At 41.4% G+C, this 285,603-nt stretch overlaps 12 protein-coding genes across 18 annotated transcripts; all 12 read left to right on the top strand.

Moving 5' to 3' along the window:
• The first annotated feature begins 13,691 nt into the window (after positions 1 to 13,691).
• Positions 13,692 to 25,854, top strand: si:cabz01007807.1 (uncharacterized). 2 transcript variants are annotated; one of them, XM_023153879.3, is made up of 30 exons: positions 13,692 to 13,842; positions 14,011 to 14,082; positions 14,723 to 14,788; positions 15,329 to 15,370; positions 15,817 to 15,873; positions 15,979 to 17,124; positions 17,273 to 17,392; positions 17,491 to 17,580; positions 17,719 to 17,781; positions 18,314 to 18,373; positions 18,487 to 18,522; positions 18,621 to 18,677; positions 18,772 to 18,822; positions 18,903 to 18,971; positions 19,318 to 19,383; positions 19,468 to 19,572; positions 19,704 to 19,763; positions 19,866 to 19,931; positions 20,045 to 20,098; positions 20,202 to 20,255; positions 21,446 to 21,508; positions 21,709 to 21,819; positions 21,910 to 22,008; positions 22,107 to 22,166; positions 22,251 to 22,319; positions 23,075 to 23,143; positions 23,259 to 23,298; positions 23,400 to 23,454; positions 24,077 to 24,422; positions 24,595 to 25,854. In XM_023153879.3, the coding sequence occupies exons 1-30, from the start codon at positions 13,825 to 13,827 to the stop codon at positions 24,997 to 24,999; spliced, it is 3,669 nt and encodes a 1,222-aa protein (XP_023009647.3). In that variant the 5' UTR covers positions 13,692 to 13,824; the 3' UTR covers positions 25,000 to 25,854. The 2 variants fall into 2 exon arrangements, with proteins under 2 accessions (XP_023009647.3, XP_014266150.3); XM_014410664.3 differs by having other exon boundaries at positions 19,465 to 19,572.
• Positions 25,855 to 32,560: 6,706 nt separating this feature from the next.
• On the top strand, positions 32,561 to 47,948 carry apold1b (apolipoprotein L domain containing 1b). 4 transcript variants are annotated; one of them, XM_004563498.4, is made up of 21 exons: positions 32,561 to 32,719; positions 33,224 to 33,269; positions 33,387 to 33,446; positions 34,925 to 34,981; positions 35,068 to 35,133; positions 36,793 to 36,852; positions 36,933 to 36,989; positions 37,302 to 37,361; positions 38,020 to 38,082; positions 38,192 to 38,242; positions 38,328 to 38,405; positions 38,721 to 38,780; positions 38,882 to 38,932; positions 39,086 to 39,160; positions 39,943 to 40,020; positions 40,313 to 40,354; positions 42,115 to 42,192; positions 42,293 to 42,332; positions 42,407 to 42,452; positions 44,634 to 45,048; positions 47,172 to 47,948. In XM_004563498.4, exons 2-21 carry the CDS (start codon positions 33,225 to 33,227, stop codon positions 47,649 to 47,651), a joined length of 1,962 nt encoding a protein of 653 aa, XP_004563555.2. In that variant the 5' UTR covers positions 32,561 to 32,719; position 33,224; the 3' UTR covers positions 47,652 to 47,948. The 4 variants fall into 4 exon arrangements, with proteins under 4 accessions (XP_004563555.2, XP_004563554.2, XP_004563557.2 ...); XM_004563497.4 differs by having other exon boundaries at positions 32,561 to 33,269; XM_004563500.4 differs by lacking the exon at positions 34,925 to 34,981 and having other exon boundaries at positions 32,561 to 33,269.
• Positions 47,949 to 67,943: 19,995 nt separating this feature from the next.
• LOC101476357 (uncharacterized) lies at positions 67,944 to 71,743 on the top strand. The gene is made up of 7 exons (XM_076881661.1): positions 67,944 to 68,103; positions 69,088 to 69,641; positions 69,840 to 70,028; positions 70,160 to 70,255; positions 70,455 to 70,608; positions 70,758 to 70,940; positions 71,072 to 71,743. The coding sequence occupies exons 2-7, from the start codon at positions 69,090 to 69,092 to the stop codon at positions 71,113 to 71,115; spliced, it is 1,218 nt and encodes a 405-aa protein (XP_076737776.1). The 5' UTR covers positions 67,944 to 68,103; positions 69,088 to 69,089; the 3' UTR covers positions 71,116 to 71,743.
• A 4,313-nt stretch (positions 71,744 to 76,056) lies between these two features.
• LOC143416706 (uncharacterized) lies at positions 76,057 to 78,896 on the top strand. The gene is made up of 6 exons (XM_076882190.1): positions 76,057 to 76,078; positions 76,166 to 76,457; positions 76,563 to 76,699; positions 76,949 to 77,243; positions 78,359 to 78,510; positions 78,598 to 78,896. Exons 1-6 carry the CDS (start codon positions 76,057 to 76,059, stop codon positions 78,894 to 78,896), a joined length of 1,197 nt encoding a protein of 398 aa, XP_076738305.1.
• A 1,401-nt stretch (positions 78,897 to 80,297) lies between these two features.
• LOC143416458 (type-2 ice-structuring protein-like) lies at positions 80,298 to 82,539 on the top strand. The gene is made up of 3 exons (XM_076881660.1): positions 80,298 to 80,660; positions 81,809 to 81,987; positions 82,067 to 82,539. Exons 1-3 carry the CDS (start codon positions 80,533 to 80,535, stop codon positions 82,126 to 82,128), a joined length of 369 nt encoding a protein of 122 aa, XP_076737775.1. The 5' UTR covers positions 80,298 to 80,532; the 3' UTR covers positions 82,129 to 82,539.
• Positions 82,540 to 126,998: 44,459 nt separating this feature from the next.
• On the top strand, positions 126,999 to 141,622 carry LOC143416705 (uncharacterized). Its single transcript, XM_076882189.1, has 5 exons — positions 126,999 to 127,029; positions 133,104 to 133,395; positions 133,493 to 133,629; positions 140,860 to 141,154; positions 141,357 to 141,622. The coding sequence occupies exons 1-5, from the start codon at positions 126,999 to 127,001 to the stop codon at positions 141,532 to 141,534; spliced, it is 933 nt and encodes a 310-aa protein (XP_076738304.1). The 3' UTR covers positions 141,535 to 141,622.
• A 10,899-nt stretch (positions 141,623 to 152,521) lies between these two features.
• Positions 152,522 to 159,144, top strand: LOC106674502 (uncharacterized). The gene is made up of 7 exons (XM_076882188.1): positions 152,522 to 152,544; positions 153,413 to 153,549; positions 155,082 to 155,376; positions 155,723 to 155,874; positions 155,962 to 156,259; positions 158,472 to 158,617; positions 158,897 to 159,144. Exons 1-7 carry the CDS (start codon positions 152,522 to 152,524, stop codon positions 159,142 to 159,144), a joined length of 1,299 nt encoding a protein of 432 aa, XP_076738303.1.
• Positions 159,145 to 164,413: 5,269 nt separating this feature from the next.
• On the top strand, positions 164,414 to 167,390 carry LOC143416704 (uncharacterized). Its single transcript, XM_076882187.1, has 6 exons — positions 164,414 to 164,444; positions 164,931 to 165,222; positions 165,325 to 165,461; positions 166,359 to 166,653; positions 166,854 to 167,005; positions 167,089 to 167,390. The coding sequence occupies exons 1-6, from the start codon at positions 164,414 to 164,416 to the stop codon at positions 167,388 to 167,390; spliced, it is 1,209 nt and encodes a 402-aa protein (XP_076738302.1).
• A 161-nt stretch (positions 167,391 to 167,551) lies between these two features.
• Positions 167,552 to 170,289, top strand: LOC143416457 (C-type lectin Cal-like). Its single transcript, XM_076881659.1, has 4 exons — positions 167,552 to 167,683; positions 167,960 to 168,215; positions 169,648 to 169,826; positions 169,905 to 170,289. Exons 1-4 carry the CDS (start codon positions 167,596 to 167,598, stop codon positions 169,991 to 169,993), a joined length of 612 nt encoding a protein of 203 aa, XP_076737774.1. The 5' UTR covers positions 167,552 to 167,595; the 3' UTR covers positions 169,994 to 170,289.
• A 4,220-nt stretch (positions 170,290 to 174,509) lies between these two features.
• Positions 174,510 to 181,028, top strand: LOC101476923 (uncharacterized). The gene is made up of 9 exons (XM_076881658.1): positions 174,510 to 175,649; positions 175,754 to 175,890; positions 176,084 to 176,378; positions 178,568 to 178,719; positions 178,807 to 179,104; positions 179,223 to 179,368; positions 179,580 to 179,835; positions 180,471 to 180,649; positions 180,729 to 181,028. Exons 1-9 carry the CDS (start codon positions 175,336 to 175,338, stop codon positions 180,818 to 180,820), a joined length of 1,869 nt encoding a protein of 622 aa, XP_076737773.1. The 5' UTR covers positions 174,510 to 175,335; the 3' UTR covers positions 180,821 to 181,028.
• A 10,025-nt stretch (positions 181,029 to 191,053) lies between these two features.
• arhgef40 (Rho guanine nucleotide exchange factor (GEF) 40) lies at positions 191,054 to 237,461 on the top strand. Of its 2 annotated transcripts, none has more exons than XM_023153878.3 (27): positions 191,054 to 191,313; positions 203,110 to 203,199; positions 205,453 to 205,560; positions 208,416 to 208,701; positions 209,000 to 210,140; positions 210,349 to 210,587; positions 210,680 to 210,853; positions 212,195 to 212,309; positions 212,939 to 213,032; positions 213,149 to 213,235; positions 214,273 to 214,389; positions 215,995 to 216,093; positions 216,222 to 216,373; positions 217,713 to 217,851; positions 218,007 to 218,126; positions 220,304 to 220,495; positions 220,623 to 221,144; positions 221,270 to 221,646; positions 222,033 to 222,282; positions 222,504 to 222,593; positions 224,841 to 225,047; positions 228,058 to 228,237; positions 228,724 to 228,904; positions 230,827 to 230,937; positions 233,756 to 233,865; positions 236,112 to 236,155; positions 236,333 to 237,461. In XM_023153878.3, exons 1-26 carry the CDS (start codon positions 191,311 to 191,313, stop codon positions 236,136 to 236,138), a joined length of 5,211 nt encoding a protein of 1,736 aa, XP_023009646.3. In that variant the 5' UTR covers positions 191,054 to 191,310; the 3' UTR covers positions 236,139 to 236,155; positions 236,333 to 237,461. The 2 variants fall into 2 exon arrangements, with proteins under 2 accessions (XP_023009646.3, XP_004563633.3); XM_004563576.4 differs by lacking the exon at positions 191,054 to 191,313 and adding an exon at positions 202,771 to 202,985.
• An 11,174-nt stretch (positions 237,462 to 248,635) lies between these two features.
• Positions 248,636 to 271,170, top strand: znf219 (zinc finger protein 219). 2 transcript variants are annotated; one of them, XM_004563503.3, is made up of 5 exons: positions 248,636 to 248,863; positions 258,859 to 258,943; positions 259,175 to 261,497; positions 261,659 to 261,805; positions 264,764 to 271,170. In XM_004563503.3, the coding sequence occupies exons 2-5, from the start codon at positions 258,938 to 258,940 to the stop codon at positions 265,933 to 265,935; spliced, it is 3,648 nt and encodes a 1,215-aa protein (XP_004563560.3). In that variant the 5' UTR covers positions 248,636 to 248,863; positions 258,859 to 258,937; the 3' UTR covers positions 265,936 to 271,170. The 2 variants fall into 2 exon arrangements, with proteins under 2 accessions (XP_004563560.3, XP_076737772.1); XM_076881657.1 differs by lacking the exon at positions 248,636 to 248,863 and adding an exon at positions 249,559 to 249,699.
• Positions 271,171 to 285,603: the final 14,433 nt, after the last annotated feature.

Below are 285,603 nucleotides of genomic sequence, written 5' to 3'. Positions count from 1 at the left end.
ACGAACGAACTCCCCATCTGCCCGTGGATCATCAGTCCACTGTGCCGTTAAACCAAGGACTGACATCGCACACACTGCTTGTCTTTACCTCTTTAGGAAGTTTTGGCACCATTATCTCCCTGATGTGTGGGCGGCTGGGAATTTCATATCGCAGCTCGAGTATGCTGAGAAGAATCCTATGTTTTCCACAACTGGCATTGGCTGGTCATCCAGAGCAATAAAATGAGTCAGAGCCTCTGTTATTTTAACATCCCGTGGATTTTCTCTTGACATTTTTCATCCCTTTTTCAAAACCTGAGTTAAAGTTGGCTGTTCCGGTCCACACTGCTGACATTTTGTTTAGCCTAGCTACAGCAGCCTCCAGTTTCTCTTTTTTTTTATCTGGAGCTGCCAGACTGACTCGTCTAACCCTGTGCCTGTTTAGCACGGGATGTCCCCCTAGTGGCCAATCTAAAAAACTACAACAAAAATGACAAGCCACCCTCTCATTAATGAAATAAGTTAGTATCATGGTATCGGTTAACTTTTACGAGTATGAGTACACACACATTTTACAGTATCGGCCCCGATACCCGATACCAGTATTGGTATCGGTGCATCCCTATGGAACGTCAATAGTTGTTCACCTGGAACTGGTGGGTTCACATGGTAAGCAGAGTAGTGCCATCAAAGGACCAACTTGCTAGCATATAGTAGTAGTCTATAGTACATTTTAATTAAGCTAGCTGTCTTTTCACTTTTCTTATTGTTACTGCCTACTAACAATTGGAAAGATAATTGAATATTAGGTTTTGTTCCACACAATTTTCTCTACAAACACATTGAAATTTTCACATAAATGGATAAATAGGCTGGTACATGCTAAAATTTATTTTGAGCTCAAAGCTTTAGCATAATAGAATATTAGCATTTAAACATGTACATTTTAATAGATCTCATTTCTGAGGTTTATTTTCCCTTTATGAAAAGTTTTGAAGTAGATTGTACATTCTTTTACTTTTGAGTCCAAAAACTACACATTAGAATTTTTAACCAGTATCAGCTCTTTTACTTACCTGCAAATAAAAATCTATGATACTGCTTTACTGAGTCCAGTGCAGGTAAGCTTCACTACTACATTTCACCAGACAGTGGCAGCAATGAAGTGTCTCGTGCTTCTGGATGTAGCGCTGCAATTAAAATGTGATTAACAGATAAAACTACTAAGCTCTAAACAGCCACAGATAAAAGAAGAAATATAAAATCTTTGCTGTTGAACAATTTCATAGTGTTGTTTCTAAACGGATGTGAATACAGTGGAATTTTAAGTATATCAGATAAGTAGTCATTGACTATCATGTGGGCTGATATTTGTTTTGTTACACTAAATCAAAGTATCTCTAAGTAATAAATAAAAAGAGTGCATGTCTTTACAGTGCCTCAAAAATGTGTCCAAAAATTACTTCTGCAATCCTGCAATTTACATTTCCATTGTTTCCTACATTTAGAAGCGTTTTACACCTGTTCTTACAAAAAAGCATAAAGATGTTGAAAGTACCCAAACACCTGCATAGATGAGAGGGGAAGGTAAAGAATTTCACATTTTGTAGCTGATAATTCTAACTAATACTAGCTTTTTTCTCATCTGTCAATAACACTAATTTCTAAACTAATACACTCTGAAATCTTTAAATGATAAATGGCCTGTATTTGTATAGCGCTTTACTTAGTCCCTAAGGGCCCCAAAGCGCTTTACACATTCAGTCATTCACACACCGGTGATGGCAAGCTACATTGTAGCCACAGCCATCCTGGGGGCGCACTGACAGAGGCGAGGCTGCCGGACACTGGCACCACCGGGCCCTCTGACCACCAGTAGGCAAACATGGGGTTAGTATCTTGCCCAAGGATATTTGGCATGTAGACTGGAGGAGCCTGGGATCGAACCACCAACCTTCCGGTGAGTAGGTGACCCGCTCTACCACCTGAGCCATAGCCACCCCCAAATAGATATAAAATATATATATTTTTTAAAATGATCATAACATTGCTTGATTATAATGTCCAGTGTCTGCAAGCTTCAGTATGACTCAAATCAAATCAAATCAAATCACTTTTATTGTCACATCACATGTGCAGGTACATTGGTACAGCACATGTGAGTGAAATTCTTGTGTGCGAGCTTCACAAGCAACAGAGTTGTGCAAAATACAATAATGTAAACAAGCAAAATACAAGAATGGCTACATCTGAAACTAATAAATATATGTACAATATATAATAGTATATGCATTTCTGGATGTGTATACTAAATATTTTTCTGCGTGTGTGTGTGTGTGTGTGTGTGTGTGTGTACACATATTTTACAAATTAAATAGAGTAAACAATAAGTAGAATATTTAAAATAAATAAAATAAAATATACAGAGTGAGACATGTGCATGACGTTACACCAGAAAGTAGCAGCAATGAAATGATTATCAATGTCATGATTATCCCTGTTCATCCTTTATGCTTTTGCCTCTAATGCTGAAATGATCTCCTGAACAGGGAGATCATTACTCTGGCTCTAAACAGGAGGACACAAAAGAAAAAGTGTAAGTATACACTACCAGGACATGAGAATTGTGATGCAAAATTTTATAGTAATATTTCTAGAAAGTTGTGAATACAGTGTACTGTTAGATAATTTGAAGTATAGTAAATAGTCACTGAGCACCACACTCTGCGTGGTTATATAAGTGTTTTGTTGAACAAATTCAGATTGTAATAGTAAGTAAGTAATAGAGAAAAAGTGCTTTATTTTATAGTGCTTCAAACTTGTGCATAAATTACTACTTGTAAGATAAAAACACATTTAAAAGTGTTATACATTCAAAAAACAAAAGACACATACATTTGAATGCCTTGGTGCCTTGGATGAAGCTAAATGCATGAAAATAAGAAATGCAACTCCACAAACTGTCTCACTTACTGCTGAACTTTATTTACATATTTCTATGGTTATAATTGAATTCATCAGGTAGGATCTCAACACTTAAAGGAACTAAATGTGTTAATGTCACTATGATCTCTTTAAACTTGGTCAAAACATATGTCTCAGCAGTCATCAAATGCTGGTAACTGGATGCCAAATAACTCAATTTAACAACAGCATAAAGTATTAAGTAACATAACCTTATGGTCCATAAAGCAAAAAACCCCAAATCTTAGAACGTTATAAACCATATGACATCTTTTCTTTAGTAATAAAAAAAAGGTTAAATTAAGATAAACATTTCATCCATCCATCCAGTTTCTTTCTATTTCCTTGAGATCAAGTCATGGGAGTAAGCCGCCTAAGCAAAGAAGCAAAGACCTCCCTGTTTCCAGCCACCTTTTTCAGCTTCCTTGAGATATAAGGGGAGTGTTTGGGTAGCAGTCAAGGACAAAGGTCCTAGAGGACTAATAACTAGCTAAGTTAAATGTTTCAATTATACAAATTTACAGTCATTATATTTTAAACATATCCATCCTCCATACTGATTCAGATACCAATACATCAGTAATTTTATACAACACGTTACAGGCTCAGTCTCAAATAGTGCAAACAAAGCAATGCATGCCATATATTACATATGATATTCATAGTCATAAAAACTGCTAAATAGAATTCATGACATTAGTGTTTTAATCAGTACTTTAAAAATATAAATAAATGCAAGTAAAAGAAAATCTTAGGTAACTTTTTGCTCGTGTAAACTGAAAACAAATAATGGAAGGGACACCTGCTTTTACTAGTTAAGAGCTTTAAATTTGTATTTTTCTTAGTCTTGAAAGGATGTGGCTTTCAGTTTCTTTAAAATAGCTCTTGTTTGCTCATATTCATATTGTTTTGCTCATGCGTTGGAATACCTGTCTTCTAATCAGAACTTTTCTTTGTTTTTAGTGTCCTTCCTATTTTTGAGAAAAAGCCTCCCAGCGAGAAAATTGTGTCTAAAGTATAGATACAATTCAGGCCCAAAGATTCAAGACACCTAAGTTCATTTAGAATATCAAAGGAGGGGTCACTGATGAGTTGTTGCCGCGCCAGAGGGTTTCTAGAGTGGGTTACACGGAGTGTTTCCAGTGAAAGGTTAAATGAGGGCAGGAGATACCCCAGTGGAACCATAAAGTAGATTAGACTCTCTTCCACTTTTACATTCCCACCCATGTCTCTGCTCCTCTCCACCTTCTTTATGGCCTCTGTAATGTTTTCTTTAAAAAAACTTAACACACTGTATCTGGCTACGAAGTGTTTGCGAATTCTGCTGGGTGAATCACTGCTGTAGTTCTCAGTGTGCTGTTTGGAGACTCTATAAGTGACCTGAATTTGGTCACAGTAAAGCTGAACAGACTTGAGTGCATTTTTCAAATCATCCAAAGCTTGACTGATGCAGTCTCGACTCTGAGCCCTGTTTTGCTGCTTCAGAGTTGTAAAAGCTCGGTTGTAATATGCAATAGCCCCCCAGCAGGGGTCTTGCTCTGTGGCTTTAGTGTACATGTCGATGCTCTCTGCAAAGTTCCCCTTTTCGCGTAAGTCATTACCAAAGCCAATGTAGTGGTAAAGATTAGAAGAGGGTGATTCTCTTTGCCTGAGTTTTAGCCTGGCTGCGTCCAGGTCTCGCTTTAGTCTGCCTTTCAGTTCCTCAGTAGAGTCTTTGGCATTGAAGCTTGTGAGTAGCCACATACCCCAAAACTCATTCAGAGCAGACAAATCTGAAGCTGCTGGCTTGTTGTTGCTGCTTTTGTACAAATCATCAAGTTCATCCAGATACTGATTGAAGAGCTCCTCCTTCTTCTTTATGTTTGGGATGTCAGACTCCAAGTAGCTTGATAGTTTGTGAGCCACTGAGCTCTCTCGGCCATCTTTAGCCAAGTTTATTTCTGGCTCTGACTTTAGAGTCAAAATTTGTTCCAGTATTGAAGACATGTCTTCAAATCGTTTATTATTGGGGCTTTTTTGATACATCTTAATCTGTTTCACAAAAAGATGTTGGTTAAGTTTAGTTAAATTCAGTAAATCATCCATTAAAGAGAGAAGGTTCCATGGTAAAAGCAGCATTTGAACTGGATCTGACAGATGACTAGAAGAGATGATGAGCTGAGCAGATCCTGGAGCTCCTTGTCTGGCACTGCGACCAAAAGCCTGCGCCTCTACACGAGCGTTCTCAGGGAGGAAGGTCTGCACAACAAACAAACCTCCAGCTCTCTTTACTTCTTTAGTAATCTGAAGGTCAGTCCCACGACCTGCGAGGTTTGTTGCAATTATAACTTCTCCTGCTTTAAGCTCCTTGGAAAAGATTGAACTATTGTCCATGTTGTTGTTTATATAAAGACTTTTCTCTTTGACTTTATCACCTAGAGCTTGGTGGATAATGTTTGCGCGATTGATGGTCTCACAGATGACCAGCGCAGCTCTTGGATCCCTGTATGATGTGCGCGTTGTTTGTGCAATGACAGCATGACAGATTTTTTCAACCCATTCTTCTTCACTGCTCACGACCACGCCTTCAACCTCAAACAGCTTCCTGCGTTTGAATGAAGGGATCTGACAGGTTTTGATACCATCATAGATTTTCTGCAGAGTCTTAGTTTCCACTTGTTTGCCAAGAGTCCCAGACATCCCATAGATCTGATTGCCATACTTCTGAAGCAAGCCAACATTGGACATGTAGTTTGTTATGGCTGTCATGTCACTCAGCTTTGACTCGTGCTTCATTTCAAGAAACTGTTGTAGTCCATCACTCCATTTCATGCAGTTTTCAACAACACCTGTGCAGCTGTAGTCTACAGGCACTATCCCATGTTTCTCTATGACATATTCATGATCCTTTGTCATGGTTTGTGCATAGAATGCATTTTTAATCCAAACATTTAATTTCGATTTGACCAGATCTGAAAAGAATCCTGGGACATAGCAGATGATTTCAGCTAGGCTCAGTTCACATGGAGTAAAGCGCAGTACACTTCTTACTTCTTCTTCTGCAGCTCTCAGTGCAGTGCTTTCATCAGAGTACATGTACTGACAGAGGCCGCCACTGGATAAAAGCAGTGACACTCTTTGTGCTTCCCCATCTTCACCTTCTGCCTCTTTGTTAAGTTCCTCTATTGTGCCACTGCTGTTTATGCAGTACAGAGCAAAGTGGCAGGATGGGAATCTCTGTTCTACTCTGTTAAAGAACTCAGCCAGCTCCTTAACAGTAACACTACTGTTGACACTTAGTAGAGTTAAGGAGCCTTGACTCTTTCTTAAGTTCTCGACTGAGCCGTTCGTCAGTATGCCTGTGTCTTCAGCTATCTGAAAAGTAATAAAACCATCATCTTCACCCTTTATGCTTTCAAGCGCAACCTGACAACACAGGTGTTTTGGCCCTACAACTGTTTTTGTATCAATCTTACCGTACTGGTTAACAGTGTTCCATATGAAAGCCAGGAGTGGGTTGAGATGCTGCAAAGCAGGCATGTCGCTGCTTAAATAGACCATATGATGCCCCTTGTCCAACATCAGTGAATCCACTTCATCCACTATTGCACACTGAAATGTTCTCTGCCCAAGTATGTCCTCCCTGTGAAAGTGGTGTCTAAGCCAGTCACCAGCAAACTGTTCAGCAGTGCCATAAACAACTTTACACTCATAGCACTTTTTTAATTCTTCATTTAATTTGTTTGTGTTGCAGTCTACCTTGATCTTCAGAAGTTCATAAAATCTTTGCCATTCCCCAAAATCTCTTTCTGCAAGAACTGATGAACTTGACATGATGTCTACTTTTTCACCTCTCAGAGCTCTGAAAGCAGCAAACATGGCCACTATACAGGACTTGCCCTCCCCAGTCCCAACCTGAATTAACCGCCCTGTTTTTGAAAGAGCCATGAGACACCAGCTCACCATCTGTGTCAGTCGTGGCTTATATTTAAACGTTTTTTCCACTGCCCAACAGAGCTTCTGCAAGGTGTTTTTCAATTCCCCCCTCTCAGAATCATCATTGCGATCCTTATTATCAAATGTTGATACAATGTCTTTGACGTCTTCTAGAAGTCCATCAACCTGGTTCAAATTTTCTTGGCGGATTTCATCAAGTATTTCATCCAGGGTCTTCTCTTTGTCTTCAGCCAAAAACTTCTTTAAGGTTTCATCTGTTATACTTTCATCTTGGACAAGATCCAGAAGTCTCTTTTTACCATTATGTCCGTCTTTCTTTTCAAGTTCCTTTGACTTTTCACCATTGTATTTCCAACGTGGAGAAATATAATGAATCTCTATGCAATGCAACATTTTTATCATCCATGACACTAGATTTGTTAATTTGTCATTGGTTGATTTTTCATATCGTTTCAGAAGAGCTTTGAACAAGTCACTGACTTCCTTTGGGCCCCACTTAATGTTTGTAACCAGACTGTCCAGCTTCTTGAGGAGAAGCTCCTCATCATTATCCATTTTCAGAAAAGAAGTAGAAAAATCTGGTCAGAAAAGAACTTAAAAGGTTGAGGTTATCTCTCTGAAATGAAAAGAGCTGCAGTCATTCTCAACATTGCATATTGTGAAGAGACAATCAAAAACTAAAACCTGCAACAAATTTAGCAGTTTTAGGTTTTTTGTATTTTACGTATGATACTCGCCTGTTAATGAGATGAGAACACAGTCGACTTGTGCTTGTCAACTCCTCAGATCAACTGCAGCCTCTTGTGTGTCATACCAGGTCTTTATTTAGTTTGTTTTACTTTCTCTTTCACCTGCCTACAAGGGAATTTCCTGCAATTCCCACCTTTATGATGCATTTAGTGTAATTTATTTACCTTCAAACTGTGTCCTTCAAATACAAAGAAGCAGATCTTGAGGAACCAAAGAATGTATTTTATTTGCTACTTAAAAACTCATCTACAAAAAAGTCTATATGTAAAGTCTATATTTTTGCCACAGCAAAACTTTTATCTGCATTTGAAAACAATACTTTCAAATCACATCTCTCTCTCTCTCTCTCTCTCTCTCTCTCTCTCTCTCATATGGTGGTTTTAAAAAGGGAATAAAGCTTTCATAATCATTTTATTTATTTGCTTTATTTATCTGCTTCATCCTTTCTAGATTTGGTGCCCTTCAGGTCAGGGCATTGTAACTTTAACTAGACACCGCAGGCGTTGCCTGTTTGGAAAGAGTCATGCCACATCTTTGGCAAACTTGTTTGTCTGCAGTAAGTAAGGTTGGGCGATTGGATGAATATATAAACTATCGATTTATTTATTAAGAGCGATTTATTTGTCCATGAGTAAGCTAATAATGCTGGTTGAAGCTAAGAGAAGCAGTCAACATAAAAAGTAATAGCGCTGTTTTGACAGCACCCTCTTCCTCATCAGAGTGCGCAAAATGCAGCGATTGATTTAAAATTGATTACGATTACCGTACAATTGAGTTATAATCCAAAAAGTAGCTTTAATAATACTGAAAGAAACAAGAGAAGAAGGTAAAATATTCCCTCCAAACCAAACTTATAAATTCTAAACGAGCAAATCAGTCGTGCATGATTACATTGCTCCGCCCATCAAAAAGTCACCTGAGTGACTATATCACCTATCGTAATTTAATTGGCTGACGATTGTCGGTTGGAAAACTGTTACATATCACCCAACCTTCGTCTGCAGAATGAATTTCATCATATGTGTTACACATGTGTGTAAAATACATGTTATTTTAACATGTGTAGGTTTTTTCCATCCCTTTGACAATCATGGATTTTCTTGATAGCAAACTATCAAGTCTAAAATGCTCTGATTAACTGATGCAAGCATTTTTAATTTAATATGATTAAACATTGAATCAGATCTAAATCCCTATAACCAGTGCTTTAAGTGGCCCAAAAGAGGTGCCGGTACTCTATTCTTTTTCCGCCTCCCCTGAGGTAACAACAACTATATTGAATGGGTTTTATATACAACAGTCAACAGACAACCTTATACAAAATAATAAATCATTTTATTAGTTTGTGGATTTGCTTGAGCTAGAAAGAGCTACTGAACATAAATAAAATGTGCAAAAAGGTATTGAAATTTTTTTTTAACAAAATGTACATAAAATAAATTATAAACTAATTTGTATTTTGCTCTCTCTCTTGAGTCACTGCTGGTATCAGCAGCAGCACTTGTAAAGTGTACCTGCAGAGCTTGGTAGTTCTCCCATACTGCTTTCACTGTTCTCTCACTTGAAGCAACCCAACGCACTGATAAAACACGGCCTATCACAAGGAGACGTTGTCCAACATTGTGAGCACTCTCGGTTAACTCCCTTTGGTTTTTTGGTGATGCATGGTAGAGGGAGTAAAGCTGATCTAAGAATATTTTAAAGTGGTTGATTCCTCCTACCTCCTTCAAAACATCACAAACTCCCGGTTCCAGTCTGTGATTGGAACAATGCCAGACAAACAGGTAAGGGAATTTGGAACAAAGCTGCGCAGCAACTCCTGCTTTCCTCCCAAGCATCACTGAGGCTCCATCACAAGCAAATGCCAACAAATGTTCCTGTAGGTAGTGAGGGTCAAAGCCATTATTATGAAGACATCCTAACAGTGCTTCAGTGATGTCCTTTGCTGTGGTCCCCTGCAGCTCAATCAGTTCAAAAAATATTGTGTCTGGATTTTCAGTGGAAATAGCTGACCGCAGGCACACGACAAGCACAGACTTTCCACTTATTGTAGTGGACTCATCAATGAGCACACACAATTTTCTTTCATTCATCACTATGTCATTGACTACCTTCTTTTTCATTTCAGCTGCAATGTGATCCAGTATATTTGCACATGAGTTATTAGAGTGCAAAACTCTGCCCATCTTGACACCATTTAAGACTTGCAACTGGACATCTATTGGCATGTCTGTAAAGGGACGCCCATGCTTGCCAATCTTATAAGCTGCTCTAAACACATTGCAAGTTGAAGCGTAGTCAGCCTTTCTCATATCTTCAATGTGTTTTTGCATTGTATTTTGTGTTGCCTTCTCTTTTATTTCAACTGCTTTCTTGTGATAAATTGAGTCTCTGTGCTCTTTTATTTTCTTTTGTAGTGAGTTTTGTTGTGCAGCCTTGTCCCTTCCAAAAGACGAGATTAAGCACCCACTCCACTCCTGCGACACTCTCTGCCCTTGCTGCATGTCCACGCGAGCACAAACTTGACTACACACACTACAACCCAACTTTTGATTTCTGCTGATCAGCCACTTGTAATTTGTGGAGAAATACCGGACTTGTGCTTGGGACCAACATTCTGGCCACTCATGCTCGCTAACGCGGCTGTTGTCATCGGTAGAAATGGTGTCATTCTCGTCCTCGTCGTCGCAAAAAGTGCCGTCGTCCGCGGCTGCGGCACTAGTGCAGCTTTCATTAGCTTGCGTCTGACCTGCAGCGATATCATTCTGGCTCGGTGGGGTGTCAGCCAGCGAGTCCTCTGATTCTGACCTTGTTCTTTTACTACTCAGAGTCTGAAGCCAGGAGAGCATATTAAGTGTTCATTGTTTTTGTATTTTAACCGAGCAGCTGTTTGCGCGTTTTACACACCCTCTCCGGACCACGTTGAGTTGTTGACATGACAACGGAAAAAGCGACGCATGCGCTTTTCACTTGTAAAACACATTGGTGTATGGGTAATGTAGTCTCTGCTCTCGGTGGGACGAATTAGGAAGCGTGCTTGTGAAGGGCGCTCTGAAAAGCGGCAGCGCAGCCAAACGATTATAACAGATGTGCAAATGAGAGTACCGGTACGCTAAAAGCACGTTCTGGGCGCATGGAGAGGTGGCGGTACTCTCAAGAGCTATATTTAGAAGTGGCGGTACTGAGTACCGGCGCGTACCGGCCCACTTAAAGCACTGCCTATAACTATTACAATCAATCAATTATAACTATGAACATGCTCCTATAGCATAACAGAAACATGGGTTCCCTTAGGGGTCAAACACTCATGGGCAATGATCTTTTTCTGCACATACTATTTTGGGCTTTTCCCTGTACGTGTATCTGACATGCCTCTCGCTTGTGAAATATTTAATCTTCAGAACCTCTTTAACTGTCCCGAAAGTGGACTGTGAAGAATGTTCACAGCAAAAATGCATAATTAACATCGTCAGAGTTGAACCCTTGAGATGCATTTTTAATATGTCCATGACATTTTAGATATGGTTGGACATATAAGAGTTCTATAATAATAAATAAGAGTTAGATATTCAGCCTCAGACTTTTCTACTTAATACTTCTGGAACTTATTGCTCTGTAGGGCAGGACATGGTGACTATAAACAGCCTGCCTGTTTGGCTAAAGTCATGTCACTTCTTGGAAGGCTTGATTGTTTGTAGAACGAATGGCACGATACGAATCATTGGTTTTATGGTTTTTCTTTCATTTCTTTGACACTGTAACAGTTTCTCTGTAGCAAGTATTAAGCCTAAATCAATTTGTCTGTCGTAGACTGGCAGAGCACAGTAGAAATTATTATTAGCAGACTAAACAGAGGGGAAAAGGCAGTAACCACAGAGTGAGCATTTGACATTTGAGCAATTTCAATAGTGGCATTCATGACACATGAATAGAGTTCATACCTGGCCTCAGGTATGCTTTTATCTCCTCAATGTGTTGAGCTGGTGCTAATTGGCCACACCTAGTCAGGTGTGGATGAAAGCATACCTGAGGCAGGCTTTTCAGGGAGCTCACTAGTCTTTGCCTTGGTGGCACCAGCCAGTTCAGACAGCAGGCTATGGCATAGCAGGCTGGCTGAAATGACTGGTGCAGAGGAGTGTAACAGCTGGTGAAAATATGCTTTTCTAGCATGCTTAAACATATCATTTTTAGATGTAAATAACAACAGTATGACTACCTTTTGAACAGTATTTACTTTAGATGGTCTATCAAAGTTGGAGAAATCAGTTCTCAGACTTTCAGTTTAACACTTCTTGGACTTACTGCTCTGCAGGGCAGGACATGATAGCCATAAAATACAGGTAATTCCAGCTTGGATAAAGTCATGCCATGTTTTGCCAAGTTTCTTTGTTTGTCTGTGGAAAGAATTGCATGATGTGTTTCAATGGTTTTCCTTTCATTCTTTAAAAGTATTTAATTTATTGGTATTGGGCCAAAAATAGTTGATCCTATGGTTAACTGATACAAGCATTTCTTTGTAGCTTTTGATTAAACATTATAAGCCACGTGTTAATTATTATGAATAATTGTGTTGTTTAGCTAGATTTTTGAAAGAAATCCATTTATAAAGTCTCTGTATTATTTTAGGAAGTTTACTCATGTATAGAGAAACTTCTGGTGGCATTTTACTGTTTGTTTACAATGAACTGAATAAATGATACAGGCATACAAACAAAAAAGGACAGTAGCACGAGCCAACCAGAACCATCACTGCTCATGTTGTGTCTTTTAATGAATGTGCTGGACAACACTACACAGCATTGTCTTTGGGATGGAGGAAGAGTAACACCTGTGTGAGAAAGAGCACACAAAACTTAAAAGATCCTATAAAGATTATGTATTAGAAAATAAAGAGTTACATTTGAATATGCTGTGTGTTGACATGCATGTGTGTCGGTGAAGCTGTTAGTTTCCAGTCCGTATTTAGAGTGGGCGTGGGAGAAGATTGAAAAGCTGATGAGCTTTTGAGCTGTCTGCGAGCTTGGTCTAATGAGTCATTTCAGTTGAACTTCCTGTTTGAAGGTTTTGCAGAGGCAAGCAGGTGTCAGCACATTTTACAGTCGCACATACACTTTGTTATGCTGTATTTTACAGTTTTCCCATACAAATAAGACCATTTCTCACAATCAGATTATACAGATCTTCTATAGAGCTTCTGGCATTGTTAAACTAAGAATCCAGTGTCTTCAGTCAGCAAAGGAGGCAAATCTTAATAATCTCCCTGAGTGGCCACATACTGCTATTCTTTGACATGACCAAAGCCCTGGAGTAACAAGGGGCTCTGGACATGAGGATGGCTTTTGTTCATATGGGTTCACTACTTATATAACAGTTCAACTGAAGAAGAAGATATGATGTATTTCCTGTTATGCATTTCCAAATCTGAACAATAAATTGTTATTCAGTCAGTCTGCGTCTGCTTTCATGCCATTTGTTACACATTAGAGAGCTTTGTTGTTTTCAAAGTAGGTGTCATAAATAACAATACACCGTCACGTCCGCCTGGTTAAGCTGGGAGAGGATAACCGGTCGGTTCGCACTTCAGCTAAAAAAACATCAAGCAGAAAAGCAGCTACGACAAGCTGGCCGAACAGGTAAGAGACCGGAAATTTACCTTCAAAGTAATTGTGAAAAAACGGCTCTTAATTTAAACAAATTCAGAAGCATAATTTTTAGCTGTGGTTGCTCAACCTTGACATGAAAGAGCGATCAAAGGACAATAACAACGGGAAATTAAACAGGTGCTATCAAGTTGTTATTATCGTTATTATTATTATTATTATTATTATTATTATTATTATTATTGCATTCTTGACTTTTTAAATGGCCGTGACAAAATTAAAGCATTAAAATATAATGTGTAGAGGTCTAAGGCACTCTTAAGCCGTGAATTTTGGTGTTATTTGGGCTTCAAGTGGACGGAACAAGAATCGCATGTGCAGAAAATCCTCTTATTTTGAAAATCCTCAGACCGGCCGACCTGTCACAGGTGAGTGAGACTCAGAGCTAATTATAAACGCCACTCCAGTAGGTCCAGAGGAGCTGCTGCGTTTAAATGTAACAGAAAGTTGATTGTGTAAAGGATAACTCACACAGGTGGGGAAACACATACCGGTTCACCTTCAACATCAAAAAAATTAACCAGTTTTGCTCATCATGAGGGAAGATGCGGCTGTGAGTATTAAAGAATTTCAAGTAAATAGCGAGTAATCAGTGTGAGACTGTTGCAAGCTAATTAGAATGTGCAGGCTGACGCTTTGCGGAGGTTTAACACTTTCCATTGTCAGAAACTGCAGCTTCATTGTTGGTAATCAGTTACTTTGATTTGTTTGAATATTGTAGGAAAATATCGAGGGAGGGGACGAACACGGAGAGGCGACAACATCAGAAGCTGCATCTGGAGAGAGACGACGTGTGAGTACTTAAAAGTGCACTACTCAATGAACCACTCAAAAGATATTACAGTTTTCACATTATGTCCTCAGACTGGTAAGCACTCTCTCTTCATGGTTTCATGTGTCATCGCCAGTTTCCCTGTACTGCTGCTGGCATGTTGTGCTGTTTTTGTTCAGGCAAACGAACTAGATTGACATACCCAGAATATCAAGATGCCTCCTGTCATGCGTGCCTTTTGCACAGCAAAGCTAATTTTGTGCGATCACTGCTGTTGGACTCTTCTCAATCACAAACATACATTGATTCATTTAATTTCTAAACACGAGATTCTACAGGAGGAGTAGGCTTACCGGATTTCATTTTAAAGTAGATGTTGCGTAACTTCTTTATGTCATGCAACAGTCTAGTCTAAATGTAAAGCTGCTTTTAAGCCTCTACATACTGTATGTACTGTGAATTAAAAGTAAAAGAAGAACCTTCTGCAGGAATACATCCTTAAGTCTCAGAAAGTTACATGTAGCTATTTTGTTTAGATAATCATTATCATTTTAACTGCAATCTGAAAATATTCCATTGATACCAAACTATCACTGGTATTGTACTTGCTGGCTCACAACAAAGAAAAGTGGACCATAATCCATGCATGTTATCTTTACAGAGTATTGCGGAACTGCAGAATATGCTGAAAAGAGTTCCCCAGAGTCCTTTCCATAATCGGTACAAGGTGAGCAGACACACAAATGCACGCTCTTGCTTTCTATCTACAATCCATACTTTCTTTGGAGGAAGAAGCGAGGGGGGTGTCAGAATTTCAGGTTGTCTAAAAATTTTGACGTAACAACTAAAGTTCGGTGTGTGTTTTTTTTTTTTTTTTTTTTTTTTTTTTTTTTTTTTTTTTTTTTGTTATATTCTCCAAAGTTTAAATGAGAAAGTTACAATTTGTGACAACCTGAAATTCTGACTAATGAATGGAAAAAAAACCCCCCAAAAAACACAGAGGGTAGAAAGCAGTTTTTCACTTACACAGAACTGCAGGTTGTGTAAAATTTGCCTCTGTCATACTTGTGAGTTATGGTTTAAACGGCACCAAAATACGAGTTAGTGTTTAATGGACAGGTGTGGAAGTGCATGTCACATGCCTGGAAAAGTGTATTTACTGATTAGCATTTCAGGCAACAAACACATGATACGTCCTGATAATGTCATTATGTAAACACTTCACTCCAGAAATCTCTTTTTAGTGTCAGTGACTTTTTGCCCACAGGGTGGTGAGTGGTCAGATGTGACTGACAACGTTGAACCACAGGTGAGTTTGTGAGATTGTGTTAATTCAAACTCATCTTTGTGTTTTTAGAAGACCTCCTCTTCTGTCTGTGTCACAGGTTAAAGCTGCACCCTTTGTCTAATCACGCTGTTGTCAAGAGATCTTGTCTGACTGGACTTTTCTATTAATAAAGTGCCTTGTCAGCATGTTGTAGCGTTTAATCTTAGACTGTCATTAAAAGAAGCATTTCTTAGCGATGCTTTCCAAATGACTTTGCGAGAGGAACGATTCTGGTGTGTGGCCATTGAAATATTAAGAAAAGATCAATTGTGGGCGATACTGAAGCAACTAAAGTTAAACTTGGCATAAATACTACCCTGCCACCATGAAACAATCTGTGTAATTGTTTGAGGAACATTTCCTGTTAAGCCCTGAGATGTTTTTGCATGACATGACTAAAATCACTTCCTTTTCTCTCCTTTTAAAAGACGAATGGAGTCAATGGGAGTTCTTCCAGGATGAACCCTTTCTATGCATATTACTTGGTATGTACATTACACTGATTTCATGCTTTTAAACCCAGATGACAACATCACGTTTTTGTTTTAGTTTTTTGTTTTTTAAAGAATAATCTTGTGCCCCACTATCAGGAAAACAAAGGTGACATAACAGAGGACAAAAGAAAGAAAACTTCGGAGAGCGTCGACTGTGATTCCCTTTTTGTGTCTCCACCTGACTTTCAGAGCGATCTTCCCTCTGAAAATAGGACTGAGGAAAATGGAGGCATGTTTCCTGAACCCAAGAACAACCTGTTCAAAAGCCAAAATGACAACAATGACCAAGACCTCTTCCACAGATCAGCACCAAGTCATAATGCAACTGTTAATGGTTTTCATGATGTGACCCTGAACTCTCCAAACTTATTTAAAGCAACTCCGGCTCAGGGGCAGAACCTCTCTAAGAGTTTTCCAACCAGAAGCTCTGACCTCTTTAAAGGCGAAGAGGACTATCTTTTCCAGGCTGATAAAAAGGAAGATTTGTTCGAAACTGCATGGGCTAAGAAGGCGGACCCTTTTGATAAAGCTGCCAGTACATTTGTAGACCCATTCACATCTCCTTTAAATAAGGAGGATGATTTGTTCCAGACTCCAAAATCTACTGTGGCAAATCCATTTTATACTGCCACTGAGAAGGCGGATGATCTGTTTCAGTCACCACAGCCATTTTACACAGCCCCAACCAAAGAAACTGATTTATTTCAGGCAGATTCAACAAAGAAAGACAAACAAGATACTAAAGAGAAGGAACTTGTTGGCTTGTCTTTTAAAGAAGACTTGAGTGCGTTTTCCACTTCATCGACGAATTCAGTTGATCCATTCGCAAGCCCGATCACAAAGGATTTATTCCAAGATGTCTCCAGTTTGGGTGACCCATTTGGTTCCACTCCCTTTACAAAATATGACCCTTTCCAGGATGTTTCTAGTGGGACCCCAGACATTTTTCAGCGACTTCCATCACAGAGAAGGGCCTCCAAAAATATTGCCTCAGATTCCTCATACTCTTCTCTTAACAGTCCTTCAGAATTGAAATTGGATGTGCCAGACGCATCATCTTCACATGTATTTAAAAAATCAAAAGCTCCGCCACCAGTTCCACCAAAGCCTTTCCAAAAGCCACAAGAGATTACCTTGACAACTCCTCGGGGAACCAAGCATGACATTCTTCAGCCGACCCCCATCATTCAGGCCGGGGATCTGTCTGACTCGCCCAGCCAATCTCCAAGTAGAATGAGCAACGTATGTAACAACCATCATTCATTATCTGTACATTCAAGTGTGCTGTGATGAAGTTCCCTTTGTGCAGTAGGTTGTATATCAGCAGCAAAGTTTAACTCTGATTTGTACGACATGCGCCTGATAGCTTCTTTTATAATCAATTTCGCAGATGCAGTCTTTTAAACGTCCGCCGAAGCCGCTTCCTCGAACTCGACATCGAAGGCCAGAACGGCCACCACAGCCAGAAAAGCCACTAAAACCAGAAATGGCACCACAGCTGGAATCCCCTGTAGGCTAAAAACTAAGTTTCCTCTTGTTGAGCTGACAAATATGCTGGATTTGCTTTGCTTTTAACTGCCTTCTTTGTCTCCTCGCTGCTGTGTTTAGAGTGAACCTGAACCAAGCGTACCGAAGGTCTCTCCCAAACCATCCTTCAAAAATCTAAAACCGATTACTCGCCGTAAACAAAAAACTCCGGTACGCCATGGGGTTCAAATTTCAAATTTATGTGGCTAATTGGTTTGCACAGAAGAGATTAAAACAGTAGTTTGTTTTTATGATGCTCTGAATAGGATATATTATTTTTATAAATATTTATTTATTATAATTGTGCAGGAAATGAAACCAGTGGAGCCTGAGAACTATGTTGTCTTTGAAGACATCCTGTTTATTGGGCAGGTAAGTTTCATTAATCAAATATGAGACTTTGATCACAAATTTTCCAGAGATAGCGATAAAGATGAGGACTTTCTACAGAAAGACCGAGGCGACACCGTTTATGAGATCCTATGGAAATGTTGGATGGAATGAACATTAAGACACTTTTACTACTGGATAATGTCAGTTGGCTTAATATGCATTCCATATAAAGCTACAAGACCAGTGAAGCCAAATTTTACCTTTATGACTACCAATCAATCCCATTCAAGGCAGTTTGTCTATTGGAAAATGTTATTATCGAATGATGAACTGATGCTGTATATTGACCTGATGGTAAAGAGAGACCATCTGAAATGGAAGCCAAACCTCACTGGGTGCAGGAATGTACTCTGTTTAGGGTGGATATGCATACTAAAACTAAATGGCACCACCACTGCGTCACATAAGCTCTTATGCTGTTGTTGCACAAACACATATTGTAACATGAATTATTACAAGAGGGTGGGCAGCTGGCAATATAAAGATCTGTTTTATTAACATCTTAAAACAGGAAAGGTGTGTGGAAGACTGGCCTGATGACAGTCCTCAGCTAGACCCAAACTTCAAACCTGTAAGAACACATTTCTTAAAATTGACCTTGGAGAACATCATGAACTCATGTCTAATCAAAATTATGCTAAAAACATTCAAGCTACTAAACCTGTGATATTTTTTTTCCCCTAGTCAGGAACACTGAGACTGCGAAGGGAGTCGCTGAAGGTCAGCCACCGTTCGTTATTTGACTAGCTTTTATTTATTTATTTATTTTTTTAATCGTTATTTTAAACCAAAAAGTATTTTCAAAATATTTTCTTTAGGCAATGGCCGATTCTGATGGAGGAAGTAGTGAAGATGGGAGTCACAGCAAGAGCAAGGTATCATCGATCTCATTTTATTCATTGTTACACATTCCCGGCTGTTTTACATCCTATGTCTTGCATGTAGCTTCACCTCCAGTATTTCTTATAGAAAAAGAACAAGGCATTCAGAATGTCCCACTTGTCCAGGAGAGGGTCAAAGGTACGCTACGAAAAACCGTTTCTCTGCTTCTTTCTGTGTGACTGTTTGTCATTTTAATGCCAAGGATTCTCACTTTTTAGAGCAAATCTCCCGATGTCATAAATAATGGGAAGAGCAACACGCTGCCCCTCACGAGTAAAGCGTCCAAGGTAACACTAGATTGTCCAAATTCTCTGTGGTTGTGCAATATTAAAGGATAAAACTGGGGAAAAAATGGGAAAACATTATTCTTGGAAGAACAAATAAAATGATCAATGCTTTGAGAAATGGTTCAAGTGGGAAACATTCCTGTGTCTCGGGTGATCTGTGCCTTTCAAATGCTAGGCGAATCTGTAAACCACTACACTCCCAATAGTTTAACTATAAAACTTTAAGGAAATTCTAAAGTAATAAATATTAATAAAACCTGGGCATGACATTTCGCTTCACCATAAAGTTGGTCATAATTAGATTCCTAGCGAGCACACTAATATAAGTGTCGTTCTTTTTTTTTAGGAACAGTTTTCAGAGCTGCAAATGTCTGCAGGAGAGTTTGAAGATAACAAGGAGATGGACTACAAAGTATAGATTATGCTCCTCCCTCTTCTAACATTTCAGTAGAATTCATAACTTTGTTCATTAACAATATGTTTTTATTACCAGAAGAAAAGTGTGAAGCCAAAGGTTGGTCACCTGTTTAGGAGACCATCTGCCAATTCCCCTGTGCTGGAGGAAAAGGACTTGAATGGACATTCACTTTATGCATCAAAGGTAGGTTGTGTGAATGAGTAGTTGGTATGGATACATTAATTTCCCCCAATCTTTGTGTAAATGCTTTGAGTTGCTGCCATGTGATTGGGGCCTGATATTTGCATTAACAATGGATAATGTGCATTTTACAGGGGGCAGCTTTGGAGCAAAGTAGTGGTGAAGAGGAGGAAGAAGGGGAAACTCATGGAGAGGTTGATGCTCTGAAATTTGTTTGCTTTTGTTATGCTTATGATAAATAACAGAGTCTGCAGACTGCCGTGCATTTTAAGAAATATGGTCTTTTCTCTCTCCAGAAAACCAAAAAGTTATTGAAAGTAAAGTTTGTGCCACGCAGAGGATTCGTCATTGCTCCAGTTAAGGTATTACACACACAGAGCACTATTTAAATTTCAGCTTTTACTGCTTTGTAAGTAAAAATCATGTAATTTGCAAAAAAACAGTTTAAAAATGTTTTAAACCATTTTCTCTTCAGACAAATGATGATTCAAAGGGAGCTCATGGTTATACACCTCATAAAGGCTCAAAGGTAGGAGTGTGTAAACTAGGACTTTGCATGTGAAGTTGCTCAAATGTGGTATTTGTGGTATGAAGGCATATCACATTCTTGAAACTGTTGTTTTTCCATGTAGGAGAAATCACATGACGGAGCTTTTGGTGCACATGGCTACACACCTGATAAGAAGGTAACAGTCAGATTTGGCTTGCATAAACCTGTCTTCTATAACTCGGTGTCCTGTTTATAACCAGTTTGCTCACCCTTTAAAAAGGGCGAAGCAACAGAGTTAGCATGGTTTTGTTTTTAAGCACTTTTTATAGTCGAATGAAAATAAGTAAATGGGTACATCAAAAAGATGTATTCTTGACTAACCTAATTGTCATTATTTATAATATGTTTAGTTTTTGTAATGAATTACTATTATTGATTACATTCCATATTAATTGCTATTTAGAAACCTTGTAGTTTGAAATGGCATTTGATGTAATGAAGCCTTGTAATCACTCTGCCCACCAATATTGTCATATTGTGACATTAACATCAGAACTGATAAATGAAATTATCACATGGATGGGAAATTCAAACTGCAAGCTTACCAGGAGTTGTACCAATGAAAGGGAAATATTTTCTTATATCTTACGATAATACATAGATTCTGTTTGCCTGCAATTAAGAGTTGCGCAATAAAATTTGACACATATTTTGGCTCCTTGAAAATTATCTATAATGTGACAATTATCTTATCACATTATGTCTTCATGTTGCCAAGCAACCACCTACCTACCAACGGGCTTAACCCGTATTCTTTATAGCATTGTATGATATTATTTCACAATGCTAAGATGTTGTTTATAGCCACAAAATTAGGACGATGCCTCCTATGACACGTGTTGTTGCCTAGCAACCACCTGACAATGGACTAAAATCACAGACCAAATAATACTGCGCCATGAGCATGTACTAGTGTTATTGAATGCATGAGTTAAATGTGACTCAATGAACCCACCTTAAATCTTAATAGGACAAGTTTGCTTTGTTTTGATTGGCCGTCGTTCATTTCATACTTTACAGATGATTGTGTCCTCGAAAGTTTAAAAAGATTATTGGATTATGCAAACTCAAGTTATTGGTTTCCTCTGAAGGGGAAAAATACGGCTTCTGTATCGCCTTTAGTAGCTTTTTGTATGCTTTGTGAATGATTTGTCCTCAGCAGGATTTAGTTACAGCTTTAAGGGTGAATTCATAACAGATTGAATATTCAGGAATTTTATTATAATATTTTTGCTCTGAGTAATACTATCTGGATTCAGGATGGGGAGTAATGAGTTTTTGATTTCTGATTTTCATAAAGTTTCTTCTTTTCTTAATCTGATAAAGACCAGCTGGTGTGCAGAGGAGCTAGAAAATGAAGAGCTAAATGAAATGGAGGACTGCAAACCGGTATTTTAGATTTTTTTAATTTTTTTTTTTAATTTAAAATTTCTCAAATTTGTGTTTTGTAACATTACCATTAAAATCTTTGAAACAAGGTATTTATTTTTTTTGCTGAGTGACTTGTAAATTGATTCTGATCTATTTGTGCTGTTAAATACATCGTTGTGCCGTCACCATGACAAATAAAATAGTTTTTTCCCTGCTAGAAAAAAGCAAAACCTAAACCTCCCCTTCCTGTGCCACGAAAAGCTAAGACAGCCAATGGACAGAGTGAACTAATCGGATTCAGCTACCACACACCCCGGCATGCATCAAGTGTATGTTTATCTTACAATCATTAGCATAACACACTATTGCTAACACTTATTGAGCTTTGGGTTTCATTTATTTACTTCCTGCTTCTGCAGAATGTGTTTGCTGAGGACTACACGACAGACAGAGATTTCACGAGTCCCGGAGAGATGTATGATGAAGATAAACAGGATGAAGTGGACTTCTACAAACCGGTACTCATTTCACTTTGATTTACTTCTACTGCTTTCTTTTGCCATCATGTAATATATGACTGAAAAATACTTGTTTTTTTTTTCTCCCCTGCCAACAGAAAAAGGCCTCAAAACTTCAAAAGTCGCCCAAAAAAGTCCCCAAAAAACTGAAACATAAGGTTTGCTAAACTTTGCAGGAGTTTTTCTTATTGCTGTCTGGTCTTCAGGTACAAGACCGCATCATTACTCTGTCTGTTTCATAGAACAAAGCCACACATGCAGAGAGTGAAGATCCACCAGGAGCTGGTGACTACCTATCAGAGGCTGCTAGGGTGAGTTCACAACTTTTAACATGAAAAAAACCTAAATGTTACAAAAGTACTTTGACTTATACAGCAATGAATAGTCTGTCCATAATCCTTATCTAATCACACCAGTATTGATGTCCTAATAAGAAGCATTTACTTCCTCTCAGGTTATTCTGGAATGTGATACACATTCTTGACTTGGCTTTGAGTTTGATAACAACTTCAGGCTCAGTTAAAACATTTTCCATCGAATCATCTTCATGGAGAATTTTACCTTTAAATAATCTTTAAATTAAGAATGCTGTCATGATAAACTTGGAACACATATCAGTGCTGGGTACAGCATTGTTACCAGTTTTACTATTTTACACTAATAACTCTGTTCTAAACCTGATTTAGTAAATGAAGAGTGTGTTGCTGTGACAGAACCAAAGCCTAAAACAGGATCAAACAAACTGTTCTGAGTGATTTCCTTTCCTTAAGAACATTTTGTCGTTATTTATACATGGCAAACTTTCGTTTCTCAGTCGTCGGCTGCTTTTTGACAATGAAATGTTTTGTTCCCCACTGCTGCCTTCGTTCTGTTTCTCTCTGAACCACATTCCTTTGACATGCGGCCAGACTGGTTTAGTTGCATAGTCTGACACACCAACTACAACTTGATATGTGCAAGGGCTCAGCTTGTTTTGATAAGTCATGTATGAATGTGTGCTGCAGAGACTTGTTGACTCAATCACTGGTTTGTTTTTGGTCACGTCCACCCCTCCTTTCCAATTTAGGCAGAGTGGCGGGCTGCTCAGATGGATGAGCAGGCTTTGGCAGCTAATGAGAATGAAGATGAGGATGGGGTCAGTCTTTGGGGTTTTTTTCTGTTCTTTTTTTTTTTAAACACTGCAGATACTCTATTTTAAACAGGCTTGTTTACTGATCTTTCAAGTAAACTGTCACACTTCATTTTCACAGGACACTGATAGTTTGATGGAGTGGTGGAACACAGTGGAGCGTGAGTCACAATCAGACTTGTTCACATTGAAATAAAGGAAGCTAACACCTTGACATATCTTCAAAGCTTAAATAACACCTCTTGCTTGTTTTGCATTACAGAATGGGACGAGGTGGCATCAGACGATGAGGAGATAGTCATGAAAGATGAATCAAAGTACGTGCAGTAATTTGCAGCTTGATACCAGAAGTTAATGTTGTGGTAATCTGTCATTCAGTAAATAAGTACGAACCCCTCCTTTTTAAAAAAAATTTTTTTCCAGGCAAATGGGAAATGGGTGCAGTGCTTATTTTTTTTTTTTTTTGTTTTTTTTAAATGTTCAAAAACGTGTGGAAATACAGTAGATAAGGTGAACTAGTTTGTAATGTGATTGAAAGTTAATTATCAGGTATTGGCCACCTTTATTCTTTATAATAGACTGAACTCTCTTAATGAAGCTTTCTTATAAAAGTGCTTCTTTGCCCCGTTGGCTGCCTTCTGCTCTGTTCCCTGACATTTTGATCCCATTGATGTCATTTTGATTTTAAGGTCACATTACATGCCATGTGTTGTGAATCATTTTGGTGGTGCAAAATTATGCCTGGAAAAAATAGCATTGCCTGTCAAATCTATGATATTGGTTCACTTACATTCTGGCTAAACTGGAAGCCAGGAAAATTGGCCTCTTCAGGCCAGGTCAGCAGACAAGCTGATGGGATCCCAGATGTTATTTTATCAAGAACCCGATTTTTAACTCGCTGCTTCCAATTCTCTGCTTTGGCTCTCGATTACTTCCCAGGTCGTTCACCATATTGGCAGACAAGGTTCATCGAGGCCTGCGTGTATTCAACAAGGTCTTCACAGAGCGAGCCGAGGTCCTTTGGCAGGACATCATCAAGCTCCACGCCATTGCTGACGACATCAACGAGTTCCACCAGAAAGCCAAGATTGCTGGGATCACTGGTGGCACCACCACAGCTGTGGGCGGTGTGACAGCTATTGCTGGTTTAGCTCTGGCACCCTTCACTTTTGGCGCCTCTCTGGTAATTACAGCTATAGGTGTGGGTGTGGCGACAGCTGGAGGAATAACTTCGGCCTCTGCAGCCATCTCGGACAATGTTAACAACATGCAGGACCAGAAGAAGGTAAGCTGTAGTTTTATAAAGCGCAGTGCTGTAGATTACTTGGAAACTTCTCAGAGCAGTGTTTTTACTTTTCATTTGAGGATTTAATGCAACTTTTTTGTAAAAGTTAAAACTGAATATCACGTCTCATCTCATGCTTGAACCTGCCTTTTTCTTTTCTGACTCTCTTTAGGTTGAGATAGTGCTGCAAGAGTATGAGACTCACCTGCTGGACATCAACAAAATCCTCCACTTTGTCAATGAGGGCTTGTACAAACTGCGAGGCCATCCGTTTCTCAGGTCTGGAACCCAGCATTACTCAGAGGACTGGGAGATCCGCAGGGCCGTCCAAATAATAAGCTTGGTCGACTCCCCCGTGATGCGAGCGACGGAAATGACTGACGGAGCGGTGGCCGCAGTGCAAGGACTCTTTGAAGGCATGGATAAGTTCTTCACCAAGGACTCCAGGGAGCTGAAGAAAAGCTGCAAGAAGGAGATGGTAGCTAGACTAAAAGAAGTTGCAGCCGTGCTCAATGACACAATAGTGGAACTTAACACCTTCAGAGAGGAGCTTCAGGAGGCCACTGGAAGTATTTGAGCAACTCCAGCACATTGCTACTCATTTATAAAAGATTATCAACACCCTCTCCTGTCTCACTGATCGAACTGTTGATTCATTTTGCACCTGCCTTTAAATATGAAGTTTCAGATTGGTTTATTCTATTCGAGGTACTTTGAGTAAATTACAACTGTGCTGCAAGGAGTGCAACACATGTGACGCTTGTAATGGTCACTTTGGCTGCAGACAGTACAATGCAGTTTCATGATTGACATTCCTGTCACACGTATTAAAATGTTTGCAGTGGAAGTATTAGTAGTATTGTGTTTGGTAAATTTTACTCTCGCAACTATTTTTTTTCTTTTTTAATTATCTGTAAGAAAAACTTTAGAAGAGCTGAACTCATTTTAGATGTTTAAAGAGAAAATGTGACAGTGCTTCATATTCACAATCAAATGTTTGGGTAATTGTAATTTATTGAATATGTTAATTTATTTTTAATATATCATTGTACTGTTCTCCTACAAACAAGCCTAAAGTTTATGAAGAGAAATAACCCATTTGCATGCGCATTATGTTGTTTTTTTTTTTTTTTTTTTTTTTTTTTTTTTTTTTTTTTTAAATTATATTACATGGCATGGATTTGAGATGTTCTGTGCTGCTAGATATATTACAGATTACTATAGATTTTACTTTGTTACTTTAACATTTTCCTTTTCTGATGAGAACCCTTCTTTTATTTTTGGTAATCTGAATGAGTCTCTATATTAACTGCTATATTGAACCTAACTATGAATCAAGGAAGGCTTTAGTTTGTGAATCTTCCTGCATTAGTTTTAACCTGAGTAAGATGTGTTTGTCAAGACAGTGAAATAAAGAAATATGCTCCTGTAACACTGAAGCTTTGTCCTGTTTGGCAGATTCCTGCACTTCTGGTTGCATAAACTGAAAAGGGGTGATTGTATTGTACTGTAGACTACGCACAAATAAACTGTTATTTGTGTACTAGTTCAACAGCTAAATAATCATAAAATGTAATTATATGTAATGTAACTAGGTCTTTAAAGTAAATATTTACTTCTATAATTTGACTTGGCAAACCTAACATAAATAGACATGAAATTAGCATTAGAGCTCAGTAAGTGTATATATTATGGTAGAATTAAAGACTGGGCCCACAGTTTGACGCTAGTTTCTTCATTTTGTGTTTTGGCTGTCAAAAGCAAGTTGTTGTAAATCTATGGAAAATGTGCTTTAATTGCGTTAAAAATGAAGTCGTGAATAGAAATACCAAAACAAATTAAAAATCAAAGAAATGAACAGGCTGTTATGTTAGTAAATAGGTTTGTAGGGTAGAGATGTGTATTAGTGAGAAGCTAGAATAAAAGGTTTGTTTGTAACATTGTAACTGTGAGTATTTACTGTCATAATTAAAATGCTAGAATCAATAGTTTGGGTTACAGAACTGTGATTCCAAAAAAAAAAAAAAAAAGACAGTGGAGGCACTCATTTTTCACCTCATATAATCTATCCAATATCCTAAGACTCTCCTTCACAGGACAGCTAGTTTATTCCATCTTGTCTAGGTGACTGCTAATGCACACACTGAGTCATGTCTTTGTCCAAAAAATGAAAAATCAAAAAAGCATTAAAAGATTCTGCTGTTAAGAAATATCATTTAAAAGAAAGGTGAGAAGAGCACACCTTACAGGTTAAGAATGTTTTAGCCATTAGCAGCTAACAATAAGGCAACTTTAAGCTGTGAAAATCATGATTCTTAATATTTCTTAATTTCTTTAAAAAAACAACAACCACAGAGAGTAAAATATCAGAAAGTCCCTATCCAACTGATGTGAAACAAAGGTGAGTTCATATCCTGGAAACTAAAAGCAATCATTTGTATTGACAATTTCAGCTGAAAGCTTCGCAACACTGACATCAAGTGGCATTAGACACACTAAACCAGTGTGCCATTGGGTAGGTAAGGTATTTTAGAATAGAATAGAATAGAATTCAACTTTATTGTCATTGCACATGTCACAAGTACAAGGCAACAAGGAATCCAAACAGTCAGAGGCTGATGAAAGAGCATTTTAAAGTACCACAGTGACACTGCTTAATAATTGAAAAATAAAAATAAATCTCTAATGCACTTTGGGTCAAATTTCTTGTTTAAATGTTCTATAAAAAGGAGACGTCCACACAAAAAGGTTCAAACAGTTTTCATAGTGCATGTTTGAGCTGTGTTTGATAGAAACAAATTACTTTCAATTCAATTCCATGCTATTCTGTTCAATTCATATAGCTCCAAATCACAACACTGTCGCCTAAACCTTCTTTATATTGTAAGAAAACACAGAAAAAATCAGGACAGACCCCCTGTGAGCAAGCACGTTTGGTGACAGTGGGAAGGAGAAAAATTTTTTTTAACAGGAAGAAACCTGCAGCAAAACAAGGCTCAAGTAGGAGCAGCCATCTGCCGCGACCGGTTATTAGACAATCGCACTACCATTGATTCTGTACCAACATCAGTGTTGGCAGTGATACTGTAGATATCGGATACTTCCCCCACATCTATTTGAAGATGGTGGGAAGGATAGTAGAAAGGAGAATTAGAGGCACATAAAGAAAAACAAATTATTGAGCATTTTGAGAAAAAAAAGTCAAAATGTGGACATTACAGTTGTATCTACTGCCACAGTTGCTATGACCTCTGAGTTAGTAAAATTGTACTTCAGAATCAGTTTAAGTGACAACAAAAGACATTATTTTCCTTTTGTCCCATAAACATAAACTTGGAAAAATGCATTTGTACAAAATGAAACGTTATCAATGATTAGACATTAGAAGAGGATGTACCATTGTCACAAAATATGCGTCGCTGGCCTAGCAGTTTATCTTGAAACAAGAAATGTAATCTACTCAGTTTGATTTTTTTCTCTCAAAGTAAAATTCTGAAGATAAAATTCAAAACAGGATTTTTTCTACAATTAAAATTAGGACTTTAATCTCAAAATTTTGAATTTATTCTCAAAACTATCAATATTCTTCTTAATGTGGTGCTAATACTTGTTTAACAGAGAATGTTAAAAAAAGTCTTAGAAAACTAAGACTACCTTTGTAAAAAACAAACAAACAAACAAAAACTTTAATCTAATCCTTTTTAATCCTGTGGCAATTGAAATGAAGAAAACTGCACAGTCTTAAGTTTGATGCTCCAGGCAAAACGTTAAAAAAGTTAACCATGAGTAGGCTACAGTATGTTGAGAAATAAGGGCTGAAGATTGTTGTGTAATCCTGTGGGATTAATTATGTGTTAATTAAAAAATAGGTATGACAAATGAAGAAAGGCCCACAAAGGGTGTTTATATCCAGGCCAAACAGTTTAGTGTTGCCTCTGTGGATGTTTAATGCTCAGTCAGCTCCACATTTCTGAGCACACATTCAAAACAAGCCCCAGGGAATGGGTAAACGCAAAGCCACGCCCCTTATAGGTAACACGGTGCCGCAGGAAAAAACTGGTAGAATTAATGAAAGCATGGCGTGTCACGTTCTGCCTTCTCACAGCTGTCAGGGTGTCGAGCAGTGACGCCAAGTAGCTGTTGTTGGCCAATGTGCAGCAACACTGTGCTGAAATCAGAGCACGGTGTGACTGCCATGTCGCCCCTCCCTTAATTCTGAAGAGGAAGCCCACTACTCTGCGGTGTACACGTCTGAAAACTCGTTTGTGTTGTTAGGTTAAACACAGGCCCATTTACTGGGGTCAAGCTAGTGTCCAGTTTGACAAGTACAGACGAGCGAGTCCCCACTTTGTTGTGTGTTTTGTGTGTATACTGAGTATTATGGTAAGTGACGTCGAGACCTAATTTCAAAATAAAAGCCACATTCGATTGATTAACCTTCAACATTAACAAATACATCTGCCCATAATAACAATAATCAATCCACTCTCTAACGTTAGATCCACAGGACACACCCTGGTACTCTAGTAGTACCTCGTCAATATCAAAGCTGTCTTCTTTGGGATTTCAAAGTCCTCTGAATTGAACTTTTTGAGGTATTCTTTTAATAACTTTAGTTAAAAAGAAAACTCCAGTTTCTGCATACTAATTGCAGTCTATATTAACAGTACCCTTACACTGGTACCATGTTAATATCAAATCAATCTGATTTTACATTTCAAGTAAAAGCCATTTGAATTTGCCTGTATATGAGCTACTCTTTGAGTAACTTCAGGATGCTGTTAAAAGTAAAATTCCTGTTTCCACAGACTAATTGCAGTCCATATCATCAGTAGATGATTCTCATGCTGGTATAACGTCGATCTCAAGTCAGCCTGATTTTAAAAGTAAAAGCTCTTTGAAATAACCTGTATCTGAGATACGTTTGATAATTAATAGAGGACGCTATCAAAAGGAAAATTCCTGTTTCCATTGACTAATTGCAGTCCATATCATCAATACATGCCCTTACAGTGTATCATGTCAACATCAAGTTCATCTGATTTTGGATTTCAGAGTAAAAGCCCTCAGAATTGACCTATTCTTTTAGTAACTTCAGAATGCTGTTAAAAGGAAAATTTCTGTTTCCATGGACAACAGTTCATGTCAACATATATCACATATAATCCAACAGTGGAGTCTGTAAAGGTTTTTATAACCAAAGATGGTCCACTGTGGAGCAGTTTGCCAGACAACTGCTTAGGAACAATAATAAGAATAAGAAAAAAATGTATTGATCCTAGAGGGTAATTCATAATTAATCTGATATTTGTATGAGAATTGAAAAGCCTGATGCTGTGAGTGCAAATAAGGTCTTTAGTGTCCATCTTTCCACTACCATTTCCATCGTGGTTCCAGTTACAGAGCCAGTTTTTCCCACTAGCTTTCGACGTCTCTTACCATAATACTCAGTATACACACAAAACACACAAACAAGTATGCTTCCCCAGCAGAGTGCAGCAAAGAACAGCAGACTTTCCACCACAGACTGGTAGAATACTTTCCGTGTGTTACTGCAGAGAGAGCTTAGCATTCTGAAATAAAGAGGCAGTGTTGCACCTTTTTGTAAAGTTTGTCTGTATTCAGGGACCAGTCTAGTTTGTTATCTAAGTGTAAAATTATATATTTATATATTGTCACCACCTCTATGACCACCCCAACAAACTTTGACAGGCTGGAGGGGGGCATGAATCGTCAGAAATCTATTTATTTCCTTTGTCTTAGAGGTGTTCACTATGAGGTAATTTTTGTGACTCCAATTTGTGAAGGCTTTTACAAGACCCCTGTATTCAGATTCAGACACCCACTGCAATAGCAGTGTCATCTGAGTATTTCTGGATTTGGCTAGAAAAAGAATGTGAAAAAGAATGAGGCCAGGACGGTCCCCTGTTGAGTCCCCGTGCTGCTCAATAATGTCCCAGTAACGAATTTCCTGGATCTGACAAAGAGTGGCCTTTCTGTCAAGTCGTCTATCATCCAGGAAACAAAAGAGGAATCTACTCCAATCTCTGTGAGCTTGGTTGGATGGTACTGAAAGCAAATCAACACAAATCAATTAGCCAAACTACAAGCGTAATGCCAGGTTGACCTGTAACAGTTGTTTTCTAAATTCAAAAATAATACAATTACCAAAGACCTTAGAAACAATGTGTCTAACCAGATACTTTCTGAAGATGACCTTACCTAGGCCACGGTATTACTGTCAGGAACGTGGTTATTTTTGGTCAGTATATGTATATGGACTCCCCATGATGTACTGATAACTTGTTCTCCTCTACTCTCTCTTTCATTTACATGTACAGGTCACTATTAACTTTCATTACAGTATAAATGAGTATATAGTATAAATCTGAGGAAGTGTACGAAGTGTATCAATGTTTTCACATTTCGGCACAGACAACACAATAATTCTAAAACAACATATTATAGCGCTGAAGATCAACATCCTGTTTTTATATATTTTTACTATGTTGGTCTTCCAGTTCATCCAGTTGTAATTGAGGACACCCGGGCAGTACTACTGTTTCAAAATGTCAACATCCTGTCCCAGGATAGAAATTTGTCTTGTAGCGATAACTCTCTTTAAGAAATCAAAGAAGAAATCCAAGAGGCTAATTGGAGCTCTTTACTGTGACTGTTTCAACAAAATCCATTCTGAAAACCATTGTGTTTGCATCAGTAAAATCAGAATCTGATAAAGAGACAAGAAGAGAGAGCAAGAGACACCGGAACAGGATCGATGACATGGACAACAGAAAATATCTGAGCCCTACTCGCCCTCTCCCCTCACATGCCACGTGAGGAGTAACCAGATCAGTAAGGTGAAACCACACCCATTGTGACAATTTCCTGAAGGTGTACTGAAGGTCTGAGACGTAGAAGGTGAAAGGGGTGGAGAGATCACTGTCTCCAGTGGAGCTCCTGTACTACACACCATCAAATCAAACTGAGCTCTGCCCAGTCTCACATACTGTGGCCTGTCTGACAGCTGGCCAGCAGTCCATGAGATGGTGGATGTGCTTGCTGGCATTTCGTGTACTGTCTCCCTCAGTAGAAGTAGAATGATTGTGTTACATTCACTTTAGAAATCAAACAAGGTGATGTTGACTTCCGAAGTTCTCACTGTGTGGCCATTGTTATCAGGCTAGGAGGACACTCTTAAACTGTGACGGTGTTGATTCATCAGGAACTGGGCAAAATATGTACAACATAAAATGTGTGTAACATCAGTATCTTCTCCTGCTTCAGAAACATTTTGTAAATGTTGCTCAAGATCATAGACAGCTGGGAGAGTGCTCAGAACCCTGGGGCTAATACCAACCATAACCTGTCCTTCCTTACCCTAGTGTAGTTTCTCCAACAGTCTGCAACATAACCAGGACCGAAGTCATAGTCAAGCAAAGGATGTTTGTCAGGTTTATAGCAACAAAGTTTACTCGGGGATAAGAACAGGAGGAGCAGTAAAGAATCATAGGCATTAGAGATGTTTGGAGGCCAGAGTGTGCAGTGCAAGAGGCAGTAGAGACCTGTAAACAGAACCCCATGAAAAAATTGTTCACCTCATTTGCTCTCTACAGTCTGCTGACTGGTTGCCTGTCATCAAAACAAGAATATTCCTTTTAACAGTGTCCTTAACGTTCAAAAACTAGTTCATACATAGGTAAATTCAAATGGCTCCTACTAGCATCATGAAGTTCTTGAAAGTGTACCTCATATACAAGGAATTTCAAAGGACCTTTACTTTGAAATGCAAAATCAGATTGATTTGATATTGACATGGTACCTGTGTGAGGGTGTGTACTGTTGATATAGGCTGCATTTAGTATGTGGAAACTGGAATTTTCCTTTTAACGGGATTCTAAAGTCATTGAAAGATAGCTCAAAAAGGTAAAAATCTGGGCTTTTACTTTGAAATCCAGAAGAAGAGTGCCTTGATACTGACAGGGTACGACTAGAGTACTAATCTATCGTTAGAGTGTGGAAAGGAGACTAATTAACTATTGTTATAATGGACAGATAAGTTAGTTAATGTTGAACCTAAATTCACTTGAAGGGGCTTTTATTTTGAAATCAGGTCTCGACGTCTCTTACCATAATACTCAGTATACACACAAAACACACAAAAAAGTGGGGACTCGCTCGTCTGTACTTCTCGAACTGGACGCTGGCTTGACAACAGTACCTCACTTTTCCCACTTAGTGTCGTGTGTTTGTGTGTGTGAGTGTTGGCTGCCTTGTTTTCCAGACTCGACACCGAGGTAGGATCCGTGCTCTTTTCGCCGTGCTGTTTGTGGCTCTGCTGCTGTCAAACATTCCTCCGGACAAAACGGCCACAGTGCACAGAGCTTTGAACGTGGCTTTGCTTTGTGCATCTCACGCGGGGCTGTGTTTAAACCCTGACACTTTCGGGCTGTGCCGCCTTTCTTGTTTATGTCGTCTAAAGTGACTCAATAAGCAGAAAGTTTTTTCCGCCAAGTTGCGCAGAGTTGCGCAAGTTGACGCAATAATAACAGTCGAGAGCACGACTGCAACTGTTATTATTAATGTCGCTTTAACTAACATTTTTAGTATTGGTGTTTGGCTTATAACGCAGGCATAGCGCTATAATTTGTTAAGTATGTTGTTGTTTAGCTTTGCCGTGAAAACAGTGAAAGTGCTTTAACGCACTAAAACAGCTCCTTAACAGAATACAATAGAGCAGAATTGCCCTTTATTGTCATTGTATATGTACAACGAAATTATGAAAACTTAATGTGTTTCAGAATGAATATATTCAAACGAGACAAAGGCTCAGCGGCTGCTACTCAGGTAGTCCCACCTATATCCAGGAGAGAAGTACAGGAAGTGTGATAACGTCCTGATTTTTTTTTTTTTTTAATACTACATATCTCCCTGCCATTCAAACAAGCTTTTCTTTATCATCAGGAGCTCGGCAGTGCCGTCAGACACAGCCAGAACAAGCAGGATGATGGGGATGGCTCACAGGTGAATGTTCACACTGGGACATTAAAACACAGTTTTTCATATAGGAAGACACCACTGAGGACGCTATTGAACTTAAACCAAAGACAAAGCTGAGAGTTTGTCTTTAGTTGGCACGATTCAATTTGAATTTTGCATTTATTTCCCTTTTTGTAATAAACGTGTTGCTTTGCATAGACACGAGAGGGTGGGGGTGATGGGGGCATGCAGAAAGTTAATCACTTCACATTGACCTATCAGGTAAAAATGCACCATGAAGATGCTGGTGCCTTTCCTGACATAGTTGTGCAAGCAAATCTTCTTTTGAGACAGAAAAAAAAGGTATACCTGAATGTGATCACAGGGAAAATTATTATGTTTGATAATAGTGAAAAACTCTTCTGTGGAAAAGCTGAGTACACACTAGGCAACTATTATGCAAATTGTACAGTATGCAAAGTGACTTCTGCATCAGTTGCTACAAACATCTGTCACTCTTCCAAAATAATTTCAATTTAAATCAGTGTTTTTATTTAAATATTTATTTTTCAATTTGAGTTAATTGTCTTATGAATTTAGTTTCAGCTACTTCCTACAGTGTGTTTGTTCATTTCAGTCTGATCCCGATGGTTTGCCTGTTTGTTTGTAGCAGTCCAGCGTTGAGCTCATTTAATTTAGGTGAAAATCAGGTCAAGGTCACAACAAATTTGTAAATCAGTTGAAACTTAAGACTTAACTGACTCCGTTAGTACACAATGTGAGCTGGAAAAAAATTCAAGAAACCATATTGAGTAATATATCATATGAAAGGGCATAGAGAGAGCTGTACAAACACTTTTTAATTTTTTTATACAACACCACAAGACATCACAATGATCCCATAACAGGCTGAAGTCACAATATTGTAATAAAAACACCATAAAACAAACTTTTACTACAGCCCTGGCCCTTTCCACTCTGAGTGTATCATAGTTTTTTTTGAAAATGTTACAACTATGACTTTTAATTGTTCCTCTTAAGATTCTGTGTTAGTTTCATGTTTTAAAATTTCAGTGTTCTTTGTCAGGGACTGATTTAAGAAACTCAGAATGGCTATTGCAGAACAAACACTTGATTCACAAGCTTTTACAGTTGTGTGCGGAAGCTTACATACACTCCTCGTGGGCATGAATGTCACGGGAAGTTTGGGCTTATAATGAGTTCTTTGAACTGTTCTTTTTCCAGGGCGGAATGATTGCACATGACTTAAAAAACAAAAGCAAAACAAACAATAATTGAGTGGAACAGGTTTGAATTTATTTTGGAGTTTAATTAATCCACACAGGGTCAAATGCAAACGTATATTTCAATCTTTTATTAAGTGATGATGACCCCTCTAGGATGTTTTTTTTAATTTGACAAGGCCAAGGCCCATCCATTTCTTGTTGGTGAATAAGATCGACTTTAACTGGATGCAGAAAGAATTTTTTTTATAATAAATGTGTTGTTATCATAAACATCAGAGGACGGGGGTGATGGGTGTCATGCAGATGGTCAATCCCTTCAAATCCACTGCTCAGGTAAAAATGCATGGACAGTCTGACACACAAGAGCTTCTTTGTTCGGTACCTCATTGAAAATGACAGGACGTTAACTCTCTATGCAGGCCTCCTTCACGGTTAATACAACTCCCTCCTCAGATTCACTGGAACAACCCGCAGACACAGCTCAGGTGAGGTGCAAAGTACTGCTAATATGTGATATTCTTCTGTGTAAAAAGTACGCCATGGACGATAATTTTGCCAGTTGTACAGTTATGCAAAGTCACTTTTGAACAACAACTACCACTCCTCCAAAGTTATCCATCCATCCATCCTCTTTTGCTTATCAAGGTTGCAGTGGGGCTGGAGCATGTCCCCACTACTATAGGGCACGAGTACTCCCTGGGCAGGTCTCCAGTCTGTCACAGGGCTGACACAGAGAGTCAGACAACCACTCACAATTAACCTATCCCCACTAACTGCATGTCTTTAAACTGTGTGGAGCAGCCAGAGTACCTGGAGAGAACCCACGCAAACTCCACACAGAAAGGCCCGGTTTAGATGGTGGCGTCAAAATTTAGAACCTTGTTGCTGTGAGGCACCAGTGCTGATCACTGCACCACCCTGCTGCCTATCTTCCCAAAATATTTCACTTGAAACCTGCTTTCTATGCTAAGAATTTATTTTCTTATCAGTGTAGTTCCAAATACATAGATAGCGACAGTAAACAAGACATTGTGATACCACAACAGTGTAAAATTAGCAAGTGCTGTATGGTTTTATCTTAAAACTGGATGCAGAAAGACGCAGCTTATTTGAGCAATCCAAAACTCTTGAATAAAGCCTTGTATTGGATGAAATCTACTGCGTTTTACTGCGCTGTATTCATCTGTTGATTTAAAAATTATAGACATTTTATATCAAAGAGTCTATGGTACAACTTGTAGATGGAGAGATGGAAGGGATGCATGGCTGCTCTAAAAGTATGAACAACCCCCCCCAAGAATGACCAGTTTCAATGAAAAGAGGAAAGCTCTAGTTCCAGCACCCTAAAAGGTTGATTCTGTTCATCTGGACGTAGCGTTTTCAGTAGGAGAAATGTTTCATCACTCATCCAAGTGACTTCTTCAGTCTCAGCTGACTGCAGGCTTCTGCAACCTTATAAACAGTACATTGCACAAAAACTAGTTCCAGTAATTTATTTATAAAGTTATTCCCATGTTTAAACAAATAAAGAAGACTTATAAAACAAAAAAGACATGACCTCTAAATCGTACAGCTGGTGCTTGTAAATGGTGGATGCAGATGGAGTAAAGCCAGATTTACCAAACACAGAGTTAAAAAAAACAAAAACAGTTAGTCATCACTGCTCCCCCATGTGATCCTCAGCTGCCAACATAGAGGGAAACAAAGAACCCAAAATGGAGCAAACAGCACCACCATCAGTCAAGGAAGGAAGGAAGGAAGGAAGGGAAAACTAAATATAATTTCCAACTGAAGGTCACAAAAATAGCTTCTTTTTATTCCTAGAAACTCACAGCTGCTTTAAGAAGCTAAGAGAAAGCGAAGAAAAAAACTAAACACAAAAAACTACAAAATTTAAAAGTTCTGTCCTGATTATGAGAATATTCTTAATGTGGTGTCGCTAATTTCATTTAAGTAACGGGGTCTCAGCAGGGATTTCCTACAAGAAATGTGTGTTTTGAAGACTTAACCTCAGTACTGCTGTTTCTTGTTTTCTCTCAGCGAGGTCGAGTCAAGGTGATTAGTTGCCTTCAGTTAGCATATTAAATGTGCATTCCTCTAGTCATGGTTTGGTGCACAGTGACTCAGTGTTTGCTCACTTTCAGAACCCTGGTATGCTGAAAGGGGTCATGCAGAAGGTCAACCCATTCAAGCCTACCTCACAGGTAATAGGATTGTTTCAATGTTACCAAGAAAATAGTGGCAGTAATAATAGGTCGTCCACTCAGCTGGGTTTCTCACACAGGTCTCCAAAGCACCATATTCAGAGTTGCCGGAGCGGGGAAAGGAAAACTCTACTCAGGTAGGAAAAAGTTGAGAATCTGCATGAATTTGATGTCAGAAATCTGATGGTAGAAAAAAAATCACTTGATCATAGGTTCCTTCAAGTCACTAGTGACGACCTGTACATCCGCACGCATTTCTTGAAACTGGATTTCCTAACATTTGAGATGACATTGCAGAAAAGCCCCTACAGATTTTCACAAGACAAAAAAGGTCAAAATGGGGACAAAATACCATATGACCTTTAACATCTGATCATCATGTTACACAAAAATTCACACAGATGTGGAAGGAAAAACCCCAAAGTCTGATAGTTATGCTGTTGTTTCAGAACTCTGGAATGTTGAAAGGAATGATGCAGAAAGTCAACCCCTTCAAGTCTTCTGCACAGGTACGCAACTCTACCTTTGATGTCTGTTCTCAGCATGCGGCCTCGGAGGTCAAATCATCTTTATATGAACTATGTTTAAAGACACCGCAGTTTCAAAATTGTAAAGCTTTGTATCTTTGTCAGACGCCAATATCTAGTCTATGGATGACTGAATGAAATTTTCTAATTCTGCCTGTTGAATTCTTATTTTAATACAAAGTTTGGGAGTTGTGCCAATTGGCGTGTTCAGACTGATTACAAAGTTAGATACAAAGTCAATGCAAAGACACAGCAGGTGACGCAAGTAGAAGCAAATACTATGATGGGTCCTAAAGCCACTGGCAATGGGAAAACAAGGTCAAGCCTGTTGTCACTATTTGCATTCATCTGGAGCTCCTGTGGCGACACGCAAAGCAAAAAACATTAACCTGAAAATGTTTTCATAATAACTTTGTAAGGAAGTGGTTGTCTTGTTCATTGGCTCAGACATTTGTGGGCTGGCAACATTTCACTTCCTGTTTGGTCCGACTCCAATCTATCAGTTAAAGTACAAACTGAATCTGTAACATCTACATTTTAGTTGCTCACTTTGAGACCTTTTTCTGCAAAAAAACAAAAACAAATAAAGAAAAAAACAGATTTTGAACCTGAAACTTCCTCTCATCTCCTTTGACTTTAGAGTGATCCTCCAGATGATTCTGCAAATCATCAAGAGACTGGGAAAGAACTTCAAGACAAACAAGTACTGCTCCAAGTTCTGCATAATCTACTACCCTCTGTGTTAATTTGTGGCTTGTTCTTGCAGTGCTGGGCCTCCTTATTTATTGACTTATTTTTAAATAATAATTTAGAATCCAGGAATGATTCAGAAAGTCAACCCATTCAGATCCTCACAGCCAAAGGTTTCATTTTTAATAACAATTACTGATAATTTAATTGTTGAACGCAAACAGAAAACTGTCCTCTTCTTGCATTTTATATTTTCAGGATGTCGAGCCTCAACACAATGACCTCACATGCAGCGCTGGAAGCCTGACAGGCAAAATCAACTTGCCAGAGAAGCAGGTCGATCTCTGTCTGTTTCATACCATTACATACACGTTTATTTTTCCTACCCACATTTAGTTTAAGAAAGTCAGCTGTGTAATTTGGAGTAGAGTACGCTCTCAGTGTTGTTCTTTCCACGACCACAAGATGTTGCCAAAGCAAAAACAATAGAATCTCCACAGACCAAATACTTCCTGACCATTTTGTTTCCTTTCAATTTTAATTTTGAATCCACTTCATGAATAGTGCTTACATTGATTGTTTACAGCTTTTAATAGACACATAGATTTAAAGGAGTAATGTCTGTTGCTCTTTTCTACTTTGTGTTTTTAGAACCCTGGAAGGTTCAAAGAGATGATGCAGAAAGTAAATCCCTTTAAGTCGTACACACAGGTATGATGTCGACGATCAATTCAGTTTTAGAGTTTCCCACTGACCTAGCTGGAGTTTCTACTTAATGTGAGTATGTTTGCCACTGTTTGTTTGCAATTTAGATTCAGGATCAATGTCAGAGAGATTTGACGGTTACCTCTGTCAAGACACTGGTAAGGCCTAAGATGGAAATAAAAAGATGCACATGTCTGGTATTTCTTATGGTTAAGGACTTTTAACATAACACATTTGACAGATTTTATTATAACAGAAGTGTACTTGGCTCTGTCTGTGATTTCCTGCGTTTTCCTCTCAACAATTATCAGGAAAACCAAGCAGATATTCACAGTGACAACTCCACCAGCTCTGAAAGCCTGGATGACAGCACAATAGAGAGACATGTAAGGCAATAACCACATCTCCTTGTCTTTAAAATGAACCCAGCCCTCCAAGCTCAAAGTTATTTCTTATTCACCTGCTACACACAGAAATGTATGACTTCATTTAGTACATCACCTTTTGTTAACCTAATTGCATTTCTTGTAATGGTTGTTTTATCTTACCATCTTCTCGCACTTGGTGATTTCCAGAACCTATTGTTCAGTGAAAAATACTAGCATGTTGTCAGTCTGCAAAAATGCAAAGCATGTGACCAGGTTGAAGCAGTGCTTACTTAACGATCAGCATTTTCGTCATGATGTTTGTCGATGTCTTAACTGCAGCCATAACAAGGAAAATGGCACTCATATTTCCCGGACTGGTGAAGTTTGATAAGAACAGTGTACGGGAATGTGTCTAGAGCAGGGATGGGCAATCTCAGTCCACGAGGGCCCTGCAGGTTTTAGATCTCACCTTGGGTCAACACACCTGAATCACATGATTAGTTCGTTACCAGGCCTCTGGAGAACTACAGGACATGTTGAGGAGCTAATTTAGCCATTTAAATCAGCTGTGTTGGTTCAAGGACACATCTAAAACCTGCAGGGACACCGGCCCTCGTGGACTGAGATTGCCCACCCCTGATTTAGAGACTATGCTAATAAAGCCAAATGCACTGGAGAAAAAGTGAAGAAAACCAGACAAACAAGAAACTTTGTACCTTCTGAAAATCTTTGTCAGGTGCATAAGTGTAACATTTACACAGTATTAAGCCCTAAGCACTCAGTTCACTCCCTTTCCAAAGTCTGTTTGGTATATAGATGCTGACACCAGCTGTGATGTAAAAACCCAGCCAACACAGGCCCAAAGGAGAAGAACCAGGGTATGTTATGCAGAGTATTGGGTCCTTATGAATTCAGAATAAACTAATTTAATATTCACCATTGTTTTACATGTTGCCTGGTTCTTTTCATGTTGATACTGATGGTTTGATGTCACTGTTTTCATGTGGGTGGCTGAAAAAAATCAAGAAAAACATATTTGTAATGACTTTTTTTCCTCTTTCCTGAAGACTTTTAAACTATTTTCCAGATTTCACAGGAATACTGAAATACCACCGGCGGTTTCTTCTCAAACATATCGAGTTCTTATTTGCTTTGTTTTTGACCCCACAGGACTCTGCAAATGCATTTTCTGACACTCAAGCCACGCCCCAGGTTAGTAATGAAGTAAATGTATATAGCACCTTTCTAACTTACATGCTATCTTTACATTAAGCAATAAAGATAAATGTAATCAAATGCCTAAGGAGCTTGAAAGAAAAACATCTGGACTTCTTAGGTGTCTTGAAGATGTTTCACCTCTCATCCGAGAAGCTTCTTCAGTTCTAAGAGGTCAAATGGCCCAGGATGTGAGTGGGCGTTAAGGCAGGGATTTAAAATCTGGGACTTGTCACCACTTGCTCTTAGAACTCGTGAAGCTTCTCCAATGAGAGGTGAAATGTCTTCAAGAAAATTATAGAAGTCCAGACGCTTTTCTTCCCAAGCTCCCTAGACTACGGTGACCTGGATGGCTGAGAACCTTGACACACAATTTAATCAAATGTTTATCGGTGGTTTTTTTTTTTCAAGATACAATTGGGAGGTGAGCATGCTAATATGTTTGCACAGTGCTATTATGTCATTGTGTAAATAAAACTACACACAGACATTTCAGAATTCGGTCTTTATTTACTCATGTAATCTCTAATGCAGTACTTAGGTAGAATATACTGTGATCAAACTGTCAGAATTCCTCTTAAGAATAATTGTTTCATAAACTGGCTAATATAAATGCGACTAATACTGAAATCAGTGAGTTAAACGTGCTTACATCTATTGGAACAGTGCCTCATATGACAGCCACGTATACATAAGAAGATACAGCCTGCTCTACATTTGACCCATTGAGTAACGACAAACAAAGGAAAGAGAAAAAGGGTGGTTTAAACTGCTATGTTTAAATACTAAACATATAAAGATGTTGAGGTAGGAATATTATACTAGGGTGACGTGGCATTTCACAACTTACCAGAAACAGTTGGTGATTTAAAAGAGAGATGTTAATTGCTTTTCCATGTTTGGTTAGCTTGTGACTTTGAAGTTGTCATTCCAGTTTTTGGTCCCCATGCTTGATATATTTTACTTTAAACACCTGGTAAACAACGCTGCAGTAACCTTTCAATTTGGGACTATTTCTTTTCACCAAAACTAGATCATCTATCATCTCATGAAGTTAAATGAACTAAAAATGCATTATTAGTCTAATGCATGGGTTCTTTGGCTCACTTGATCTTGTCCTCTCTTTATCGAGTCCTCTTGAGTACAACATGATTTCATTTTTTGCAGTTCACGGGTTTCTGCCTTTCATATAACAAAACATTAAGAATTAATCTATTGCTGTCAACGTCATTAAATTTATATAAACACAAACAACATCAAAAACTCTTTTTTTCTTGTTCGCTAACAGAAATTTCTAAGAAGTAATTATAGTGTTTATATAGTTTATAGATTTACATTTTTGCTGTTCCTGATATGATTACGTGACAGTTTAAATGAAAAAATAGAAAGGTGAAACTAGGTGGTTAGTCAGGTCTGTCGAGGTTGGCATAAAATTTTGGAGAGTAATAAAATTGAAGCATGTAAATACAGTTATAGTAAAGCTAAGGCGGCAGTGTACAGATGTTTTAAAGAGAAAAAAAAACTTACACAGTAACATTTTTTTGTTTGTTAATGCCTAGTTGTAGGCAGTTTTGTGAAGCTGTTATTTACAGCTTACATTAATATTTCACAACAGGAAGCGTCACTGTGTTAAACCTCAGATGATTTATAAGCTTTGCTGAAATCGCAACACAAGCGCAGGTTCAATCTTTTTAGACGAGATTTTAGGCTCCTTTAGAAATTCTGTCTAGTGTTCCATGTGTCACCTCTTGTTCCAGGAGGTAGTTGAAGTTCAGACATTGCAATTGGCTGAAGTACCAGTGCGCAGGGAAGGAACAGACCTGGATCCTCTAGACGTATGTTTATCTTATTTTTTCTGGTGTATGTTCTGTGTATTTTAAATTTCTTTCTCCATACAGTCACAAAGCAGTAAGTTAAAAGACTGTTTATTTCCAGGATGATGAAGGCCTTTTGTCATGGTGGAGAACAGTCGAAGGTATCACTGATTTACTGTTAACCTTATTAATTGTTGTTGAAACTTGCACCTCATAATGTCTTTCTGTGCCTTAGGTTGGGATGAGTGGAATGAGGCAAACCAGAATGATGAAACTGAAGAGTAAGTAGAACAATTATTGAAATCAGTTTATTACACTCACTGACCACTTCACTTCTTAAATTGCACATTAGTGCAAATAGTTGGCCAATCATATGGCGGCAACTGAGGCATTTAGACATGTTCAAGCCAAGCAAATGTGATTTCACTGAAATTGATACTGATTTTAAACATAGCCTGGTTGTTGGTCCGAGTGTTTCAGAAATTGCTGATCTGCTGGGATCTTCCCACACAACCATCTACAGTTTACAGAGAATGATCCAAGAAAGAGAAAATCTCCAGTCAGCAGCATTTCTTTGGGCAAGAATCCCTTTTTGATGACCGGGTAGAATGGTCAGACTACAGTAACTCAATTAATTCTTTGAACCTTGAAACAGATCGGCTACGGTTCATATGGATGCTCCAAAATTGGACAGTAGAAGACTGGAAAATTGTTACTTGGTATGGATGAGTTTTGAAATGAAAGTATGGATCCATCCATTCTTGTGTCAGTGGTTCAGGCTGGTTGTGGTGGTGCGGGGGATATTTTCTTGGCACACTTTGGCTCCTTAATGCCAACGTAACATCATGAAATGCCACAGCCTACCAGAGTCCATCCCTTTTTGAACACAGTGGTGCTATTTTCTGACGGTTGCTTCCAGCAGGATAACGCACCATGTCACAAAGCTAAATCATCTCAAACTGGTTTATTGATCATGACAATGAGTTCACTCTACTTAGATGCCCTCCGCAGTCAGCAGATCTCAGTCCAATAGAGCACCATTTTGAGATTCTTATCAAGCAGCCAACAAATCTGCAGCAACTGTGTGATGCTGTCATGTCAATATGGACCATAATCCCTGATGGATGTTTCTAGCACCTTGTTGCATCCATGTTATGGAGAATTAAAATAGTAGCTGGTGAGTGTATAGCACAATTAACACAACTAACTTTAACCAAAGTGTTTCCCACCAATAACTGACTCACACATAGCCACAGAAACAACTTCTCTATTAAAGAGTATTGCGTTATTTAGGATTTAGCAGATTCACAAACACAGGACTACAAAACCTTCAGGGAAGTCTAAAGCAGAAACAAACAACAGGCAGAACTATTCACCAACACAAACTCTGAAGAACCTGCCTGAAAGTTACAAACCGTAAAAAAACAAGGGTTTACTTCCCTAGACTAACAAAACAGGCAAAATAGTTATAAAATGAACAAACGCCAGCTCATACCTGAAAAAGCTGCAACTTACAAAAAATTACTGCTGTAGCTGGTTGGATGAAAGGGAAATCTAATTATTCTCTGCAGATTGTTGACATCTTCACTCCTTACAGAGGGTGTGGTCCTCAGCCTGCAGCCAGTCACCTGTAAGCTGTAGCATTGCTAAACCAACTGTAGGTTCCTGACTCAGGATGTGTAATCCTGGTTTCTGGAATACTGGAACAACAACATTGATGTCTCCCTATCTCCATTCTCAGCATTCTCCTGCCCACACATCTTGTCTTTTCTTGGTAGCCAGAACAAGACGGTCTCTTGTTTTGCATGTCTATCAGGTTTTTGTGAGACACCCTTAGCTTTAAGCCCATAATGGAGAGACCTGAGGCACTGATGGGTGGATCGGATTACTGTACTAACACACGGGATATATGGCCGTCCACCACCCTTCTTGTGAACACACGAATAACTGGTCGTTGTGCTTTCCTTTCTTTCTCTTAAAGACAGTTTCCGTTCCTTTATCCCATCATCCCACCAGCCATAAAGAGTCGTCCAGGAAGTAGTTAGGAAGTGCTGAAACACACCCTCTCCATGTTAACCAGCTGCTTTGCTGCTGGAATCTCACAGCCATCTTCTTACACAAACTGAGAGATCTCAAATATCACATTTCTTTGATGCTCTTTGAGCCACATCTGAGATGCTGATCCCATTTAAAATCACACATTTGTGTTGAGAAAATAAGTCTTAAGCTCTGTTACAGTACACTGCCTAAAACCTCAGACTATTTTGCCATGACAGTAAAGTATTTACCATTCCGTCATTTCTTGCTGCAAGGTAGACGTGTTCTTTATTGTTCACAGAATATGTTTTCCCATAGGAAGCTTTGCAATGTTGAGCTACAGTTTTAATATAAAAACATGTTTCTTGGTTGAAGTTCACTCATTGCTTTCTCTGTGAAACCCTTCCCCTGTGCCTTTTTCTCAGAGTGGTGGAACAAGCAGCTGATCGCGTCTTCATGGCCGCTCGACTTTTTGTTCGTTTTTTTAACCAACGTGGCGCCTCACTGCAGCAGCGCATCCTTGAGCTCCTTGCTTTGGCTGATGCAGCAGACAATTTTCACAAAAAAACGGTCACGGCCAGTGTCGGCGGTGGATTGGCCAGTGTCGCCGGGTCTATCACCACCATCACCGGCCTCATCCTGGCTCCCTTCACAGCTGGAACATCGCTGATTGTCACAGCTGTAGGCATTGGCATAGCTACAGCTGGTGGCGTGACATCTGCTTCGGCCAATATCACTGACACTGTCCATTCAAAGACGGACCGCAAGAAGGTGGAGAAGATGATTCAAGATTACCAGGGGGAGATCAAGGACATCAAAGAGTGCCTGGAGTTTTTACAGGTAAGAACGCACCAAGAAGGGAACACACACGATGGCTGGCTTACAAGTAGGGCTGGGTATCGTCACGTATTTCTACAACTGATTCAATTCCTCTAAACCTTTTAAATTGAAAATATTTAATTCTAAATTATTTGCCTATTTCTTTGCTATTAAAAACTCAGTGTAAACTATCTCAGTATAAAAACAAAGCCGACACTTGTGAGACTTCATCAGAGGTGCAAACATCACAGCAGACGCCTTTGTGTCAAAGTGACTGAAATAAAAATATTCAGCGGTAGATGAAAAACTAAAGAAAACCGTGAATCAACCTATGAACATTACGTGATACTGCTGATACTGTATAAACAAGACGAAACAGCAGGCAGCCAAACGATTTTTGATGGGAAACTGGTTTTACAGCATACTGAAAAAGAGAGCTGTGCAGGAAGTGCAATTTTATCATGGTGGAAGCAAGAACACGAAAGTAAGAGGAAATTCATGACAATGTTTTTCAAAGGCGAAACGTAAGTTTGCTCTTTTGTTGTTGGATCAGTGATTTTAGGTTGGAGAGTAATAAAACCTGCAGTTTTAGAATCTCTGAGATGTTGACTTTCAGCACCCGACAGCGTATGAATTGGGAAATCTATTCTTTAAACCCACCCTACTTGCAAACTCTGCTCACATTGCTGAAAAGCGTTGGGTGATATGTTTACAATTAAACAGCTGTCGGTTCCTGATGAATTCACTGACTGGGTGTCAGGGTTTCTGGGTCGTTGACCCAGTATTTTCAGTTCATGTTCACTGTTTATCCCCTGTACGTTCCACTTCCTGTTTTGTGTTCTAGTTCTTATTCCATGCATCGTTAGTTCAATTGTGTTCAGCTGCTCACTCACCTGTCACCTATCAGTCATTGTTCAGCCAGTGTATTTAAGTCCTCAGTTCTCGCCTGGTCGGCGTCGCGTCATTGATGTTGTCACTGCTGTCTATGCCCCATGTTTGCCTTCCAAGTTCAGATCAGTCAGCCGTTCATTCAGTTATTCAGTCAGTCAGCCATCTCCTGTGTTCGTCATTCGTCCCTCACAATAAACACCCTGCATCTTCACCGTGAGTCCTGCGTTTGAGTCCTTTTCTCCACATCCACTCAGCAACCCCTGACACTGGGTTTGTTAGTCCTTTATGTAAAACCTGTAAGATGTTGGTGAAGAGCTGGCAACATAATTTATTTCTTAGCTCAAGAATTTGTCATGGGGCATAGGAGTGCATTGAATACTTTCAGTATGCCACGTTTGAAAGGCTTCCATTTACTCAACATATAAAGAAAAATCTGTTAATCTGAATGTTTGGCTCGAGGTCGTTGAAGCATCATTTAGCACTGTGGTTAAACCACATCAACTACAGTGTTTACAGAAGCATTGACAGATCAGCTGCCTTGTTCCTGTTGATGCATAGTTTGAATTGAACTTTCATGATAACCATTTACCGGAGTGAATTCTCGAGAAAGAAACAAGAAACACATAAACAATCATTCTGTCAATGAGATGCTGTCATGCAGCATTATTTTCATTTTTCCATCGTACCTGACTGTCAGTTGACTGTCAGGTATGACTGTTGTTTTTTTAACCAACTGACTGCAATAATAATGCAAGGAAATATAGTAAATATACATAAAGAGCCAAGTAAGCTTTAACTTTAGATGAGTCTAAGTTTTATGGTGGCCCTTAAAGGTAAAATACACTCCAACTTGAGAAAACAGCAAATGGAAAAATGCAGCAAAAGCATACAAAACAATACTGATGTTAAAAAAAAACCCCACAGTAGAAGTTAAATAAAACACAATGAAACTGAAAAAAAATGCTGACAAAACAATGAGGAAGTGTTTTTAGCGAGACAAGAATGTGACAGAAGAGTTGTGGAAGGCCTTTAGAAAAAACATACCTACAGTACTATATTAATCATGTGACTTAACCTTGCATCTTTTTCTCTCTCAGAAATCAGAAAATCGTTTTTTTTAAAAGTGTATCTCAGTGCAATCAGTTTCAAGGACAAAAAAAGTCACTCAGCTAATCTACATTTAGAAATAAATTCTAGTGTTGGTATGGCCACAGCTGCTAATGTAAAATTTTCATCTCACATATACCTGACAGGAAGGGATGGAGACACTCCAGCAGTGGGACTTTGAGAAGTATGCAGAGAGCATCGCAAAAAACCACTTAAACCAGGACGTCAAGCATGTAATCAAAGAGGGTGGTCGAGCTGGCAAAGCTCTGGTGGTCAACACAGACAGTCTGATCAATACTGTTCAAGTCCTGAATGTTGCTGGTGGTGCTGCCAAAGCTGCCCAGGTGATGAGTGTCACTACCGGAGTAATGTCAGGCCTCTTCCTGGCTCTTGATGTGTTTTTCCTGGCAAAGGACTCCATGGAACTGAAAAAGGGGGCAAAAACAGAGTTCGCTGTCAAGATCCGAGAAGTTTGCAAGGACCTACAGAATGGCCTGCTGGAGCTGAACAGAATCAAGGAACAGCTTCAGAAAACTATGGATGGGATAGAAGTGGAGGTAGAGGAGGTGGAGGATGAAGAGCAGTTGAAATCTGATCTGAAGAAACTCACTGACCTTGAAGACTGAAGGGCAGTGTTTAGAAAACAAAACAAGGTCCTCATTGTCTTGTGTTGATACCAAAAATAAAGTTTAAGCAGAAATTGCTGATAAATAGTTCTCAGTAGTTTCTTATATTAATATATTGTCATTGTTTGTTTTAAAGTCAATTTTAATTAAATGTATTACATTTATTGCTGGTTTGCTGCATTGGTGAGTTGATCTGACTTACGCTCCGCAATACTTTTATCAGTGGACAAGGTGAGGTGACCTTTTACTCAAACGGGTGGGGTCAAAGGCCAGAAATAAAAGAATGTTAAAGGTCGAGTCTGCCTATCTCATTCCTAAAGTTATAATCATGAATTCCTAGTCTATCTCAGTTTTTCATCTGTCCAGGAGTTAGGGTGCTCCTAGCCATCAATCTTATGCTGACATGTGGCACATGCATGCTGAAGAAACACAGTTTAAATGACAGCCTTTGAGTCCGTACAGTGAGGGTTTCATATTACTTGGTTTTACTTTGGGGATCTTTGCAGGGTACTGTTCCACCTTCAGATGGGTTTTGAGTGATCAGCTTTTATCTTACATGATGAAATGATGATAATAACTTTATTTGTGTAGCACTTTTTAAAGTGCTTCACAGTTTAAATAAAATCCACACATAAGTCGATAAGTACACATGTGAAAACAGAAACACATAAACAGACACATAAGGAACCACATGGTCAGACATTCATTCTAACACACACATATACACCCAAGTATTTTCACTATGGCCAAAAATGATGGATATATGAAAGATTAAGGGAAACGTAACCTATGAAAATGAGTTTTCAGTAGTTGTCTAAAGCAAATAACAGAATCAGCTGACCTGGAAATACATGATCATTTCTGGCTTTAAACATCAGAGTAAGGGACAGTCAGGGGAACCTGGCTGGATGACTGGAGAGGTCAGCTGTAGTAATAAGGTTTTAGAAGCTCAGCTACATAAGCAAAGGACTGGAATAGGTGCAGGAATAGGTGTCATATGTGACCACCGGCTAGTTATTTTTTTTAGCAGCCTTGCTACTGCAATCTGCACAAATCTGGAGTGAGCTATAGAGGTCTCTGAGATTTCTGAGGTGAAATTAAAAAAAAAGTTGTTAGCCCGCCAGTTAGTGGAGGTGGACAGTTTGAGTTTCATATTACTCGCATAATCCACCCCCGTGCCCCTTTCCTTACCTAAAAATATAGCACCAACATAACCCTTTGATTAGTCTTCCAGCCACTGACATTTTGTGACATCTATACCAAATACAGCCTGTTTGGTTATTTTAATTAGCCTTATTTGATTGCAGACAGGCAACAAAATGGAAAATCCAAGACTGGTAAAGTAGCAAAGCAGAAATATTGACCATGCAATGACCAACAGGCAGTAATTGTAACAGCTTCCATTGTACCGTACTGTGCAAAATTCTTGAGCATGTGTGTGTCGAAGTAGAGGCTAATGGTATTTAATTTGAGCTGATGTAATGAGGTGTAGAAGCGTAAGCCGCATCCCACAGAAAAGTAAAAATAACCTTGCTGTCAGAGTGTGTGCTCTTTTCGGAAAGTCCGACTAATCCTGGGGATAAAGCTGCTGACGTAGACTGGTCAATCTTACGCACACAGAGCATGACAGAAGAGCATAAAGAAGCCTGATAATTATAACGTTATCGGTAAAACTTACAGACAACATCACGGATAACTTAAGAATTAGAAAAGAGTTGCAGCTGCTTCTCAAACAGAGATTTTCATGTAATTTTCAGTTGCCATGACTAATGTTGTACGGTGTGTATTTTAAGGGCGTATGCTGCTTTCCGAGTATTATGTGCACTGTGTAAATTTGCACTCTCGTACTTTGTATGAGAGCTTATCATAACCAGAAAAGTTGACCATCAAAACCCTAATGGAACAGTGGTGACAGTCGTGTGCAGGTGCTGCAGGATGGCTGCACCGTCACTGCCAGAAAACTGTAATGTTGCCTGGAAATGTAAAGACACACTGCTTTGCACTGACACAATACTGTGGAATGTGAGTGTTTAGAGAGCGTGAAACATGGACGCCAAACACGAAGTACAACATTTGAACAGCTATCATTCTGAAAGTAATGCGTATGTTGACATTTGCTGATTTAAAGTAGAACCTTATCGTCACTTAACACACTCTCAAACATCATTCAACAAAGAACCTGCATGAAACGCAGCTCTCTTAACCTTCAATTGCCCGTAGATTTAGATGTGCACTTGTGATTTTTCATTTATCACAAGAAAAATATTTGGTGCATTGGCGTAGTAAAGATAAGGAGACCTGGGCTGGACGATAACATTTTTTACATTACCTGGGGGGCTCTTCAACTGGTGGGGGAGATTGTCACATCTTGCAGGAGCTTTCCTCTCTTCAGGAACTCTCTACAGGAGGGGGAGATACAGGAGAGGTGGAGGAAGATCTCAGCCTGGGCGTCTATTGTCTTATGTAGTCTGGAAGATGAGTGGATGGTGGGGTGGGTGCAGTTTTCTCTGTGGTGGGGTTGGGTGGACTGTCCCGGGCTCTGTGGGGCCGGGAGGCGCTGATGCACTGGGCCCTGGTCTGGATGGGCCTGGGTCCCCTTTCCCTGGCGGGTCACGGAGTATGGGGGTGCCTACTGGGGTCAGCGGGGGAGCTGGCCCCAGGGAGGGGTCACTTGCCCCTCCCTTCCTTCCCTCCCCATCTCCAGCTGCCTCCCTCTTCCCGCTCCACCACAACCACCCACACATGCAGGGCCTTGGAGTAGGGGTATGTCCCCAGGGTGCAGAGTAGGCTACCCCCCCTTCTGTCCCCTTCTGGCTGCCTCTGCCTCAATTTTATCCCACAACTTAGACATTCACATTACTCACACTCTCATTACACATACATATAGGATCTTGGGGGTGGGCACGATACACGGAATCCAAATTACCATCAGGGTGTACACCTCACCCCTAGCATCGTTGCCCACCTCTCAATTTTAAATACACGTAGACATTGAGGGCTAGCAGGAGGGACTATGCGCTTACCTGCTGCTCTCTGGCAGGTAGCTCCATGCCCTCCTGGGTTTTAAATGCACCTTAGAACACACATGCATCAACACTACAATGAGCGGGTGGAGAGAGGTTCGGAGTCTTCTCTCACCCCCATTCTCTGCGGCCTGCTGGAGCGGGGGGCTAGGAGGAGGAGTTGGCCGTCCGACTGCGGTCTGGAGTGTGGGGCCTCCCTGCTGCTGCGGAGTCGGGGCGGTCTGCCTCTCCCCACCGCAGGGAAAAGGGTAACACCACCTGGGTCTGGGTGCAGTTCCCCCCTCCAGGGGCGGGGGCACCTAGACCCGGTTCGTAGAGTACGCTTGGGGAGTGTGATCGTGTGTACAGCGTCTCTTTATGTCTGTCTCCACGTTGGTTGAGTGTGGAGTAAGTGCATATGAGAGCATGAGGGGGGGAATGGATGTTTGTATCTGTGTGTGCCTGTATGTCTGTGTCTATATGTCAGGTTGGGTATCAGACGCCACCTCTCTGGGGACATCTCAGGCCCTCCAAGGTTTGGAGGCCTATCTCCCCCCACCACCACTTCCCCTGCCAGTGGCGGACTCCCTCAGACATCGGTGCGTTGGTGGTTCTTTGTGTCTGGGGGTGGGCGTCAAGGTACACACCGGCTCACTCCTTGGCGGCCGCTTATCGGGGCCTGGAGCCTGGGGCTCGCTCGGGCCACTTCGGAGGTGGGGTGCCCCCGGCCTCTCGGCCTGGGGCTCGGTCACTCAGGCACAGCTGGCTGCCAGCGGAGCTCACGGGCGCGTCACTGCAACTCCCCCTGGCTGCTGAGTGAGCCCTCATCTGGGACTCTCCTCAGCTCTTTCTGGGACAGTGGCGCGGCTGCCCCTCTGTTGGTCTTCCTTGGTCTGTTGTGTTCTGGGGGCCTCTGGATGTCTGGAGTTTTGATCTCCTCCATACCTGCTTCATGCCCTGGAGGACGGGGCTGTGGCCCCCCCACACCCTCTAGCAGATCATTACATCCTACCTCAAAACACACTGTGTTCTGTCTATCTTGCGTGCTGCACAATAATGTTTAACATTTAGTATTTACTGTCATATTCCCATTTATCATTGTGATGTTGTTTATTCTATTACTCTTGTTCTCTTCTGCTTGTTTTCTTTTTTCTTTCTCGACAGGTGATCCAGGTGATCGATATATGCATTTTTTTCTCTGCATATTCTGTTGGTTTTTGTTTTTTGCCCTTCTCCCCCGTCCCTCTTCTCAGCTGTTTCTCTTTCCCTCTTTCTTTCTCCCCTTCTTTCCCCCAGTCAAGTCTGTCCCATATTCAGCAAGTGAAAATAAAATAAACAATAAAAGGTGAATCAAATGGACCATTACGGCAAGGCTGGGATGGTCAATTTGGTAAAGTAAATCCGTTGGGCATCTTTCTTTGCCTTTAGACAACAATTCTGATGGCAAAAGAGCCAAACGGGACAGGCAAAAAAACAAACAAAAAAACAAAACAAACATTTTTTACATTACATCTTTTGTTACATTGTAAAGTTCTGCAACGACCAGTAGTTAGCATCTAGAGTAGGAAGGTTTGCTCTTGCACCTGCCTCAAAGCAGACACTTAGGAATGGTCCTTTTCCTACTCTTTAAGTCACACACTCACGTTAATGCTTTAAAACCGGGCTTCTTGTCCAAATTGATGTTTAAAATTGAAGGAGAATTTCTTGTTAACTCCTTCTTTTGCACGAAAAATAATTACAAATTATAGCAAACCACATGACAACAATTCCTGCAATACACAGTGGTGTGAAAAAGTGTGTCCCTCTCTTCCCAATTTCCTGTTTTTTCTCTGTTTGTCACACTTATGTACATGGCCCTGTGTGAAACAGTGATTTTCTCTTAAAGCCATCTTTGCAGAGTTGCTGTAATTCAGCCTTGTGGGAGAGTTTTCGAGCACGCACCGCCTTTTTAAGATCATGCCACAGCATGTCAATCGGATTCAGTGGCCCAATCACATTAGTTTTAGATTTGTTTTTTGAACACTGTCACGGGTTTCCAGGGCAAGCCGTGTGTGAATGATTTAGGACCCAGGAAGCACAGAGGTAAAAAAACAAACAAACAAAACAAAACAGGAGTATCTGAAGGTCCCAAAACAAAACACAAGTCTAAAATAAAAAAAACAAAACACTAGAGCCCAAGAAAAACCAGTTCAAAGAGCCGACCAGGAGATCAGCACAGATGTCCAAAACAGACAGCTCAGGGAGCCGGCCCGGAGGCCGACAGCACAGGAGTCTGAACAGTTCAGGGGGCCGGCCGTGCGGAGGGCAGCGACGCAGGCAAAGGAGACAACGGAGCTGGTCCGGAGGCCAATCGTGCAGAAGGCAACGGCGGCGACTCAGGCGAAGGGGGTCTGGAGGCCGGCCGCGCAGAAGGCAATGGCAACGACTCAGGCAAAGGGGGTCTGGAGGCCGGCCGCGCGGAAGGCAGCGGCGGCGATGACAGCACTGGTCCGGGGGGCGACCGCGCGGAAGGCAAAGGTGGCGACTCAGGTGAAGGGGGTCTGGAGGCCGCCCACGACGATGATGACGCCCGACCAGTAGCCTGGAAAGTGTGGACGAGGAAGTGGCAAGTTAACCGCAGAACCAGACGAGGCTGGACCAGGCGACGCTGAAGGCGAAGACATGGAGGTTGGACCAGGCGACGCTGGAGCTGAAGACACAGAGGCTGGACCAGGCGAGGCGGAGGCTGGACCAGGCGACGCTGAAGGCGAAGACACGGAGGTTGGACCAGGTGAGGCAGAAGCTGATGATGTGGCTGAACCAGGCGAGGCAGAAGCTGATGATGAGGCTGGACCAGACGAGGCTGAAGACTCTGAGGCTGGATCAGACGAGGCTGAAGATTCTGAGGCTGGACCAGACGAGAATGGCGCTGCAGGCGATGGCGTGGAAGCCGGAGATGGTGGTGCTGCAGGCGACTGTGTGGAAGCCGGAGGTGGTGGCGCTACAGGGAATGGCGTGGGAGCCGCAGGTGGTGGCGCTGCAGGCTGGACGGATCCCTTGGACCCTCCAGCGGAGACATGAGACGAAGGCCGGACGGGCCCCTTGGACCCTCCAGCAGGCACGGAGTCCTCTGGCAGACACGAAGGCAATGGGTGCTGTGCTGAGCACTGGCTCTGCCCAGACAGCGCTGACACGGTATAGTTCTCTAGGGGCTGCTTAACCTTTGGGGATACAAAATTAGCTGGGGACTGAAACCTAGCTTGTGGGGAGACCCTGGAGTGCATAACTGTGCCCAAAGCAGCTAAAACGCGAGAAACATCCTGGGTGGAAATTAGATTTTCTCCCTGCATAGAAGAAACGAGTGAGACTGGGGACAGAACAAGTGATGGCGCTAGCGGGGACACTGGAGCCTGAGCTACGGGTAGCGGGGCTAGGGGGACTGGAAGCTGAACTATGGGAGACACTGGAGATACTGGAGACCGTGCTAGTGGAGACGGAGCTACAGGTAGCGAGGCTGGAGACTGAACTACAGGAGACACTAGAGGCACAGGGGACTGAACTGAAGGTAGCTGCTGGGCAGCTAACTGAGCTGAAGGTGGCTGCGCAGGTGAATAGCTGTTCACATTAGTATCTCCCACACCAAACACAGCCCCGGAATAAACAGTGCCATAGTCCAAAACAGAAAAAGAGTCCTCACTCACCACAGCCGGCGATTCAGAAGTCCCAATGTCCGGCTGTGGGGTGATGTGCCGGCGGCACGATCGTTGTTTCTTCCCCGTGGACGGCTCCGACGGGCCGGGCAAAACCACATCCAGTGGGTCGAGCAGCGAGGCAGTAGTGGCTGGGAGAAGGTGTGGTGTGTGCTGGAGAAAGGCCTGCATGGTCGGGGGAAGCGATTTCCATTACCATGGAAGGCTGGAAAAGAGCCGTTGTAGCTGGCTTTCAACGGCGCGGCGAAGCTCTTCCGGAGGGCCTTCCAACCACAGCCCGAGGAGAATCTCCACATTATAGGTAATGTCGTCCCGGAGCTCCTCAGACGGGTTTAATGCCGCTGGGTCCATGCTGACTCGTTCGTACTGTCACGGGTTGCGGGGCAAGCCGTGTGTGAATGATTTAGGACCCAGGAAGCGGCAGCTCTGCAAGTGAGTTTAATAAACAAAAGTACATACAAACAGAAATGGCGAGGGTGAACATGAAACTAAGAAAACCTAAACTGGGCAAAACTAACAAAACTAACCAGAAACCAAGATGCAGGGAGGCACGGGGAAATACACGGGATGACGACAGAGAGAAGCAGACGAACCAGCAACGAGGACGAGGGAACACACACCATAAATACACACACCAGTAATCAGGGGATGGGAAACAGGAGGGGAACACACCTGGGTGACATAATAGCTGACGAGGCAGGGGAACCTTAAATAGAACACACTGACATCAGACAGAGACCTTCAAAATAAAACAGGAAACCCACCGACTGAACACAACACACACCAACTAAACACAGACTGGGGGACACAGACATAGGAACATGAAACGTGAAGCAGGAGAGTACAAAAACCCAAGATAACCAAACCACAGAATAATAATAAACTTAACATAAACACGGAGTCACAGACTTCAGACCATGACAAACACCTTCATTTAGAAACTGCATTTTGTTTGATTTCTATCTTCTTTGTCTGATATTTACATTTGTTTGATGCTCTGAAACGTGTGACAAACATATAAACAACAAAATTAGGAAATCAGGAAGTGGGCAAACATTTTTTCGCAGCACTGTATGTCATAAATACAGGAAACAGTACAGCTATGGTAAACACAAACGTGACCTTTAAAAGTATTCTTGTTTAAAGTACAATGCAGACCATTCTGGCCTTTTAGTTGACAAAAAAAGCTTTGTTGCTTCTATCTTTTTTATTAGTTATAGCGTATTCATAACATACCTTCATACCGTGTACATTGTAACGTACCCATAATAAACCCATATTCTGTACCCTCATACCTATAACAGACACATTTCTGTTATATATCTATATAGCTATATTATTGCTAATATATATTTTGTAATATATCTATATTACGGCTAAAGCACTTCTGGATGGATGCAAACTGCATTTCGTTGCCTTGTACTTGTGACATGTGCAATGACAATAAAGTTGAATTCTATTCTATTTTATTTTTTCATCAGTTAAGCACACGCTTCAAGGTAGTCAATAGCACCACACACTCCTAACAATAACCCTGAGCAAATGCAGTCTACAAGCATGAATTCTCAGAAATTCTTCTGGTGCCTCAATGCAGCTACTGGTCAAACTTGTTTGACGCTATAGCTGCCACCTGTTATTCAATCCATAGTTTCACTTGTATATTTACTTTTAGTTTCATGGACACATGAAATGAGATGATGAGATGAGATAGCCTTTATTTGTCAGTTGCAGGTCTTGCAGATATCAACACACCATAGCACAATAAACACAGACAGTAACATGGGAAAGAGTTCCAGTGTGTACATCTGATCTGGGACCGCTGCAATCTTTCGACTGCGCCTCCAACTGATCCGATGTCCACATCATGGGGGAGGTAAGTGTTGGAGGTGGCGTTGGATAGGGAGGGTGATGCGTCAGTGAGTGCTTATCAGTATCAGTATATGTATGTGTGTGTGTGTCCATAGTTCAGCTGAGACAGTGTCCTTCACCCTGCCAAGCTAAGTAAACAGTCTTCCAGCCAACCCAGGTGGCCTTGTAGGGAATGGGAAGGAACAGACTCAACACAGTCGTTATCAGGGAGTTTTTGTTCAGCTCCGGCCTTGAGCCCACAGCTGGCGCCGAAGGGGTAGCCGGATTATGATGGTGATTTTTCTTTTGCGACAACTCATGAGAATTTCAAAGCTGTTTTTAACACTCCGACACTGGTCTCTCAATCTCCCGTTGGAGAACCGCGAGCTTCCCGATGATGGTATCAAACTTGCTGGTGTTTTCATTCTTTTGCTCAAACAGCCAATTTTGAGAACTCACAACTGCAGTGAGCTGTTCTGCGATGCAATCCAACTTTCGCTCAAGGGGTTATTTTGAGCAGGCCTCTCCTTGATGTATCCCAATATACGTTCAGAGGTGTTATTCTGAGTATTTACGGCAGCTGTAAGCGTCTCCAAGGTCTTAACCATTCTGCTTTCGAGCCCGTTCTGAGAAGTCGCGCCTCGTCCCATCGTTTCAATCCCAGCGGGCAGCCTTGGGGGGGTTTGAACAGCCGGTTCCGCTCTCTTAATTCTCCGATAAGCCAGGGCCAAGCCAGCTCCGATCAGCAAGAACCCTGTTATCATGGTTCCGAATAGATAGATATCTTCAGCGTCCTCGATGGACAGTCCCGCCAGGCATACGACCCTCCATTTCTGCCACCTGTCCATTGTGTATCCGGCAGGGAAAGTCCCTCCAGGGCTCCATAATTCTCTTTAGGTTTTAGAAACAGACTGTGAGAGAGTGTTCCAGGGAAAGTAATACAAAAAAAACACGAGACTAGACAAGGACATAAGCAGGGAAGATAAGGGAGAGGAGAAAAAGTGCGTCTGCCTCCTCCGAGAGCCAAAGAGAAATGTAATGATAAGTCAAACTACTTTATGTTTTTGTACTAATTACTTATTACACAACATGAAGCATAACTTTAAACATGGCTGAAGATGCAGTCACTGGTGTTAAAGCCTAAATTCACAGACTTTAGAATACAAAACAGTTTTTCTTAAATATTCTCTGCCTTGACTTTGTGTCAGTTTTGACAGGGCCAATACTTCTGACCTACAAATCGAAGTACAAAAACTGGCACGTACACACACACACTTACACACACACAGTTATTTCATTTTTATTTTATATTAACATATCTTAGGAATAACTAACTAACATTAACCCTGCATTTTATGAATCGTTCACTATAGCTTTGGGGAAATTATCAATAAATAACTTCTGGTATCTTTAATGATGTACTGCGTAAAAAGTCATAGGCTATCTCTCATATCTTTACATTTAGCTTCCAAAGCACCAGACTTGACCCTGAGAAGTAATTCTCCAGACTTTCTGAAGGTCTGAAAAACTTTTTCTTTGGACATTGAATGATTTTTTTGTAAAACTTATTTTCAGTCCATTTCTAGTACTTGACCATTTTCAGAAAAATGTTGAAATCTCTGAAAACAGAGATTTTTAAAAACTCCTACCAAAAACTCTGTTTTTGCTTTTACGTATGGACGAGGAAAACTGAGATTTAGTCACGCAACGTCAAAGGTGTGCGCTTTTTTTGATGTGATGCTGTGCGCCGCGTTGTTGTTTACATGAGATGAAGTTCTACAATGGCGGATATAGACAAAATATTGTTGCAGTTAATCTGACTATCTGCAGTTTTTACATGCTTACATATGCACACTAAGTTACTTTCCCTCCATTTAGAAAGACAAAGTCGTCAGAGTGAACTTCTGCATTCAACTATTCAAGATGCTCTCACAACCTAAATCCGTTGTCGTTTTGAATAAACTTAATTAAAAAAAAAAAGAAATGTATGCATGCTGTATGCTTTTTGTTCATTCTTAAGTTGTGAGTCTACACCAGGTAAAATACTGTTCTTGGTTATTAACATTTGAAATGATGAAGACACTTGAAAATGTAACACAAAATTAACTAAATTTCCAGAAAAACACAAAAACTTTTCAGAAGTACTCAAGGTTTGCATAAAACCCTGTTTACTCTTTCCTGCCCAGGCTTCTAGACTTCCAATTGGCCAACATTTCAACATGGCTTGGATTTGGCATGTTCTTGGCAATGTTTGACTGCATTTTTGGAGTTTAAATGTGGACGGAAATATTTTTCAACAATGTACGTGTGGATGGGACTTTTTAAAAAATGAAAACGAAAAATCTCAGTTTTCAAAAATACCCATGTACGTGTGGATGTAGTCTTAATCAAGTAGAAAAAAGAGGAAAAACAAAAGAAAACTCTGGAAACTGCATTAAAAAAATATTAACATGTTTCAGGGATTAAATGTGTAATTACACTTTACACTGACAGAATAGGGAGTATCACTAGTCCAGCCAACAAATGGCTCACAATGTAAAATGAGTTTGACATCCCTGTTGTAGAGGTTTCTTCTAATCTGGCATGGCATATTTAGCCTTACTTTGTAACAGTTAATTTACTGTAACAGTTAATATATTTATGTAACATGCAGTGTCCACCTCCTGCATAAATATTATGTTGTAACCGTAACCCAGGAATGGTGAACTTTTTTTTTTGTTCAAACAGGAAAAATGACCATGTTTAAAGCTTTTACGGTAAAAGAAGCACTGGAAACACAGATATGGGGAAGTTTAGATATTCTATCTTAGTTTCCCGTTGTCAATGCTGATTATCATGCATGATAATGCTTGATAATCTCAGCAAGAAGTTCAACAAAACCATCAGTGACAAATGGAAGAATCACAACTGTTACCAAGAAATGTAGAAAGAAACCTAAAGGTGCCATTACAGAAACTCTGAAGCCAGACTGCACATTAAAGACAATTTATTTTAAAGTATGCATACAGAGCCATCGAAAAAACCCTGTGAATGGAGGAAATAAATAGAACAACACTATTCATTAATTTCATAATACAGAAGGGCTTTTGGAGCAGATGTTTTATTTTTGCTCGAGTGTGAACTGTTTTGTTTAGTCTTAATGACAAAGTCCTTCTCTCTCGCTCTCTGTTCGGAAAACTCGAATAATCGTGAAATTTATGTGTTATTTATGCTTCACTTTCTTTCTTTTTTAATGCTCCAATTTGAATGACGACAGCTCCGAAACCTTTCGTACGTCTTATGTTCCATAAACAAACACTGTCATTGTCAGCATGGATGTGGTGACGTGTTTTTTTTGTCTTCTCGCCAACTAACAGAATAGAGTAGAATAGCCCTGTATTGTCATTATACATTTACAACAAATGTAATGCTGAATAACATGTGACAAAAACTAATCCAAAGTCAGGCTGTCTGAAGAAGAAATTCAGTCTACTTGTTTTTACTCTTCTGCGGGGTAGTCAGTGAAAACTAAAATAGTTCAAGAACAAGGTGTGTACTGTCTGGCAGGTTAGAAATGAAACTGGGGCAATTCATAAGCGGCTAAAGGTCTGTTTCACAGCTAACAACCCTTAAAACAAAGTAGTTTTACCAAGGATGAAGAAAGAATAAATCTGCAGGATTGACATTGAAAATAATTTGTCAGTAGATAGATAACCTTGTTCAGTACTTTAATTTAATGTGCTTACATTTATTCTATTTTTTTTTTAAGATTTCTTTAGATTTCTAGATTTTCTCCTACCTACTACTTTATTCTCCCATCTGTAAACAAATTTCAGAAATGTGTTGTGAATGTTTTGTTGAACTAAAGGAAAACATACAACATTTTTGTGGTTTTGTTTTGCGTCAACAGCAGGTTTGCCCAGTTTTGCAAAACACCAGCTTTGTTAGTTAGAATGTCCTCTGGTCTAACAAAAACAGGTAGATTACATTGGATAAAGGAAGATACATACAGGGTATGCCTGCGTGTTAAATGCAACCTACAAAGCATCTTGCACAGTTGCAATGAGTGTGGTGAAGTGCTTTTCAAGATTTCCTTCAGTTTCCTTTGTGGCAGGTCAGGCACTAGATTCTATAAAGCTGTTTTATGATACTATATGGTGCCATCAAGTGCCTTGAGGCAACTGTTGTTGTAATTTGACTTTACAAGAGTAAGAATGAAAAATTAATTAAAGTATTATTGCAGTTGAACAAGCAGAAGAAGCGATAAACTGTTACAAACAAACCCTGTTTTCCCAGTCAGGCCACAATCCAGAGCCATGGCCACACAATAAAGTTGTTCAGTAAAGTTTTGATTGAGCAACATGCTCTTTGTAACTCTGAATAGTCTGCTGACAAGTTCAGAAATGCCGTATGTGTTAGACACATACTTAGACCAACCAAAACCAGATCATGAATGACTCTTTTTATTTTTCTGTTTCTGTGAAAGCAGAAAAATGAATTTACAACTGAAATGTCAATAATAAAGAAAGAAGCAAAAAAACATTAATCATTTACTGATCACCTCAACCGAAAAGCTCACTCTGAACGTCCACATGTTTCATATTAACTCTATGTTTATAGTATCGCCAAAGGTATTCCATTCAGTTCTACTGTCACATGTGTGTACAATCAAGCACTTAGGCCGGCAGACTGCCTGCACAAACATTTGTGAAAAAATGCATCGCTATCAGGAGTGCGACCACACTGCAATCAGTGAATTGCAGCGTGGGGGGATTCCCGCTGTGCAACAAAAACAATGCAAAATGTCGAAAGCAATGGTGTATAGCACTTCGCCACTGGACTTTACAGGTAAACCTTGTGGAAAGCCTTCTCAGAAGAGCTGAAGCTGTTACAGCAGTAAGAGCTGGGCTGACATCATATAAAATAATTACGACTAGGATGTCACTCAAGTTCACATGCATGTATATTGATTATTGCACTGTAGAGGCTGGTGAGAAACTAATTCATTTCAGCCTGGGTATTTCTTGAAATACCACATAAAATGACAATAAACTTCTTTTTGAACTCTTGACCTTGTGAAGGTAGATGAGTAAATACTTTGGATACTGTAGTATATTTTTATACAGACAGATCAAATGTTAAAAACAAACAAAACAAAAACCCAGTTACACAGGTTATGAAAGCAAACAGGTTACCCTGGGAAACATTCAATCTGTCACGCTGAAGGCTCAGAAGATGTTAATGTCAGCTAAGCTGTAATTTACACCTTGAAAATAGTAAGGTTGGAACATAAAACAAAAACCCTTAGACGGCTGCACATGTACAAAATGCCTCTACATGTGGCAAATTAGGGTGATCATTCACAAACAAAGAAACACAAAAACAAAAAAGCCTTGGTTAATAGCTACTTAGTTTGGGACTTTTTTAATTTTTACTGTTTTGAAAAACTGAAATTTTACTTTCAGATGTTAGTTAACGTCAGAATTGTAGAATTCAAATAATATGAGATTATGTTAGTATGCTAATATATGTCAGATATCAGGCAATGCTGCTGCTGCAAGTGGGGCTGTTAAAGCATAGCCAAACTAATTAAGTAAGAACAAACATAGCTCACTCAGAATTATCCATATTTCTCTCTCTACCAACATGCAACACCAATGTTTGCTTCAATTTGTCAAAACGTAGAAAAAGTTCTTTGAAATTCAAGACACACCTCTGCAGACTTGCTTGTTTTATCTCTTTATGCTATTTTAACTTAGTGTATACCTACTTCTGCATTGTAAAACCCTTTGTGAATTTTGTTCTTGTAAAGCGATATATAAATAAACATTACTTACTTACAAAAGACAAGAGTAGATATTTGTGAGATCTTTGCACACAGACCCAGAAATGTAAGTGAAGCATTACAGTTTGTCTGAGTGTAAGAAAAGTATATGAGCTGTGTCGGGAAACACATTACTGACATTTGTACATTTTTGTTTTGCCTGCCTCTGATCTCTGATGACTACCACATTGGATTTGATATAGAGCAATTAAGATAGGATTGAAATGAAGATGTTAGTATAAACATAATTTTAAATATAGACCCCATAGTTATCCCCAGATGTTGTGTTTTCTCCTTTGCGATGCTCTGTCAGACCTTTACTGTAGCTGGTCTTCAGTTTGTTTCTGGGTCACTTTGTTTTCAGTTTATCTCTGTTGAGTTGAGACCAGGTGACTTACTTGGCCATTGAGAAATATTTTAATTTCCTTTCCTTGGGAAACTGTTAAGTTGCTTCTGCAATATTCTTTGAGATATTATCCTTATGTTCATTAAAGGTTTGTCAGATTAGTTATGCAGCATTTGATTTAATCAAGCAGAGAGTACAGCCACATAAACCTCACATTTCAATCTGCTGCTTCTATCAGCAGTCACATCATGAATAAACACTAGTGACCTGGTTCCACTGGTAGCCATAATGCCGCCTCCACCATGTCTGACAGATAACGTGATGTGCTTTAGCTTGTTAGCTCTTCTCACCTTCGTTATATTTATGGTAAAATTACTCTGGTACAAGTTAACCTTTGTTTATCTGCTTGATGAAATCTGTTTTTATCTTCTCTTAAACAGCGTGAGCTAATGCTGCATGCCGTGTGGCCAATGTCCACAGTCAGGCTGTTTGAACATCAAGGAAATTCCATCTACGTATTTGTACTCTTCAAGGGAGTGGCCATGGAAAAGGAAAATACTTCTAAAACAAGGTGTGTGTTGTTTTTACTGTTTGGTTGGAAAATGCAGTAATTGATAGACCAAAGGTCTATGTCACAGGTAACAACCCTCAAAACAAAGTAGTTCTATCAAAAATGATTTTTGACTGGCCAAGTTAAAGACCTGACCTTTGTCTAAATAAACTAAAAGGACCTGAGGCAGGTAATAGGGCTGGGCCATATCATACCGTTCACGGTAATACCGGTGTAATGTTGGGCAACGATAAGAAAATGAAATATCGCAATAGAATATGGATAAAACGCGGATGCATAGAATAACTTTGTTTTCATACGCACATGGCGGTGACGGAGAATGAGAAGGGTGGAAGTGGATCGCTGAATGAAACGGATGAACCAGAATTGGTTTGTAAAAATGCTGCAACTTCAGTGGTGTGGAACTGGTTTAGCTTTCGTCCGTCAGATACACAACAAAGCACTATTTTTGGTAGCGCATGCTAGCAGGCCGTCGTTATTACCGTGCTTTTTGGAAAATACAGCACACTTAAAATCAATTCTTTGATTTTTCTGAAAATCGACAGTGCCCCTTATAATCCCGTGTGCCTTATGTATGAACTCTGGTTGTGCTTACTGACCTCGAAACGATTTTATGTGGTACATGGTGCTCAAAAATCTGTCAAATGTTTTAGTACGACTTTGCTAAGCTACGAACCCGCATTGCTTGATGGATTGTCGGAGCATTACGGCTATCGTAGGCTGGAGCCTCGCGGAGTGATACGTACTGTGCTTCAACATAATAGTACCGTATTGTGTGTGTATAACCTCTTTTTAAGTTTTGTGGATATTATACATGGTTATGCTGAGGATATGTCAGCCAATTTCCTCTGGAAATGCCTTTTGGTTAAACTGTCAGCAAGGAATTTGCACTGTTACATTTTTATATAACTTTAATGCACATAAAAAAACAGCTGCTTGCTTAAGTGAAATACATTGATGTTTTTTTGTTTGCACTAATAAAATTGTGGAGTTGTAAAGTATTTTGTCTAGTGTCAATTATATCATCAGTTATATCGTTATTGCAAATTTTCAAATGTATATCGTGATAAATATTTTTAGTCATATCGCCCTGCAGGTGATATGACTAAGCACTTCTAGCAGGTAATTCAGGAAACACACCATCAGTGCATAGATTATTAAGTTCTGAAAAGTAGAAATTAGAAAATAACCACGATTGAAATGAGTCAGAAAGCAAGGTTATCAGAGATCACAAAATAAACATGGGTTTTATTTTATTAAGTTCAAACTACCAACAACTAGAACTCAAAACAATCTCCAACCTGAAGACGCATTCCTTCCTCGGAAAACTAAAAGGGAAGAATCTAGCTGCTACCACCACATCGGTGCACACCATTTGCAAAACACATTATGTGGACACCCTCCCGACACAAAAATCCTGCAGAGGAAGAGAACAGAGTTAACCACATACAGGAAGCACCACTGCTGTAGCATAAGTTTGTTTATTTAATCAGCTTTTTTTTTTCCTCCGCCTAATTATGGCCCCCTTCACTTGCATCCCATTGGACCTCATATTAAGTTATCCAGTTAAAAACTATAAAATAAAGGTTAAAACCTGGAATTGACTCCAGGTCTGTGTTTTTTTTCTTTATGGAATAACAAAGGAACAGACCTCTCCTGGCCAGGAAAATGCTTGTCAGTCAAATGCCCAAATACCTTTGGAAAATGTGTAGAAAAACAGCTGTAACTACTCAGTTATCACATTACTTTTTTACACCCCTTGATTTAAACCTCAAAGTCTGTACTTCAGTCTGATTGATCCGCTGATGTCATGTACAGGGTAACCAGGGTAATCTTTACTCCATTGCAATTCTTATGATGCACTGCACACCACAAGGGTATAACATCTGTGATGTGATGGAGCTGGGATTGCAAGTTTGATTCCCACCTGGTATCCAGTAAGGATCCTGGCTAGACTCCCCATGGTAAAAACAAGCCCTGGAAAAGCCCTGTCCACAGTTCAGGACACAAGCATTTCACTACATGTTCACTAAATGTTGTACTGTGTATGTGACAAATAAAATTTGTATTAAATGACATTTGTACTGTATTAATGTGACGTTGACAGTATTCAATTGTTTACAAAATTTACATTTCTGTTCCTTCACTCGGAACATTCTGTTGGATTCACTACAGATACAGTGGGGCAAAAAAGTATTTAGTCAGCCACCGATTGTGCAAGTTCCCCACTTAAAATGATGACAGAGGTCAGTAATTTGCACCAGAGGTACACTTCAACTGTGAGAGACAGAATGTGAAGAAAAAATCCATGAATTCACATGGTAGGATTTGTAAAGAATTTATCCGTAAATCAGGGTGGCAAATAAGTATTTGGTCACCTCAAACATGGAAAATCTCTGGCTCTCACAGACCTGTAATGTCTTCTGTAAGAAGCTTTTCTGTCCCCCACTCGTTACCTGTATGAATGGCACCTGTTTGAACTCATCATCTGTATAAAAGACACCTGTCCACAGCCTCAAACAGTCAGACTCCAAACTCCGCCATGGCCAAGACCAAAGAGCTCTCGAAGGACACCAGGAACAGGATTGTAGACCTGCACCAGACTGGGAAGAGTGAATCTACAATAGGCAAGCAGCTTGGTGTGAAAAAATCAACTGTGGGAGCAATCATCAGAAAATGGAAGACATACAAGACCACTGATAATCTCCCACGATCTGGGGCTCCACGCAAGATCTCATCCCGTGGGGTCAAAATGATCATGAGAACGGTGGGCAAAGATCCCAGAACCACACGGGGGGACCTGGTGAATGACCTGCAGAGAGCTGGGACCAAAGTAACAAAGGTCACCATCAGTAACACACTACAACGGCAGGGAATCAAATCCCGCAGTGCCAGACGTGTTCCGCTGCTGAAGCCAGTGCATGTCCAGGCCCGTCTGAAGTTTGCCAGAGAGCACATGGATGATACAGCAGAGGATTGGGAGAATGTCATGTGGTCAGATGAAACCAAAGTAGAACTTTTTGGTATAAACTCAACTCGTCGTGTTTGGAGGAAGAAGAATACTGAGTTGCATCCCAAGAACACCATACCTACTGTGAAGCATGGGGGTGGAAACATCATGCTATGGGGCTGTTTTTCTGCCAAGGGGACAGGACGACTGATCCGTGTTAAGGACAGAATGAATGGGGCCATGTATCGTGAGATTTTGAGCCAAAACCTCCTTCCATCAGTGAGAACTTTGAAGATGAAACGAGGCTGGGTCTTCCAACATGACAATGACCCAAAACACACCGCCCGGGCAACAAAGGAATGGCTCCGTAAGAAGCATTTGAAAGTCCTGGAGTGGCCTAGCCAGTCTCCAGACCTCAACCCCATAGAAAATCTGTGGCGGGAGTTGAAAGTCCGTGTTGCTCGGCGACAGCCCCAAAACATCACTGCTCTCGAGAAGATCTGCATGGAGGAATGGGCCAAAATACCAGCTACTGTGTGTGCAAACCTGCTAAAGACCTATAGTAAACGTTTGACCTCTGTTATTGCCAACAAAGGTTATGTTACAAAGTATTGAGTTGTATTTTTGTTATTGACCAAATACTTATTTGCCACCCTGATTTACGAATAAATTCTTTACAAATCCTACCATGTGGATTCATGGATTTTTTTCTTCACATTCTGTCTCTCACAGTTGAAGTGTACCTCTGGTGCAAATTACTGACCTCTGTCATCATTTTGGGGGGGGGAACTTGCACAATCGGTGGCTAACTAAATACTTTTTTGTCCCACTGTAAATCTGCACCCACCTGACCCCAAAAAACCCAGGGAAGCATATGACCAGTTTCATGTGCAGTAACTCAACCAGCACGACCAGTTTTGCATATTAAAGGCATGACGAAGAAATAACTTCACGCCACTGACCCTGATTAATGCCAACCATATATCCTGACTAACGTGTAAAAGGTCCACCCTCATTCTTTCTCGGAAATTCTGAAGTGGAAGTTAAGTAGCAACAATGAAGATTTGATCTGCAATTGCAAAAACCTTGAAGCACCGAATAAAACTTAAGTGAACACAGATATCAGAACTTTAGTGTCTGTGTACTTAAACACAATAAGGGAAAAGGAAACAGTGTATTTCGAAGAGCTGTGTTCATAATAAAGTTAAAAAAAATTGAACAAGTCAGATTATTTATTAGTTAATAGTAAGAAAGTGCACGACAGAAGTGTTGCTGGATTTTAGTAGACATCCAAAAATTATTTTACAGTCAATACACTACACAATAAACAGAATAACATAAAGATCATATCCACAGGAAGCAACTACCCTGCTGAAAGAAAAATGAAAGGAACACTTTGAAAGCACACAGATCATATAGGCGATGGTGTCCTGATGGATCTCCTCCCAGATCTGGACCTTGATCTTAAGTCAAATCTTTTAAGTGGCCTTCTTCTCAGGAGGACACTTAAAACCCACTTTAGACAATGGAACATATTACGTTTACACAAATGGCCAAGAGGAACAAACCGAGCTTTGTGCCTTGTGCCTTTGAGGCAGATCAATTTTCTTTCACTTTAAAAGTTTCAGAATTGGTTTAAACAGTCAGTAACAATATTTTGATATTTGAAAAAAAAAAGCCCAACCAGTTCAGTCCAAGTATGTATAAACCAGAATGCCTCTGTGACCTGCTCAATCATTCTTTCTTTCTTGTACATTTTCAGAGTTAATAAAAATATTTGGTAATTAGTCTCATTGCTGTTCGATGGTAATATACACATTAAAGATTGAAGTAGATCCCCTGTTTTTACCGCAATATCCATGTAGGTTGCATGCATTGTTAGGGAAGTGGTGCATTTAGAAACAAAACTCTCTAAAACGAAGAGGTGGAAAGACAAAATTCAGGTTTCTTTCAACGCAACACACCCTTATTCCTCGCCCCACCCTGATCACTAGAGTGATGGCAGAGTTTCACATGTAATGCTCTTGTAATGCTTGCAATTTTCTCCCCTCCCCTCTGCTTATTTAACAGTGACAGAAAGTGAACAGGTGTCACTTGTTCATCTGGAAGCCACTGGCTACATCAGAAGCGGTCCACCTCCAAGCCTTACCTGAGACTGAAACTACGTAGGCAAAATCTGAGGAACGATATATCTTTAATTCAATTTCTTTCACTATTTGCACTGGAAATAAGAAAACTTACAGGTAGGTAAAAACAATACATATGCAACATCATATCAGTTTTTAAATTAGTTTTTTTTTGTTCAATATCTGTTTAAGTTTGACATTCACTATCTAATAGTGTTTTGTGAAGAGTAGTAATTTATAATTGTAACAATAAATAAATTAAGATTGCAATTAGTTTTCAATAGTATTTATATATATATATATATATATATATATAACCTAAATAACTTTTTTGGAGTCTGGAGTACCTTTATTGTAAACTGAAAGACTGTTAGGCTTACTTTCCAATTACAATATATTAATCATTTAAAAACATAAACACATTTATTACTTTCATTACTTTATTACTTTTTATTAATCTTAATGTTTCACTGCATTTATGGCACTCTTATGCCAGTTGCCAGTTTGATTTGATTGTTTTTCTTATTTATTTGAGCAACTTTTCGTGTGATATTTGGTGGTGGGATTTATTAGCGTTTTATTTTGTGGTTTAATGTTTCACTTTTTTATTATTTAACTCCATACTTATATCATCTGTAAAAACAAATTATGTGTTATCTTGCTGCACTTAATTCTAGAGCCTGTACTGTAAGTGCTACTGATTATTTTGTAAAAGTCCTCACCGTTGTTATATAAGCCAGTATTCCCTATGTTATGTTTGAATGGTATACACAGATGATGAGGTTGCTTTTTAATTCCAAACCGAACAACTCACCTTCTGCTTGTTGAGCTTTGATGTGTACACTGATGCTTGCACTGGCCTCAGTGCTAAGGATATTGTAAAATGTGAGTCAGAGTGCACTCTGGTGGACAAATGATATGATGAAAAAACCACAGAGTGAGAGAGAGAGAGAGAGAGAGAGAGAGAGAGAGAGAGAGAGAGAGAGAGAGAGTAGCTGTAGTGACAGTAAATGTTATTAAATACAGTGCTGTAATAAACTTCACTTCACTTACAGTTAATAGTTAGAGTTTACTCAATCTCTGTTATTCCCTCTGCTTTAGGCATGGACAGCAGACTAGTCCTCACTCTCCTGTTTGTGATGCTGACTGGGTATTTCATGGGCACTTATGCTCAAAACATTACGGCAGCACCCAACAACACAATAAGTGTGACTCCAGCAACCAGCATAAATGCTACCAGCACAAACACCACCTCCAACGCCAGCACCCCAATACCATCCAGCAACAACACCACTTCCAACGCCAGCACCCCAATACCATCCAGCAACAACACCACTTCCAACGCCAGCACCCCAATACCATCCAGCAACAACACCACTTCCAACACCAGCTCCACAACACCATCCAGCAACAACACCACTTCCAACACCAGCTCCACAACACCATCCAGCAACAACACCACTTCCAACACCAGCTCCACAACACCATCCAGCAACAACACCACTTCCAACACCAGCTCCACAACACCATCCAGCAACAACACCACTTCCAACACCAGCTCCACAACACCATCCAGCAACAACACCACTTCCAACACGACTGCAGCTCCAACACCTGCCCCACTAGTGCCTGACAGCAATGTGACAATTCTTAATGTGAGTAATGTAGAAAAAATTAAAAATATATTAAAAAAATATATTTTAAAAATAAATTACATTATTTGTTAATTACTATAGCAGAAGACTGACAAAAACAAGTTGCAGTTGCATTGATCAGTACCTATTAATGTATCTACCCCTGACAATGTATACAACTAAACCACTCTCTAACATGGATCTTATTTATCCTTGCAGACCTCTTTTACTAGAGATAATTGTAGCAAGACACAGCTGTGCGTTTCTCAGCCCTCTGGCTGCGACCCCTCCAGTGGGACATGTTTCTTCCTTGGTAGCCAAGCGCTGGGAGGTCAGAATTTTAAGTTTTCACTTTCAGGACAATCAGACGGCTACGCTGCTCTCACCCTGTCACGGAACACCACACAGGTATGTCAAAATTATTTCCTTTTAGCACAGATGAAAATACAGTAAAGTTTAACAATGAGACAGTCTAGTATTTTGTTAGTCGTCATCTTTATAGAGAGGTAACATTTACAATTTCTGGTTCTTCACCACAGGGAGTCAATGACACAACCTACATCTGTGCAAATGACAACAATGTACTCAAATACATAAGTGCTCTTCTCAACAATGGCAAGCTGAATCCCACAACGGTGAGTTCTACTAGCAGACTTTTGAAAAAACACTTTAGTAATACTTTTTTTAGGGTTGGAGTGTGTGACAAATGCTCATTCTGCCTATCACTACTTATGCCCTTGTGTTGCCTTCACTTACATTGAAGTTTAATAATGAAGAAATTATTATCCTAATAAAAACTAAGCTCTTCTCTTTGTGATCTGTTTTCTTCCGCAGCTTAAAGTCAACAATGTGAAGGGCAGAATCAATGGAAGGAACATCCAGTGTCAATTTGATGCCACAGTACCAGACTCTACTAACGCCCAAACTAAAGCAGCCACAGACAGTACAAGTTTCTCAATGTCAGTCTCCACTGGAACTTATAATGCCAGTAAGCTAACACATCAACATCACATCAATTGCACCTTTAACAGACCTCTTTTAATGATGGTTACACAGACCATCACTGACAATATATCAATATGTTGTTATGTACTTTAAACACATCAGTGATCTTTTTTTCTCTGCTTGTTCTTTCAGCTTCAGGGGATCTGGGTAGCCCTGCTTTCCAAATAACAACTAATGTGGTAAACCTGAGTAATGCTAATGCCACCGTCACCAATTTGGTTAGTTCCAACTCCACCAACACCACCACCACCACCACCAAACCCCCCACCACCTCTGCTGCTAATGCAATTACAATCCAGCAATCAATGATGCAAGGTAAAAGTACCAGATAAGTTTTCTTCTTTCTTTTGGTTTAATACTTACCTGAGAAAAGAATATGTGCTTCAAACATGAAACACGTAGAGTACTTAATACTTGTTCTTCTGTTCTTCCTTCCTCGCCTCTAGCTTTGCTGATCACTGTGGGCATCCTGACTCTGAGGTGGCTATAAGGAAACTGAAACCTGCCCTACATAACAGATTAAAACTTTCCTATCCAACCATGCTACTATTTTTAAACTCACAGGTTTACTATCAACAGTATGTCCCAGACTGCTATGATTAATTTTGTGGGAAAAGGTCACATTACAAATCAGGACTGGTGGAGGGCAATCACTTTCGAGAAGCTTTTTTTATACTGCTTTTACATGCAGTTACACCCTTTAAAGCCCACATTTTTATTGCTAAGCAAAAACATTCGGTAAGTTTATGGTTACTTTGATTATTAAACTGCTAAACCGTGTAAACAGAAACTGCTGGTAAACCATTGTTTGCCTTTGTCTACCCTTAGAACACCAAAAGCAAAATTCATTTGCTGATGATGACAATGATGCCAGCAAATGGCAGAGGTGCATTTATAAACAATTATGTTCTGATAGTATATTTCTATTATATGTTGTTTATATGAATGCTGTTTGTTCAGCAGTACCTTTACAATGACGCCTTCAGTGGCTGACGTTCACATGTATTGCTTGCTTTTTAGCAGGTGTACACAAATAATGCTATATGTGGTACTACTGAAGATGCTCGTGTAATGATTTTGTATTACATGTTTATAATTAAATATTTATCAAAAAAATATTTTGTGTGTTTTCTGATGGATGTTGCTAGATTTGAATTGGAACTTTTAACGTTTAGTCAATTTTGGGTGTTCTCAAATGAAAATACTTAAAACTACAATATTTTCACTACATGCACTTTTCATGCGGTGCAGTTGTGTCTTGCCGTATATTAAAGAGTCAGCCAGATAAGTCACTGCCCAGAGCTTGTGACCATAAGGATACGAATGCTGATCAATATGAAGTGACACCTTCACTATCAAGATCAGATTTCTCTCTACCCAAACAGAGCAGCACAGCAGCCACATCAGTGTCAGGAGCCTGAGATCCTCAACATATCCTAGAAACTTGCTCCCAACCTGGAGCAGGTGAAAACCATGACATTGAACTTGAGGATGTTAATTCTTATCCCAACGCTCACCCGGGAAAACCCCCAGTGCGAGTTAGAGATCACGGTCTGATGAAGCCAGGAGAAAAACATCATCTGGAAAGTGCAGAAACGAGATCCTGAGACCACCACCTTGAATGCCACTAAAAATTCTGTCCATAAATATAATGAACAAAATCTGTGACAAAGGGCAGCTTTGTAGTCCAACAGCAAACAAGTGCATACAAACATGTATGACATGTCAACTGATCCAACATCTCCATATTTTGATTACTTTCAGCTTGGGAAGATCCTCATCCAGATGATTATTACAGCAGTGGAGTCATTCTTCTTCAACGTGACCTAAAGAGCGTTCATTTCCACCTTGAATCCTATGTGATTTTTTTTAAATTTAAGACCCATGTCAAACATTTACTAAATAAATAATTCCATTTATTAAAACTGGGTGGAACTGGATGCTTTTGACTGGTGTTCACTGAAACCATAAAACATTTGTAAAGCACTAATGAAAGTACACACAGAAAAAATTATGTGACATCACCAGGAGCAAATTTACTGGAAAATGAAAAGAATAGCAAAAAAACACAAAACCAAACCCTGTGCGAGACCTGTTGGGTCTGTTCAGGTGTTACACATGTCAGTGTGGAATTTTAAATTGTTGTGGGCAATATTGCTCAAGCACATTTCTTATTACTGAGTATATTTAATCAGAATCAGAATACTTTATTGATCCCTGTGGGAAATTATTTTTTGTTACAGTGCTCCATTATAAACTAACATTAAGACAAGACAGACAATACAATAACTAAGAATAGTACAATATATACATATATATACATACATACATAAGTCACTCATAAATAAATAGCTGGAAAAGAAACATGTGTAGTTGTAGCAGTAACCAGTGTGTTAAATGGATGCGTTGTACAGGGAGATGGCCACAGGCAGGAAAGATTTCCTGTGTCGTTCAGTGGTGCTTTTCGGTAATCTCAGTCTCTCACTGAACGTGCTCCTGTGACTGACCAGCATGTCATGGAGTGGGTGGGAGGTGTTATCCAACATTGTCTTTATCTTGGACAGCATCCGCCTCTCCGACACCACCTTGAGGGAGTCCAGCTCCATCCCCACAACATTACTGGCCTTACGGATCAGTTTATTGAGTCTGTTGGCATCTGCGACCCTCAGCCTGCTCCCCCAGCATGCAACAGCATAGAGGATCGCACTGGCCACAACAGACTCATAGAAAATCCTCAGCATTTTCTGGCATATGTTGAAGGACCTCAGTCACCTCAAAAAATAGAGACGACTCTGGCCCTTCCTGTAAAGTGCTGTGGTGTTTTTAGCCCAGTCCAGTTTATTGTCAATGTGTACTCCAAGGTACAGTGGGGCAAAAAAGTATTTAGTCAGCCACCGATTGTGCAAGTTCCCCCACTTAAAATGATGACAGAGGTCAGTAATTTGCACCAGAGGTACACTTCAACTGTGAGAGACAGAATGTGAAAAAAAAATCCATGAATTCACATGGTAGGATTTGTAAAGAATTTATTCGTAAATCAGGGTGGAAAATAAGTATTTGGTCACCTCAAACATGGAAAATCTCTGGCTCTCACAGACCTGTAACGTCTTCTGTAAGACGCTTTTCTGTCCCCCACTCGTTACCTGTATGAATGGCACCTGTTTGAACTCATCATCTGTATAAAAGACACCTGTCCACAGCCTCAAACAGTCAGACTCCAAACTCCGCCATGGCCAAGACCAAAGAGCTTTCGAAGGACACCAGGAAAAGTATTGTAGACCTGCACCAGACTGGGAAGAGTGAATCTACAATAGGCAAGCAGCTTGGTGTGAAAAAATCAACTGTGGGAGCAATCATCAGAAAATGGAAGACATACAAGACCACTGATAATCTCCCTCGATCTGGGGCTCCACGCAAGATCTCATCCCGTGGGGTCAAAATGATCATGAGAACGGTGAGCAAAGATCCCAGAACCACACGGGGGGACCTGGTGAATGACCTGCAGAGAGCTGGGACCAAAGTAACAAAGGTCACCATCAGTAACACACTACAACGGCAGGGAATCAAATCCCGCAGTGCCAGACGTGTTCCGCTGCTGAAGCCAGTGCATGTCCAGGCCCGTCTGAAGTTTGCCAGAGAGCACATGGATGATACAGCAGAGGATTGGGAGAATGTCATGTGAGAATGTCATGTGGTCAGATGAAACCAAAGTAGAACTTTTTGGTATAAACTCAACTCGTCGTGTTTGGAGGAAGAAGAATACTGAGTTGCATCCCAAGAACACCATACCTACTGTGAAGCATGGGGGTGGAAACATCATGCTATGGGGCTGTTTTTCTGCCAAGGGGACAGGACGACTGATCCGTGTTAAGGACAGAATGAATGGGGCCATGTATCGTGAGATTTTGAGCCAAAACCTCCTTCCATCAGTGAGAACTTTGAAGATGAAACGAGGCTGGGTCTTCCAACATGACAATGATCCAAAACACACCGCCCGGGCAACAAAGGAGTGGCTCCGTAAGAAGCATTTGAAAGTCCTGGAGTGGCCTAGCCAGTCTCCAGACCTCAACCCCATAGAAAATCTGTGGCGGGAGTTGAAAGTCCGTGTTGCTCGGCGACAGCCCCAAAACATCACTGCTCTCGAGAAGATCTGCATGGAGGAATGGGCCAAAATACCAGCTACTGTGTGTGCAAACCTGGTAAAGACCTATAGTAAACGTTTGACCTCTGTTATTGCCAACAAAGGTTATGTTACAAAGTATTGAGTTGTATTTTTGTTATTGACCAAATACTTATTTGCCACCCTGATTTACGAATAAATTCTTTACAAATCCTACCATGTGGATTCATGGATTTTTTTTTCACATTCTGTCTCTCACAGTTGAAGTGTACCTCTGGTGCAAATTACTGACCTCTGTCATCATTTTAGGTGGGGGAACTTGCACAATCGGTGGCTGACTAAATACTTTTTTGCCCCACTGTATTTAGAGTCCATAATGAACTGTTTGACCAAGAGTTTTGGACACAAAGAAAAACTTGGTGTGTGGAACATAAATGTGTAATGAGAAAAGGGGAACGAAACACAGAAAACTCTATAACAACGATGTGGACAAAACATAAGAAAACTTATGAAAACTTCAGAAGCAAGATTTGTTTAGAAGAAGCAAATGTAATATGTGGGTGTGTTGTCCTTCATGCAAACAACACTGAATAAAAATTTACATGTTTGTTTGCACCAGAATAAATGAGGTAGAAAGGTTTGTGATTTGTTATGCTCTGAAGAAAACCACAGTGGCAGTAAAGTGACAATAGCTGTGATTATTTTCCAAAGCCATGAGTGGGAGAAATTATATTTGCATCTCCATTGGTAAGTCAATTTACAGTATCTTCAGTTACACTTGATTTAATTCATTTTAAACCTTGGAAAAACCCCTCATAATCATTATCATATACAAAAATGATGATAATACTTTGAGTAGTAGCATAGTGCTCTTTTACTTAAATCTTGGTCTACGCAAAGTCTTGAGGCAACATTTTGGACAGAGGTGATATAAAAATATATACAAGTCTTAAAAACAACAGTGAGATACTTGAGAACTTGTTGTCAGATCTGGAATAATAGCTATTCAAGCGAGGATTAATCGGAATTATCAATCAGTGTAGCTTCAGGTGTCTTTCAGACACATTTAGACACAACATGTTTCTGGTTTTGATGATTCCTTGTTTTTATATCCACTCCGTTAATTTAATTAAGTTTTATTGCTTGTTACATCACCAGTCACTCAGCAGAGATGTTGTTGAGTATGCTGTTCCCTTTAAAATTCCCATTTTTACACAATTTCAAACACTACAGTTAAAAATGAATATGATATAAATTATACTTTACATTTTTTAAGTCAAACTCTTTACATTAACAGTGATTTCCTTCATGATGATATCTAGAGCGCTGACAGGTAAACTTTTTCCTCACTTCCCTCAAAACAATCTTTAAAAAAATAGAGAATAATTCATAATACTAACTAATTTTTTTTTATATTAAGGTTATCTTTTCCATAACCTGGCACTGAACCAAAAGGCTATCCAGTCCTCGGTTGGTGACAGCGTGGGTATTGCTGGCAAAGCAGTTGATGGGAGAAGAGAATCAAGATATCAGTTAGGGTCCTGTACACTCACCAAGTCAGAATCTGATCCCTGGTGGAGGGTAGACCTGGTAAATGTGTATACAATTGGTGCTGTAATAATAACCAATAGAGCAGAACTGGAAAATGGACTGGATGGTGCTGAAATCTGGATTGGAAAGTCCGCAGCGATCAATGACATTGAAAGCATGAGGTGAAACAGCTTGAAGCAGACAGATAAAATACATGAGCAATCATTATTTCAGTAGCATATTGTCCCTTCTTATTTTTTTCTTCTTTTTGGCTTTCTCATACACAGATGTGCCGTCATCTCTCATATTCCCAGTGGACAGACATACTACTTTCCATGTAGCTCCATGGAGGGACGCTACGTCACTGTGTTTCTACCAGGAAGTGAAAATGTCCTTAGCATCTGCGAGGTTGAAGTTTACTATGGTAATCACATTTCAGCCTGATGCCGATACACAAGTCTGAGGCCTTGCTTGTTCAAGTTGTTGTTAATTTTCCAAATGGCCCACCTCCCAACACAAATTAATCATTCTTGTTGTTTTGTATAGTTAAAGGTCTTTGAGCCAGAATGACAGCCAAGTGTGGTCTTCAAAATTACTGCACTCTGCACCTTCTGCAACAAATATAATTAACTATTCACAATGATCTAATGTCTCTCTGTGGTTTTCCTTCAAGGATATCCATTACCCAATGTGGCACTCAAAGGAGAAGCTACCCAGTCATCTACACTCTCCTTTGCCACTGCGTCCAAAGCCATCGATGGCAGACGGAACTCGTTCTATAGCAATGGGTTCTGTAGCCACACGGCTGAAGACGAGACCAACCCCTGGTGGAGGGTGGACCTGCAGCGAAGCTTTACAATCACTGCTGTAAAAGTCACCAACAGAGGAGACTGCTGTGCTGAAAGACTGGATGGAGCTGAGATCAGAATAGGAAACTCACTGGAGAACAATGGAAACAATAATCCCAGGTAATTACAAGTGTTTCAATGTAAAGTGAGTTTTTAAGTATAACTGGAACAGTGATAAGTCAAAAGTTTACAAGATTCATTTTGTCCACCACATGGTGAACTAACATATAATAAGTGGATTTCCCAACCTTTTAACTGCAGTGCAACAAATTTAGGATTTTTAAGATCGATATAAACATCACAATACAGTGAGCTGCAATGTCTTTAAATTGCTGTCTTTCTCTCCAATTGTTGGTATTTTGTCTTATGTCTTCCCTTTCTTCTTTCCTCACCCCCAAACTGGTCTGGCCCATCCCCGGGTCTGATTCTGCTGAAGTTTGCACCCCACTAAAAAAACATTTCCCCCCTCTTACCATTGCAAAGTGCTTGCTCACAGCGGGTTATTTGATTGTTAGAGTGATCACCCAAATACTATAGGGTGCTTTCCTTACAGTATATATAAATAAACCTGAATGAAATTAAACGTGTATATTTGCAGATTTAAAAATCTGACATTTTATATTTTATATTTGATACTTTAATTTCCTTTTAAAAAACAACACACATTCCCTAACATGTCTTATGTGTAGTTATTTGCTTGTTTGTGCTCTGTTGTTGTGTTTGCACTGTTCCAAATGTGCTGAAACCTTGCGTTACAATAGACTAGAATAGATGGAATACAGTAGCCCTTCATTGTCATTGTACATGTACAGCAGAATAAAATATAAATAGTAGACAGCAGAAATAAATAGCAACAGGAGAAATATATACAGTCAAGAGGGATATATACAAAACTAGAGACCTATATACAAAAATAGGAGACACATTAGAGAACAGTTGCAAATTGTTTGGATTAATTAATCACTAATTATGCAATGTGTAACATTCACAATAAGGTTAAAGGGTATTTCTTCACACTTGTTCGTTACTCTTTAAATTTTCATGTATTGGTTCTTATAAATGCCATAGAGATGTAAATAGCTTACATCGGTCAAACTAGCAAAGGAACCAATAAAAGCTTCTGTGATTTTTTGGGAAAACCTATGAAAACTTTCAAAAGGCTGTGTTCTCAGTTACATTCTCTTCTTGAGAAAGTAATTATGTCAACTTAATATTTCCCCATCCATTGGTGTCAGGTGTGCTTCCATCTCACATATCAAAGTGGGTAAAACCTACACATACCGGTGTGATGGAGGCAGCATGGAGGGTCGCTTTGTGAACGTGTTTCTTCCTGGACAAAAGAAGACTCTCACCCTGTGTGAAGTGGAGGTGTATGCTGCCCCAGCAGGTAGAGCTTTAAGTGACTGGATCTGATCTATGGAAACACATCTGCTTGATACTGATTCATACTTGTTTGTTCCTTTCAACAATTTAGTGGAGCCGCTTCAAAATGTGGCCTTAAACAAACAAACAGTGCAGTCATCAACAGGGAATGCAGTTGGGATTCCCTTCAAAGGTGTCGATGGGTGCAGAACTGAAATCTGGGGTTATTCATGTTGTACCCACACTGGGCCACAGCAGAATCCCTGGTGGAGAGTAGACTTATTGGCTGTCTATAAAGTCACTGCTGTCACCATCATCAACAGACAAGACTGTTGTTCTGAAAGACTTCTTGGGGCACAGATCCTGATTGGAGACTCACTGGAGCAGAATGGCAACACAAATTCCAGGTGAGACACGAGACTGATAGTAGAAAGGATTCAAAGGATCCAAACACACATGTAGAAGATGATGTTAACCAGAGCTTGGAGATAATAAATAAACAAGGCTCAAGGTTCAAGGTTCTTTATTTGCCACATGCATAGTTATACAAGTATTACACACAGTGAAATGTAGCCTGACATGTGCAAAAATTGTGTGTGTGTGTGTGTGTGTGTGGGGGGGGGAGGAAGAACGTACAGAATTCATACATACATACATACATATGTGAATTCTGTACATTAATATGAATAGACATCTGACTATTTTACAGGATAGACAATATAAACATATTTAAAATTAAAGGAATTTGAAATGTACATTGTGCCTTGGTTTAGTGTCTGGAAGAGTCCTGACTCAGTCAATTATAGATGATGTGAGAGGGCGGGTGTGTGTGTTTAGGGCCCGGATGATGCAGAACCTTCTACCAGATTGCAGAAGTTGGAACAGTTTGTTGCCAGGCTGGGACGGGTCCTTCAGTATCTGCGCTGCTCTAGTCCGGCATCTCCTGGTGTAGGTGTCCTGAAGCGGGGGGAGAGCAATCCTGCAGCAGCTTTCTGCTGTACGGATCACTCTCTGGAGAGCTTTTTGGTCCTTCACACAGCTGTTCCCAAACCACGATGTCATGTTCTGTGTGAGGATGCTCTCCACAGCACCTGTATAGAAAATCCTGAGGATCTTTGGAGAGACCCTGAACTTCCTCAGTTGTCGTAGGTGATACAGGCGCTGCCTAGCCTTTTTGGTCTGGACCTGAATGTGGGCAGCCCATGTCAGGTCTGAGGAGATGTGGACACCAAGATACTTGAAGGACTGAACCAACAACTACAGGATATAAACTGAAAACACTCCCAATGTGCGACTTCTGTTATTTCCACCTGAAATATACATGTCATGCATATGACTGTAAAATAGCAAACCCCAAAAAGCACTAACTATTCAAAATACAAAACCAAAGAAAGTGGCTGCAAATGTAACTGCTGGCTCAGCAGCACCCAAAATCCTAGTGAAAAGGGTCTAGAGGGAAAAAATGATGATGATGATTTCACCTTGATGTTTGTGTAACACCATCAGGTGTGGCGTTCTGGAATCATTAGCGGGTACACCAACATACACATTCCAGTGTAATGAAATGAAAGGTCGCTACATCAGTGTGATCATACCAGGATCTCCGAAAACTCTGACGCTGTGTGAAGTGGAGGTGTTTGCTTCTCTGCCTGGTAAGGCCATAAGATTTCTTTCTAGCAGATCTGTTGTGGTCATGTGTGGATATATGACTGTTGGAAAATTACTTCCAAACGTAGAAACAGCTTTAACCTTTTAGTGTTTAGTGTTTTTTCATTTTCCACTACACAGTGGACAAATTGAACTTCTTTCTGGTTTTCAGTCTTCCCTTTTTAATTGGGTGCATAATGCAACGATACAGTTTAACCAGTTAAATTTTTTTTAAAAAGAGTCAAACATAGAACAAAACTATTTCTCTCCAGCACCAGAAGCCGTCATTCCTTCACCGACACCTCCACCTCCTTCCAGCCCTCCTCCCACTGTGAGCCTGCAGCTTGGTGGCAGGAACGTGACGGTGGTGGGAGAGAGGCTCTGCTGGTCTGATGCTCTGATGCACTGTAGACGTTATTACTGGGACCTGCTCAGCCTTCACAGCCAACAGGAGCAAAGCGAGTTGGAGCAGCTGCTGGGCCTCGTTCCTTTCTCCCTCACAGACCACGTCTGGCTGGGACTGCGCAGGTACTGATGAAATGAGATAATTAGTATTTTTAACAACCAAATTAATTAGCAAGAAATAATATAAATTAGCTGATTCTGTTTTGCTGACAACTGTCTTAATGTCAAGTAATAAGTAATCCACAGCTTATGTAGGATTGTCAGCTCAGAGCAAAATGACCACAAAAGAGCCACCACTAAAAAAACAAACAGTCATTAACAGAAATTATTGAACATCACCAAAAGAAAAAAACAGAATTACTCAAAATGAACAGACAATCAACAAAATAAGAAGCAACCAGGAGAACATGAAATTCAGAAGATGAAGAAATGGTAGGCAAAACCATACTTCAATCAGGCATAACATTAGGAACACTGACAGGTGTTCTTCATCATGGCACCTGTTAGTGGGTAGGATACCTTTTAAATATATTTTTTTTAATATTTTGTCTTGTGTCCTAGCATCTCAGTGTTAAATACCACAACAAACCTTCAGTGAAGTAATCCAACAGCCACCAAAACTTTAACATTAAACAAGAACCAGAACCGAGATACTACTACAAGAACCACATCTCAACATAAAACGACAGTGATATCAAAACAGGAATTGAAAACACAAACAACTGCAAGCTCACTCACAGAAACACAGAATGCTTCGATCCAATCTGCTCTATTACTCAGATCTAAGCTTGCTGTGAAATATTTCAAGGATTCAAGGAGCTTTATTGTCAAAAACATGTTAACATGATTTGGAATGAAATTATGTACACACGGTCCTGGAGTGAAAAGAAACAAAATAATGAAGAAACAGATTTTTTTTGTAAGTAAAGCTCTAAATTTAAATAGTGTTCGGTGCTCCAATTAAATGTTTGTGTGTGTATTTTACGTTTTCTGTGAAATGCGCTTCACCTATTTTGTGTAACACTAGGAATATGCTAATGTATTTTCAAATGATGGATTTGTTTCAGAGTCAGGGCCATAATTCATGTTTAAGCTCGTGCAGAATAGCTAGAGGCCAGATGCTCAAACCTGTTCTCTTTTCATACGCCGTGACAATTTGAATTTTGCAAATTCAGACATTTTCAAAAGATGAGGTCATGACGTCTCAGGCTGTGCGTCCTTGTATTTGTTTGGATTGAAAAAAACATTTCAACGAATTTCTGATTCATCAGATCCCTCAGAGCAGACGAGTGGTTCTGGATGTCTGGATATTCCATGAATTTCTTAAATTGGCCACAGGATTTTGTTCCTGACAGCTACTCCAGCACCTGTGGAGGCGTGGCCAGCACGGACCACTTCCTCTGGCAGGACCAGCCCTGTGGAGAGAACCTCAACTTCATCTGCCAATCAGGTTTTACTTACACCACGTTAAAGCTTGTGCGCTATTATCGTACATTGCCTTAATTTAACTGTAACTCATGTTCTTTCAGGTGCTGACGATGCTGTGCAGAGAGTTCATTTCTACAGCACGAAGGATCCTATAAGTCCTTAGTAAAGGAGAACAATGTACTGTCTGATGGAATGGATACAAATACATATATCTGAAACCTTTTTTCACTCCTTTAGTTCTGTAAATTATACTACAGAAAAACTATAAGACGTTTCTGCACACAATACCATGTTTGCCTTTTTTTTTTTACTTTATGATGCACTGCATGTAGCTACTATAGCACTGATTTCTATTTAAAATGCTGCTGGCTATTTCATAACTCATGCTCATAGCAAATGTACCTATGGAAAATGTGTGAGCTTATTACCCTGTAATGTACTCCTCCACATTTGCAGGGGTTGTGAATTCAGCCACATAAGTAACTCTACACTTTTGTGAAAGCCGTAGTGATGAAATACAGATGACACCTGAGAAATGTAAAACTACAAATGTCATCAAAGTAATAAAAATTCATTAAAGCAACAGATACAGTTGTATGTTATGAAATTGTCTGATAGAAATGTTTCCAAAATATGCAGATAGTCTCTGTTCAACCACCCTTACTGTTTTGTTTAATCCTAATTATACTTGCTAAAGTTCATTCTGTTCATCTGGACGTAGTGTTTCCAGTAGGAAACATTTCATCACTCATCCAAGTGACTTCTTCAGTCTCAGTTCTTCTGTGTTGTGTGGATGGCACATGACAGGAGAGCTAACTCGACAGGCCAGGACTCCACACCTACAGGCCAGTGGACACTCTTTCAATGATGAGGATGTATCCCGGACAGGGAGGAGGCTGGTTTGAGAAGGGATGCAAGGAGGCCATTTACGTAAAAAGGGAAAGACCATCTCTGAATCGAGGAGGGGGCTTAAGGGTGCATCTTTCACCATCATGCAATGCTGTGATTGCAGCCATTCTCCAACTCTCTCTGAATGGTACTCATGACCATTGAGCAATGGTCAATGATCAGCCATCAGTGCTTGCTGATGATTAGTCAGGAGAATTTTGATGATCAAGGAACTGACCTCCCAGCCAATTGTTCCTTCAGTGGGCTGGTTTCAGTCATTATGAAAATGTACTGTTTATAAGATTGGGGAAACCTGCAGTCAGCTGAGACTGAAGAAGTCACTTGGATGAGTGACGAAATGTTTCTCCCACTGAAAACACTACGTCCAGATGAACAGAATTAATAACCCGGGTGATTGCACATGCATCAAGACATATACTTGTTAACACAACAAAATATTTGTGTGACTTCCTTTAAGGGGGAAATTGTCCGATTCACAAGCTAAAAACAATCTGGGGATAAAGTTAATTTAAAAAGGAATAGAAAAAACAAACAAAAAACATGTTTTCAAATTGTTTGTGTATTAGTGTGAACACACATTTGTAAGTTCTCAACATTACAAGTACAATGATATATATACATCAAAATCTTAGTTTTCAATTGTGGATACAGCATACACCATGCCATTAATATATTACACTGAACAAAAATATAAACGCACCACATTTGTTTTTCCTGCCATTTTTCATGAGCTGAACTTTTTTCTACAGACACAAAGGACCCATTACTATCAAATATTGTTCACACATCTGTCTAAATCTGAGTTAGTGAGAACTTCTCCTTTGCCAAGATAATCCATCCCACCTCGCAGGTGTGGTATGTCAAGGTGCTGATTAGACAGCATGAATATTGCACAGATGTGCCTTAGGCTATGTTCACACTGCAGGTCTTAATGCTCAATTTTGATTTTTTGATCAAATACGATTTTTTTGTCTGCTTGTTCACACTATAAATAAAATGTGACAGCAAACGCGCTCTACTGTGAACCCGCAAAAGAAGACATCACACACAACGCGCTCTGTTTAGACCCAGACCAAACAGTATTGTTTGACTGTTTCAGACTTTATGTTTCCCAATTTTGCTTTAAGTTATAAAGTTATTTTGTTATTTGCATATGGCCTAATAATGATCCTTATTGCTGTTTTAGAGAGGAGCGGTGCTTCAAAGGATAGTTCCAGATTTCTGTCAGAATCTGCAGATTATACAGTACAAATAAAATGTTCACGTTTCTCCAACGTTGTCTTCCCAACAGTTTCACTGACATCTACACTGGATGGCCAGGAAGTGTTCACAATGTCTTATCGGGCGCTTCTCCGGAGCTGATAATTGGCGTCTGTCTTGTGTCAGTGACATAAAAGATGGATTTCATGTGACATGACCATTCAAACAGCAGTCGCTTTCTAAAACATCAGATATGTATCGGATTCAGTACCACATACGAAAGTGACCCAGATCAGATTTGAAAATATCGGATTTGTGTTGTTCAAACTGTCATACCATGATCGGATATGGGTCGCATAGGGTCAAAAATGATGATGTGCTTTCACCTGCAGTGTGAACGTAGGCCACTCTGAAATATGCAGTTTGATCACACAGCACAATGCTACAGATGTCGCAAAACCAGTCAGTATCTGGTGTGGCCACCATTTGCCTCACACAGTGCAACACATCTAATGGAGATGTGTTGTACTGTGTGAGGCAAATGGTGTGCAATGGGCATAGAGTTGATCAGGTTGTTGCTTGTGGGCTGTGGAATATTGGTCCACTCCTCTTCAATACTTGTGCAAAGTTGCTGAATATTGGCAGGAACTGTACACGCTGTCATATACGCCGAGCCGAGCATCCCAAACATGCTCAATGGGTGACATGTCTGGTGAGTATGCTGGCAATGCAACAACTGGGATGTTTTCAGCTTCCAAGGAATTGTGTACAGATCCTTGCAATATGGGGCCGTGCATTATCATGCTGTAACATGAGGTTATGGTCATGGATAAATGACACAGCAATGGTCCTCAGGATCTCAACACGGTATCTCTGTGCATTCAAAATGGCAACAACAAAATGCACTCATGTTCATTGTCCATAACCCCACTGCCACCATGGGCCACTCAATCCACAATGTTGACGTCAGCAAACCGCTTACCTACACGATGCCACAAAAGCTGTCTGCCATCTGCCCTGAACAGTAAAAACATCTATCAACAGAGCACCTCTCCAACATGCCAGACACCATTGAATGTGAGCATTTGCCCACTCAAGTTGGTTACAGTGACGAACTGTAGTCAGGTCCAGACCCCGATGAGAATGACGAGCATGCAGATGAGCTTCCCTGAGACAGTTTCTGACAGTTTTTGCAGAAATTTTTTGGTTGTGCAAACCGTTTGTTGCTGCAGCTGTCTGGGTGGCTGGTCTCCACCTGGTCGACCTTCCTGGAGGTGAACATGCTGATGTGGAGGTCCTGGGCTGGTGTGGTTACATGTGGTCTGCGATTGTGAGGCCGGTTGGATGTACTGCCAAATTCTCTGAAACTCCTTTGAAGACGGCTTGTGGCAGAGAAATGAACATTAATTTCATGGGCAATAGTTCTGGTAGACATTCGTGCAGTCAGAATGCCAATAATAATAATAATAATGGAATGCATTTATATAGAGCTTTTCTAGGCACCCAAAGCGCTTTAAAATTCCACTATTCATTCACTCTCACATTCACACACAATTGCACACTCCCTCAAAAGCTGCGACATCTGTAGCATTGTGCTGTGTGATCAAACTGCATATTTCAGAGTGGCCTTTTATTGTGGGCTGTCTAAGGCACACCTGTGCAATATTCATGCTGTCTAATCAGCACCTTGATGTGCCACACCTGTGAGGTGGGACGGATTATCTCAGCAAACGAGAAGTTCTCACTAACACAGATTTAGACAGATTTGTGAACAGTATTTGATAGTAAATGGTCCTTTGTCGCTTGTGATACTACTTAATGTTCACATCACTAATGTCTATGTCATTTCTGAGAAAACAGTAAAAACCCTTTCACAGATTTCAGATTCACAGATTTTGCAGAAACCACAGATATACAGTGCAATTTTTTATAACTCTTTTAGTGGCAATATATAACTTTGTGTTATGTGTTTTGAATGCTAACTTATTATTAACAACAATGTTTCTTTTTTTTTTTTTTTTTTTTTTTTTGGCCTGTCCCGTTTGGCTCTTTTGCCCTCAGAATTGTTGTCTAAAGGCAAAGAAAGATGCCCAACGGATTTACTTTACCAAACTGACCATCCCAGCCTTGCCATAATGGTCCATTTGATTCACCTTTTATTGTTTATTTTATTTTCACTTACTGAATACGGGACAGACTTGACTGGGGGAAAGAAGGGGAGAAAGAAAGAGGGAAAGAGAAACAGCTGAGAAGAGGGACGGGGGAGAAGGGCAAAAGACAAAAACCAACAGAACGGGCAGAGAAAAAAAAATGCATATATCAATCACCTGGATCACCTGCTGAGAAAGAAAAAAGAAAGCAAGCAGAAGAGAACAAGAGTAATAGAATAAACAACATCACAATGATATATGGGAATATGACAGTAAATACTAAATGTTAAACATTATTGTGCAGCACATAAGATCAACAGAACACAGTGTGCTTTGAGGTAGGAGCCAAAAAGGGTGTAGTTTGTGGGTGTGATCACCCGTGTGTACACCTGTGAGCATGGACGCGCTTGTTTTTTAAAAGGTTCCTTCATGTAATAATCTGCTAGAGGGTGTGGGGGGGCCACAGCCCCGTCCTCCAGGGCGTGAAGCAGGTGTGGAGGAGATCAAAACTCCAGACATCCAGAGGCCCCCAGAACACAAGAGACCAAGGAAGACCAACAGAGGGGCAGCTGCGCCACTGTCCCGGAAAGAGCTGAGGAGAGTCCCAGATGAGGGCTCACTCAGCAGCCGCGGAGCAGAAGCCAGGGGGAGTTGCAGTGACGCGCCCGTGAGCTCCGCCGGCAGCCAGCTGCGCCTGAGTGACCGAGCCCCAGGCCGAGAGGCCGGGGGCACCCCACCTCCGAAGTGGCCCGAGCGAGCCCCAGGCTCCAGGCCCCGATAAGCGGCCGCCAAGGAGTGAGCCGGTGTGTACCTGGACGCCCATCCCCGGACACAAAGAACCACCAACGCACCGATGTCTGAGGGGGTCCGCCACTGGCAGGGGAAGTGGTGGTAGGGGGAGATAGGCCTCCAAACCTTGGAGGGCCTGAGATGTCCCCAGAGAGGTGGCGCCTGATACCCAACCTGACATATAGACACAGACATACAGGCACACACAGATACAAACATCCAGCCTCCTCTGCACCCTGGTGACATACCCCTACTGCAAGGCCCTGCATGTGTGGATGGTTGTGGTGGAGCGGGAAGAGGGAGGCAGCTGGAGATGGGGAGGGAAGGAAGGGAGGGGCAAGTGACCCCTCCCTGGGGCCAGCTCCCCCGCTGACCCCAGTAGGCACCCCCATACTCCACGACCCGCCAGGGAAAGGGGGCCCAGGCCCATCCAGACCGGGCCCAGTGCAGCAGCGCCGCCCGGCCCCACAGAGCCCGGGACAGTCCACCCAACCCCACCACAGAGAAAACTGCACCCACCCCACCATCCACTCATCTTCCAGACTACATGAGACAATAAACCCCCAGGCTGAGATCTTCCTCCACCTCTCCTGTATCTCCCCCTCCTGCAGAGGGAGCTCCTGAGGAGAGGAAAGCTCCTGCAAGATGTGACAATCTCCCCCACCAGTTGAAGAGCCCCCCAGGTGGCTCGATGCACCGGCGGCACCCTGCTCCAGGGCTGGGCCCCCATGCACCCACCCGCCCACAACCCCGGCAACACACCAACCAGGACCCAAGCCCCCGAGGCCCGGTCCGGGTCCCAGCCCAGAGACGGAGCGCCCCCAGAACCTCACGCCCATCCCGGACCCACCCAGGGGCAGCCAGGCTACCAGGTCAGTAACCCACGTCCGTCAGCACAGACCCTCCCCTAGCCCCGCTGCACGCAGCCGCGAGGAAACAGTCACCTGAGAGCCAACAGAGCCCCTAACCGGACATGACCGCTACCCTGGGTTGAGCCCCCCAAGGAAGATGCCTCCGGGGAACCCCCCGACGCCCTAAGCCTGTCCCTACCCCCACACCAATCACAACAGTGAAGGCGGGACCAAACTATGACCCCCCCACCCCCACTAGGTGATGGAGCTGATCAAAGGAGCCCAGAGCAATTGATCTGATGTAGTGGCAGAGGCTGTATCAAGACTAATGTAATCTAATAGATAATTTCTATATTGGTTAGAATTAAGATTATTTTTATTTTTCCAGTTCATGAGGACTGTTTTCTTGGCTATGCATAGGGCAGTGAAAACCATATGGGCGATATTCTTTTCTGAAGTGACATTATCTAAGCTGCCCAACAAACACACTAAGGGGGAAGTTGGAATGTTACATTTCAGACACTTCGATAAGTCTTCACATATCTCGCGCCAAAACTTCTGAACTGGTGGACAGAACCAAAGAGCGTGGATATAATTGTCCAGTGAATTGGTTTGGCAGTGTGAGCAGTTGTTGGTAGACGAAAAGCCCATCTTGAACATCCGATGACCTGTATAGTGCACTCTATGTAATATTTTGTATTGAATTAATTGAAGACTGGGATTTCTAATTAGATGAAAGGTTTTTAAGCAAATCTGAGACCAGAAGTTTAGGTCTAAGTTAACTGATAAATCCGCTTCCCATTTTGCAATAGGAAGTGATATTGATTCATCTGTTTTAGAAAGCATTCTGTATATTTTGGATAGTAATTTGGGGGGTTTAAGAGTAAGAAATTGAACCACACTTGGTGGTGTTTGTAGTTCAACTTGACCCGGTTTAAATTTCTTTTTTACTATGGATTTAATTTGTTGATATTCTAAAAATCTTTTCTTGTTGATCCCATATTGTGTAACTAGTCCGTCAAATGAAATAAATTCTGTTCCTTCTAGTATATGTTCTAAATATTTGATTCCTTTATCACTCCAATCTGAAAAGTTTATCATATTATTGTTTTGTAATATGTCAGGGTTGTTCCAGATAGGTGTACGTTTGCATGGGATTAATGAAGACGCCGTCAATTTTAGAAACTCCCACCATGCTGTCAGAGAAGAGCTGATGTTGATGCTTTTAAAGCATTCATGTCGTTGGATGTTTGAGCTGATAAATGGTAGGTCTGAGATCTCTAGATTATTGCAGAGTGCTTGTTCTACATCTAGCCAAGGTTCATCTAAGAGGGTGTGTTTTAGCCATCCTGAGATAAACTGAAGCCTGTTGGCTAAGAAGTAGTGCTGAAAGTTAGGCAGTTCTAGTCCTCCTTTATCCTTGGTCTTTTGTAGTGTTTTTAAGCTTATACGTGGGGGTTTATTTTTCCAAAGGAATTTGGACATACATGAATCTAGAGATCTGAACCAATCTTGTGGCGGTTTAGTTGGGATCATTGAGAATAAATAATTTATTTTTGGTAAGACCATCATTTTTATAGCGGCAACCCTTCCCATGAGTGATATGGGTAGACATTTCCATCTAGCCAGATCATCTTCTACCTTCTTTAAAAGTGGGATATGGTTTAATTTAGTTAGATCTGCAAGCTTGGGAGAAACATTAATACCTAAATATTTTATATTTCCCGATTGCAGTGGTGTAGAAGAGGAATTATGGAAGGAGCAATTAATCGGTAGGACTGTAGATTTTGACCAGTTAATTGAGTAATCTGATATTCTTGCAAAAGAGTTTATCAATTCAATCACCCCAGAGATATTGGTTTGTGAATTTTGGAGAAAGAGTAACACATCATCTGCATAAAGGCTGATTTTATGTTCCACGTTCTTGCATTTTATGCCCTTAATTACTGAATTCTGTCTAATTGCTGCTGCTAGTGGTTCAATAAAAATTGCAAATAGTGAAGGGGAGAGTGGGCATCCCTGCCTGGTGCCCCTCAAGAGACAGAAGCTGGAGGATGTCTGGTCATTTGTTCTAACACAAGCTGTTGGGGAATTATATAATATTTTTAACCAGTTTATGAAAGAGGATCCAAAACCAAATTTGTGTAAAGTTGCAAATAGAAATTTCCAGTTAACTCTGTCAAATGCTTTTTCTGCGTCTAAAGAGAATATTGTAGTTTCTAGGTTTTTACTGTATGAGTAGTCTATCAAATTAAGTAATCTACGTGTATTTGTTGATGAGTGCCTACCTTTTATGAAACCAGTTTGGTCAGGATGAATTAAGAGGGGGGTTATTTTCTCCAGTCTCTTTGAGAGAGCTTTGCAGATTATTTTAAGGTCTACATTTATAAGGGATATTGGACGATAGCTTGAGGGATATACAGGGTCTTTGCCTGGTTTTAGCAGGAGATTAATGTTTGCAGAATTCATATTTGATGGAAGTCTGCCCTTTTCTTTAATTTCCAACAACGTTCTGTAGAAAACTGGTGCTAGAATCGACCAGAATTCTTTGTAGAATTCTGCAGGAAAGCCATCTGGACCTGGAGCCTTATTATTGTGCATACTTATCAGGGCTTCCTGGAGTTCACTTGGTGTCAGTGGTGAATCCAGTGCCATTGCTTGAGTGTCCAATAATTTTGGAAGAGTTATGTTGTCCAAAAACTGATCAATTTCTTTTTTAGATGGGTTTATTTGTGGTGAATACAACGTTTTATAGAAATCCCTGAAAATGTTGTTTATTTGTATCGGTTCATATAATGTGTTCCCAGATGAATCTTGAACAGCACATATAGTTGTTTTTTCTTTATTTATTTTTAGCTGGTTTGCTAGAAATTGACCGGATTTATTACCATGTTCATAATTTTGTAGGCGTAGTCTTTGTACTAAGAATTTTGTTTTTTTATCAATTATCTCATTTAATTCTAGTTTTGTTTTGCGTATTTTGTTCAATGTTTCCTGATCTTGGTGGGACGCGTAGGCTTCTTCTAGTGATTTGATGTTTTTTTCTAATTCCTGAATATTTTTGTTTTCTTTTTTCTTTTTATGTGATGAGAAAGAAATTATTTTACCTCTCATCACAGCTTTCCCTGTTTCCCATAGAACAGAAGCTGATGTTTCGGGAGTGTCATTATAGTCCAAATATGAAGTCCACTCTTTTTTAAAATATTTAATAAAGTCTTCATCTTTAAGTAGTGACATATTAAATCTCCAGTTTTTTCTTGGCGTAGTATTATTCTTGTGCATTAGTGTTAAAGATACAGGACCATGATCGCTGACAGCTATAGGGTGAATCTCAGTGTCTGAAATGTCGTTCAGCAGTGAGCTGCTGACCAAAAAATAATCCAGACGAGAGTAAGAGTGATGGACATGTGAGAAAAAAGTATATTCCTTACTGATGGGGTGAAGGGAGCGCCATGCATCGCAAAGACCAAAGTCGCTCATATACTGTTTGATTATATTTGTGGACTGCCAATTACGCTGAGTTCCCGCTGTATTGAGCCTATCCATGTCTTCATTTAGTCCAAGGTTGAGGTCACCTCCAAGAACAAGTGTGCCATCTAAGTGTTCAGAGAGTGCACTGAAAAAACCGTGAAAGAATGAGGGATCATCAACATTTGGACCATATACACTTGCAATACATAGCTTTTTATCACGTATAGATAGTTTAATGATTAAGAATCTGCCCTCTGGATCTATAACTGTATCGAGTACTGTGAAATGTGAAATTTTTCAAACTAATTAATCGAAAATAGCACGTTAAACCCCCACCCCTAGTTATTTTGTATATATCGCTTGGTGTTAGGGTATTCTCTGTCTGGGATAACTTTGGATTCCAGTTCCCATTTAAGTCATGGAAAAGGCAGCACTAGCTAGCTATGGTAGAATGACCTGCTAGCAAGACTACTAGTTGCCATAACTACCTATTTTTCAACATGACTTTTTATAGCTGTGAGCTAGAGCTGGGCGATAGAACGATAACGATATGTATCGCGATATAACTTTTACTCGATAGAGAAATTAAGCTATCGCGATAGACCTCTTAAAAAAAAAAAAAAGACCAGCCAATCCAAATTAAGTAGCGCAGAGCCGAACCAATCACAGCCGCAGCGTCACGTCGCGTGACTTGTAACGTACAGCACAAGTGCCAAGCCGCACGTGTGTTTGTTTGGGAAGCAGCCAGCGGGTAATGGAGGAAATGAGTGTGCCGACTAGAAAAATCAACCGAGCGTGACCGAAGAGAAAACAGATAATGGTTCCAACACCGGAGAGATTGTCGAACGGAAGAGCCATAGAAGTTCCGTAGTGTGAAGGTATTTCGGCTATTTCAAGTCTGACAAAAAACAGAGTAGCGTGCACTGTAAATTGTGCCGAAAGCAAGTCTGGAAATACAATGAACTGGTGCATGCGTCACACTGTGCGCCACGTTATTGTTTCGGTGAAATGAATTTCTACAATACTGTTAATTCTACTCTCTGCAGTGTTTAAATGCTTACATATACACACAGTTACTGTCCCTCCACACATATGACTCGGTTCTGCTTCTATGCCCCAGCTTTGTTTACTTTTTCCCACCGAGGCTTCTAGACTTCTGATTGGCCAATATTTCTGCACGGTTAGGAATCTAGCGCCACCTGCTGCTTTGGCATGTTCATAGCAGCGTTTTCCTTCATTTCTGCCTTTATGTGTGGACGGGATTATTTTTTAAAACGAAAACGGAAAATCTCCGTTTTCAAAAATACCCGTGTACGTGTGGACGTAGCCTCAGTCTCTGACTGGAAGCGCTAATTCGTCATTCGGCTTTTGTCAGACTAAAGTAACTGTTAAAACTGTTTGAAAAGCTAAGCTATACAACAAGGAGAGATTGAGAATTTCCTTTTAGTTCTCAGTTTATTTGATATTGACAAAAGTTAGTCAGTTTTGTCTGTTCTTCTGTAACACAAACTAAGATTTATTTTTAGAATTAATATTTTGTTTCTAAGTGGAATTGACAATTTAGTAGTCTGTTTCGTTTGTTCTATTTTGAAACTTAAACGCTTTAGCGGCTGCCTTTTGTGTAGTTTGCAATATTTGCCTTTATTTATCTGAAAAAGTCTCATGTTCCTTAAGTACATCTACCCTGTTGAACTTATTATGGGAAATAAATATTTAAATAAAAACAAGCTGCTGATTATTTCACATTTTACTTGTGAGCAACGGCACATTTAAATCTTACAAATATAGTTATTTGGCTTATATCGTGATAGATATCGTTATCGCCTGAAATGAAAAAAACATATCGTGATATGAAGAAATCTCATATCGCCCAGCTCTACTGTGAGCACAAAAGCAATAACGTTGGTTTAAAAAAAAAAAAAGGTAATTTATAGCCCTTGTTACTCTAGCCTCATGCACAGACTAAGGTACTAGCAAAATTTATATTAACTGATATGTTTGATTTTTTTTTCAGAAGTAACCATAGTTGATGTATTATGTTATCTTCTAGATTATTAAATAAATGCAAACTGCTGTTTGTAGTTGTTGTTTTTCAGTGCTTAAATGTTGGTGATGCCACAGAGACCAAAGTAAAACAGTGTATCAAAAGCCCACTTCTGTCAAACGTGTCAGTGTCGTGTGATAGTTTTTCCTCCGTAGGTGTCCATGTCAAGCTCTGAGGAAAATGAAGTTGGAACTTTAATATACCAATGGATGGTCTCAGAGTTCAGTGGTAATCCTTTGCCTCACCCCACTCAGTCTGTAGAAACACATATGGATTGACAGTGCTTTAGGTGTCATCCATTGTTTTGCCTTCAATTAGGTGGATTGAATCTCCTCCATCAATTAGCCGACGTCTTGAGTTCCACTGTTCTTTTCACTCAGCGAGAGCGGTTCATCTCTTTTCACCTGAATCCCAGTGACACCTCGCCCTCTTTTTGTTGTCATGGGCTGCTGTAGCAGCTAAGGTGTCATGCCAGCTAAAAAGAAAAGTGTCTTCATCCAAACAGTATCACGCTTCTCTCCCAAGGGATCAATAGCACCTTCTTTGTATGCCAACTGGCTCAATAATTCATGATGCCAATTTAAAAATGCAATGAAGTAGCTGTCACTTAGCACACTCTCTCTGCTCTGGCCCTTGGAGATGATCCCGCACGAAAGGCCATGCTTCCTGTCAGTGACTCAGTTTTTCTGTGTAACTTGAGCATAGGCTTCGCACCTCTACTGCAAGCTTCTTCTTGCTGGTTCACGCCTGGCTCTGTGGTGCGTAGTTACCACTCGGTTATTCGATCCCTGTCCTTGCTGGTTTCCTTTTTACGGCTCCATGATTAGCCCTATAGTGTGTCAGACTCTCCGTTTGACACCTCAGGTTGGGTATCTGCCTGTACTAGGTTTTTCTTTGTGAGGACACATTTCTTCCATTGTCTTAGCTGCTTTTCCACCATCCCTGGACTCGCACCAGTTTGCATACAGGGAGAACCGGTCAACCGAGGATGCGATCGCCACAGTGCTGCACACATTACTGAAGCACTTGGAACACAGGAACACCTATGCACGGCTCCTCTTTGTAGACTACAGCTCGGCTTTTAATACCATCCGGCCATACAAACTCCGTCCCAAACTCCACCAACTGGGACTTAACTCCTCTCTGTGCAACTGGATTGTGGACTTCCTCACTAACCGTAGACAGAGTGTCAGAGTGGGTAAGAACACCTCTTCCACCCTTGTGGTCAACACCGGTGCCCCTCAGGGGTGTGTTCTGAGCCCTCTGCTATACACTCTCTTCACCCATGACTGTATTTCCTCCTGCGCGTCCAATCTCATTGTTAAGTTTGCAGATGACACTACAGTGCTCGGACTTATATCCAACAATGATGAGACAAACTAGGACAGAGGTGCAACAACTAGAGTCATGGTGCCACGACAATAACTTGGTCTTAAACACCAAAAAGACCAAGGAGATCATTGTAGATTTCCGGAAGAGGGGTCATAACAACCATCTGCCTCTCTTCATTGGCAGTGAGGCGGTGGAGAGGGTGAGCAGTTTTAAATTCTTGGGGGTAACTGTGACCGAGGACCTGTCCTGGGGCAACCATATCACCTCAGTTGTACGGAAGGCCCAACAGCGCCTCTACTACCTGAGGAGACTGCGGAGCGCACACATTCCCAGATCTCTGATGTTGAACTTCTACAACTGTGCCATCAGCAGCGTTCTGACGTATGGATTTCTAGTGTGGTTCCCCAGCTGCACCAAGGCCGATCAGCAAGCACTCCAGCGGGTGGTGAAAGAAGCTGGCAGAATTATTGGAACAAGTCTGCCAGAGATCAGTAATATCTTCCCCACTTGCTGTCTGAGGAGGGTGCACAGTATCCTGCGGGACCAACATCACCCTGCGCGCCACCTTTTCCATCTGCTGCCCTCAGGGAGAAGGTACAGGTCTATACAGGCCAGAACATCCAGACTGGCCAACAGCCTGTATCCACAGGCTGTGAGGCTCCTGAACTCTCTGCCCCCCTCTCACGGACAATAACCATATCCAACTTCTTAATAGCAATGAACTGGTCTGCACTGGTGCATCATATCTTTATTCTCTTCCCCCTCCTGCCCCCCCCCCCCCTCTTTCTTAAATAGATAACTATCATATCTGATATCATATCTCACAGTACAATAATATTGAATGGGTTGCATTGTTGTATTTTGTCATGTTTCTCAGGTCTTTGTCTGAATTTCTACGAACATTATTGCTAAGGATTGTCTTATTGCATTGGAGTCACACTGGGTTAAATATGTACACTTGGGTTTTAAGGGGTATTTATTATTTTCTTCTTTTTTTTTGGGTTGTATGGAAGCCCCAAACGCAATTTCATTGTTCTTGACAATGACAATAAATAAATAAATACTAAATACTAAATACTAAATACTTACAATGCTCAGCAGGTAGAGAAAGGCCCAAAATTTCCCAGTGGAATTTAATTGTAATAAAATGATTGCATAGTTTTATGCAATACAATGCATACAATTAAAAAGATGCTATTTTGTGATGTACACACATTTTAAAACTGACTTTATGACTACAGCTGTTTTCATTATTTAATAATTGGATAATTGGGGATAGGCAATAATCTAATTAATTTCAAAATTTAAGTGAAAAGGAGATATAATCTTTGCAGATGTTTTTTTTTTCATTGTCCTAGTCAATTATTCGCTTTATTATAATACTTGATACAAAAGCGAGCATACATGGGAGTGCTTTTCCTTTTGATGATTTACAGATTAGGACAACATGTAGCAAATACAGCATTCATGCTTTGTTGCAAACGGGTGTGGTGCACAAGTTTGCTTCTCTTGATTTCAGTAATTGGTTAATTTTCCGTCAAACATACAACCATTTAAAATAAAATTTCATGGTGTAATGTTTCGCTTCATCAATCAAATGGCACACAAAAGTCACAAAGAGTTGCTGACATCTGGATTGAGTCCAGAGGACATGGGTCACTGTAACAAGAACTAATGAATTTTTAACTTGATTCTGAAGCGATAGGGAGAAAAACCCTTACGAAGAACATAGATGCACACAGATATTTTGCCCTAGATATTTATTATTATTATTATTCACTAATAATGATTTAAAAAGTGAAAATACTTTTTTTGGCACTTTATATAGTTAGGTGGAAACCAACATTTCCCTTTTAGTGCTTGGCAGTAGTGGAGTCGAAAAAATCTTTCAACAGGAAGAAACCACAAAGAGTGGGTTTCTACCTAGACTGGTGTAGAGGAGAGAAAAAACGTTTTTATATTTTGAAGTGTGGTTTTAAGTTAGGATAAAAACTTTAAACTGTAGAAATCACCTAACAGGTAAAATGATGCTATTTGTAAATGTATTCTTATTTGTGTTTATTTTATTTGCTGTTAACATCACATATTGGGGTGGCTGTAGCTCAGAGGAATGAGCAGGTCATCCTGAGCAGGTTTGATCCCAGGCTGCTCCAGTCTGTAAGCCCATGTATTCTTGGACAAGATACTGAACCCTAAGTTGCTCTCTGATCCAATTATTCATGTATGAATACTAGATAGTATTTAGGTGTAGAAAAAATGCTCGTATGGGTGGGTGAGGCATGTTGTATAAAGCGGTGTGGTGTGAGTCTACATAAGAGCCAGCCCATCTACCATTTTAAAACCAATCGTGCATTTTTCATCACTGAAGAGAAAGTTTTGTTTTCATTGGCTCACTATTTTTGAAAGTAGTGACATTCATTTGTGACAAAGGGCATGCCAATATGCCAGGAAAGACTCTCTTGAATCAAAGTCCATTATCGGCTTCTGACACAGTCTACTGCGTTTTTTTTTGTGCTGCCTCCTGGTAATTTCCCACACATCTCACTCAGGGAATGTGGTGGCTGGTTGAGCAATCTGCAGCATCTGAAGACCTGTGATGAACACTCTCGGGGATATTTGCTACATACGTCACATTTGTTCACTGCCCTATAAATAGTTGCTTAGTTTACATGTTGGGCTTTTAGCGGTCACTGTTACCCAGAACTGTCTCACTGAGACAGTAAAGCTCTTATCGTAGAAGGAATGTACAAAATGTGGGTAAACGGGAAACAAGGAACGGCGAAGATAAATAATAATTAGCGAGTTTTCTTCAGTTTTCTGCTTTTCATTATTTGGTTTTTGATCAAATATTTGTTCAGTTTATTTGTTATTCACTATGCAGCAGCACTTTTGTGGAACAGCGAGAAAGAACCCAGTTTACTGAGAAAACCACCTTCTCCATAACCTCAAACCATCTCTTGGAGAAGAGTATTCCTATCATGAAACAATAAAAGATGTCACATTTAATTCTATGGTTCACTGAACTATTCTCTGCTTCTGAGAACCTGAGGATGAGCCAGATGAGCTTTTAGTTTTGGTAGAAGCTGATTTTTCTGCCAAGTACATACTAAAGCACTCTTTAATGATTTCCAGGCTTGTTCAAATTGGTAAAACATGTCAGCATCACTTGTAACATATGTTGAAATGCAGTAGATTGCTAAATCACATTCTAAGCAGTCAAGCTCATCAAAGCAACACATTCTCAGCTGAGCTCAGAACACTGTTTATTCACAGCATTTGCGTGCTTAGTGTTTTGGACTCCTTCCTCCATCTTAACCTTGTGAACTCTTTCTCGCCTTAAAATTTCCTCTGGTGTTTTCTCATGTTAAAATGGCCCACTTACAGGATATTTTGTCTGCATTTCCCAGGAATTTTTCAAATTAATATCACATGTCTGATGAGTAAAATATTGAAATTTTATTAGTTTTCCTTAGCATGGAAGTTGGAATGAATATCCATATTTAATGTCTGACTTGAAGTTATGAACTAGCAATGACCTAACGTCTGAGCCTCTGGTTAATTCATCTAGTGTTCACTAAAGCCTCGTCAGAAATGGTCTCATTGGAACGGTAGCCTTCAATAAGCTATTTTTATGGAGTTCAGCAGTGAGTGCCTACACTCACTGTTGTCCAAACACAACACCAGTGCAGTAAAAGTGTACCAGGGTAGAACAAAAAACAATTGAACACTCAGTCATGGATTGGCCTCTCCAGAGGCATTACTGAACAGAACAGAAGGCAGCCAACATCCAAAGAAGAGCAATGAATGTCCCTCAAGAAGCCCGGAGAACTATTACCGAAAACTTTGATGTTAAACTCAAATTTCATGTTTGATATACTATAGTTATGATTCTATACTTTCCTCTACTCTCATTACTTACAGGCAATGAGCGATAGGCCATTCATCCAGAAGCTGTTTCGACCAGTTTCACCTGTAGGCAATGCATACACCCTTGGTGACCTGCTAAAGGAAATGTACCCAGCTGCTATAACAAATGATGGTAAGTGGTACACACAGGCAAGTTCGAAGTGAGGGAGTGGGTGAAATGTTGTGTCTTCACTTTTTTTTTTTTTTTTTTTTTTTGTAGTCAGCAGCGGAGTCACATTTGCATCTCCTTAATAACAGATAATGGCAATGCCATCAGGAATAATACAAGCATAACATCACTAACATAAACATACAAGACTGTAATGCTGACATCGCCACCAGTTAACACAAGAAGTAACAGAATGTGTTATCTTTGGTTTTCTTATCAAATGTGGGTCATGCCATATTCCAGAAGTGAGAGGAGAAAAGAATGGATCCCTTCTTCTTCTTCTTCTTCTTTTTTTATGCTGCTGCATGAGACATGTCTGAGATTCATTCTCAGAGATAATAAGGTAATATAACCATGAGATGGTCTCGGTGAAGAAAAACGGTGGTAGTTGCCAGAAAATGTGAATAGATATGGGGATGGGTAGATAAAGAGTTGTGAGTCATTAAGGCTATATTCACACTGCAGGTCTTAATGCTCAATTCCAATTTTTTGATCAAATCTGATTTTTTTGTGTGTGTGGTTCTTCACACTACAAAATAAAATGTGACAGCAAACACGCTCTAGTGTGAACGGTTCACGGCCCTCAAAGCAGCCTGCATGCGCAAAAGAAGACACACAATGCGCTCTGCTTACGGAAGTAAAAGTGGCGGCTACAGAGCTAGTAGGTGTTGTTGCAGCTGTCTAACAATTTTTGCACAGTCGAAACCGACAGAATTTTGACAAATTAATTAGAGAAAGAAGAACACTGAGAAAAAAGAGAGCCCGTGTTTTAACAATGGGCTTGTTTGGAGCATGGGCTGCTACCAGAGGTATATATGGACACAGAGTCGTTTAGCTTGAATAGAATTGTCTCCCCATATGCCTCGCTCCGTCTCCGGTTTCCGCTGCCATGCTTTCTCGTTTGTCTTCTCCGGCACTGATAATTGCCGTCTGTCTTGTGTCAGTGACGTAAAAGACGGATTTATTGCGACATGACCATTCAAACAGCAGTCGCTTTCTAAAACGTCAGATATGTATCGGATTCAGTGACCCCGCTCGGATTTCAAAGTATCGGATTTGGGCTGTTCAAACTGTCATACCATGATCGGATACGGGTCGAATAGGGTCAAAAAGTCGGATTTGATGCGCTTTCACATGCAGTGTGAACGTAGCCTAAGAGGCAAAGTCATGTGACATAAAGTCTTGAGGTGAGCTGTAATCTTAATAAGACCCTTATGTGTACGCAACAGGCAAGGGCGGAGACCCTGGCAGACCGATCTCCAGCTACCAAAGCTGGCGACTGGGACATAGAACATCACCTCTCTGGTGAGGTAGGAGCCTGGCTAGTGTGTGAGGTTGAGAGGTAATGGCTAGATATAGTCCAGCTCACCTCAACACATGGCTTGAGTTCTGGAACCAGTCTACTGCAGAGGGCCTGGACTCTGCCCCAGCCTGAAGTTGCCCTTGGTGAGAGGCGGTAGGCTGGAATGGGTATCTTGGTATCCCTCCGGCTTGCTACCTGTACACTGGAGTTTTCAGGTCAGAGAACGGGTCCTGACATCTGCATGTTTGTATCAAACGGTAGTTCAGAGTAGTAGAGAGTCCTTGGGTGGGGTGTTTGCCCCCTCAAGAATATTTGAGAGGGCAAAGTGTGGGAGTTTGCCCAACTAGTCTACATGTGTTTTGTGGACTTGGAGAAGTAATTTAACCCTTGGAGTGTTCATGTGAATAGAAACTTTTGTGCTAGTGCAAGCAGCTATTAAATCTGACACTCTGAGATTTGGACTAATAATTTCTATCTATTTATTTATGTATTTATTTGCCATTAAGGTCAACTTCTTTAAGGTCAAGGTCAAAGTCAAGGTCAAATTTATTTATGTAGCACATTTCCAGTCATGCAAGTGCTTAACAATATAAAAATGCCATTAAAAAGAGACAATGTAAAACAATAATAACAATATAAAACAATAAAAGAATTAAAACAATAACTAAGATTATTAAAATAAGACCAAAATGCTTGGGTCATAGTGTGTTAAAAGCCAGGGCATAGAAATGTGTCTTTAGTAGTGATTTAAATTGATCAAGTGTTTGTGCAGAACTAATATAAATTTAGGGGGAGACTATTCCAAAGTCTGGGACCTGCCACAGAGAAGGATCTATCGTCACGAGATTTGAGACTAGTCTGTGGAATGGATAGCATTAATTTTGAGCTAGAGCTCATGGTTTTTCCTTGAGCATAAACAGAAAGGAGCTCAGACAGGTAAGAAGGGGCTCGGGCATTAAGCGACTTAAAAACAAAAAGTAAAGGTTTAAATTGGATCCTGTAGGAGACAGGAAGCCAGTGTAGAGAAGCTAAAACTGGGGTTATGTGCTTTCTCCGTTTGGCACCAGTTAGCAGGCAAGCAGCTGCATTTTGGACCATCTGAAGACGATGAATTTTGGCCTGGTCGAGACCAAAATACAATGAATTGCAGTAGTCCAACCTGCAAGTAAGGAAGAGGTGAATAACATGTTCAAAGATGTTAGCCAGGAGGTATGGCTTTACCTTGGCTAGCTGTCTTAACTGAAAGAAGCAGGACTGGACTACTGCACTCACCTGCTTATTCAATTTAAAAGAACCATCAAGGTAGATGAAAATGACAACTTCAGTTTTATTTTCAGTTAACGACATCCACTGTTTGATGTCATCAAGGCAGCGTAATAAGAGCTGGGGACGGTCTGACCCTGCTTTTAAAGGCAGATAAATCTGCAAATCATCAGCGAAACAGTGGAATGAAATGTTGTACCGCGAAAAGATGGAACCCAATGGCAACAAATACAGTGCGAAAAGGGCAGGACGCAAGGTAGGTACACCGTATTTAAGAGGGGCTATTTTGGAGCTATGGGGGCCCATATTAAGACTCTCCTCACAAGTAGGACCGAAACCACTACAGGGCAGATCCCTTTAGGGCAGCATGAAATTCTAGCTGTGATAACAGGATGTCATGGTCGACTGTGTCAAAAGCTGCTGACAGGTCCAACAATAAAAGGGAAGCAGGGCTGCTAGAGTTAAAAGAATATCATTAAAAATCCTTAAAAGTGCTGTCTCAGTGCTATATAATGATTAAAAACCAGATTGACATTTTTCAGAAATCATCGTAAAATCAAGGTGGGCCTGCAACTGTAAGTAGACCACTTTCTCCAAAACTTTAGACAGAAAAGGAAGTTTTGAGATTGGCCTGTAATTAGACAGAACAGCTGGGTCCAGGTTATGTTTTTTAAGAAGAGGCTGAACTATAGCTTGTTTAAAGGATGATAGACACAGCCTGTAGCAAGGGACGTATTAATTAATCTCAGGATCAAAGGCCCAACAGTATTAAAAGTGTTTTTAAGCAAACTTGGGGGGAGATAATCAGCGGGGCAGTGTGATGATCTTAGGTTACAAACTACCACAGTCAAGTCATTCAGGGAGACAGGATCAAACTGCTTTAAGACAGCTGAGCACATAGGAGAAAGACTAGGACCTGAGGCAGCAGTCGACGAAACAAGGGCCCTAGTGGATAGAACCTTGTTGTTAAAAAATGCTAAAAAATCATCACAAATACTTGGTGAAGAAATGACTCCGGCATAATCACGTGGACTAAGAAAACGATTAAGGACATTAAAAAGTACCTGAGGCCTGTGACTGTTTACTGACACTATGTCACGGCGAGTGAGATGAGCCGTGTGGGAAATAAAGGAGGATCCAAATGCAGGCACTCGTAAAGGTGTGAGGGTGGTTTATTAAACACAAAATAAAAATGGACAAATGGCGAACGGAACAAAGACTAAACTATACTGGGAACAAACTGACTACAGAACACAAACCTGAACATGAATGAGCGCGAGCAGAAACAGATGGCGGTTGACAGCAGGGTGGATACACACCTGCAAATACAAAGACAGACTTAATACACACAGAGAAACACAGGGAGATTACACACAGGTGGGAGGACACAGCTGAGAGTAATTAACGAGACAAGACAAGAGGTAAAACTGAACACACTCACATGAGACGCAGACCTTCACAATAAAACAGGAAACAAGAAAACACTACACAAAGACGCAGACTCGACACTGAGAGACAGACAAAATATAACACATGGAACCTGAACTAAACTAACGTGAGACACAACCGAAGAACAAATCCTTAAACATGAATAAACAGAAACATAGAATTCAAATAATTAACCAACAAATCACAAAGGTAACAAAACGATCATTCAAGAATAAACCAAAACATAATAAACACAGAATGCTGGGTTGAACCGACCCAGAACCGTGACACACTAAGTTTGAGACAAACTGTGTCTTTCTACATCTTTTTACAGCTTCTTGGTAAGCAGAAAGACGAGACCTTAAAATCTGTAGAGAAACGTGCAATCTGTCCTTTTTCCATCTCCTTTCGGTGCACACAGTCCTAAATGGAGCAATCAAGTCCAAAATATCAGTGCAGGTAGAATGAAGAATGTCCGAAACGTCCTTGACACTTTTACAGTTGGAGTTCATTGTTCCAGAGTCCATAAAGGCAGCAGAAAAAGCGGGCGCTGTTAGAGCATTAAGCGCTAGTTTTTTGGGCGCTGGGGCGCACAGCTTATCTACCGAGCAGGGCAGTGTTAGAGTGAACAACACAGGAAAATGATCGGAGATGCGCAAACTCAGATATGCAGCCACAACAACCTGGTGCTGAATGCCCAGAAGACAGTGGAGATTATTGTGGACTTCAGGAAGCACACAGCCCCACTCCCCCCCATCATCCTGACTGACACCCCCATCACCTCTGTGGACTCATTCCGCTTCCTGGGTACCACCATCACCCAGGACCTGAAGTGGGAGCCCACCATCACCTCCGTCATCAAGAAAGCCCAGCAGAGGATGTACTTCCTGAGGCAGCTGAAGAAATTCAACCTGCCAACACGGACGATGATGCAGTTCTACACTGCAATCATCGAGTCCATCCTCACCTCCTCCATCACCGTGTGGTACGCTGGAGCCACTATCAGGGACAAACAGAGACTGCAGCGTGTTGTGCGCTCTGCTGAGAAGGTGATTGGCTGCAGACTCCCATCTTTGCAGGACCTGTACACCTCCAGGACATTGCAGCGTGCAGCTCGGATCTCAGCTGACCCTTCTCACCCTGGACACAGTCTGTTTGACCTGCTCCCCTCAGGCAGGAGGCTCCGGTCCATTCGCACCAGAACCTCTCGCCATAAGAACAGTTTCTTCCCCTCTGCTGTTGGACACATGAACAATAACCATATGACTGTACCCGACACTAACACATGACCCTACGCTGTGTCACTGCATCATTCTATGTTTGGCACTGAACACCACCTGCACTCATGTATATATCTTTCAACGTAGCACTCTTAATTCTTATTCTCATGTATATATCTCATGTATATCTCATGCACATATCTTTCCACGTAGCACTTTTAATTCTTATCCCTACTTTTATTTTTTTCCATGTCTATTTAAGTGCTATTTATGACACTATGTTTGCACTGAAGCACCGCAGCAATTTCCTAATGTTGTAAACCTGCTCAACATTTGGCAATAAACCCCATTCTGATTCTGATTCTGATTCTGATATTTCCGTGATGCACACATCCAGCCCGTGGGAAAGCACCAAGTCTAGTGTGTGACCTTTTTCATGCATGGAACTGGTAACCCACTGGGTCAAGTTAAAAGAGTCAATAATATTTAAAAAGTCCTTGACCAGAAGTTTAGAGTCACAGCAGACATGGATGTTAAAATCACCAAGGATTAAAAAAGTGTCAAATTTAAGAACAATTCCAGCCATAAAATCTGAAAACTACTTGATAAAATCCTTATTAAACTTGGGAGGGCGGTATATGAGGGCACACAACAATGGCGCAGCAGAGCTCAGGTGTAACTCAAACAGCTGGAGTTCAAAACTAGAAAATGAATCGGGCTGTAGTTTTTGGTGGCAATGAAATCATGGGTTGAACATGGTGGCTAAGCCTCCCCCCTACCAGAGGAGCGAGGGAGGCTGAAGAATGAGCAATCAGGAGGAACCAGTTCCGAAAAAGCTACAGACTCACCGGGTTGAAGCCATGTTTCTGTCAGAAACAGAAAGTCCAGCTGTTGTGACTTTAGGAAGTAATTTAATACAAAACGTCTTGTTTGCTAAAGATCGTACATTTAGTAAAGCCATTTGAAGGGTGTAGATCCTAACATCTGATGCTCCGGCTCAGTTAAGCGTGCAAAGATTTCTGTGGTCCACACCGCATCCACGGGTCCAGGCAGGATCCATCTAAAGATAAACTCTGCTAGTCCAGTAGTTCCACGGGAATCACGGAGAAGAGCTCTGACTTTGATGAGTGTACCAGCTCGCTTTCATCGTTTCCTCGGGCGCTTCTTCCAGGAAGTGTTGTAGGAGTGTCGGCACAGATAGGTTGGAATACGGGGCTCAAAAAGTGGTGGAGGAGGCCCATAATCATCTCCCATCGCCATTTGTTTAAGAGCCAGATCATACGATGCTTTGATTTCTAAAAGTGGGGTGATCATGGTTCAAGAGTTGGCAGTTCATCTTGTAATTGGAAGGTTGCCGGTTCGAGCCCCGGCACCGACAGTCTCGGTCGTTGTGTCCTTGGGCAAGACACTTCACCCGTTGCCTACTGGTGGTGGTCAGAGGGCCCGGTGGCGCCAGTGTCCGGCAGCCTCGCCTCTGTCAGTAGCTTGCCATCACCAGTGTGTGAATATGTGCGTGTGAATGGGTGGATGACTGAATGTAGTGTAAAGCGCTTTGGGGTGCATAGGGACTAAGTAAAGCGCTATACAAATACAGGCCATTTACCATTTACCATTTAAAAGTAGCTGGCGATTGTACACATGCAGACCAAGGGCATTTTGGCATAATATAGAAAAGGATAAAGCTAGCAGAAGCCAAAGCCAAGCTACAAGAGTTGATGGCTGCAATGTCGACAGACGTGTCGCCGTGCATACTGCTGGCGCCATCTTGTCACATCATTGATCATCCTTTATAACACGGCACTGAAACAAAAAGCTGTCCAATCTTCAATCAACGGCAATGTGGGTCTTGCTGGCAAGGCATTTGATTGGAAACAGAGATGTAAGCTATCAAAGTGAGTCCTGCACGCTTACCAATGTAGAATCCAACCCTTGGTGGAGAGTAGACCTGGTAAATGTTTATAAAATTGGTGCTGTAATAATAACTAATAGAATGGAACTGGAAAACAGGTTGGATGGTGCTGAAATCTGGATTGGAAATTCATCAGAGATCAGTGACCATGAAAGCATGAGGTAAAAAAGCTTGATCCATATCCAGATAATAAATCTAAAATCATTATCATAATAATTTAGTTTCTCTGTTTCTTCTCTCTTTTTCCAATTCCTTCCAACACAGCTACGCGGTCATCTCTCACATTCCAAATCGACAGACATTCTACTTTCCATGTAGTTCTATGGAGGGATGCTAAATCACTGTATTTCTACCAGGAAGTGAAAAAGTCCTAAGTCTCTGTGAGCTTGAAGTGTACTATGGTAATCAGTCTGTTTGTGATACAGACATTTGGTAGTTCACAGACTTCCAAGTCTGAAGCCTTAATTTTTACTTTACAAGCAGACACGCTTTAGGGTAACCACATCAAATACCAAAGAACAAACAAATCAAGGTTTAATTTGGGGGTCATTGTGATTATCACAAAATACAGTGCATGCATTTTACAGTGATTATCTTTCTTAGGGTTGTAAACGTGTAGTGAGGGTGTGCTGGACACTGAGTCTGAATGGACCATGTTCAGCATCTGTATTGCTCAAGCCATTGCCCTAAGTTGCAGCCGCACGGTGGTTGGCGCCTGTCATGGTGGTAACCCCTGAATCAAATGGTGGACACCAGAGGTGAGGGGAGCCACCAGGTTGAAGAAGGAGTCTTATCGGGTTTGGTTAGTCTGTGGGACTTCGAAGGCAGCTGATATAGTACCAACAGGCCAAGTGGAACGCGGCGCAGGTAGTGGCTGAAGCAAAAACTCGGGTGTGGGAGGAGTGGCAGAGAGACCATAGAAAAAGACTTTCGGACTACCTCGAAGAGATTCTGGCAAACCTTCAGGTGACTCAGGAGGGGAAAGTGGTGTGCTATCTGCACTGTGTATAGCGCGGGTGTAGCACTGCTGACTTCGACTGAGAAAATTGTCGGGCGGTGGAAGGAATACTTTAAGGACCTCCTTAATCCCACTGGCAGGTCTTCTGTGGAGGAAGCAGAGTCTGGGGATGAGTTAAACAACTCCTTTGTTGCAGAGCCCCTAGGGTGGATGAGGTCAGCCCTGAGTTCCTGAAGGCTCTGGAAGTTGTACGGCTGTCTTGGTTGACACGACTCTACAATGTTGCGTGGAGATCAGGGGTAGTACTCCTGGATTGGCAGACTGGGGTGGTGGTTTCCATCTTTAAGAGAGGGGACCAGTGTGTTCCAGCTATAGGGGAATCACACTCCTCAGCCTTCATGGGAAGGTCTATGCCAGAGTGCTGGAGAACAATGGAAACAACAACAACAATGATGAGAATTTGTATTAGACTACTTTTATTGTGAAAGTCATTTCAGAATAGCGAGAGTTCAAAGTTTACAAGACATGTATTGTCCCCAACATGGCACTTAAATTACCCTTTGACAGGGATACCAGCTAGCTACTATCAAAAAAACCTGTCTGTGATCCATTTTGAAAAAAAACTATTAATGCTTTAGATCGTAAAAAGGAGGACCCAAATGCAGCCATGCGTTGGCAGACCATTTTAATGTCAAAGTGAGCTATTAATTAACATTTTAGGAATTCTAAAAAGGTGAAACAAAAGGTTCAAAAAGGAAACTGAAAAGTATAAACTTACTAAAGCCTTTAAATTATTTAGAAACACACTAGCACTTTAAACCTCTGGAAGTGGAAACAGCTGGGGTGAACAAGACACACCTGAAAAAAATCACAGAGGAGGAGACAAGGGAAGTCAAACAAAATTACAAGGAGCAATTACTTATTTTTACTTGCTGTGGAGCCATTTTTGGGAGCATTTCAAGTTGCTATACATCAATACAACCATTATAGCCCAGATTTTAATAATATGTATTCATTAAGTGCATAGTAATTACATAAATTGCAAAAAGTGCAATAAACTACAAAAAAAATTAAAAATCATTTTTGTTTTTTAACATATATTTGTAGTTAGAGAAATTTAAGAGGCTTATCCCTCAAAACTGTAAATACAAAAAAGTTGCTCAAAATAGTTTCCCACCACAGGAAATTTATTTTGAGTGTCTTCATAGTTTTATTTTTGAAATACACCAATTTTTATACACTGCAGGAAAAACGAAAATGAATATTATACTGCAAATTTGCAAAAAAGCAGCATATGCATCAAAATAAACTATTTCCAGCAGTGCAGTATGAGTCCTAAGCATCCCAGAAACGACACAGAAAGTCATAAAGTCAAAGATAACTTTTAAAAAGACGAGTATAGGCTCTGAGGGCCTGATAGAAAAAAAGACTACATTTCCGTGAAAATGACGTCACTTCCGGTTTCGGGCAGGTAATGGCGGAAATGCAAAAGTTCGCGCTGACGTCTATTCCAACGTAGGAAGTGTTATGAACAGCTGATCAGACCGGCACAGCGTGTTTCTGGAATATTATGTTTTTGTTCCTGCAAGCGCTTTTTATGCAGTTTTTGCAAAGCTTTATGTGGAAGGAAACCGTGACCTAGGACAAGCTGATGGCATAAGATGTGAGTACAACTCCTCCGGTTTCATATGCAAAAAAAATTTTTGCGCTAGCTTACGTGGTTGCAGTGCTACTGGGATTTAAAAATAGTTACGCAAAACAGAGCGTTCCCGCTCCGATCGGCTGTAAAGGGTTAAGAGCAGTTTTAAAAGTTCCAAGGCTTGTGGAGAATCTGATGTGAGGAGGTAAACTGTTCCACAGTCTGGGTGCAGCCACAGCAAAAGCCCTCTCTCCCCTAGTCTTTAGTCTGTACCTGGGAACATCTAAAAGCATCAGGTCTGCTGACCTCAAAGATCTCCTGGGGCGGTAAATGCTAAGAAGCTCTGCCAGGTAAGGAGGTGCAGTACCGTTAAGAACCTTAAAAACCAGCAGTAAAATTTTAAAATCAATCCTAAAAGCAACTGGGAGCCAGTGGAGAGAGCAGAGGACCGGAGTGATGTGGTCTCTCTTTTTGGAACCGGTCAGCATGCGAGCAGCAGTGTTCTAGGCGGGATAACAGTATGTTGTGATCAACAGTGTCGAAGGCTGCTGTCAGGTCTAAGGTTACTAGGACAGCAGCACAACCAGAGTCTACAGTTAAAAGCAAATCATTAAAAACTCTCAGTAAGGCGGTTTCAGTGCTGTGACGAGCTCTAAAGCCAGACTGAAACTTCTCATAGAGACTGTTGTTGTCTAAAAATGACTGGAGCTGCCTGAGGACAACTCGTTCCAGTACTTTGGACAGAAAGGGCAGATTGGAAATGGGCCTATAATTGGAGAGTATAGATGGATCCAGATTAGGCTTTTTGAGAAGAGGTTGAACAACTGCATGCTTAAAAAGTGTTGGGAAACAACCAGAGCTGAGACAGGCATTGATCAGGACCAGAAGGACAGGTCCAACTGAGTCCAGGACCTGCTTCAGAAGACGAGAGGGAATAGCGTCAGTGGAACAGTTGGTAGACTTGACCTTGCAGACTGTTTCATGCAGCTGAGAAAGAGAGATTAGCTCAAACTGGTTAAAGGCAGAGTGGCACGAGGGAGAAACACAGGGGTTGAAAAGTGGAGGTGGAATGACAGACTGCAGGGAGGAAATCTTATTAACAAAGAAATATAAAAAGTCATTGCAGAGGGTGGCAGAAGGTGTGAGGCAGGTGGACATATGAGGATTAACAATGGAGTTTAAAACACGAAGCTGTCACGGTCCTGGGCCATGTTGGCCCAGTATTCTTAGTTCTCATGTATCTTTGTATTCAGTTCCCTGTTTAGGCTCTGTTTCCTGAGTTGCCCTGTTGTGGTGTTCCCTGAGTGCTTTCCCTTTATGACTCTACCCCCTGTGTGCCCCTCTGTGTATTCATGAGCCCTCGTCCCCTTTCGTGTTTATTCCGTGTCTCCCCTGCCCGTTATGTTGGTGTTCTACTCGTGCTCTCTCTCCTCCTGTCTGAACCTCTGTACTTCCTGTTTCGCCTCGCCCGTCTCCCCGCCAGTGTTGTGTTCACTCCTGCCATGTCTCGTGATTATTATCAGTGTCACCTGTGTTCCCCATGTGCTCCCACTCCGCTCGTTAACCCTTGGTGTATTTATGTCTGCGTCTCCCTCAGTGCTGTGTCGCGTTCTCCCTCATGTTGTGTGGATCTTCCTGTGTCTACCTGCGAGTGTTGGTTTACTTTCCCCAGTTTAGTTTTGTATTTCCTGTGTTCTGCCGTGCCAGCATTAAAGCTGTGTTTCTCGAGTTCATCCCCGTGTCTGTGAGTTTTGCATTTGGGTCCTCCTCCTGCTTGCCACACAGCGACCCATGACAGAAACAGAGTCTGAGGTTTATGGACATTACTGCTGACCAGGTTAGATATGTAGGAGGACTTAGCCTCTTTAGCAGCTTTCTGATAAGTTAAAAGAGAGTCTCTCAGGATATTGAAGGAGATTTGCAGCTTGTCCTTTTTCCACTTTCTCTCAGCACACCTGCAGGAGCGCCTGAGAGCACGAACAGAGTCTGTAATCCAGGGTTCAGCGTGAGCTTTGGGACGGAGTGATTTTAGGGGAGCGATGGAGTCCAGAATAGAAGTGCATGTTGAGTTAAAAAGAGCAGTTAAATCTTCTGCACACAGGGAGTCAATCCAGTCCACCGTGGAGAGCTCAGAGTTGTTGAAAGCAGCAGAGAACTGGGATGGTACATGGGTATTGATGATCCGGTGGCGGCGTGAAGGAGCTTTAACTGCAGCAACAGAACAATCTGCAGTGGCAGAAAACAGAACAGGAAGGTGATCAGAGATACACGCACTCTCACAGATTTCAGAGACGTGGATACTCAGGCCGTGAGACATGACGAGGTCCAGTGTGTGACCTTTTAAGTGATTGGATCTGATCTACTGAAACACATCTGCTTGTTACTGATTCATGTCTGTTTGTTCTTTTCAACAATTTAGTTGAGCCGCTTGAAAACATGGCTTTAAACAGACAAACAGTACAGTCACTGCTTGGCAATCAATTCGGGATAACCTCTAAATGACATGGTTTTGGGCTATTTTGACCCAGCATTTTCTGTTTCTTGTATTTTGGTGGGTTTTTTTTTTCTGTATTATGGTTTATTTTCTGATTCTTTAGTTGTCCTGTTTGGAATATTATAATCCCAAGTTTCAGTGTTATTCTGGTTAAGAGTTTGTTTTTAGGTTTAGTTCAGAGTCTAGTCCTGTCATGTTTCAGGGTTTTACTTTGAAGGTCCGTGTCTCATCTTAGTGTGTCCAGTGTTACTCTCCCCTGTGTTGTCATTATGTTTCATTCGAGTCAGCTGTGTCCTCATGTGTCTCCACTTCTCCTGATCACCCTGCAAACTCTGACACTAAAGGTGTTGATGGGTGCAGAAGTGGAATCTGGTCTGATGGGTGCTGTACCCATTCTGTGATACAGAAGTGGAGAGTAGACTGAGTAGACTTGTTGGCTGTCCACGAAGTCACTGCCACCATCAACCTACTACCCCACCGCCCTCCAACCCGATAACAAGGCAGTGTCTCTTGTGGAGGCCGCCCAAGTCTCTAGCGGTGATGGCAACGCTGGTCCGGAGGCCGGCCACCTGGCGAACCGGCACGACCGTGCAGACACAGCCGTGAACACCTACTCACTGCCGGCTGGACCGGCGTCCGTTGTTCCGGGACCCCAGGTCGCGCAGGTACCCCTGACACGGGGACCGCCGTGCCCCCGCGCGGCTCCTCCATCGTCTCTGGCTGGAGCGGCTCCTCTACCGCTCCCGGCTGGAGTAGCCACTCATGTAGCGGTTCCTCACCCAGCAGGCATGGACCCCCTCGCACCTCATCCACCGCTCCCTGCTGAAGCAGCCCTTCCCGCAGCGGCTCCTCTACCTCTGGCAGGTGTAGACCCTCGCATGCCTCGTGCGCCACCTCCAACTGGAGCAGCTCCTCCACCGCTCCCGGCAGGAGCAGCCCTTCTCCCGGCTGCTCCCCCTCCTCCGGCCAGCGTGGACCGTCTAGCCCCTTGTCTACCACCTCCGGCTGCTGAAGTGCCTCACGTGGCTCCTCCACTGCTTCACCACCCTCGGGACACCCCTGTGGGGTTGGCGCAGGCCCAGAGCAGTGCCGCCAGACCCCCAATCCTTTTTAAGTGATCTTGGTCTGGTCCCGCAGCTCTTCCTGCTGGCGACGCCTGCTCCCACTGGATGGCCACCATTTCGTATATGATCTGGGCCAGATCCCCCCCCCCCTTTCCTGGCTCTGGCGTGCACCCGTCGTGCCGCGTCCTGGGTTTCGGCACCAGTGTGGTGTGAATAAGGCACGGCAAGTCCACGGGTCACAGTTTTGAGCCATTTTATTGATTTGCGTCACACCACAAAAACACTAACCCCTGAGTTTTAACACCGCGGGCGTGATCTGAAGATGCCGTGCAGGTGCGTCCACACGGCACCACAGACCACGCCGAAAGAAAGGGGACGAAAAGCGCACAACTTGAGCTGATCTCTATGTATGACCTTCACTGAGCCACCTCTCTCTGGTTTGATTGTGAACACAGGAATGTCGGGGTGGTTCTGCTTCACCACCAACAGAACCCGGTCACCTGTGCAACAGAACCCGGTCACCTGACCAGAGCAGAGCGCCGTGGCACTTTCGATCATAGATTCTCTTCCCTTTCTTGGAGGCACCCTGTGCAGCTGAGTCTGCTACCTCTACAGCTGGCCTTAGGTTCTTGTGGTGATCGCTGACCCAGCCCCGCACATCTTTGCTCATTGTGGGCCAGTAATAGCTCCTCCTCATCATTCTGAGGGTACTCTTTGCACTGAAATGTCCCCCATGCTTATGATGGCTTTCATATACTTTATGTTGCAAGGTCTATGGGACAATGAGCTGCCTGATCTCTTCCCCATCATGGGGGTCTCTAACATGCCTATACAGCACACCTTTATAAAGCCTAAGGCGGTAAAGCTGATGGTAAAGTCGCCTTGTACCAGGTGTTGACATGCACAGTTCAGCATGGCTCATTCCAGTGCCCTTCTCAACCACTTGGTAAACCGACCTAACAATGGGGTCATCTTTCTGTGCTGCCTCCAACTGATCCCAGCTCTGCCCCCTACAAGCTTTCCTACTTGTATTCATCACTCTGAGGGGAATTTTTCCACCAATGGTCTTTGCGAGTATGTTGGCGACTAATGGTCCCCTTGGCATCTCCACTTCTCTCGTCGCCTCGGCCAGCACTTGGAAGCCTAGCCTGTAGTTCATCAAAGCTCTTTTTCAAATCTTCTAGTTCAGACATCTTTACCTTAGCCTTCTTCAGCTCTATTCTTTATCACAGTGTAACAACCCCAAGCCAATAAGTTGATCCTGTTCGTGACGCCACTTGTGAGGGGCTACTAGCCCCGCTATGTAGGGGTGAAGAGGTGCACAGGTTGCCCTGAACAACTAAAGGGTGGTGGGATCTGAGTCCGTGACCCCCCCCTAGTACAGTTGACCCTGATACTTACTTCTGTAAGAATGGTTTTAGCTGTCTGCAGCTACGACCATCTGCATGCATGTGCCCTTACATTTGCCACGTTGTTTTTTTGAGAGCTACAAATGTGGAATTTTCAATATATCTTCTAAAAAGAGTTTTACATTGTTTCTAAAACCTTTTTTCATTATTAAAAATTAGAAATAAAAACACAAAACAAAAAAGACACCCTTTTTTCCATAAATGAGGTTAAAGTTCTACATCCAAGCTTCTACTGCAAAGTGAAAAGTCTTGTGCCTTGCACTTCTCTCTTTTTTTAATTAATGGCTGTCAGTACAAATTTTGCAAATATATTCCTTTAAGAAACATGTCTCTACGTCCTTGTCCTTTCCTATTTGTATTTCTGCCATTCCCACATACACATCCATGAATACTTTCCCTATTCAGGCAACACTAACCGGATAGGTCCCAACGTTGATTTGTTTAGTAGTTAAATATGAAGGCTCACGATCTAGGTTCAGGATTCTGGGAGATACTGAAAGGCCCTACCCAACTCTCTTCTCATGAACAGTGAATTTTGCAAGTCAAAACATTCTTAGTAGACAAGGTCTTTAAGTCACAAGCTATGTGCCCTTGTATCTTCTCATTTGCATTGTGGCCATTACCACACAGGAAAAGGCCACAATAGACACTTTCTATAGCTTTCACTGAAAATGTGATAAACCTGCTTTAACATAAAGGTTAGTTATTTAACCTCCTGTGTTGATTAACAAGGAATTATCTAGAAAGGAACAGATCCCTCAGAGCAGACGAGTTGTTCTGGATGTCTGGACAGTCCATGGATTTCTTAAATTGGCCAGCACGGACTTCCTCTGGCAGGACTAGCCCTGTGAGGAGAACCTCAACTTCATCTGCCAATCAGGTTTGGCTTGCACTAAAATTATGCATGTGTGCATATGTTTTACAATACCTTAATCAGTTTACCGCATATTCCGTCAGCTTCTTTCATATTCTTTCATCATTACACATTTAGACTTCATGCTCATAGTAATAGTGGGTATACAAATATGTGAACTTGCAGTCCTTGATAATATATCTCATATTTTTTCAGATTCTTTAGAAGATGTATATATGACGTACAGGGAGTGCAGAATTATTAGGCAAGTTGTATTTTTGAGGAATAATTTTATTATTGAACAACAACCATGTTCTCAATAAACCCAAAAAACTCATTAATATCAAAGCTGAATGTTTTTGGAAGTTGTTTTTAGTTTGTTTTTAGTTTTAGCTATTTTAGGGGGATATCTGTGTGTGCAGGCGACTATTACTGTCAGGATCTGATGGCGCCCTGACCGGTCGACCTGCCAGTGTGTGTATATCTGTGTGCGTGTTTATGTGTCTCTTCTATCGCCCTGTCTTCCCCTCCGGCTCTGCTGTGATGTGTTAGGAGGTAACCTAGCAACAGGCTACCTCCGACCCAGAAGCTGCCACACCTGCAGTCAATCCACCAGCTGCTGCCAATCAACTACCATCTTCAGCAGGGCTACTTAATGGTGTGGCTGAGCGACAGACAGCGCTGGAGTATTGCACTAAGCCTGGTAGTGTTTTCGAGTCGCTAACGTTATTGAAGTACTTTCTGATCTTCGTACTCATTCTGCTGTCGTGTGTGTGTGTTCACCCAGGGATTGACGGAGGATTTACGGACACTAAGGAAGCGCTTGGAGAAGAGACGAGCACTCACTACTACGCACAGGCTTACACGGAAGGAGGGACGCACTATCACCATTGTTGCACATTTGAACTGTTGTCACCTTGCTGCACTGTCATTATTTCTGAGCTCCGCGCCTGAGTCCACTCTTTAACAACCGTGACAGAATACTCCAGCCAGCCATGGACTCAGTGGACTCAAACCCAGTTCAGCGAGAGCTCTCTGCTCAGGGCGAAGTTTTGGACCACCATGAGAGCATGATGAAACACATCATGAAGGAACAAACAGCGATGTGACAGGTGCTTGCAAACATTCAAGGTATGTTACGCCCGGCACCTCAGCTAAGAATCCACAACCCACTCCATCAGTAAGTGTGGCTGCAGCTTGCCCACTACCCCCTTCGCCTCCACCACCTCCACCTAGGCTAGAACATACATTACCGGTTCCGGAGAAGTTTGATGGAGATATAACAAAGAGTCGAGGCTTTCTGATGCAGTGTTCATTGATTTTCAGACAACAGACACAGGCTTACGGCTCAGATTGTGTGAAGATCACGCTTATGGTGGAACTGATGACTGGCCGGGCGCTGCAATGGGCACAAGCCGTTTTAAATATTCAACCGAATATCTCCTACCAGGATTTTCTGATCAAGTTCCGCTGTGTGTTTGATAAAGGAACGGATGTAGATGGCGCTGCTAATCGTTTGTTTACCCTAAAGCAGGGACGTAAGAGTGTCGCGGATTTCTCCATTGACTTTTGGATCCTGGCCAAGGAGACGGGCTGGGCAGAAAGCGCACTCCGGGGAGCCTTCCTGAACTGCCTAAACGAAGAACTCAAACGTGAGTTAGCTACAAAAGAGCTACCTAAACCCCTTAGCGCTTTGATTAATATGTGCATTCAACTGGATAATCATATGAGAGAGTTTGGGAGATGGGCAGGTGAAGGATGACGGCTGGCAGGGGGCGCCGATGCGCCTACCGGGTTGCTTCCTTCTCACTGGTGAGAGGAAGAAGAAGACCCAGCGGAGGATGAGGAACAGCCGATGCAGCTGGGCCGGGCTCGGTTCAGTGCTTCCCATCGGAGGAGAAGACAGCGCACGGGTGAGTGCTTCGTGTGTGGGAAAAGGGGACACTGGGCTGATACCTGTCCGAAGCGAGTAAAAGACTCCGCCCGCCAGTAGCTGTGGGGATACTGGCGGGTGCTACGGCTAACTCTGTTCCCCATCTCAGTTGTCCGGCCAAGCTGATTTTTCATTCCCTTACTCACCCGTGTTGCGCGCTGATTGACTCTGGAGCTGAGCAGAGTTTTTTGGATGAATCACTAGCTCATAAATTAGCCGTACCCATTGTTTCTCTCCCTGAACCTCTCCAGGTTTCGGCTCTTGACGGCAGCCCTCTGACTACGGTCACTCACCGCACTCGAACCATCACACTCACCCTCTCTGGCAATCACTCGGAGCAGCTCAGTTTGTTTCTTTTTAAATCTCCTGATGCTCCCCTTGTGTTGGGCTATCCCTGGCTGCAACAACATAATCCGCAGATCGACTGGGCCACGGGCCGTATTTCGGGGTGGAGCGGTCAGTGTCACGCTTTGTGCTTGCGTTCCGCGACTTTTGGTGCGACGGTCGCTGGCTCCGCGGAGCCTGTTGCGCCTCCTGATTTGTCTGGTGTTCCGCCTGAGTATCATGACCTGGCCCAGGTTTTTAGCAAAGACAAAGCCTCCTCACTTCCGCCCCATCGCCGGTACGACTGTGGCATTGATTTGATTCCCGGCGCTCCCTTGCCCACCAGTCGGCTTTATAACATCTCCAAGCCCGAGCGGGAGTCGATGGAACGGTACATTAATGACTCCTTGGCGGCCGGCATCATTCGACCCTCCACTTCCCCTTTGGGCGCGGGATTTTTCTTTGTGGTGAAGAAGGACAGGTCGCTCCGGCCGTGTATCGATTTCCGGGGTTTGAATAAGATCACGATCAAGAACAAGTACCCCTTGCCCTTGCTGGCGTGCGCCTTTGAGCTCCTCCAGGGCGCCACGGTTTTTTCCAAATTGGACCTCCGCAATGCTTACCACCTGGAGCGGATTCGTGAAGGGGATGAATGGAAAACAGCGTTCAACACTCACCTTGGACATTTCGAGTACCTGGTGATGCCTTTTGGGCTCACCAATGCCCCTGCTGTTTTCCAGGCTATGATTAATGATGTGCTGTGTGATCTCATTAACCACTGTGTTTTTGTCTACCTAGACGACATCCTTGTGTTTTCCCGGAGCCCAGCAGAACATGTGGAGCATGTGAGGCTCGTACTGCAGTGCTTATTGGAGAATCGCCTGTTTGTGAAGGCTGAGAAATGTGAGTTCCATGTTCCAACTGTGTCTTTCCTGGGCTTTGTGGTGGAACAGGGGCGGCTGCGTGCGGACCCAGCTAAGGTCAAGGCGGTGGTTGAGTGGCCAGTGCCCAAGAATCGCAGGGAGTTGCAAAAATTTCTGGGATTTGCCAACTTCTACAGGCGCTTCATTCGCAACTTTGGCAGGATTGCTTTGCCTCTGACTGCTCTTACCTCTCCCAAGTTGTTGTTTCAGTGGTCTCTGGATGCTCAGCGGGCTTTCGCTCAACTGAAGGCTCTGTTTTCATCTGCGCCTGTGCTGGTACAGGCTGACCTGGAGCTCCCATTCTTCGTGGAGGTGGATGCTTCTGACTCAGGGGTGGGGGCCGTCCTCTCGCAGCGGGTGGCCGGTAAGATGCATCCCTGTGCCTTCTTTTCTCGCCGGTTGTCGCCCGCAGAGCGGAATTATGATGTTGGTGACCGGGAGCTTCTCGCTGTTAAAATGGCCCTGGAGGAATGGCGTCACTGGCTGGAGGGGAGCAAGTATCCAGTGGTGGTGTGGACAGACCACAGAAATTTGGCATACCTGCAGGCTGCGAAGCGCCTTAACGCCCGACAGGCCAGGTGGGCCCTGTTCTTCGCTCGCTTAGACCTTACCATCACTTACAGACCCGGGTCTCGCAACGCCAAGGCTGATGCGCTGTCTCGACAGTTTACGCCTGAGGCCAGGGGCGATGACAAGGACTTGCCCATCTTGCCTCCATCTTGTTTCATCGGCGCTTTGACCTGGGAGATTGAGCGGGTTGTGCGGGACGCCCAGCGACAGGAGCTGGATGCTGGCACGGGCCCGGAGGGCAAGCTGTTTGTTCCTGCGTCCACACCGCCCGTTTTGCCTGCCATCCGGGTAAGAACCACACCGTCTCTTTTCTTGTTTTGGTGGCCCATTCTGTTGCAGGATGCTGGGGAGTACGTGGCGGCTTGTCCTGTGTGTGCTAAGAACAAGATGCCGACCTCGCCGCCTGCTGGCCTCCTACGCCCTTTGCCTGTTCCCATGCGTCCCTGGTCGCATGTTGCTCTGGACTTTGTTACGGGACTGCCTCCGTCCTCAGGTAACACTGCTGTACTCACTATTGTTGACCGGTTTTCCAAGGCTGCCCACTTTATAGCCCTGCCACAGCTTCCTTCTGCTCTGGAGACGGCTCGCCTTCTCACCCAGCATGTTTTTCGGCTCCATGGCATTCCTCGGGACATCGTGTCTGATCGTGGTCCCCAGTTCACGTCCTGGGTGTGGAGGGAGTTCTGTGCGGAACTAGGGGCTCAGGACAGCCTGTCCTCGGGTTTCCATCCCCAGACCAACGGCCAGACGGAACGGGCTAATCAGGTGCTGGAGGCTATGCTGCGCTGTGTAATCTCCTCCAACCAATCAACGTGGAGCGAGCAGCTCGCATGGGTGGAATATGCGTACAACTCCAGTACGTCGGCGGCCACCGGTGTGTCCCCGTTCGAGGCGTCCTTGGGCTATCAAGGACGCTTCTTTTCCCCGCTTCTTTCCATCCCCGCTTCTTTCCATCTCTGAGGGAAAATTGGCCGTTCCATCCGTCCAGCTCCACATGCGGCGCTGTCGGAGAGCGTGACGCGCCGCCAGAGCGGCCCTCTTGAGAACGGCGGCCCAGAACAAGAGACTGGCTGATCGCCGCCGCGTCCCGGCACCGGACTACCAGGTGGGCCAGCGGGTGTGGCTCTCGACCAAGCATGTTTCTCTCAGAACTGAATCTAAGAAGCTTGCTCTTCGGTTCATTGGCCCATTTCCTGTTCAAACTGTGTTGAATCCAGTGACGGTTCGGTTGAGCCTGCCTCGTAACATTCGAACTCACAATGTTTTTCATGTCTCGCAGGTTAGGCCTGTTCGGACCAGCCCGCTGTGCCCGCCTCCCGGGCCCCCGCCACCCGCCCGGATTATCGACGGCGCCGGCGTACTCCATCACCCGCATTATGGATGCCCGGTGCCGCAGTAGGGGCTTTCAGTTTTTGTTGGATTGGGACGGTTATGGTCCGGAAGAGCGTTCCTGGGTGCCGCGGTCTGCAATTCTCGATGACGCCATGGTGAGAGAATTCCGCCGCCGGCACCCTGACAAGTTTGGTAGGTCGCCGGGTGGCTCCCATTAGAGGGGGGATACTGTCAGGATCTGACAGCGCCCTGACCGGTCGACCTGCCAGTGTGTGTATATCTGTGTGCGTGTGTATGTGTCTCTTCTATCGCGCTGTCTTCCCCTCCGGCTCCGCTGTGATGTGTTAGGAGGTAACCTAGCAACAGGCTACCTCCGACCCGGAAGTGCTGTCGCCCGGAGCTGCCACACCTGCAGTCAATCCACCAGCTGCTGCCAATCAACTACCATCTTCAGCAGGGCTACTTAATGGTGTGGCTGAGTGACAGACAGCGCTGGAGTATTGCACTAAGCCTGGTAGTGTTTTCGAGTCGCTAACGTTATTGAAGTACTGTCTGATCTTCGTACTCATTCTGCTGTCGTGTGTGTGTGTTCACCCAGGGATTGACGGAGGATTTACGGACACTAAGGAAGCACTTGGAGGAGAGATGGGCACTCACTACCATGCACGAGCTTACACGGAAGGAGGGACGCTCTATCACCATTGTTGCACATTTGAACTGTTGTCACCTTGCTGCACTGTAAATAAATGCACTGTCATTATTTCTGAGCTCCGCGCCTGAGTCCACTCTTTAACAACCGTGACAATTACTGTGCATAATTATTAGGCAACTTAACAAAAAACAAATATATACCCATTTCAATTATTTATTTTTACCAGTGAAACCAATATAACATCTCCACATTCACAAATATACATTTCTGACATTCAAAAACAAAACAAAAACAAATCAGCGACCAATATAGCCACGTTTCTTTGCAAGGACACTCAAAAGCCTGCCATCCATGGATTCTGTCAGTGTTTTGATCTGTTCACCATCAACATTGTGTGCAGCAGCAACCACAGCCTCCCAGACACTGTTCAGAGAGGTGTACTGTTTTCCCTCCTTGTAAATCTCACATTTGATGATGGACCACAGGTTCTCAATGGGGTTCAGATCAGGTGAACAAGGAGGCCATGTCATTAGTTTTTCTTCTTTTATACCCTTTCTTGCCAGCCACGCTGTGGAGTACTTGGACGCGTGTGATGGAGCATTGTCCTGCATGAAAATCATGTTTTTCTTGAAGGATGCAGACTTCTTCCTGTACCACTGCTTGAAGAAGGTGTCTTCCAGAAACTGGCAGTAGGACTGGGAGTTGAGCTTGACTCCATCCTCAACCTGAAAAGGCCCCACAAGCTCATCTTTGATGATACCAGCCCAAACCAGTACTCCACCTCCACATTGCTGGTGTCTGAGTCAGACTGGAGCTCTCTGCCCTTTACCAATCCAGCCACGGGCCCATCCATTTGGCCCATCAAGACTCACTCTCATTTCATCAGTCCATAAAACCTTAGAAAAAACAGTCTTGAGATATTTCTTGGCCCAGTCTTGATGTTTCAGCTTGTGTGTCTTGTTCAGTGGTGGTCGTCTTTCAGCCTTTCTTACCTTGGCCATATCTCTGAGTATTGCACACCTTGTGCTTTTGGGCACTCCAGTGATGTTGCAGCTCTGAAATATGGCCAAACTGGTGGCAAGTGGCATCTTGGCAGCTGCACCCTTGACTTTTCTCAGTTCATGGGCAGTTATTTTGCGCTTTGGTTTTTCCACACGCTTCTTGCGACCCTGTTGATTATTTTGAATGAAACACTTGATTGTTCGATGATCACGCTTCAGAAGCTTTGCAATTTTGAGACTGCTGCATCCCTCTGCAAGATATCTCACTATTTTTGACTTTTCTGAGCCTGTCAAGTCCTTCTTTTGACCCATTTTGCCAAAGGAAAGGGCGTTGCCTAATAATTATGCGCACCTGATATAGGGTGTTGATGTCATTAGACCACACCCCTTCTCATTACAGAGATGCACATCACCTAATATGCTTAATTGGTAGTAGGCTTTCGAGCCTATACAGCTTAGAGTAAGACAACATGCATGAAGAGGATGATGTGGACAAAATACTCATTTGCCTAATAATTCTGCACTCCCTGTCCATATTTAGTTATAAAGTTCTTTTTTTATTATTCTAAAGACCCCAGTGATGAATTGTTGATTAGGATTGGGAAATTCAGAACTGAACAATCAAAACAGTAATACAAAATAACATATATAAGGAGTGTTTTTGTTTTTGCAAGCACATTAACCTTCTCTTATTAGTGAAATCCTCGAAACTCTAGTTTCAGGGAAACTGAAGATGCTGTGTTTGATTAACAATTATTAACACACCCAAACGGTTAGGTGAGGCTCAGTAGCGATTCACCTGGTTATACTTGTCCTTCTTGCCTGACGTGAGACTGTTGTTCAACATGGGTTTTAAAGTGACAAATTAAGAGGTTCATTCGAAGATGTGTATGGAGGATAAATGACAAGTAAAAGACATCTTGATAACACAGTTCTATAAATACAATGAGAGCTATCTGAGATAATGAAAAGAGTGACACACAGGTGGAAAAAATGACAGCTGAAGAGAATAGGGGCAGAGCAGACAATCATAATGGAAACAAAGGAACAGAAAGTAAAACGAGTCACACACACACCAAAAAAAGAGAAAATGAAAAGGAGACAAAACAACACTGAGTACTTCAGGACCAGAGGTAGGAAAAGTACAGTCTGTACTTAAATAGAAGTACAGGTACTTGTTTTAAAATTTACGATTGGTAAAAGTTGAAGTATTGAATCAACTTCTTTACTAAATTAAAAGTGAGAAAGTAGAGGCTCTTAAATATATTTAAAGTTAAAAAAGTAGCTCTTGATGACGTTCCTATCAGCTATTTTTTTGCAAAAGTAACTGAAACTTGTGCTATATTACTGTAATACAATTATAATCATGAGAATATAAAATATTTTAAAAGTCTAGGTTGTAGTTGTAATGAATGAATTCACCTTGAATCAGTAAAATGAGAGGAAAAACTGATTTTTCAGTTGTCTCAGTTGATTTCCATCCTCTACACTGACTGTATATGGTTCATATTATTGTTATACTAGACCGTATAATGCTGGTGTGAAGGTGGAATTCAGTGTATGAAGTCATATTAATCTTTACTACTGTTAATATAACCTACCACTGACCATGAACATCAAAACCATGACATCAGTCCAACACACCTTTCTTTATTTTAAATCCATCACAGTACAGAAAAGGGATTTGTTTATCCTGCACTAAACAGTGAGGTTTTTCATGCAAACGTTAAATAAGACAAAGTCATTATACCTTTGTTTGTTTTGCAGGATGTTTCAAAATATTTAAAAATAGCTTTGGGTTTCCAGTTTATCAAACACCACCTTACGTTAAATAAAAACTCTAATCGCCCTCTCCTGGCCTGTCTTTCCGATCGTTTTCCCTCTCTGAGTGAAGTTGGCTTTCGTTCTTTAATCTTCCTGTGAAATACAGCAGCTGCACAATTAACTAGCGACACACTGTGCAACAAAATGCACATACAGTAAAGTCTGCTGATATTTGTAGAGCTGTAAAAACATTGCACTTGAAATTACCTACCACTTTAAAAACGTTCATCCCCTTATCCTAATTGTCCTTTATGGGGTTCTGTATGGTAAAAGGTAGAGAACACTTCATCTGGCAGGACCAATTCTGTGGAAAGCACCTCAACATCATCTGCCGGTCTGGCTGGGCTTACAGTACATCATGTTAATGCATGTGTGCAAGTATTGTACAAACATTGCCTACCTAATTCCTTTACCTCCTTTTCCCTTCAGATGCTGTGGATGACGTGCAAAGAGTATACTTCTACAGCACCAAGGATGCATCAAGTAAATAGTAAAGGAGAATGACATACTAACAATGGAATGTTTAGCTTATTTAGAAGAACTTTTTTGCACTCCTATAATTATGTACACTCTTCTGCACAAAAAACATGTTTGTCTGGTTCATAACTCTTGCTCATAGTAATTTTACTTGTACTAAATATTTGTGCTTATTACTAAGTTAAATATCCCTCCACAGCAAATGTAATACATTGCTATATTCAGCAATATATCACATTATTAACGGGTATTTCTTGTTGTGTTAGAGGCTTTAACATTAAAATGTAGATTACACTTGAGAAATGCAACAACACAAATGGATGTTTTTAAAAGGTAATAAAGTTTGCATTTAAACAGCAGCGGATATGGTTGTGTGTAGGGATGCACGATATTAGGAAAACCTGCAATGTGCGATTACTGTGATCAATATTGTGATAACAATATGACTTGCAATAAAATAAATAGCAAAAAAACAAACAAATATATAATTTCCGTTTTAACAACAGTTTTAGTTAAAGAAAGCTGCTGTATTAGCAGTGTAACAACAAAGTGCACTTTAGCATTGAAACATTGCCCCCATAAAAAATTTTCTATAATTAGTTTTAAATAAACATAACTTAAATTATACTGCAAATTATCTCAATGTAGTTCTTCATCATTTTACCACTCACCAAGTAGTTATGATGTAAGTCAAAACTGGAGAGGAAACTTTACTAGATTAAACTATAGGTAAGAACTTGTTTGCTGTGGAAACACACCAAAGAACAATTGTCTACCTTTGTGGTAGTACTGGCCAAGACTAATATTATCAACAATTAAGAACAATGTAGGTAGTGTATGTTTGTACTTTTTGGGGAAAAAAATGGTTTCTTTATCTTGCATTCATCCTTCCTGAGTGGATGTTTTTTATGGCAAGTTCTTGGTAAGAAAAACCAACATGTTAACTTTCCAAGGTTTTAAACATGTGCGCTGACATGTTACTATGTTTCCTGATGTACTAAAAAAATCTCTCTGAAGGTGAGCTACTTGCAGGTATGCAGAGATACTTCCTTGCAAGCTTGGTTACCTGTGGGAATGTAAATTGGTGGAGTTTCCACCATGCCAAGAGGTCTTCCTTACTGTCTATGGCTGTTGATAGCAAGTGGCTGCTAAGCTCAGCTTCAACAGCTTATGAAACATGCATAAAAGAGGAGGTAGGGATTGGAGATGCCTTGAAGAAACTGCCCAGTGACCTTTTTGCATTCTTCAGGGGAGGATTGGGTGGATCATTTGTCTGGGCCTCTGGTTCAGCAGAGCTTCTCTCCTGGAACAGAGAGCAGAATACAGGAAAAGTAAACATTTTGGACTAAATATGAATTGAAAGGTTTTATATATAAGCATGCATGAATACCTTCTCTGCCACTGCTTCCATTTCTGACATCACTCTGGTCTTGATGTCTGAGAGTCGGTCAGTGCTGATGTAGCTGACTTTAAATCTGGGATCCATGAAGCACGCCATGTCTAGAAGTTCCTGGGTTTCTGGATTTTCATATTTAGTAATCAGGTGGTCAAGGATTTTCTTCTTAATTCATTTTGTCAAATCACTGTCTTCTTACTTCTCTGCAAGCACTGACGTCTTCATCAGATGAAGGACCGGTTTTACATATGAAACACTAATGTAACTCTCACCAGAGAGGGCATCTGTAAAGTCTTGAAGGGGGTGTAATGCCTGGTTGACAGACTCCAGTACCTCAAGATTCTGCCAAGTAGGAATCAAGTGTCTTGATTTCTTGTCTGCTGAGATGACATCAGAAATGGCCCGCTGCTGCTCCAGGACTCTCTCGATCATCTTCTGCCTGGAACCCCACCTGGTTGGGCATTCTGTGATGAGTGTGTGCTCTGGCAGGTTAAGCTTCTGCTGTGCTTTTTTCAGAGCCATCTTTGCTTTCCAGCTGTGGCAAAAATGTCCAACTAACATTTTTCAAAGTCCAATGGCTCAGGCATTGCGGCATCATCTTTGACAGAATTTTCTGGAGAAAGAAGAGGAAACAAAAAAACAGTACTGTTTAAAACCTGTTTGTAAAAACGAATTGAAACGTATAACTAAAGTTGTCTAAAAAAAAAAGGTAACATTATCCTTATCAATATTGTCATTACATAAGTTGAAGCTAATAAAAATAATTTGATAGTAACGTACAGCACATTTTCATAGTTAAAAAAAGTTTTGCCTTGAATAAAACTTACTGATTGCTAGGTGCAGCCTGTATCCAAACACTGAAGTCTGACCTAGTTGTTTAGCTCCGTGGCTCTCGCAACATTGGCACCGCTGTCTGTGGTGATGCACACTTGTCGGACTTCTTTAAGATCCCAGCTGGCTAGCACCTCACGTAATACATGGGCTATATTTTCACTAGTGTGAGAGTCTGGAAAATACACAGTGGCTAGACACTGTGTTTTCAGTTCAAAGTCTTCGGTGAGGAAGTGCACTGTGAAACTCATATATGGTTCCGTTGTACGACTTGACCATAGGTCTTAGTGCTTGCGTAGTTTTCAGCTTGGCTCAGTTCAAACATGACTTGCAACATGTTTCGCACATTTGTGGAATGGCGACATGGGAAAAGTAGTTTTGTGAGGGGATGCGTTATCTCTGGTCCACTTTATGTATCAGACTGGTGAGGCCCTCTCTGCTAACTGTATTCATAGGCATCATGTCTTTAGTCAAAAAATGTGTAATGGCCTCTGTTATTTCTTTGTACTACTTCAATGTTTTCTCATAAGGAGTTCCACTTGAAAAACTCTGATACAGAGACGGCTGTTGGACTGCTGCGCTCTTTGTCTTAACATTAGCAACCTTTGTTTGGCTAGCCCTATCTTTCTGGAACTATTCAAACAGTTCTCTCTGGTTGTATTGAAGATGATGGTGGAGATTAGTCGTGTTTCCTCTGGTGGTTGCCACGAGTGTTTGGCAAATTTTGCAGAGTAGCTGTGTTTGCAGAAAGTTGTCTTTATCAAATCCAAAGTACCTCCAAATAAGCGAGGTACTATTTTTTTTAGACACAAGTTCATAGTCAGTAGTGTTCTCATCATGCGTCTCGCTCTCAGCCATTACAACTCTTGCTGCAGTGTTGTTCGCTCCCCACCTACGTGGGAGACGGGCCTCTAATCCGTTTGATTGGTTAATGCTGTGAAGGGCTCTATTTGACTGGTCAAATGTGTAAAGGGGTTTCTTTGATTGGTAAATTCTTTAAAGCACATGTGTAAACATTTTGAGGTACCCAATTGTCGCAGTTTATGCCATTTTTTTGCGATGGGCCCATCGCATAGGCTGATATCGCACTGACAATAGATTTTCGATTTATTATGCAGGCCTAGTTGTGTGTGAAATTAGTGGATTGACCTTGAAATTCTGTAGCCAGTCTTGCTAACCTTTGCAGAACAAACAAAGCAGCAGATATCAATCTGGGTGTGTTTTTTGTTCATGCAAACTTTAGTGACTAAAATTTGCATTTTTTTTAATCTCAACAAATAAGGGTGTGATTAAGAGAGCTTAGTAGAAAGCTACAGAGCCACTAAGTCAATCTAGCTACCAGCTGGAGTGTACCATTAATTAGTATATGTAATGTCAGAATTAATTTGACTTGGATACTTTCCATAACCATGAGGGGCAGTCATATGTGGAGCTTCACTGGTAAGTTAAATTTTCTTAAACTGTCTATTAAAAAAAGGTAAAATGACAATAGATGGCATTTAATACACACATCACTAAAACAATTCAAAATAATAATTCAGTTTTTTAAATATTTTCAATCTCTATATGTTAACAGGCATTTCCATCATGTTAACATTAACATCTGGAGCACTGGCAGGTAACACTTTTTAGTAATTACAAACTTAGCATATGGTGGGAACTGGAAAAAAAAGAATATTAAAAAGCTGATTTCAATGACAACCAATGGATTGTACCAAGAGAATCACAAATCAAATAAAAACTCAAAGCACAGCCAAGTGCTGGAGCAAGTTACCTTCAAACCAACATGAAACTGTCTCGGTGCATGGCAGTTGAGATTAATAAGATGAAGCTGAATGAAAATCCATATTTATTTATTTATTTTTATTAAAAGGGCAAATTAATCCTGATAAATCTGACAGCTCAGAACAAATGCATGGTTCTAGAAAAGACCTACAAACCATTCCACTGTTGGAGGTAGACTGATATCAGTGATGATACTTTGTTTGATCTTTTAGCCTGCTTCACTTTGTCAGACAGCTTCTTTTTAAGTGATTTCTTGATTCAGCAGGTCTGCTCAGGTCTGAGTGTGTCCACTGATACTGAACTCAAGTTTCTACAGTGTGTAGTTAATTAAAGTTAATTCATGACTGTCAAAGGAAGAGCCATTACTTTTCACACAGAGAGTGTTCTCTTAATACAGAGGTGTCAAACTCAATTGCACAGGGGGCCAAACCTCAAGGTACACTTTAGGTCGCAGGCCAGACAAGATAAACATTTATTGAACACTAAAACAATGTTTTTGTAAACATAAATATGAATACAGACAGGAATATAATTCCAGAATAAATAAACTTTAAAAAAAAAAAAAAGCTTTAACTTTAAATATTTTGCTCTCCATAAAAAATATGTCCTGTCAAAATTATGCAAGTTAGAAATATGAACATGCTGCCAAAATCCCCAGAAAAAAATAAATGAAAACATACATAAGGTTTGAGCCGGGGGCATTGCTTCAGGAATATAACTAATAAACTCTGCGGGCCATTCAGTGTCGTACTTTCCCTTGAGTGTCCCATTAGAATGCAGCTCAATCTGAATCTGCACTGGTACAGTTTCCACATCAACTGTAAATGGTTTATAATGCAGCTTGAAATTCTCATTTTTTTGCTTCGAAGTGCGCTCAGTTTATCAGCAAAGTGCGCATTTGGGTGCACTGTTGCACTGACTTGGTTCAACATTACTTGGCAACAGGGAAAGTGAGGCAGGTGGCACTGGTGCATTTGTGACAGCTTCACTTGAAATGCCTTCACCGCATTATACATGTCACGTCCATGAACTGACAGATTTCCTTGCTGTGCTCAAAAACTCTATTGAGAACTTTTCCCCAACTCAGCCAACAGACGTATGCATGTATGATAAGGAATGTCGGCAATCATTTTTACACACACACAAATCTTTTTTACACATACAAATCCTGATTTACAAGTACAAAATATTTATGACCACATTTTGAGCCCATATTCTTTTGATAGTGTTTTCAGTATAAATTGTGCAAAAATAAACCTCTTGAACTTTTAATAAGAGTGTGTTACATGTTAGGAAGACAAGAAGTACAAAAACATTTGTAAACAGCAGCAGTTGCAAAAATCTTTATGTTTTGAAAGTAAGCATTTACTCAAGTACCTACTCTATGCTTCATCAAATATTATCAGTGATTTAGAATAGGTGGATCATTAAATAAAAAACATGTTATTTAAAGAAGGATTTTGTTTTACTTTATAATTATGTGCCACAATACATATATTTGCTTAGTTAATTATTTATTCCCAAATATTAGGATTCGTCCCCTATGAATCGGTTGAACAATTGACAATATAAACATCCCTTCCTTGCATTTTCCTTATTCATTTTCACACATACCTTCATTTGTAGAACTCAATGACAATGATGACTGCTGCTCAGTCAACCTTTCCCTGACATTGCTCTCTGCTTCTGGTTGTATTTTAGCCTTCTTCAGGAAGAAATTCTCAATATTTTGAGATCTTTTCATTCTTCCTATTCTTTTATCTCTACTGGTTGGCCCTAAAGTAATAAAGCAAAAACTTGCAGAATCAGTTGACTCTGTCAAGACAATATTAAATGTTAACAGGTTGAAAACAATAGTCATAGAGAAAGTATACACAGTGGGGCAAAAAAAGTATTTAGTCAGCCACCGATTGTGCAAGTTCCCCCACTTAAAATGATGACAGAGGTCAGTAATTTGCACCAGAGGTACACTTCAACTGTGAGAGACAGAATGTGAAAAAAAAATCCATGAATCCACATGGTAGGATTTGTAAAGAATTTATTCGTAAATTAGGGTGGAAAATAAGTATTTGGTCACCTCAAACAAGGAAAATCTCTGGCTCTCACAGACCTGTAACGTCTTCTGTAAGAAGCTTTTCTGTCCCCCACTCGTTACCTGTATGAATGGCACCTGTTTGAACTCATCATCTGTATAAAAGACACCTGTCCACAGCCTCAAACAGTCAGACTCCAAACTCCGCCATGGCCAAGACTAAAGAGCTTTCGAAGGACACCAGGAAAAGTATTGTAGACCTGCACCAGACTGGGAAGAGTGAATCTACAATAGGCAAGCAGCTTGGTGTGAAAAAATCAACTGTGGGAGCAATCATCAGAAAATGGAAGACATACAAGACCACTGATAATCTCCCTCGATCTGGGGCTCCACGCAAGATCTCATCCCGTGGGGTCAAAATGATCATGAGAACGGTGAGCAAAGATCCCAGAACCACACGGGGGGACCTGGTGAATGACCTGCAGAGAGCTGGGACCAAAGTAACAAAGGTCACCATCAGTAACACACTACAACGGCAGGGAATCAAATCCCGCAGTGCCAGACGTGTTCCACTGCTGAAGCCAGTGCATGTCCAGGCCCGTCTGAAGTTTGCCAGAGAGCACATGGATGATACAGCAGAGGATTGGGAGAATGTCATGTGGTCAGATGAAACCAAAGTAGAACTTTTTGGTATAAACTCAACTCGTCGTGTTTGGAGGAAGAAGAATACTGAGTTGCATCCCAAGAACACCATACCTACTGTGAAGCATGGGGGTGGAAACATCATGCTATGGGGCTGTTTTTCTGCCAAGGGGACAGGACGACTGATCCGTGTTAAGGACAGAATGAATGGGGCCATGTATCGTGAGATTTTGAGCCAAAACCTCCTTCCATCAGTGAGAACTTTGAAGATGAAACGAGGCTGGGTCTTCCAACATGACAATGATCCAAAACACACCGCCCGGGCAACAAAGGAGTGGCTCCGTAAGAAGCATTTGAAAGTCCTGGAGTGGCCTAGCCAGTCTCCAGACCTCAACCCCATAGAAAATCTGTGGCGGGAGTTGGAAGTCCGTGTTGCTCGGCGACAGCCCCAAAACATCACTGCTCTCGTGAAGATCTGCATGGAGGAATGGGCCAAAATACCAGCTACTGTGTGTGCAAACCTGGTAAAGACCTATAGTAAACGTTTGTCCTCTGTTATTGCCAACAAAGGTTATGTTACAAAGTATTGAGTTGTATTTTTGTTATTGACCAAATACTTATTTTCCACCCTGATTACTTTTTTGCCTCACTGTACAGTGGTCCCTCATTTATTGCAGCAGGGGTTCTCAGAATAACTAGCCACGCACTTTATACACTTTTTCCCCACACACATGAACATTAGTCACAGTTCTCACAAGTTGATTCTCAAAGTGAAAACCTTTGTAGATTTTAAAACGTAAAAGTATTATTATGCCGCGTTTTGTCTTCGTCTGCCTGCCACTTTCATGCGCCTTTTTCTATCCCGGTGCAGGTGTGTATTTCCGAATGAGGGTCATAGTTATGAGTGTTTTTGTGCTGTTTTTTCTATTGGACGTGATGGTTATCAAAACCAAACATGATAAATTTGGCAAGCACAGGAGCCACGACATGGAGGAGATTTGACAATCAGGCTGCAGAATGCAATGCTGTACTGTGCAATAAAAAATCAGCGAAAAAGCGAGGCAGTGACGCGAGGCAGTGAACAGCGGGACCACTGTGTGCTGTTTATTAATAAACAATAACATATATTCCTATATGACAACATAAAAGCAGAAAGGTATTTGTACATCAGTGGGAAAATAGCGGGACAGTAGGCGGGCTTGCTAGCTTTTGTGCGGCTTCCCCGGGTCAGTCAAAAATTTAAAAAGAGAAATGAATGAACTTACCAGGTTGCCCGATCTCTTCACATATCTTTCTCCAAGCTCGGTCCTTTTTATTCCTGTCTCGGTACAGAAAGCAGCTGGTGTCGTACAGCTCCGGGTGGTTTGCTACGGCGTTGATTAACCATTCCTCCATACTGAATGAAGAATGAAGGTCTTTGGCTGGACCTGCCCCTTTGACCTAGGTCAGGGCCACGTCACCAGGCTCCTGATTGGTTGTCGCGGCGCAGATTGACGCTGAAGTTCAGATTTTTCCAACTCGAGCAGTAGACGCGATACGCGTGAATGCACAAAATGCAACACAAAAACTGACGCACGTATTTTCGCGATTCAAACGCGCCAGACGCGCTGCTTTGATGCGCGTTTGATGCATTTTCGCGACGCAAATCTGCTTCTGAATTTTCGCGGGATCTGCAGTCGCACATCATCGCGCTTCTACATTGACTTTCCATGTAAACCTAATGCTCTGGTCTCATCTATTGCGTTCGGTGTGAACACACCGTAATTAACGCTCCTAGAAGAAATGATCACAAACACACAGAGGTGTGGACTCGAGTCACATGACTTGGACTCGAGTCAGACTCGAGTCATTAATTTTATGACTTTAGACTTGACTTGAAAAAATGTTTTAGGACTTGTGACTTGACTTGGACTTTTACACCAATGACCTGGGACTTGAATTGGACTTGAACCGGTTTACTTGAAAAGAATTGATATTTCACCCCAAATATAAAATTTAACATACATATTATATAGAAAGTGTGCACCATTAATTCAATTCATTGATTCGTTTATTCAAACCACACTCCATACTATGTGTGCGTGAGCTGTAGCACAGCCAATCAAATTAAGCAGATTTAAAAAAAAAAAAAAACGCTCAAAAATGCTGCAAGGAGTTATTTTTTTCAGGTACATAAACTATGAAGTAGTCAACAAAAAACCGAAATGCAACATACAAAACATGCAAGAAGAGAATCACAGACAGAGATGGAGCAACTTCCAACTTTCTCCGACAGTTGAAGTTACATAAAGAACAGTAGGTGGTGCTTCTCTTTTGCTACGATGAGATAGCTGACTTCATCTAACTAGCAAATCTTGTCCAGGCTACATTGGTGATGCAGTTTTTTTTAATGTGTATGATATTTTTGTCATGCGATTTTAAAGCCGGCCCTACAAGCGCATCCAAGAATAACATGCAGCTTATCTCAGAACTGTCGGTGAAAATTATTCTTGGAGCTAAGTTTAATTGAGCTGCATTTTATAGAGGTGCAATTTCACAATTTGTGTATATTTTCTAAGTTCACTATTTCGTCATGTGTTGAGAAAAACACAGACTTTAAAATTACATGGTCTAATATTTACATTTAGCATATAACTGCAACATTCTTTTTTCGTGTTTTTGTTTTTAAAGACTCGAAAGGAATTGAAATTCAAAGTTTCAGACTTGTGACTTTACTTGAACTTCTACACCAGTGACTTGAGACTCGACTCTGACTTGCCTGACATTACTTGAGACTTGATTTGTGACTTGAGGACAAAGACTTGAGACTTACTTGAGACTTGCAAAACAATGACTTGGTCCCACCTCTGCAAACACATCAGGTCAAACTACAAACTATGACTGTACATTCAGTGCAATATGCAGTAAATTGCCAATTGCAAACCAGCACAAATACAAATAGAAGAACTCCTAATTTGACACTCGACATGGATATATATTTTATTTTATGCTCAATTCCAGAAGAAAATAACAATAATCCCCTCTGTTTTGATTAATAGTTATTTTTTTCACTTAGGTCAACTTCTTTACAACCTGGCACTGAAAAAAACAGCTGTCCAATCTTCAACCAATGGCACTGTGGGTACTGCTGGTAGAGCAGTTGATGGAAACAGAGATGCAAGCTATCAAAGAGGGTCTTGCACACTTACCAGTGGACAATCTAATCCCTGGTGGAGAGTAGACCTGGTAAATGTGTATACAATTGGAGCTGTAATGATAATCAATAGAGATCAATTGGAAAACAGGCTGGATGGTGCTGAAATCTGGATTGGAAATTCAACATCAATCAGTGGCCCTGAAAGCATCAGGTGAAAGAGCTATAACCATAAGTCAGTAATCATCATATCAGTAGGGCTTTTTTTAATTCATTCTTATACTTTTTCTATTTGACTTTTTCGTACACAGGTGTGCTGTCATCTCTCACATTCCCAAGGGACAAGCGTTTTACTTTCCATGTAACTCTGTGAAGGGACGCTACGTCACTGTGTTCCTACCAGGAAGTGCAAAGGTCCTGAGTCTCTGTGAGGTTGAAGTGTACTACGGTAAACACCTTTAATTCTGATTAGTGGTGCAACGGATCACGGTTGATCCGAAATCCGAACTGATCCCACTCCACGGTTTGGTACGCACGTGATCCGAAGATTGGAAAAAGAAAAAAAAAATATGTGTATGGTGCACGTGGTGGGTCTGTCAAGCGGTAGTTATGGTCAGTGCTAGCGGTCCAAGTAGCGGAGTAGAGGAGTTTGCGGTATTTAAGCAGCCTTTTGCTGCCCAATCCGACCGCGCTAAAGCTATTACAAAAGCTAATGGGGTGTTTAGCTGCAGACGGGAGGCCGTATTTTGTTGTGCAAAACAAGGGGTTTAAACTGTGATGAACGTGCTTGAGCCACGCTATATATCGTCCACTTCAGTGTGACAAGATCATTCCAAGCATGAATGAGCAGGAGAAGTTTAAAGTTATGGCTGAACTGTCCCAGGCATCTTCTGTTGCTCTAACTACAAATGGGTGGACCTCCAGGGCAACGGAAAGCCACGTGACCGTGACCGCTCGTTATATCACAGTGGAGTGGTAGATACAAAGCCCTGTACTGCCCTATAGATTACATTAGATTAGATGAAACTTTATTTATCCCTCGGGTGGGTTCCTCTGGGAAATTCAGTTTCCAGTTGCACAGCACTGACAGAAGTTGCAGAATGTGAGCAGTAATATACTGTGGCGAGCTCAGACAAGGAGGAGACAGAATTCCGTTCGGTCTTGCTCCCCCGAACTCTTAGCCAGGGAGCACCGCCATTTATTTACATCTGCCAGAAGAACACTGCCGCTAGCTCACTGCTCAGCGCGGCAACAGCACAGCAACAACAACAACACACAGGGCTTCCTCTGACCCCGGAAGGACACACCGTCGCAGCGAGAGGGCGTCACCCGTCACTATGGTAAAATAAACAAAACAGAACTGTAAAAACAGAACCCCGAACAGCCCTGACCCGCTACATAGCCCCCACCTAAGGGGTCAGTCGTCCCCGACGACCCCATTACCCCACACAAAGTCCTGCAAATGTCCAGGTGCCTTCTTTTGGCGCACCGGCCGGTCTCGACCGGCGGGGGAAAAGTCACTCGGGTCAGAAAATGGGGTGCCACCAGCATCCCCTGCCCCAGCGTCTGCCGGAGCGAGCGGTCGGTACGGTGAGAGCCTGTCCCGGTGCAACACCACCATGCACTCCAGGCCCGGCATGCGGATGCGGTAGACCACTTCTGTTAGCCGCTCCATGACCTCCGCCGGCCCTTGCCAGTGACTGCACAGTTTGGGGGACACTCCTCTCTTGCGGACCGGGCAGTACACCCAGACCTTGTCGCCTGGCATGAAAACCCCCCCTCGGCACTTGGTGTCATAGACTCTTTTCTGTCGTACTCCGGCGCTGGCCTGAGCCTGGTGGGTGTAGTCATGAACCACCTGCAGCCGCTCCCTCAGCCTCCTGTAGTAGTCCATCTCTGGCCCACCATCAATCTCCGGCTCAGGGGGGGACCCGAACACCAGATCCACAGGCATCCAGAACTCCCGTCCAAACATCAGAGCGGCAGGTGTGCACTGGCTGAACTCCTGAACTGCAGTCCGATACGACCAAAGGACCAGAGGCAGATGTCGGTCCCAATCCCACTGGTGACGGCTGGCAGATTAGAAATATCCTGTCTCAGAGTGACGCTGAAAAACTAGTTCATGCATTTATTACTTCCAGGCTGGACTACTGTAATTCATTATTACCAGGATGTCCAAAAAACTCGCTGAAAAGCCTTCAACTAATCCAAAATGCTGCAGCAAGAGTCCTGACAGGGACTAGAAAGAGAGATCATATTTCTCCTGTTTTGGCTTCCCTTCATTGGCTTCCTGTTAAATCCAGAATTGAATTCAAAATCCTGCTCCTCACATACAAGGTCTTAAATAATCAGGCCCCATCTTATCTTAATGACCTTGTAGTACCATATCACCCTATTAGAGCGCTTCGCTCTCGCTCTGCAGGCCTACTTGTTGTTCCTAGAGTATTTAAAAGTAGAATGGGAGGGAGAGCCTTCAGTTTTCAGGCCCCTCTTCTGTGGAACCAGCTTCCAGTTTGGATTCGGGAGACAGACACTATCTCTACTTTTAAGATTAGGCTTAAAACTTTCCTTTTTGCTAAAGCATATAGTTAGGGCTGGACCAGGTGACCCTGAATCCTCCCTTAGTTATGCTGCAATAGATGTAGGCTGCCGGGGGATTCCCATGATGCATTGAGTTTTTCCTTTCCAGTCACCTTTCTCACTCACTATGTATTAATAGACCTCTCTGCATTGAATCATATCTGTTATTAACCTCTGTCTCTCTTCCACAGCATGTCTTTATCCTGTCTTCCTTCTCTCACCCCAACCGGTCGCAGCAGATGGCCCCGCCCCTCCCTGAGCCTGGTTCTGCCGGAGGTTTCTTCCTGTTAAAAGGGAGTTTTTCCTTCCCACTGTCACCAAAGTGCTTGCTCAAAAGGGGTCATATGATTGTTGGGTTTTTCTCTGTATCTATGAAGCGCCTTGAGACGACTTTTGTTGTGATTTGGCGCTATATAAATAAAATTGAATTGAATTGAATTGAATTGGTGAGAATGGCGAGCTGGGTGGCCAGCATGCGGTTAAAGTGTTCAACCAAGCCATCGCTTTGCAGGTGGAGCAGTGTGGTTCTCGTCTTCTCCACCCCCAGCCGCCGGCAGATCTCCCCAAAGACCTTCGATTCGAAGTTACGCCCCTGGTCACTGTGGAGCTAAGCCGGGACCCCAAAACGGGTGAACATCTCCTCCACCAGCTTCTCGGCCGTCGTCGTTGCGCTCTGGTCCGGCACCCCGTGGGCCTCTGGCCACTTCGTGAAATAGTCCATAGCCACCAACACATACCGGTTCCCTGACTCTGTGATGGGGAAAGGCCCCAGGACGTCCACTACCACTCTTTCCATTGGGGCCCCCACCAGGTACTGCTGAAGGGGGGCAGTGGAGCGTTGAGTTGGGCCCTTCTGTGCCATGCAGGTGTCACAGCAGTGCACATGAAGTTCCACATCCCGTCGACAGCCAGGCCAGTAGAACTGTCCCCTGAGGCGGCGGAGAGTTTTGGCGTTCCCATAGTGTCCTGCCCCCACCGAGCTGTGGACCAGCTCAAGCACCTGTGACCACATGCGACTGAGGCACCAACAGCTGCAGGAGATCTCTGCCCTGACCGGGGGCCCACCATCTCCGGTACAGGAGGCCGTCGTGGGTCTCCAGATTGTTGTGCTGGGAGTAGTAGGCCTTCACCTCGGGCTCCTGTCCCGACACCCCCCGTCCAGGCGGGGCGTCGCGTCGGCCTCCTGCTCCAGCTTCAGCTGCTGCGTTGTAAATGGGAGCCACCCCCCTCCGCCGGCTGTGGCCTGAGCAGTAGCCACCCCCAGCACCTCCTGGGCCCGCTCCTCCTGTCGCAGGCAGTAGCGGCACTCGACGGCTACGCAGGGCCATCTGGAGAGGGCATCAGCGTTGCCATGCTGTCGACCTGCCCAATGCTGGATCTCGAAGTCGTAGCCCTGAAGGACCTCCAGCCAGCGGGCCACCTGCCCTTCTGGGTGTTTGAAGTTCAGGAGCCAAGTCAGAGACGCATGGTCAGTGCACAGGAGGAACCGGCAGCCGTGCAGATATGGCTGGAAGTGCCGCACCGCTAGCACTACGGCCAGCAGCTCCCACCGGGTCATGCAGTAGTTCCTCTCGGCTCGCCCCAAGGCACGACTGAAGTACGCCACCACCTGTTCTCCAGCCTCGTCCTGCTGGGAAAGGACCGCCCCGACTCCTACATTGCTAGCATCAGTGTCCACAATGAAAGGTTGCTGGGCGTCGGGGTAGGCCAGGACTGGGGCTCTGGTGAGGGCCTCCTTCAGCTGTGCAAAAGCCGCAGCACAGGCATCCCCCCCAGCCAAACAGCACTCCCTTGTCAGTCAGGCGGTGGAGGGGGCTGGCCATCATCGCGAACCCCTTGATGAACTGACGGTAGTAGGAGGCTAGGCCCAGGAAGCTCCATAGTTCTTGGACGTTCGAGGCAGTCGGCCAGTCCCGGACCGCAGCCACTTTTGCGGGGTCAGTAGTGACACCTCGAGTGCTGATCACATGGCCCAAGAACGTGGTCTCTCTCGCCAACAGCCGGCATTTCACGGGGTTGAGCTGCAGCCCAGCTCGTCGGATGGACCTCGCTCAGGTGAGACAGTGCACTGTCGAAGTCGCCACCGTGCACCAACAGGTCATCCAGGTACACAACGCAGCGGCTACCAGGGATATCCACTAGCACCCTCTCCATCAGCCTCTCAAACGTCGCTGGCGCATTGCAGAGCCCAAATGGCATGACCCTGAACTGCCACAGCCCCTGTCCAATGGTGAATGCAGTCTTAGGCCTTGCTTTGGGGGCTAGCTCCACCTGCCAGTAACCGCTGCGTAGGTCGAGGGAGCTGAACCAGCTGGAGCCGGTAACGTAATCTAGGGCCTCGACGATCCGCAGAAGTGTGTACGAGTCCTTCTTGTTGACTGCATTGAGACGGCAAAAGTCCACGCAGAACCTCGGGCTGCCATCCTTCTTCCCCACCAGAACCAGGGTGCCGCCCATGGGCTATTGGATGACTCGATCACCCCAGCCGCAGCCATCTCACGGATCTTCTCTTCTGCTACCTGCCGTTTTGAGAGGGGCAGCCGGTGTGGGCGCAGACGGATGGGCTTAGCAGAGCCGGTGTCGATGGTGTGCTGGACCAGACTCGTCTGCCTACAGTCTTTGTCACTGGCAGCAAAGATGTCCACATTCTCATCCAGAAGGCACCTCAACCGCTGGCGCTGGTCGACGTTGAGGCCTACGCTGCTGCGCTGCCAAAGGTCATCAACAGCCTCGATGGTCTTGGTCGAGGGAGGTTTGTCGGGCTGAGAGGCTGAGGCTGAGGCTGAGGCGAGTGGAGATGACCCAGAGCCACCGGCATCCGAAATCTGCTGAGCGGCAGGTGCCCGACGCCTGTCTCGTCTGGTCCCCTTCGCTCCCTGCTTTTGGCCACGCTGGAGGGCAAAAGTCTCTGCGCCAAGAGTGATAGCCAGCTTCACGGTGTCGACGCAGGCCCCCCCAGCGGCTCAGCAGATCCAGGCCAATGATGCACCGGTCTTGAATGTCGGCGAGCCAGAAGTCGTGCACCAGCTCCAGATCCTTCACTCAGATCCGCAACAGTTTCTTCCCCCGCATAACAGTTTTCTCCCCCGTCACTGTCATCAGCTGGGTAGTTTGGGGGGGGGGCACCTGCTGGTTAGGTCGCGAGGTGAGCACCAGCCCTGAGGCATGGCCAGGTGGACGTGTTGGCGTTGTCGCTCTGGGAAAAGTCCTTGCAGAAAAGCATGCAGGCTAAGCTCCTCACGGGCTGCTGCTGGAAACTCCGGATAGCCACAACGAGCATACAGCAACACGTCTGCTGCAAAGGTGCCCAGGCTCTCCTCCGGCCAACGGCTCCGGTTGGTCAGCCGCTCTCTGCTCTGATCAGTGGAGTGCCGCTGCCCGAATCGCCTCTCGAGTGCCGCGGTGAGGGCCTGGAGCTCATGCTGCTCTGCCGGGGCTAGGTCAAGGAGTATCTGCAGTGCATCTCCCTCTAATGCTAGCACTAGGTGTGTAGCAGTCTCCTCTTCGCTCCAGCCACTATGTCTGGCGGCCAGCCGCACTTGTGAGAGGTAGGGCTCTAGCGGGGTTAGCCCATTGTATTTCGGTACCTTAACTGGCGTGGTAGGCATAACTGCTCGCGGTTGGGGGCTCGGCGTGTGGGTCGACAGATGTAGCCCATGAAGCATTGCCCTAGCGTCTGTCGTGATGGGCCATCGCCGTGGTGCGCTCGCGCCATCGGGACCCGTCGGGGGACTTACATGGCCACTCACATCCTCTCTCTTCAATCGCCAGCTTCCCACGTGGGGAATGTTCTCCTCGACAGCTTGCTCCAGCCTCTGAATGTCTCTCTCCATTACGGCGAGGGTGAGCTATCCCACTTCTGACACCAATGTGGCAAGCTCAGACAAGGAGGAGACAGAATTCCATTCGGTCTTGCTCCCCCGCCCTCTTAGCCAGGGAGCACCGCCATTTATTTACATCTGCCAGAAGAACACTGCCGCTAGCTCACTGCTCAGTGCGGAAACAGCACAGCAACAACAACAACACACAGGGCGCCCTCTGACCCTGGAAGGACACACCGTCGCAGCAAGAGGGCGTCACCCGTCACTATGGTAACATAAACAAAACATAACTGTAAAAACAGAACCCCGAACAGCCCTGACCCGCTACAATACCATATATACACATATATAAATACAGAGAATACAAAAGGGATAAATAGAATAAATAGGAATAAGAATACAAGGGAACGGCACATTTCAAGTGAGTCTATTGAACATATATTTATTACTCTCAGATTTAGCCATTCTTATATTTTTCTTGTTTTATGTTATTGTATTTTTTGCACAACTCTGTTGCTTGTGAAGCTTGCACACAAGAATTTCACTCACATGTACTGTACCAGTGTACCTGCACATGTGAAGTGACAATAAAAGTGATTTGATTTATTACACCGTTGGTTATTAACAAAAACTATTGCACAGTGAAAAGGCACTACAGCTTACTTGTTCCCCCATCCTTTGTCCCCGTCTCCCCTCCCTCTCCCCTCCAGCGAGGAGTTAAACAGTTTAATGGCGTGTGGGACAAAGGACTTTAAGTCTGCTGCTCCTTGACTTTGGGAGAAGCAACCTGTCACTGAACAGAATCCTCTGGTTGTTTATGGCCGTGTGCAGAGGATGCAGAGGCTGCCCAGCATGGTCCATAATGTCCATATGCACCTTAATTTGTTTTTGTATAAGTGAGTGAAATGAGTCTTCAATTGAATGTTTTTTAATAGGCAAAAAATACTTAAATAAATAAATGGTGAGTCGAATTTTTGTCTTTTTTTTCTATTTTTGCTGATCCGAAAATTTATCCTATCCGTGACTTAAAACCGTGATCCGATCCGAACCGTGAGATTTTTGATCCGTTGCACCACTAATTCTGATGCTGATAAGGAAGACTAAGTGACTGAGTAAAAGTACAAATGAAGGCATTCGTGTCAGGGTGTTTTTGATTACTGAAAAAATATAATGATGCTTTAATCCTTATTTGTTTTGGGGTTTTTTATTTTTTTTACCAGTAAGGGTTGTCAGAGCCCAACCAAAAGAAATTATTGTCCTCTTGGTTTTCCTTCAAGGATACCCATTACCCAATGTGGCACTCAAAGGAGAAGCTACCCAGTCATCTACACTCTCCTTTGCCACTGCGTCCAAAGCCATCGATGGCAGACGGAACTCGTTCTATAGCAATGGGTTCTGTAGCCACACGGCTGAAGACGAGACCAACCCCTGGTGGAGGGTGGACCTGCAGCGAAGCTTTACAATCACTGCTGTAAAAGTCACCAACAGAGGAGACTGCTGTGCTGAAAGACTGGATGGAGCTGAGATCAGAATAGGAAACTCACTGGACAACAATGGAAACAGTAATCCCAGGTAATTTTATATCAGTCAACGTTCATTGTGTTTTTTTTTTCTTTCTTTGTTTTATTTTAGAATAACTTGAACAGCAATGTTTCAGCAATTAGAATATACATATTATCGACCACAGGACTAGTTAATTACTTGATGTTACTTTCTCCTTAACATGAAGTCCATAATACTAACATAATACTGCCCCCACACTCTCTGCTGTCAGGTGTGCTTCCATCTCACATATCAAAGCAGGTAAAACCTACACATACCGGTGTGATGGAGGCAGCATGGAGGGTCGCTTTGTGAATATGTTTCTTCCTGGACAGAAGAAGACTCTCACCCTGTGTGAAGTGGAGGTGTATGCTGCCCCAGCAGGTAGAGCTTTAAGCGACTGGATCTGATCTACTGAAAGACGTCTGCCTTTTACTGATTCATGCCCATTTTTTCCTTTCAACAATTTAGTGGAGCCGCTTCAAAATGTGGCCTTAAACAGAGAAACAGTACAGTCATCTGTTAGTGCAGCATATGGGCCTTCAAAAGGTGTCGATGGATGCAGAAATGGAAACTTGGACTCAGGATGCTGTACACATACTTTAGAAGATCTGGATCCCTGGTGGAGAGTAGACTTGTTGGCTGTCTATAAAGTCAGTGCTGTCACCATCATCAACAGACAGGATGCTGTTATAGAAAGGATTCTTGGGGCACAGATCCTGATCGGGAACTCGCTGGATCAAAATGGTAACCAAAACCCCAGGTGAGATCTGATTTCTGAGCATTTCTCCATAACCATTAAGTTAAATTTTTTTCTGTACTTAAACAACAACAAACTAATGTTTGAACATAGATTAGAAATTAAAACTGACATTTTCTTTGTTGTTTCTCTAAATCCATCAGTTGTGGCATGATTGAATCATTAGATGGCACACCAACATACACATTCCAGTGTAATGCAATGGAAGGTCGCTACGTCAATGTGATCATACCAGGAATTAAGAGATATATGACTCTGTGTGAAGTGGAGGTGTTTGCTTCTCTATCTGGTAGGGTCTTGGGATGTTATTTTTGGAAGTTCTTTGATTGTTGTGTGTGCTTAAATTATGGTAACATTTTTACTGTTGTTACCCTTTTTTCTAATATTTTATCTTTGCTCACAGTTAGCTTTCGGTGTCCAATTTTAATACAGAACATTGCAATTTAAGATGTTAAGATAAACGGAAAACAATAAAAAACCAAATATGGTTTCTAATAAGAATACTTCCCTGCAGTGCCAGATGTTGTCATTCCTCCACCTCCTTCCAGCCCTCCTCCACCTGTGAGCCTGCAGTTTGGTGGCAGGAACGTGACGGTTGTGGGAGAGAGGCTCTGCTGGTCTGATGCTCTGATGTACTGTAGACGTTATTACTGGGACCTGCTCAGCCTTCACAACCAACAGGAGCAAAGCGAGTTGGAGCAGCTGCTGGGCCTCGTTCCTTTCTCTCTCACAGACCACGTCTGGCTGGGACTGCGCAGGTACTGATAGCTATAGATTCATTTAGTTGATGTACATTTACAGATCAGTGAATCAGCATGACAAAATATAAATGAGATGGTGGAGCTCTCCAATCACAAGTGTAATAAAAAATCTATTAAAGAACTAGAAATAATGTCAGATGACCACAAGGAAATCAAAGAAATAACAAAATCAAAACAAGAAAAGCTAGAAAGAAATGTGAACAATGAATGAAGAAAATGAAAATAACTACCAATTGTTCAAAGAAGAAGTGATCTCTGATAACAATAAAAATTTTCTTATAGAGTGCCGAATCACAACAACAGCCTCAAGGTGCTTTATATTATAAGGTCGACCCTACAATAAAAAAGAAAAGAAAAACCCAATATTATGAACCCCTATGAGCAAGCACTTTGGCAACAGTGGGAAGGAAAAACTCCCTTTTAACAGGAAGAAACCTCCAGCAGAACCAGGCTCAGGGAGGGGCGGGGCCATCTGCTGCGACCGGTTGGGGTGAGAGAAGGAAGACAGGATAAAGACATGCTGTGGAAGAGAGACAGAGATTAATAACACGTATGATTCAATGCAGAGAGGTCTATTAACACATAGTGAGTGAGAAAGGTGACTGGAAAGGAAAAACTCAATGCATCATGGGAATCCCCGGCAGCCTACGTCTATTGCAGCATAACTAAGGGAGGATTCAGGATCACCTGGTCCAGCCCTAACTATATGCTTTAGCAAAAAGGAAAGTTTTAAGCCTAATCTTAAAAGTAGAGATAGTGTCTGTCTTCTGAATCCAAACTGGAAGCTGGTTCCACAGAAGAGGGGCCTGAAAACTGAAGGCTCTCCCTCCCATTCTACTTTTAAATACTCTAGGAACAACAAGTAGGCCTGCAGTGCGAGAGCAAAGTGCTCTAATAGTGTGATATGGTACTGTAAATCTATAAGTCAGATGCTTTGTTTTGTTGTGTATACTCATTTCCACAGCTGCCTTTCCCAGACAACAGCAAACCTGCTCTAACATAGGGGTGGCAGAAACTTAATTGACATTATTTAATCCACAAGAAATTTGAAAGAAATTTCTATTGATTGATTTGTACACTTTGATTTGTACACTTTTTTTTTTTTTGTAGTGAAATTCTTCTTATTTTCTTTTTTTTTTACTCCGTTTGGACTGAAGTGTTATACCGGAAAGGCCAGCCTTGAGCTTGCAGAATAACAAAATGTATTTAGTGTCTTCCTGACCATACAAATTAGTAATATATATTGTTATTTTAAAGATAAATATCAATCATGTAGCTTTTGTCAAACTCAATGTAAACAAGTGCTGCCTATGCTCTATCAATAGCAGTTTATCCATTCAGTTTAAATCTGTTCATATATTTTTCTCTGTCCAAAAGATCCCTCAGAGCAGACGAGTGGTTCTGGATGTCTGGATATTCCATGAATTTCTTAAATTGGCCACAAGATTTTGTTCCTGACAGCTACTCCAGCACCTGTGGAGGCGTGGCCAGCACAGAGCACTTCCTCTGGCAGGACCAGCCCTGTGGGGAGAACCTCAACTTCATCTGCCAATCAGGTTTTACTTGCAACATGTTGGCTTGTGTACAACCCTTGTGCATTGCCTTAATTTAAATGTAACTCATGTCCTTTCAGGTTCTGACGATGCTGTGCAGAGAGTTTATTTCTCCAGCACCAAGGATCCAACAAATCCATAAAGGAGATGACACAGTAGAAACTGTGATGCATAGTTATTTTGTTAGAAATAGTTTATATTTGAATTTGTTTTGCACTCTTTTAAATTCTGGCAAAAATTCAGTAACTGCATAGAACACTGTTTATCTTTTTCATATCGCCAATCCTAATGACAACACATTAAGTTGAAGTCATGTGTAAATAATTTCTGTCTAAATTTTTGCTGTTTGGTTTGTACTATTGCTCATGGGAATTATTATAATTATATTTATAAAAAGCAGGCGAGCTTATTCCTTTGCATTATATATAACAATAAATGCCTGCAAAAACTAGGTCCACGTTATAGTATAGTACACTATAGTATCTGTAGTATGGACCAAAGTGATGAACTTACTCTTGTTTTCTCTTCTATGGTCACCTGGGTTGGAAAAAATTTAAGGAGCTGTTGTTATGTGTGACAAAGATTAGTTTGTGACAAATTGTAATGTGAATGTGTTTTGTTTAACATTGATAAGATGGATTTAATGGATTGATGTGTGTGTGTATGCAGCGCTAACAATACAGTGAAAAAAAAAGTTAATTGAAGTCTTCCAAATGCAGAAGTGTTAGACTGACGGTAAGAAGGTAAAGAACCTTCCAGGCCTAAAGGTGTATAGACTTCTGGGTGAGTCCAACAGATACAGGATATGATGTATGCTGGTGGTAAAAAGGTTTTAAAACTATTGATCTGAACCTTTTTGTTTGTTTGTGGAAGCAATCTGCATAAACATACATGTGTCATGAATGTGAGTGTGCTCATGAACCAAAGCAAATAAAGGAGTCCAGTATGTGATTGGTAATCCTCATAAGAACACTACAGAAGTAACAAGAAAGTCTGCCTGTCATTTAAAGTGTATCACTAATCGCTGTTTAATTTAATATAATAAATATTACACTAGCTTGGCCCATGTCCTCATTTTAGCTTTGACAGCGTTTTTTAGTAGATAAAGGCAAATGGCTTAAACATGGACTGAGCTGTGGTTTGGGGAAGGCATCGAAGGGCACAGACACGAGAACAAACAGCTTGTGTAACCTGTGGGGGTCATATGATTGGAGGCAATGTTTGGAGGCAAATATGAGTATGGGGCACTTCACTGGTATGTGAAAAATATCTTAAAATGTATTTAATGATGTAATTTTTATAGCAATAATATGAATAAATGTCATCCTAGTAATAGTATGGCTCAGTGGATAGCACTGCTGGATCACAGCAGTAGTGCTAGCACTGATCCCGATCACGATCTGTGCCCCAAGAATCCTTTCTATGTCTGTTGATAGCACTGATGAGATTTCTGGGTTGTAAACCTTGGTGGAGCCCTTCTTTGTGGAGTTTGCATGTTCTTTATTCGCCCGTTCTTTCACAGTTTTCTTTCAGGTGTTCCAGTTTCTCCTGGTGCTGAAAACATGCTTGATTGCTGCCTATGTCAGCCTAGCACACTATTACCAAGGAGAATCTCAATCTAAAGAGTTCACTCCCTCATTAAATAAATGCAAAATAAAGGAATAATAAAATTGATGCAGAACAGAGTGAATTCTACACCAGGCCCGATGTTGTTGGAATCTCAGCTGGAAATTCACCAGTGATAAGTGATACTGAAAGTAAAGAAGAAAATCATGAGATCTTTTTATTTACTGTAGCACACGTGCCAAATACTGATTCGTGCCTTATCAAACCTTTCTACAATCTTGTGGAACTGCTTTAGAATGTGCCTTTAAACAGTGCTATAGGCCATTCTACGGGCTCTCCACAGAGAGGACACTATACTCATACTGCCGAAGATCTGTCTCCCTGGTGGAGAACAGACTTGTTAGCTGTCTATAAAGTCAGTGTTGTCACCGTCATCAACATACCAGATGGTTTAATGGAAATTATTTTGGGGTCACAGATCCTAATCAGGAACGCACTTGAGCAAAATGGCAACCAAAACCCACTGTGAGATATAATTTCTGACATTTATGGATAGAATATACAGTGGGGCAAAAAAGTATTTAGTCAGCCACCGATTGTGCAAGTTCCCCCACTTAAAATGATGACAGAGGTCAGTAATTTGCACCAGAGGTACACTTCAACTGTGAGAGACAGAATGTGAAAAAAAAATCCATGAATTCACATGGTAGGATTTGTAAAGAATTTATCCGTAAATCAGGGTGGAAAATAAGTATTTGGTCACCTCAAACAAGGAAAATCTCTGGCTCTCACAGACCTGTAACGTCTTCTGTAAGAAGCTTTTCTGTCCCCCACTCGTTACCTGTATGAATGGCACCTGTTTGAACTCATCATCTGTATAAAAGACACCTGTCCACAGCCTCAAACAGTCAGACTCCAAACTCGGCCATGGCCAAGACCAAAGAGCTTTTGAAGGACACCAGGAAAAATATTTTAGACCTGCACCAGACTGGGAAGAGTGAATCTACAATAGGCAAGCAGCTTGGTGTGAAAAAATCAACTGTGGGAGCAATCATCAGAAAATGGAAGACATGCAAGACCACTGATAATCTCCCTCGATCTGGGGCTCCACGCAAGATCTCATCCCGTGGGGTCAAAATGATCATGAGAACGGTGAGCAAAGATCCCAGAACCACACGGGGGGACCTGGTGAATGACCTGCAGAGAGCTGGGACCAAAGTAACAAAGGTCACCATCAGTAACACACTACAACGGCAGGGAATCAAATCCCGCAGTGCCAGACGTGTTCCGCTGCTGAAGCCAGTGCATGTCCAGGCCCGTCTGAAGTTTGCCAGAGAGCACATGGATGATACAGCAGAGGATTGGGAGAATGTCATGTGGTCAGATGAAACCAAAGTAGAACTTTTTGGTATAAACTCAACTCGTCGTGTTTGGAGGAAGAAGAATACTGAGTTGCATCCCAAGAACACCATACCTACTGTGAAGCATGGGGGTGGAAACATCATGCTATGGGGCTGTTTTTCTGCCAAGGGGACAGGACGACTGATCCGTGTTAAGGACAGAATGAATGGGGCCATGTATCGTGAGATTTTGAGCCAAAACCTCCTTCCATCAGTGAGAACTTTGAAGATGAAACGAGGCTGGGTCTTCCAACATGACAATGATCCGAAACACACCGCCCGGGCAACAAAGGAGTGGCTCCGTAAGAAGCATTTGAAAGTCCTGGAGTGGCCTAGCCAGTCTCCAGACCTCAACCCCATAGAAAATCTGTGGCGGGAGTTGAAAGTCCGTGTTGCTCGGCGACAGCCCCAAAACATCACTGCTCTCGAGAAGATCTGCATGGAGGAATGGGCCAAAATACCAGCTACTGTGTGTGCAAACCTGGTAAAGACCTATAGTAAACGTTTGACCTCTGTTATTGCCAACAAAGGTTATGTTACAAAGTATTGAGTTGTATTTTTGTTATTGACCAAATACTTATTTTCCACCCTGATTTACGAATAAATTCTTTACAAATCCTACCATGTGGATTCATGGATTTTTTTTTCACATTCTGTCTCTCACAGTTGAAGTGTACCTCTGGTGCAAATTACTGACCTCTGTCATCATTTTAAGTGGGGGAACTTGCACAATCGGTGGCTGACTAAATACTTTTTTGCCCCACTGTATATTTTATAAACATTGGCCTAAATATTTATCACTTATTTAAACAGAAACAAATAGTTTTGATTTTTTTTTTTTTAAATTTGAGTTTTGAATATGAATGAGAAAAACCAGAATTGCATAATTTTCTTTGATGTTTCTCTAAATCCATCTGGTGTGCCATTATTGAATCATTAGAAGGTACTGTCCATGGGGTGGGAACTGGGCCCCAATACAGTAAGTCTGGATCAGCTCTCTGTTTAAAAAGTCCTAATCCCTGATCCTATGAGTGCTACCCAGCAGGCAATACAAAGTTCAGATGGAACTAGTGATGTGCGATACCACTGATTTCCTTTCCAATCTGATACCAAGTAAAATTCAGGGTGGTATCGACAATACTGATCCTATGTCTGTGAAGGTTCTCCTACTTATATACTGATCCTATATACTTTGTACAAAAACTTTTTTTTTTACTGTATCTTTTATTGTATCTCAAATTATATTTTCATAATGATTACAGGACATCAGATTACTTGTTCTTATCACTTAATAATGCAGAATTATCATATAGAAAAAAAAAACTGAAGCCATTTGAGCATGTTGCCTGGCTGCTAGACTGTGAGAGACATCTGTATTGCCCTAGCAGCACCTACCCCTCTCCTCTCCTCTTCTTCAGTTCACCTCAACATAAGCTCATCATATTCTGTTACATGATTTAATGTGAGGTGTTTGACGAGGTTAGTGGTGTTGCCACAACACCTCACTGTCTTGCCACATGTATCGCAAACCGTGTCTTGGTGTTTGTGGATGTAAAATACGTCCGCACATGACTCCATTTATACAGCCCTATTTCACACATGACTATGAAAGGCGGAAGAGGAAGTATTTCCTTCCAATGTAGACAATCCGAATGTTATAGTTTCTTTCCACTCTGTTCCTGTTAATGATAAACTACAAATTTACCCCAAATTACTAAAATATTGATATTTTAATATGAGAATCGATTCTAGAACATAAATGACTGGTATCGGAGGAATAGATATTTCAGTATCAATCTGCACATCACTAGATGGAACCAGTTGGGTTAGGGGCTTATTCAAACTAAAATGGTGTCATGTCTAGAGCAGGTGAGCAGGAGTCAGAAGTGGGACTCGCATCTAAGAATTAGAGGGTTTATTCACAGATAAAAAGAAGAGTACCTACTGGGGAAACTGGGACCATGTCAGATGGATTTTTCGTCATGTTTTTACCTTTAATGTCAACAAACGGTTGAGAAGAGAATGTCCACAATTTAACCTTTAATTACAGGAGTAGTCTGAGCTGATGGTAGTTTTGTTCTAATAATTAAGAGAGGGGTTAGGAAGAGAATGAGCACACCTTGGCCATCAACTTTCTTATCTCTCCTGTGCATGTATAATTCAATAGGAGAGAAGCCAGGTCCAGTAGATTTTTAGCTTATGTGTCTTTGAAAGTAGTGATCAATGAATGCAATTAAAATGTTAAATAAGGCGAGTGGAAAAATATAACAAATAAAATAAAATATTTAAACATTAAATCGTAGAAACATGCAATGGGAGGATTTGGTCTGAAGAAGAAGATGTCAGTTTGGGTGTGTTGTCATTCATGCAAACATTACTGACTAAAAATTTGCATATTCTTGGTGATCAAAACAAGTAATATGAGACTGGTAGTAAGCCAGTTTACCTGCCAGTTGGTGTATCAGTAACTACTGTGTTGTAATTAATGCCATAATACATTTGACTCGGATATTTTCTAAAGCCATGAGTGGGACTCATATTTGGAGCTTCATTGGTAAGTTAAAATATCTTAAACTTTCTTAAAAAAAAGAAACAAAGTTAAAATAAAGATGATGGCATTTATGTACACATCAGTGAGATCATTTAAAAATAATTCAGTTATTTAAATGTTTTTAATGTCTGTATGTCAACAGGCATTTTCATCATGTTAACATTAACATCTGGAACACTGGCAGGTAAACCTTTCTTCTACGATCAAAACATTCTGGTACATATTTACTAAGTTCAAACTACCACATGTCAATGACTGAACAAAGAAAATAAAAATAAATAAATAAATTTGATTTTGAAAAGCACAGCATGGAGCAAAGTTACACTCGTAATAAAATGAAGCCGTCTCACTGACAGGGATGAATAAGATGCAGCTGAATAAAAATCTATATTTTTTAATCTGTTGGAAATTGCTGGAGACTCTTTGAGTTCCTGTTGACTGACAGGACATTTGACAGCTCAGAAGAAATGCATGCTTCATTCATATAAGGCCTAATAAAATTAAATAAAATAAAAAATGATTTTACAATCAGATCATGGCCAAAACACATAAGTTACTCTGTCACATATGTAACTGTGTGCATTACTTTTTTCACGCTTTACAATGCTACAGGGATTTATTAAAGTCAATATGACCTATTGGAGGAGTCACTCTTTAATACAAACTTTTATTATGGTATGTAGTAGCTTAAAGCACTGATTTCTGGCAGACGATCAGCTTTTTGGCACAACAAACAATCGGGGAAAACAATCGCAATCGTGCTGCTGTTTGACGGAAGAAGAATAAAGTAGTCGTGGTAAGCCAGTCGCATGACCACTTTAAGATGACAAACCAACAAGGTGATATATACCAGTTTTTAAATTGTGTTGATTGGCCACGTAAAACCAGAGTCATGATAAACAATATATACGCAGCGTTTTTTCCTGAATAGTTTCATTACGTTTAATGTCTAAGGACCGTGCTAGCAAGATCTCACTGCTTATGACCAAAAAATAAAAACACAAAACAAAAATCAGGCCTTTCGTGTTGGTGGAAAAATGCACCATGTTGACCAATCAAAAAAGTATATGGCAACATGACATTTGGTTGTTTAGGAAGAGGGGGAAGTTTTAGGAGTGACGGCGAGAGAGTGTGAGAGAGAGAGAGCAGAAAAAGAGAGAGAGAGAGAGTTTTGAGATGTGTGTTTGGAGTGTGTATTTAATGTGTTGTCTTGTGTAGTTAGTGTGTAGTGTTGTGGATAGTTTTGTGTTGTGTGTTAGAACAATGAGCTGACTGCTGTCTCCAGGTAGAAACAGGAATGATACACCTGCTGCTGTCAGACCTGCAGGTATCAGGCTGTGATGTTCTCCTTTATAATGGACAGAAATTATTTTTTCCCCAACGGCACAAATAATTTGTGGCATCTTATTGAATGCAGAACACCCGATTGTTCTGTAAATAGTTTGAAATGGTTATAAAAACAGAGGTAAAAGGTAAATGGCTGCAAATAACTTTGTTGTTTGCAAAAGTTGTCCATATTATTGTAAAATTGACAATTTATATTTGCATTTAAAGTTATGAAATATAATTCAGTAAACATGTTTGCGCTTGTTACAGTAAAAAATATAACTTTCTACTTGAATTTTATGTTTTTTGTCTGATTTTAGATCAATTGTGTTAATACAGTATGTCAAAATGGAAACATAACTGTAATTTCAGACACATGAGGTTGTGCTGAAAAGGATGATACCAAACAAGACAAAGTAAATAATATGTAAATGTGAAATTTAGAGAAAAAAATCAAAAGTAGTAAAAAATGAACAATTATACCCTGGACCCCAGAGGGTAAACATTTTTTTTAAAGTAATGCAATAGTTACTTTTCAAGTTAATAATTACTTTTAGAATCTTGTAACTCAGTTACTTAGTCAGTTACTTTTTGAAGAAGTAACTAGTAACTATAATTAATTACTTTTAAGTAACTTGACCAACACTGCTTATAATACATAAAATAAGAAATTGTGTCTTATACTGTGACACTACCTGTCCCTACTCACTGGACACTGATTTTAGTTGTAACTGAGAAACACAAATGTTTCATTAGCTTTTCTTATATCTTTGCACATATTCACACATTTTTTAAATCCTCAAACAAATTTTTATATTAGGCAAAAATAAACATAGTAAACATAAATTGCAGTTTTGAACATTTTAAATTTATGAAGAAAAGAAAGCTATCCAAAACTTCCTGAAAATATGTGATTGACCATTCACACAACGGTGAGATTGATAACAACTGTTCTTCAAATACATTATTTTGATTTCTACTGTACTATTTAAGTTTGTTTTTTTTTCTTTTCATCGGAGTTAGCAGTTACAAGTAACATGGGTGACAGACTCACAGGCTGCTGAGTCAACTGGAGGCAAGGAGAAGGCACATTATCACATGAAAGAGCAAAACTGAAGTGGCCTGTTTACTGGCAAATGTGAGAGGAGACTTTGTGTTATTTTTGGTCAGCAGTGGTTTTCTCCTTGCAGTCGCACATAGATGGTATTTTCTTTCAGTCTTTTTCTTATTGATGAATCACAAAATCTGACCTTAACTGAAACAAGTGAAACCTGCAGTTCTTTGTATGTCGTTCTGGGTTCTTTTTTGACATGCAGATGAATATATATGTACTCTTGGAGTATTTTCTGTTGGCTAGCCAACAGAAACTGCTCTGAAGAGTAGAAAAGCTTTATATAAGAACCATTCCATTGACATTAAACTCAGCTTAGTACAGTTTATAGTTGATCGAAGTTAACTCATGACTGAACAAGGAAGAGCCATGACTTTTAGGCACAAGGCCAGGTAGATTTAGTTAGCTTCTTTTCTCCTAATGAAATAATTCTTAGCTAAATAAACAGTTTCTTGTATTTACTCATTATTTTTGTCTATTGTTACATTTTATTTGATGGCACAAAACATGTAACTGAAATCAGAAAGGGCAGAAATACTTTTCGGGCTGACATAAGGCGGACATGCAAGGTCTACACTGTACATGCATATTTGAGCCATTAACTCATATTAATTAGTCAATTGTTCTAATAACCTCTCCACTTTTCATTTAAAAATAAATTAACACTCCTAGAAGAAACTTTTGCAAACACTTCAGGGGTGAACTAGGTGCTGCTATTGTGACTCTACATTCAGTGCAATATGTAGTAAATTGCCTGTTGCAAACCTCCACAAATACAAATATAGGAACTCCTAATTTGACACTTGACCTGGATTTATATGCATTTGTTTGTTTTTATTAATAACCACTTTTTAAAAATCATTTAGGTCAACTTCTTTACAACCTGGCACTGAAACAAAAAGCTGTCCAATCTTCAACCAGTGGCACTGTGGGTATTGCTGGTAAGGCAGTTGATGGAAACAGAGATGCAAACTATCAAAGTGGGTCTTGTACACTTACCAATGCAGAATCTGATCCCTGGTGGAGAGTAGACCTGGTAAATGTGTATACAATTGGGACTGTAATGATAACCAATAGACAGGAATTGGAAAATGGGCTGGATGGTGCCGAAATCTGGATCGGAAATTCAATAACAATCAGTGACCCTGAAAGTAACAGGTGACAGAGCTTGATTTATAACCGTAAGTCATTATTTATCATATCAATAGGACTTATTTATATTTATTCTTTACTTTTTCATTTTGAATGTTTCATACATAGGTGTGCCGTCATCTCTCACATTCCCAGCGGACAAGCGTTTTATTTTCCATGTAACTCTGTGAAGGGACGCTACGTCACTGTGTTTTTACCAGGAAGTGCAAAGGTCCTAAGTCTCTGTGAGGTTGAAGTGTACTATGGTAAATACCTTCAATTCTTTACTTAATTCTTTATTTTTTATTTATATCAGTAAGGGGTGTGACCTGGGGCGGTCCTGACCCGTTTTGTGCCATGGGCGAACCCTCCCTCTACCGCCCCCCTTTGAGAAAAGCAGACAAATCAACAATACACCTTTTCCAATTAATATGTAATTAATATTATATTGAAAACAGTCCAAAAGATTCAATAAACCACATCTGTGTCTACTGTCTGTCTACTGTTTACTATCATAGCCAAATTGCTAACAAACGAACCCCCCCCAGAAGTTGATTCTGTTCATCTGGACATAACATTTTCAGTGGGAGAAACATTTCGTCACTCATCCAAGTAACTTGTTTTTTTTTTTGTGTCCCGTTTGGATCTTTAGCCATCAGAATTGTTGTCTTAAGGCCAAGAAAGATGCCAAGCGGATTTATTTTACCAAGTGGATCATCATGGCCTTGCCATATTGGTCCATTTGATTGACCTTTATTATAATTATGTATTTATTTTATTTTCGGTTGATACAAACGGGACAGACATGACTGGGGGATAGCACAGGGAGAAAGAATGAAAGAAAGAGAGGGAGAGAAAGAAAACCAAAGGGGAGAAGGGACGGTGAGAAAGGGGGGAAGAAAGAAAAACAAACAAAACACCTGGATCACCTGCATGGAGAAAAAAAAAACAGAAGAGAAAGCAAACAAAAAAAGCGCAACATAATAAAAAACAGCACCATCACAATAAACTAGCTAGCAGTAGATAACAGTAGATACTAAATATTAAACGATATTGTGCAGCACACAAGATAGACAGTGCACAATGTGCTTTGAGGCAGCAGCCAAGAAAGGTGTAGTCCTCGTCTGTGAACACCCGTGTGTACACCTGTGTGCATACCTGTGTGGATCAGCATGCTTGTATTCCAATGATCAAAGCTCATTGATCAAAGACCACTGATCAATGGCCATGAGTACCATTCAGAGAGAGTTGGGGAATCGCTGCAATCACAGCATTGTAAGATGGTGAAAGAGATGGTGCTCGGGCCAGCCAGAGAATCCCCGTCGCTCCGCCCCTCTCCTCCATGTGCAGCAAGCAGCAGGCGCACCAGGCTCACCACGCCAAAATGCAATGGTATGATATCGGGGAAGCATGCGTACGAGCAACTTTTTTTTGTTGTTGATGCCATGATGCCACCCCCACCACAATACTGCTCTGGGCTCCCACTGATGTCGCCCATATCAATAACTGCCACAGGTGGAAAACTCTGAAACTGCACAAAAAACATGTTTGTCTTTTTTAAAAACTCCGTTCTGATAATGCACTGACTTGGACTCATATACAACTGTACCTCTGATTTCTGTTTAAAATACTGCTGGCTGGTTCATAACCGTTGGTCATAGTAATATTACTTGTACTAAATATGTCGGATTATTAATTTTTGCCCTTGACAACCGCCCATGTTGTCCATTTCAAAAACTGCCACTGGGTGTGAGAGCCCAACCAAAAGAAATTATTGTTTTCTTGGTTTTCCTTCAAGGATACCCATTACCCAATGTGGCACTCAAAGGAGAAGCTGCCCAGTCATCTACACTCTCTGTTGCCACTGCGTCCAAAGCCATCGATGGCAGACGGAACTCGTTCTATAGCAATGGGTTCTGTAGCCACACGGCTGAAGACGAGACCAACCCCTGGTGGAGGGTGGACCTGCAGCGAAGCTTTACAATCACTGCTGTAAAAGTCACCAACAGAGGAGACTGCTGTGCTGAAAGACTGGATGGAGCTGAGATCAAAATAGGAAACTCACTGGAGAACAATGGAAACAGTAATCCCAGGTAATGATGAATTTATATCAGTCAATGGTCATTATGATTTTTGTTTATTTATTTGTTTTATTTTACATTAATTTGAACAGAAATATTTCAGAGATTACAACATAAATATTATCCACCACATGATGCTCTAGTTCAGGACTCCATGCAATTCATGATCAGGGATTGTAACATCTATTCCTTTTTCTGAATCAAAAATAAAACAAACAAGCAAATTTTTCAGAGCTTAGTCTACATATTATCCACCACATGCTGATTATTGCTCTTCTAGTTCAGGACTCCATGCTACCTCCTTAACATGAAGTCCATAATACTAACATAATGCTGCCCCCACACTCTCTGCTGTCAGGTGTGCTTCCATCTCACATATCAAAGCGGGTAAAACCTACACATACCGGTGTGATGGAGGCAGCATGGAGGGTCGCTTTGTGAATGTGTTTCTTCCTGGACAGATGAAGACTCTCACCCTGTGTGAAGTGGAGGTGTATGCTGCCCCAGCAGGTAGAGCTGCAAGTGACTGGATCTGATCTACTGAAACACACCTCCCAAGTACTCATTCATACTTGTTTCTTCTTTTCCACAATTTAGTTGAACCTCTTCCAAACATGGCCTTAAACAAACAAACAGTACAGTCATCAACTTGGTATGGGCCAGTGTTTGGGCCCTCAAAAGGTGTTGATGGGTGCAAAAATGGAAACTTGGACTCAGGATGCTGTACACACAATGATCAAGATCTGGGTCCCTGGTGGAGAGTAGACTTACAGGCTGTCTATAAAGTCAGTGCTGTCACCATCATCAACAGACAGGATGGTTATATTCCAAGGATTCTTGGGGCACAGATCCTGATCGGGAACTCGCTGGAACAAAATGGAAACCAAAACCCCAGGTAAGATCTGATTTCCGACTAATACAACATTTCTCCATAAACATCAAGTTAATTCTTTTTCCTAATTAAGAAACATATATATGCTACAAACATTTCTAGTTATTTGTTTCAATTCAAGCTGTTTAAGTCCAATAAATACCTTGAAATTGTACGAAGGTAAGTGATGAACTGCCAGAGGTTAAAAAAAGTTATGGAAACGCAAAACTGAAAAATAATCATACAGAATCATACAAAAAGGCCTTTTTCAGGGAACACACAATATGCTACCAATTTAAAACTGTTCTGCAGAAATGGAGGTTGATCAAGCCTTGAATGGTGATGCTAATTCCTACAGGTTTTCCAACTTTTCTGGATTACTTACAACTCTCTTTGTCTGCATAAAAGCAGTGTTGGAACATGCTGTGGTACCTTGTGAGGATCAGTTAAACAGTATTATTGTGCAGAAAGTAGTGTGTGGCTACAAAAATGGTGAGAAAAAGACACTTAACAATAAAAGAGAGACAAACCATCATAATAGTTAATAATGTAGGTCTTACCTACAGAGAATGTCAAGGTGGCATTGAGTACAGTTTCCTTCACTATCAAAAGACACTCAGAAGCCGGGGCAAACTCTGACAGGAGATGTCTGCCAGACCCACAGAGGACAAGTTTCTGACAGTAAACAGCTCGCGTGAAGGGCAGCTCACAGGACAACAGCGTCAAGCAAAGGTTAATAGTGGTTTTAGCAAGCAAGTCTCAGATGCAGATGTGTGCAGATCAACAAAGGATAATATATCGAGTGCGGGAGAGAGTATGACCGTGCAGCGTGGAAGTACTGAGCTTACCTTGACAGGAAGGTCAGGTCAGTACCTGGTCAGTACCTTGACCTTGAGTTTGATACCGTAAAAAGTGACAAAAACATTAGCGTCCGTTGTTCACTAAGTGGAAAGAAAACTTATTTTTACAGCGAAAAAAACCCCAAACTTCCGAGCAAGCACCAAGCGCTACCACGTAATGGGAAATTCACAGACAAACTTGCCGATTCTTCCACTGACCGCTGCGGCACACCTGCACCAGGGCAAACATCCGCCTGCTATACAGGTGAAAATAGAGCAACAGGACCGCCGAGTCTTTGATTTTATTTATTTTCTGCTGTGTTTCACTTGCATCTTTTTTGAAAATGAGTGTAAACAAAAAAAAAAACATTTTACTTTTTGTGCAGGAATGTGCAGAAAATAGGTTTAAATGTTAAACACATTTCTTCCAGTCAGAGAATGTTGCATTTAATTAAATTTTTGCTTGATGCATAAAGTTAAAAGATTAAAACTAATAAAACAAAAATTCTCCTCCATGGAGGAGGAAAAAAATAACTCTTTTAATGACATAATAAAAATAATGGAAAGAATTTCCAAGTGATTAAATTGTTTTAACTCTGTTGTTCCAACTTAATATACTTGGGTTGGACCAACTTAAATAATAATGATGAATCAACTTACTTACAGCAGTTGAGTCCAACTTAATTCACCCGAACTGATCCAACCCATGCAAATTATGTTAACCTGACAAAGCAACTCATTACTAAAAGAAAATCATGTTTTAATGTTGAAATCCTTTCCATAATTATTTTAAGTTTATTCTAAAAGTCATTTTTTTGGCTTGTTCAAAAAGTCTAGAGTCATACAACACATAAATTGTATGGCTTTATAAGAATTTCCACTCCATACATCCATTTATTTTAATCATGGTTGTGGTGGGCTGGGGCCTATCCCAGATGAGATAGGGCCAGAGGTACACCCTGGACAGGTGGCCAGTCTATCACATTGCTAATACAAACAGATTTATTTATGGATAATTTGGAATCACCAATTAACCTAACTCCAATAACTGCATGACTTTTATTTGTGGGTGGAAAGCAGAGTATCCAAACAAAACCCACTGCAAACTCTGTCATATTGTGGATTTCAACTCTGGACCTTCTTGCTGTGAGGCAACAGTGCTAACCATTGCACCGCTTACCTGTCATTCCAGACTTTTTTGAGGTCTGGAATGACAGCAAAGTGGTGCCGTGGCTTTATGGCTTTAATTTTCTTTATGTTTTTGTACTTGAAAGGTTCAATAAATAGAAACAGCATACACATGGTGTGACATATTGTGTGTGTGTGTATATATATACAAATTCATTAATTAAAGAAAGCCACCATTTTTCATCTTTTTTTTTCTCTCAATCCATCAGTTGTGGCATGATCAAATCATTAGATGGTACACCAACATACACATTCCAGTGTAATGAAATGGAAGGTCGCTACATCATTGTGATCATACCAGGAAAAAGGACTTTCGCAACCCTGTGTGAAGTGGAGGTGTTTGCTTCTCTATCTGGTAGGGTTTGGGGTGTTAGTTCTAGAGGTTCTTAGTTCTTAGTTAGTAGTGTGTGCTAAAATTATCATTGTAAAATTTTCTATTGTTTTGCCTTTTTCTCATATTTGCTATTGTAAATAGGACCAGATTAATTTAATGCACTTTGCTCTTTAGCTTTCAGTGTCTAATTTCACTACAGACTATTGTAATTTAACATATTAAAATAAAAGGAAAACAATAACCACCAAATATGGCTTAAACAAACCGAATTCTAAGAAAAAATTTCTTCACTATTGCCAGACGTTATTACGACTCCTCCACCTCCTCCCACCCCTCCTCCACCTGTGAGCCTGCAGCTTGGTGGCAGGAACGTGACGGTGGTGGGAGAGAGGCTCTGCTGGTCTGATGCTCTGATGTACTGTAGACGTTATTACTGGGACCTGCTCAGCCTTCACAGCCAACAGGAGCAAAGCGAGTTGGAGCAGCTGCTGGGCCTCGTTCCTTTCTCTCTCACAGACCATGTCTGGATGGGACTGCGCAGGTACTGATAGCTATAGATACATTTAGCTGATGTACATCTACAGATCAGTGAATCAGCATGACAAAATATAAATGAGATGGTGGAGCTCTCCAATTAAAGGGCAATTTAGGATTAATATCTTGCCCAAGGATATTTGGCATGCAGACCAGAGGGAGCCAGGGATCAAACCACCGACTGTACGATAAGTAGATGCCCTGCTCTACCACAAAATGCCTGCAAAAAAGAAAAATATTTACCCATTTTGTGATCATTTTTTTAATTGATGATCATAGAGGCTATCTTTTTACTGTCAGTAAAGCTGGCATATGACTTAATTTTACACTGCTGCAAAATACCAAGAGGTGAGATGGCCCACCTTAATGATTTGAATTTAGGAAATATTTTTAGAAAATGAAGATCTTTAAGTCAAATGCTTTGTGTTCTTGTGTTTTCTCATTTACATTGCTGCCTGTCCCAGACACCAACACAGCTGCTGTAACACAAGAAGGGCAGTTTATTAATTCTGTATTATTTAATCCACAAACAAGACTTTTGAAAATTTTGAAAATTACACTGGAAAGGCCAACATTCAGCTTAAAAAAAGTTTTGTGTCTTTGGGTCTTTCTAGATTATTTAAAAAATATTAATATAAATTGTTATTTTAAAGATAAATATCAATCCTGTAGCTTTTGTCAAACTCATTGTAAACAAGTGCTCCCTATTCTACAGAAGCATTTCCAATCAGTTTACATCTGTCCATTACTTTCTCTACAACAGATCCCTCAGAGCAGATGAGTGGTTCTGGATGTCTGGATATTCCATGAATTTCTTAAATTGGCCACAAGATTTTGTTCCTGACAGCTACTCCAGCACCTGTGGAGGCATGGCCAGCATGGATAACTTCCTCTGGCAGGACCAGCCCTGTGAGGAGAGCCTCAACTTCATCTGCCAATCAGGTTTTACTTGCACCATGTTAAGGCTTGTATGCAATTATTGTGCATTACTTTGATTTAACTCTAACTCATGTCCTTTCAGGTGCTGACAATGCTGTGCAGAGAGTTCATTTCTACAGCACCAAGGATCCAACAAGTCCATAGGAACCAAGATGACACAGTATAAACTGTGATGCATAGTTTTTGTTAGAAATAGTTATTACTTAAAACCTGTTTTGCACTCCTTTAAAATTCTTTTGCCAAAATTTCAGTAAGTGCACAACACACCATGTTTTCTTTTTCATATCGCCAATCCTGATGAAACACTAAGTTGAAGTCATATATAAATAATTTCTTTGTAGATTTTTCCTTTCTGATTCATAGTAATGCTCATAGCATTTGTAGTAATTGTATCTATGCAAAGCAAGTGAGTTTACTCCTTTACATTTTATATGGAAATATGTGCCTATAATAACTAGCTCTAAAGTTATGACTGTAGTGATGAAATGTCTTGATAAAGCCAGAACTGAAGTACAAATTCTCTGAATTATGAAATATTCTAATATCAAACAGTTTACGTGTAGAAAAGAGCACACATTTTTAAGCACTTTTTAACACTACACACACATTCCCACATAACAAGCAGGTCTGACCCGGATCTGGTATCAAGCCGGCACTGCTGGCTGACTTCTGGCATGATAAGACGTATGTCATCCAGATATGGGCCAGGCCTGGCATAGATGGCACTGTCTATGCATGATGGCATGTCATATCTGGCCCAATTATTGTTTGGTTTATGTGGCCCAGCCCCATACAAAGCAGGCCTGGCCGGGATCTCGCATCAAGCTGGCACTTCTGACTGGTGTCATTGCAGAGTGCATGTCAACCAGATGTGGGCCAGGTCTGGCAATGAGGCACTGTTTATGTTCCTGTTTTCCTATTTTAGTTAGAAAACCCAAATGCCATGTTGCAATACTATACTGCTATGGTAGCCAATGTTTCAAATGAAGGTTTGACAGGTTTGTGAGTTTACACTTTATCCAAAACCTAGTGATGGTTTACTCATTTTTACCACTGGGTAGCTGTAGCTCAGGAGGTAGAGCAGGTCACCTAGTGATGGGAAGGTTAGTGGTTTGATTCCTGGCTTCTCCAGTCTGCATGTCATTAGTGTCAATGTGTGTGAATGTAGTTAAGAAGCACTCAGTCTAGAAAAAGTGTGCGATTAGGAGTACGTGCCATCTTGTGTAGAGCATTTACAGTAATCAGGCCATTCGCTGTCTGGACAGAGTATCATCTTGTTACGTTTGCACTATTATGTTCTGGCACATGTTTCTATTACATAGCTTGATTAAGGTACACATTAGGCTGACATCTGGGCAAAAGCTGAAACTGTTCTCGTCCAGCAGTGTGTCAGCAACTGGCCCGTGGCTGCACACAACTTGCACATGGCCCACATACCACAAAGAATGACGGCCCTTTGATGGCCCAGATCTGGTTTGCCAGAGGTCCACACATGGGCCAGCACAGGACCACCAGTGTGTCTGCAACTGGCCTTGTGCTTGTGCACCTCTGGCAAACCAGATCTGGGCCACCAAAGGGCCGTCATTCTTTGCGGTATGTGGGCCATGTGTGAGCACATTGTGTGGGCCAGATCCAGACCATACCAATTTAGTGCACATATGTTTTGGGCAAAAACATTTTTTTAATATTAAAATACAAACATTTGTAACAAACAATTGACAAATTAGCCAATTCCAAGCCTGTGATGGATTTAATATGAATTTTAGCTGACAATGATTAGACTCATTCACTGAATTCCACCTTTACATCAACTTTAAACAGTCTAGTATGAATGTACTGTGAGTATACAGGATGGATATTAGCCAAGACATCAGGTTGCATCTTGTTGAATTTAGTTTTATAAATTAACAAAGAGCATTAAACCTCAGAGCACAGGACAGGTCATTTGATCACAGCCTGTACACTAAGAAAATCTACTGGAATTTATAATATTTTTTTTTTTTGCTGTTGTTTTTTAAAGACTCCTTCTTTTTCTATGATCGTGTTTCAAGCCAAACATATTCATTAGAATTATAATTTAGACTGAAATAAAGTTTGTGTTCTCATGTACTACTTCATAAAGAAGGCTCATTTACTCAGTTTATGTTTATGCAAAATAGAAAGAGGCCCTTCCCTGCTCTCATTTCATACACAGTGATGATTTGAATTTTGCAAATGAAAATTTTTTCAAAAGATATAGTCTTTAAGTCAAAGGCTGTGTCCTTGTTTTTTCTTTCATTTGCATTGCTAGCATTTCCAGACAGGCATGACTAGACGTGTTGCAAACAGTTTTTCTTATGTATACTGAGGTAAAACTGTAAAATCTTGCAAAATATTTAAATAAAACTTCCAATTTTTAGTTTTGATTTATTGCTAAATGTTGATTTTATTCAAGTATTTTAAAGTATAGTTTTTACAAAAACATTTTTATATGAACCCATTTCACTGCATGCACTAAACAAGTTCAACAAATATTATTTTTCAAATATTATTAATTTAAAGTCAGTGTAAAAGGCAAACTGCTTTTGATGTAATTTTGAACAGATGCAAAATACTGAGAGGTCAGATGCCTCTTAATGATTTGAATTTAGCAAATATTCTCAGAAGATGCAGATCTTAAGTCAGGTGTTGTTGTGTTTTCTCATTTGCATTGCTGCCTTCTCCAGACAGGCGTGTTTGTTTTTTAGTTTTGACAGAAAACACAAACTTGCTGTGACATTAGCGGGGCAGGTATTTTATCTACATCATTTAATCCACAAAGATGAACGTGAAAGAAATTTCATTCAGACTTTTGTTCAGATAAGCAAAAATGATAAAATCCCATCTTTTGTAGTGAAATTTTTCTTTTCTCTTCTTTTTTCTTTAACTCAATTTGGACTGAACGATTCATGTGGAAAAGCCAACCTTCAGCTTTCAGAGTTAGAAAGATGTCTTTTCAGTGTCTTTCTGACCAAATTATTAAAAAAATAGTAATACATATTATTATTTTAAAGCTAATTATTAACCATGTAGCATATATGAAACTCAGTATAAACAGGTGGTGCCAGTACTACATCAATGGCAACATTTTCATTCAGTTTAAATCTGTTTTGATGTTTTTATTTTAAATTCTTAAATTGGCCACAAGATTTTGTTCCCTGTGAAGTGAACCTAAACATCCTCTTGTGATCTGACTGGGCTTATATAACGTTAAACGTATGTATATTATTATTATACATATTTAAATATTGTAAAAATGCAATTTCAACAGCACATTTCAGTTTTTCTACATGACAAGTGTGTAAAAGTACAGAAAAATCTCTTGTAGCTCACTGCCCAGATCTCCTGTATGTATGAAACCTTATATCTTTATTTGACTGATGAAAACATTCATTTTTTTACTGGAATTTCTGTTGTACACATTAAAAGGTTTTTTCTGTCATTTAACTGTTTATCTAATACCTAACTACTTTGGTGTAGTACAAATGGCTCTTGAGGAGCAGGAAAAGTTGTACACCTATAAGAAGTCCATAAATGCATGCCATGCACATTTTCCAAAACCATCCAGCAGACCAGATTGGAGTCTCTGTCGGGTCAGTTCTGGCCCCCAGGACTTATGTTTGACACCCCTGATGTAAACGATGCTGTGGAAAACTGTAGCTGCAGAAAAAAACAGGTTGTCTCTTTTTAAAACCCTTGTTCTGATGATACACTGAGTTGGACTCATATACAGCTGTGCTTCTGATCCCTGTTTAAAATGCTGCTGATTGGTTCATTACTCATGGTCATAGTAACTTAAGTTTTATACACTATGTGTGCTTATTACTTTAGAATATATCCCTCCACATTTTTTTTTTTGTTGTAAATTCAGCAATATATTAAATGTATAAAAGGTATCTCTGTTTGTGTAAGAGCCCTTAGTGTTGAAATTAAATATTACTCTTGAGAAATGTAAGTGTCATCATCTTCAATCTGGCTGATAGACTTTGAGGTAAGCTTATGTGCCTTTGAATGTAATGATCAGTGAAATGAATAAAAATGTCTAATAAGGCAAGTGAAAATGTAGAAAAATAAAATGTTTAAACATTAAATTGTAGAAACATGCAGTGGAAAGGTTTGGTCTGAAGATTTTGAGTGTGTGGTCATTCATGCAAACATCAGTGACTAAAAATTTGCATATTCTTGGATACTGAAACAAATGCAGGAGTAAAATATGAGACTGGTAAGGATTAGAAGAAAACTACAGAGACAGTAAGTCAGTCTACCTGCCAATTACTGCATTTTATTAATGCCACAATACATTTGACTTGGATACTTTCTTAAGCCATGAGTGGGACTCATAGTTGGAGCTTCATTGGTAAGTTAAAGTATCTTAAACTTTCTTTAAGAAAAAATAAAGTTAAAATGAAGATGATGGAATTTAATGTACACATCAGTGAGATCATTCAAAAAAATAACTCCTTTTTTTTAAATATCTTTCAAATGTCGGTATGTTAACAGGCATTTCCATCATGTTAACATTAACATCTGGAACACTGGCAGGTAAATTTTTCTTCTGCAATCAAAACATTCTCGTCCACATTTGTTAAGTGCAAACTATCACAAGTTTGCAAAAATTAAAAAAATAAAGATTTTTATTTAGAAAGCACAGCCAATAATTGAGCAAAGTTTCATTCTTAATAAAATGAATCCGTCTCAGTTCAGGCAAATACAAATATAATAACTACTAATTTGACACTGGACCTTGATTTATCTGTATATTTATATGTATATTGCTTATTCCGAGCAAAAATGTAAAAATAGCCCTCTATGTTTTCATTAATATTTTTTTTTAATCACTTAGGTCAACTCCTTTACAACGTGGCACTGAAACAAAAAGCTGTCCAATCTTCAACCAGTGGCACTGTGGGTATTGCTGGTAAGGCAGTTGATGGAAACAGAGATGCAAACTATCAAAGTGGGTCTTGCACACTTACCAATGTAGAATCTGATCCCTGGTGGAGAGTAGACCTGGTAAATGTGTATACAATTGGGACTGTAATGATAACCAATAGACAGGAATTGGAAAATGGGCTGGATGGTGCCGAAATCTGGATCGGAAATTCAATAACAATCAGTGACCCTGAAAGCATCAGGTGAAAGAGCTTGATTTATAACCGTAAGTCATTAATTATCATATCAATAGGACTTATTTATATTTATTCTTTACTTTTTCATTTTGAATGTTTCATACACAGGTGTGCCGTCATCTCCCACATTCCCAGCGGACAAGCGTTTTATTTTCCATGTAACTCTGTGAAGGGACGCTACGTCACTGTGTTTTTACCAGGAAGTGCAAAGGTCCTAAGTCTCTGTGAGGTTGAAGTGTATTACGGTAAATACTTTCAATTCTGATGCAGATACATAAAACTGCAATTTACTGAGTCAAAGAACAAATGACAGCTTTCATGTCAGGGTGTTTTTAATTTCTAACAACATTACAATGTCACGTCTGCCATGGCAGATGAGTGGAGGTTGAAAGTTAGGACGCAAGATGCAGGCAGCTTCAGATGCAGGTGAGCTTTATTAAACTGGTAAGTGAAACAAACAAAAACTTAGCAGGCGAGAAACAGAAGCAAAGAAATTTATACTGGGAGAAACAAACAAAACACTGAACTGAAACCGGGATGCAGGGAGACGCGGGAAGATGACACAGAATGAGGCAGGGAAGAAACACAGACGAACCAACAACGAGGACGAGATGACACACAATATAAATACACAGACAGGAACATGAGGGAACAAGGAACAGGTGGCAAGCCCGGTGGAACTGATTGGGCACAACGAGACAAGGAAGCAAAACAGAATAGACTAACATGAGACACAGACCTTCAGAGTAAAACAGGAAATATACAGAGATGCAGACTGGAGGGAACACTGAGAAACACAAGGAAGAGTGCAAACATGACACGCTGGATAAACATGGAAAACATAACAGAATGAAACACAAACCACGGCACGAGAACTCACACAACAATATAACACAGACACATGGGGAGACAGAGGGCAGAGACACAAGGCGGAATCCAGTAAAATAAAATAAACAACCTAGGAACCATGGAATAAATCATGAACTAAAAAAGTAGAAAAACACAAGAAACCTAAGAACGCTGGGTCAAATTGACCCAGGACTGTGACATGCAATTATTCTTTGTGTTTTTATTATATAAATCAATAAGAGTTGTCAGAGCCCAAACAACATAAATTATTGTTTTCTTGGTTTTCCTTCAAGGATACCCATTACCCAATGTGGCACTCAAAGGAGAAGCTACCCAGTCATCTACACTCTCTGTTGCCACTGCGTCCAAAGCCATCGATGGCAGACGGAACTCGTTCTATAGCAATGGGTTCTGTAGCCACACGGCTGAAGACGAGACCAACCCCTGGTGGAGGGTGGACCTGCAGCGAAGCTTTACAATCACTGCTGTAAAAGTCACCAACAGAGGAGACTGCTGTGCTGAAAGACTGGATGGAGCTGAGATCAGAATAGGAAACTCACTGGAGAACAATGGAAACAGTAATCCCAGGTAATTTTATATCAGTCAACGTTCATTGTGATTTTTTTCTTTGTTTGTTTTACTTTAGAATAACTTGAACAGCAATGTTTCAGCAATTAGAATATACATATTATCGACCACAGGACTAGTTAATTACTTGATGTTACCTTCTCCTTAACATGAAGTCCATAATACTAACATAATACTGCCCCCACACTCTCTGCTGTCAGGTGTGCTTCCATCTCACATATCAACGCGGGTAAAACCTACACATACCGGTGTGATGGAGGCAGCATGGAGGGTCGCTTTGTGAATGTGTTTCTTCCTGGACAGAAGAAGACTCTCACCCTGTGTGAAGTGGAGGTGTATGCTGCCCCAGCAGGTAGAGCTTTAAGTGACTGGATCTGATCTACTGAAACACATCTGCCTGATACTGATACTTGTTTCTTCTTTTCCACAATTTAGTGGAACCGCTTCCAAACGTGGCCTTAAACAAACAAACAGTACAGTCATCAACTTGGTATGGGCCAGTGTTTGGGCCCTCAAAGGGTGTCGATGGGTGCAGGAATGGAAACTTCAACATAAGATGCTGTTCTTGTACTGTAGAACAGCTGGGTCCCTGGTGGAGAGTAGACTTACTGGCTGTCTATAAAGTCAGTGCTGTCACCATCATCAACAGACAGGACTGTTGTCCTGAAAGGATTCTTGGGGCACAGATCCTGATCGGGAACTCGCTGGATCAAAATGGTAACCAAAACCCCAGGTGAGATCTGATTTCTGATAAATGTAACTTTTCTCCTTCAACATTAAATTCAATATTTTTTTGTTTTTTTAAAACAAAGAAAAACTAATGTCTGAACATAGTTTTAAGTTCTAATCTATCATTTTCTTTGTTGTTTCTCTACATCCATCAGTTGTGGCATGATCACATCATTAGATGGTACACCAACATACACATTCCAGTGTAATGAAATGGAAGGTCGCTACGTCACTGTGATCATACCAGGAAAAAGGACTTACACAACCCTGTGTGAAGTGGAGGTGTTTGCTTCTCTATCTGGTAGGGTCTTGTTGTGCTATTTTTTAGAAATTGTTGTGGTTTTGTGTGCTTAAATTATTATTGTAAGATTTTTACTGTTGTTGTTTTTTTCTTTTTCTTGTATTTACCATTGTTCATAGGACCAAATGAACATCATGCACTTTGCTGAACTTTTAGCTTTCAGTGTCCAGTTAAACTGCAGAATATTTGAATGGAACATGTTAAAATGAAAGGAAAACAATAACAACCAAACTGGCTTAAACAAACAGAAACCTAAAGCAAAGTACTTCCCTGTAGTTCCAGAAGCTGTCACTCCTTTACCAACTCCTCCACCTCCTCCCACCCCTCCTCCACCTGTGAGCCTGCAGCTTGGTGGCAGGAACGTGACGGTGGTGGGAGAGAGGCTCTGCTGGTCTGATGCTCTGATGTACTGTAGACGTTATTACTGGGACCTGCTCAGCCTTCACAGCCAACAGGAGCAAAGCGAGTTGGAGCAGCTGCTGGGCCTCGTTCCTTTCTCCCTCACAGACCACGTCTGGATGGGACTGCGCAGGTACTGATAGCTATAGATACATTTAGCTGATGTACATCACAGATTAAATAATGAGCAGGACATAACATAAATGAGATGGTGCTTCTCTGCAATCACAAGTGAAATGGAAAAATCTGTTAAAGAACTATACATAAATATCAAATGAGAACAAAGAAACAGAAGAAACAACCAAATAAATGGAGAAAGACACAACAGGAAAAGCCAGAAAGAAATGCAAACAATGTACAAAGTGAATGAAAATAACTACCAATGGTTCAAAGAAGAAATAACTTCTGACAACACAATGACCCCCAAAACAAAAAAACCCAGTCAAGAAAATATTTACTTGTTTTCTGATTATTTATCCAATTGTGTGTCATAGGGAATACATTTTTCACAGTTAATAAAGAAGGCATATTATGTAAATTTAAACTGCTGCAACATACTAAGAGGTCAGATGCCCCGCCTCTTCTGAGGAAATATTCTCAGAAGAGGCAGATTGTTAGAGTCAAAATGTTAAATATTCTGCCAAAGTTGTATTTTTACTCAGTTGTATATGTATTAAATTTTTATCCTATTGTACATTTTATTTTATTTTATTCCATTCTATATATAGTATTTTTTTATTCTATTCTATTCTGTACAGTTGTGTACAGTGTATTATTCTTATTGTTTTCCTGTGTTCTTTAATTTTTGCTATATAACTTTGCACTGTTGTGACAAAACAAATTTTCCAGATGTGGTACTAATAAAGATTCTCATCTTATCTTAAATGTTGTCATTGTGTACTTAAATTTGTAAGTCTCAGTTCAAACTGAATCATCAAAGACATTCCTTTGTTTCTGTTGTCTTCCCCAGCCTGTTGAATGGTGAGGGGGGCTACAGTGTAACTGAAGGCACATCCTATGTGAGGGTTCTGTTCTCTTATTTAGCGAGGATATTTACTTCCTGAATTTATGACCTTACCTGTGCTTGTGTATGGTGAGACGATTAGAGGGGTTACGCCATATACAGGTTGATGGAGATGACCCTTCTTGTTTAATGCTTGTTTCAAAAGAAAAAAGAACGAAAATTGGAATTTTCTGAACTCATTCCAGGCATATTTGCATCTTCCCAGTGATCACCTACTGTGCTTTGTTAATCTGAATTTCATTAACAGGTAGTCACACAGAAACGCAGACCCAACACAGATCTTTAAGTTAGATGCTTTGTGTTGTTGTGTTTTCTTATTTGCATTGCTGTGTCAAACTTACATTTGGATTTTCTATTCACTTAAGCAAAATTATGCTTAAAATGATAAAATTCAAATTGTTTTCCAGTGAAATTTTTTCCAGTATATTTAACATATTTTGTTATTTTGAAGATAAATATCAATCATATAGTTTATGTTAAATGTCAATAGCTGCATTTTCCAATCAGTTTACATCTGTTCGTTATACTTTCTCTACAACAGATCCCTCAGAGCAGACGAGTGGTTCTGGATGTCTGGATATTCCATGAATTTCTTAAATTGGCCACAAGATTTTGTTCCAGACTGTTACTCCAGCACCTGTGGAGGCGTGGCCAGCACAGACCACTTCCTCTGGCAGGACCAGCCCTGTGAGGAGAGCCTCAACTTCATCTGCCAATCAGGTTTTACTTACACCACATTAAGGCTTGTGTGCTTTTATTGTGTATTGCCTTATTGAACTTTTCCTCATGTTCTTTCAGGTGCTGACGATGGCGTGCAGAGAGTTTATTTCTCCAGCACTCAAGGATCCAACAAGTCCATAAAGGAGATGACACAGTATAAACTGTGATGCATAGTTATTTTGTTAGAAATAGTTTCTATCTGAATATGTTTTACACTCCTTTAAACCATTCTTAGAAAAATTCAGTAATCGCATAAAACACCACGTTTATCTTTTTCATAAGTTACAGTCATGAATAAATGATTTATCTTTAAATAATTTCCTGTCTAGTTTGTAGTAATGCTCATAGCAATCATAGCAATTGTATTTCTACAAAACACGTGAGGTTGTTCCTCTGCATTATATAAAGCAATAAGTGCCTATAATAGTGCCTCTAAAGTTATGGCAAAGACTGTAATGATGAAATGTGGTAATAAAGTTTGGATTAATAAACAAAGACAGTCGTATATTATAAAATATAACAATATCAAACAGTTTGGTTTTTATTTGTGCAGACGAACACAAGTTCTTAAGCACTTCACACTACACGCACAGCAAAGTGCGAAAATGTTATTTTTCATTTGTGGACAATATAGCATACAACACACATGTCTGTAATTACTAAATTCTCTCTGACACTATATTAAAAAAAATCATTGCAGACCTGCTGTCTGACAGTATAAATAAGTTTTGTCTCTAAACAAATTAATTAGAAAGATTGTCAGAAAGATTTCCAGGGATTTGGTGGCATTTTCATATTCAGTCCTGCAACAATTTAAAATGTACCAAAATCAGTCGCAAAGTAACAATTTAAGATACAATTTAAAATAAAGCAGAATAATCAGTATGATTATTCTGACTCACTGAATTAACTGAATTCCAGCTTTGCATCAGCTTTAAACAGTCTAGTATGAATGTACTGTGAGTATACAGGATGGATATTAGCCAAGATTCGGGTTGCATCTTGTTGAATCCAGTTTTGTAAATCAACAAAGAGCATTAAACCTCAGAGCACAGCACAGGTCACCTGATCACAGCCTGTACAATAAAAAAAATCTACTGGAACTCATAATAGAAATGATTATGAGTTATGATACTTTTCCGCATGCTGAGCCACTACAACTGATTTTAAGATTCCCTCACCTGCTGAATCCCACTATAGACTCTTCCATACTAATTTTCCTGTTTTGTTATCTTGTTGTTGTTTTTTAAAGCCTCCTTCTTTTCCTATGATCGTGTTTCAAGCCAAACATATTCATTAGAATTAAAATTTAGGCTGAAATAAAGTTTGTGTTCTCATGTACTATATATGCACCACTTCATATATGACGCCATTCTTGCTTTTCAAAATACTAAGAGGCCTTTCTCTGCTCTCATTTCATTCACAATTTGAATGACGATTTGAATTTTGCAAATGAAAATTTCTCCAAAGATATAGCCTTTAAGTCACAGGCTGTGTCCTTGTTTTTTCTTTCATTTGCATTGCTAGCGTTTCCAGACAGGCATGACTAGACGTGATGCAAAAAGTTTTCCTTATGTATACTGAGGTGACTCCGGGGCTAAACTGTGAAATCTTGCAAAATATTTAATAAAAACAAAAACATTTTTATATGAACCCATTTCACTACATGAACTAAAAAAAAGTTTAACAAATATTATTTTCCAAATATTATTAATTTAAAGTCAGTGTAAAAGGCAAACTGCTTTTGATGTAATTTTGAACAGATGCAAAATACTGAGAGGTCAGATGCCTCTTAATGATTTGAATTTAGCAAATATTCTCAGAAGATGCAGATCTTAAGTCAGGTGTTGTTGTGTTTTCTCATTTGCATTGCTGCCTTTTCCAGACAGGCGTGTTTGTTTTTTAGTTTTGACAGAAAACACAAACTTGCTGTGACATTAGCGGGGCAGGTATTTTATCTACATCATTTAATCCACAAAGATGAACGTGAAAGAAATTTCATTCAGAGTTAGAAAGATGTCTTTTCAGTGTTTTTCTAAACAAATTATTAAAAAAATAGTAATACATATTATTATTTTAAAGCTAATTATTAACCATGTAGCATATATGAAACTCAGTATCAACAGGTGGTGCCAGTACTACATCAATGGCAACATTTTCATTCCGTTTAAATCTGTTTTGATGTTTTATTTTAAATTCTTAAATTGGATGTTGCCCATTGTGGGGTGAACCTAAACATCATCTGCTGATCTGGCTGGGCTTATATCATGTTAAACACATGTATGCAAATATTGTAAAAGTGCAATTTCAACAGCACATTTCAGTTTTTCTACATGAAAAGTGTGTAAAACTACAGATAAATCTCTGGTAGCTCACTGCCCAGATGTCATGTACTTATAAAACCTTATATTTTTATTTGACTGATGAAAACTTTCATTTTTTTTACTCGAATTTCTGTTGTACACATTAAAAATGTTTTTTATCTCATTTAACTGTTTATCTAATACCTAACTACTTTGGTGTAGTATAAATAGTTTTTGGGGAGCTTTTTATCAGCAGGAAAAGTTGTACACCTATAAGAAGTCCATAAATGCATGCCATGCACATTTTCCAAAACCATTCAGCAGACCAGATTGGAGTCTCTGTCGGGTCAATGCTGGCCCCAGGGCTTTTATTTCACACCCCTGATGTAAACGATGCTGTGGAAAACTGTAACTGCACAGGTATCTCTGTTTGTGTCAGAGACATTAGCATTGAAATTAAATATTACACTTGAGAAATGCAAGTGCCATCATCTTCATCAAAGTAATAAAGTTTACAATAAAACGGCACATATAGTTGTGTGTGAATCTGGCTGATAGACTTTGAGGTAAGCATGTGCCTTTGAAAGTAATGATCAGTGAAATGAATAAAAATGTGTAATACGGCAAGTGAAAAATGTAAAAAAATAAAATAGAATATTTAAACATTAAATTGTAGAAACATGCATTGGAAAGGTTTGGTCTGAAGATCCAGATATGAGTTTGGGTGTGTTGTCATTCATGCAAACATTACTGACTAAAAATTTGCATATTCTTGGATATCAAAACAAACAGGGGAGAATAGTATGAGATTGGTAGTGATTAGAAGAAAACTACAGAGACAGTAAGTCAGTCTACCTGCCAATTACTGCATTTTATTAATGCCATAATACATTTGACTTGGATACTTTCTTAAGCCATGAGTGGGACTCATAGTTGGAGCTTCATTGGTAAGTTAAAGTATCTTAAACTTTCTTTAAGAAAAAATAAAGTTAAAATGAAGATGATGGAATTTAATGTACACATCAGTGAGATCATTCAAAAAAATAACTCCTTTTTAAAAAAAAATATCTTTTAAATGTCTGTATGTTAACAGGCATTTCCATCATGTTAACATTAACATCTGGAACACTGGCAGGTAAACTTTTCTTCTACGAACAAACATATTCTGGTCCACAAAGTGCAATCTTGTGCAGAATAGCACATGATGGTGATGGAACAAAGAAAATGTAAAAAAGTCAAATAAAGAAAAATCACAGCCGATATTGAAGCAAATTATCTTCAAACTAAACTGAAACAGCCTTAGTGCAGGTGATAGCCGAGATCAATAAGCTGCACAGTGTATATATATATATATATATATATATATATATAGATAGATAGATAGATAGATAGATAGATAGATAGATAGATAGATATATGTGTGTGTGAAAAAGTGTTTGACTCTTCTTTCATTTTTTTTTTTTTGCACATTTGTCACACTTGCATTTTTCAAATCCTCAAACTAATTATATTATTAGACAAAGATAGCCACAATAAGTACAAATTGCAATTTTAATTGATTTAATTCATAAAGGGAAAAATGCTATCCAAAACTATGTAACTGAGCATTCAAACAACTGTGAAGTTGGTAACTGAGATTCTTGAAATACATTATTTTTATTTGTAGTGTGCTACTTTAGATTTTTTTTTTTCCCAAAAGGAGGTAGAAGTTAGTTTGGAGCTATGCTAAGTTGCAAAATCTGCTTAAGTTAAGTTATATTCATTTAACCTCTGTTTCCTCCTGTCTAACCAGCTCACTCCCTTACAGTAAGAAATTAGTAAGTAGCCGCCTTGAGACCAGGAGGGCCAGGTTCTAATCCTGCTCATGGCAACGTTTCTTGTGGGGCAGGGATAGCTCAGTAGGTAGACTGGTCGCCCCATGATCGGAAGGTCGGGGGTTCGAATTCACTGAACGGCCACCCTGAAGTACACCTGAGCAAGGTACCGTCCCCACACACTGCTCCCCGGGCGCCTGCTTAGTGGCTGCCCACTGCTTCACTGAATGAATGGGTCAAATGTAGAGGAAAAACAAGTAATTTCCCCACGGGGATCAATAAAGTATACATTATTAATTAATCTCCTGAACCTGATAACTGGTCGTGCCACTTTTTGGCAGGACAAACTGCACTCAAGCATTAGTGATAACTGGCAATAAGTCTTTGACATCACTGTGGAGTAATGTTGGCCCAATCTTCTCAGCAGAATTGTGTTAATTAAGCTACATTGGAGGATTTTTGAGCATGGAAGTGTCATGTTCAGCAAACAATTGATCTTTCACCGAAGTGCAGGTTATGCCAAAGCATCTCAATGTCATTAAAAGTTTGACCTTTGATTAGGCCACTCCAGAACTGTTATTTGGTTTGGGTTTTTTTTTGTTTTGTTTGTTTAGTTTTGTTTTGTTTTTTCTTCAGGATTTTATGGTATAGAACAGAATCAATGCTTAAATCAAATCCTTCAAATCTGGATGTAGTGTTTTCAGTGGAAGAAATGTTTTGTCACTCATTCAAGTGACTTCTTCAGTCTCAGTTGACTGCAGGTTTCCTCAACCTTAAAAACACTACATTTGCATAATGACTTAAACTGGCATCGCTGGCAAACAATGGGCTGTGTCTTGGGGATCATCAACATGTTTTGTGAGGGGGGATTTTGGTCAGCAGTGTCTTTTTCCTTGGATCTCTCTTATGGTTGACATTTTTACTTAATCTCTTTCTTATTTTTGTATCATGAACTCTGACATTAACTGAAGCAAGTGAATCTTGTAGTTCTTTGGATGCTGTTCTGGGTTCTTGTGTGACCTCTGGTTGAGTCATCAATGCACTCTTGCAGTGATTTTGTTTGAAAATCCCGGGAAGGTTCCCGACTTTTCCAAGTTGTCTCCATTTGGCAGATTGGATAGTTTTTTTCTCTTATAAATGAACTCTTACCTAAATAAACTTTTTTTTTTGTATTTACTCGTTATTTTGTCTATTAGTCAAATTTGTTTGATGACATGAAACATGTAACTGTGTTAAGTATACAGAAAAAAAGAAATCAAGAAGGGGACAAATGCCTTTCAGAGCACTGTATATTATGTTTGACTCTAAACATTCAAGGTGAGCAATCAGTGAAGAGTTGCAACATATATTCAAAGGTTTGGTTCTGCTCAGTACTAGCTGTTTTGATTAATAATGCATTTTTTAAAATATTTAGGTCAACTTCTTTACAACCTGGCACTGAAAAAAACAGCTGTCCAATCTTCAACCAGTGGCACTGTGGGTACTGGTGGTAAGGCAGTTGATGGAAACAGAGATGCAAGCTATCAAAGAGGGTCTTGCACACTTACCAGTGAACAATCTGATCCCTGGTGGAGAGTAGACCTGGTAAATGTGTATACAATTGGGACTGTAATGATAACTAATAGAGATGAATTGGGAAACAGGCTGGATGGTGCTGAAATCTGGATCGGAAATTCAACAAAAATCAGTGACCCTGAAAGTAACAGGTGAAAGAATGCGATATATACCCATAAGTCAGTTATCATTATATCAGTGGGACTTATTTATTTTTAATTTTTATACTTTTTCTTTTTGAATCTGTTATATACAGGTGTGCTGTCATCTCTCACATTCCCAGCGGACAAGCGTTTTATTTTCCATGTAACTCTGTGAAGGGACGCTACGTCACTGTGTTTCTACCAGGAAGTGCAAAGGTCCTGAGTCTCTGTGAGGTTGAAGTGTACTACGGTAAACACCTTTAATTATTATGTTGATACATAAGACTGTAATTTACTGAGTCAAAGGACAATGAAAGCTTTCATGTCAGGGTGTTTTTAATTTCTAAAAATATTATTATGATTCTTTTTTTTAAAATTTATGTCAATAGAGATTGTGACAGGCCAACCAAAAGAAATTATTGTCCTCTTGGTTTTCCTTCAAGGATACCCATTACCCAATGTGGCACTCAAAGGAGAAGCTACCCAGTCATCTACACTCTCTGTTGCCACTGCTTCCAAAGCCATCGATGGCAGACGGAACTCGTTCTATAGCAATGGGTTCTGTAGCCACACGGCTGAAGACGAGACCAACCCCTGGTGGAGGGTGGACCTACAGCGAAGCTTTACAATCACTGCTGTAAAAGTCACCAACAGAGGAGACTGCTGTGCTGAAAGACTGGATGGAGCTGAGATCAGAATAGGAAACTCACTGGAGAACAATGGAAACAATAATCCCAGGTAATGATGACTTCATACCAGTCAATGTTCATTGTGATTTTTTCTTTGTTTGTTTCATCTTAAAATAATTTCAACAGCAATATTTCAGAGATTGCAATATTTATATATTATCCACCACAGGACTAGTTCAGGACTTCATGTTACTTCCTCCTGAACTGGAACTCCACAACATTAACATAATACTGCCCTGTTAAATATCCCAACTCTTTGATCTTTGGGCTGAAGGAAGAATAACACTCAATGCATAAATGCTCAATCAACAATTACTTTAATCAGCACAATTCTCTTTATTCCATACAACACTTTGAGCATTTCAAACGTCCGAACAGGAGATGTGCACTGGAGGGTGTCCGGCAAAATCTCAAAGTGTCTGACCATTTCTCACATTCTTACTTCCAAACTAAGCATCCAAATTCTTTCTCTCTCAGTGAGCCTAAGTTACGACCTTGGCTTCCTGTGCAGTATGTTTTGCTCTTCCTACAATCAGAAAAGCAAGGCCATGATTCTCCGCAAACAGTATTTTCTTTATAAATCAGCAGTATGAAGTACCATAGAACAGTGTAATTCATTCACAGTAAATCAGCAGTCTAATGTAATACAAATCAGTCTAATCAATATAATAATTTCACCTTCTAACTCAGGAGTATAATGCAACCTAAAACTATAGAATGATTTCATAAGCTTAAATCAGAGGTATAATGTAACATAAGACAGTGTAATAATCTCACAATTCCCCCTTTGAGCTCTTCTTAAACACAGGTCACATGCGGGGCGACCGTGGCGCTGGGGTTGGGAAGCGCATCTGTAACCAGAATGTCGCCGGTTCGATCCCCGCGCTCTCTGTCCTGGTCGTTGTGTCCGTGGACAAGATGCTCTAGGGCTCTAGTTACAGAACCATCTGGGGCTATATTGTTGGGAATGAAAGTGCAGCACATCTCTCCAAACATTACACACACACACACACTCTCTTGTTACCCACTAGGTGTCAGTTCTCTTAGTTGTCATGCTTCTTTTCTCTCTCTCAACCCTCTGTCCCCCTATAATAGGTGGACCATATGTGGGATAACTGCTGTGTTTGGGAAATTTAGATGCAAGAAAAATAATGTTCTTCTAGTCACTAGAAGAACATTATTTTTTCATTTCATTTTTCACTAGAATCTAGTGTTTCAAAGTTGGTTTAGTATAACATGTTCGTTACTTTATGACCCACAGACTTATTCTAAACATAACCTAGGTGTGTAAGCATGTTTGCAATGACCCCTCTGCACTCTAAGTCATTTCCCACAATATATCAGTCACGCCAAACAAAGCTTATGACCTTCAGAAGACTGAGTTCCAACTCTCATGAGCACGTTTGCCAGGCCCTGTGTCAGCCCCCCCTTAATGATATAATTAACTCACATGTACATGTACATATTTAAATTCTTAAGATCGCGTTTAAACTCACAAAAGAGAATTTCCTTCCTTCAGTAGGTCATTTGTGTTGTTCAATAAGCAGAAACCATCTCACAATTTGACTATCTTATCTAAATGTATTGTTTCATCACTGGTTGGACATACCAGTCTTTCTTTTTTTTAAGTTAACCTTGCTGAAATTCACGTGTTAATGAGTGTAAGCTGATTTTCATTGCATGTGTGCATTAGTAGGCGGGTTAATTCTATGTGTGTTCAGTGGAGCTGCAGATCCAGCAAACCCTCTGTGCGTGTTTTTGTTTGTTGCGATGTTCCAGACACTTTCCCAACCTCCAAATTTCAACACAATTTTATGTGCTCTTAAAACCTTCATTTCTGTCCTTGCTGCTGTACATTTCACAGCTGCTGATTGTTGCTGGGTGTGGTTCCCATTATGTTTATCTATCAATTTGCTCCGGCTGCTGTGCTCATGGTGGAAGGTTGATCAAGGTCCGTAGCCACCTGTATTAACACACTGTGACACTTATCTAATATCATTTTCATCACTGCTCCATAGACAAGCAGGTAACACGCCCACCTTTACAGCGTAAACTGCACACAAGTCTCGCAACACATTCCTCTCTCTGCTTGTCAATGTTGATACTGAAGGTTGACCCCGAAGGAAATTGGGTTAAGGCTGCCGACCTTTTGCCAGCGCCATCTTACCCTTCCGACCGTACATACATTGCACAGGGGGAAGACAGGTCAGAGAGGTATAACACAATTTCTGCTGTCAGGTGTGCTTCCATCTCACATATCAAAGCGGGTAAAACCTACACATACCGGTGTGATGGAGGCAGCATGGAGGGTCGCTTTGTGAATGTGTTTCTTCCTGGACAGAAGAAGACTCTCACCCTGTGTGAAGTGGAGGTGTATGCTGCCCCAGCAGGTAGAGCTTTAAGCGACTGGATCTGATCTACTGAAACACATCTGCCTGATACTGATTCATACTTGTTTCTTCTTTTCAACAATTTAGTGGAACCGCTTCCAAACGTGGCCTTCAACAAACAAACAGTACAGTCATCAACTTGGTATGGGCCAGTGTTTGGGCCCTCAAAGGGTGTCGATGGGTGCAAAAATGGAAACTTGAACTCAGGATGCTGTACACACAATGATCAAGATCTGGGTCCCTGGTGGAGAGTAGACTTACAGGCTGTCTATAAAGTCAGTGCTGTCACCATCATCAACAGACAGGATGCTTTTATTCCAAGGATTCTTGGGGCACAGATCCTGATCGGGAACTCGCTGGATCAAAATGGTAACATGAACCCCAGGTGAGATCTGATTTCTGATAAATATGCTCCATAAACATTTTTTCCTTATTAAAAAACTGAACATTATATTTAAAAGAGTTACACTGAAACTTTTTAAAATTTTCTCTACATCCATCAGTTGTGGCATGATCACATCATTAGATGGTACACCAACATACACATTCCAGTGTAATGAAATGGAAGGTCGCTACATCATTGTGATCATACCAGGAAAAAGGACTTACACAACCCTGTGTGAAGTGGAGGTGTTTGCTTCTCTCGCTGGTAGGGTCTTGTTGTGCTATTTTTTAGAAATTGTTGTGGTTTTGTGTGCTTAAAGTATTATTGTAAGATTTATACTGTTTTGATTTGTTTTTCTTGTATTTACCATTAAACTACAGAATATTTGAATGGAACATGTTAAAATGAAAGGAAAACAATAACAACCAAACTGGCTTAAACAAACAGAATCCTAAAGCAAAGTACTTCCCTGTAGTTCCAGAAGCTGTCACTCCTTTAACAACTCCTCCACCTCCTCCCACCCCTCCTCCACCTGTGAGCCTGCAGCTTGGTGGCAGGAACGTGACGGTGGTGGGAGAGAGGCTCTGCTGGTCTGATGCTCTGATGCACTGTAGACGTTATTACTGGGACCTGCTCAGCCTTCACAGCCAACAGGAGCAAAGCGAGTTGGAGCAGCTGCTGGGCCTCGTTCCTTTCTCCCTCACAGACCACGTCTGGATGGGACTGCGCAGGTACTGATACAGTAGTTATTGCAGTAGTCCGCAAACTATTCAGTTCCCCCAAATTGGTCCTGATGGTCTACAACATAAGTATGTTTGGATGCGATAAGATGCAAATGTCTTCTAAAACAAACAAAATAACAAACAAATGGAAAAGTGCTGTATAATTGCACAAAAACTACCAATTTTGTTGTGTTTTTTTTTTTCATAATTAATGAATAACGTTTGTGATGTTCAAGGTTCCTGCACAATACTAAGAGGCCAGATGCACTACCCTGTACTCTTATGATGCATGATGTCTGTGACAATTTGCAAACTTTGCAAATCAAATTATGCAGATGCAGATCTTTGCATTGCGCGTCCTTCCATTTTCTCATTTGCATTTCTGCCATTGCTGCAATAATAGGCCACTTTGCAAACAGCTTTCACTGTAAACACAACAAACCTGCTGTACCAAGGTTTTTTTCTGTTTTTTTAATGATTGTCATTGTTCTTTTAGGCCTACACAACATCAAGAAGATAAATATGGATCATCCAGCTTATGTGAAATTCAACAAGCAGCTTTTAAACGCCCATATGCTCCATAAAGAGCAACATCTCGATAAATGTAAATCTGTTCAGATCTGTTCATCTGTTCTGTCCAACAGATCCCTCAGAGGAGACGAGTGGTTCTGGATGTCTGGACAGTCCATGAATTTCTTGAATTGGCCACAGGATTTTGTTCCAGACTGTTACTCCAGCACCTGTGGGGGCATGACTAGCACAGAGCACCTCCTGTGGCAAGACCAGCCCTGTGAGGAGAGCCTCAACTTCATCTGCCAATCAGGTTTTACTTACACCACGTTAAGGCTTGTGTGCTTTTATTGTGCATTGCTTTAGTTGAACTTTTCCTCATGTTCTTTCAGGTGCTGACGATGGCGTGCAGAGAGTTTATTTCTCCAGCTTCCAAGGATCCAACAAGTCCATAGGAAAATCGATGACACTGTATAAACTGTGATGCATGATTTTTTTTGTTAGAAATAGTTTTCATTTGAATTTGTTTTACACTCCTTTAAACCATTCTTAGAAAAATTCAGTAATCGCATAAAACATTACGTTTTCTTTTTCATAAGTTACAGTCATGAATAAATGATTTGTCTTTAAAATCTTTCCTGTCTAGTTTGTAGTATCAGAATCAGAATCAGAATCAGAATACTTTATTGATCCCTGGGGGAAATTATTTAATAATAGTAATGCTCATAGCAATCATAGCAATTGTATTTCTACAAAACACGTGAGGTTGTTCCTCTGCATTATATAAAGCAATAAATGACTATAATAATGTCTCTAAAGTTATGGCAAAGACTGTAATGATGAAATGTGGTAATAAAGTTTGGATTAAAACATCCATCCATCCATCTTCATCCGCTTTATCCGGGGCCGGGTCGCGGAGGCAGCAGCCTAAGCAGAGAAGCCCAGACCTTCCTCTCCCCAGCCACACCACAATGTTGCGTGCGTGCATTTACTGGGCATTGCCTTAATTTAACTGTAACTCATAACCCTTTAGGTGCTCAGGACGGTGTGCAAAGAGTTTACTTCGACAGCACCGCGATTGCCACACGTTCACAGTAAAGGTGAATATCGTCATGTATGCTGAAATGTATATTTTAAAGATAGATTTAATTAGAAACTTTATTTCTTAATCTATCCTTTGCTGAGGCTCCATAAGAAATGTGTGCACGAAAGGGAATTTGACTTTAAAAACATGACTAAAGCTGTTAATGCAGTACTTCTGTTAGAACCCCTGAATGTGAGCTGACAGACATCAACTCTGGTACATCTTGATTGTCTGATTTAAATTCAGAGGCAGACTTACAGGAATTGTCTCATTGTGTAAGCATTTATGGACACAAATGTGTTGGAAGCTAAACTTTGTTCTGTATTATGTCAAGACCAAAGCAATGAAATGCAGATCACGCTTCAACAATTCAGAACTGATGTACAAATTCATCAAAGCAATAAAATTCTCATTAAACCAACAGACACGTTTGCGTATTTTAAAATTGACCTTGAGGAAAAAATATTGAGACTCTTAATATGCTAAAATATTAAAATAGCACACATGTAGGACACACGCTTTCTCTTGTGAGTGCTTGGTTTAATACTCATATTCATACTCATTAAGGGAACATCTGGGTAAATAAATCAGTGACTTCCACTTGCTCACATTAGAATATTTTCTATAACAGTTTTAGTGCTTTAAATGAAGTCATGGGAAGTTTTTTCTTTGTACTGTGAATATGTTCAGCGTTACAAGCCTCAAAGTGAAAAGGGGCAAGCCAAAGCTTTGTTTTTTGTTTTTTTAAATCAAAGTATTTTCTTGCCTGTTTGAGCGTCAGAATTTTATATGAACAGGAGCAAGACACGTTAAATTTTCAGGGTTGGAAAACATATTTAAATTCTAAGTAAAGCAGTTTTTCACAATCTAAACCTGCAACCTTGTTTTTTCCCAGCACAATATTTTTTTCTGCAGCCAACTGTGAGAACAGCATTATGGGACATATCGATGTTTAAAAGCAAAATATCCATTCTGCAGAGAAACAGCAATGAGCTGTGGTACCCTGGATGATTGATCGGTTTCCTGATGACTGGTTCTTGTGTGACGCGTTGACTTGGGAATGAAATGACCCAGTTCTAAAAGGACACAATTACACAAAGGGAACATTGTGATTGTAGATCAACAGGGCACGTGTTTCTGTTACATTTCTTTAGGTGTGGTACAATCCTGTAGTTTCAGGGAGCGTGCAACTCCCATATCTGAGTAATGTGTTAACTGAAGCACGTTGACAAGTTCTAATATAAACCAAGTAAGGACAGATACACCCAAAAAATTAGGACAGGTTGAATCAGTGTAAAGTTGAGTAATGATTCACCTGGTCTAACTTGTCCTTCTTGTCTCGTGTCTGTGTCTGGTGCAGGCTGAGTCACTCGTTTGAAACTATACTTGTGTATCAAACTGTGCATTGTTTTATTTCTGCTGTTAAATTAATTCTTATTTAATGTCTAAACTGTTTATATAGAGCAATAATATGGCAGAAGAGTCCCACAGAAGAGTCTATGGGAGGATAGATTCTGGCCAGTGATGATCCAGCCCTGTGCTGATCCTGCCAGCATCTCTGGCGCTGATGCAGCCAGAGATGTTTTTAATGTTTTTAAGTTTGGGGTTTTTTGTGTCTGTGTCTGGGGGGAGGGTTCACAGCTAGTTTTAGTAACCCCACTCCTTGGCATCGTCTGCCTTCCATCCTTTGTATTATAATAATTGCAAGCACATGGGGGGCGCTGTTGTAGTGTTTCAGATCAAAGCGTTTCTCCTCACTCGGTTTTAAACATCAAAACTTAAAGTTAAATTTAGCAGCTGCAAAGCCACTATTGCGGTGCTATTTTCAGTGAAATGAACCAATAAAAAATATAAGAAACTGTGAGTCATCTCAAAACTAAAAAGTGATCCAAAACTTTAGGCAAGGCTGACTTTTGATTTACCCCATTCTGACTGAATATACTTACAAAACGTTACAGTAAAACTCTTTAATTAATGTTAGCATGATTTATAGGCTTATAAATCATTATCTTATTTTTCTCCTACAGGTCTGTTACATGGCATACGACATGAATCATGTCTGTAGTGCACCGAACATGTGCAGGCATTGCTGCAGTTAATATTTAAGGGAGTATTCACAACAATTTTCTGTTAGTGCATCTGCCACTGAGGTTAAAGAACCTCACAGCACTTGGGGGAAAGTTTGTGAGGGGACTCTGGTGTTTTTGTTAGGTGAGAAGGGGGGGGGGGGGGGGGCTGCTGGGCAGAGGAGGGAAAATGTTCAGCTCAGACGTTTCCAGGCTAAGAAATCCAGCAGGAGAGTGTGGAAGAGAGGAGCGCTGAAATCTTACTAAATAAATAAAGGATTTGCAGCTTGATTAGATGTAGGTCGAGAAAATTTTGTGGAGATTGTGTAGAGGCAGCAAATCCAGGAAAGGAGAGGAAGATTTTGTAGGAATTCCTGACTGACGTCATTGTAAGTAATGGTTTTCTCATAGCTGACAGGAGCAGCGCTCACTGCGGTCTTCTGCTGCTGTAGTCAATCTGCTTCAAAGTTTTGACATGTTAGTGGTTCAGAGATGCTCTTCTGCATACATTTGTTATAAAACCAAACCCAAAAAAATGGTTATTTGAGTTCCTGTTGCCTTCCTGTCAGCTCAAAGTAGCACATCAACCAGGCATTCTCATTAAAGAACTGATGTTCACTGGATATTTGATCTTTTTCCGACTATTCTCTGTAAACCTTTGAGATTTTTCTGTGGAAAATCAGTAGATCAGCAGTTTCTGTAGTATTCGGGCTAGGTAATCTGACAAGAGCAATCATTCCATGTCTCATCAGTCCACAGAACTTTATCCAAAATCCAAGCGCTTCATTAAGATGTTTTTTGTCAAATGTGAGACGAGCCTTTGTGTTTTTCTGGCTCAGCTGTGGTTTTGTCCCTGAGCTCTCCTATAGACAGCATTTTTGTCGAGTCTCGTTCTTATTGTTGAATCATGAACTTTGACCTAAACCGAGGCAAGTGAGGCCTGCAATTTTTTAGATGTGGTTCTGGGGTCTTTTGTGACCTCCTGGATGACTCATTTGGTAGTTCGGTCATTCCTGGGAAGCTTCACCACTGTTCCAGGTTTTCTTTGTTTGTGGATAAAAGCGCTCACTGTGGTTTAAACAGTCCCACAATTTGAGAAAGGTTTTGTAACCGTTTTGAGACTGATAGCTGTCAATAACTTTGTTTTTCACCTGTTTCTTTAGATTGTGTCATGATGTTCTACTTTAGCCTGCTTCACTTTGTCAGACAGACTCTAAATAAAGTCCTGATTCAGCAGATATGACAGTAACCAGACGTGGGTGTGGCTATTGGCCTAGCTTTTTTAAAAATGTGGTTAATTACAGTTAATTCCTGGTGCACATTTGGTGCGTGCGTGCATGTGTGTGTGTGTGTGTGTGTGTGTGTGTGTGTGTGTGTGTGTGTGTGTGTGTGTGTGTGTGTGTGTGTGTGTGTGTGTTGGCTCTTGAGACAGGTGAAGAGGGCTTATTGACTTGTTTAAAGAAGTTGTTGTGCGGGGATTGGATCGGATCTTAACCTCCAGCCGGATGCCACCTCGGCCCTCTGCTTGTCTCCTCTTCACCCTACGACGAACTGAGTTCTACATTATAAAGTCTTTGTAAATAGTGAAATAAAAGGCTATCTTATGTTAAATGCTTAAATTGCACTGTGCTGGTGGTTTTTTCTTCACTGTGGTATGAGCGACGTTTGAGACTTTCAAACCACACATCCACAAACTCGTGCTGCATTTATATCCTGGGGGAAAACCAGGATTTTCTGTGTACTGCTATGTCCTTCATGAATAAATAGATTTTTTTGTCCTCTTAGCTAAAAAATATACATCTACCAATGACAAAGTTAGTGTAAGTTAGTGTAATGACAAAGTTAATACATGCTTTAAGTTGCAAACACAACTCATCCCATAGATGATAAATAACTCCTTGAGTACAACAGGTTAAACTTCATAGGCTATGATAAGCATTGTGTTTATATATTTTGCTCCGTCCTAGGATCCCTAAGAGGAAGCGAGTGGTTTTCAATGAATTATTGTGTGTATTGTGTATACTGAAATGCATGTTTTTAAGACTAAACAAGGTTTTAATTTGATGCCTTTCATTGCTGTAATGATGTAAATTATTCCGTGGAAGGTTCTGTAGGATGTTTCTGCACCAAATGGAATCTGGCTGTGATTCCCAAACAGTTAAATCAGGATTTTTGTTGAATTTGAACTGAAAGCGTGCAGGTCAGTTACATCCCAACTGTCTGTTCTGAAATGTTTTTGTAGTGATGCACAGAGGCAGAATAAGGCAAAATGTCATGGTCTAAATATTTCTGCTGCTGTTGTTTTATATGATCCAGTTCTAAAAGGCATGCTTTGAAACAGTTGCACATAGAAAGAAATGTAAACGCAAATCAAAAGGTCAAATTCTTTCAATTGTATCTAGCATTACTTTAGGTGTGGCACAGCCATGTAGCTTAAAAGGAACAGGTGAGTAATATGTGTTGACAAGTGTGTAACATAAAATGAGTGACGACGAACACACCCAACGTTTGAAAATGGCCTGAACTGGTTCTGCCTGTCCTGCTTGCCTGGTGTCTCTGCCAGGTATAAGCTCAGTCACTCCTTTGAAATGACACTCCTCTAATTTGTAGTGCATTATATTATTGCTACTATTGTTATCATTATCATTATCGTTATTAGTATTATAATTAGTATTAATATTATTTCATCTCTAGATCATTAAAGTCTTTCTGGCCTGCACACATAACACAATTACGTGTGTTATTAAAAAGACTAAAAATATCTCCTCACTGTTTTTATTTTAGTTTTCTAGTCCAGTTAGTTTTTCTTTTCTCTTTTTAATGTCTAGTTTCATTTATATTTATTTTCATAAGCTAACAAGTTTTTTCACATCAAGTTTTAGATTTCAGTTTAGTTTTAGTTTGAAGAATTACTAAATTATTGAATTCAGGTGTTCCAATTGCTTTAATGGTCACAGGTGTACAAAATGCAGACTGTTTCTACAAACGTCTGTGAAAGAACGGCATCGCTCTTAGAAGCTCAGATGTGAAATTTTCTTGCTACTAATTATTCCACAGTCAGCTGTTATTGGTATTATAACAATGAGGAAGCAACTGGGAACAACAGCAACTCAGCCATGAAGTGGTAGGACACGTAAAATCACAGAGCGGAGTCAGCAGTTGCTGAGGCATAGAACACAGAGGTCACCAATGTTTGGGGTTGTTTTTAAGGAGTTGGGCTCGGCCCTTTAGTTTGAAAGGAACTCTTAATGATTCAGCATCCCAAGACAATTTTGGACAATTTCATCCAGTCAACTTTGTGAGAACAGTTTGAGGATGGCTCCCTGCTGTTCCAACATGACTGCACAGCAGTGGGCAAGAAACGGTCCATAAAGACATGGATGAGTGAGTTTGGTGTGGAACACTTGAAAGCCTTAAAAAAAGAAAAAAAGAAACAAACTTTGGGATTAGTCAGAGCACAGCCAGGACTTTTCATTCCGACATCCATGTCTGACCTCACAAACGTGCTCGAATGATCTAAAATTCCCATAAACACACTTGTAACCTGGTGGAAAGCCTCTCCAGAAGAGTTGGTGCTGTTTTAGCTGCAAATATTAAATGTTCACATTAAACAATATGGATTAAAAATGGGATGTCACTCAAGTTCATGTGCATGTGAAGGCACATGAGAGAATACTTTGGCAGTACAGTGTCGCTTTGCTCCTCATCGTTGTCTGGTTTTCCATAATTGCAATATCATACACACAACACAGGGGGGCGCTGATGCAGTGGTTGAGATCGTTCCTCCTCGATCCATAACACAAACCCTTACGGTTAAATTAAGCACAGTAAAACCACCAGTGCGGTGCTTTTTTCAGTGAAAAGATCCAGTAAAAACATATGAGAAACTGTGAGTCATCTCAAAGCTAAAATGTGATCCAAACCTTAAACAAAGCTGACTTTTAATTTAGCTCATTCTGCTCATCCTCAAAATGAATAAACTTCGGGGGAGAAATAACCTCCATTATGATTTATAGGCTTAATTAATCACCGGCAGGTCTATAGTGGTTTATATATCCAGCATTATTTGTTCTGGATGACTCTGAGTCAAGAAGTTTATATAGAGAGATTCGTATTAGGGAGAACTTTAAATTTAGATGCAGCATGATTTGAATTAAACTCTTATTCGGTTATCAAAGTACTGTAGGCTGGGCCCACGTGGGTAATGTTTGGTCTACAGCAGGGCTGCTTATCTGCCATACAGGGCCTTTCCCTGTGGGCCAATGTGCACCGGCTGTACAACAGCCTATTGGTTCATTTTCATTACTGACACTGGATTGCCCAATCAAATCTCTTAATGCAAACCGGTTCCTCCCACACCTTCTCAGCTTGTAGAAAAAGTTAGGTGGAAGTAGTGAAAAGCTGGAGGTAGAAAGCTGAGAGAAAAGAATAAAGACTAAAAAATAGATGCTGCAAAGTGTCTGAAATTAACGACATGTTAGCTGAACAGAAGTACCAACAACAAACAAGGCCTCACGGGCAGTGCTTTAAGTGGGCCGGTACGCGCCGGTACTCAGTACCGCCACTTCTAAATATAGCTCTTGAGAGTACCGCCACCTCTCCATGCGCCCAGAACGTGCTTTTAGCGTACCGGTACTCTCATTTGCACATCTGTTATAATCGTTTGGCTGCGCTGCCGCTTTTCAGAGCGCCCTTCACAAGCACGCTTCCTAATTCGTCCCACCGAGAGCAGAGACTACATTACCCATACACCAATGTGTTTTACAAGTGAAAAGCGCATGCGTCGCTTTTGCCGTTGTCTTGTCAACAACTCAACGTGGTCCGGAGAGGGTGTGTAAAACGCGCAAACAGCTGCTCGGTTAAAATACAAAAACAATGAACACTTAATATGCTCTCCTGGCTTCAGACTCTGAGTAGTAAAAGAACAAGGTCAGAATCAGAGGACTCGCTGGCTGACACCCCACCGAGCCAGAATGATATCGCTGCAGGTCAGACGCAAGCTAATGAAAGCTGCACTAGTGCCGCAGCCGCGGACGACGGCACTTTTTGCGACGACGAGGACGAGAATGACACCATTTCTACCGATGACAACAGCCGCGTTAGCGAGCATGAGTGGCCAGAATGTTGGTCCCAAGCACAAGTCCGGTATTTCTCCACAAATTACAAGTGGCTGATCAGCAGAAATCAAAAGTTGGGTTGTAGTGTGTGTAGTCAAGTTTGTGCTCGCGTGGACATGCAGCAAGGGCAGAGAGTGTCGCAGGAGTGGAGTGGGTGCTTAATCTCGTCTTTTGGAAGGGACAAGGCTGCACAACAAAACTCACTACGAAAGAAAATAAAAGAGCACAGAGACTCAATTTATCACAAGAAAGCAGTTGAAATAAAAGAGAAGGCAACACAAAATACAATGCAAAAACACATTGAAGATATGAGAAAGGCTGACTACGCTTCAACTTCAATGTGTTTAGAGCAGCTTATAAGATTGGCAAGCATGGGCGTCCCTTTACAGACATGCCAATAGATGTCCAGTTGCAAGTCTTAAATGGTGTCAAGATGGGCAGAGTTTTGCACTCTAATAACTCATGTGCAAATATACTGGATCACATTGCAGCTGAAATGAAAAAGAAGGTAGTCAATGACATAGTGATGAATGAAAGAAAATTGTGTGTGCTCACTGATGAATCCACTACAATAAGTGGAAAGTCTGTGCTTGTCGTGTGCCTGCGGTCAGCTATTTCCACTGAAAATCCAGACACAATATTTTTTGAACTGATTGAGCTGCAGGGGACCACAGCAAAGGACATCACTGAAGCACTGTTAGGATGTCTTCATAATAATGGCTTTGACCCTCACTACCTACAGGAACATTTGTTGGCATTTGCTTGTGATGGAGCCTCAGTGATGCTTGGGAGGAAAGCAGGAGTTGCTGCGCAGCTTTGTTCCAAATTCCCTTACCTGTTTGTCTGGCATTGTTCCAATCACAGACTGGAACTGGCAGTTTGTGATGTTTTGAAGGAGGTAGGAGGAATCAACCACTTTAAAATATTCTTAGATCAGCTTTACTCCCTCTCGCATCACCAAAAAACCAAAGGGAGTTAACCGAGAGTGCTCACAATGTTGGACAACGTCTCCTTGTGATAGGCCGTGTTTTATCAGTGCGTTGGGTTGCTTCAAGTGAGAGAACAGTGAAAGCAGTATGGGAGAACTACCAAGCGCTGCAGGTACACTTTACAAGTGCTGCTGCTGATACCAGCAGGGACTCAAGAGAGAGAGCAAAATACAAATTAGTTTATAATTTATTTTATGTACATTTTGTTAAAAAAAAATTTCAATACCTTTTTGCACATTTTATTTATGTTCAGTAGCTCTTTCTAGCTCAAGCAAATCCACAAACTAATAAAATGATTTATTATTTTGTATAAGGTTGTCTGTTGACTGTTGTATATAAAACCCATTCAATATAGTTGTTGTTACCTCAGGGGAGGCGGAAAAAGAATAGAGTACCGGCACCTCTTTTGGGCCACTTAAAGCACTGCTCACGGGGGATGTGAGGAAGAGACAGAGGAAGAGGAGCTACAAATGTATTCTCCACTCGTGAAAATGTGCTACATGATGCTCTGTGCTGAGTGTGCATAGACGGAGGGTTTTTTATTCATTTAAAAACAACTCTATTGCCACTTTACTTTGTGTGCAAGTCTGTGAAGTGGCAGGGAGATTTTCCAGTGTCAGTACTTGAATAATGCTGTTGTATATCATGGGGTTTGTGGTTAAGAGACTGAAATAATGTTGTGCATGTTTCTCATCGTATCCACTTTTCCACAAATACTTCTTTAACTTCTGAGCCTTTGCCTCGGGTTTGATAATTAAAGGCTCCACCTTAAAACGGGTGGATTGTATTGAAATCCCTGATTATTCACTCTGAATTATTCTTGGACATTGCAATAGGCCATCTGACAAATTAGTTTGCTTCTGAAGGTAGCATTGTAAAGTTTATCCAAATGAATTGAGGTTTGCAAATGTGAAACACCTACATTGACTGGGAGCTGAGCCCCCCTAAAAGTTTGAACTGTACATAGGATGGGCCCTAAACTGAGCCCACTGGTTCAGCTGCCAGTGTGCTACCTGGGAATTTTCATTATTTGTTGACTCACTTATCAAATTGCACTGGCATTTGCTTATGTGTCAAGGGGAGGGCAGCTGGGTGGGATTTCTCCCCTCAGTGATGCACTGAACATGTGCGTACGCTTCCATTTAATATCTGAGTGTTTTCGATGAGAAGCCCACACTTTTCCATGAGATTACATTTGATTGCACACAGACTCACTTAGCTTATCTGCCCTTAGAATAGAAGCTCACAATAAAACATCAGAGGTTTCTAGTGGCTGGTGGCTGGGTGGGGTAACGGTTTTTCATTGTGCATTCATTTAAGTTACCACTGGGGGAAATGGAAAGTTTGAGAGGAGAGAGAGGGACTGTAGTTCTCTTGTTAGGTGAGAGGAGGAAGAGGAGAGGGAGGTGTGGGGTGCGTGGGACTGCCGGGCAGGAGAGAGGAGGGGTGGGGGAAGCAGTGCAGCTCGGACATTCCCAGGCTGGGAAATACAGCGAGACAGTGTGGAAGTGGAAGGGAAAGAGAGGGGAGGAGAGCTGCTCCTCAAGTGCCGAAATCTTACAGAAGGCGAGCTTTGAAGGGGACACGAACCTATAAAGTAAAGGAGTTGCAGCTTGATTATTGTAACTGAGACAAAGAGAAAGTTTTGCGGAGAATGCGCAGAGGAAATGAATTCAGGAAAGGACCCGAAGACTACGTAGGAATTCCTGACTGAAGTCATGGTAAGTCCCCTGTTTTGTTTTTTGTTTTTGTGTAGAAATCTTTACTGGTATTGACCAGTCGTCATTGTCACAATGTTTTTGTGTAACTTTTATGCCCATGGATATAAATGATCTTGTTTTACTTCTTGAATGCATGACTAGTGCATAGATGATCACACATGTGCATTTTAAACTGAACAAGAAGAAGGATCCCTCATTCATCTCTGACAAAGGCTTGCTCTTGATTTGAGAAGATGTTTAGTCAGCAGTTACAACGCTCAACTTAGATCCCAATGGCTCTAAATCATAATGATACGATTTAAAATGTGTGACGTTGGTGATTTTTGTGGCCGACTTGCGGAGGGAGTAAGGGACTGCCTCTAAAGTGAAAAGAGTCCTCTGTTGCATCTCTTGGGAGTTTGACTAACCATCTCCTCCCACTTATGGTCTGATCAGTGACATACAGAGGCAGACAGACTGGGAGATGGCAAACACATGCAAATGTGTCTGATGAGAAGTTAAATCAAGAGGATACCAAGTTAACAAAGAAAGTCTGTGACTGTATTTCAACTTCTGCGAGTTGGGTGGAGCAGTTTGGCAGGGAGAGGAAGAGAGAGAGCAGAAAAAAAAGGGAGAGCTGTGCAGGGAAGGAAGAGAATAAAAGAGAAGGGTAGGGTTACTTTTTTTTTTTTTTTTTAGGAGACTTGGAGAGCAGCGGTGGTGGTTTCAGTGATGCTGCATTTTCCACACTGGACCTGGGAGAAAAAGCTGGAGAGAGGGGAAAAGGGGGAGGGAGCAGAGAAAGGAGGAACAAGGGATGGCATGGACCTCGGGGAAGGACGAACATGTGCTGTGCAGTTTTGTTCTCCTCGATCCCCAGTTGGGACAGTTTAGAATGGAAAACAGTAACAGATGTACACACGAAAACACAGAGTCACAGTAAAGCGTTACGTGGAGAGAAATCAAACTTTTCCCACAGTACTGTGCTCATAAGAGTTTATGTAACAAACAGCCCACCAAAAACGTGATTGCGCATGGACACTCACTGGATACTCTATCAGCTGCATCTTTGTAGCACTGGGTTGGAGCCGTTTTTGCTTCCAGAATTGCCTTAATTCTAAATTGGTGCAACAAGTTGCTGGAAACATTCCTTACAGAGTTTGGTCCGTGTTGACATGACGGCATCACATGGTTGCTGCAGATTTGCTGGCTGCACTTCCATGATGTAGCTGCCATTCCACCACATCGCAAAGATGCTCTACTGGATTGCGATCTGTCTGACTGTGTGTGTCTGACTGGAGTCCATTTGAGTACAGTGAACTTACTTTCATGTTCATGAAACCAGTTTGAGATGCTTTGAGCTTTTCGACATGGTGTAGCTTCTGGCGTAATCTTCTGCTGCTGAAGAGATGCTCTTCTGCATACTGTGGTTGTAATGAGTAGTTATTTGAGTTACTGTTACAGTTTGAAGAATTCTGGCCATTTTCATCTGACTTCTGACATAAACATTTTCACCCAGAGAACTGACTGGATATTTTCTCTTTTTCAGACTGTTCTCTGTAGAGGCTGTGTGGGAAAATAACAGTACATCAGCAGTTTCTAAAATACTCTGACCAGCCTGTCTGACATCAACATTCAAATACTTAAATCACCTTTCTCCCCAATTCTGATGCTCAGTCTAAACTTTAAAACTCCATCTTGTCAAAGTCAGTTTCTACCATTTGCTTGGCTGATTAAAAATATTTACGCTGACCAACAGTTGAATACCTAACAAGGTGGACAATGAGGGTGCATTCCCATTCAGGGGCAAACAAGGCTGCTAACAAACACATGTACATAGGCGCTAACATAAATCAGCAAACACAAAGTGACACACACTCAAACACATACAGCAGGGCTCCCTTGTGAAAATTCCATTCCCTCTGCCCAGAAATCTCTGATTTTGAAACTAATGGGATGTACCAGTCCTTGAGTTTGGCAAGGCAATCCATCAAAAAAAAGGAAAAAAAGAAAAATATGTACAGTATTATGAAAGCTATAGCAAACCATTTTCTGTGTTTGTTTAAACATGCTTGCAGTGCCAGTTCAGTGGAGATAACTGCACTAGAAAGAGCCAGACAGGACAGAATCATGTTGTCAATCACAGCAAACAAAGTTTCCTGTGATTGTTCAGAGTTTCTGACACGTAGAGTGCATACAGACCGAGGATGGCTACTTTTCAGCTCAGCAGCTTGCTGTTTGGGCCATTTTTATTGGACATTTTATCCAACTTCATAATCACCAATCTAGCTTTTTCCGCGATAATATAAATGATAAAAATTGTGGTCTTTTGCTTAAATATGTATTAATATTAGACCAAAGAACATAGAGCAGAAGGCTTAAAAAGTCTGCAGTTTTCTTGTAGTGAGCATTTTAGAAACGTCCAGCTCACTGTTTCTGTTTTTGGACCCAGAGCCACACCAGAATGCTCCAATAAAACCCACTGCATGCTTTCTGCACCAAATGGCAGACAAAATGTTAACTAGGTGGTAACCAAATGGTGTTTAGCTGCTAATGAAACTCAGATTTGCATTTTTGATGTGGACGTAGAAAGAAAAAAAAAAAAAGAGGTAAACGGGTGTTTATGTTAACAGGTTTCTTTTTTTGAACATTTATTATCCCCCAAAGTGTTCATGGCTGACATCACAGTTTACCAAGGATTAGAATAGTGCCGATATATTTATAGACTTTCCCAATAACAGAAAATTGCTGTTACTATAATATCTAGCTAGCTATTTTTAACTTAATAAGAGTTTGTGTCACATTTTTTAATCTAATTTTGCTCTTAGTCTGAATTTAAAACAAAGTAGTTGCCAAATCATTTGACATCCTTTCATTTTCACTCTTATACTAAGTGTTAATAAATGATAACAAAGCACTGTTTGTACATCAGTGGAGGGGCAGTTAAGCTGGTGAGCTGCCATTCTGTTGCACTGGGTAAAAAAGGACCCTTGTGTATATGGGACCAGAATGATGCCACCTTGAAATTGTAACGCGCTGCGGACACTAAAGCGGTCGCGCCAGAATGTTTGCTCTCTACTAAAAACAATTCTAAAACCCATAAAACTACCATTTTCTACATTCACTAAAACCCCCCCTGCTATAATTAGGCCACATGTTCAGTATGGGTCCATCAGCAGGCCAGGAATTCCTCCTTTAGAGCAGAGTCCACGCCAGCCCTGTCTTCAGCAGACAAGAAAGAGCCACCCATCTTCTTGTCCTTCCGCTGGCCCATCACTTCCCAGCCCGGCTTGCGTTCTGCACCCGAATCCATGATGCGACCACCGCCACAGCTCCCCTCGCGTCGGTGTCCTGCAACATAACAAATAGGGGCCAGAACAATGGTCCTGATAGGCCACCTCTGGACACACCCCTGCCTCAGCAGGTGGTCCCTATCAGCTAATTTGTCCCATGTGCAGCCAGTCCACAGTGGATAAAAACCATGTCACATAAAACACTAAAAACCATGCAAATAAAACACTCATAAATAAACACTAAAAATCAGAATAAAAACAATATACAAGATAAATACAAATTTCCACTGTGTGACAAAATGAAACCGAAAAACCCCCCATTTCGGTTTCATTTCAAGGTGGCATTATTCTGATCCCTTATGTGTAGAGCATTCACCATTAGACAACATAGTATTTACCACTCCCACTCTGCTGGCACTGCTGTGCTGCTTCCACCTTAACAACAGTGCTGAACTTGTTCAGAGTAAATGACTATGCTCGAGAAAATTCACAGTCCATGCAGCTATGAATCATTTAGCATGTGATTTTTAAATGATGATAGTCATTGTTGATATCAATGCATTTGCTTTTGGGTGGCTGTAGTTCAAATGGCAGAGCCTACAATCATTCACAAATTAGGCCAATCCCCAAAGAGCCGAACCCCTACAGCCCTCCAGTGGATGGTGGGTGCACAGAGGGATGGATCAATGTTGCTTCTTACGGATAAAGCGAAGCCACCAAATACTCTCCCCTGATGCTCTACCACAGGGTGAGGGCCCAGTAACCCTGCCCCGCAAGGGTTCGCTAGATCTCTAGTTTATTAGATCTGTAATTGATTAGATCATTAAGATCTCTTAGTTATTAGAGATATAGTGAAGTGATAGGGTTGTCTGAGTCTTTCTTGTCTGGCCCCTCCACTTTGTCATGGGAGACCCTGGTGAAGAAAGAGCTGAGCATGAAAGTTTACCAGCCAGGCTTTGTTCCTACTGTCACCTAAAGTCACAGGCTCTGGATAGTGACTGACAGAATGGGATCACAGATACAAGCGGAAATTAGTTTCCTTCAAAATCTCCTTCCTTCAGGCATCTGATCAGGACACCTGTATGCCTCCTAGGTAAGGTATTCCAGCGATTCCTACCAGGGCAGGTCCTGGGGCAGACCCAGGACTCACTGGAAAATGTGTCTCGACGGGTTTTGGAAGGACTGGGTGTCCGCCTGGATGACCTAGAAGAGATGGCTAGAGTGATGGAAGTCTGGGCTTATCTGCTCATACTGCTGCCCAGTGGCTCGAACCCAGATAAGCAGCAGAAAATGGATGGACATTTGTTTGACTGATACATGCGTATATCCCTGAAATGTTGGCTAATTTGTGAAATATAATTTGTTAATTCAGAAACAAAAGACAGCCAATTAGTTTTCTGTCCATCTTTCAGTTCAAAGACTGGTCAGCTGTGACCCCATGTGCCTGCAGAGATGGCTAGAGTCATAGTTCAACAAACTTTGTGCTAACCCCTGCCCCTCGCTCAGCAGACATCTGCGCAGACTTCTCAAACATATACAAAAATGAGGAGAGGCATGAAAAGCAGGGTTTTTTCCACAGGAGTATTACTATGCTCATAAGCTGTTAACTCTGGGATTCTCTACATTCCTGGAAGTCTAATGATTTTAAAAAATGTATGAAACTCCCATTCTAATCATTTATATTTGTGATTTTTTTATGTTGCAGTTAATGAATTCAGAACAGCCCACACTCCTTCAGCACTTAAATAGTCTAGAACAAACCATAAGAAATCCCTGGAAGCCGATTGACCTACAGTAGGTCAGATCAGATCTGGCTGTACAGGCATATTTAAGAAAGCAAATCAATGTTGGGCCTCCCCCCTTTCCCCCTTCATCCTCCTTTTGTCTGTCTGCCTTTTTTCCCTTGCTGGCTTCGCTTCACTTTTTCTTTTTTCTCATTCTTTCCCTGTCAGCATCTTTCTCCTGTTTTCTTCCTAATCATGTCACTTTCTATCTCTCCTCCATTCACCGAAGCCCCCTCCCTGTTCTATCGTCTTCCTCTCTTTCTCTGTCCTTCATGTACATCTGGTTTCTATCATGGTTGCTGCTGCTCTTGTTTGCCATCGATCTCTCCCACTGGTCAGCCTCCTTTTTTTGTTCTCTTTTTTTCCCTCACTTTCTGTCTGAACCCCCACTCACTGCAAATCTGTCTGGTCTTCTCAATGTCTCTCTTTCAGTCTGTTTCTCAACTCGCTCAGTCATAAGCTCCGAAACCACTTCTCAGGCTCTTATTTTTCTCTCTCAGGCTTATTTTTTTGAGTTCTCACTCGTTTTTCTACACCCCTTCCTGCATATCTCCATTGTTCTCTCTTTGCCAGTCATCGGTGGAAGACAAGTTGCCGTACGGGAGAGAAAGACAGGAAGTCTGACTCAAGAATGACAGACCCCAATTTCGCACAGTGTCCACTTTTTACCGTACAAACATGAGGATACAGATGCACACTAAACAGACTGTCCTGCCTTGAAAAAGCACACGATTTTATAGATGACTCAACCATGTCAGACTCTAAAATACCAAAACAAAGTGAGCAATATGTCACCCATCATTTTGTAAGTTGTAGTTAGAAGACGGGGTATTTGTGTTTCTGGTTGCTGTTCATCAAGTGAAAGCATTTTGAAATAACACAAAACAAGCTGGTTTTTGACAAAAAAAGAGAAATTCACTGACTGGTCACGACCATTTTTGTAGTGCTTTTTCCCCCATCTGCATACGCTACATTGCCATTCGTAATTTATCAAACCTCAGTTTTTTTTAGTACTCTTACATATTTCCTATTTCCTATTTCCACAGCCACTTTATTAGGTACAGCTGTTCAACTGCTCGTTAACTTGGATCAGCCAATCAAATGGCAGCATTTTTGAGACATGAGCATGACAATCTACTGAATCCAAGTATCAGACAATCCAAGTATCAGAATGACGAAGAAAGGTGGTTTAAATGACTTTGAAAGTGACTTGGTCTGAGTATTTCAGAAACTGCAGATTTCCACACAACCCTCTCTGGGGTTTACACAGGATGGTCCAAAAAGAGAAAATATCCACTGAGGGCAGTTCTTTGGGTGAAATGGACTTGTTGATGCCAGAGGTCAGTGGAGAATAGCCAGGCTGATAGAAAAGCAACAGTAACTCAAATACCCGCTTGTTAAAAATGCAGCATGCAGAAGAGCATCTCTGAACAGCAGCAGTAGACCGCATTAGTTATCACTTAAATTAGCTACAAAAAGGAAACTAATTCTAAAATTCACACAATAATAGTGTGGGGGATATTTTCTGGGATACTCTGGGGAATGTTTGCCACAAAGATGTGGCTTCAGAGGAAGGCGGAAACGATCCAACCCACTACTGGCAACATGTACCAAATGGCTGGTGAGTGTAGTGCTTTATGAACACAAGTATTGGTGGATATATAGCATTCATCAGTGCAGTCATTATTCGATATAGCCTCAAAAAACTGACTCACAAAAATCCTTCTGCACATACAGTACATGTTCGAATATATGCACGACCATTCATGCTCTTCTGAAATGAAAGCTATTTTCATTTTCTGTTTTCCATCAATTTTTGGTTTCCTTTGTTTGGTAATAACTTGCCATGGGCACAGTTATCAGCAAGTTGACTGCATTTGTTGAAAACGTAGCATTTTATAAAATAAGACCTGTATTTCAAGGTCAGTGTCTGTCCAATTGAAGAGTAATTGGATTATAGCTAAAGTCCCTCAAAGCAGAGGCAGCAGGTTTAACATGAATGTCTTCTACTGTCTTGGATTCCAGCAACAAATCAGATTTACCGAATGTATCCTTGTTGCTTTGCTTTGTGTGTACCAAAAGAGTTAAAGTTAAAAAGAAGAGTGTTCACCTTTTACCCAGAAACACTCATCATTTCAGTGATTCTACTGGAAAATAAGCAGTATTGATTTTTTTTTTTAACGAGGACTTTTTCAGTTTAGTGGAAAAGCAGCGCTGCTCTTTTCCTGCCTCTGTTAGACATCATTTCCACCGTGCATTTTTAATAATTGTGCTTCCAGACAGAAATTCCATTCTGTGGATGTTAACAGTGGTATATCCTGTTGAAGGCTGTCTGCACAGGCCTGTGAACACAAAGAGATTCAAGCCTGTTTAAAAAAATAAATAAATAAATAAAAAAGTTGCTGGTGGTATACAATTGCACATGGCACATTCAAACTAAATATTATTGTAGGCTAGCTAGTCGGCCACAAAGTTAGCTAGTGAATTCACGTTGTCCACTAAATATCAGTTAATGCCCAAATAGGTAATATGATGCTCATATGTCTTTTTTTTTTAGCAACATTTAAATAAAGAGTATGAGTGGTGCATGCACACTGTGAATGATTCATCTGGCAGAAGTCCCCCAAAGGCCACTATTGCACCAGATGGACTGAAATAGCTAAGTTGTTCCTATTTGCGTCTTTTAGAGTCTTCAAAGCACAAAAGCTTTGCAAAGAAAAGACTAAGCACACTTACTGGCTAATATTTACAGTGAGTCTAATGATACTGAAATGTTTGTGTCTTACAGGAAGCACACAAAAAAGAATTAAAACATTCAAGATTTTCAGCTGACATCTTTTAGTTTTTGCTTTAATTTAGTGTTTTGTTGAATTGTCTAGTGGGGATGTTTGAAAAGGGCTTCAGTTAAGAGGAAGTTACTGCTGGGTTGCCTTGCAATCCTCAGAACCACCTGCTGTGCTTTTACTAGACTCAATATGTTCTGTCAGTGAGCCAGAAGGCTGTCTGAGCCTTTATTTTTTTTTACTACTGTTACACCTACTATAGCATGCTCTGTAAAATAGTACAGTCCACAGTTGACCATCGTGAATAAACGAATACACACCCTGTGTTATACAAAGACAGTTTTGGCAGCACAAATCCTGCACACAATTGGTCGTACCGTGTTTTTTGCAATTAATAAATTATTTTTTTATAATTTATTTATTTTAACATTGAAAAAGTGCAGGTAAAGTGGTCACATCAACAAGCTCAAGAAACCTGTTCGAGAAGATTTGAGGTTTGTGACACGCTGTGTAATTCTGCTGGAAGCAGCCGTCAGAAGATGGGTCCACTGAGGTCATGAACGGCGATGCACGATGTGGCTTTTAAATAGTGCTGTCATCATTAATCCCGTTAAAAGGATGTTTACGCCATAACCGTATTAACGTGGCAAATCTCCGAGTTACCGCAGATCACCCCGTGCGTGCGGCTGCACGGCGTCAACATGTTAGTGTGGTGATCTGCGGTAACTCGGAGATTTGCCACGTTAATACGGTTATGGCGTTAACATCATTTTAACGATGACAGCACTACTTTTAAATGTTGTTTCAAAGTGGCCCAAAATGTGCCACACACTATTATACACCACTGTGCCTACCACCTGAATGTTGAAGTAGCATGTGTAGCCTCGTCAGACCATTTTTGGTGAGCTTGTGTGATCTGTAGCTTCAGTTTCTTGTTCTTTGCTGATAGAAATGGCACCCGGCGTGGTCTTCTGTTACTGTGTTCAGAGATGCTCTTCCGCATACTTTGTTGAAACAAATAGTTATTTGAGTTACTGTTGCATTCCTATCTGCCAGGCTATTCCCCTCTGACCTCTGGCATTAATAAGGTATTCTTCAACCAGAGAACTGCTGCACACTGGATATTTTCTCTTTTTTCAAATCATTCTCTGTAAACCAGAGACATGGTTGTGTGGGAAAATTGTCCAGTTTCTGAAATACTCAGACCACATTTAAAGCCACTATTCTTACATTTGGTTTGAGCTTAAGCAGGCCATCCCGAACCTTGTCTACATGTCTAAATGCATTTAATTACACCCAATATTCAGTGTATTCTTCAGTGTTGTTTAAGGTAATAAAACAGACTATTTGACTTGCATTAACTTGCCTAAAAAGTTTGAAATTCTAATAACCTGACACTTTTCCATTTTTTGAGTCAAATAAGACTGAAAATATCACTTGAGTCTACTAAGATTTTCTTTTCTGGAAACTAAATAATAAAATGACAGTCTGTTGGTGATTTAGTGGCTTCATTCAAAGAAAACCAGTGAACAAACATGTCCTCTGAGCGCTCTGCCCATGGAAATCTAAGCTGTGTTTTGAAAAAGTAAAGCCAGCACAGCTGTGCCTTAAACCTGCTTTTCTTTTTTCTACTGGCCTCTGGTTGCATAAAGAGGTTTCACTATAAATACATCTACAGCAAAACAGCACTTTTTACTTTTCCCCCCCATTTTTAACTCCTTTTTACTTAAATTGTGCAGAATCACAACTGCAGTCACCTCAAGGTGCTTTATATCAGCGGCCCCCAACCGCCAAGCAACGGCCCGGTACCAATCCATCGTTTGGTACCGGACCACGAGAGTTGAGGCTCGGGTGTAAAATTTATGGTTTTCAGGGTTTCTTTTTTCTTTTATCGTTAACTCTGTTTCCCTGTGTCTTTTCCCGTGTTGTAGTTGTGTGTTATTTTAAAAGAAATATTTATGCATTACTATAGCGACCAGAGAGCATTAAGGGGCAGAGAGGAGGATGTTACTCTCAGTGTTGTTGGCGCATTTCAGGAGGGCGCTGCTAATAAAGTTACACAATTTCACAGAGAATTCACGTTGATCATTATATTTACCAAATGCCACAGTTTTTGTCTTGGTCGTATCATTTTATTTTGTTGTATTTATCCGCGACATCTTAAAGACCGGTCCATAGGTGAAGACCCTACGGTGGGGGGGCTTCTGTGCCAATTCTAAGTCTTTTTACAGCAATAAATGTTCATTTTATAAAGTGAACATTATATTGTTCAATTGTACAATTGAGGATGGGTGTACCTCCCAGCTGACAGGGCTCCGTGGTGTAGTGGTTAACATTTGTTCCTTGGTTTGAGACCATTAGGAGACACAAACTGAGGGAGTCACGAGTTGGTGTACTCCTAGTGCTGGTCCCAAGCCCAGATAAATGGGAAGATTGTGTCAGGAAGGGCATCTGGTGCAAAATCTGTGCCAAGTCAAACATGCTATCTATCCGCTGTGGCGACCCCCAGGGAAATGGAGTAGGAGCAGCCCAAAGTACCACACGCTATTATATAAACTTGCAGCATTCCTAATTTTAACAGTCACGTGTACCCCTCGATTGTCATATCCAGTTTCAAAACACCAACATGCATGACATCGCGGTGACTACAGCCATGTTCGTATGCAGTCTGTGTCTGACTTCTCTCTGGTTTTCAGAGTCGAGTTTTTCACCCACTCTGTACAGGGGTTCAACTAAACAGACTGAAATGATCTTTCTAGCCAAAAGACTAGTTAGGAAACAGAACCGAACATCTGTCCAGAGCAGCCCTGAATAACCTCAGCAGAACAGCACTCCACCCAGTTATACTGTTGACTTGTTGTGACCATCTCACATGCACTTTGTTTTTCATTTTCAGCATTTGAAAAGCAGGATACAGTAATCGCTTTCCACACCATTTCTTTTCCTTGTTGCTTTTAGTTAATAGCACAACTATTTTTCCCAAGATCTGGATCAAAAACAGTTGCAAATAAGATATGACTTTATATTTTAATCTTTCTTAAACTGATTGCTTCATTTTGTGAGAGCATTTCAGTCAAAAAGTTGTGTAAGAGGTACATTTCAAATGGTATCCTTCTTGTACGACTCATTCTGTCCTCCTTTGTGGCTAAACCTCAGCTCTCCTCTGCACACAAAAACAAGCCCAAAAAATAATACTGAAATACAGTTCAACCTAGGTCTTCTTCCATAAAAGCCCCCACAACACCACCAGCTCATTCATTCCTGGCTCTCTCTCTCGTTCTCCACTTTTTTCCACACACTCTGTTCTCCCCTCCTCAGCCTTTTTTTTAACTTATTGCTTTCTGTCTATTGCTTTGGTTTTTGCAGATATTCAACACGCTATGCAGGCTGTTGCAGAGAATCTCAATGTAATTGTTGTCAGATGACATTCAGAGAATCGGCGGGAGGTGAAAGAAAGAAAGTTGGGTTAAAAAAATAGAGATGATGTAAAAAATTTAATAAAACAGAAAGAGAAGCTGCTGGAGGATCAGTGAGGAAATGTTAAAGTAGAGAGCGAAAAAGAGAAGTTGGAGAGGGGGGCGGTTTACAGGTTACCATGCCAACAAAAATAAACACCAAGTGTGTTATGTGCTCCATGCTCCAACTCACTGACCTGCCCGGTGCTATGATGTGTGTGTGTGTGTGCAGCTAAGTATTAGGGAGTTAACACACTGAAGTGAAGTCACCTTTGTTTTGGGGGGTTTCTACATTTACTGGGCCTCGGAGGAAATGCTTGACACTCTGGAGGCCGTACAGCAGGAAGCTCAGAGCCGACCATGTGTGTATATTTATGTGTACGTGTGGGCGTCAGCAAAAACAGACACGAGCCGGCTGTTCAACACAAACGGATATTACAGTTGATTCAGTGTCCGGTGATGAATTAAACCCCTTTTTTAACCCTTTCTTTATCTCTCGCAGGGTTCAGAGGCAATGGAGGACTGCGTGCAGGGGGCGCTCTCATCGCTTTATCCTCCTTTTGAGAGCACAGCCCCACCCCTCCTCTCCCAGGTAGATTTCACTAGTGCGCACAACTTCATCCCAGTGCACGTCTTCAGGGAAATATACAAGGGTTGTGTAGACAAAGACAGTGTGATGTACAAACCCAATTCTGAAAATGTTGGCTGTGTAAAACGTAAATAAAAACAGAATGCTATGACCTCCTAAAGCTTTATTTTATTCACAGTAGAACACAGAAATTTTACTATTTCATGAAAATATGACATCATTTTGAATTTGATTGCAGCAGCACCTCAAAAAGGGTCACAGAGACAGGGTCAACAAAAAGTAAAAGTAATTGGTTCTGAAAAGAAACAGCTGGCAGAACATTTACAACTAATTAGGTTGATTACCTACTGGTCAGTCACACGATTGGATATAAAAAGAGCCTTTTAGAGAATCAGAATATAAAAAATCCATATTGAATGGCTGTCATCTTCTGGCCTGTCATGGAAATCACCGTCTGCAAATGTACGTTAAAGCGCTTTTATCAAAAGAAGAAGCCATATGTGAACATGATCCAGAAAGGCTGCCATCTTCTATGGCAGGGATGTCAAACGCGTTCCCTTTTGCCAGCAAAAGAAGTTTAATCGGGTTTAACTACATATTCTTCTTCTTAATACAAGTAAAAGAAGTGCAGTTTCAACAGTTTATCTCTGTCCACATGCTGTTGTAGTAAATGAAAGACATCTGTTTCTTAAATTGTAGGAAATAACAGTGTAAAATGTGTAGGCCATTGCCTGTACTGTCATGTAATTACAAAACAGACAGCTTCTGTAAATGCACAGAAATGTCTATAGTCAGTATTAGCGGGGAAAAAAGCCTTTGTGTACAGGTTTCAGAACAACACATGCTCCTATCCGGACTACTTCTTTTTCAGGGATGGCCTTGCATAGCGCAGCAAACTGCATCTATAAAGATAGTGTGCCATTGTAGTACAAGGGTACTGAAGAGCCTTGCCTGCAGTCCAGACGTTTCACCAACTGAAAACATTTGGAGCATCATGAAATGAAAAACACAACAAAGAAACCCGAGGATTGTTGAGCAGCTAGAATCCTCCAGTAGACAAGTATAGGACAATGTTCCTCTCCCACGATTCCAGCAGCTCGGTTTACATTGTGGTACACATGGCGGTGTCCCAGCTTTTTTGAGACGTGTTGCTGTAATCGAATTCAAAATGAGCTAATATGTTTTGCTCATTTTAAACATTTAAAATGTTTTTATATATTCTAGGAATAAAATGAAATTTGCCAAATTTTGAGTTGTTTTTGCAGTTGGGTTTGTATGGATAGCACAGACTTTCCATCTAGTTTTCAAATTTTTAGTTTTTAGTATTTTTAGTAACCAGCTTAGATATTTCTTTTTTTCTTTTTTCAAATTGGACCAAGTAGTCTTTGTTACCTAAACTTCACAGAGAAGGTTTTAGTTCCTAAATCTATCCAAGAAGTCTAACCAAGAAGTATTTAGTACCTAAACCTAACCAAATAGTCTTTGGTGTTCAAGTCTTACAGAAGAGACTTTGATGCCTAAATCTAACAAAAAAATCTTAACTAACTATCCAACGAGGTTTGCAGTTTCCAAACCTAACCAAGTGCGAAGTTAAACCTTAAACCTGAGTTTAACTGAAAACACAAGCTTGTGATTTATTCAATGCTGCTACTCCAGTATTGCCATTAAGCACATGTTATCCATATCTTTGCTCTACCAGAAACCCTATTTGAAACCCTACAACAAGAACACCTTGACTTTTCGATAACACAAGCAAATCTAGTCAGTTATAACCAAATATTCTTAGATTATAGCACCCCTAACTATATCTAGCATTAATTTAGCTTTCGGTGCTTTGTTTCCTTAAAATTCTGGATACAAACAGATTTTTTAGCAACGGCTTGAACCATTGAGAGTTACTCTACTTACTTTGTAATTGTTTTTTTTTTCAAGTTGTCACATAGCTTCCAATCAGTTTTCTTTCTTGCCATGGAAAAAGCTGTTTGATACAACAAGAGGGATCAAATTAAACAGCCTTGGTGATTTGCTTGCTCTAACTACTGATCATATGCTGTCTGGGTTGAGCAAATTCTTCCACTCAAGGGGAAATTAAACCCTCTACAAATCCACTGATAGACAAAAAATACACACACGCACACAAAAAAAATGTTGCTAAAGTAAATGCTGTTTAGTGCCTAAGAATCTGATATTCAGAGAATAGCTTAATTTTCTATTCACTCCAAAGTGTTTTTACCGAGTCTTGCATCCATTGTCCAGGTCTTCTCAGTCCTGGAGTCGACCTATCAACACGACAGTCTTCGCTATCTCCTGGACTACTTCGTACCTGCAAAGCACCTCCTGCACAAACTCCAGCAGCATGCCTGTGTGAGTTCTAAACTGCAAACACTGTTTGAATGGAACACACACAAAGCTGAATACTTAGAAACGGAATCAGCCATCACACACAAGAAGTATAGTCTGAGAAATTTACCAGCTAGCTTCTTGTTTCCTTTAAAATGGTCCTTGGGTCATTTCTCAGGTAACTTACTTATTGGAACTGACAATTTAAGGCAGTCAAGCCGTAGTTCATAATCTGAGCAATGCCTTGTCAAATTCAGCTATGCAGAATAAACCCAAACCTGTTAGGTGAGTAAAAGATGCGACATCGCCAAATCTCTTAAACAGAAGTTCTAAAGTGCAGATAAATAAATGTAAGTCAATAACTTCTATTTACAATTATGTAGCATACCCATGATAAGAAACCAAATTATTTGATCTCTTCTGTTATCAGCGCTGTAACTGTGTGGCATCCGTGGAAGTTTTAGCCACAGATGCATGAGGAGATGCTTACTGTCTTGATTTCATTTCAACATGAAGTTTAGTAAAGTCCAAGTTATAAAGGTCAAATTAAGCTAAGTCAATTTTAACATTCATTTAAAATTGACAGACAAGTTATTAAAAAGTACTTTAAAAGACAGCAAACGACTAAAGGAACCAATAAGACTAAATTTATTTGCAGTTTGATGGAGACAAAGAACTGCTGGTATTGATCTTGTTGGCAGAATGCAGAACAAATTAAGCCTCAGTCTAGTCTTTAACATTTCTCACTAAATCATTTCAGAACAGTGGAAAACCTGTCTGATTGTTTTTTATTATTTGGGGTTTCTACAGATTCTGGCTTAAAAGTCTGTGATTTCCAATATAAACTGGGGTTGTATTCTCAACAGTCAAGTCCAAGTTTTATGCCGGGGGTCCTGTAGTGTCTCTGTAGCTGGTGACAGGAAGACTCCAGAACTTAAAACATGTAGAGTTTGATACACGTAACCCAATACCAGTTGTTCACTACGTTATGGAGGCTCGAGTCTGCCCCTAAACTTTAGCTGCTCGGTAAAATTTGTGAAAGTCTCTGGTGACATTTGAGATTCGCAAACAAATGAGGTGGTTTTCCTGCCTCGGAAGCTCCAGGAGTGAATGACATGCAGTGCAGTCTTGTGTAAATAAATAGTTTATGTTGTGATGTCTTTAGGATCCCACATACATAAACACAAACGCATATAAATAATATGATACAGGATACACTGTCCAAACCTTGTGCAAACATGCAACTTCCACTTTGTGTCACTCTCTTGCTGTTTCTGCCACACTTAGCCAAACCGAGACAAAGAAATAAGGTGCGATGTCTATTTAACTCGAATCCCTGATGTTTAATTGAACAGCATTCTTTATATTGAACTTTCTGAGACACGCAAAGGTAAACAAGTCGCAGTGTTTAGTGCAAGATTGGTAGCTAAGAACGTTCTCATATTTCCCTCCACAGTTTTCCTAGACTTATACACACACATATACACACCCCCGTACAGCGTTTGTGAGCAAACTATGTTTTCATTGTCGCTGAGTGGAGCTGCCTGGGATGGGAGTTAGACTGTGAGTCATGACAATAATGCCTTCCATATGTGAGTGTGTTACTTGCTGCGAGAGAAAGAGTGAGTAACAGAGAAGCGGTGGGAGTCGAAGGAGAGAATGAACATGACTCCCATTCACTGTGCCTGTGCGAAAACAGAGACGATGCTGGAGTTTAGCAGGCAATAGCAGACTGATTGAGGAATTTTTGAGTAATGGGAGGTGGGGAAGAAGGAGCAAACACTGGGGCATATTGAGGGAGAAGGAGGGGGTGGGCCAGAGGACACAGAGAGTTACAGATTGTGGACTGGCTCGAAATAGGCAAACTTTTTAAGAGAGGAAAAGCTGCACATGCTTTTTAATGCTAATATTCACCCTGACAGATATCAGATACTTGCTTCCCCAAAGCTTGCCACAGTGACAGAACAGGCACGAAATGAGACAGAAGGGAGGCTTAAGAGGAAGAAATTGAATAAAGGACAGAGGTAGAATAAGGGGAGATGGAGGAGAGGCTGAGGAAGGAATTTAATTTGATCACGTCTCGTGAGTCTGGAGGGCACAGAGAGAGGAGCGAGCAGCCCTGTGTCAGTCGATTAGACGTGACTGGGAACAGCAGAGAGAGGCTCTGGATGAGTTTTAGGCTTCAAGGCTTTAAGAAAGGGGATATAGATTGGACACACCACTGATTAAGGTGGGAATAGTGCTTGAATTAAGGTGTATTACCTAAATAGATCAGTTGATTAATCGTGCAGAGGGTCCCACAAGAGGCCCACACTGCTGTGCCCGAAATCACAGAATTTGCAGTTAAATTCTTTTACTATTCACTGGAGGGTTTTCTGTATTTAGGACTGATTGAAATTGATTCTGTCGTTCTTACAGAGCCACCTGATGTGTTTTCCAACTGTTTTAGTAGTGGCTGCCTGTTGCGAGGAGCTGGTCATCTGCAAGTTTCTGTCTGACTCATTGACTCTCTGCTAACTAAGCAGTTTTACACTTAGGACACACGTCATGTCTGACATTTGTATGTGGCACTGGCTTTTGGCCAGTTCAGCTTGTGAAAACCGTTGACTCGTGTGGTATCAGTTCTAGAATTTCTGCTCATTTAAATAACTAAGCCAGATACAACCATGCAGGCGGACACCAGTGTGGGTGTGGGTGAATGGGAGAGCACAATTGTGCACACTGAGGGGACTCTAATGGTTCTAAAAGGAGGTCAGTGCATCACACAGTCGGAAGGGGTTCAGAAAGATGACTTGTTCAGCAAAATCTAACATTATCTGAATGAAGGTTTAATTTTCTGTTCGTACATTTAACACTCTCTCTTTGTTTTCTTGTGTCAGTCTCAGTACCTGGGTTGCTTGTTCCTTCACTCTGGCTGGCCTCTCTGCCTGGGCGAAAAAGTGGTTGTCCAACTTTCCACTTTGGACTGGAGGCTTCTGCGCAGTAATGACTTCTACCTACAGGTGGTTCCCTTCTCTACACGTTGCCCAAGGCTGGCACTAAAATGCCTGGCTCCTGGGGGACGGACTGTTCAGGAAATCTTGGTGCCCGAGTCACAGCATCCCCTTGTGTTCACCACTGAGTGGCTTCACATCATCAACAAAGAGCGAGGTCACAAGAGAGAAGGTAAGGAACAGATTCCTCTTATCTGACCGTTAGAAAAGATCATTGGGGAACTGAAGATTGGGTAATACAGGTGGGTTGCTTGAAGAATCATATTTTTTACCAGGTGGAAGGACAGAAAGACGGGGGCTATGTATATAAGGGTGATGATGGCAGATGGGGAGAACGTAACAGCAGAGCTAAAGAAATGTAACAAAGCAGCTCATTTTAGTCAAGTCAAGCTGATGTTGGTGTTTTCTTATTTTTTAAATTACCCTGTACTTTTTCTTCATAAATGCATTCCTTTCTCTTCTTTACAAAGTTGGAGGAGGACTTGACACCTGTCTGGTCAGTACATGCGATGGTGTGGTTAGACTTCCATGGAAGGAGGTAGTCTACCCAAAATTTATCCACGACCCCTCTGAAGAGTTGGGCCTAATGTCCAACCGTCTGCCTAGCGAGGGGGGTAGCAGCCTCGGAGGCTGGGGTGGCTCATCCTCTGGGGAATTAGACTCCTGGTCCTGGGATGAAGAAGAAGATGAGGATTTGCAACCGGATGGCTTGGACTCTGACTGTGTGCTTCCTCGACGAAGGCGCAGTGAAGACGGCCTTGGGCGGACATCGAGACAACCTCAGCTCGATGGGGATTATGTCGAGCTTTTGGAACCCAGGGGGGGTCCTGATGGAGGAGTCGATCCAAGGCAGCGGTACCAAGAGATGCATGGAATCTGTAAGACCAAGACTCTACCTCTTTGCAGGAGAGGAAAGGCTATCAAGGTTCGCAGAGGAAAAGCATGGGGATATGGGCGAACGGAAAGGTCAGGAAGCTTTCGGGCTATTCTTGGCATCAAAGGAGACGCTGTGGCTGCCAAGGGTGAAGCATTACCGCCACTGCCTGTGCCAGGAGTTGCCGAGCCTGGCCGAGGGAGGAGGTCTTTCTCCTCCTCAGTCCATGACTCTGATGAAGGAGATAAAACAAACAGAGACTCTGAAGGCCTGGAAAGCCGCCGCCTTTGTTTTGATGGCCCATTCAAGGAAAGGAGACCTGGAGTGGGCAAGGAGAGAGATAGCAATGGTCACACACAGCTATGTAAAGATGACCACAAAAGTAAAGAATCCAAGAGCAACAACAGCTTGGACACAGGTGAAATCCATGAGTTAACAAACCACAAAGATGGACACGTTGTAGAGGGCCACTCTGATCACGGATCACATTCGGACTCTGTTTTTGAGGATGCTGATAAACCACTGAGCGGAGACAGTGAGGCTAATACCCCAACATCAGATGCACCACAGAGACCATTCGCTGCTGTTTCAAAAAGTGGTGAAATTACAAACACTGGGTCTAAAAAGAAGAGTTTGTCAAACCAAAAATCCATGGATGAAAAGGATGAAGGAAAAGTGGAGGACAGAGTATGCCCCAGAGGAAAAGAGGTTAAAACGGCAGGATTCAGAGCACCAAGGTACTGAAATATCGTACTCTTTCATCTTATTTGTGTTCTTTTTTGACACTTCTTTATTAAAACACAACTTGATAACACTTAGCTGCAACCTTATGGACACAGAAAGGCCTCAAAAACGCAATGTGGCATGACCGTGACACATGCCTGTAAGTGCAGCTATTAATTTTATGGTGTGCCTCATTAAGATTTTCCTCTGCTTTGTGTTTAGGAGGAAAAGGAAGGGAAAGGGGGCCAAAGGGAAAGCTAAAACTGGGGGTCGTGTAAAGGAGAAGGCCTTGAAAATGCAGGTTAAAACTCCTCAACCAAGCCCAGCCACCTGCACTGCTTCAACAAAACTGCCGACTGCCAAGGAGAGCCAAACAGAGGAAGCAGAGCAGGCTGACCAAACTGAAGGTGCTTCTGCTGCAGATAGCGAGGCGACAGACAACACAGTGAAAAGCAGCGCAGGTCTGAAGAAAACCGTGTTTGTGCACGAACATTTGGTCATGTGTGCTTAACTGTCCTCAGACTGTTTTGTATATTTTTCTGTCCCTTCACAGAAGCTGAATCATCTCTGCCTGTGTGTAACGGACAGTCGGGCACATCTTTTTTTAACCACTCTAATGAGGAGGCTGCGTCACCTGACAAACAGAATGGTGATGCTTCAAAAGAGCCCGCCCTGCTGAGGGAACTGGACGCAGACCTTCTCCAGTCAGGGAAGCTCAAGTTGACAGGCAAGCTTCTTTAGGGCCTTCTGCATAATCAGCTCAGAACATTTTAACAAGGGCCTGTTTAGATATGTGCACTGGACATTTCTAGGGCTTATTTGACAGAGCTGCATATATAAATGCAAATGGCAATTTAAGCAAGAACATATAACCAACAGCCTTTAACACACAGATGTCTAAGTCATCATTGGTGATTACCACAACATCAACTCTAAGTTTTGGGGAAAAACAAAAAGGACTATTTGACAGTTTTGATGCATGTCTGTTAGAATATTTATGTCCAATGGCACTGATTAGTGCCAATGTGAGAACACTGCAGGCTGGTGTATTCCCAGTAAATGGTCTGCTGTTAGCTGTCTGTACACTCCACCCAGGCAGCCCCCAAAACCAGAAGTATTTCCAGTAATCAGATGATTCCTGAGCTAAAAATCTACTTTTACACTTATCAGAAAAGTCAGCTTTGGACCATGTCCTTCCTGGGTTTTCCCACATTATCTGGGTGTTATTTGTGAAATTGCTTCAGTGAAGCCTTTCTAATTACTTTTGTAAAGTAGTAACTTTTTTCTTTTTTGTTGCCTTTCTAGTCTGCATAGCTGGCTTGTATCTTTACCAAGTATCAAAAGAAATATTTTATTTTTTTATGGTACTGAAACAAAACCTGCTTTATTTCCAAAGTTCACATCATGGTGATCCTAAGTAATTCAATTCAATTCAGTTTTATTTATACAGCGCCAAATCACAACAACAGTTGCATCAAGGCGCTTTATATTGTACAGTAGATCGTACAATAATAGATACAGAGAAAAAGCCAACAATCATGTGATTGAGCAAGCACTTTGGTGACAGTGGGAGGTAAAAACTCCCTTTTAACAGGAAGAAACCTCCGGCAGAACCAGGCTCAGGGAGGGGCGGCCATCTGCTGCGACCGGTTGGGGTGAGAGAAGGAAGACAGGATAAAGACATGCTGTGGAAGAGAGACAGAGGTTAATAACAAGTATGATTCAGTGCAGAGAGGTCTTTTAACACATAGTGAGTGAGAAAGGTGAAAAAGAAATACTCAATGGATCATGGGAATCCCCCAACATATACCTACAATACCTATTGCAGCATAACTAAGGGAGGATTCAGGGTCACCTGATCCAGCCCTAACTATATGCTTTAGCAAAAAGGAAAGTTTGAGGTCTAATCTTAAAAGTAGAGATAGTGTCTTTAGTAGATATCAATAACACCAACAAGCTTACAGCACAGAGAAAAACCAAATGGATTTGTATGCTTGTAGCCTCGGTGAATTAGTTTGTCCTCTTGGCTTCCCCACTCGATGCTTAACCTGATGCATATTGACCACAGGTACAGTGGACAGGCTGGGGCGTGTTCTGGTTTTCACAGAGGCCGACGCATCAGAAGTGGGTTTCTCTGGGGAGGAGATGGCCCGCGTCTTGGCCTGTTACCACACAATCACGCGGTAAGTGCGTGTTCCTCCTTTGATTGTTTATTTTAGTCGTCCGTTGTCACCAGAGATTTATGGCTTTTAAATACAGGGGGATATTGCCAATAAATGTAGCCTTCGGCTCTCTGATTCCCCCGATTCTCTGAATGTATGTTTAAAAATCTTTAACTGGCTTTTTTTGTTCACATTTTTATATTTAGGCTTGTGTGGTTTGTTTCCTGTTATACCACCGAGACCGAGCCTGTTTAACGAAAAGCGCCTCATAATTATGTTCGACTCGACTCGCTTCTTGACTTTTCCAAATACAACATAAGGTGGTGTGAGGGAAACACAGAGTGTGCCAGAAAACGGAGGACAAACATAACAAACTGACTCAATGTCAGCTTCACAAACACATCTGAGCTTGCCAGTTTACCTGGCACAATAACTGCTACTACTTGTGGCAAGTCAGAACCAAAGCTTCTCAACGGCTTTGGGTAGAAATGATGTGATTCTATGCAAATGACCAAAAAACTCTTGTTTAAGAACAAATGTTTGTTTCAACTTCATCGTTTGGTGAAAATACCTAAATAAAAATGGCTATTACACTGGTTTAAAGCTAAACACTTATTTTTAACATCTCTCTCTTCATCCACCCTCAACAGGCCTGCAGCCAAAGAAAAGGGTTTAACAGTGTTAATGGACAGCAGGCGCGCCCCACCCTCCGCTCTCTTGTTCTCTGCTCTTAAATTGTTCCAGGTGAGACAGCACAAGGACGCTGGTTAACTGGAAGTGCTAAATGTTTGCATGCACGCTTTAATTAGGCTGCAGATGTGATAGTAGCTCGAGCACATGTGTTTTTGTGTTTGTGCCAGGGGTCGGTCCCCGGTGGTCTTGGATCCCTTCTGGTGTTGGTGGAAGAGCAGCAGGAGTCCCCTTCTCATTCCCTGGAAGGAGCAGAGGTGACCTCATGCACATCACATGTTTAGACTGTATTACTAAGCTCCTCATGGTTAAGTCGGTTATACTTCTTTTACTTGCAGATCCGTAAAATGAATAAATGTGAAGTTATGAAAGCATGTCAAAAGCTCAGTGATAAATAGCACGAGAAAACATTAGCAGAAAGCAAGTTCCTGTAATTCTATTGCCTATTATAATGTCAACAGGAAAAAGTGTTCATATAGGAAATGCAAATTGCGCGAGAGGAAATAACGTTCCATAAATTGTCCCTGTTCCTTGTTGCAATGCGATCAGTGTCAGAAGTGCTTAAGCTGGAGTGCACATTCACATTGAGCTTGAATCTATTAAACCCAATTTCCATACGTTTGGAACATCTACTGCTTTCAGATAACTCGGTTTTACCGCTAATTCAGCATATTGCTTTGCACCGATCAGCAGAAATCTTTCTTGCGCACAGGCACGGGAGGATCGGTCATGCCACGTGGTTTGTGTTTCAAGCAGGCAGTGTTCAAACTTTGGATGTCGACGACAAACACTTCCAAGAAGATGTGAACGCTGTAGTTAAATTACAACGTCAGCACCATGTTGAATTTCAGTAACCAGTTGTGTACCTGCTCAGAAAGTAAAAAATAAATCATAATACAAGTTAGTTTTTTTTTATTCTCTCCCATTCTCAGAACCTCTAGCCATAATTGCCATTTAATAGAATCGCAAATAACAAAGAGGTCAGCATTATTCTCTCACTCAAAGTGGCCACATGCCCTGATAATACGGTTTAAACAGGTGATTTTTGAAAACTTATGATTGGCACAGCAGGTTTGTTGATGTTTTTAAACTCTTGGAGCTTTTCACTTGGTGTGTACTCAGTAAACATTGCCAACACTAACACATTCAGATAAGAGTTTATATGTTCCAGGCTTCAGTGTGATTTAATTTATTTCTTTTTTGGTCTAATTTCCTTAAAAGCTTTTATTCTTCTCAAACATACAATAAGAAAGTCACTTCCTCTGCCCCTTACTGTTTCTCCTCTCCTGTGCAGGTCCACACAGTGCGAGGAACGAGTGTCCTTCAGCAGTATGTAGACAAACAACAGCTGCCCAAAGAAGTAGACGGGGACTTTATCCACTGCCACGCGGACTGGCTGGCCTTCAGACTGGTGAGGAGCTCTGTTTTGTCTGTTCGATTATGCAAACATGAAAAAGCATCCTTGAACTTTTCACATTTGATTCTCCACTATAGCATTTGTGTTTTCAGTGGTTCATCCACAGAGTGGAGGTATGACGAAGTTCAGACTTCAGTGTAAACAGGAACATTAATCAGTCAGCTGCAGTCTTCAAAGTGACTTTGGTGTATCAGGGCAGCAATAAAAACAATTAGAGTCTGCTATTAGTTTGTGATTGAATCAGGTCAAAATGGCAATTGAATGCAATTTGTTTGTGATAATACGGTCATTAACTCATGAATCAGTGAAAATTTCAAACCTGTCGCCATCTCGATGAACAGAAATTCACACTAACGGCTTGTATTCAGAGTCTATCCAGAAACTCAGAGATCTGAAACAGAAATTCATAAATTCCTCCACAAATCATGATGTAGTTGCTGCAGAGTGGCAATTTAACAGCTACTTGACATAAGAGCTGGAAAACCTTTCTTTTAAACAGGAATATAACCAGAATACAGCTAACCAAATCCATTTTGCAAAGAGACACGTCACAGAAAACTTGCACCTTGATTGCAAAACCTTCACCGATCCATCTGATAGTGGTTGTTTGGAGACATGTTTCCTCCTATATGTGACCCATGCCATCTCCTTGTAATCAAAAGCTGTCGCCCAGAGATTGTGGGTGTTGTATGCTCAGCCTCCTGGAGACTAGTTAGTTGCCACAATGACTTATAATCCAAAACATTTAAGCTATCTCTGGGCAGCCACAGATTTTCTCTAGTCACAAGAGGGTTGCTGTCCTATTTTTACTCCCGTGTGCATCAGCATGTGTACATCAGGGATGTCAAAGTCATTTTTCACATACAGCTCACTTTGATCTTAAGCTGTCGGACCACTGACCTAACCCTAACCCTTTCTGTCAGGAAATAATGAAATTTCGATAGCATGTCTCGTTTTTTTTTCACATTATTAAAACATGCTGCCTTAGTAAATGAAAAAAATGTGTCGGCACGACTGTTTGAGGTTTTGTTCTGTAATTATAAAACGGAAAGTTTCTGTTAGTTCACAGGAAATGCCATTTTTGTATGTAGCTGAGGAATTTTCTAAAGCAAAAAGTCCTTAGTGTATTTTTATTGTTATTATTTTTAAACTTCTTACAGACAGCTTGGAATGAACAAGCTCAAGTAACCCACTCAAAGTCCGGAGTTCTTGTAGCTCGTAACTTGTTTCGAGTTTTGGGTACCTCCAGTGTAAAATATGACCTCTGACAGTTGAGGGAGTATTGTGGGAGAAAGAACATCTAGGAGGGAGGGAGGCGAAATAAAAGGATGTTGGCTGGGAAAGAGTGGTCGTCTGCTGGTGGTCGATTATTTCAGACAGGCATGATGAACTAGGTGAAGAAAAAACACAGCCCGTAAGAATCTCAAGGACCCTTAATGGCTTTCCCCCCACAGTTTATGTTGCTTTATCTAAACAGTTGAAAACATTTTCCTATCCTCTGGACTTTTTCTGACCTCTCCTGTGGATTACAAAAAAGGTGGAATGAAAGAGAGATTTCATGTGTTTGTGTGGATTTCTACTTCTTTTTGTCCTGTTTAGAGTCTGGAGAGTCTGACAGAGCGCTGTGAGAGCGCCCTCTCACTGCTTGGAGAAGCACTGCAGTCTATGGACGCTGAGCCAATGCCAGACAACATAAAGGTCCATAACTTTAACATGATGCTCATTCTACTCGTTGTGTGCGCTCAGATATATTTGTGTTTTAGTAACTTACCAGTCTCTATAAAAACACACACAAAAGGTACAATACACATGCTTATCTTTTTCAGGCTGTTCCTCTGAGCATTGACAAACACAGGCAGCTCATGGCCAGCGTCCTGGCCGACCAACGGTTAACTGAGCTGCAGCAGAAGGGCGGGGCCTGGCTTGCTGGATTGACAAATAGAGCATCTGGACTGGCACAAAAGTCACCAGACTGCAGGTACCAGACACCTAATTCATCCAGTATTTGTAGGACTACTGAATTTTTATTTTATGGATTATACTTTTTTCTTTCTTTTTTTTTTTTTTTTTAAATCAAGTAACAAAATCCAATGAAAATATTGGGGCCAAAAACCCTGGAAAACGAACACTCCCGGTTATTTAGTGCTAATCAGCATATGCTAACACGCTAAACCACGATTTTATAGTGATTTTTAGCCATCTGTCAGTGTTAGCACCATCATGCTGAACATGATTTGGCTCCACCATTGATTGGCCACACCTTCTCTGAGCTCTGCCAGCAGTGTTAGTTCAATGCCTTGTCATCTTACAGAAACTATTGGATTTGCATATAAACTGAAGCCTCATTTTCCTATTCTTTGCTGACAGGACAAACACCCAAGCCTTCCGCCTTCCTATCAGCTCATTAGTAGTCTGGCTACTTTCCACTGACCTCTGACATCAACAAGACGTTTTCTTGCAGAGTTTAATTCTCTATAAAATCTTAGAGCTGTTTGTGTGGGGGAAATCCCAGTATATCATTAGTTTCTGACACTCTCAGACCAGTCCGTCTGGCATTAACAACCATGCCATGTTCACTAAAATCAGCCTTTTTCCTAAGTTTGAACTTCGTTGGGTTCCTGCCATGTGATTGGCTGATTAAATTATCGTTTTAATGGGTAGCTGAGCACACATATGTAACAAAGTAGCTGGTGACCTTCCACCCGAGTGTCGTGCCACCCCAAAGTTGTGCTTGGAGCCTATTGCCACACTTTACCAACAATGAACTGAAAGCTATTTCCTTCTAACATCCAGTAGCTGTACTGTGGGCATTTTATGCATTCCTGAGTTATTTTTTAATACAACCTAACAACCCACAATGTTATGATTCTGAAAAGATGCTTTAATATACATTAAGCACAGGACTTGAAGACTATATTTTAAACTTTCTTCTGTTTTCCTTTCCCATGCTTTTTAAAATTTTGATTGAAGGGTTATTTTGTCAGGATGAGCTTTAGGTTAAAAATAATCTTCCTGACAAAAACAGAGTTGTTTGTTTTTGGCCATAAAATGAAAACCAGCTGGAGAAGAAAACACATCAAATAAAGGACAGAGCGATGCAGCTTGTTTGTGCATGACTGCAGCTTAGAGATGATCTGAAGCCTGTTGTAGCTCTTCTGTTCTTACTGTGTAATGAGTTTTGGCTTAAGCTGTGCAATAATACAAGATGGGTTTTTTCTGTGCTGTACATGAGACGTTGTTTTATAATTAGATCATTTCTGTCAGCATGATTTTGAAGAATTTAAATGAAAACCAAAATTTCTTTCTTCTCCTCTCAGAGCTGCTCTTGCCGTAACTTCTAAACTTTATGACAGCGTGGACGATGCACTCCATCGGCTTGTCCGAGTGTCCAACCAAAGAGGTCGTGACCTGGAGGCGTTGGGGCGTCTGGCGGGGTTGGTGGACAAACTGGAAAAGGTATCTGAGGAAGATTTGCTTTACTTTAAAATAACCTACACTCTGTAATCTGCGTATTTCTTTTTTGCTTCATCATCTTCAGTTTTTCCACATCTTATGCGTAACAGAGCGCCTCATGTCCTCCACTCACCCAAACCTCCGCCTTTAATCCACAGTGCGATAAAGAGATTGAGCAGGTTCAGTCGCAGCTGGAGGACTACAAGGATCCTCCTCTCTCCCTCAGCAGACTCTCGCTCAAACAGCAGAGGTTCAAGACGTTCAAAGAAACGGCCAATGTGAGTAATGCAAAGATGAATGTGCTTTTTGTGTGAAAACATTTTCACATGTCATGTTAAAATATGCAGGTTCACTGGGCTCAGTGTTATGGAGCCAGTCTTAACCCTTTAAATTCCTGATTAAATAATTGCCAATTTTTTTTTGGGGGGGGGGGGGGGGATAAAGGATGAAGTGTTTTTTGAATCTTCTGACAGCTAAAAAACAAAAATATGAAATTGCATATATGAGTCTTAATTGCATCGTATTTACCACATCTGGCATTTTTGGCGATTTATTGATTAAAAATCCGCTTTGTAATTTACTAATAACATTTTTCGGTGGGGGGGGGGAGATCACATGGATGCTGTAGAAGTCTCTAAAACTCACCAAAACTGTGTGTATCAAATGTAAAACACTAGGCGTTAAAGGGTTGACGCTAAATAAAAAACAACTATGCAACGTAGATTAGAAAATTTCCCTCTTTCACATCATCTTACAGTAGCAACACTGTTGCTGTGGCTGAGTAATTCATTCATTTGCATAACGGCGTCAGTCACTGATGGCGATGACTGAGACTCAGAAGGATTGACTCTGTGTGTGTGATCTGAATGAAATTCTTTGAAATTACATATAAATACAAGTTTATATTAGTGTTAGTAAGTTAGTGTGGATAGGTTAATTGGAAACTCTAAATCGCCCATAGGTTTTCATTTGAAAAAGCACCGTGTTCTCTCCATGTTGGCCTCCAGTCCACACTGAGACGCCGTTTTTGCTCAAGGAAAACGCAGCGTTTTGGAAATGCTCTTTCGTGTCGCAGTGTAGACAACAAAAACGGAGACTTTCTAAAACGATGACACATTTTAGTCATGTGATGCAGTCATGTGACCAATTAAACTAAGATAGCGGAGGGCATTATACAGCAGTTGTTTTGTTTGCGCTCAATTTTGACAGCCCCATTAAAGATGAATATCAGTCTGTACACGCTTCAGATAGCTTTTCTTCAAATTCTTTAATTCTCACTCGCTTTTGCAACTTTGTACTTTTGTGTTACTCACAGCAACAACTCCACCTCATTGTTAGTCCATTTAAAAACTCGGTGCTTTTCCTCGACATTTTGCTGCGACGTTTCAGAGAGCCGGAAAGTAAAGAAACAGCAGACAGAAATGAGGCAGGTGGAATTGTCTTGCGCTTCACGCATGCGCAGTACTGGAACGTAAGCGTTTTCGTCCGTTTTTGACACGCAACTCTGTGAAAACGACTGAAAACGCTAGTGTGGACGTGGAGCGTTTTCAAATTTATCCTTGCTAGTGTGGACAGAGCTTAAGACAGCTGGGATAGGCTCTAGCTCACCCGCGACCCTGAAAAAGATAAACAGTAGAGAATGGATGAAGATCAGGTGTAAAATCAAAGGAGTTGTAAACACAGAGTTCCTGCAAACATTGTGGCTTTAAAATGGTTTTGGTAACAGGCTGTCTCTTTTCTCTAATGCTTACAGCGATGTCTAGCCCTGATCTCTTGACAGTACTTAAGTGTTGGCAGCTGTGACTCATATAGACTTTGATTTAATTGGTCTTCTAAAGGTCATTTAGATTTCATTCATGATATTCACAAAACGGTGAAATATGACTGCCACACACCGTCTCATGTACCGCTAATACACTTATTACATCACAGTGTTTTGGTCCGACTGACCTTCTTCAAGTACAAAGGGAGTGTCCAGTTTTATCTGCATGTAAATGACTTTTGGTAAGTAAGCACACATCATGATAACAACATGGAGAATATTCACATACAGTTAAAGCGTCCGCCCTCAGAGCTTTTGCTTTCACTTTGTTTCTACAGTACATGTAAGCATCTTAACATCGCCCACAAAAAAAATCCTTTCTGTCACGTCAACTCTGGGATAAGAAATCTTATTAGTCGTACTTAAGACACATGTGTTACTGTGAATCACCCACTGTAGGGTTTGAGAAGTCAATAACTGAAACGATAAACTGTGAATAGATGTGCTTTAAGCCCACTGTGCCTTTCAGTGGCATATTTGTGTCATTCTCATGGAGACGAGCTAATGAAAAGTTTTCCCAGCATATTCCCAAGAGATGCAGTCAATATTTTTCCATCCATGATTTCCCAAGTGTGTCCTGTCAGTCTTCTGCAGTAAATACTTCTTGACAGCCCATTTTCTGGCATCTTTCAGGAGCTGCACAGTGAGACTCTATCACTGCTCAGTGATTTGGAGGGCTGGTGTGAACTGGACTGGGCAGGCCTGAGCGACGTCCAGATCCGACTCCCTCCGGTCAGGGAGAAGCTCAGGGACATGTCCCACTGTCTGTCTGACTGCTGGACCACTCTGGACAACACGCAGAGGTTGTTGTCCACTCTGACCGAGGTACGGCACAGGAAGACCTCTGCAGCACACACACAGGAAGTTATAAACATACAGTCATGGTTCCAAAGTGTTTTAATGCCGAGCGGAAGTCCTAATGACTTCCCTGACTTTCCTGTCTCTTGTGCAGGCCACCCAGTGGTGCGATGCAGTCTCCTCCACCTCCTCCTCTTCCTCTTCTTCCACCTGCCCTCTCGCCTCCCTCCCTCCAATACCCCCGTCCCGTTTCCAGGACGCACGCTCTTTAGCAATAGAGCTGGGTGGCGGGGCACTGCTGGATCTCTGGACTCAGACAGTTGAGCGATACCAGCGAACAGTAGCACAGGTCAAGCCCCGATTCCTCCAGTCTGACCGGACGCAAAATCAGGGACAGGGGAAAACCAAAACTCCCTCTGCCAGCAGCCTCTGGGACCTGATGGGCCCCGAGGGAGAGGGTGACTCCTGGGGGCTGGGAGCTGGCGGAGGGGAAGGCGGATTGCAGTCCTGGGGATCCCTGGCATCACTGTTCAGACCGCAGACCTGCTCCACACTGAAGATAGGAGAGGAGAAAGGGAATAAGAAAGAGGGAACGGCAGGAGGAAGTGGTGCGGGAGGAGGTGGGGCCGGGGGAGGGAAGTTTCTATCGAACCTTCTGAATCCTACAAAGAAGAGCGTGAGTTTGATTTCTATTTTATGGTAATGTTTTCTGTTCTATGATCTGAGGTGTGTTACAGGACTGTACTGTTGTAACTGAAGTGTGTCACAGTCACACCAATGACCAGTTCAATTCCCTTACAGCCCACAGAGGCTCCACTTCCCTTCAAGCCACCTCGGAAGCGTCACCCAAGCTTTGACCTCCAGGCTCTCCTGGCCCCCCGTCGAGGTACAGCCACCCCCAAACCCGCTGAGTCGCCGGTGGCTGGGGCGAGCCGTAACTCCCCCATGTCCTGGCTGGGACGACGGGCTTTGGCCGACCCAGTCATTACTACTAGCATGGCTGCAGCTATTCCAGGATGGAGCGGTGGTGGTAGTAGTGGCGGAGGAGTGTTGATCCGAGGAGTGGAGGTCAGCAGCAAGGAGGTGGTGGATCACACGGGGTCACCGCGCCAGCATGTACTGCTGGGGAGGACAGACAGGGAGACGGGGACGGATAGGGCCGGTTCAACCGCACAGAGGTGTGTGTTGGCTTTCTTTGCTTTTTTTTTTTTTTTTTTGTCCTTTTTCCATGTACTCCACTTTCCTCGTAAGAAAATCAGTCAGAGATAGACATAATAAGTCGCAGCAAGAATGGAACAGGCTGAGATGAAAGAAAAAGCGATGCATAGTTTTAGGGATAATTTAAGTACAACTGAAGGCTCTTTCGCATTGATTTTATCAGTCAGGATGCAATCTTAGATAATTTTTTCATTACTGAGTCTTTGATCTCAATCCGTTGCTATCTTCGCTCTCGCTTCCCCTTACCTCCCACTTGTCCACTTGCTTCCATGTTTGTTTCTCCTTTAAGTGTATTCATGCACTGTTTCTTTCCTCCCCTCCCCACCCTTTGCCATCTCCACCGCAGTAAGCTGTACCTGCTCTGGTGTAGGATGCTAAGTTCAGAGAGGCAGTACGTGACTGTGCTAAAGGGGGTAGAAGAGACGTACCTGCCCTTACTGGAGCTCTCAGACACCCCAGCTTCCATCAGGGGGAAGGCAGACTCGCTGTTTCCCAACTGGGCCAGCCTCACCACCTTTCACTCGCAGGACCTACTCCCAGCCATGGAGGGCGCTCTTGTGCAAAGCCTGTTGCAACAGGACTGCTTCAGTAAATTTGTAAGTTGCAAAATGCCAAGTGAAGCTGTATGACTGCATGCACTGCTCTTCAGTTTTACATAAACCTCTGAGGGGTTGTTTTATATGTTTGCATATAGAAAATGTCACAGATTACTTAGAAGTCAGCATAATTTGCTTAAAAATATCCATTAAATCCCTCTCTGTGTAATTAATCTGATTAAAATCAATTAAAAACAACTTTCTCGCCTGTCACCACACAGCGGGACCAGTTTCTGCAGTATTCCCAGTACATCAGGACCAAACCAGACCTGGATTCTCCACTGGTCACACAAGCAGCCGACTTTTTCAAGGTAGGATTCATCGTGCCTCTTAAAAAAAGAAGTAAAAACCAGTCTTGTTCCTGCAGAGATTTTACTGAGAGAGTTGCGGTCTTAACTCTTATTCAACCAGTTCATCTCAGTAAACATGATTTCAAAGCGATAAAAGTGTCTCTTAACAATAAACCCTTTTTTTTTTTCTTTTTTTTTTTATTTGGTTATTTTCTTTTTTTAGAAAACTGGTTACACAATGTAAGAGCGTTGCTATGAGTCTTTTTTTTTTTTTTTTTTGAACACATCACAGGCTCAAGCCAATTAAAGCTGCTTTATTTGTTGGTGGCGGCAATTATGAACGAGCTGTATACAGTAAAGTTAATTACAAGTTTAATGCACACTAGAAAAGCCAATTAAAGGCGGATTACAGAGAAAGTCATTGGAGCTCCCGAGCTACAATTAACAAAAACTAATACATCGACAGCATCGTGAGATTATTATGAGGGCTATATACAGACAGATCAAAGAGCTCAAAACCTCTGAGGCGACGCTCAAACCCAGCATTTCTAACGAGTCGCCACCAGGAGGCAGCACGTGCTCAGGCCACACTGAGCAGCAGCAGCAGCAGCTGTAAAGCAGCTTGATAACAGGGATATGGCTATCATGATGGCAGGGGACATTAAACTGGTGTTCATTTTGAATGATGATGGTGCTGATGATTGTTACTGCTGCGTAGCTGCTTCTTCAGGGTTACTGGGATCAGCGGATGAAAAGAAAATGGAAGAAACATTAAAGCAGCAGCTACGAGTTGGAACTTTCATACTTGCTGAGCAAAGCCATAGTTACCTTGATTACACGTGTCTAAAAAAAAAAGAACCGTTTGCCAAAACATGCCAAATGATGTCACAATCATCCACAGAGAGTTGTGTTAACTGCGACTGTAACTATCTCAGAGGAGCGGCTCAGCCTGATGTAGCATGTTTGAGAGCTGATGCTAGCAAAGACTTCATGGCATGTGGTGGGCAGGCTGAGCGTGGACCAAAGGAGAGCCCATACACTTTTTTATTTAGACCCTGAGCGTTTTCTTTAAAGCAGCGAGATGCGAGGGCGCGTGTCTTTATAAGGGATCCAAATCAAAAAGTGATTCCTGCTGAGAACTGGTTACAACTTGTCCAATCCATCAGAGCCTCATGCCTCCAAGCTCAGCAGCTCAGATTTATTATGTTTTTCTGTCAGCTGCCTGTTAGAGAAAAGGTTATCAAATACTTTTCTATGCGCTGTTTAGACTTGGAGATGATAAAATAGTTGCAGTGGTGCTGAAAACTTGTGAAAGCTTTTATTTTTTTTCAACCAAAAATCAGAATTAGGAATCAATGAGGAAATCAATAAAGAACTGGATGTTTAATAATCATAGAGAGATCACTAAAATCATATCAATTGCCATCTCTAGACCAGCGAACTGGCAAATCTTCACTAGTTGCATGTGATTTATATATTATTAAGCTTATTGGGCTGAAGGGCGATGAGCTAAAAGTGTGCTCACATCCACGGTTCACAAGAATCGCCGCTCATCCTGCAGCATCGCTCACAATTTAATCACACAGTGGACACAACGATCACCTAATGGGTCTTCGCCGAAAATGTGCTTGAGCTCAATGTCACCTTTGACGATTTTTTTTCTCAGGTGAATCTTGTGAAGTGTGATGGGCCACAAGCCGGATGAGCTGCTGTGTCATTGACGTTCCGGTTTATAGGCGTATCTGTTAGAATTAGAGGTGTAAGACACGAGCTGGCCTCTTTTACTGTCTCTTTATATCATCTGTTTTGACAAAGACCAAAAATCACTGTTGTTGTCCTTATTTTTGGGTGGGAAAATTCACATGTTCTAAAAAAGAAAACTTGTTCAGTGTCAGAAAACAAAAAAGTGTCACTGATTTTCCACTAAGTAAAGTCAAAGTAAAAAAACGCAGACACCTTTCGGGCCATTTAGGTCAGGACATTGTCTGAAGCTGCCCTTTCTAAGATATAGGACATAACAGGAATCGGTTGCTTTAGATGAGTTCCGAAAATGCTCTGGTTGGAGGAGGTGGGGGTCCCGGCAGAGGGCACAAGGTAGGACATGTGACATCCATGGGCGAAGCTTCTGACTGTGTTTTAAGGTGAACACAACTTATAGTGAAGCGTGTAATAAAATACAGTGAACACAGCCCAGCTGAACATGATGGGGGAACACCAGCAGACTTGCTAACGTTACCTTTTTATTTGTCCTTCCCTCCCCTGTTTCAGTCAAAACTTCCCCAAGCCTCCCCCGTCTCCCCTCTGGCCTTCCCTCACTGTCTGCAGGCTCCCATTCAGAGGCTGGAGCAGTACTGCGAGGCGCTGGAGGAGCTGGGAGGCATAAACCCCGCCTCAGACTCCGCCCTCTCCATCCTGAGACACGCCCAGCGGCACGGCGAGGACCTCAGGGCCAGTGACCTCATCGTCGGATGCCCGGTGAGAATGCTTGTCCCAGTTTATGTCTCTGCAACTGTCAAGTCCCACTTTCTTTTCTTAGAGAGAAAGAAACTAAAATCTTGTTGAGGTCAGGCCAGTGGAAGTGACTTATTTCTCTTTTACCCCCAAATAAATCAAATAAATGTATTGGTGTTTATTTTCCACACAAACACTAGAAACACGGCTTACATTAGCCATGTTTCAAGAAGAACACATTAAAGAATTCATGGAGGCACATAAATAGAAGCTCATTTGCATTTTCTTACTACTACAAGATGTTAAGAGGTGTTGCTCATAAAAGGAAAAGCCCATTTATTGTGAACTACAGTCTGCGGCGTCTATTTATAGAAAGAATCAGGACAATGTGCGTGAATGTGTGAGCATCTAAACTCGCATACTATGACTGAATCCGTCAGCATTACTTTGGCTAAATGGAGATCTTCCATCTGGATATGCAGAGATCATAAGGTGTGGGAGCAGCAGCAGCATATCTGGTACAGAGCGGAGCGGGCATCAGTAACAACAGACATGACACTGATGAAGTCAAACACAGCATGAGGAGGAGGAATTGGGGTAGAGGTGGGCTGCAGCTTGCAGAGGCAGCTGCAACTCCAGGCAGGCTAAAGCAAGTCAAACATTGCATTATGTATGAGATTTGTCAGTGTTAGGGGCCTGACCACTTTTTCCTTCAAGCCGATGATATTTATTTGCTAATACATTGATATTGGTCTGCAATGGTTGATAAATGACATTTTAAAAAGTGAAGAAGAAATCGGAGAAAGAGCCTACAAATGTGTTATGAGTGTTTGTGTTGCAGTTTTTCCATCTGTTCAATTCAATTTTATTTATATAACAGTTGCCAGAAGATGTTCTAAGGTAAAGAACAAGCACTTGGCAACAGTAAGAAGGAAAAACTCCTTTTTCTCAGGAAGAAACCTCTGGCAGAAGCAGGATCAGAGAGGGGCAGCCATCTGCTCCACCCAGAAGCCGATCTGGAGCTTTTGGGAATACCAAAAAAGGAACAAGTAGCTGATTCGAGCAGAACCGCCTCATTGTTTTTTGTGTTTTGTTTTTTTTTGCCTGATCATTTTTTTTTTTTATATTAGCCATTTACCAATATAGAGGGTACATGCTTTTAGGAGTATTGATTTTGCATAGTTTGTCCACTAGATGGCACTGTGCAACTTTCCCGTTAGGAGCACATGTTTGAAACACCAAAAACACAACAAGCTGCTGATGTGAGCAGAGTCGGACGTTTTTCTTCAGTGCGATGGTAGCTATTTTTAAATGTATCAGTATCGGCATTATAAAGACAAATAAGATTTCAAATTTTTAAAAAAGTAAGAAAGAGACGGGAAAAACACTCAATCTTTTTCTGAGGGCTGATGTTTCATAGTGTGTCCACCAGGGGGCACTCTGCATGTTTCCTGTTGGCAACAAGTTTGGAGAACTAAAAACAGAGTTTTAATATTAAATATTGAGCTACAAATAACACATGTCAGGGAAATCTGTTTAAGTTTAGAAATATGAAAGAAAAAAATATTAGCCGATGTATCAGAATATCAGATTTTTGAGTCATCGGATATTGGCAACATTATCTGTCTTAAAAATCCTTTGTGAGTCGGGGTCTAGTAAACCTAGAAGCTTATCAGCTGATGTGGTTTTCCACTGAGATCAGTTGTCATCATCTGATCTCAATCCAGACTGAGTTTAACCTGAATTATGAAGCTGAATCTTTCTTATTTCCTAGTCCTGAGAGCTGCAACAAGGACGTAGCAAGTGGGAGGAAAGACTGTGTTCTCCCACTGGGAATAAACAAAAACCGAAAGACTTATCAAAAGTCCAAAAACACTAACATCCCTGCGCCCTACACCACTGTACTCTGACACAGCTGTAATATTCAGTGGTAGTCGTGACAAATGTTTGACACACACACACACACACCTCTCATCTCTCTGCATTCTGAACGAGGGGAAAGATTACAGCAGCACAAACACTTGCGCTGAGCTACTTCAAAATTGCGCTGCAACACCTCTCCAAGTAAAAATGATTTTAAGTACAGCTGTGTGTGTGTTTGGGTGGGTGTAGATGTGGGTGTTCATAAAGTGTGTGAAGCATCACTTATATCATGACCCACTCATTTCTAGAGGTTTAAAAATAAGAATCTACTGTATGTCAGTGGCCGCTTGTAAAATTCCAGACCTTTTTAAATTCATTGTCCGCACGCTTTTGTTTCGTTTGCATTTGCCTTGTTTGTTGCTCTTTTGTGCTTTTGCATATCTAGCATTGACAATTATGTAATTTCTTTTTCGCCTATTATGAGTGTCTGTGTGCCTTTGACTTCCAACAGCATCTCAAAGTCGCAACCCTGTAATTGACATGAACAAAAAAGTCACTTTTTTTTCTTTTTTTTTATTATTACAAAAGATGTGATTCAGCTGGCCAATTAGAGCAAAGATCCAGCAGAACGAAGCATCCATGTGAAGAATATGTCACCATGCAAGGCACTGTAATAATAATGCTCCTTTGTCCTTCGCAGTTGAATAGAGAATAAAGCTTTTCAGTCTTTGTAGTCAAAGTGTCTCGCAACTCCAAACAGAAAATTAGAGTAGGTGCAGGAGGGAGGATTTGAGACTTTATAATACGACGACCGTTTAATTTTTAACTCCTAGTTTTTGTTCTACAGATGAGCAGAATCAACAGAGTTTTTCTTCTCTGAGCGAGTGGGGGAAAAAATTGAATCTGTAAAAGTGAGAATATTTCGCTTTGTTAGCGTTTTATGGATTCTCAGATATAATGATGCTTATTTATTTTTATTTCTGTTTTCAAGATAATTAATGAACCAATTCAATCAAGATTGGAACCTGGCAAAGAGACAGGATTTTAAAGCTCAGGCCTGAATTTCCTCTTAAGATTGAAATGAAGATGGTATCTTTTGCTGAGGGTTGGTCCTGGGCCTAAGGCCAATATAAGTGTGTCCTAACGTGTGTGTGTTTGTGTGTGTTTTCAGATCCCTGTGACGGAGCGCGGCGAGCTGGTGCGGCAGGGTGAGCTGACGGTGAGCGGGGGAACTCGGAGGAAGCGGGCGGGCGTGAGGAACGTTTTCCTTTATCAACACGTCGTAATCTTCACTAAACACAAGAATCCCAGCCCGGGACGCACCGCCTACAGTTACAAACACAGCATCAAGGTGAACAGCTCTCTCACACACACACACACACACACTTCTCCTTCACACCATCTCCAGCACTTTGTCTTATCTGTAAAATCTGCTTTCTGTCTAGATTCTGTTGAAAGCAAACTAAATTTGAGGTTTCTAAAGTTTTTTTGGGCGCTGCTTTATCTCCCCCCCTCTTTCCTCTATAAACTCTTTTTAACTCTGTATTTTTCTTTTGAATCACAACATCACCTGATAGAGATGTGCAAGCACAGATGACCAGTGCATACCGATGGGGCATGAAACCTTTTACCTCTCGTATTCCTTGCACAAAGGCAATGTGACGTCCAGATGTGCTCGTGTGAAAATAGAGCAGGCAAATCTCTGGTGAATTCCCAGTCATGTGTCCTGCCTTTCCCCTCACCTAAACCACATGAAGCATTTCCAGCAGTGGGATTGTGTCAGAAGCAGACTTCCTGTCATAGAGTTTGTGTGTGATTTTAACACTTCTCCATGCAGACGAATGAGATGGGTCTGACTCAGAGCGTCGGCGAGGAGGGAGTGAAGTTCGAGGTGTGGGTCCGACAGGCCCCGAGGACCAGAGACTGCATCACCCTGCAAGCGCGCGACAGGGAAGACCGAGAGGCCTGGACTCACGACATAGCCCATCTGCTGTGGACACATGCCATCAACAATACAGGTAAAGACCTTTAACTCGATAAGCAACAGCTCAGTATTCCTTCAGCAGCTTAGGAGCAATGTATATTTTAACAGTGCTGTTACAAAAACTGAAAACATTTTCCTTTTTCCTAATTTTCATTTTTTTTGTTTGCTGTTTTGCACCGTTTCAGATCATCAAACAGTTTTTAATAATCAACAAAGATAAGCTGAGTAGATGTAATATGTATTTTTTGAATGATGATTTTATTTCTTAAGGGAGGCAAAAGCTGTCAAAATCCATCTTGGCCCTGTTGTGCAAAAATAATTGCCCTCCTTTGTTAAGTCTTGAATTAACTGTATTTAATCACATTTCTTAGAAAGCTGAGTTCAGTTTCAAAAACCACAGCCAGGCCTGATGAATCGAGAAATGACTTCAATAGAAGTGAAGCAGGCTAAAAGGTCTCAAAAAGCAACACGTCATGTCCTGATCGAAAAGATACGGCTGATAAACAAAGTCATTGATTATGTCCGTCTGGAAACTGGTACAAAGCATTTTTAAGGTTTTGGAACTCTATGAACCACGATATGAGCCATTATTCACAAATGGTATAGCAAAGTAACTCCAACATCACATCAAAAACTCATCCAGGAGGTCACAAACAACCCCAGAAGAACATTAAAGAACTACAGGCTTCACTTGCCTCAGATAAGGTCAGAGTTCTTGATTCGACAATAAGAAAGAGACTGGATGAAAATGGCGTCCATGGGAGAGTTCAAGGAGAAAACCACAGCAGACCAAGAAGAACACAGAAAACATTTTGATGATTCCCAAAACTGTTGGGAAAATATTCTGACGAGACAGAATTTGAACTTTTTCAAGGCTTGAGTCCCGTTACATTTGCAAAAAACTAACACAGCAATTCCTAAAAATCCCATCATACCAGCACTCAGACATGGTGGTGGTAGTGTGATGGTCGGGGCTGCTTTGCTGCTTCAGGACGACTTGTTGTAACTGATGGAACCATGAATTCTGCTCTCTACCAGAAAATCCTGAACAAGAACGTGTGACCATCTAAGCTCAAGTAATTTTTTTGGAGTGATTAAGGTCATGTCAAAGCATCTCAAACTGCCCGTTAATGCTCAAAAGTCCTCCAATGTATCTGTATTACAACAATCCTGCAAAGAAGAGGTGCCAAAGCTCCTCCACAGTGATGTGAAAGTCTCGCTGCCAGTTCACCAAGACTTGAATGCAGTTCTTGATACCAAGGGTGGAGCAACCAGTTATTAGGTTTAGAGGGCACTTACTTATAGCCGCACAGGTTTGGATAACTTTTTTCTCCTTAATCAACGAAATCATTATTAAAACTTGCATTTTTCATTTACTCTGGTTATCTTTGTCCAACTTCAAACATAGTTTGCTGCTCTGAAGACAAACGGCACTGTTGATCTCTAGGTCTCCTGTATTGATTTGGATCCTTAAACAGGACATTGTGCCAAGTTGTCAGATCATAAGCAGACTATAACACTGTTCCAATCTCCTTTCATTTTCTGGACACTTGGTTAAAGTCCTTCAGACTGAGTCATCACCTTTGTTATGTGTATAAGCTATCTGGTGGCGGATGTTTAAGTAGAAATCATGTAAAAATATCCCCTCTGGCCCAGTTTGTTGTTTTGATTTTTCCAAAAAACAAGGAAGTGTTGGCCGTGAATGAAGGCGTTCTACCTTCCTTTATCCATGAAGCCTTGCGCCTCAGCATTGCTTCCTGCCATCGGCTTAGATTGCAGTATCACGCTGAATAAGTTGCTCGGCACGTTTTTAGGCGTGGTTACCTTCTGTTCAGATGGCATTGTTCTAACAAACACAATATTCTGAGCTAATAATAAAATAAAACTGGTAATATTCTACGAGCTTGCAATATATGAGGTAAACATGAAGTTATTTTTGTGCCTTTGCTCTCACAGAGTTGTGTTTGAAGGAGTCACTGTGCATGGGAGTTTCCAGTAGGCTTCTGTTGGATGCAACAGGAACTCCAGGCTCAGAGTTGGACTCCATCTACAGTCTCAGCGACAGAAGTAAGTTTAAAAAGGAACAAACCTGTAGATGTTGAGGCGCCTTGGACTTAACAAAAAAAGGTGCATGTAGAATTGGGAATGATAATGTAATATGATCTCATGTTTTGATTTCCCGGCTGTGTTAAATCGTTGTTGTGGAAACTAAGCTTATCTCGAGCGTTAAAAAGTGAGCATGTGATCTGGCGGAGGACGTTATGTTTGAGTTAGGTGCACTCCTTAGTTTGAGGCGCGCTGTTCCACATCTCGGCTCGCAGATAAAGGAAGCTGAAACCATTTTTCAGTACAACCTGTGTCCTCGGGAATTCGCCCAGTTTTATGTGACCAGATTGGATTACTGGATTGTTCGAATTTGCTCTCCGAGCTGCAAGTGATGTGGCCCTGAGATTACAGATAGGAAAGAAAACGGGTCCTGGGTGTATCTCCCCATGTGACAAGGTAATAATATGGTACACGTTTTATTTTGTTCTTATTTTCTTTCTTTCTTTTTCTTTTTTTCTTTTTTCTTTCCAATCGTGCACCCCTGGGCTTCTCTATGAATTTTTGATATTTGTCTCACACTGAGAAATTTTGAAGAGCTGTGACATGCCTGCGGAGAATATACGGCGCAGTCAAAAAGCTCAACTGTGGAAACACGTTTTACTTGTGCCATGATCAAATCCCATCACAGCCCTCGCTACTGTGTGTCTGCCTTAAACTGTTTTCAAAGCAGTGACACAAACTGTCTCACTTCCATAAACAAAATGTGCAGCCTGGCGCTCGCATGGGTGCGTTATTGAAACTGCTAGGCTAGGTTCATGTAGCCAATTTGTCCTGATCACTAACTGAGCTGGGCAAAATTCCAACATTATCCTTTAATGATCTGGATTTCAAGTCATTGTGCGGCTGAGGCCTAGTAACAAAACAACAAGTTATAAATAATAATATAAGTCCCAGATTCAGTTTTTCCTTCAGGTAAAAGTTCCACTTAGAGTGTTAAAAAGTAAAGAATTTAATAAAAAACATTTTGTCATTGTACTTTTTCTACAACTGCATATTGTTTTGTTAATTGAAGGGATCCTTTACAGGGAAGAACTATTTCCAAAGGAGCCCCCTTGTAATCCTATCCCACTTTGAGAACAAGTTAAAACTACCTGCGAATTAATCAGCACTACAATAATACATCCAGTTTTCAGCAATACTGTGATATTATCATATATACTCACTGAACATTTCATTAAGTACTACACTGTTTAGTTACACATACATATCTAATCGGCTGATCAGATGGTAGCAGCTCAATTTAGGCGAGTAGACGTGGTCAAGACAACCTGCTGAAGGTCAAAATGAGCATGAGAATGAGAAAGAAAGGTGACTGTGAACATAGCATGGTTGTTGGTGCCGCACAGGCTGCTCTGAGTGTTTTAGAAACTGCTGATTTTCCCACACAGTCATCTCTAGGGTTCACAGAAAATGGTCCAAAAAAGAGAGAATATACATTGAGCAGCAGTTCTCTGGGTGAAAGTTCTTTGTTGATGTCAAAGGTCAGAGAAGAATGGCCAGACTCCTTTGAGCTGATAGGAAGGCAGCAGTAACTCAAAAAACAAACAAACACTCATTACAATAGAGGCAGAAGAGCATCTGTGAATGCAAAACACATCAAACCTTGAAGCAGATGGGCTACAACAGTAGAAGACCACACCAGGTGCCACTCCTGTCTGCACAACAGAAGACTATAAAAATGTTGCCTGCTGTCCCAGTCTCCGTTTCTGTATTCAGATGGTAGGGTCAGAGTTTGGCTTAAACAACATGAAAGCATGTCAACGGTTCAACGCTGTGGAGCATGATTTGTCTCCACACTTTGAGCCTCTTGGTACCAACTGAGCATCATTAATACTCCACAGCCCACCTGAGTATTGTCGCTGTCCATGTCCATCCCTTTATGACAGCGTGCCATCTTCCTGCTTGTAGGGCCAATATGAACTCTCTCCACATTGAGTGTTTATTGGTCTGCAAGACTGTGTAAAAGTTACCTGGTTTAATTTCAGAAAACTTGCCGGAGAGGTAGAACACAAGCAGAGGAAGAACTCCAGTGGATTTTAATCGGTCTTTAAAAAAGCTGTTCAGTGTTTAAGCAGTAAGAGAAATTTAGAGACTCCCGAGTGCATGGAGGACAAAGCCTTAGAGACAATGGATACATATGGGGTGGTTAGTAACAGGTTCACAGCATGCTGCTGAATGAACAACGCAATCTGATACTAGTAATTGTATCACATGTCAAACTGCATTTTTCAAAAAGGGTGTAGGCACATAGTTCCATAAAACAATAAAAAATAAATAAAATCACAGTACCTAATCTAAAGTACAGTCCTTTAGATTCCAGGGCCATCATTCAGCCTCCATCAGCCGTTGTTGTCTCAGAGCCAAAGTGATTTCTCATTCATGGCCCAGTGTAATGCACATACTGCTCACCAGGTGTCTCATTGAGTGCAGCAGTTCAGAATTTCAATGCATGAATTGTCCTGTGGGACAGAACACAGCGTTAGAAATTCATTGAACAGGATGGGAAAAATGCCATCTCACTCTGACTCCTCTCTCTTTGTTTCTGGCGTTCGTGCGCTCCATCTCTTTTTTCCTTTCAGGAAAGCGTTATAACACGAGCGCCGTTAAACCGCGAACGTGCACAAGGTTAAAAACGCAGCTGTTCCATGCATGTGCATTTTACTCAAAACGCAGGAAGGCGTTATTATTTGTGCCTCCACCGGCAAAATGTGATTGTTTTAACTGTGTCTGGCACAGACCTCTGTCACACAGCCCCACTCTCTCTGCCTGTCTCCTTCAGTCCACAGTAGCTGTTCAGACACTTCTTCTGTCGGGAGTCAGAAGGAGGGGGGATCTCCAGCGTCTGGGAGGGACCCCAGGAGAAGCTCTGGATCAACAAGCTGCTCACAGGTGGGCTAAAAAAAGTATACACGTGTAACAAGCCCAAAAGATAACATGTGATCGCCGAGGTGAATAAAAGCTATTTTTATATCCTGTAATTACTCAACACTTCACCAGTGTTTTAATATAGACGTGAAGTGAGAAATGTGCTTTTCTGCTCGCTGGAAACGAAAGCGTCTTTTTTGATCTTCTTAGGTTTTCTAGAACCTTTTAGGAAGGGGAGCTTTGCTGAAAAAGTCCCTTTTTAAAAGCCCAGGCTTTAGTTTGCAGAGCTAAATATGGTTGTAGGCAACCCTTCTAAACTCCTACAAACATGACTTTGTCATTAGTATCAAGATGTTAGCCATGAACGCCCACAGAGTTCTGTTTCTCTTTGCCTTATTTCCTTTAATCTGTGGGCTACTGCCGGCTGAAGACATACAAATTACTCCAGAGCAAACATTTTTATTTCTAAGCATTTTTTAAAATTATTTAGCGAAGAGCAAAGAGGTGTGTTTAAAGGACACTATAGAAGAAGAGACTGTATTTAAAAGATGAACATAGCCAGCAGATTTGCCTTCTTTCTAATGGTAAGCATGGACGACTCCTGGTAGCTGAAATAACTCTGACTGTGGAAGAACATGAGAAAATGACCCATCTTGTCATTTGTTTTATGACCTTATGTCAACATTATTCTGATGGGTTTGTGGCCTGAATGGCTAGTTTCCCGTCTTATTTAATAAACCATGATGTTCACTATCTAAATTAGTTCTAGATTATAAGATGATAAACCAGAGTATGGCTTCTTGTGATTGACAGGTCACTAAACTACTCTTTGCTTGTGACACCTGCTTTTGTTTTTTTTTTATGTTTTCTAAGTGCTTTAAAACATTAGTCTACAAACATTGATTTTGCAACAATCTTAAGCCACCTTTCATCTCTTTACTTTACTTCCCATTTTCTCGCTTATCTTGTAACTTTTAAAGTGATCTTGAAGCCGGACACTGACCTATAACTTATTCGAGCGTTTAAAAAAAAAAAAAAGGCACCTAATCAGTTTTGTGTCTACACATAACAGATAAATAAGCAATGAGCCAATTTTAAATCTTTTGGGACCTTTTACTGGTGGCCTGTTACAAACAAAAATTCCAATTTCTTTAGTCGAATCTATGAAAAATGCCAGGGATATAGAATCTTTGCACCAACAAGAACTGGACTGATTTCCAGTCCAGTTCTTGTGTAAATGTATGAGGGGGACGCTCGATCGTGGCTTGAGGCCACATTCCAGCGAGTGGTGACAAAATAGATGGTACTTTCCTGTGTTTATAATTCCATCAGATTTTGATCTGCCATGCAATGTCATCTGAACAACATCTGACTGGCAACAGCTTCACTTTTCAGCATGACAGTGATCCCAAACACACTTCCAATACCTCGATAGTGCATCACTGTGTATTTTTCTACCAGCCATGACAGAGCCCAGACCTCAACATTACAGAAGCAGTGTGGGATTAAAGACTGACCGAGAATGAAACGAAACACAGCCAACATCTGAATAAAACCTTTGAATGTCTGCAGAACTATTCCTGAAACTATTCCTAAAGAAACGACAAGAAAGCTGCCTAAGAGTGCTCAGACTGTGCTAAAGACTAAAGGTGGTCGTACCAAATTTTGGCTTTCAAGCTCATTAGATTCCATAAACCCTTACATGCTGCATTTCCATGCACGATTACACGTTTCAGTAAATCATCGCACTTATTTCATGGTTCAAGACTTTTGCACAGCACTATGTACTTTGAATCATTTGTATGTAACATAGTGGTGATATGGTGAAGAAAGTCATTCATTCACACTGAGCTGATCTGTGTTAAAAAGGCATCCTTTAAACCAGTCAAAGCATTTCTGTATGTTTGTAAAGTGAAAACACTGCATGAATCTGGCTGTAAGCAAACAGCAATACCTGCCTGCCATCGCCATGGTAGAGTTTAAATGAATTTGCTCAGTGTGCACACACACAAACACACACACATTCTCACAATCTCCTTATCTAGCAAACAGAATATGACAGATTAGCAAACAGACAGCGCTGGGAACAGATTGACAGACAGACGGACACACGCAGCCCAAACAGATAGGGCAAACACGCAGACAGCGATATGCACATATTCGACAACAGAGGGAGGATTTGCCGCTTGCGCACGGGTGCACGCACATTTTTGGTGTGTACGCACACTTAAGCGCCGAATGTAAAAATGCGACTGTTTCTTCCTCCTCAGAGCCAGTCTCCCTCTACAGCTGTGTGACTGTCATCTCAATAAGCGTAAGTTTACTCTGTTTATCACACGTTTCTTTTTTTTCTGCACTCTGCCACTTTACATGCGCTGCTCATGTCGCTGCATTCCCACGCTGATCGCATTTATTTTAGTCATTCTTTATTCTGGGGATTTCTGCATGTGTCACTATTAATATTTTCTTCTCTTTCTGTCGCTTCAACCAGAAACTGGACCTCAGATTTTTTTTTTGAAGTTTTTAAACATCTCAGTTCCACCTCTGGGCGAGCCAAACTGGACTTTGAAGAGGAAGAAGACAAAATGAGAGAGAGAGAGCCCTCCTCATCCCCCCCCCCATCACCCTTTTGAACTTCTCCCACATGCTTTCTCTCCTTCCCCTTTCCCCGTCCGTCTCTTTAAAATAAATAAAGTGCCAGCAGATTAAGCGGCGCAGCACAGCACTGCTTTTCTCCACTTTTAAAACCTCCCAGCTCTGATATGACCCCCCACCAAAGAAAATCTGCATCCAAAAAGGATCAAAACTGTCCTGTTTAAATCATGACAAGCACCAGCGGGACTCTCTGCGCTCCGCCATTTTGGATCTGCCAGTCTCAGTTGCTGGCAGAGTCATTGACACCAAAGGCACTTCAGCCACACAGTGCGGCCATTGTCTGCCCCACGACTCCCCACTAGGCCAAACCACTTGGTCTGAACCACTGACTGCCTCGGCTGGCTGACTGTACGCATCACATGCTCCAGCATCTGATAATAAACGGGAAGTAATATGCAGGGCGTAAATCCACCGTTGGATTGCAGATTTAGAATGTGTTATGTTCTTTATCATTTTCATAACGCAGAATGGAGTACTGTACGCTTTTTTTTCGTTTTCCCTACCTGTGTAAAAATGCGTGGCATAGCCTAGGTGCGATTGCATCTATGTAAATTAAGCAAGGGTGGTGTGAGCATATACACACGCTCACATTCACACACACAACACACAATGTCCCTCAACACATGCAGTCACTCTTATTGTTACAAGACAGTGGAGCACTGTTCACATTCTCATGCCCGCACACTCACTGTGACCAGTTTCGAGCCTGGTACAGTGACCACATCAACGACAGGCAAGGTTACATTTGAAACGCATGCCGTGAGCTTTGCCTTGATGAAGACCAGGAAGGATTTACAGCATCATATCAGACTGTTATACATTGTGTTAGAGTGTTTCATTTAAGCTAACGTGTTGTTTTTCTTTATTAACAGTGGCCACAATTTAAAGGCAAAATGGTATTTAGTCTTCTTTAAAGTGTAACTTACATCAGCAACATATTGGTGCCTTAAAAATGTTCTTCGGAGTACTGAAGAACATTGCTGTGTAAAATGCCATATTCTATATGCCAAAGGTATAAAATGGGTGACTGTGCAATGATGATTTCTGTACATTTAGTACGGGCATTCCTCATTGGAATGCTGTCTCCATAAAATGGAGAAAGGTGGGTCTGTTTGTTGTGCTAATTTGTGGTTTTACTGCTTTTATTCTTGTGGCTAGAAGACATGAACTACATCTAATTCTTTTCAGAGAATTAATTAAATCTAATCTCTTAGCTTCTTGCTTAAAGGAAGACATTTTCCTAAAATATCCCAAAACTATTATTTTCATGTTTCTCTCCCCCCCCCCCCCCCCCCCCCCCCCCCCGGTAGAAAATTACAGTTTGGAAAGTCTAGTTCAGATTGGTTGACATGGGATTCCTCAGAACTGTATTTATGTTCCCAGGGTCCTATGTTTGGCAATTCTATACTCTTTTAACGCACATCAATCCTCCTGTTGTGTTTGGGTTAGACCCACATCATATTAAGCGAATTTGGGATCCTATTATAAGCTGGGGAACAAAGGACTCTGGGAACATGGTATGACCCTGATTTCGTTATCCTGAATTTTAAAGGTATGTTGTCTGTATACAGAAATGAGAAATGGAAGGAAAGCTAGACTCAATACAGATACCTAAAATGCTGACAGTGCAGCTAAAGCTTTTTTTTTTTTTTTTTTTTTTTTTTTTTTTTTAAATATATGTTCATGCATTTTTCTAAAGAATTCTTAAATCTGGAAGTCATAGTTCCAAAATCATGGTTTTCATATACTTCTGAGGGGGAATGTGGAAGTTTTAAAGAAGACATGGTGTTTTTTCTTGCTAATGCTGTTAAAATATGATAAAAAAAATACTGCTTTATTTGATTTTGTCTTATAACACTTACTGATAATGACTGTCAGGTGATTACTTTAGCATAAAGATTGGAAACAAAGTAGCTAGCATAGTTTTGTCAGCAGGCTTAGGCTAATGTCCGCTAACCTACTGCTAGTTTGTATTCAGTAGGAATCTTCCAGGCAACTACTTTACAAGTTCTTTAAATGAAAGAAAATAGAAACTAGTCGACTAGCATAAAAGACAGAAAACCTCAGAAATAATTTAAAACTCTTTACTTTAAAGTTTCATGCTAAACATTAGCCAAACAAATATTTCATTTACATCTTAGGAGATACAATAAATACTTAATCATGTTCCTCGTTAATCAAACCATGTCTTAAATGTTGCTGAAATGTGCGCTGTATATAATATTGCAAACGCACACAACGTCAGATAAGTTTGCAGAGTTTAGCTAATCCAAGCGGTGCTAGCAACAGTAGCCTTGTTTTTTCCAGGCAGGCGTTCAAATACCAGTGGCCAAATAATGGGGTCACAGTACATGCATGGCACAAAGGTTTAGGCTTCAGACTGCCAATAAACACTGTTTGAGACAGTTTTGACTACTCGGGCCTCTGTGATGTCACAGAGAGTGGATCAAATCTTAATGTGATTTTACATTGATCATTTGCTTCCTAAAAGTTGGACACAGAAGGATTCAGCTATCAGGTTAGTGTCAAAGGGCAGCTATGTCTAGTCGACTAGTTGCATAAATCCCTAATATTTGATATTGAGATTCAAGTCAATTTTCTTATCTAACTTATACCATGAACAAAACAGTTGTTGTTTTTTCTCTAGAATGTCACATTTTTCTTTGAGATATCAAACCTCAACACTAACAGAAGAAAAAGATTAGACAAGCTTGCACTTCCTGTACTACTCTGTGGAGACTTGTTGTTGTCCTCATTCTCTGAAGTTGAAATGAATTATAAGGAAATGTGCAAAAAGATGCACAAGATACACAAAACATACCATTTTATCTCATGACACGGCCCCGAAAGGTTTCAGCATTTCACTGTGTTATTCATATTTCATGACGGCAAGCATTCAGGCAGTAAAACCAATAAACATGCACTCGCCGCTTTGATTGAGTAGCATGTGTATCAGACAATACCATGCTTAAGGTACAATATGAGACCGGCAGGTAGCGAATGCCGGCAGCAACAGGAGGTCAAGCTCATGTCTGCAGACAGCAGCAGCAGCGGTTTTTCGCTGTTATCAGATTTAGCACGTTTCATATCTGCATCCAAATTCACAAATTGCAAATGGCTATTGAGCCGTTTCTGAATCAATATGTAATTTGTTGGCTCGGAGAAGTCTGTAAACTTCATAGCCTTTAGCTGTTTGGTACATTGCATTATATTGGAAGCAATGTAATGAACACCATCTTTCATTCCTACTGCAGCATAAATTGTCATATGCAGAATCTCTCACTTTTGTATGGCACTTTGTAAGGCAGTATTAATGTATAGAAACTTCTCTCTTTATTTTTTATTTTTTTGTATGAAACACTTTGCCTGATGTTTACATTTTTTGGAAGCAATGTGGATTGTTTGACATGCATGTTGTACGTACTTGATTTTTTTTTTTTTTTAATAAAACTGAATTAAAGTTCCCAGCCTCAACAGAGGGGGATCTGAAGAGCTGGGTGGGTGGGTGGTTTGTTGCGCTTGAACCTTTTGCAGCAGGGTGTAAACCTCAAAATGAGGCCTGTAACCCTGTAACCCCCCTCCAAAAAAACCAAAAAAACTTGCAGTAATGAGTGCCGGGGTCTCCTCTGGAAGCCAGCTGTGCTGCTGCCTCACAAAACCCCGAATGATTAGATAACTACAGTGCAGCGCCATATCAAATAGTTCCAGGGATCAAATTCTCGAAAGGAGGGGAGTGCACTTTGAGAGCATGAGTGTGTGTCCATCTGTGCATGTGAGGGACACAGAGAGAGGAATGAGAGATAAAGGCTGGGTAAAGAAGAAGGAGGAGCAGGAGGGGGGGACAGGAAGGGGCAGAACTGAGAGAGCGAGAGAAAGGGATCGACAGAAGAGAAGGACAGGAGACAGTAGGTGGGAATGATGGGAAATGAGCGAGGGCGAAGGGGCAGACAGACAGAGAGGCACAGTCAAGGGGAGAGCAGGAGCACGAGAGCGGGTGGGTGGGGGGGTAACCAGGCAGGGGGAGGGAAAAAAAGAAGTGGAAGAATAGAAAAGGGGGGCTTATAGAAAGAGGGAGACACAAAGTAGAGTTAGAACTTTTTTCCTCCTCCTCCTTCTTCTTCTTCTTTCTTTCCTAATGTAGAGAACCAAGAGCGAGGGCCGAGAGAGCTGCAGGAAGGATGAAGGAGAGAGAGTGAGCGGGGTAAAAGGGGGGATGTTGACAAAGCAGCGAGACTGTGGCGAACAAAGAGAACGTGAAGAGAATGAGTCGGGGGAAACATCAAAGGGATTTTTCAGGCCCGGTTACCGGGACAACAGACATTTGCATGCGATTAGCTTTTTACATCATATTAAGAAGGGTTAGGGTGAGGGAGGGAGGAGGGGAGAGGGTGATGGAAGTAGGAGAAGGGTGGGGGGACTATAGATCATACACACACACACACTGTATGAGATAGTGTTAGGGGGGGAAAAGGGGAAAAAAAGGACGTTGGTCATCTCACGCGGATAAACTGACTTATAGGCAGCCAGCCAAGCGTTTCTTTTGTAAATGAGAGTGCATGTTGAGGGGGGGGCAGATACAGTAATATGCCAGCGCAGACATTTTGGCAAAGGGAGGTCAAAGCAGTCAGTTTTTTTTCTTTCTTTAAAAAATAAATTATTTCTTTTGATTTTTCTGCTCTGAGTAGAAGTTCGACACCAGTGATTTCAAGCACAGAGGAGGAAACTTTAAAACCTGACAAATGATTTCAGGTGTAACGGCCAGTTTTGGTTTTGTTATTGTTAGGATTTTCTCATGAAATTCAACCTTTCTCACCCTCACTTCTTCAGAAAACCATGTCCAAAATGGGCAAAACATGTCACGACAGTCAACAACATGTTGCATTTGTGCCAACTAAAGAGGACAAATGTGCCGTTTTTTTGGAAAATGTTTCCAGTTGGTCTCACAGATTACGCTTCTTTTTTCTTTTCTTTTTTCAAATGTTGCTGAAACATTTAGGCACTTAGGATGCAAGAGGTCTAAAATTGATACAAATTGCCCTAAAATCCTAAAACAACAACCGCATATGCGCGTGCGGGCTTTTGTGCGTTGTGTTTACCCACGCCGTCTAGACACAGGTACGCAGTGCACTGTCCATGCAAACACGTGGGCATCGTCACACATTTGTCACAAAACACTTTGTTGTTCGCACCCGTACGCCGCATACATCACTCTGCCAAAAAAACACACACACCTCACACAACCTTCCCCGCAATCATAAAAGCCATTAAACATGTTTCTATGGGCACACACCCTCCGGCATTTTACACATGTAATATTATCCCACCATATCTCTCCTCCACCTCCCTCCTTCATTCCTTCCGTCCCTCCCTTCGCTCCTGTCTCTCCATCAATCCACACCCCCACCCCCTTTTCCTCTCCATCTCCATCCTTTTCTCTCTCCTTTTTTATCCATCCATCTTCCTCCCTCTTAATCTCCTCCTCTCCCTCCTTATATCTCACCCCTCCCTCCCCCCCTTTTTTCTTTTTATTCCCTCCCTCCTTTTTTTCTCTTTCTCTGTGGCCTGCTCTGCTCTCTCTCTGAGTGTGTGTGTGTGAGAGAGATGCTTCAGTGCCCTCAGTATTGTGGCTGCATTGTGCCAGTAGGCGTCGCCGCGACAGACGTTGTCACGGCAGCATTGTGATGGGGGGTGAGATGGTGTGTGTGTGTGTTGGGGTGAAGTGGGGGGGTGTATTACAGTATCAATACCCTGACACTGCGACAAAAAGGACAGCAGCCGTAGCCACATATCACTCCACCTCTGCACTCCTCCTCCATCACCTCCTTCTCTCCCTCCCTCCCTTCCTCCTTGTGACCCCCCCCCCCCCCCCCCCGCCACCCTTCTCCCACCTCTACCTCCTCCTCCTCCACCAGCCCCCAGATCAATTCCTCCTCCCCTCCTTTCAATTGATTTGCCAACATATCTCACTGAATATGTACATATTGATCCCCTCCTCCTCCATCACCTCAGCCCCATCCCTCACTCTTTTCTCTTTCTCTCCTTCTCTTGTTTTTACTCAAACATCTATCAGATTTCATCCCCACCATCTATGCGCCCCCTCCCCATCATCCCCTCCACCCTCGCCACCTTATCTCGCTCCATCTCTCTCCCCCTTTTGCTCTCTGTTTCTCTCCCTTTCCCTCTCTCTCTCACACACACACATATACTTTCCTCATCTTTCATTTCATCTCCCCTATTCTTTACCTCTCTCTCCTTCTCTGTGCCATCTCTTCTGCCCACCCCCCACCTCCCCTCCTCACTCTTCTTTCCATTGCACCTCCCTCCTCATCTCCCTCCCTACGGCTGTTTCTCTTTTTTTTGGTTTTGTTTTGTTTTTGTATGTGTGTGTGTGTGTGTGTGTGTGTGTGTGCATCTCTGTCTCACTCACTCTCTGCATATTAATTGGTGTATTTCTGCTGCGGCGGAGAAAACAATCAAAGCGTCAGGGGCGGGTGATGATGCCATTGTGGCAGCCGCAAACACATACACATATGTAGTGTGCATACACACACACAAACACAAACAGAGAAAAAAGGGGGAGACGAGCACACACTCATACACACACATGCATACATGCACACGCAAGGCCAAAATGCACGGAGTACAGTTGTGGGGACATCAGCAGATGGAGCTTATATGCACTTGTATACACATATATAACCTGCTGACGTGCAAAACATGCTCATGCACACGCTCGTATACACAAAGTGATTTACTATGTGCACACACTGAGGCAGGCATGCACGGCACATATGCCACAGACTTTAGTCAGTCACTCTCAGATACACAATAGCGGGCTTACAATGGCTGATCCAGGAGATATGTTCTGCGTCAGCAAAGACATTTGAATTTCCCAGCCAACATTTACCTTCAGAGCACAACACGTTTAAAATGTTAAAACCAAGGACTGGAGCTGAGAAACATTCACACTTGTGATTTCTTCTGCACGTCATGCGGAAAAGTAGGAACAGAGGTTACGCCTAAACGCTTTTTATACTACAGCTCTTGTTTGCTGAAAAGAAAGAATATGAACGCACCTGAAATGTAAAGAGAAATACTTCCCAAAGTGGCTTTTTTGTTAATGTCATATATTTTGAATTTCACTCTGGAACTCTCTTTGAGAGCTCGCGGATGAGGCGCGTGGGCTTTGTCACTCCGCATGCACCCTGGCCCACATACTGTAGATTTGACTGGCTTATTTGTTGTTGTTGTTGTTGTTGTTGTCATTTGCCCTTTAACTGTTCACTCTCTAAGCCACGGTGCAGCTTGCAAGTGAACATGAGAGCACACTGCAGAAAGAAAACAAAAAAACAAAGTCTGTGTTTAACTCAGCATTTGGGAGCTTAAAATGCAGACCCAGCCGGAGCAGATAAAGCTGAGGGCAAAGATCTCCTGAAAATATTTGAGCTAAATCAAGACCTGTCAAATAACTTCTTATTTCCAGCCAAGCAATAATAGGATCTTACTTTCAGTGCAAGTTGATATAGCTCTAAAACTGATGGCATACAGTGGCTGAAAGTGTAATGAATATATACATATATATATATATATATATATATATATATATATATATATATATATATATATATATGATGTCTCGCTTTTTTGTTCCTTCCCTTTGATGTTTGACTGTGTGGAATGATGTCGAGCTTTGTGCACAGTATGACACATTTATCTGCTGAAGGGGAAAAAGTTTCTCTTTGCTTCAGTTCAGTTCAACACAAACAGGATTTGGTGACATCACAAGAATGGAAACCGAATGCAGCTTACAGTGCTGTGATGTTTAGACCGGAAACCTCCAGTAAAGATACACTGCATATGTCGTCCTGTGAAGTAGGAGACGTGCTTTGTTCAGCAGATGATGAGCTGTAAATCATCTTTAACTGCTGTTTCTTTATATTCAAAGACTGAAACACAAGGGTTTCAAAGTTATGAATAAACAGTCTCAAGGGTTTAAATTCATGTGGTTGTTCGTGGTGGTTGGTTGTAGGTTGTGAAGGTGTAGCTGCTGTATGTGTACAACCTAACTTTATAAGGGAACAGAATGCCAAAAATGCCTGTCTTTCTGGCTTATTTTGGAGGTTGTGTGCCAGCTAGCAGCACTTACTATTTCAGTCTCAGTGGAATGGCAGCACCATGCTTTAAATCAGGGGTTTTTAAACGTGTGCAAATATTCAGTGTTTGTATTTTTTCTGCTTAGTAACCCAGCTTTATTTGATAATGTTAAGTAGGTTTAAGACAGAGAAAAGTTAAAACCTAAAGAGAAAGCTCCTTTGGTCACAGTCAGTGCAACTACTTTGCAGTGTGACATAATGTAGCAGCACCGGATGAATGAAATGTACAGAAGGGCATTCTTTTGGAGTTGTTAGGGGGCTGCATGAATTGTTAACAGAGGCCACCGCTGGCCTGCTGCACTTTGAGGACTGTGGGTTTAAATGAAGCTTGAATAAAACCCGCTTGCTCTGTATCAGCGTACATCAAGAGATCATCAGCCTTTATTCTGTTGGACAAAATGAAAAGCTGTGCATAGTTGTGCTCGTTCTTTAAATGTTTCAAAGGGATCTAAACAATTACCTTTTTGATATTCAAGTCTATTTTATTTATATAGCACCAAATCACAGCAACGGTTGCCTCCAGATTCTATTATACAGAGAAAACTACAGCAACCACATGACTGAGCAAGCGTTTTGGCGACAGTGTGAAGGAAAAACTTCCTTTTAACAGGAAGAAACCTCAGGCAGAAGCAGCCTCTGGGTGGAGCAGCCATCTGCTGCAACCGGTTGGGGATGAGGGGTCAAAAACAGGACAAAGACACGCTGTGGAAGAGAGCCAGAGATTAATAATAACTAATGATTAAATGATAGAAATTGAGCTTTAAAGAGCTCACAAAACAGCTTTCTGTGTCTCCAGTGGTGACCCTACACTCCTACAAAGTCATAAAGGTCAGTGTTGTAGGCTGAAGTAAATAAAAAACCTAATTAAATAAATCTGTGTGAGTTTCTTTTGTTGTGTTTAACCACTTCTTTGTCTTGAGTTATTTATTCTAGTATGTAATCGGTTCTGTTTAGCCCCTTTTCCATTAGTACCTACTAAGATCGATTCACCACAACTCGACTCGGATCGACTGGTTTTCCATTACAATAGAGTACCACCTAATGTGCTTGGTCATCGTCATAGCAACACGGCCAAGCGTGTGACAAAGGTGAATGTCAAAGTGAAGGCATGTCTGCTGCTTGGTCTGTGGCTTTTCGTTGACTCTGGGACCAGGGGGTTGATTTTTATAGCCATTTCCCTTGTTGTCTAGTTTCAAAAATGACAGTTTTGATTTTCGTGAATGGGGCGCTCGCATGGCTCATCGAGTGACGCCACTGACCAGGCAATCGGTGGCATGGAGTCTGACGACGTCATTTTTTACTACCTGCTTGGATCACTTGGAACCACGGTCGAGCAGGTACTATTTTAGTACCTGGTACGGAGTACTATGGCCTAATGGAAAACCCTCAAAACTGTGGCAAGTCGATTTGACTAGGTACTAATGAAAAAGGCTTTTGCTTGTCAGTAGTCTGGAATCCACTGTTTTCAGGATATCGTGTTTAAATTTTGTGTGATGGCGGATATGAAAGTCAAGGTCAAAATCACACAAAATGCTCTTGTTGCTAATGTAGCTACCATAAGCTCAGTGTCAATGTCACTGTTCCCTTAAGACCTCACAGACAACAACACCGGGAATTATTATACAGGACATATCTTTAATCTAAAGAACTGAGTACACAAGTTTGTATTAATTTGGGATTTTCTGTAATATAAATATACACAGGGTCAAAAGTCTCAAAACTCACTGAAATCTTTTACTAAGGGGTTCTGAATGCTCTAGAATCTCTTTTAACCTGACTAGGCCAAGGGATGTTAACTTCTTGTTAGTGATCATGATTTACTTCAACTGGTAGTTTCTCCTTGCAGGATAAAACAGATTTGTTTGATAGCATTCTTTGCACTGACCAATACTTAGAATAATGGGAAAGTCGAAGGAATCCAGTGAAGATCTAGGTAGAAGAACTGTAGATTTACATGAGTCTGGAAGCTCTCTTTGAGCCATTTCTTAACAACTGCAGATTCCAAGATTATCAGTTCAAATGACTGTTTGTAAGTACAAGTTATTCTGATGTGTGACCATGTTGCCAAGGTGTAGAAGAAGACCCAAGGAGCGGGGTGCTGACCAAGAAAGAAGCACCTGCTCCAAAATCAACAGCTTCAAACTCAACTTAAATTGGCCTTCTGGAGAAACATTTTATGATCAAACGAGACAAAGACTGCATTAACTGGCTACAATGACGAAAGGATGGAGGAGTAGAGGTGAGACTGTAAAACTTATAAACGCTGTACCAGCTGCCAAGCATGGTGGTGGCGGCATCATGCTTGGGGGATGTTTTGCTGCCAGTTGTTCTGGTACATTGCATGGAATGATGAAGAAGGAGGACTACCTTCAAATTATTCAAATTCACCTCGAATCAACAGCTAGATGTCTGAAACTTGGATATCGTGTGCAAATACACATTAAAGCTTCTGGAATGGCCTTCCCAAAGCTTAGATGTCAACCCTGCTGAAAATGTGTGGACTAAAACCTAAAGACTGGGTCCGTCCCAGGAAACAAACCATTTTAAAATCTACCATTTCTGCCATGAAAGAAGTCAGCTAGACCAGCGGTCCCCAACCTTTTTTGCACCACGGACCGGTTTATGCCCAACAATATTTTCACGGACCGGCCTTTAAGGTGTCGCGGATAAATACAACAAAATAAAACTAGTACCTGTACCGAAAAAAAGAAGATTTATTCATAACACACGTGAAAAGACCAAGGAAAACCGAGTTAACAATAAAAACGATAACAAAATAACGCTGAAAACCAATAAAAACCCTGAAAACCATACATTTCACACCTGAGCCTCAACTCTCGCGGCCCGGTACCAAACGACTCACGGAGGTTGGGGACCGCTGAGCTAGACTCATGCCAAAAGGTGTATATTGCTAACAGACATTTATTTGAGCCTATCTTGATTAGATCCCAAAAAATCTGAAATGAACTCAAATGTGTTCACGTATTTCACAGTGGAAAGAATTCAAATAAATCATTAAAGGTCCCAAATTATCATGCCATCAGTGCTTTTGATGTGTGTATGTAAACCGTGCCTGGAGTTGGCGTGACTTGGTGGAGAGGCGATCTATGATTAGAAACTCCTAAACTCCTTTCTGTCTATGACAAAACAAATGGGGTGTTCCAGAGACTTATTCATGCAAACTCTATTGATGCTGGTACATGGTGTGGACATGGTGCACCTGCTGCGGCTTAGCTATTAGAGTGGGTACAGCAATACACAGTAGTGTGCATTGGCTAGGAGATGTGGAGAACATTCAAAGACAGAGAAAGAATGACTCAGACTTGTTATTTTTCCTTTGATGTTGTTGTTACATTTTCTAGAAATGAAACTCTGCCTGACCTCAAGTTCAGTTTCGACAGAAACATTTTTAGTTTTTTAAAACTCATTCTGTACTTTTATCATCACTTTCTCTTTACCTCTACACTTTCGTTTGGGACCTTTTGGAAAACCCCTGGGCGACTCCTATTGGTCACCCAGCCTCATGTTGGGAACCCCTCCTCTTCCTCAACACATCGAAATTTGTGCACTTTGTTTCTTCCCATCCTCATAGCGGCCATGTGCTTCCGGGGTGGCTCACCACAACATTTTAGCTGCCTCTTGCCTCTGTCATCACTTTTATCTCACTTCTGTTGGTGTGAAACTTTCTTCTTCTTCTCCTTCTTCTCCTGCCACCCCAAAAAAATGTCTCTTAACTGTCAGCTACCCGCCACCCCAGATGCCATATTTAGGATACAAATGTGAAGAGATGACAGCGTTGTAAAATGGTGCCCGTGCTGAGATTATAATTAACATTTCCAACCTACATCACTCTCCCTCCCACTTCTCCTATGCTCCCCCCACCACTCCCCCCCATTCACTCACTCCTGTGTAATAAATGGGCAAAAATGCAAGAAGAAAGGAGAGAAGGGGAGAAGGAAAAGAAAAGGGAGATGGAGGAGGAGGAGGAGAAGGAGGAGGAGAGAGATAGTGTGTGTGTGTGTGTGTGTGTGTGTGAGAGAGAGAGAGAGAGAGAGAGAGAAGAGGGTGACCAAACGGAGGGAGGAGGGAGGGGGAAACGGCGTATGCTTGTATACAACCCTGATTTCCATTTTTTTCCCAACTCGTAATGTATTTAATTCAAGTGAAACGTAATCATGACGTGTCGTGTCATTAATCTCCTCGCCGCCTCTCCCGTAAGTACACTGAGTCTTTACTTTCAACATATATCCTATATCTTCATTTATCTTCTTACATTTTATTTACCACTATGTTTACATATATGCACTTTTATGCGTGCTGGCACGAAACACCGGCGACGAAACATTTCCAAAATTGTTTAATTTACTGCGACTGTTGTTGCCTCTTTTTTCTCTCTTCTTCTTCTTCTTCTTCTTCTGTCACGGGCAACACGCGGGATAATGGCCAACATAGTTGTTGATGTGTTTTATTTCACTCCGCTTTTTCACATTTATTTATTTATTTATTTCATTGGCAGCTTTGGCTGTGTGTGTGTGTGCGCGTGCTCGCATGTGAGTGATTGGCACGAGGCATGCATGTATGTATGTATGTATGTATGTATGTATGTATACATGTAACCGCGCGCTCCGGACCACTTTACGTGTGTGTCATGTATGTAAGCCGGTGTATGTGCGCGCGTGGTCGACAAGCATGTAGCAGTCGGAGCTCCGCTTCTAAGCCGTGACATGACAAAAAAAAAAAAAAGAAAAGAAAAAAAGCTGAGAAATGCACTGTTTTCCCTCATAACTGAGGAAATACTCGGTGTAACAGTTAAACCAAGTCGACTCGAACAGTCAGCACGAGATGAAATGCGACTTAAAAATGCTCGCAAGTGCACGAAAAGTCACTCGGAGGTTTATTTTTGTTTAAAAATTGGACACAACTTCAGCTAAGTAGTTGTGCAAGCTAGCTCTTAATTTTTGTTTTTATCCGCGCGAGCAGTTTGGTAATTTGGCAGCTCTTCTTTAACCTCTCTGAAAAAGAACGGCGTCTTCTTCTTCTTCTTTTTTAAGTAGGTTATATTTTTATTATTTATTATATATGTGTATTTTTTTTTTTTAAAGAAGAGCCAAGTTCTCTGTGCGTAACGGAGAATTTCGATAAGCCGCGGACATATTGTCCAAGCGTAAAAGTGGATTTTTGCATGTTAGCAAGTTGATTTACAAAGCGTAATTTGTAGGTAGATGCGATTAGCTTGACTAATTCTTTTGTTGGACACACATTAGGCATTGTGTTGTGCGTTGTTTCCGAGATAAGCACCGCCACTTTTCGTGTGGGATACGCGCAAAAAAAGAGAAAAGACTGTTTAACGGTGCTTTATAAACCTTATACTTTCGGCCACCTTTTACTACAATGTTTACTACAACCCGTTTAGTTGTCCTAACGTTACCTCAGCGCTCAGAAAGTAGCATAGCAAGTGTGGCAATACATGCAATGTTGGGGCCGTGTGCGTGCAAAACGCGTGTTGCCAGATTGTGTTCAGTAAAGATAAGTTACCGGTTTTCGTCCAAAAATGTGCGTTTTTGGACACGATGGCTCTTTTTTTTGAGGGGGGTGAGGGGGGCACTGATGTCGGTGGTAGATTGGCAGAGAGGGATTCAAGATGAAATCCATGATGGCACTTTTCCCCCCTCCCGTCCTCTCCTTGCTCGCTCACTCGTCTTTTTCCCCTCCCTTAATCTTTTGTATAGAAAATTTAGGAACAAAATGGAGCAGGGGAGAGAGAGCGATAGATAGGCTGACATGACACACACACGCCACCCTCCGACTTCTCCGACTACCCTGCATCCCCCGTGTTCATGATTTTTAATCGCATTTTTTCTTTTGGTTGTTGTTCTTGTTTCTATTTGGAAGCGGGATTGTGCGCGGACACCATCTGCGGGCAGGGTTAATTTGATTTTTAGTGTGTGTGAGGGGGTGTTTATTAGTGCATTGTTTGTTGATGGTTATTTATTTCATTAATGTGCCTCTAATTGAGATGGCCGCGAGAGAGAAGAGAGAGGGGGGAAAGGAGCGTACTGAAAATGGTTGCACGTTATTGACGCACATCACAGGGGCGAGGAGGAAATTCCTCTTGAGATAAGGCGCAGACGTGTCATCTGGGTTGACCAAAGACACTCCCGTCGCCTTTTTCTATATCCAATGGAATATGTTTAGGGATCCTGAAATGCCCTATTTTTTTTTTTCATATCTACCCAAAATGTCACACTCTTGAGAGCCTGTGCACAGTGGAAGTAGGTTGACATTGCTTGCGTGTCCTAAAATGAGGCATGTTTTTGGAGGGTTTGGCATTTTTCAAGACGGGTTTATGCACATTAACTTTCATAATCCCTCTACGAAAAAGAAAAAAAGAAAAGAAAGCTGAGACAATTAGAAAAGAAATGACTTCACTCCAAATCCCTGTTTTTCTTTGGATCATCGCCTGCAAGAGTGACTTTTGGCAACAAGACGCTACTTTTCCTTATCCGGGCTTGATCAAAAACTAATAACGAAAGCATTGTTTTTTTTTAATTATTACTCTGTTAGTAAAAAAAAGCCTCCCCTGCCTCTCTACAGGTTGTTTGCCATTAGATATAAGGCGTTGATTTCATGTCAAACCCTTGGCAGATACTCATCTGCAACCAGCTGTACTAATGAATATAAAACACTGGCCCCATGTTAAAAAGGCTCTAATGGTTTTTGCTTCATTCAAACCTCTGTCTGCTTGTTGTGTTCAAATAGTATCCACCTCCTCCTCCACCTCCTCTGTCACCCTCAATGCCGCCTACTTCCCATCTTTGTACATACTGTACTGTACTTGAAGGGGCACATCCACCCCATCCAGGTGGCTCTTGGGAAAGAGATTGTATGTGAGGGGAGAATGAGACAGAGGGAGAGAGAGTAAAAGGGAAAGGAGTGTAGCACCAATCAAGGCTTCTGATTGATATAATTGGGTCATTAGTGCGCTGCGGGAGAGGCACCTGCTTGCCCTCAGTTAGGGAGAATCTACTGCATTGTGACATTTTGAGACTGTTGAGAGTTCTGCTAGGCTGCTCGGGATTAGAGTGTATTTAGAGCATTAGGGTCTTACTTAAATAGTCTGCCACTTTTTGTCGCTCGCATTTAGTTTGGAAGACCAGCTCTGAAATCAGCGTTTGCAGCAGAGGCGTACAGGTAGACGGTCTGAATAAAAAACAAAAAAATCAAACACGACAATTTGATAAGCAAAACATTTTTCCAACTTTCCATTAGTGGCAGTCCCGTGACTGCGCTTTTCAGCAAGGTGTGCGATGTTATGAAAGCAAGCAGTATTTGAATTTCTCCCTCAAATCTTTTTTAAAGTTACAATACAACTCTTTTTGTGTTTTTTGGTTGCATTTCATTTGACCTGCTGAGATCAGCACAACAGATGCCTTCCCAGATGAAAAACTGAAAGTGTGAACTATTTTGGCCTCAATTTAGTCTGAAAACATTCTGGACACCGCATCAAAGCACTTTATACTGTAACCTGAAGACTGTGCAATAGAGAGAGAACCCCACAGTCCCCAGTGAGCAAGTACTCGGCGACTGTGGGGAAGAAGACATAAAGTCATTGTTGGAGTGCATCCTCACTCTTCAGCTCAAATCCCCTGCAAAAAAAATAGAAATAAAATGTTACATTCCAGCCTATACATAGAGTCAGGGAGCCCTTGAGTGCAATCAGTCACCCAGAATTACACCAGGATGTGTTGATTTAAGTACTGGCACCTCCCATTTATATGTGTCTTTATAAAATATAGTGCAACAGAGTGTGTTTCAAACAAGATGTTCCTAAGAAAGAGAACACATGCTCTGCAAATTTCCCCAGGGTGAAGAAAGAATGAAGCCATTACTATTATACACTTACCCTTTTCCCCCCCACACTAAAGCTGTTTTAGGTATCTGATATATATACATAAATACCCCAGGGAGGTCACAGTGAGTGGTGAGCATCCCTGAGGGGGTCGAAAGTAGTGTGTTGCTTAAGGACACTAAAGTGGAAGGGGCGTCATTCATGGAAGAAAGGTTTCTGAACCTTTTCCCAGACAGTAGGGAGAAAATTGATCAGGTGGATGTTTGTTTCACCTGCAGGATTGTCTCCAATCTAGCAACTGATCCTCGGTGTGCACACATAAGCCTTTTAGGAAGAATGCGTACAACCACACACATGCTCCAACCAATTCTTCTTTTAAAGCATCAGTCTCGTAATCCCGAGTCAGACGAGTCATTCAGCACCCCCCTTCCCCCTCCACTCACTGGTTTTAGGAACGGCGCGGCCTGTATGAGTTGGAGTGAGACTCTTTTTTTTCTCTGCCGAGATGCTTTCCGGTGTTCGGGATTCGCCCGCTCGGGTCTGGCACTGCAACGTTGCCTCCAAGTTCGAGCATCAGCTCGTGTTCTCTCGCTAGAGGAGTAATTCATTCAAAAAGAGGAGAAGCAGGAGCTCGAGAGGGGATGGTGCATTAGAGGAGGAGAGGTTAGACAGGAAGAAGCAAAAAGGAGTAAGGTTGTGAGAAGTGGAACATAAAACACATCAGTGAGGCAGGAAATGCTGGCTCAAGCTGGACTTTGCGCAGATGAAAGACGGTAAAAGTTGGGACGCTTCCTTTTAATGTAACTTTTTCTTCAACTCCGCTAAAGTACCTTTCGAATAAGGTCAACGGCGTAACAGATGCGAGCCATTAGATCGCCGTTTCACTTGCGTTCTGCGATCAAAACGATACACATGAAGTAGCATTTTTCCCCGTATAAGCAATCTGCAACACTCATCTTTAACGGTCGGTGGCGGAGACTGCGCGGGAGATGTTCACCCTTATCATTGTTGAAGCTGAAGATGAGGGAAGAGCGAGAGTGCGAGGCAGGCAAAGTTGAAGCGAAGCCGGCGGTGGGGAGGGAGGAGGTGGTAGTGGTGGTTCAGGGAAAGGTGAAGTAAAGGAAATGAATACCGGCTGTGGGGAAGTTCGCCACGTGACCACGCGATAAAAACCACAGGGCCAAATTATACTGTACCGCACAGGGAGCGGGCTCCCCTCACTTCCTCTCGCTCTCATCTTCTCTTTTTCACACACTTTGTTTTTTTCCCCCCTTCCTTGTGGTCAGTCTCTCATACACCCACTTATCCCCAAAGGACACCTCACCTCGCGCTGGCTTCATCACATGAGAGTGCAAGTAATGCAGCGGGAAGAAAGATGCACTTGTAGGGATTCACAGAAATACACACAGACTACGAGCACAGTCCTTACTTTATGCCTTAAGGCCGGTGCCTGAGACCTTGAAGATGTCTATTTTTAGGTACGTGGAGGAGGACTTAATTTTCAAACAACACAAAGGTCGCTGTTGCTATAGATCACTGGTTCCCAAACTGAGAGCGAGATCCCCAAGGGGTCACAAGGGGTCAAGGAGAGCAGAGCATACACTCAGATTTATTCTAAATCTTTTGACATTTACCTCCACAGACTGATAGGAAATGAATGAAGGGATCATTGTAAGTCAGGCTTAATTACACAAACTGTGACGAGGCATTCAAAGTACTGTTTAGCTTCATGAGGCTACAAATCACAATACACAAACCCTTCTTATATACAACCTATGATACATTAACACTATTTATTATGAAGCTGTATAACACTTCTATCCCACACACACGGTTACCATTATGAACACTAGGTGAAAGGTGTTCACACCCTGATATATATTTACAATTACAACATGTATCTCTCATGTGCATGTGCAAACCTGCACTGACTGCCTTCACAATAAAACTCTGCCACTTCGGTGGATATTTACACAGTGACACCCCCGATCCCCACCCCCAGCTAAAAGAAAAAAAAACAAAAAACTTGTCTGAACATATTGTGCAAATTTCCCTCAGCTAGTATTTACCAGGTATGTAACGTATGATTCAGCCATATCGTTATGCACTCCTTGTGATCTGAGTCAAGGAGTAGTTATCAGTATTTAAACAGTGCAGTTTAAAAAAAACAAAACAAAACATAGTGACCCTGATGATAAAAAAAACCTCATTTCCAGTCAAGGCAATTCAGGACCCACAAAGCTGCATTTCAATTGCTGGAATGTCAACTTTGGGACGCTTTAAAGCTGGTGTCATCTTGCGAATTACTGTGTCATTACACTCCTGCTCATGCACTGCAAATTTCAGGATCAGGGGAAAAAAGAAAGGGAAAAAATAGGAAAAGCCAGTGAAAGTGCAGGAAAATCCAGTTTGTATCGAAGGGATGGGAAAATCCATTATGTGTTGCATATCAGCAGTCAACTATAGCTCCGGGCCTGAGAAGTGGAACAAATGCTTAAGTGCGTTTTACGTGGAGTCTTTGTAACGGCCCGCAGGCCGTGGCTGCGACAGGAAACCAGGTTGCTCAGAAACCCTGCGTTTCACTCCATTTGTGATCTCAGCAAACGCTTTCCTGAGCAATTTAGGGTCTCAGCGGTTCGCTTTTTAATGATGATGTCATGATGTCTATTTTGTAAATTGTGATCACATTTAGGCGATAAATCAGGGCCTGATTAAATGTGTGGCTATCCTGTGATTGACAAGCTGCTAGCATGTATGTCTACAGTGGCTATTAAGCCTCTTTTCCACTAGTACCTGCTCAGCTAAACTCAACTTGGTTTTTAGGGTTTTTTCATTAGGTGGTAGTTATGGGTACTCTGCAGTTTATTAGCGTTTACTCTGACTGTTTTCCAAGTGACCTGAGTCAAGTTGAAAAAGTGATGTCAGAAGATCGCATGCCACTGATTGGCCCACAAATGAGGTCACTGAGGGAGTCATGAGAGCAACTCTTTCGCAAGACTCAAACCCGGCAACGGCTGCTGGGCAATGGCCTCACACCTACTTGGCTCTTTCTTTTACCCTGAGTCTCACAAAAAGCCAAAGTGCGTGAAGCAGGTGTACCATCGCCTCGACCTCCATTGTTGTGTTGTCTTTGGATTGCAGGCAAACAGCGTCACTGGACTTTTGGGCTGCCTTGCTATAACGACCCCGCCCACATTGAGGTGGTAATAGAAAACGACCAAAACCTCGTTGAGTAGTCTAGTTGAGGTGCTAGTGTAAAAGGCAAAAATTATGCTACACTCATGGCTCCAGACCATTGTTTATATACAGTTTTTGTGTTTATCTAAAGCAAACCAGAAAGTTGTTTTGTAAAGTCTATAGCACTGATTCCCAAAGTATGGGCCAGGGCCCCCTGTTGGGCTGCAAAGGTACTGCAGGTGGGCTGCAGTATTAATAGTAATAATAATAATAATAATAATAATAATAATAATAATAATAATAATAATGGATACTTTATTGATCCCCATGGGGAAATTACTTGTTTTTCTCTGCATTTGACCCATTCACTCAGTGAAGCAGTGGGCAGCCCACTAAGCAGGCGCCCAGTTTAAAATGAGTATGTATTATTGTGTATAGCCAACAACCCGTGTTGTTCATGTGGTTTGAATGAAAGTTTCAAGAAAATCCATCACTTTCTCTTGTATTTTGATAAGAGTGAAGATTTAAGATTGGGTGAGACCCCATTTTCTGGTTTGCAAGTGGGCCACTTGCTGGTCTGTAATATCATTGTGAATCTCCTACGTGGATCACATTACCTAATATTAAATATTCATTGCCATGACGCACATTTAAAATCAGATTATTACCCCTCCCCTCACAAAACTAAAAACACCCACCACACACACACGTAGGTGTCACATTTTTGTACGCTGCTCTCACCCTTGCTTTGAGTACCTACCCCAATCCATTTTATAGCTCGCCGTGTGTGTGTGTGTGGACACACTGGGAATGAGCAGCATTTGTGGATGATGTGAGAATGTCGTCTTCGGTGCGCTTCTTGCTTAATTTACACCTGCTTTTTATGTGTTTCTCCCCCACCTGATTCCAGCATGATTTCTTCCCCACTCCACCCTCTCCCCGAGTCACCCCCAGCCCCCTTTTCCCATGCATCCTCTGCTGCACCTTATCTCCCTCTCTCAATCTATCCAAATTTTCTTTATTGGCATGACAGGGCCGGTGGTTGGCGACAGCCACCGTCACGGTGGAACAATGCATTGTGATGGTGATATTCATATGATAATGCCATCAGACTTAATACTGCAGCAGATACATTTAGATAGCCGCTCTCTCTCCCTCTTTTTCCTGCTTTTTATTCCTTCTCCCTTTCTGCACCCCCCCCCCCCCGTCTCTGTCTGCATGTGTATTTCTGTGTTGACTTTCAAAATGGTTTTTAAATGTTGCTCTCTCTTCATGTTATGCCCCAGCCTGCCACTATCACTACTCTGATTTCTCTGCTATTCTCTGTTCTAGCATGTCGCTTTCTCTTTTTTTGGTTTCTTTGCTTTTACCCTCAACACCATGTTGCCAATCAAATTAAATCATTTTCGTTCACATGGCTTCTGAGACTGTTTCTTTTTTTTTAATGCTGCCCAGTTTGTAACTGCTCTGTCTATTTGTCTGTGTCTCCCTCTTTCTTTCTCTCTGTCTGCCTCCTTTCTCATTTTTTTTCTTTGCTTTTCGCCATGTTGGCAGGGCCCAATCTACCAGCTGATATCAGCATTCCTTGGCACTCTGCCAACTGGCAACACTGCAGGAGAGAAAAAAGAGAGGAGAGAGAGAGAGGGGAGAGGGAGAGAATGAAAGAAAATTAGTGAATAATAGACGGAGGGAGGGAGGGAGGGAACGAGAGAATGAGAGGGGGATGGGAAGAAGTATGAATCAGGGAGAGAAAGAAAGACAGAAGGGAGAGGAATATGGTGAGAGAAAGAACAATAATGGTGGATTAAGAAAGGACTGTCTGTGTCTGTGTAAGAGAGTGTGTGTGTGTAAGTGTGTGTGTTTATGTGATTGATATGGTGTGATATCCCTGTGAGTCATAGCTGAGCTAAAATGTCAACTGGCTACATGAGAATCTCTTTGTCATCAAGCCTCAGTAACTCACACACACACACACACACACACACACACACACACACACACACACACACACACACACACAAATACTCAAATCCATATAAACACATATGTGACCATACCGCCATGTGAACAAAAATGTGGGTGACACACCTGCGAGCACAGATGTTCCATTGTTTTTGCCACAGTGATTTATGACCTTTTTGTTGTGTTGTGGGTGCTCAACTCCTGCAAAAATGATGGACAAAAACCAGCCACGGCGCACACAAATTCGGTGGAAGTGAGGCGAAGTGCTGCGCTCTCAAAATATTTGGGCGTGTGAGCGTGCCCTGCCAAAATGCTTGTGCGTGTTCAATGCGCAGTATCACACTTCACGTTTCAGCTGACTCTGTTATCTGGGGTGACAGTCGCAGTACAGTCGAGACAACAGCAGCAGCGGCGGCAGCAGCAGAATAAGCTCACATATATAAATGACTTCAACAATTAAGCATGACTAAGCAATGTATGGGTGAATGCCACCACACCCAAACAGCAGATTTATTGTTCTGGCTAGGTGCATGCATACCATATGTGAGTGTGTGTGTTTGTTTGTGAGTGTGAGTGCGTCCGGGCCTGATTTAAGCAAAAAAAGCTGCTACTGTATGACTGTTCAGGAAGGGTGTGTGGGGAAGTCAAAACATTGCGCGCCCATCCTGTTTGGGACAGTCCGTGTCCTGTGGTGGTGCCCTTAACTCTTAAACACACACACACACCAATGCACGTTCACACTTCAGATAATCATCCCATATGTGCTAACAGTATGCCAGCATGTACGCTGAACACATGCAGGAGGCAGAACAGGTGCACACCTGTTACACATTCAATGCGCACACCAACGCAGGCTGAGGAGCAAGTGACGATCAAATACAGATTTTCTTCGTAGTAAACATGCACGTGCATTAAAATGTATTGTTGAGTGTGCATTTGGTGCTTTGCAATCAGAATTTAGGGTGAAATCTGTTCAAAGGGTTTTAGTGTAAATAGCTTTTAATCCTGTTCGGCAAAACTCTGCTACCTGCAGTTCATCGCTGGATATTTCAAAAGCATTACACTGATACTATTATTCCTAATTTACCTAAAGTCTTTAGTTAGATAATTGTCTTAACATGCTTTTAAAAAAAAGGGTGGGAACAACTTCAAGTGCAGTAATTGTTAGATTTTTGGTTGCAAATAATTTTCTGAGCTTTCTATGCTTGTTTTTGTCCTCAGACAATTACAAGAGGAGACTGCCACAGGACTGTGTCCCCCCTCAGCAGAGACACTAAAGAATGGCATAACATCACACACAATGCTGGTAGGACTTTTTTCTATTTTCTTATATGCGCATGCATCAACATATAAAGACTCATACCCTCGAAGTTTGTGCAGTTTTTAAAATCTGGCCAAGGTTGTGCTATAAAAGCTAATTATGCACAACATGCAAATTTAACCTTTTCTTGAGGTTTTTAACTTTTAACTCCTTCTTAAGTCGCTGGTTGCCGCTCATTATCTGTCTCTCTCCCTCTCTTTGTGTTTTTTCTGATAGAGGATGGATTCTCCACCGGAGTGTGTGTTGTCTCTTTCTTGTGAGCAGACCCAGTCGCCCCCAACGCTGCCGTCTCTAGACCACAGCCCCCAGACCTCCTCTCCTCACACTCAGCTCTCTCTCCCCGATAGCCCTGTTGTCTTGCCCATTCACAGCTCCGAACCTTCCCCCCAGAGCCCGGACACTGCGCCTTATTTCCCCCTCTCTCCGTTCCCCCTCCACGAGGGTAATAACAGCAATCACCATGATGTTGATGAAGAAGATGATGAGGAAGGGCTGGATGGAGTACCTCCATCCCCAACGCCGGCAGTGGCTTTGTTCCCAGGAGGAGGGGGACAAGAAGCTGGATGCAGCCCCTGTTTGGACTCCTCTCCGCCAGATACACCATCAGCACCATTACTCGGGTGTGGTGCCCTGGAGCTGGCCCTGTCTTCAGGACAGAGTGGGAACTGTAGTGATGAACTAGACCTCCAGCTGTTCCAGAAGGATACTGTTACCAGGGCCACACCTGGAGTTGGAGGGGCCTCCTCGGGGCCTGCACTCAGGTATCCCTGTCATGTATGTGGAAAGAGATTCAGATTCCAAAGTATTTTGTCTCTTCATGCACGAGCTCACAGTCTGGACAGAGACCGGCGAGCTTCAGCTCTGTATAGGACTGGGCTCCCTTCAGCTCCACTAAAGCAGCACCTCAAAATCCAGCAGAACCACAAAGACCTAATTCCGAATCACAGAAGTCACCCAAACCAGCGTTTACTGCCTGGGGCTCTCATCCAGCATCTCACAGAAGACGATGAAGTCAATGGTGAGGTCAAAGGTCTTGATGATGGACTACAGACAGACCAGAACCCCAGTTTTTTACTGGATGACAGCACACCCTTGACCCCTCCGCTGACAGAGGACCCTGTGTCCGTGACCTCTCCCTATTCTTCAGCCACCGGGGAGGGCGTATCTGCTTCCATCACGCCTACATTTCGCTGCCATGCCTGCAAAGGAAAATTCCGAACAGCTTCAGAGTTGGCGCGGCATGTACGCATTCTCCACAATCCATACAAATGCACTCTTTGTCCCTATTCTGCCAGCCAAGAAGAAAGCCTGGCGTCCCACTTACAGGAGTGCCACCCTTCTCCCGATGTACCTGCTCTTCCACCAGCTTACAGTTCGAGGCCCATCATCGCAACCCCCGACACCCCAGTACCCACGCCAACCCACACGCCAGCCCCAACCCCGAGCAACCCACAGCTGACATCAGTTGGTGCAGTGGGCGGGTCCTCTCCACTGCCAGCATTTCGCTGTGACACTTGTGGACAGCGATTTACGCAGTCATGGTTTCTGAAGGGACACATGCGAAAGCACAAGGACTCATTGGACCATAAGTGTCAGGTATGTGGCCGTGGCTTCAAGGAGCCTTGGTTCCTAAAAAATCACATGAAAGTTCATCTCAACAAACTTGGCCTCAAGGCTGGACTGGGAAACCCTGGGGGACCAGGAAGTGCTGAGCAGCAGTCTAAAAGCTCCCTCAACGCCCTCTACTCCAGTCTCCTTCTGACTCAGCGAGGAGGTGGTGCCAGAGGAGGTCAGGGAAGACCAGAGAGAGAAACTGGAGGCAGAATTGGGATGGGTTTGAGTAAGTCAGCCATCCTGGGCTATCTCGGTTTGCCTAGTGATGGCAGTGGGGCTAGCTGCATGGAGAGACTTCAAGCAGTGGCTCAAGTAGCAGAGATGGGAAACGGTGGTGGCAGTGGTACTGCAGGGGGAGCAGACTCGGGAAGAGGAGGGGGAACGACTAGAGCAGGGGGAACCGGGGAAACTCCAGCAACAGTTTCAGAAGGAGGAGATCAGGCAACTTGGTGGCAGCTGGTGGCTCGCAGCTTGGCGGTAGCTCAGCAACAAAGGCCTCATCAGCGAGGCCAGCAGCAAGGGCAACGAGGCCCGGGGCGGAGTTCAGTGATTACAGAGGTCGACCAAGTCAGAGCCTACCTTGGAGGCCTGGATCCTAGAGAAGAGACCGGAGGACCAGGAGGGCCATGGGAATGCCCAGATTGTGGAAAGCTGTTCCGCAGTCTACAGCAGGTGGTAGTTCATGCTCGAGTTCACACTCAGAGGCCCCAGAAAGGAGGTGGCAGCGAAGAGGAAGGGAGCAGTCATCATAGAGGAGTGGGGCTGGGAAGAGGAGGCAGCAGTGAAGTGAGACAAGAATCCCAGCTACACAGCGGTGGATCCCAACAAATGGCAGAACTGAGACAGGAATCAAAATTGATGGGTGGTGGATCACAACAAGCTGGAGGGGCTGCAGGGTTTCACTCTGTCATCTCAAGCTTCAAAGGTGTGACATGAGTGTTTTTTCTAGTTCTTTGGTTTGTGTTTGTTTGCTATCATATAAGAATACATTGTTTTTCAACTTCAACTTTCAACTTTCTATTGTCATTAGAATCTTAGCTGCTATCTTTACATTTTCCACTTTTTTCCCTTCTTCCCTACTTGCAGGAGAAAATGGGCTGACGACAGTCTCCTCCATACCTTCAGTTCCCACCAGGGAGCGAGTGCGTGGCAGAGGGATAAAAGACTGCCCCTACTGTGGCAAAGCCTTTCGCTCTTCACACCATCTCAAAGTGCACCTCAGAGTTCACACAGGTGAGATACTGCTGTGAGTTTAACAAACCATGTTTACTTTTTTAACCTTTATAAATCCCTGGAAAGGTTGCATTGAGCATCGTTGCTTTTCTAGAACTACAGTTTTTTTCTTTTTCTTTTTTTAAAAGATTTTACCCCAGAGGCCTGGCCAGCACTAATCATAGCCCTCTACTGCAGGCAACTGAGCTGCTCCACCGGAGCAACTCCAGCTTAAGTGCCTTGGTTGAGCGTATATTAACAGTAGTTTCTGGGGGGAAAAAATCAAGCCCCTCCAGGGATTAAAAAGGGAAATTGCTCACTTCTCTTACTGGCCTCTAACATCGCTACCAGTAAACGGTACAAAAGAAAACCTTTTCATGTCTTCTCCACTAATTAAACAGTAATCCTCATGTCTCTATTTCGATTTGTATAATGCAAAATTTAGCTAAATGAAACTGGTGTGGTTTGATGTTTTTTTTAATAACCTATTTATTTTTATAGACACATTTATTTCTTGTCAATTACATAAAAATACTAAATCTTCTTATCTTATCTTAAATAATGCACATATTAAATGCATGAAAAATTGCAGAGAATTCGCTGTCTTTGAAACAAGAATCTGTAACAAAAATCTTTAACATCCATCTTAAATACTGTAAAGAGAAAAAACATTTTAATAAACTTTTTTAGGACAAAAAGAAAAAAAAGAGGAAAAACTGAGTACAGGATTTCTGACAACCAACTAGTTGGACTTTAATGAAAGTTAGAATCTCAAACACCACTCACACTCATACTATTAATTAATGTTCCATATTCATAAGCCTTTATCAGCATGAGTCATCGTCACCTTTCATTATTTGCCTTCAGGTGATGTATTTGATCAAAATTAAAACCCATCTCTCATTTTTTGCGATGCCACCTATCACTACTAACTGGAGAACCTCCCATAAAGACAGCAGCCAAAAAATGCACAGTGTGAAGTCTTTTTAAGAGTTGCCATTATCATTACTCATTTTATAGCTGAAAGGACTTATCTCAATGCGTTTATATTTTTCCCAATCATGCACTGCTCATTTTCTCATACACTACTGCCTCTGTTCCATCAAGTGATTATCACATGGTCAGTAATTAAAGCAAATGCATCAAATTATGATAATGCTCTCTTCAGAATCTCGTTTCCCATCGAGAGTTTTATCCCGTCTTTAGTGTTTGTTTCACCAACACAATCAAGTTGTCCCTGCATCTGTATGTGCGCCTGCGTTCCTCCTATGTGACCAGTTTTTTCTTTTTTGACTCTTGGGAATAAGATCATTTACGTTTTTCATATGTTTAACGTTTCCTGATGTTAATGTTCAACATCATCCCCTTTATCTTTCCCAGCTGTGTAATTTTTAATGAGTAATGGAATACTGCCATCTTTCTTTAAAACATGTAACTGCACCTCCTACTCAGAACTGCTCAAATGACCTTTGAGCAGCTTATACTTGCTGCAATTTTGCAAAATACTTGCTTGCCATACTTATTTGCAATGTTACGATTTTGCAATAAGTGCTGTGGCATAGTGAAAGTACTTTTAACCTATTTTAAAAATGATTGCATTTTTTGTGTATCTTTTACACATGAAACGATTTAGACTGCTGAAATTTGTCCTCAGGTCTGCATTTCACACAGAGTGTACCCATGAGATAGTCCTCAGTAAATAGGAGTAAAACTGATTAAAAAAATAAGAATTATTTGCAGGGAAATTTAATTTTAGCTGCCATAAAAAAAGTACAAGTATATATTGATATTGGAAAAAATCAATCTGACCTTGTTTTATTTGCAAAACTGGCTTTCCTGTGAAAAAACATGATTCGTTTATTGGCTTATGAACCGCTCTTTTAAGGTCCCACCACAACATTTCAGTCAGGTTGAGATCTTTACTTTGATTAGGCCACTGCAGCACCTTGAATTTTTATTTTCAGCAATTCTGTTGTAGATTTGCTGCTGTGCTTGGGATCTTTCTCATGTTGCATGGCCCAGTTTGAAACAAGCTTTGACTATTAAACAGATGGTCTCACATTTGACTCTAGATTACTTTGGTATACAGAGGAGTTAATGGTCGACACAATGACTGTAAGGCGCCCAGGTTCTGTGATTGCAAAACAAGCCCAAATGATCACTGTTTCACAACTGTGCTCAACAGTTTGTATGCTTGTGTTTCTTAGCAATAAGAGGCTTGCTCCTGGTAACTCTTCCAAATAAGCCATATTTGTTCAATCTTTTTGTAATTGTACTGTCATGAACTTTAATATTTAACATGCTAACTAAGGCCTGTAGAGTCAGAGATGCAGCTCTTAGGTTCTTTTGCGGTTTGTTGGACAGTGTCGAATTGGGGGGACTTTGCAGAGACGTCCACTCCTGGGAAGATTGTGTCCTTTTATTAACACACTCCTGAACCTGCCAGACCAGAAAACTTCTAAAAATTCTGCTTTCATAGAAATGCTCAGACTTGCTGATGATCATTTAATCAAGCATATTTGATTAGCAGCACCTGGGTACTACTTAAGTATTTAATTCCAATGGAAGTCTCAAGAGTATTCATAGTTTATCATGTGGCTTCAAGGACCTGTGAAAGCTTTCTTTTTTGCATGACTGTATATGTGTGTATAAGAGGCAACTGTTTTTCAGGGTCAAAGGTGAGTACCATCAGGTTTCTACTGAAGAAAAAAAAACATCCTGTATGTGAAATCAACATTGTGTATGCCATAAAATAGCTGGTATATGATATCATTAATACTAACACAAAGGTATTTCAATAACTGTAATATAAAAATACTTAAAATCACCAGAATATTTTTTTTCCTTCTTACCCAGTGAACACCCATTTTGGGGCATTCATTTTGGAGCATCTAATGAGTCCCACTGTTTTTTAAAAGATTTTTCTAGCTTTATTTTTACTGTTATATAAATAAACTTTCTTCATTGTGTTTTCTCTAGGTGAGAGACCCTACAAATGCCCCCACTGTGACTATGCGGGTACTCAATCTGGCTCTCTGAAGTACCATCTCCAGCGGCACCACAGGGAGCAACGCAATGCCTTATCAGCTGCCTCAAATTCCTCCTCTGGTCTCACCTCCACTATCAACAGTCTGACCTCTGGAACCTCTGGATTGGTCAAGCAGCGCCGATCTCAACCCAACCACTGCCCGGTCAACCGGGCTCCAACAGACAACCCCGCCTCTCGACCCAGCCAGCAGTCCTGGCTCCTGGGACTTCCAGACCAGCGGGAGCATCGAAAGGCCTTAGCAGCTCTAAGGGATGTTGACCTAGAGACCCAGTACAGGTACCTGTCTGGAGTAATGGGCGCTCTTTACCAAGGTGGAATGGAAGGAAGCTGGATCAGGGAGTCTCCTCCACCAAAGGCACCTAAGGTGTCACGACGTAAGCCCCTTACTACAAGCCGAATGGTTCAAGCATCAAGTGACAAGGAAGTACCCGTGCCATCAACTCAGGAGGGTGGTTTTGAACCACTGGATCTGTCCCGTCGCACTTCTCCTGGTCTTGGAGGGATGGAGGAGGATGGAGGCATGAGTGTAAGGGAAGGTGGTGAGGATGCCGTAGAGGATAGTTCAACAGGGGTCAAACTGAGCGAGTGTTTGTTTTGTCCTTTTCGAACATCATCAGCAGAGCTGATGGCCATGCATCTCCAGGTCAACCACACCAGTAAGTCCAGGCGCAAAAGAAGCTCTTCAGTGATCTTGGATGATGATGGAACCTCAAAGACCACAAGGCCAAGGATGGATCCCTCTGACCTCGACCCTCTGACAATATGGAGGCACGTAAGTGAGGCCGAGTCCCAGGCCTCCATGGGAGAATGGTCCTTAACTCAGTCCCAAACTCTTAATGGTCTCTCTGAGCACACAGCAGAACATCTGGGTAATGCTCTTGAACACCCAAACTCCATGTCCTCAGTGTCAAAGAATGTAACAGATGTTCCTGAACTCAAGGGCAAAATTGATGAAGAGAGAGATGAACAAGATGAAGAATTTGAAGAGAATTTGGAGAATAGCAGTCTGGAGGATTCACAAGACCAAGACCTGAGGATGTCCCTCGCTCTTTCACCAGCCCTGAGCTCTAACCACGTTGGAGGGGAGGAGGATAGAGTCTGAGGAGATTAAAATGTTTTCAATGACACCGCTTAAATTGGAATGTTGGGTTTATTGTTTTCCAACAAATTTTGACAAAGAATTGAAGAAAGGGCAGAAAGTATTACATAGAGAGAAGTTGTTTATGGTTTTGCCCTGTCATACCTTCATTTCTGGGCAGTCCTGAGGAGTCTTGACAAAGAGGAGAGCCAAAGCTATGGTATTTCCTCTGTCATTATTTGTCTCCTTGGCTTTGTGGTCCACCACAAAATACGGTAAAATTCCTGTAAAAAGAAAGCGCATGGACGCATCTTTTCAGGATTTTGTCGGCCACATTTTCTATTTGTTTTTCAGACTTCACCGAAAGATGGGTGATTTTTACGATGATCTCCAATTTGATAATCGAAAGATCTAGGGCAAAGTCCTGCATCATTCTAGAGTCGTGCGTTTATCCCACACTTATAATGGACTGGTAAATCCCAGACTACAACACTGACCATGCTGGAGCCAGCTGCGACTAGATGCTCTCCTGACGGACTGACCACTGAACAGCTTCAGGTTCCTCCTCAAACTACAACAAACAGACATGGAGGAAAGTTTAGTCTAAAAGTTTCAAGCTGCAAACCTTGGCTAAGCTATTCTTTATTAATTTAAGGCATGAGGCAACCGTTACAGGCCATGTGCTTTCCTTCAAGTATGTATCACTGCCTTGTTTGTCAGAAAAGTGTTTCTTGATGACTGTGCTAAAGAAAAACAGAAAGTTTGTAATATTTTTGTTCATTTGTTTTCAGTTAGTGCCTGTTCATGTATGTCGTCGAGAGAGTCTCTGGTATCCTTGCCCATCGAGGCTCTGATAGATCGTTCATTTTATCTGAATATACAGTTTAAACGATTTAAGTACAATATATTTGTTAAAAGTGGTTCTAGGGTGTTGTGAATAGTTCAGTTGTAAAAGAAATGCTACATCATAGTGTAATGTCCTTGACACAGACTGTAGCTGTTTGTGGCTCAGCTTGAAAAGAACAAAAAAAAGTATGTCATATAATGTGAGGAAAGGTCAAAAGCTGAGCGCTTAAAAAGGAGGTCAGAGTTCAACATTCAGTGTTTACAATGGTAGCGGTTGTTGGTTGGGGATGCAAAGGCACCAACTGAACACAGAGCGAGAGTCTGTGTGAGGGCTGAAGGGGCGACGCTTGAGCTCCTGAATACAATCAACTGACACATTGTTTTGAAGAGACTACGACTGTGTCAAAAAAAAGGAAAATTTTAACTTTTTACAAGGTAGAGAACGACAAAGAAAGCAGTCTAGCTGCCAGACAAGACTAAATCTAAGAAACAAACTGTACTCTTGGGTTACGGTGTGTTTTAGATGAGTAGTTTCCCTCTCTTCTTCTTCTTTTTTTTGTTTTAATAAGAAAAGAAAAGACAATGGTAGGAGTAATTATTAAAACACTAACAAACGCATAGGCATCCCAGTAGAATATGTGTAGCTTTTGTAAAGACGAAAAAAAAAAAAAAGCAGACTTTTGTTTATTTTCCTTTCAAGATGCTTACAGAAAAAGGTTATCAATATAGGTGATATTGATTATAATGTTTGTGAGCTAAGACTAGTTGGAATGTCTATACAGAGCACTGTGCAAGTTTTTTTTTGAGTTCCCAAAGTAGTTGTTTTCATTTTGACTTTATCAATAGACCAAACGTTTTTTCAATGGCAGTTGTCACTTTCGGTTGTCATTTTTAAGTGTGTAAATGTGTGGTTTCAGTAGATTTACCCCATCGATTAGCAAAATCAGTCAGCTAGGTTGTCAGTGTATCAGATATTCGACCACTGAACTGGTGGTTAGGAAAAAAATGAAGTGCATTTTGTTTTTTATGTGGAAACATCCAGTAATCATTTCTTTATCCTAGTTTGAAGGTATATTTATGAATGTGAGGCATTAATATTCTCTTACACTGGTTAACAGCCTCTATTTATCTGCTAAGACTCAAATTGATGGGGTAATTTATGATTGTGACCACTCTTTAATGTGCATTAATGTGATTAAGTTCCCTTTTTAGAGCACCTTATGAGTTTTGTAGTGAAAGTCCCTTAGTGGTGTCTCCTTTAACAACTACTGTCAATGCCACCGTGCCTTCTGTTTCAAGCACTTCCTGGTATATTTTGTAAAACTCACCAAAAGCACTTAGCCTATATCGACACACTCTCTTTCCTCTTTCCTATTCCCCTTCAACACATCAGCCCATTCTCTTGATCATCTTCTCCTGTGTTCACCTCCTGATCCCTCTATTCTTGTGTTTTTGTTTTTATTATTTGCCATTTTTTCAGGCCCATTGGGCCTTAAACAAGGTCACTAGGCCTTATGTTCTAGCATGGCTAGACTCTTAAAAGAATGAACTACCTACCCTTAGACAAGTAAAAATTGTTGTAGAAGTAGGGTTAGAGAACTTCGGGTCATAATACTAACCCTTGGTAAACCAAAGCCCAAGTCTAAGACACATATACGTTGTGTTTAATCTCATGAGGTGCCAAAACATGTCTGATGTGACACTAAATCAAATACACTAGAGGAAACAAAATAATTCACCGTTTTCCTTTTACTCTCTCTTTTTCCCCTCGTCATGCTTGCTCTCCCTCCATGTCCTGCTCTCATCTGTAAACAGTCTATCTCTAGCACCACTTGAAGGTGACGTGTACTATCTGGTATTGAGGCCTTTATTAGATTTTTATTTCAGTTTGTGTGGTGTTTGTTCAATGCCGTTGAGATGGAAAAATGCTCTTATAATGATAAGTATTATTGTTTTAGCATTATGGTTAAAAAAAAATCAAGAGAAATGTGTTGTTGAATGTTGTACAGATAGCATTAGAGATGTTGTGTTTTTTTAAGGAGAGCACAAACCCGAGCAATGGTCCCTCCAACTCCTCCCGCTGGCAGATGGGAATAAAATGGACTGCCAATCATCATAAAAGTCTAATGACAAAAAGTCCCAGAGCTGTGGCATGTTTTCAAAAGAAACAAAAGATTTGAATGTAAAAATGAAGCCAAGGCCTCATTATTTCCAAATTGATTGCAAAGAAACAAAAATCATCTTTGTACCTAAGCTAATCATTTTACTCTTTTGAAGGTGTAGTTTAGTAGGAGTAAGACAAACACACGCACGGCTTTGTAGTGACTTGAAAACAGGGAAACCAGGATGTGCTTACCTGAAAACTGATGAATGCACAATTACATTCCAAGGATGCACAATTGGTGTACCTAACATGTTTAGCAATTTCTATTTTTTCATACTTTGAACACCTTCCTACTGTTTCATTGAGGTGTAGCAGTTTTTTACATGGCGTCATACACACATTGCATGAAAGTTGTCTGCATATAGGACGTGATACAACCACTGGTAGCTACTGTTCCCAGACTGTTTGGCAAGTGGTTGCTGGAGGTTGCGAGTTGAAAGAGAGTGGTATAAGGAAGATTTTGTTGTTCTTGCTTTGGCCACTAACAAACTGTTGTGGTTGCCTGTAGTTTCTACACAAGTTGGTGAATTATTTGCAAACACTCGCAAACTGCTTCCTCAGTGGCATTAAACCTTGAAAAAAATTGCAACACAAACAGAGAATGTTCACCTTCAAAGTAAAAGCCAAGTAATTTTAAACGATGTGGCTTTTGCTTTGAAGGCAAAAGTTTTACTACTGCTCTGAGAGTAGCTGGCAAGTGTGTGCAGATAAGTCGACATGTTCCTTGTAAACCGTGGGCGACTGTAGCAGTTTTCTAGGAATAAAGGCTTTCACCAACTAGTCAGTGAATAAACATTTTTTGCTAGCAACTGGTGGTTGGCAGATGATCACAGCCTCATCTCTAGACCTGTGTGTCTGGGGCCTTAGTCACCCTGCAGTGTCACACATCCGAAATAGCACACAAGTTAACATCATGTTAGCCATCATGTTATTAGCAATGACATGACTGCAAAACATAAATAAGCTATATATGGTGTAAAAGAGAAAAAAAGACTTCTAAAAGCTAAGCTGCTATTGTGTCATTAGATATGTGCCTAGTTTGTGTAAAAAATAGTACTGCTGTTCAGTGAAATCAGTTATAATTAATGCATTGAGGAAGACGTTATCCACTAACTGACCCTGGGTAATGCCTTGATATTTTAAACCAACAATGGCATCTTGTTGGGCAGTGTTTTGATCTAGAAAATAAAAAATATGGTTGTATATGTCCTCTGTCATTTATATAATCACTGTCAGAGTGCTGAACAACCACACATAGTAAACACAAGGAAAGAAAACTACTCATGCTAGCAATGCTAATGGTAGCTACAGGTTTTCCTTCTATTAAACTTGTTTAGTCTAAATTTAAAAGTACATTTAGCCAAATAGGAGACTACAAACAGGCCTACCTTTGTCTTGAGATACTAAGACATCAGAGCAGATTGACATGTTTAATATGTAACAGTTTATTTGCCAAAAGATTATTGAAGCAAAAAGAGTGTATAACATCCTGTGTTAGCTAGCTCGTCTATATTGTTACGGTTAAACTTTACTGTTAAGTTCAAACTGCTTGTTACCGAGTAGAGTCTGCCCTCTTTTCTTGTGGTATTTACCCTTGTCTGGTATTTATTCATTAGTTGCTTAAAAAAGGTTCTCAAAGTTGATTATTGCCCTGAAGAAATAAGATTACATCATGTTTTGTGTATCAGCAGCAACTACAAATTCTGTTTTTAATTAAATAGTTGTAAACTGTAATTTTGTAATAGCTATTAAGAGTATTGTCAGATTTTTAAGGTGCATTCCCAATTTTTAGAATAATTCACAATTAGAAATAGAGACAAAATCAGCTGACAATTTAACAAAGTATTCAAATGTTTCCAAGAAGATTGCTTGTGTTTGTCTGACTTCAGTTAATTTTTTTGCCAAACAATTGTTAAAAAATCAGCGAATTTTTTGCACAATTTTCAATTTGCTCGCTTGTAATTTACAAATAGATGTGAAAACGGCACCTTATATCCTGATTGTAAATCAGAAAATTCTCCAGAAAGGATACATTTGTCATTTCAAAGGGTATTGTTCTTTTTTTTTGTAATATGACAAATCTTTTGTGAGGTGAGGGGACCACGCTGGGTTTGGGCTCTTGTGTAGTTTACTGCCATTGCAGTGAGGGAAAACTGACCTAACATAGTAGTGACTAATATAACTTTGTGGACAGATAAAAAAAATAAATAAAAATAAAACACATTAGAAATAAATAAACACAAAACAAATCCTGTCTCTCTCTTTTTTATACCTGTTCATTTAGGATGCAGTTGTTCTTTAAAGTGTGAAAACGCTCAGTGAGACAGCTTTATTTTGCATGTTTATCTGCATTCTATAAGAACGTGTTTGTGACTTCAGAATTTGAGATGTTGAGATGCTGCATCTGGTTGAAGTGGGTGAAATACAGAAAGCTTGAGCTTGTTGCAAAGGGAGCCCTCCTGTGGCCTCCTGGCCAATATTGAGGGGATTTAAACAGGCTTCCCTCAGTCTTGATATTCATTTCTGCTTACAGGTCACAGAGATGTTTGCTTTAAAGACTGATAACTTAGCAAATCTAATATTAGAGATCTGTAAATGTATATCCATTAATTATGATTTCATTTGTGTTTTACAGCAGTGGTTCCTAATCAAATTCTGCCTGTTTAAACTGAGTAGCAAGGGCAGCTAAGACTGAATTTTCCCTATTTCCCGACTAAGAAGATTTAAATTTATTTAACCTGTAAGCTGCACAGTTAGCGCTGTACTGGCATGTCCTGCTGGGAAATGAGAAATGTTACTGTATATTCACAAAAGGACAGCAATACAAAGTAATCTGAACATATAGGATCTGTTCGTTTTTGGGGTTTTTTTTTATTCATTAAGCTTATCTTTATGGAAGTTTTTTCCCTTATTGAAAAAAACAAAACATTTTTTGCCATCTATAAATAAAAAAAATCTGGATTATGATCTCAAAATATTTACTTCTTAACTCGAAATTTCAGGTTATTTTCTCATAAGTTTGACTTACCAAGTCGACATTTTGATTTATGTTGGGGTTTTTTGTTTTGTTTTGTTTTCTTACATTTTTTCCAGTGGCAGAAAGAAGCTTTTACAAAACTGTGATGTTTTTGGCATTTATGGTAGATTTTTTTGCATCATGCATATTCTGTCATCTGTGCTTGTGCTGCGTGATTTCCTTGATTTCATGTTAGCCTCTAATTTGGGCTCCATTTGGCATTTAAGGCCTACTTACAGCACTCTAAATGTTGCGTGGGTTGCATGCGACCCAAATGTCAAGGCACCCCTGACATCTGGGCCAATAAGGGTTGACCTGTGGCTGAGTGTAAAATGGTAAATGGTAAATGGCCTGTATTTATATAGCGCTTTTCTAGTCCCTAAGGACCCCAAAGCGCTTTACATATCCAGTCATCCACCCATTCACGCACACATTCACACACTGGTGATGGTAAGCTACATTGTGTACACAGCCGCAGTCACCGTGAGTCAGTGCTGTCAGTCAAGGATGAGTGTGTGGCCCACATTTGAACTGCACATGTGGGTCATAACTGGTGCTGACATTTTCCTCCAGAAGGAGGATGTGGACAACAACGACCACTGCAGTTATGTCAATGTCTTTGAGTACCTAATGTGTTCTAATAGTATTATTTGAACATGGAAAGGGTTCTATTATTTACAGCAGCTATGAAATCCCCAGGCCAGGTGCAGGCTAGGATCAAATGAGATACATAATGACAACAGCACCATCAAGTGGAGACACTTGGCAGGGTTGAGCAGAAGGGAATCTGTTTTCTGTCCTTCTGTGTTTCCTCTTCCCTTATCCCTGACACTAACCAGTTATGTCTGCTTACTTCCAAGCCTTAGAAAAAAAAATAGGTAGCTCTTAAAATAGATTCAGAAATTCTAAACACCCTTTTTAAAGTTAAGTGACCATGATCAGACATGACATTACATCAAATTAACATTTAAACACATACAACTGTAAGTTTAAGATTGTTTAAATAGAACCCCCGCCACCCACCCCCAGGCAGATCGACAGAAATACCAATGGTATTGACACAAAAGGTACTGGTATTGGATTGATACTTTGTTTCTGTTCTCTCAGTGTGTAGCCCACTGAATTGTGTTAGCCTATAGGCTATAGATAGCACATTTAAACAACAGAAGTTGACCCAAAGTGGTTAAGAGACAGGGAAAAAACCCACAGTTTCAAAACACACCAAGAGCTTAAAGGTGTGTGTTGTTGTCAGAATTAATTATTGTGGGAAAATAAACATCACAGTGATTCACTGGTCATTAAAATGTGTTCAGAATTGCAAATGCATGATGATTCATCTATAAATGAATGACAGACTGCTCTATCATGTATACACGGCCTTTATAAGTGAATAGTATTGGCATTGGTATCAGCAATAATGCTCCTGCATTTAACTTGGTCTCAGATCGATACCAATATTTGCAGTATGCTGCAAAAACACAATTTACACTTTCTGCTTTTGCAAACGTGGTTTATTTTGAAACTCTGGACAGGAAATCGGATATTTATTCTGAGTGGGATGTGGAAAATAGCATCCTTGTATTGTGAAGCCTCCCCCACCCCACATAAAAAGTTTAGAACAGGATGTCACTGCAGTATATTCGTGTGTTTGCAGGCTACACGTGTTTTCAGCTCATGGTCATTTCAAAGCTGAAAAAAAAATCATAACTATAACACATCAATTACCACGCTTATGTAAAAGGCGTATCTAAATGCTCCAGGGTTATACTTCTTATTACCTGCCTATTAGCCTACATGTCTGTACCAGGGCAATAGTGTGCTCCCTGGTGACTGGTTGAGACTGAGTGGGCGAGACAGAAAGAGAGAGAGGGAGGGAGAGAGAGAGAGCGCTCCTGTTGCCCATAAACCGCAGCGTTGCTGTCACTAAAGCTTCCTCCCATCATCTGCACCGGAGAGCTGAGCATCTCCTCACTCTGTCAGCCTACCTGCTTCACTCGGTCTCGGAGCCTCCACAGTCCACTCAGCCCACCACCCCCTCCCCTCCATCACTCTTTCATCTTTTAATTTTTTATTTTTTCCCAGAGTCTGTGAAGCACACACTGCAGCACTCTCTCGCGCGCTTCTGGCTGAAGGACTGAGCACGGAGAGCAAGAAAGACCCAAGTCCACTTCTTCTTCTTCAGTTGCAGAACTCCCTCCGCGCATCTTCCCAACATGAGTGAGGTGAGTATGTTACAAACTACAGCTCGTGCTCGGTGTTTGGGACTCGATCACTTTCTTCTGTTTTTAGCGGCGCACGGTCTACAAGTGCAGTTCCTGGACTTGGTTTTATTACGCGCTGCAGTCCGCGCATTCTACCTCCGTGCTGAGCCGTAATTTCCTCCACGCGTGTCCGCATCTGCACCTGTGTGGAATTAACCGTGTTATCTCTCGTCCCCGCGAGCACGCACGGGTGCATCACATCCGATCAGATCAAACTGCTGGTATTTTTGTCGTTTGTCCAGACCCCCCCACCCCTCACCAAATCCCGCTACGGCGAGGTGCGGTTAAGAATCGGAACAACGTGTCTTAGCGCAGCGCTTTTTGCTCCTGCTTGGCTTTGATCCCGAGACTGACAGAAGTGCTGCAATGAGAGCAGCAGCAGTGGCACCAGCTCACATCGCCAGTGGGCACTATGGACATGGTGATGGAGCAGAAGGGTTTTCCCAAAACCGGGATGTCGGGGCTTGTGGAAGGCAGGGAGGGAGGGATTTCATAACATCCAAATGATGAAATTCCAGCATGTGAATCATTTCTCATTTAGCGAGTGAAATGAACCGCTCTGCAGTACAGTTCTTTCCAAAGCTAGGGCTTTCAGGCTTTATCTTAAGGATTCATGCAGTACATAAAGTTCCATATTTACTGCAGAACCACTCAGTGATTCATTCTCAAGCTGCTTTTTCTCCTTTGTGTAATGAAGTGGTTTTCTGGTGTGGAAATGTGTGTGGTGGTGTTGGGGGAGAATCCATGGAAGCATTAAAAGTATGCATACCTTGTCTGTAGGTATAAGCTCACCAGCTTTATTACTGAAATGCATCACTCTCCCAGTGGTTTTTCATGGTCGGAGCGGGTTCTACTTGCAGCTCGCGTGTCAGTTCTTCATTATTTCTGGGAAATAATCCTTAAAGCTTTAAGCTGCAAGTTGACTTAGAAGTAGAAAGGAATGATGTATTACTCTTGTAGGGGTCTTGAACAGTCACCCTCCTTAGACCTCATATTAATTACTTGTGCATAATCTCTAAGATATTCATCTGAGGTGGAGTCATCGTGACTTCCCTTTCCATAGGCGGTGGAATGGAAATGATAATCAGGCAGATTAAAAGATAGCCATGTTACGTAACTTACCAGCTTGTACAGTGGAGTGTCATGTCAGGAGGTGCTGAGATTTGTCGCTGAATCGATCACTTCAAGCGTAGATAAAAATAGCCTCCCTGTGGAGCGATTATTTCCTCTCTTCTGTCACAGAAGTGGAGCAATGGTCCAGTGGGACTGTTTCTTCTGTATGTGTAATGTAGTTCACTCTTCAGCCCGGGGCAGATGGGACGTGTCACTGTCTTTTGATACGTAGCAGATGATGCCACTGCTGCACATGGGGGGATTTGAAATGTAAACACACACAGTGAAGGATAGAGCATCTGCCGGTTACCTCTGCAAATCACTAGATTTCCGAAGCCTGTCTCCTGCATGTGTGCAAAGTTGTGGGCTGAAGCTAGTGGCGTCATAAATGGGGAAAAAAGGAAAGAAGAACTGGAGGTTTGCCTTTGTGAAGCCATTTAGATTTTAAAAAGTGCATCTGCTGATGGAAAAAATGCACTTTTTTTCCATCTGTCTGCACAGACAGACAGTGCCTAAAAGGCCTGAGCTGATAATGAACCTGGGCTTCAGTCATGATCCCAAAGCCAACATTGCTACAGAAGCAGGTGAAGGTTCCAGTTTTAGTAACTGGAATTAGCGAGTGTAAAGTGTCCACACTGGAAGCAGTTCACAGTGATGTGGAAACCAGAGAGAAAGTCAGCGAGCTTCAGTGACTAAAGGTGAAGTAACTGCAGTGGGCGAGAACTTAACTTCCAGGTGAGTCACTGAAGTGATTACCAATAAGAGTGCAGGACACTGCTGATAGTAAATACACTGGAGTTATTTAGCCACCCAGAGACTAATCAAAGCGATGTGCGATAAGCGAATCGCTTCCAGTGTGGACTCAGCTTAAGGTGCTCCATGTTTTTCGTTGGCAGACTGTAGGGAGGTACGGACTGTCCGTCTACCTGCAGAGAGCATCAGATGGAGGCAGTCCGTCAGCTAGCCAAGCCGCAGTGACGAGCAAAGTTCTAACATACAAAGAGCTGAACTGAAACAGTGGCAAGTGTCCACTGTAACCACTGTTTGTACTGTGCATACTTTTGAGCTTTGATCACTTGTCTTGCTTCTCCCATTCCTGGTGAACTCCACAATGGACAAAGCCTCTGCTTTCCTTGATTTTCGTGATTTCCTTGATCCTTGATTCTCTTGAACACAGGGCTCTGTGGCGATTGAGTTTTTAGCACTTCCTCTTTTTGTTTTTAATTTAAGAGGCTGATGCTCGACTATAGCCGATACCCGCTCACTTTCCTGCTTATATTCTAGTCCTTCAAGTTAAAACTGACATCTCAGAAGCACGTTTGGCCTTAAATGTTACATTTCTCACACTACATGAATGCAGCTGCCTGAAATGAGCCGACACAGTGTTATTTGTAACCGGCCTATAACCTCTGGCGGCCGTCCCACCTCTAACCCCATTTGGACTGATACAAGTTGAACCCGTGATCCTGTGCATTAGGCTGCAGTCATGGCGCAATCCCAGAGGATGAGGCGCTAAGTGGGGTGTAAAAAGGCATTTCTCTCTCTCTTGCTCTCTCTCTTTTCTGTTTTTAAATTGAATTTTTAAAATTTCAGCTTTAAACTTCCTCTCTGACGTTTGAGCGTCAAAACACTGAGCTTGATAACAAAAAAGTGTGAGTAAGGAACACATGCATAACACACATTTAACAACTGGTTAATGACTACAAGAACATACGTTATCTTAATGTGCACTTCCCCTTTTTTTAAATGTAGCGGAAGAAGATGAGGGCGTGTGTGCTAACTCTACAGCGAGTTCAGCCTGATGTGTGTGAGCTACGCTCAGCCTCACTGAAGTAATGCTGATGAGCTATCGTAGCGCACCTTCTCACTGCTTTGACAAACTGTCTCCTGCAGCTGAAATCCTGTCGCCCGCTGCCTCATTTCCTCCTCTTTCCCTTTCTCTCTGTCTCTTTTTTTATGAGCTTCTATTCATCTCCCCCTCTCTCTTCGCCTTTTCCTCCCCTCGTTAAAGGCTTCGCCGTATTCTCCTTAGCAACAGCAAGAGGACTCAGGCAGGGTATTAACACTTGCGCGCACACATCTGGGAGCCAACATCTGCACAGCAGGAGGCGCTGAAGGAGTCAGAATGAGAAGAAGCGGCGGGGGAGAGAGGCGGGAAATGGGGGTGGGGGGGTGAAGAGGGGCAGACAGTTTTAAATTTTGCGGGAATATGAATGGGAAACGCGGCCATTGGAACGAGTTCGGGGACATTACGCAATTTGTGTTTGGCTCCGTTTCCAGTTTTGACAGCTGTTTGCTGGCTTTTCCCTTTTATCCTCGCTCCCTCTTGAAACCAGGTCGGCATTAAGAGGAGAAAACAAGATTTTTATTTTTTAATACTTTGAAAACAAAATCCCGTAATCCAAAGGGGCTCAGCAGAGCATGCGCGCACGCTCGCAAGAGGAAGGTATAGCTTTCTCATTATGCTGATAATTAACACTTGAGCACGCAGCACACTCACTCACCCTCCCTCGCCTCCCCTCCCTAAAAGCCACCCTCTTCCTAGCAAGCTGGCAGGGGATAATTATCGGGGTCTGATGCGGCTCCAAGGCCAATCTCAAGCTAGTCAAGTAAATCTGAGAAAGCGCCAATCTTTGTTTCTCTTTGTCAGTGTGTCTCTCTCCATCTGTCAGTCCCTTTTCCTCACTTCCACTTCTTCCTGCCCCCCCCCCCCCCACCACCACCCCCTCCCGCCTCAACTCAGATTGTGCTGCATCTGGCATGTTTGGAAATCACTGGCTTTCCCCTACTCCTTCATGGAGGTATAATCCTTTTATTTTTGTCTATAAATACATTTCTGCTGAGCTTTTAGAGGCTTTCCACTGCCTCCTTCCCTCCTCTCTGACAGGGAGTGCAGCACTAAGCCCCATCAGTGTGTATGGCTTAAGAAATGTACTCTATGTTTTTTTTTTCAAAGGAGACACTGTTGAGAGTTGAGCAGAGACAAGCGCAGGCTGAGAGAAGGGACCAGTAAGAGATGTGTCCTTCTATTAAAGGAAACCTAAAAATGTGCCATCTGTCTCTGGGCTGTTGTACCTTCTTTTTAGCCATCTTTTTTTCTTCTTCTTCTTGTCCAATCATCTTTCTCCATTTCTCCTGGGACTCGGGCTCAAATGATGAAATGCAAATACGTACGCTCAATGGCAAATTACTTTGAATGCGTGGATAGTTGAATAGTGTGGAATATCTACCTTTCGTGAACTGTCTTGAGCCCTTGTCTACAGAGGTGAAGGATGTGTCTTGCAAGAGAAAAGCCGTAAACTCTCACACTTTTTAAAAAACTGGGAAGCCAAAGGTGTTTTTAGCCACGCAGATGTGTTTAAGGTATTGTTCTAATGTTTGTAGTTTGAAAAAAAAATAAAAAAGCAGTAAGACTGTCAGTATGTCTGGCGTGATAGAATAGAATAGAATAGAATAGAATTCAACTTTATTGTCATTGCACAGGTACAGGGCAACGCAATGCAGTTTGCATCCATCCAGAAGTGCTTTAGTGATATAGATATATTACAATATATATTAGCAATAATATAGATATGTGAGTATATTACAGAAATGGGTCTATTATGGTATGTTATAATGTACACGGTATGAAGTATGTTGTGAATATTCTATAACTATAAGTATGTACAGGCTGTAGTGAGTACAAGCTATGTACAGGCTATGAACAGGATACAAATATGAAAAACTATACAGAATATGAAATAAATAACTTTACAGAAATCTGAGATATACAGTTATACAGAAATAGGAACTATGCAAGTTGTAAACAGTTGTAGGGTTAAAAATTATCGTATGTACAGAATGATTATTTATACAGAGCTATACAGTAGTGCAGTTAAGATAAGTGAGATATGTGGATAATTTCTACAGAGGCTATATAAAGTGCTAGTGGTTGTGAGTGGTGGTTCAGTCCATGTTATTATTGTGTGTTTGAGGGTACAGTTGTCCATTGTGGGTGTGTGTATGTTCAGTCCGTGTGTTAACGTGGGTTAGTTGTCAGGAGGCAGAGTTCAGGAGTCTGACAGCTGTGGGGAAGAAGCTGTTCCGGTACCTGGTGGTCTTAGTCTGGAGGCTCCTGTAGTGCCTCCCAGAGGGCAGGAGGGTGAAGAGTCCATGTGATGGGTGACTGGGGTCTCTGATGATTTTCCCGGCCCTTTTCAGACACCACTTCCTGTAGATGTCTTTTATGGCAGGAAGTGGTGCTCCGGCGATGCGCTGGGCAGTTTTCACGACCCTCTGCAACGCCTTCCGGTCCGAGGCAGAGCAGTTCCCGTACCAGACTGTTATACAGTTGGTCAGGATGCTCTCGATGGTGCAACGATAGAAGTTCACCAGGATGTCTGAGGACAGGTGGTTCTTCCTCAGAGTCCTCAAGAAGAAGAGGCACTGGTGAGCCTTCTTGACCAGCTTGGAGCAGTTGGTCGTCCAGGTGAGATCCTCAGAGATGTGGACTCCCAGGAACTTGAAGCCGCTCACACGCTCCACAGGCGTCCCCTTAATGTGGATGGGTGTATGTGGGTCAGCATTCCTCCTGTAGTCCACGATGAGCTCCTTGGTCTTCTCGGTGTTAAGCAGCAGGTTGTTTGTGTCGCACCACTCAGCCAGACGATCCACCTCCTCCCTCTAGGCGGCCTCATCGTTGTCACTGATGAGGCCAGTCATCTGCAAACTTAATGATGGTGTTGGAACCATCAGCAGGTCTGCAGTCGTGGGTGAAGAGGGAGTAGAGGAAAGGGCTCATCACACAGCCTTGTGGTACACCGGTGTTCATTGTGATGGTAGATGAGCAGTGGTTATCCAGCCGGACATGTTGGGGGCGGTTGGTCAGGAAGTCCAGTAACCATTTGCAGATGAGGGAACTGATGCCCAGGTCTGTCAGTTCCCTGATGAGTTGTGAGGGGTGGATTGTATTGAACCCTGAACTGAAGTCTATAAACAGCATTCTGGCGTAGGTGTTGTTGTTGTCCAGGTGTGAGAGGACAGAGTGCAGTGCGATGGAGACTGCATCCTCTGTGCTCCTGTTCTGGCGGTATGCGAATTGGTGGGGGTCCAGGGTGGGGGGGAGACAGGATTTGAAGTGTGCTAGGACCAGCTGCTCTAAGCACTTAGTGATGATGGGGGTGAGTGCTACTGGGCGGTAGTCATTGAGGCAAGATGGGTTGGAGTTTTTGGGTATCGGGACGATGGAGGTGGATTTGAAGCAGGCCGGTACCACGGCGTGGGCCAAGGACAGGTTGAATATGTCTGTCAGCACTCCTGCAAGCTCCCCAGAACATGCTCTGAGAACACGCCCGGGGATGCCATCATTTGATTTGGAGTTTACTACGATTATGATATGCCACTGCTGTATTTGAAACTTGAGTGGCGGTGAAAGGGTCGACCTTCTTCAGTGATATATCACGGCCTCTCTTCGGGAATATAAACTGTCACCATCAGGGCGGAGGTACAGTGCAGAGTTACTGTGCACAGAGATCCTAGAAATGTTCCACTACCACCCATTTAGAGTGCTACCAGCCTCGTGGAAAGCCCTTATTGTAAAATAGAAGCAACAAGCCATATGTTTTCAAATGAAAAGCAACAATAAACAATAAAAATCCATATTTGGAGGCTGGAGGGGGTGGAGAAATCAAATTCAAATTAAAGCTTAACCTATTCTGCTTCTCAGCTGTGACATGAGTTTGAGTGTTTGTGTAGTGTTAGGTGTAGAAACTAACAGTACTCAGTGGGGCTACAATGCACTCTTTTAGAGTGTATGCACTTATTTATATGTAGAGATAAACAATTTCCGTAGTTTTCCTTCTAACTGCTTTTATTATTTGCTCAAACCGAGGCTGCTAGCTTGTGGTTGGCTCTGCACTCTTGCTAGCTTTAGCCTCTTTGCCTTAGCTAGCTTCTTTAAAATGTTCGTGTTCAGCTGGGTGAGGATGATTTAAGTGTCTTATTAGGTTTATTGTTACAAAACGCAATTTCTCCTCGCAATTTACTTCGGTAGACTTTTTGTCTACAATCACTCTGAGGAGCGCCATGCTAAAAACATGTTAGCATGTGGCTGTCAGTGCCTGCAGTTGTGTACATGTTGCGCATGCATGAAATATGCTTTGTGAGGCTGACTGGCTGGTCACTGGTCAGGGTTGGTAGTTTAGTGCATCTCTGTTGATATGAATGCTAGTCTTATTTATCACTAACTGAAATGAGCCCATTGAACCAGCCAGAACCACATGCTTAGAGATCTCCTGTTGGTGATATGTACTCAACTAGTAACATCTAAATCAGTTGCTAGCACAGTGATGATCTGTTAAACAAATCTGGATGATCCGGTGTTTTTTGATGGCATTTTACTGTACTGTAATGTTATGGAGCACTTAAATGTCCACCTGTAAGGGTGGACATTTAAGTGGTTGTCCTGGAAACAGCAGCTTGCACCAACACTGATGTCACAGCTGCTGGCTCGAGTTTTGCTTTGCTGTCATTTTGGCCGGGTGCACACCACACCTGTCACTTTCTGTAACCTCTCACGGGGGGCCATGGGTTGGGTTGAAGACACATCTGCACAATAGTGTCAGTTTATACTGCCACTTCAGTTTTGCAGCAGTGCAGATGTTCAGAGATTCTCAAATAATACAAAGGGAGAACTGCAACCATTTCGAAAGATGAGCTGTCTGGAGGAGGTTCAACTTCTCCTCCTCTTGTATGTACCAGCACTGCGGATGCAGAGGTTTTGCCTGAGTGACGACACCTATTATTTATGAGAATACTGCAGTGGGTACCTGCGCCCTCAGTGCTGGTGTAAATGGTTACTGCACTGTGGTGACATCACTGTTTCCCTGTGGTGTCGCCATGATAGGCCCGTAATGGTAATGGTTCTGATTTCGCTGCTCTGTTTGTTATTTAAAGGATTTGAAACAAACTTAATGGTTAAAGGTTTATAAGTTCACCTCCTTAGTGCAGACTGAAATATGTCGACAACTTGAGGATTGATTGCTGTGCAGTTTTATACATACACTCATGGTTCTCAGGGGATAAGCCCTAACAACTTTCCCTCTAGAAATATACCGACAGCTAATGCTATAAATCTTTTACTATACAAGATTTTATATTGTCCAACAGTCCAGGATTATTGGTTATTCTCTTGTAGAAGTCACTCTACAGATAGTCTCCATACCTTTTGTCAGATTGTTAAAGATATTTGCTTTTTTCATTAATATTATTAGCTTTAGTTATAAGCACAAAAATGTTTATTATTCAATATTTCAACTCATTTTAAAAAGCCAGATAAAACTATGTATCAGTAAAAGATGCATACCTTAATCTTCACAGTGTTGTTTTTCTCTGGTTCATTGTTACCAGGATGTGAGAGGATACAAGTATGTCCTCTCACACACTTACTATCCCCATCTACCTCCAGGAATCCCAACTATTTCTGAATCTCTCGCTCACCGCACAGACCCCCACCCACTGACTTATATAAAGCCATTAACTGGCATTGTGCTATTTTTAGTGGGCAGGTACAATGTGTTACAGCATGAGATTGTTATGACTCGAGAACAGAGGCCGAGGGTGGCTGAGCTGCAGTATTTAATGGATGGAGGATTGGGCTCTGGTTTTAAAAATAAAAGTGGTCACAAAGTCAACAGAAAGGGTTGAATACATTTAAGCGGTTTTATGCACCAAAAGTCTAAAATGTTCTTATTGCTTACGTTGCATTACTATTTATTAGCCTGACAATCGTGTTTATGTTTACTTGGACGCACAGTGTTTACTCTCAGGTCAGACGGATTACATATACATACTATAAGCACATGTACTCCAGACAGGTTAAGCTCTTAAGCTTGATGATGTCTGGCCTGTACATTTAATAAACAGTACATCCACAATAAGAACATAATCTTGTGATCGTTGCACCCATTAAACCTCTGTTCTGTTTGTAAGTCAGAGTCAGTTACAGCTCCAAGCTCAGCTCCAGCTGTAATTGTATTAGAGCCTAAAGTTCATTAGAACCTGAAGCCCATCAGAGTCCATTAAGATCAGCAATTATAAGCAGTGGTTTGAACAGGCTGAAGCATCTGGGGATATGAGCAGCTTCGTCCACTTAATGTACAGTAAGAGCAGCTTTGAGCAGATGTTGAGCTCGCACAGTATCACACACTCAGCACCAACGCACATCTGGCCAGCCGGCCAAAACACGGGTCATTAGACGAGTGTTCTCAGCGAAGGGATGGAGAGAGGACGAGGAGGAGGAGTACACTGAGGGGGCAACAGGGTAGAGGAGATGGAGACAACAAACGGGTGGGCGTAAAAATTGAAGGGTAGAGTGCAGGAGAGGACAGAAGAGGAGATAAAAAGAGGGAGGCGAGAGCATGAGTTCACCCAGGCTAAAGTAAGCATATGGGAGAACTATAAGATGGATAAAAACAGCCCACCAAATGGCATGTGTTATGTAAGAGGAGAGGGAAAGAAAAAAAAAAGAGGCAGGAAAACGAAAGATGGATAGTTGGACAAAGAAAGCCCCAGCTTAAATGCAGCTTCGCTTTTATTTCTTTTTTTTTCTTGGCACAATTAAGAAATAAAAGTCACTAACAATGTCGCCTCTTACCGATGATGCACCCTCCCTCTGGACCGAGTAGTAATGAATCCAGTATTTTGACGCATAATTATTGCATCCCTCCTGGACTAGTTACCACTTTTATGGGGCTCATTTATCCTTTCAGCTGGTTTTCCAACAATGTTTTAATTTTATGATTATGTCGACATAGAACCAATATGTTCTCCAGCACGAGGCTGAGCCACTTCATAACCTCTTTATTGTCCTGCTGGTGTTTCGTTAGAGCAAGAGCGGAGCCTTTTGTTCATCATGAAGGTATTCCTCCCAGCAATTAAAATCCTCGCTACTGTCTAAAGAAATATTGGATCGTTTAATCAAATGGCCGTCTTGAGTCGACTTAAAGTCAGAGTTGAATCTGATTTTCTCATCATTTTATGTGTGATGATAATTCTGCTCAGTGCTGTTGATTGGTATTGGTGGGAGCCGTGTTTGTTTACTGGATTAATCTTTTGGATTTATTGGATTCAATAACATTGGTTGGATGTTGGTAAGCCTAGATTGGTAGTTGTGATTCTTTGCCGAGTGCTAATGTCAAGCTCAACGATATATAGAGTTTTAGCTAAACAGCCTTGGGTAGTGGCAAGGAGAGGACACAAATCTTGGGCATGACGGCAAATATTTCACTTGGACAAACTGAGTTCAAAGGAAATGAAGTACATAAGTCAAAGAACAGGCTGAATAAGCAAAGGTGAGTCACAGGAACACAAAGGAGGTAGTAGAACAGACAAGCTAGCAAACAAAAGAGGGAAACACAAGGGTAGATGTACTCAGAGGACTAATTAACAGGGAACAGGGTAAAAACAACCATGGAGGAGCAAACAAAGGATGGAAAAACACAGGAATTCAAACCAAAAATAGACACAACAGAAATCTAGCTCTCAATTTAAGTAAATAAAACACAATAAAATAAAAAATAAAAATATAACATACCATAACAATGTAAAACAATAAAATGACATATATAAAACAACAAATTAATTAAATGCTTGTCTGTATAAAATTGCCCTCAGCTGCTTTTTAAAAGTCAACGTATGACTTAAAGACAGCGGCCTTGGTACCACGTCCTAAACAGTACATGGGGCCAGCAGTGACCCCTGACCTGAAGACCAAAGGAATCATGTAGTTTCAACAGGTCAGAGATAAACTGGGGAGCTTGACCATGTAGGCCCCTAAAAGTAAATTTTGAATGTGAAACCAAACATTTACTGGCAACAATGAAGAAAAGCCAAAACTCGAGTAATGTGCGATCCCCTGTTAGTGCCAGGTAAAAGTGTTGCTCAAGAATTCTGTATAGTCTGAAGGCGATCCAAAGCTGATTTGTTGAAACAAGTAAATAGACTGTTACAGTAATCCAAACAGGAAGAGATGAAACCATGAATGATCATCTCAAGTTTAGCCTTCGTCTAAACTTGAGATGATAATAATCTGAGTTTAGAAATATTCCTTAGATCAGGGGTGTGGAACTGCAGGCCTCAAGGGGTAGTGTCCTATACGTGTTAGATGTCACCTCGTGTCAACACACCTAAATCAAATGACTAGTTCATTACCAGGCCTCTGGAGAACTTCAAGACATGTTGAGAAGGTAATGTAGCCATTTAAGTCAGCTGTGTTGGATCAAGGACACATTTAAAACCTGCAGGACACCGGCCCA

The sequence above is a fragment of the Maylandia zebra genome, linkage group LG3 (assembly GCF_041146795.1).
Source record: "Maylandia zebra isolate NMK-2024a linkage group LG3, Mzebra_GT3a, whole genome shotgun sequence".
In the NCBI taxonomy this organism is placed as follows: domain Eukaryota; kingdom Metazoa; phylum Chordata; class Actinopteri; order Cichliformes; family Cichlidae; genus Maylandia; species Maylandia zebra.
The sequence above is the reverse complement of the archived record's forward strand: the minus strand, read 5'-3'. Positions and strand labels throughout refer to the sequence as shown.

Excerpts from the sequence above, each read along its gene's own strand:
- si:cabz01007807.1 (XM_014410664.3), top strand. Across the intron at positions 18,823-18,902 it reads TGTCCAGGAGAGGGTCAAAG|AGCAAATCTCCCGATGTCAT; the intron begins GTACGCTACGAA and ends CTCACTTTTTAG. Across the intron at positions 21,509-21,708 it reads AAATGGAGGACTGCAAACCG|AAAAAAGCAAAACCTAAACC; the intron begins GTATTTTAGATT and ends TTTCCCTGCTAG.
- apold1b (XM_004563497.4), top strand. The coding sequence starts at position 33,213 with ATGTGTTTCAGAATGAATATATTCAAACGAGACAAAGGCTCAGCGGCT. Across the intron at positions 36,853-36,932 it reads CATTCAAGCCTACCTCACAG|GTCTCCAAAGCACCATATTC; the intron begins GTAATAGGATTG and ends TTTCTCACACAG. Across the intron at positions 38,083-38,191 it reads AAGAACTTCAAGACAAACAA|AATCCAGGAATGATTCAGAA; the intron begins GTACTGCTCCAA and ends ATAATAATTTAG.
- LOC101476357 (XM_076881661.1), top strand. The coding sequence starts at position 69,090 with ATGGACAGCAGACTAGTCCTCACTCTCCTGTTTGTGATGCTGACTGGG. Across the intron at positions 70,029-70,159 it reads TGTCACGGAACACCACACAG|GGAGTCAATGACACAACCTA; the intron begins GTATGTCAAAAT and ends TCTTCACCACAG. Across the intron at positions 70,256-70,454 it reads GCAAGCTGAATCCCACAACG|CTTAAAGTCAACAATGTGAA; the intron begins GTGAGTTCTACT and ends TTTCTTCCGCAG.
- LOC143416706 (XM_076882190.1), top strand. The coding sequence starts at position 76,057 with ATGATATCTAGAGCGCTGACAG. Across the intron at positions 76,079-76,165 it reads GATATCTAGAGCGCTGACAG|GTTATCTTTTCCATAACCTG; the intron begins GTAAACTTTTTC and ends TTTTATATTAAG. Across the intron at positions 76,458-76,562 it reads AATGACATTGAAAGCATGAG|ATGTGCCGTCATCTCTCATA; the intron begins GTGAAACAGCTT and ends TCTCATACACAG.
- LOC143416458 (XM_076881660.1), top strand. The coding sequence starts at position 80,533 with ATGCACTGTAGACGTTATTACTGGGACCTGCTCAGCCTTCACAGCCAA. Across the intron at positions 80,661-81,808 it reads GTCTGGCTGGGACTGCGCAG|ATCCCTCAGAGCAGACGAGT; the intron begins GTACTGATGAAA and ends CTGATTCATCAG. Across the intron at positions 81,988-82,066 it reads CAACTTCATCTGCCAATCAG|GTGCTGACGATGCTGTGCAG; the intron begins GTTTTACTTACA and ends ATGTTCTTTCAG.
- LOC143416705 (XM_076882189.1), top strand. The coding sequence starts at position 126,999 with ATGAGGGGCAGTCATATGTGGAGCTTCACTG. Across the intron at positions 127,030-133,103 it reads TCATATGTGGAGCTTCACTG|GTCAACTTCTTTACAACCTG; the intron begins GTAAGTTAAATT and ends TTTTTCACTTAG. Across the intron at positions 133,630-140,859 it reads TGAGGTTGAAGTGTACTACG|GATACCCATTACCCAATGTG; the intron begins GTAAACACCTTT and ends TTTTCCTTCAAG.
- LOC106674502 (XM_076882188.1), top strand. The coding sequence starts at position 152,522 with ATGACTTTTAGGCACAAGGCCAG. Across the intron at positions 153,550-155,081 it reads TGAGGTTGAAGTGTACTATG|GATACCCATTACCCAATGTG; the intron begins GTAAATACCTTC and ends TTTTCCTTCAAG. Across the intron at positions 156,260-158,471 it reads AATGGAAACCAAAACCCCAG|TTGTGGCATGATCAAATCAT; the intron begins GTAAGATCTGAT and ends TCAATCCATCAG.
- LOC143416704 (XM_076882187.1), top strand. The coding sequence starts at position 164,414 with ATGAGTGGGACTCATAGTTGGAGCTTCATTG. Across the intron at positions 166,654-166,853 it reads AATGGAAACAGTAATCCCAG|GTGTGCTTCCATCTCACATA; the intron begins GTAATTTTATAT and ends CTCTGCTGTCAG. Across the intron at positions 167,006-167,088 it reads GGTGTATGCTGCCCCAGCAG|TGGAACCGCTTCCAAACGTG; the intron begins GTAGAGCTTTAA and ends TCCACAATTTAG.
- LOC143416457 (XM_076881659.1), top strand. The coding sequence starts at position 167,596 with ATGGAAGGTCGCTACGTCACTGTGATCATACCAGGAAAAAGGACTTAC. Across the intron at positions 168,216-169,647 it reads GTCTGGATGGGACTGCGCAG|ATCCCTCAGAGCAGACGAGT; the intron begins GTACTGATAGCT and ends TCTCTACAACAG. Across the intron at positions 169,827-169,904 it reads CAACTTCATCTGCCAATCAG|GTGCTGACGATGGCGTGCAG; the intron begins GTTTTACTTACA and ends ATGTTCTTTCAG.
- LOC101476923 (XM_076881658.1), top strand. The coding sequence starts at position 175,336 with ATGCATTTTTTAAAATATTTAGGTCAACTTCTTTACAACCTGGCACTG. Across the intron at positions 175,891-176,083 it reads TGAGGTTGAAGTGTACTACG|GATACCCATTACCCAATGTG; the intron begins GTAAACACCTTT and ends TTTTCCTTCAAG. Across the intron at positions 178,720-178,806 it reads GGTGTATGCTGCCCCAGCAG|TGGAACCGCTTCCAAACGTG; the intron begins GTAGAGCTTTAA and ends TCAACAATTTAG.
- arhgef40 (XM_004563576.4), top strand. Across the intron at positions 218,127-220,303 it reads CGTTCAAAGAAACGGCCAAT|GAGCTGCACAGTGAGACTCT; the intron begins GTGAGTAATGCA and ends GGCATCTTTCAG. Across the intron at positions 228,238-228,723 it reads GTTACAAACACAGCATCAAG|ACGAATGAGATGGGTCTGAC; the intron begins GTGAACAGCTCT and ends TTCTCCATGCAG.
- znf219 (XM_004563503.3), top strand. Across the intron at positions 261,498-261,658 it reads TGTCATCTCAAGCTTCAAAG|GAGAAAATGGGCTGACGACA; the intron begins GTGTGACATGAG and ends CCCTACTTGCAG. Across the intron at positions 261,806-264,763 it reads GCACCTCAGAGTTCACACAG|GTGAGAGACCCTACAAATGC; the intron begins GTGAGATACTGC and ends TGTTTTCTCTAG.